We start from the raw sequence: 288,358 nt of genomic DNA on the forward strand, positions 1-288,358 counted from the left end.
AACAATTCTGATTGGTTCTTCTTTAAAGTTTCAATCTCTTTTGTGAAGAAGCTCCTGAATTTGTTAATTTGTCTTTCTATTTTCTTGTAACTCATTGAGTTTTTCCTGATAGCTATTTTGAATTCTACGTCATTTAGGTTATGGATTTCTGTGTCTTCAGGGTTGGTTTCTGGGTACTTGTCATTTTCCTTCTGGTCAGGTGATTTAATATACTTTCTCATCTGCTTGATGGTGTGGGTTTTTGCCTTCGCATGGTATTATTATCTGGTTGTTGCTGCTATGTGCCTCCACTGGGTGAGGATCAGGTGCTGTGTATTCTGGACCCAGCAAGATCCAGGGCTCCCTACCTCCGGCCACTGACTGCTTTTCTCACTGTGTGATGCTCTGGCCAATGGCAGATCTGGAGCAGGAAAAGGGTGCTCTCCTTCCCCCATGCCTCCCCCAGCCTCTGCTTCTCACTCTGTGTGGAGCTCTGGGAGATTGCAGGACTGGATTGCCAGGCAGGGGAAGGAGTACTTTCTAATACCTGCCTTCCCTCCGCAACCACTGTCTCTCTCTCTGTGTGGTGCTCTGAGCACTCATGGGGCTCCACCAGCTGCCACTTCTCTCTCTGTGCTCTGCTCCCAGCAATTGTGGGTCTGGAGCATGGGGTTGGAGCACCAGATGAGAATGGGGCTCCCCTCCCCAGTTGTGTACCTCCCCCAGTCAGCCCCTCTCTCACTGTGCCACTTTCCCAGTGATTGTGGGGCTGGAGCACCAAGCAGGAAAAGGGAGCCTCTCCCCAGCTGTGCACCCCACCCAGCCGGGCCCCCACCTCACTGTGTGACACTCCAAGCAATCATGGGGGCTGGAGTGCTGGGTGGAGACTGGGTGACTCTCCCCAGCCTGTGTACCTCCCCCAGACAGCCCCCTCTCTCACCTTACCACTCTCCCACTGAGCATGGGGCTGAAATGTGGGTCTGGAGCGCCAGGCAGGAAGGGGGTGCCTCTCCCTAGCTGTGCACCTCCCCTAGCCCACCCCCTCTTTCACTGTGCCATTCTCCTGGCAAACATGGGGCTGGAATGTGGGTTTGGAGTGCAAGGCTGGAGCACTGGGTGAGAAGAGGGTGCCTCTCCCCAGCTATGCACCTCCCCCAGCCAGCCCCCTCTTTCAGTGTGCCACTCTTATGGCAAATGTGGGGGTGCAGTGCAGGGCTGGAGCACGGGGCAGGAAGGGAGCACCTCCCCAAGTTGGTCCCCTCTCTCACTGTGCCACTGTTCTGGCAAACGTGGGGCTAGAGTGCAGGGCTGGAGTGCCAGGCAGGAACGGGGCACCTCTCCCCAGTTGTGCACCTCCCCCTGCTGGCCCTCTCTCACTGTGCCACCACTCTCCTGGCAAGTGTGGGGCTGGAGCACTGGATAGGAGCAAGGCACCTCTCCCCAGCTGTGCACCTCCCCCAGCTAGCCCCCTCTCTCACTGTGCTGCTTTCCTGGCGAACATGGGGCCGGAGCACCAGACCAGGATAAGGCGCCTCTCCTCAGCCATTCACCTACCCCAGCCATAGCCCCTCTCTCTCCATGGAGCTCCTGCTGATCAGCTTCACCTTCCTCTGGAGGATCCAGATCCACCATCACCTTCAGACACATGGCTGTTTGGGTCTCCCAGGTGTCTCCTGTGTTGTGTGTATGTCTCTTTTGGTGTTTTAATGTCCTTTTGGTTGTATTTTAGAAGGGAGAGTCTGGGGGAAGAGCTCACTCTAACATGATGTTGATGTCACCAAGGATCAATACATTCTCATACCACACCAAGGGACAAACTTGTTTTGCTAACACTTGTTTTATTTATTTTTTTACTTTCAGTGTTACTGAAGCTGTACAAGACCTAAAAAGAAGAGAAGAGAAGAAAAGAACGTAGGAGAAGAGGAGTTGATTTCAGGTCGGCAAAAGAAGTCTTTGGTCTACCAGATATGATAAAAACCAGAGTGGGGCCTGGGAACTGGCAATGCCAGAGAATGAGATGATGGAATGTTGCAAAATAATGGATATTTTACAAAATCACTACTAGTATTAGAGCACCCAACAATTTTTAAAAGTTCATTCATTTTCAAATGTTTCTAATTTATTCTATTGGGTGTTTCTTTCAAATAGGAAATAAACTTGGATTTTAAAATTAAAGTTGATGAAAAACTAGATCATTTCATGCAATTCCACTCTAGAGACAATTTTTCTAAATCACATTGACTTCATAAATATGTATTCTTAATACTCTATTCTTAATGCAACAGAACTCGTTATAGTAAAATTATTGAGGCTCAGATTTGCAAAACAGTTTCTATTATCTACCCAAAAACCTACAGCGTGAAAAAAACATCACTTTTCACTTATTTTACACTAAAATTGGAAAAGTATGTCATCTATCCAATTTTCAAGGGTCCCTGCTATAGGGATAATGCTTTTGTTTTCCAATCACTGCTTCTCCAACTGGTGGTAGTAGAAACAGAAGACATGCAAACTTGAAATTGACATGCTTTACAGAATCTGAGACAGAATGTCTCTCTGCCTATCAGTTCAGGCAGAACATATAATTATTTTCACATCTCACAGGAGTAGTCCTTTCAGTGTTAGATTTTCTTAATGCTCTGAGTTGGCAATGACAGGGAGAAAAAGAAGAAGGAGAAAACACATTTGGGGACTGTCATTTGCAGTCAGTTCTTTCAAAGTAATTTTGGAATGACTTCTAAGTTCTACAAAACATTTATCAGGCAATTCTCTTGATGGAGAAAACAGTTATTTCTCAGTTAAATTTGCCATAAAGTTTCCCCAACTCTTTGTCTTATTTTTGACAGGCTATTTTCAGGAACGTCATCAGGTAGAGATGGTAGTAGAAGTGTGTCTGCTGCCCAGGGAGACTCTCATTAATGCATTCTGCTTGTCCAACTCTACGACGGCATTAGGTATTTAGCTATTTACTATGGCATAGTTACTTGTATGGGTAAACTTCACAATAACATCATTATTGCAATCTTTGGGACTTAATTTGCAAAGTGGAAAATGACTGACATTTGGATCCCAAGAAAACTCTTCTCATAGTTCATGGCTACATCTGTAGGTAATTCAATATGAAATGTCTTATTAGAAGAGTGAAAACAGTTAATACCATGGTACGAAACTCTGCTAACGTGTCAGGATGTGCAGTGAAACACAGGTAAGTTAAATGGAGCTGCAGTGAAAGTATAGCCTGATCACACATTTGTCTCTAATCCATTCATCTAACACTTGCTGCAAATTAAAAGCTTACAAAAACTTTTACTGTAGGTCACACAGCAGGGAAATAGCAAGGTTATTTCTTTTATGTCCTGAAAGGATGTACATACTGAATGAGGACTTGAAATGTAAAAGAGAATCTTAATGATAATGATGTAAGCTCTTAATATTCTATATCCTTAGGACTTTCCATAGATTTACATAGATGTTAAACAAAGAATGAAGCCAACTGATACAACTCTTGGCATAACTCTCTGAAGATGAACCCCGAAGGCTTATTTTGAAACAAATTCTGTCAGTTGTGAGAACTGCTCAACAGTGATCTAAATAGCAATTATTGTTGAAACATTGCCAGGGGTTAAATTAGAAGCAATCACAGAGGATCTCCAATTTATCATTTGAAAAACTCTTTCTATGCTTGTTTTCACTGAAATTAGAAAGAACAAGCTTAACAATTGTTGAGTTCTTAACGCTGCGGCTAGAATCAAGTCCTAAAACTTTAGCGTCCTTCACAATCTGCAGCCAGTCTACTATTTGGCTTGATCTCTTACCCCCATTCTCTCTTCTCACACAGTCTTTCACAAAGTCATGTTCGGAAACAACCAACACTTTATCCACTTTCATAATTCCATGTATTTGTGCATATGTTGCTTCCACATTCATAAGTCTTTCCAGGCTTAAAAACGGTGAATTGCTATTTACTCTTTAAAACCCAGTTCTGAGAAATCTTCCCTGACAGCATAAGATAGCCATCCCCTCCTTCTTTGCACTATAGCATTTTGCAGTTTTCTATTAGGATGGGAGCCATTCTAAATGTCTTGTATATGAGAGCTGACATTTTCCTATCAGAGATACATCTAAGATGATGAATTCCTCTATTAAGGTAGTCATCCACTTCACCTGCACTTCTAAGTCACTGTCATGTCTCTGTCCCATTATCTTCTATATCCTCTTGATGACACAATACAGGAAAAGAGAAGTTAAGATAAATTCTATTATATATTTTTTGCCAATTTTTGTATAGACCTTCCTGCCCCATGCTACCACCAACCACCACTCTCAACCACTAGCAAGAAAGAAGTTCATGGGCAACGTACATCAAGTGATACAGTTGGAGACGAACTTGCCACATGTAGGCTACATTATAAAGCTTAAGTATTGGGAATGAGGCACCTAATTTGGCAGCTTTGGTACAGCTGCCAGACTTCTGGCAGGAAAAGGAAATATAATCGGATTGTCTTTAAGAAGCCATGCATAAAATTAAAACCCAGACTAAAAGATTACATGACCTATATCTATCATAGCTATTCAGAATTCAGTGACAGGAGTAAGCACCAAACAGCAGACCACTGAAAATAGTTGCAGCTCAGCAGCAGCATTTTGGAGAGAGAAAGCAAGCCGGAGATTCTGGAATTTCTCATAATCTCTGTTGTCACATATTGTGCTACAATGTAATTATTTCTCAACTAACCTTCCATAAACAATTCTGAATTTTGGAGATTATAAATATAATCTAATTACTTTTAATTTTGAATCACCAACACATTAAACAATAAATGATAAAAAGATTTTAACAAAACCTTAGAATAATTAAAACAGGAATACAGCTGGTTTTTAAAAATAGATATCCAGCAATTATTTAATGAGGAATCCACTATGATTCAGATTGCTCTTCATCATAAGATGAAGAGAAAAGTGAAATAAAAGCAAAAGTTCCTCACCTCCATTTTAGGTTAATTATTTTGGAGAGGTGTGAAAGAGGAAATGTTAAAGCATAATTTTTGCAGTAGCAGAGTTTACGAAATTGCTAGAGAAACCTAACCAAAGGCCCATCATGCAGGCATTTATTGATTTAACAAATATTTATTGAAAATCTACTTTTTCTTTAGAAATATTAGGCATATATAAAGTAAAGTATTTCATACTCTTCAATTGAGTACCACATGTTAGTAATTTCTATATTTCTTATAGAAAATGATAAAATATTGTTAAATTAAAAAGTTGAAATGCAAGTTATATATTATAGTCTATCTTTATAAATATATAACATAATATATTCTCATTTTATAAATCTGCTTTTAAAATATATAGCACATGATATATAATCTTATTTTACAAAAATATATATTCTAAATATGTATATAAAATTTCTGAAATATAAATTAGTATGTCCTACTTTAGCCATTTTCTCCTTTTTTTAATCTCCCCTCTTTTCATCACCTCAAAGGAGTGATATGACAGTGTGCAAAGAAACAAAGCAATTTTCCTGATTTCAGAGTCCAAAGTAAAACATCATAGGGCTCCGTTATTGAGTCAAAAAATCTCAGGTTTCAGGAGGCAAAGATTCAGTTTCCATTCTCATCTCTCAAAGCTAGTAAAAGTTTTCCTAGGTTTGGAGAAGAGAGGAGAACTAGCAGGGAATTGCTGAGAATGTAGATGTCAGGGAATGAATCCTAGAGTTCCCGTGCTTTGCATTCTTTGTTCTTTTCCTAGCTTCATGGAGAGTGTCCAGGCAGAGAGATTTCAATGACTCAGAGCAGTAGAGAAAGAAGCTGAATTACTTCATTTCCCTCAAACATCACACAGAAGTGTCTAGTGGAGACAGCAAACCCAGAGTGGTCTTGGTTGATCAATGCTTAAGGCCAGGACAGGTAATGGATGGCTCAACACATGCAGACATGGACATGAGACAATCAGAGACCGGTGCACCCTACACCCATGCCTTGGATCTAAAGTCCTCCAACACTTAGATTTGACTCCAAGGGAAAGGTGGTTGGACTAAATTAAGTCTCAGCTACTCTGGTAGAAAAGGATTTTAAGTTTCTAAGTCCTCTTCTACCTTCTCCAGCAGGTTCTAAGACAGTGCAAGATTGTCTCTTCTCTGTCTGACTTCTCTTCCTTATAGCTGGTGAGCAATCACTTTTCTTCCACTCCTTTTCTTCAATATTTTTTGGTAGCTGGAAAAAGGTAAGTTACTTTTGGTGGTTCGATGAATAACAATGAAATCTGTCCTGCCTACACAGAATCTAAATGGGCCTGACGTCTGCTCCTCAAGATTGTGCCGTCTTGTCTGAGGATCCATAATGATGTTGTTTAGATTCATCACTTTTGCCATCACCTTTTCTCCAACCTTCTGGAAGATGTTCAAAAACCTGACTTCTCTTTTGATTTCTTCTTTGATCCATGAGTTGTCTTTGCTAAGAGAGTAGAACTTACATGTCCTCACCAAAAAAGAAAAACAAGATAAATATATGAGGTGATGAATTCGTTAACTAACAAGAACCGAAAAAACAAAAAAACCCGGCTGATGAGCTCCCCCAATTTTTAACATTCTCAATAGTCTCTTCAAAACTACTTAATGGGGCCAGCTCCACGGCCAAGTGGTTAAGTTCGCGCACTCCGCTGCGCTGGCCCAGGGTTCGGATCCTGGGCGTGGACATGGCACCGCTAATCAGGCCACGTTGAGGCGGCGTCCCACATCCCACAACTACAAGGACCTGCAACTAAGATATACAACTATGTACGGGAGGGGGGTGGTTTGGGAAATAAAGCAGAAAAAAACATTGGCAACAGTTGTTAGCCCAGGTGCCAATCCTTAAAAAAAAAATAAAAAACTACTTAAGAGTCAATCATGGCCAATAGTTTGTTTTTATTTGAGAAAAATAAGAGCCCCAGTGACTGGGTCTCTAAGAAGTTTTCATCACTTTTCTTTCTCTGAAATTTCTTTCAAAAATTTTGTCTGTGACTTCCTCAATATAGTCAGTAGATACAAAAATAATAGTAAAAAATAATAATAAATAATGAAACAATGTCCATACTATGTGTAAAAATTTTAATAATGCATATTCTATTCTATTCTTTTTTCTATCTCATTTGAAAATATTGGTCATGACTACAGTGACCATAAATACCAGTTTTCCCAGGAAAATTCTGGTTTACATCTGTTGACAAAGTGTAATTATTAGTAGCAAATCATTTTTCTCTCAAAATTATCTCATGTTGTGTAATAAATTTGGTTATTCTAGTTAAGAGCCACTAAGTTGGTTTCATAACCCACTAATAGTTGTAACCCAAATATGTGAATGTCTATCTCCTGGATCTGAGCTCTGCTTCTCACAAAATAACTCCAACTTCTCATAATTTATCATCCTCCACCACAGGCTGAACAGTGCTTCATTATTTTCTGAAAAATTTAACCCATTTATTAGTGATGTGCACAGGACTGGGCTATAAGTATGTTCTTGATATCATATGATTCTTACAAACTCAGATAAAAGTGTCATTAAATTATCAGGATGTACAAAAATTCTGCTTCTTAATTTTTAAAGAAATTCAGTGCTTAAGGGACAGGGTATTAAAAATCACCCTGCATATCCTATAACTTATTTACATTATCATTGGAATTGCTTTGAAATTAATTTCTTTAATAAAATTTTCAATTTCATTCCTGAGAGAAACGCTCTAGGTTGGCTAAAAAAAACTTGTTCATAATACTCACAACTCCTTCTCGTCATTGTCTCTCACTATTGGGCCAGCCTTGGGTGACAGTTTTGGTCTATAATATATAACCAGAAGTCCTTACAAGGAAAAGGTATCCTTTTTTTTGACCATTCACTTTTTACCAATTTGCCCTCTGTATTTTACTCAATGTTCTTCTTTCTCTCAGGAATAAGAAAAAAGTGTCAAAGGCATGGTTTCTCCTATGTGATCATAATATGGCAAACATGAGAGGAAGGTCTCCATATGAAGAATCAGAGACAAGAAGATGGAAGGACCTTTGTTCCCTGGTAATATTGGATTGCTTACCCCTCTATAACTTACTGTGTGAAACAAATAGACTTCTATCTCTTTAAGCCACTACAGTAAGATTTTATGTTACCTGCAGAACATAAAATGCTAATAGATATTTTTATAGCAGAAGTGGATGTCACAAGTGACAGAAGCTAAAATGTGAATTATCTGACTGGGGAGGTAAGGAATTAGATAGTGTGTACCCCACAACCCCAGGCTGAGAAATAAGTAAACCTTGCTTAGAAGTGACAAAGTATTTGACAAAATGTTTGCTTGCTGTACCTTGTGAAACAGAACACTCGTCTTCTGTTTCCTGTCTCCTCTTCTGTCTCCTCGATGTCAGGGGAATTTGTGCTGTGACTTAAGAAAATACTTACAAGAGGGGGCTGGCCCCGTGGCCGAGTGGTTAAGTTCGCGCGCTCCGCTGCAGGCGGCCCAGTGTTTCGTTAGTTCGAATCCTGGGCGCGGACATGGCACTGCTCATCAGACCACGCTGAGGCAGCGTCCCACATGCCACAACTAGAAGAACCCACAACGAAGAATACACAACTATGTACCGGGGGGCTTTGGGGAGAAAAAGCAAAAAGTAAAATCTTTAAAAAAAAAAAAAAAAAGAAAATACTTACAAGAGAACAATGTATTCAAACTAGAGCTAGTCATATACTTTATATATACACATGTATCTTCCCTCATTAAAAAATAAAGTTTGTAAATATTTTAAGACAAGAATAATTGCAGTCCACTGATATTCTTCAAAGCAACAGACTCTGACACCAGAATCAACTGATGGCAATTATTGTGGTTCTTAATGAGGATATACAATGCTAATGATGAAAATCTTGAAGAATCATCCAAATGTGATTGCCAAATGTACATTTCTTTTTAGTTATATTCTCTGTGAGAAAATGGAGATTTCGCTCCAGAAAGTCACAGAACAAAAGTTTCCAAAGTGGTGGGGTGATGCTAATCAGGCTGTTTCATGACATATTTCATAGAGACACTCCTAATAAAGAATTTTGGTGAAGCATTCAACTTTAGGAAATAGCATAAATTTTCCCTGTATCTGTAAAGAAATTTTGGGAAGAGGAAACCCAGTTCCTAAAAGAGGGAAAAGAGTCTGATTTCAAAAAGACCACTGAGACTCAAGCTCTGGCCTTAGGACATAGCTTTGTCAGTTACCTTACCTCTTAACACAGAACACTGTGCTGAAAGGAGTGTCCACAGTTTCTAATATTAGATTGAGTAATTTCCATCCCAGAGGTAAAGTAATCTATACGTGTTTTTCATATACACCTATATATATTTTGTTGTTGTTTGTTTTTATAAACAGTACTCTGGCAATGAGAGAAGGACTTGAGAAAGGAGCTGCCCTGGCCACAGAGGTAGAGAGGTTCAGTTAACAGAGCAGATCCTTCCAATCCCCTGTAGCAAAAACCTAGAAAAACAGGGACAAAGCAGCAGAAGCAGGAGAGGCAGAATACATAGATTATAGAAGATGGCAAGAGGAACAAAGCAATTTTTGCTTTCACTTTTGGTCCTCTAAAAAGAGGCAATATATGGTCTTTTTTCACTTTTGATCTTCTAAAAATAAGCAACGTATGCCATTGCTTGTGCTTGGTATCCCAAAATAAAACATCAGAGGAGTTTAAACTGAAAAGCAACTCTTCCCGAGAGTTGGGAACCAGAGTCATGGGGGAAGGCATTCGAAGGATGCAGAAGGCATGACTGGAGACTGAGATGGGACAGCAAACTCTTGTTACTGCTGGAAAAAGATGATGACCTCATGAATAGGCAGAAACTACACTTGGAAATTTTCAATGATACAAAATTCAGTAACAGTCCTCACTGGTGCTTTTGAGCCCATGAGGCTGACCCACGTGGACAACTATAATGGCTTCCATAGATTTCCCACTTTAAGTTGGTTTAGCCAATGAAGTCATTGTCAGGAGAATGGAGAGCTGGAGGAGATAGTGGTTGGGGTGTTACTCTCTCTTGCTTCCTCCCTGTAAGGCTACTGTAGGTCTGCGATTTCCACTAGCAAAGGCAACAGTTATTATTAGGCAGCCCTCTCCAACAGCCTTTCTCTCTAATAATCAATCAAACCCTCTCTGCTCTTGTCCTTTCAGGCCTAGAGGTGGTACGAGCTTCCTACCACCTTGACTATTAGAGATGGTATCCACACAGAGTGATTTGTTAATTGTACATGAATAAATATGGTGGAAAGTCCAGCCCCTGGCAGATTTTGGTACCAGCAAAAAAAGATCACCATTGTCTAACTCTATGAATTTTTCTTTTCTTTTCTCTCTCTTTTGGGTAGGAAGGGGAGTGCTACCTGTAATAAAAGATGACTGTTGTCCAACTCTAGGAATTGTTTTTTCTTTTCTCTCTCTTTTGGGGAGGGAGGGAGTTTCTGTTTAGGGGTGGAAACCACAGGTCAAGTGTAATCAACATCTTATTAAGAATCAGTCCAGGGCCTCACTTGGTTATTCAAAGTTAGGGTCAATAGGTAGCCTGATCTTCAGAACTGAGCATGTGATCTGGTTTGCTATTTAATAAGCTAACTAAAGTAGTGATTAGGAGGAAATTGATTAAATCAAAAATAAACTATTGATCAATGCATTTGGGTGTGTGTACGTGTAAATCATCCTTAGAGGAAGTGTAATATGTAAAAATCTGGGACACATTTAGAATTTAATTCAATGATTAAACTTAGATTAACATGATTTAGTCCAAGAACACGACTGCATCAGCTGGTTCTTTTAATACACTGGAATGATAACAAGGGGGAAAGTGTCCAGTTTTGACAATCTGGCTGCATAAGAATGAAGGAAGCAGAGAGATGGCATTTAAGAGGTGCTTGTACAGAGCACAGTGAAAACGTGTTTGATTTGAGGATAAAATAAAATTCACTGTGTGTGAAATTTGAGATCAGAGGAAATAAACTTCTCACTCATTGCATTATATATTCTGGCAGCATCAAATGAAGCAAACTTTGGAATTAAGGGGCCATTCTACTGAAGTTTGTGAATTGACTTGGGTTACTAGTGATTTTTGAAGCAACTAATTTCTCTCTAAGTTCCTTGGCTTCATTAGACAGGTTAGAGCTTCCTCAAGGTGTAGGACTGCGAGATAATATCCAATCCTGTCACTGGGCAGGAAATATGGGCAATTGTGTAACAAGGCCAGAAAAGTTTTGGAAAAGAAAACCCAAACAAACAAATTAACTCTTGAAAGATTCCAACATACTGGAGATGGCAAAGGTCAAACGGTAACGAAATGTAATTAGGTCCCTAAATGATATTAACTCAGGAAAGAGGGAGTTTAATTACTGAACAATGGATCTATGACTAATAAATGTGGACTACAGCTGGTTCTGGCTTGGTTTGTCCTATGTCGATCTCAAAATCTATAGATACCTAGACACTCTGGCACAGTAAACTGCTTTGAGGAACAACAGTGAATCTGAGTGAGCATAAAAGTGATATATTCTTAGAACCTAAGCATGAGTTTCCCTTGAGCTTTGACACGGATTTGAGCCTGACATTATTCAGAGTGAAGAAGTGTCCACTGACTGCCTAGGGCTAAGCTTAAGTAATAAATCCATGTGGCTTCAAGAAACAGCCTTCCGTGACTATCTTCAGAAGTGAACTGAACTGGCAGTCCTTTGATTTAAGAGAGCTATGATTTCTTAGCCATTTTGTAGGGAGTTAACCATCTTAAGTAAGGGATATCAGACTTCATGCTAATATGGCAGATGAGAGATACAATGCATCACCAAACTTTTAATCTTATTTTGTGGAATAGTGGATCTCAATTTTCTGGAAAAAAAATCAAAAGCTGGAATTTGGGGGTTTGAATTAGGGGCAAGTATCTAGATAGCAAAAGAAAGAAAGTCAAAAAGGAAGGGCATGGCCCAAAAGTATATTAGGGGCCTGAAATTTGTATAGAAGAAGTGACCAATTTTAACTCCAGAGGCAGAAATGATTAAGAAACTTTCAAAACAGTATGTCTAATTTTCAGATTAAAGTTTTATGCAGCAACATCATATCGTTCTATTTTGAAATCTTCAAAGCTAGCCTCGATTTGAGTCATACTTTGAGGAGAGAAGGGATCAGAGTGATGTCCAACAGGCTGTCATAATACAGAAAAGAGACAGAATATATCTGAGGTAAAAAGGAAAGTAGACATTTAGAATCTTATCATAGACTTTGAGATAAAAATTCTTAAGAGAAACGCTGTTTTCTGTCCACTGTCCACAGTATCCCCTAGAGATATTGAAAGGACTGCTGTGTTTTCCACCATATGAAGAGTACAAGCCAAGCCAATTTTAACTAAATCTTAAATCACTGGATAGCCTTAAGTAGCTGGAGGGATTGTGGTTATTGAGTTGAAGGATGTATCAGTTACATTTGCATTACCCAGCTTAGAAGTATTTCTCTGTTAAGAATTTTTTAAATGGTGAGAGGAAAATCATATTTCACAAGTTGAGTAGGTGAAACTTGCAGAATATAAGTTTATTTGTTACTCTCTATGGACTCTCTGAGTAGACAGCCTATAAAGGGCTTACAGAGGTAAAGTTTAAAAATAAGCAGTTTCAGGTCAATTAAATTAAACATTCCCATTAAAGAGAATTTAAATGATTAATTTGTAGGTCATCCATTCTTTGAAATAGACACTGCTAATTTATCTTTTTAATATACATTGGATACAGAAATGAATATGGAATGGTTCCTATTCTTGAGCAATTCATTGTACAGAATAAAAAACAGATACATAAGCAAATGATTACAATAAAAAGTTCTAAGTGTCGCAGTAATGATGCACATGTAGGACTCGGAAGCACCTAGTAAAGAGCAACTAAAGCAGTACTGAAATATCAATGGACCACTCACATCAGAGGAGGGTCTTGAAGGAGAAGTGGGAATTTCCTAAGCAAGTAGAGAGGAAGATCTTTAATTCAGAGGGAACAATGTGTGCCAAGAACAAAGAAACTTGTAAGGCCTATGATACTTCCAGGGAGGAGAAAAGAATTTATTATCGGGAGGAAACAGTAGAGAAAGATGATGTTGCAAAGACAGGCTGAAACCAGTTTCTGCAGGCCTTTGGGGATCAGGCTAGGAAATTTGGGCTTTATTCTTGGACCACTGAAGTTTTAAGTGGCGAGATGGGAGTGAAGTGTTACAGAAGTATGCTACAGCCAAAAATGTGCTTAAATACTATATTGATCAGCTAAGCCAAAAGAGGCCTCAAAAATTCAGTGGATTAAAGCCCCCAGAATTTTATTTTTTGCTCACACAACATGCCCAGGTGGGAGTTTAGGTCAGCAGGGCAGTTCTCCTCCAAACCATCATGTAGAGTCTTAGGCTCTTTCCATCTTGGGGTTCTGCCATCTTCTGAGGCCCTGTTTTCTTCTGCATCCAGCTGGTATAAGCAGAAAGAGAAGATGAAAAAGACACACTTACTCTCCTAAAATGCCCAACCAGGAATTGGTACAGATGACTTCCATTGATTTGAATACAGTCATGACGTCACACCAACTACAAAGTAGACTAGAGAATGAATTCTTTATGCATGCTTAGAGTAAAAAGTTATGAGGTGCAGTTCAAATCTAAATGTCTCACAGACACTTACATAAAGATCTATAGCTACCTTCTAAAGATACTGCATGATTCATGTGCTAACCATTGAGAAAACTAAAACATGGAATATCAGAGATCAATATGTGAATTTGGTGGCAATACACTAGAAAAAGCTTGACATCTCTAACCTTGCTGTACTTAGAAAAAGGAGCATTTTCAACCAAGTATTTGCTTAAAATGCAGTATATAGATCCTTTAAAACATTTCTCCAAAGGTCCCTTTCATCTAGTGACCTCTGAAGAGGCTCTTGGGGCCCAGCATCAACTTAAAACAAGCAGGGCACACTTACAGACTTGGGATAACTCAAGACAGACAAAGATAAGGCAGCAAATGATTTCACAAGCAGGGAACAGAATGGGTATATCTTATATGTGAAAAGCAGTGTTTTATAGTTGAACTTGATCATTTTGGCTAAAAAAGGAACCATGTGACAGTCCAGAGAGAGTATATCAGATGATGAGAAGATTTAAAAAAGAGTAAGGAAGAGCAATCTTTTGAAAGAATTTCAAAATAATGTAGATCGCAGGGGATACAAAATTTGCCTGACCTGAATAGACACAGAGAAGAAAGGAGTTTCCCTATGGAGTCTTCTAGCCATGGGAAATATTTATGAAACAACTCAGAGACATTCGATAAGGGTGACAGTTTGACACTGGTGACCTAAATAAACCAGCTCCCTTCCCCTTCTCACCTTCATTCACCAGTCAGGACGTTACCAGCTTCTTGTAGCAATCTTCCCTGAGGCATTAGTAGTTTTGGGAATATGCATACATCCCACATTATATGCTATTTAATCTTAACATAACAGTTTTTAAATCTACTGGGTAGTAAAAGATGCCATCATTTTAAGTCTCCATTTTCTCTCACTAGCCTTACTAGAGTAACTTTTACTACAACTCATTCCAGGTATTGTTGCTAGAGCAAATATTCTAAAGTATATTTCTGATCATTTCATTCCCTAGAACAAAACTTTCCGGTGGCTCTGTATTGCCTACAGACTATATTCCCTTGCACGTCAGGCATGTTCCCTTATTATCCAAACCTCCCTACCTCTTCAGTTTTACCTCTGACCATTTTCCCATTGTCATATTATGCACCAACTACGCTGAAATATGTCCTCAAATAGATCAGATTCTTTTCCATAAGATTATGCATTCCGTTGAACGCTCTATCAAATTCTTACCTACTTTAATACCTACTTCAATGTTTATTTCAAATACTCTATTTTCAGGAAACGTTCACTGTTCTTCACATTCTAAGTGAGATGCCCATTCTTGATACTCCCAGAATACCAAAGCATATCTCTTTCACTGCTCTCTTTAGAAGCTGTTACAATGTTATAAGCACTGGTTTACTTATCAATCTCCCACAATAGATTTTAAGACCTTTATAACTGGGGCCTACATCTGTTTTCTTCATTTTTTGTTAACCCCTGTGTCTGGTACAGTTAATGATCCCCAGTACATAATTGATAACTATTTGCTGAATGATTTATGTGCAGTGTAGTAGACACAGATCTGTCTTCATGAAAGTAATTGCTGCCCAGCTATAAGCAGAAAGCCTCCAGCTAACACCTCCTTTAGAGTTCGTGTCACCACAGTGAGCTGCCCCACCCAAGGGCATACTCTTCAGAGCGTGGCCTTTACCAATGACTCAGGAAGCTGTTGGTATAAAGGCCTGGCCATCTGGCCTAATACAGGATACCTGATGGATCATGTGTGTTCCTCCTTGGTGATGGCTGAAGCTTGTGGAACCTACAGTGCTGTAAGAATTTTGAATATACTCAATACTTCTTCCCTCCTCTCCTTTACACAGATGTTGATCCCTAATTAATAGCCTGCATACCAAATTCCATCTTATCTTTTCCTTATGGAAAACACAACTGCAATAGTTGTTACCAGGAGTGGTCTGAGAAAGCAAGCCATAAGATGGGGTTTTGGAGCAGGTAGCACTTTTTACCTGGCAGGAAGTGAAGATCCTATCACTAGTAATCAGTGAACTTCTGAAAGCTCCTGGCATGAGTTCCAATTCTTAAAATCCTCACCAGTGGTAAATTGTGATAGCAGATCGGAGGGCCTGTACTAGTTGGTGCTTTATATCAGATGTTTGAGAATTACAGGGAAATAATAACTATAAGGCCATGGAATTGGATGGCTAAATGCCACTGATATCCAAGAAAAAGGTAACATAAAGCTGCTAGCCATTAACAGACAACTGAAAGTCAATTTTGAAAGCCAAAAGACCTCCCTGGCAGACTACAAAGAGGCTTTTATCTTCTGTAGCTGAAAGGCAAAGGAAGCTGAAAACTAGGACAAGGACTTAATAGTCAGAAAGGGTGAACTCCCAAGAAGAGTGGACACAACCAAGGCATTGTCTATTAAGTCCCAGTTAGGACAAACAGGGACCCTGGGACTTATTACGAAGACAACTGGGAGGATTCCTCACATTTCGAAATACTTTACTTCTCTGTTCACTTTGAGCCTCTTTATTAAGAGCTAGCACTCCAAAACGACTGAATACAATAGACAAGACTCTCTCCTACTAGACATGTGCCCCCTTAAGATCTTCCATCACCTCTCCTTCTGGCTATTGGACCTATAACTAAGGTTAAGTTGCAACATAACCCATTTGGGACATGCTGGGCCTGATAAGGGAGGAACAGCACTATACTCCAATGGAGCTGCAAGTCCTAACTCACATGCACCAACAGGAAGTGAAGGAGCATGATGTACAGACTGGATTCTGAGAATGCCTGATCAAGGCAGTTGGAACATAAAATTGGGATAAGGGAGAGATTATTGATTTGGGAGTACTATTCCAAATTACAGGATTTAACAGCCTGGCAAGGACCCCAAGAAAGCTCTGAGAAGCATGGAAAAAAAGGTGGTTCATTCTATGGGAGTTAAAATGCCAGAATTTCCATGGCTGATGGTTTAGAAGGATTAAAAGGCTCAGTGGAAGACACACCACAGAACTGTGTCCATGAGATGGCCTATGATGCACTATTTACTGAAACCTTAAGAATGTGCTGGTGAGCGGCACACTGGCATAATGCAAAAGTCAATGGTGGCGCTCCTCCCTCAGAGGGAAAGAAAGGTTATTACAGAATTAGACTAGCTGATAAGAATGGGCACAACAGGATCCCAAAAGAATAAAGGCAAAGTACAATGTTGAAGTGCCAGACGACAAGTAGACTAAGATTTCATAAGGAGAAACAGGTTTAAATTGCAGACAAGGAGGGCTGACTTACAGAGAATTACGGAGGTGGTTAATAGAACTTAGCGTCCCCAGGGAAAAACAGAAACCATTAGCCAACAAGGACTCTACTCAGCTTGTGCCGACAGAAAATAATCAAGGTTTGATGACAAGATAACTTCCTCTCAGAAAAAAAAAAAAGGTCACAAACTCTTGCCAGTTTTCAGACACAGAACTCACTGCCTGAAGATTCAGCTGGGACCCGTGGAGTAAGGACCCTGCAACACCACAGAAAGTACTTTGATAATAATTCTATAAGTGCTTCCCCAAAGGTTCCTACAGTCACCTACTTAGACAAATGTAAACTGGTGAATGGAGAATATCCAAACACATTAAGGAATATTAGATAAAAGGTTGACATTGAGGGGTCAGCTCCATGGCCTAGTGGTTAGGTTTGGTGCGCTCTGCTTCAGTAGCCCAGGTTCACAGATTCAGATCCCAGGCGTGAACCTACACCACAGCCATGTTGTGGCAGCGACCACATATAAAAAATAGAAGATTGGCACAGATGTTAGTTCCAGGCTAATCTTCCTCAAGCAAAATAAAGAGGAAGATTGGCAATAGTTGTTAGCTCAGGGGTAATCTTCCTCAACAACAACAACAAATGGTTGACATTGATACCCATTCATTTAATACAGCATCATGCCTCTCTCCTTACCCCTCCCTGCCCTGCCATGAAAGTGGGAGCATATGATGGGCCAGTAAAAAATGGAGTTCTGGTTCAGATCCAGATTATTTTGGTTCCAATGAGTCCACAGACCTATCTAATTTTAATTTTCCTGTTCCTCAAATGTATAATTGGATTTGGCATGCATGATAGTTTGTGCAAGCCACACACTGGGTCCTAGACCTGCAGGGTAACAGCTATTATGCAGAAGGCCAGATGGCAACCATTAAAACCACCCCTATCCCAGCCAAGATAATAATTCAAAAATTATATAATATCCCAAAGGGACGGGAAAAATTGACTCCATTCTTAAGGATCTAAAATATACAAGAGTAGCGATTTCTATTTAATTCAATAGCCAAATTGGGCCATCTGAGCCAAAAATGGCTGGTTCATTGGAAGTCTTGTTAAGACATGCACTTCAACAGATGGGGAGAGATCCTGCAAAGATTCAGGGGTCTTCCATGTCAGTAAAATGTTTAGGGATTTAGTGATCACTGGCATACCAGAACATACGTTCCAAAGTAAAAGACAAATAATTGTGGCTTGTACCTCCCAGCATGATGAAGGAACTACATCACCTAGTCAGCCTCTACAGGTTCTAGAGGAGGACACTCCACATCTGGGAATACTGAGCAGGCCCATATACTGCGTGATACAACATTCTACTAGCTTTGAGTGGGGCCCAGACTAGGAAAGGACTTTGCAGATCCAGGCTGGGATGTAAGGAGCTCTGTCATACACTCTGGAGACTTTATAGTATTGCAGGTGGTAGCGGGGATGGGATAAAATATCCCATGGAACTTATGGAAAGTGCTAGTGGGAGAATCACAACAAAGGCCTCTGGGGTTCTTAGGCAAGGCCATTCTATCTGCAACATGAATTATAGGCTTTTTGAGAAAAAATTTCTGGCATGCTTCCAGTGGAGAAGGAATGCCTGATGATGGGATAGCAAGGGACCGTAAGACTGAATGATCTCCATGAGCTGAGTCCTGTTCTATGGGCCAAGTCTTAAGATTTTAGGGTCCATCCATCAGCAATCCATCATATTAAACGTGCAAGGAAGTTGCATGAGCAGATAGCCCAGATCCACAAATCACCCACGGCTGTTTCACGAGTACTCCTCTCTCAGGTCATACCTCTGGTATATAAAGGATCCTGCTTGAAGAGTGATTGAGGAAGTAAAAACTGAAGCTTTCTTGATAGATGTGCCAAAGATGGGCAGCATCTTCACTACAGCCATCCTCAGAAATGAACTTGAAAATTAATGATGAAGGAAAATTCTCCCAGTGGACAGCTTCATGCTGTCCATCTGGCCATCCATTTTGTTGTAAATAAAGAAAAGTGGCCTAAGGCTAGAATATATATGGTCTAATGGGCAGTCACAAAAGGCCTGGCTGGCTGGTCAGGACCCTGGGAAAAGAAAGTTTGGAATGAGTCTACAGTCTGTACATATGGCAGACATAAGGAATGGGCACAAAGTGTGAAGATCTTTGTATCAATGCACACCATAAAGTATGCACCACAGAAGAGATACTAAGTAACAAGTAGTCAGAAAGACTCAGCTAGTTAATGTCAGGCAGCCTTAGTCATCAGCCACACTAGTGTTGGCATATTGGATACATAAACAGAGTGGTCACACTGGGAGAGATGCAGACTACTCAAGGGACCAACAACATGGGCTCCCACGTACTGAGGATCATTTTATATACTTCTGATACTAAATGTTAAATCTACCAGCAAAAGAGACTAAAGCTTAGTCCCCGATATGACACTATACCTCAAGGAGATCAACTGGCCACTTGGTGGAATATAATACATTGTAGTCCTTTGATCTTGGAAAGGCCAAACATTTGTTCTAACAGGAAGAGACAAATACTAAAGGTATGGGTTTTCCCAACTGCCTGGCCTTAGCCAGCATCATGGTCTGAGGGTTTATGGGTTGATTTATTTATTGGCATAAAACCCCATGCAATATTGTATCAGACCAGGGGAACCTATTTATAGAAAGGAGGTATGACAGTGAGCCAAGTTACATAGGATGTACTAGTTATACCAAATATCATACCACACATTTTTTGCCAGATTGATAGAGCATTGGTGTGGTCTCCTGAATATGCAGTTGAAGTATCAAGTTGACAATGGCATTATACAAGGATTAGTCACCATGCGCAACATATACACTGCATCAAAATCTTTATATGCTGCTGTATGCCCAACAGGAAGAATACCTGGGTCCTTACAATTCTGTCTCCATAGTGCTAGGGGCCCAGGTTTATACATGTGGCATACTTTCATCAGACAACTCAGCAAAAGTCATGTTGAATACTCTGATGAGCCATTATATACCAGAGCTCCCTGCAGGGTTATCCCACAACATAGTTGCAAGCTAGAGATGTTGATCTGTAATAAATATTTTTCATGCCAAACTCCATCTCAATCTCTGCTGTTGGAAAACTCAAATGGCAACAGGCACTTGCTATATCATGTATGAGAAGTATATCAATGCTTTCTTTAGAGACATTTTATGGACATATCATAATTGGTATCTCCATTAACTTTTACAATAACCCCCTATTTGGAGTTTTCCTGGCCTGATAAGCAGCAGGGCAAGTGGCAGTTTAGTGCATTTAAAAAGAACAGTGACACAAATAAGTCACATTTCTGAAGATGATACATAATTAGCTACTACTCAGTTGTCATTTGACTATCCCTGAAAAGTCGGAATCTTATTTATGCTATTCATGTATTATTTACTACTTAATACATTAACAGCATATGAGAAGGACGGAAAATGGTGGGACATAATTTCACCAAAATTGTTCTATGAGAGGATGAGGAAGCGGAGGAGGAAACCTAACATGGAAATCCAAATATACTTGGATGAAAAATCGAACGTCCATACTCTATGTGCATCATCTATTACTGATGTTCACTACCTTGGGCACTTCTATGGATGAAGACTCAGGCAGAACCTTTAAGTTTCTGGAGAAAAGTGACATTTCCTACATCCAAATTTAGCCTAACATTAATCATTCACTAACCTTAGCATTTGTCATCTACTCTTTATCAAAAATTCAAACAACGCAAACCTAGTACCTAAACATAAGGATGTTTCTTTTATAAAACTAGTATTTCAACAATAAACTCTATAATATACATGATAAAATCTAGTTTAGAAATAGGGGGTTATAACCACTAAATGTGGACTAAAGTTTAGCATTAGATTTTCACAAGGTGTCTTTCTGTGAAGATATAGACTCATCTGTAAAACGTGCACTAAGCAGTAAACAGCAAAATACCAATGAGGCAGCAGTCTCTTTAACCCCAGCTGTTGCATCGGAGGCATTACCTTAATAGCAGGAATATAACAAAAACAACAACTGCTAAAATTACCATGTGAAGGTGGTCCCTTGCGCCGTTTGAATATAATCTATTTTCAATTAATTATTTATAATTATGTTCTTAAAAGGTTGGAGAAATGAGGCTTAGGGACTTTAAGTAATTTACCCAGTTTCACAAAGCTACACAGAAGAAGAGCTGGAAGAAACTCCTGTGCCTGTGCCCCTGCTTGATCGGGTTAATATACAACACATCTATGCACGGATGAGCTCTCCCAAAGTGGCGGAGAACAAAGAAGAAGACAAAACTCATTGGAGGAACAATAACGGCGGAATGCCTAGATTTACGTCTACGTCACGTCACATCGCGTCTACGTCTACCTCATGTATACGTCACGTCACGTCTAAGTCTACGTATTGGTCTGCGTCACGTCCGCCGCTCCCTCCACGTCTGTGTCTACACCTAGGTAGGTTCACAGACGTGCACGTCATTTTATTGATTCTCAGGGAGTCATTTTATTTTATTCGAGGCAATCTGTAGAAAGTATTTTCAGAGAAAAGTTATTGTTAAAGAGAATAGTGCCTTCTGACTATATAGCATATACTTGGATTTCCTAATGTAACTAGAAAGAGAAAGAGCTAGGAAATATCATACCAAGTTTGAAATTCAGAATGCTGAAGGAGACTGAAGTTGGATCGACTGGCAAGTCAGAGAGTTGTCGGTAAGTGTAAGAGAATAACTGGCGCTGTGAGCAACAGAAACGCAGACGGCACCGCAGAGGTCAAACAGACCAGTTAACGAGAGGAGGGAATCTGGATGTCTGCTCTCTGGCACCTTACCAATGTACTCGTGTAGGAACGCTGCTTGTAAGCACCACAGCCACACATACCCATGTCCTGAAAACTTTCATAATCTGCTCTGTGTGTGAATTACCCTAGTAATCTGAGATTTATAAAGGATGATGTGGATTTCCCTTTTTCCTTTCTAGTCCTTGTGTTTATTTATGAAATCTTGGATTGTAAGAATCCATTTTGTATTGTGTTAAGTAACTGAAAAACCTAGAAGAAACCAAAATTTACGATGGCCAGCTCCTTAGGACTTATATTGAACATACAAGATAAACATAAATTAATCTTCCAACAAAATAGTGTCTAACTATGCTTTTGTTGTGGTTGGTTTGAAAGTGACTAAGCTAATGATAATAGATAATATTTCATTAGTTACAAAATACTTTTTATTTTTAAGATCTTAAAAATAATTTTATAGAGTTATTTGGTATTACCTTATATTTAAAGAGGAAGAAATATATTCAGAAGGGTTAAATGATTTTCTCAGAAGACACATAATTAATGGCAGGCTCTATGGCTCCAGTTCTCATGTAGTCTGTTGCAGCATACTGCGTTTGTCTCTTGAAGAAAAAATAGTTAGCAGAAAGTATACTCTTTTCATCGTGGCACAATAATCCAGAAAGAACAAATGCTTATCATAGTATAAGACTCCTTTTGGAGTGAAGGGGAGCTATTTTAAAGAACAAAAAATATCTTCACTTCAGAGTAGTGGAACTATGGAGACAGCTGGTGTAAGTGAGGAGCCACATGGTAAATGTATTCGGCCCTGAAATAGCCTCTGATACCGCTCAACCTACTTGTAATGTGTCTTGCGGCGCAGGCTGCTCTTCGGAAACCACTGAGGGTGCAGTCCTGCTGCCCTTGCATTTCTTTTATGCTCACATAACTCCCATTAACATTGCTCAAAGTTCAGGGTACCAGGAAGTAAGGGCAATTTTTCTCTGCTTCCTCAATTCTCAATAGCTTTGCAGTCATAGACATTTAGCGGCACTTTCTCCATAAGAAAGGGGTATTTTGCACAGAAATAAGAAAGCTGCAGGGAAGCCCTGCATACTGCAGGGAATCGCTGCGTGCCGAGCCACGTGACACATGGATCTGGTAGGGCACCAGCTGCTTGGAACCACCTCAGGGCTGGGGGCTGTGTGAGGAGAACTCCCATTGGCTGCGTGTGCACCTGATTGGCTGTATGACAGCAATGCCTTCCAGCCCAGCAGTTTCTGTTCCAGTATTCACCAGATGCAATTAGCAGAGTCAGAAGGAAGCAACTTAAAATCTGCCAAAATAGGTCAGCAACCTCATTGTTTGCCCATTAGTAATCACAGGATATATCTTCAGAGCAACAAAAGTCCTATGAAAATTATACAAAAGCATCCCTTCTCTCCCCAGTTTTGCCATAGTTCCTTGCTTTGTACATGTTATTATATAAAATGGGTCTCATAAAAAAGAGGAGTCGTTTCCAACTGAGGTCTCTTTCTACAGGCAACTCACAAAAGTCACAAGTTGCCTTGGCAAACTAGTAATTGGAGAAGCCCAGGATATTAGTAGAAACTACAGCGTGTAGGTTAAGATATGTGCGTGCTTTTCCTATTTCCTCAACTTGCACTTTACCCTAATATTTTTCCTGTGAATAATGATCTATAGGTTGATTTTATTAGATAAACTAAATCATATATTAAGTACACTGCGTCGATATTTAAAAGGATGCAAACAAAGCATCACCCCTTGAAGAATGTAAACAAAACTTCCCTAAAGCAAAATGTTGCCCCTTTATTTTTCTGATGAATGTGCTGCCTCTCAGATTTAAACCGATACCTGAATTCAACGTATTTCTTTTGTTCCTCAGTTGTCAAATGTCAAAGCTTACTGGCTAAAATGTAAGTTGTATTTTGAAGCAGAAGCCGTTGTAGCTCTTTTCAAACCTTTTTGACACACAAATTAAGAGATGAGCAAGAGGCTAGAGGAAAGGAGACAAATGGAGAGAGTACAGGTGTGCTTTTTATCATGTCTCCAGAAAAATTGCAATTTTTCTTCACTGATCCTTCTTTTTTTTTTTTTTTAAGCAGTGCAACATATGTTATGGCTAATCATATGTAAGCCACTGGGAGAATGAATGTTGTCACAATAATTAATGGTTTAACTCACTCTGAGTATTTTCAGTATTAATAACAAAAATGGGACTTTTGTGTTAGTGTGAACAGGAACATATGTTTATTGCCTTTTGTTTCTCAGAAGTGAAAACACCGTGAGCCTGCTCATTCCTCCTAGGTTTCGGTCAGTGTCTTGATTAGGAGCAGGCCAGATGAATACAGTCAACACCCTGTGTTCCGGTATGGATTGGTGCAACGTGCTGCTGTTCCATTAGCCTTCAAACCTTACCATTTTTGCCTCTGTTCTCAAGATGGTTCATGGTAGTCTGAGGGACTTCAGATATAATGAGTAGTGCTCTTGATCAAGCAGGCAAGCAAGCAGCCAAGCATACAAGCAAACAAAACTTGAATAACCTTCAAAGCAACCTTTGCCTATACTTCTAGGTTTGTATCAAGAGCCCTCTTCAAAAGAATTCAACCTCAAATCATAATATTCTTTCCTGCTAGTGAAGGGATTTCTTATTATTCAAATCTGCTCTCTGTTCACAAGCTTTATAAAATGGACATCTAACAGTATAATAAATGTTTTTCCTCTCCACATATATGTAGGCTATGGTTTACCCATTGTGGTCTTTTTCTGTCCATATTGATTATTTAGGATTTTTTTGGTTGCTATTCTTTATTAAAATAAGGCACTTATGTTTTAGGTTAGCCTCATGGATATATGTATATTTTTGTGACCACATTAATTGTCAGGATTGGAAAAAGCACAAGCAAAAACTACAGTCATGCGTTGCTTGATGACGGGGATACATTCTGAGAAGTGCTTTGTCAAGTGGTTTCATCGTGTGAACATCACAGAGTGTACTTACACAAACCTAGATGGTATAGCCTACTACACACCTAAGCTGTATGGTGTTAATCTTATGGGAATACTGTCGTATATGCGGTTCATAATTGACTAAAGTGTCATTATGTGGCGCTTGGCTGTACTCAATTCTAGCAGTCATTTTTAGTCCTTTGTAAAATACAAATAAGTTTACGAAAATAATAAGTGTTTTCAGTCAAGGATATCTGCCTATTTATTCTGGTTTCAAGGCAGACCATTATGGAGTTTTAATTGATAATATGATACTTTGAAATGTATACCAGCATCAAATTTTGACCTAAACACTTTCAATTAAAAGGATATATATTTTCATCATCTTTACCCCAACACTGGCATCATATTGACTCTAAGGCCACTTAGCCTATGAATAATATTGAAGAATTTGTTTCTCAAACTGAAATCTGCTTTAGATAGTTCTATATTTGTAAACAAAGCCAGCTTTATTTTTTCCAACCCCTTTTAGCAGACACTAAGACATTCTAAAGTCATATATGAGAAAAGTAATTTCCTATCTATTAACCTTTTACCTAAACACATAGTGAAAATATTTCTTCAAGTAAAATTACCATGTGGAAATTGATTTAGTTATAATACTATTATTATTAATCATTATTGTATCTATCACTAATCATCATCAACATCATCAGGAAACAAAAGGAACAGAGAGAACATGATGATAGGTAAATAGCCTTTTGCATGTGTCTGGACATCAATATTGATTTATGACAATATGTAGTTTAAGTACATAAACACTGTATGGCTCCTGTGCCCCAGGCTTTTGTTTTGTGTACATTTGTTACCTTACTCAAACCATCCCTTAGTTATTTATTATTATCCCTATTTAGAGATTGGGTAATAAGGACTCGCATGCAAAATGACTTGCTCAAGGCCACACATCTACCTGTATTGGCTGGAATTGTTATCCTTATCTGAGACCTTACTAACTTTGCAATCTTTTATACTCTTGTCATCATACTGTTTTTTGTTTGTTTGTTTTTTGATTTTTTTCTTTTCTGCTTTTTCTCCCCAAGTCCCCCCAGTGCATAGGTGTATATTTTAGTTGTGCGTCCTTCTAGTTGTGGCATGTGGGATGCTGCCTCAGCGTGGCCTCACGAGAGGTGCCGTGTCTGCACCCAGGATCCCAACTGGCAAAACCCCAGGCTGCCATAGCAGAGCGCGAACTTAACCACTCAACCACAGAGCCAGCCCCCAGCCTACTGTTTTTAAACTGCTTTTAAATTATATTTTAAAGAAAGAAGCAACATTTTAAAACACTCAGAACATTTCAACTGTAACTCAGGGTATAAGTCTGTCAGTTCTGTACATATGTATGATCAGCCGTAACACATGCTGCAGTGCATAAGCATTATATCACCATTTTTATATCATTTTGGCAGCAGTACGTGCACATTATCTACAGTCAATGAAATGGCAGAGGGTAAGAGAAAGATTTTGAGTGAGAGAAAACAACAGACAAAAGAGAGTTTGAGGGCAGGCCCGGTGTCGTGGTTAAGTTAGCACGTTCCGCTTTGGTGGCCCAGGATTTGCCAGTTTGGATCCCGGGTGTGGAACTACGTACCGCTTGTCAAGCCATGTTGTGGCAGGCATCCCATATATAAAGTAGAGGAAAGATGGGCATGTTAGCTCAGGGCCAGTCTTCCTCAGCAAAAAGAGGAGGATTGGTAGCAGATGTGAGCTCAGGGCTAATCTTCCTCCAAAGAAAAAAACAAAAACCAGAGTGTTTGAGCTACCAGACATCATTCAACTAACAAGATAAAGTCATTCTCACCTAAAAAGAAAAAGATACTTTCTAAAAAGGCCTCCAAATGTAGGAGTAGGCCCAGAACAAAGCAATGTGCAATAAATTTTACTGTTATTAATTAGGAAGGGAATATCAAAAGAAAAATGATGAAAGCAGCAAAAAAAACCCAAAAAAACCCAATACCCCAAGAAGAAAATATTGGTAAATTGAAGAGTGAGTGATCGGGCTATCACTGCAATTAGTTTAAAAACCTTAAAGAGTGAACTGATCTGTTTAGAATAATCACACATGAACTAGGACCTATGTTCGCTGCTGTTATACATTGAATGGATGGAATCTAATTGAATCCCAGGAAAAGAGCATTAAAACCAAAAATATCCACTTTACAGCAATATGAGTCAGTAGCATCCTACATGGGTGGATAGATTGTATTAAACACAGGCATAAGAATATAATTATGCTTATGTTAAATGTTACATGCAAGCTGTGTTCTCTTCAGTGAGTCTAGTTATTCCAAATTAGTACTTTATTATCTTTATAGGTTCGATTTGAAAGTTCTCTTTCAATCATCGTTGCCAGGCATGGGTACTAAAGCTATCACAAGTGTCTTAAGAGGGAGAATATTACTTGATGTCAGTCAATTAAGAATCTCTTACAAAATGGCACCCAAAGTTGAAATATTCCTACTTATTTAAAAGAAACCTTTAAACTCTTTTATGCTTGTATTTTAGGGAAAAAAACTAGATTATTAACCTCTGCATACTTTTTTACACTTATAAAGACATATTCACTTGCATGTTTGAATTATTGCTTATCCAGCAACATGATGCCTAAGAATTTTTGCTTATTTATATACCGTGTGCTACTGGATGAATACTTAAATTTTCTTGAGATTGACACTAAGAATTGAATGTATGCTCTAGAGCAATCTTCAGTTCTTTAAAGTTATGGAAGCCAGTGATACTTTTCCCATATACTATTCTGATATTCTTTATGCTCAACATGATTAATTTCTCAAATTCTAATTTAACTCTGAGGTCAGAAGCCTTCCTTCAATGTTTATTTGTAAGTCTAGAAGCACAGAAAGAAAGAAATGCTATCCCTGGCCCCGAAGTTATATACACCCATAATAAACTCAATTCTTTTCTTTTTTTCTTTTTTTTGGTGAGGAAGATTGGCCCTGAGCTAACATCTGTTGGCAATCTTCTTCTTTTTGCTTGAGGAAGATTGTCCCTGAGTTAACAAACATCTGCCAGTCTTCCTCTATTTTGTATGTGAGATGCCACTAGAGCGTGGCTTGATGAGCGGTGTGTATGTCTGTGCCCAGGACCCAGACCAGCAAACCCTGGGCCACCAAAGCAGAATGAGTGAACTTAACGACTATAGCACTGGGCTGGCCCCCATAATGAACTCAATTCTTACTTGAAAAATTGAGTCTGTAGGTTGCATTTGTTTAAGCATGGTATTCTCTATGTATGATTTCACTTCTGTTTAAATGTAATCCATGCCTTTGAAAATACGTCTCAATTTTATGTATGATTGCTGGAATCTTAGAGAAGGCGTTAGCTCAAGAAAATAGTAAGTGATATATTTACCCACAAATAACAGAACACTTGCTAATCAGTGTCTTACACCACAAGTAAAATGACCCTTTAGTTAGTGACAAATCTGGAGATAGGAGGTTCTAAGATTTCTTTAGCAGCTCATTGATATTATGAAGTTCATGTTCTCCTTCCTTTTGCTCAGCCATTATTGTATGTGGTGGCGTTGGTTCTTTGGGCTTATTGCCTATGGATACGATGTGACTTCAAAAGCTCTAAACATTATATCACCATTCAATGAAGAAAGAATAGTGAAAAAGAACTGCTAGTGAGATATTCCATTACATATTTTTAAATCAGAAATAAATTTCACATTAGTTCCCTGATAAATTTGCTGGTTTATCCTTATACTTCGTTGATGAAACCTGAGTCACACGGTCATCTCAATCTCAAAGGAGGTTGAAAAATTATTTATTTGTCTTTTCTCACCTCTAAAGTGTAGTGGGAAGGAAGAAAAAGGTTGGAGTATTCTTTGAGTACTTCAGTTTTGAGTACTTCAGCTTTTGTAACCTCAGACATGACTCAAACATTATAAAATGCAAAATCTACAACATATGAAATTCTTTAACATGAGTTATAATTACTAATTATAATTTGAGGATCACACAGTAGTTGCTTCATTTTGCTCTAATGATTCAACGAGAGTTTCAATGGTGTGCTTGTTTTTGCCCTACCAAAAATAACGGAGTGGACTTACTTTAGACTTAGTCATGTAATGACGTATTTATCCTTTGAGGTTTATTGATATAATTTTTGAGGGTTTAGCACAGATATTTTAAGTCAAAAATAGACTAGTCAATGGAATCATGTGCTTCAAACCTTTTTGGAAAGGTTGGGGGATTGGAAGTAAGTGGAGGTAAAACTGGACAATAGATTTCAAGAGTTAACACTGTAACCACCAATGAGAAATAAGAAAGTTACTATTGTTTCTCTCATAGCTAGTGTCCTCCCAGTTACCATTCACACCAACAGAACTGGTGACTACTAGAAATAAGGACAGCAAACACTATTTTTAACCACTGCTGCTCTGTCTCTTGAACACTAGACTGCAGAATCCAGCAACACGCCTACTTCTGTAAACTAGCTCCTCACCAACAGCAGCTAGAGGATGTCCTATGCTTCAGTATCTCAAGCCTGTGTATCTTGTTGTTGACTTGCTATGCTAGCTGTAAGGAAGTCTGGGAAATTCTTTTTTTTCCCCCATCCTTACTCCTAAAGGTACTTAGAAGTGGTTAGGGTGAGGATGATATCTCAGAATAAGTAGTCAGTTTCAGGATCAAGAAAAGCACAATTTGTTAAGGAAAATCAATGAAGAAATAAAACTGGGTTTTCACTCAATACATACAGGCATTCTTCAGAGATATTGGAGGTTTGGTTCTGACTACCACAATAGAGTGAATATGGCAGCAATAAAGCAAGTCACACAAATTATTTAGTTTCACGGTGCATATAAAAGTTATGTTTACACTATACTGTAGTCTGGTAAGTGTGCACCAGCATTATGTCTAAAAAAATGTGCATAATTAAAAAATACTTTATTGCTAAAAAATGCTAATCATCATCTGAGCCTTCAGTGAGTCCTAACGGTTGTACTGGTGGAGGGTCTTGTACAGAAATGCAGTATCTGTGCAGCACAGTAAAATGAAGCACAATAAAATGAGGTTTGCCTGATATCTCCCAAAGAACCTTATAATATATGACCTGGCCAAATCAAATTGGTAGTAAATATTATTTCTTGGTCTTCTCTGGTTTCATTGTAAGGATATTAAAAAAAAAAAATCAGTTTGCATGTTGACCATAATTTAAATGATTTAACAAATAGTGGTTAGGTATATTTTCTGTGGGACATGAAAGTATTATAAAGTTTTATTAAAATAACCAGAGTCATTTATCAAACTTACATTTTACATATAACAAAAAGCGTTTCTATTTCTAGAAAATAAATTCCATGTATTTTCAACTCAATTGTTACCTTGTACCTCTAATGGGTCCTATGAATGATGTTGAAAGATACTTCTGTTCATCTTTATGTAATTAGATGACAAATGTTTGTTGTTCTTCCTTGATGTTTCAGCATTGCTTTTGCATTATTAGAGAGACATTCAGAACTCCCTTGACAACTAATGCACAGCACCTCTTTAAAATCAGACAGCCATATAAAACTAAATATTCCCCAAGCTTTTATAAAATTTGATTAAAGGATTAGATCTGTCAGTGTGCATTGTTGTACATTTTTCCTTTGAATAAGTGAGCGTAGAGATATACAAAAGAAAACATAATTAAAATAGGAAGACAGAAATGCATTGATAGAAACGACTAATATCATTTCCCCTGAACTTAATGGTATATAATTATGAAGAATCCAGTTTTATTAGTTATGACTTTTTTCCCCATTTCTTAAGGATTTGTATGTCTTTTAAGTTCAAGAAAGTTTCTATTTATAGGAATAATAAGCATCTACCTATAATTTAAAACAGTATTTGTTCAGATTCATCTAAAATCAAGTTATATAAGTGCATTGTTAAATAATGTTTTAAAGCATTTCACGCTAGGGACAGCATGCCATTAAGAGAGAATTATTGAATGCCCTTACAAAAAACAAAATATATGGAATCTAAATTTCAGGTATTTTTATAATTTTCTTTTATATACTAAAGCTGCTTAAGTCCAGAATGCATAACCTGTATTACACAAGTCTTAGTGATTCTACTTAATTTTCTTAATATACATTTGAGAAATTTCACTCCAACTTATACAAGCAGGTTAACTGAATTTTGTAAATATCATTGAAAATCATAGTTCTGATGTAGCTTTTAAGAAAGTAACGTTTTTACTTAAAAATCAGAATGTGTAAGAAAGAAATACCAGGCAAAATTGCATGGAACAGTGTTTTTCTCTTAATATGAATATATCACCAAATTATCAATGTATTTGTTTACTTTGTTTATACGTACACACAGGGATGAAAATTCTAATTTTTTCTGTAATAACTGGAGGAAAATTTGGACAACTCCCAGACACAATGATTTTGAATATTTGTGATGACTTTAGAATATTATTAAATTCACATTTTAAAAATATATAAATACTCTAGTTCTTTAAAATGTGTACTTTACTTCTGAATAGAAAAATAAAAGTGTGAGTAAGGGAAGGGTCTTGAGTTTTCATTTTGATTCTGCTGCTATGAAAAGCTGGAGAGATCATTAATACTTTTTGAGCACTAATGTTCTAACCTATAAAATGAACTAATTTGTGGGGCTAATTGTGACAGCTTTTTCCCTGCAGATATGGGAAAAAAGATTTTGATTTTGAAAATCTAAGTCAAAAATTACTCTAATTATGCTGTTTCTGTGTGTCACATCGGAAATATCTTTGTGTAGTTAAAGAACTTATTTAAAGTCTGTGGCGGTAGTGCAGGTGATTCTTCAAATTCACAGTTGCATTTAGAATTTGTATTATGATATTATAGAAAACGCAAATAAAACACAAAACGTCGACACTACCCCCTTAGTTCCTAAATATAATGATGTTATTTGGAAAGTCTCCTAAATGTTCTTGTTTCCTGTATTAGTTTCTCACTGTACATAAGGGTTATTTAACATCACTCCTTGGAGAAAATTTAGAACATTTTTAAACAAATAATTGTTTTATTTTCAGTGTACATCAAACATCTATTCGTGTCACATAGAATTTGTAAGAACATTTTAACAATAAGCCCTCTTTTACTGACTTATGGACCCTTTAAACATTGCAGACTTTCGTAAACAACTTCATGAAGTTTGTATTATGTCCATAATCCAATGTAGACAATAGTGTTTTTAAGATTAGAGCCAAACATGCTTCTGTTACGTCTAATGTTTTATTATAGTCTCACAGAATGAAATATTTTTTATTTTATAAAAGTATGATACATATCATATGAAGTGCATGCTTCTTTTTCGTTGTTGGTATTTCCTTCAACCATCCATAAAAAGCCAACATTTATTTAATTCTCAGTTCAGAGAATTACCTTTTTTTAAAAAACTTTGAATTATTTTATTTTGTGTATTTTTCCTTCTTTTCTCCAAAGCCCCCCAGTTCATAGCTGTATATTTTTACTTGTGGGTCCTTCTAGTTGTGGCATGTGAGATGCCGCCTCAATTTGGCCTGACGAACAGTGCCATGTCGGCGCCCAGGATCCGAACCAGTGAAACCCTGGGCCGCAGAAGCTGAGTGCACAAACTTAGCCACTCAGCCACAGAGCTGGCCCGGAGTTAGTCATTATCTTAAATCTGTTTTTTAATGTGATTTTGAATGTTAGAATATAGTTTCCACAAAGCACAGGCAGGTATTTTTACTCCTCTTTTCAAGTGTGTTATTTTCACCTGTAATATTTGTTTGAAGAATTTATGCTTGGACAAATTCTGATTATTATATGAGAAGGCATTAATGATTGAACTTAGCTCCTTAATGCCAAGTGCTATATTCATGAATTAATTTTTAGACTACCTCATTTGCACAAAGGGTTCTCTGTCTCATTTAAAGCCACTTTACTACTTTTTTTTCTGATCTAGCAAATTGTTTAAAAGTTAGCCTTTAATAACTTTGCAATACAAAGCCACCAAATATTTTGTCTTCTCTCAAAACTCAAAACAATGTGAGAAACAAAATAAATCAAGTAGTACTGGATTATAACCCAGTGTATAAAATAAATGACTGTGAGTCCATCCTGATATAAATAAACTAGTGAATGAATTAAAAAACGGAGGAGGATAAACAAATCTCCCATGGAGAATTTTAAATAATTCATGTAGATGCTCTGTCCTCAAGGAAAGGGATCGTAACGCACTATTTCTTAAGTGTTGGCTGTGAATAGTGAAGGAAGAGGAGAAAGACGTGCAGATGGGAGGAGGAGAAGAAGGAGGGGAAGGAGGAGGAAGAGAAGGGAGAAGAAGGAGGAGAAGAAAAAGGGGGAGAGAGAGAGGGAGAAAGAGAGAAGGGTTAGCTGCTGCCCTTGGCTCGTATCTCGTGGCTTACACAAAAATCATTTTGAAATAGACCATAGACCTAAACTTAAAATAAAAAATCAGAATAGACAATAGAAGAAAACAGGAGTATATGTTCAAAATTTTGAGTTAGGTTAAATTTCTTAGAGAGGACACAGAATGCATGAACCATAAGATAAAACATTGATAAGTTGAAATTTATAAAAATCAAAAACCCGTGGTCCTCAAAAAACATAATCAATAAGGTATCTAGTAGAAAATATTTGTAAGTCATATATATGACTGAGAAAGAATTATATCCACAATATATTTTTAAAAATAAAAATCTAGACCTTAGTAACAAACAGGTGAATACACCAATAAAAATTGGCAAAATACTTGAACAGACACTTCCTAAAAGAAGATACAGAAAAATCCAATAAATATATTAAAAATTCTCAGCATCATTAGTCAGCAAGTAAATAAAAATAAATATAAAAAAAAATGATACTATTATGTAACCACTAAAATAGCTAAAATGAAAACAATTTAAACGCCAAATATTCTACATCACGTGGAGCAAATAGAACTTAAAACTTTGTTTCAGTGTAAAATCGTACACTCATTCAGGGCTGGCCCCGTGGCCGAGTGGTTAAGTTCGCGCGCTCCGCTGCAGGCGGCCCAGTGTTTCGTCGGTTCGAATCCTGGGCGCGGACACGAATCCTGGGCGCGGACATGGCACTGCTCGTCAGACAACGCTGAGGCAGCGTCCCACATGCCACGACTAGAGGAACCCACAACGAAAAATACACAACTATGTACCGGGGGGCTTTGGGGAGAAAAAGGAAAAAAAATAAAATCTTTAAAAAAAAAAAAAAATGTAACTTTAAAAAAAAAAAATCGTACACTCATTTTGAAATCTTTTTGCTCTCCATCTCAGTTTTCCATTTATGATCATTTTTCTTCTGGCTGGAAAATAGCTTATACTATCCTATAGTATTTATAATAGATAGAATTATTTTTTTATTTGTTTGAGAATGTCAGTATTTCATCGTCTTTTTTTAAGAGTATTTTTTGTCTTAAATTAGGATAAATTATCCAATCAAATTCTGGTTTGGATGTCATTTTGTATGAATACTTTGGAGATATAATTAGCTTCCATTACTGTTATTTATAAGTTAGCTGTCAGTTTAACTTTTGATCCTTTGAAGGTAATCTGCCTTATTTTTCTGGCTCCTTTTAAGATTCTTCTCTTTCTTTGCTTTTCTGTAAAAATCATTATGCGTGTCCAATTGTGAGTTTCTTTTTATTTATACTGTTTGTGGCTTTGAGAGTGTATTTAATCTATATTTTGATATCTTTTATCAGTTCAGAAAGTTCTCAGTTCATTCTTTTCAAAAAGTAACTTCTCTCTCTCTCTTTTTCTTTTGGGACTGCAATTAAAATATGTTAACTAATCTCTTTATTTACTTTATGCCTCTTCCCTCTCTTTGATATTGTTTTGTATTCTCTCCCTCCATGCTTCATTCTAGATACTTATTGCAATTTGTCTTCAAGTACACTAATTCTCTCTTCAGTTCTTTCTAATCTCCTGTTCAACTCACCTATTGATTTTTTAATTTCTACATTGTGTATTTTAGTTATATAATTCCTAGTTTTCTATTAAAGTTTTCAGTTTTGTTTATATCATTCAACATACATATATTAAAGTCTGTGTCTTTTAGCAAGAATAATTTTAACCTTTGTGGGTGTTTCTCTTGTCTGTCATCTGTGTTAATTTTTCTTTATTTTATCATCTCTCCTCACATTTATACTTATTTTATTTTGTCTAAGACTGTGTTTATAATATTAATTGTGGAAATATTTTGAGCCTAGGGGTAATGTTATTTTCTTCCAAAGAGGATTTACATATTTTTCTGCCTGGTAACTGCGATTGCTAGTAATTTGGGACCACCTTGTTCAAATTTCAACAAATGAGATGATTTGTGGCTAATCTATAATCCTTTAAAGGTGGTTTTCTCTGTAGTACCTCTTTATACTTATATATGTCTTGGAATAATAATATAATAATAAAAGGCTTTTGTGTAGTTCTTATATCTTATATCCTCGGCAGTATTCTCAGTGCTTTAGAAATATTAACTTTTTAAATCCTAACTGCAATCCTATGAGGTAGGTAATGTTTTTTTTTCCTTGAGGAAAATTAGCCCTGAGCTAACATCTGTGCCACTCTTCCTCCACTTTATATGTGGTTCATCACCACAGTGTGGCTGATGAGTGGTATAGGTCTGTGCCCAAGATCCAAACCTGAGAACCCAGGCTGCTGAAGTGGAGAGTGCCAAACTTAACCATTATGCCATCAGGCAGCCCCAAGGTAGGTAAAATTTTTGTCCACATTTTGCAAATAGGAAACTGAGACAAAGGAAAATCAAATAATTTTCCCAAGTTAGTCGTAATTATTAGAACCACTATTCAACTTCACGTCCTGTGTTCTTAAAACTGCTATGCAAATGTGCCTTCCCATGAAAGATAGTTTCTGTCCTCAGCAACTAATCACTTTGTGAGAATCAATTCAAGAAATTACTCTTCCCTGGAGTATTTACATTTTAGGATAAGCTCCCCATGGGAAGAATACAAAAGCATTTATTTCTAACCACAAGCTGTCTTGTGAGAGCTTTACAACATAAGTCAAACAGTGTCCTTCTGACCTCTCACGCCCCCTCCAACTCATAAACTTCTCTTATGATAATTGTGAACTTTAAGACACTGACAGAGAAATAATTATTTGGCAACAATTTTCCAGGTACATAGCAATCATACATTAAATATAGCTAATACTTATTAGGGAATTTACTATGTGACAGCAAATCTGACAAGTCATTTACACAGATTCTTGCATTTAACCATTAAAGCAACTCAATAGTAAATATTATTCCAATTTAAGCAGACGAGAAACCTAAGCATTAAACGTGTGATGTATCCAAGTCCCATAGTAAAGATATGCACCATTAAAATTCAGTCTTCAGGGGCCGGTGGTGCAGTGGTTAAGTGCATGCTTTCTGCTTCTCAGTGGCCCGGGGTTTACTGGTTCGGATCCCGGATGCAGACATGGCACTGCTTGGCATGCCATGGTGTAGTAGGCGTCCCACATATAAAGTGGAAGAAGATGGGCACGGATGTTAGCTCAGGGACAGTCTTCCTCAGCAAAAAGTAGAGGATTGGCAGCAGTTAGCTCAGGCTAATGTTCCTGAAAAAAAAAAAATTCAGTCTTCACCATTTTGATTCTAAAACTGCATTTTAACCATGAGACTGTACTGCCTACATGATATAGACACAGAAATCTCTACATATTCTAACTGCATGGCTGACAGTTGCTGGAAATAGCATTTTGCTGAGTAATTGATCTTAAATAATACAATCTTTCTATTTTGACAAGTTGTTTTTGCTTATAGTACTACTGACACAGAATAGAATAAATTAGGACTCTGTGTTGGCAATTAGGTATTATGATTAGAATATAGGTTATAATTGAGATATTTCACTCTAGCCTTGAAAGCAAGCAACTCAGCATCAAAATTCGATAAACAGCCATGTTTGTTTGAAATGAAGAACCAATTAAATTTCTTTTATAATCTGATACTATCTTGATTCCTGTGGACATCAGAAATTTTTTAAAAACAAATAGAGCTGTTTCCAATCAAGTCAGAAATGTACACATGTGTAAACTTAATATTTCAAATTTATGATGCAATAATTGAGAAAGAATGTCTATTAGCACATATACTCTTTTATTTTTCATGTACAGTTATTTGTCAATATGAATTCCTGATACAGACTTAAATATTCATAAACAAAATTAGTAATAGCCCCAAATTAGAATTTTGTATCTATTTTAATGGCTATACAAAATAATTGTTTTCCATTGAGTAGGTCCTATAAACCAAATTTTAATACTCCTATTCATGGTCTAATAAAGGTAGATTTATTTGGGTCTTTTCACTAAACCCTTTCCACTAAACCCTTAATTATAATGCATTGCATTATATTATATATGTGATATATATAATTATATAATGAATAGTCATTACATGAACAGTTGCAAATGTGATAAATATTAATCCAACTATCTCAATAATCACTCTAACTGTATGGATTATTTAAATACACCAGCGACTGTTGGAATGGATACAAAGGCAACTATATGTTGTCTGTAAGAAACTGACTTTATAATGACACAGGTTAAAAGTGAAGGTACAGGGATAGATACACCATAATAAGATTAATCAAAAGAAAGCTGAAAGAGCTATATTAATTTCCGAGAAAAGAGTCTAAACAAAGATTGTCAGGATTAAAGAGGGCCATTACATAATGATAAACGAGTTAAGTCTCCAAGAAGTATAATGATTCCAAATATGTGTGTAATTAAAACCACACAGAAATTCAGAATACATGAGGAAAACACTGATAGAACTGAAAATAGAGATAGATATGTACTCTTAAATCTATTCGTTTCATATATTTTATTTTTGCTAACAAAGCAAAAATAACGTTTCCAAATATATATAAAATGAGACTATATCTTTAAAAGCAACCAATAACTTCTGCTTATATATTACTTATATATTTTAATCATGGAACAACAAAGATTTACTTTTTTATCCTTAATATCTAACAATGGCATTAATAATAAACATGTTACTAAAATGAAATATTATCGATCAATTCTGTAGTTCTTAAAACATTTGATATCAAGATTATATTACCTTCACACATTTACATTAGTAAAATGTTTATAAAAAATAACTGTATTCCCCCCCAAAAATAATTAGTGACTACAGTGGCATTATTTTATGATTTTGTAAATCTTTTTAAACTATGGATTAATGAAATATGCTTTATATATTTACAATATGGATTTACAATATGCCTCTACATTTATTTTGTTGCTATATTGATTTAGTTGAAGTATATGAAGAAAATACAGCTTCACAAGGGTATATATTTAAAGGGAAAGTAATTTGATATTCTTTTCAGATAAGTGGTAGTTTCTAAAAGGTTAGTTGCAGTGTGGAATCTGAAATCGTCTCAATGAACATTAAAATCTGAAACTATATTAGTGAATACTAAAATCCATTGGTTTATCCTGCTCCTTGAGTGGATTTTTTTTTTTACCTATTCATGATTTTGTTACATCAAGCTTTGTAATTTGAAAAATACTGGTTCATTGAGTTATGCAGATATCCCAAGTGGTGCCACATTTATTGTAAAACGTGTTTAAAAGATAACATTTGTTATTATTACCACCAAAGTTAGTTACGTTGTCAACTTCAGTTTTCAAACCTATATCAGCCAGATACACAAGTCTAAACAAACGTAATTTGTCTTTTATTCATTCAAGCAAAAATGCAGTTTCATGACAAAAGTCTAAGTAGGTATATAATTCAAACAGTTGCACAGGTGTTTTTTCCTCAAGTTAACTATCATACGTCAGAATACAACAGAAATATTTACGAATAGTTCTCTTTTATGACATAGAATATTACCAAGAGGTGTAGTTAAGAATTATAATTATTAAAATTAATAATTTTAATGTTTCATCAAGGACATTCTGGATTTTCTTTATTTCTTATCTTACTACAATTACATGGAGGTGAAAAATACAGTAACTTTGGTGGCAGTGAATGGTTGTGCTAAACTACTAACAGTTTAGACACTATTGCTTTTGCACCCTCAGTGCGAATGTCAACAGAGTTATAAGGATAAAGTCTTAGAATTAGTGTAGGAGACAGAATAATGCCACCCAAAGACATCTATGTCCTAATCGCTAGAACCTGTGCATATGTGACCTTACATGACAACAGGGACTTTGTAAATGTGAATCAGTTTATGGACGTTGAGTTGGGAGATTATCCGAGGTTATTGGGTTGACCCAATATGATCACCGAAACTCTTAAAAGCAGAGAACCTTACCTAGCTGCAGTGAGAGAAAGAGAGAGAGCTCAATGACAGAAAAAGTCAGGAGCGATTTGCATTGTGAGAGAGACACTCACCTCAGTATTACTGACTTTCGGCACTGAGTGAGAAGGCCAAGAGCCAAGGAATGTGCATAGTCTCTGGAAACTGAAAATGGCCCTTGGCTGACAGCCAGTAAGAAAATGGAACTTCAGTCCTACAACTGCCAGGAATTAAATTCTACAAATAACCTCAATTAGTAAGGAAACAGTTTTCCCACAGAGCTCCAGAAAGGATCATAGACACGCCAACCATTTTGTTTTCTGTTTGGTGAGACCCCTGTCAGACTTCGATCTACAAAACCGTTAGTTAATTTATGTTGTTTTAGGCTGCAAAGTTGATGGTAATTTGTTATGGCAGCAATACAAAAACTGATAAAATTATTATGAAAATTCTTTGGCCCTCGCAGTCCCCTAGAAAGTGTCTTAAGAACCTTCAAGGATCCGGTAGTTGATACATTGGGGATTGCTGTTATAGACCTATGAATTTCACTCCATAGTAGAGTTAGTTGATGTATCTGAATTGTTTCTTTTGCCCCTGCTAAATTTTCTAATTTTTATCTTTTTGACAGTGACATCTTTCTGTGTAACAAGAGAGCTTTGTATTATTAAAACCAGATAATTTCTTTTCCATCTTTGTCACTTCAGACTAAAATAAATCAAAATAAAAAACAACAAAAGTGGTTTAAACTGAAAAATTTGCTCCCCATTAGACCCTGTACAAATTCAAGGAAACTTAAAGTAAACTCTCCTGCATTGTGTACCAAACATTCCGGCCTTTATTAATGAAGAGAAGCATAGGTCAAGAACATCCTTTCCAGTTCCAGGAAAGCATACTAGTTTTTAGATACCTAAGACTGGAGAGGAAAATCAATTCTACCAACAAATTTTAAACCACTTGACTTTAATTATACTTAATTTTTTTCCAGTACCATATTGCTGGATATACTGTGGCTTAAAAGATGAAATAATAATTTTGAGAAGAGATTCGATATATGACAACACAGAGTAAATGAACATGGAATGTATTTTTTCCTTGGGAAAATAATTTACTCCAACTGACGTAGATTTTATATTTGAATATATGGGGATATTAGAAAAGTGCAACAGAACCATAACAAATAAGTTATGATTCTACTAATTTTCTTAAAAATTATAATATTGAGAATATATAAAAATAAACATAAATGTAGATAAAATATTGAGTATTAAACCACACAAAATATATTCCTCCAAATTAAAACTAACAAAAATTAAAACCTTGCTCAAACGTTCTTTTATAAGGAAAGCATAAATAGCATAGAAAAAGCAAAATAGTAATTAACATTTTGATATAAAAATTCCTAAATTTTTAAAGGGTAGTAGGCCTGCCTGTCAAGTTAACGATATAGCTACAAACTGTTTTAGAACTTCTTACTGGTTCTATGCAATAGTCTTCATCTAGGTCTTTGCTGAGTCAGCTCTTTTTCAGTATCCAGCTTTCAGTTGAAGAATCAGATTCTCAGGAAGCCCTTTATCACCTCTGACACCTAAGCAGTGTTCATCCAAGAGCCCTAATTTATGTTATTTAATGGTTTGTTTATCCTCAGTACCCCTTCTTTGATAAGAGACCCCTACCCTACCATTTTCAGCACTGTATCCCAGGTGCTTAGAATTGTCCCTGGCACGTAGGAAATACTCCACACATACGTACTGGAAGAATGAATAAGTAGACAATGCTCAGCTCCCTTCAAAAACCCAAGGCCAACTTTCCTGTATGCCTGGGCTAGTAAAGAGATTGACAGTAGTGTTAGGGAAGCTTGGAATAGCAGGCTGAGAAGAAGTGTGCTACAGACAATTGGAAATAGTATTTATACCAGTAGGAGCAAGATGACTTTAGAAACTCCAAAATGTTTTCTGGGAATAGAATTAAATCTGTATATGAAAAGGTCATATGTTCACTTGAGAGATATTACAAGTCAGGCCTTAAGGAAAGTGTATCCAGGGTGCCACAGGGGGCTTTTTCTATGCCTACCACAGAAATTTGCATAAGGTCCCCTAGGGCCTGCAGGGCTCCACAATGACCAGAATGCACCTTGGCTAGACACACTGAAGGAAATTGGAAGCACATACATGGCCTCTAAAACTGAAAATTAATGTGTTGGCAGGGGAAGACATGGGGGGAATTTCAACTTGTTGATTCCTACCATGTTCCCAGCATCTCACTAATGAAGTAGTTATCACATCATCTTGTGAAACAAAATTAAATCACCATTTCACAGATGAGGACACTGTAAGTCATTCAGTAATTTCCCTAGGTTATAGTGAGAAAATTAAAAATTACCCTATGAACCCAGGACTTTTTAGCTACACAGCCCATTCTGTATCTACCACAGTGTGTTAATAAGAATTTTTCTTGAAATTTGAGAATTTTAAAGTTGCGCTCATTGACTCAGTACTGAAGAAAGAAAATTTCAGATGTTAGCCCATGTATGGGTGTTTGTGTTATCATCTTATCTAGCATCAAAGAATCTTGTGCCAAATTTAAAAAAATTAAAAAAAAAAGAATAACTAGAAAAATAGAGGCTTTAACAGTGCAAGTCTGCCTTAATTTAGGGCTTAAAATGTGTTTAACTTGGTGAGAAAATGTTCTTGAGCATCAAGACAAACTTTGGCTGACTTTTGACCATTGGCAACAGTGACATAAGGAGAGCCAATAGGTGTCAGAATCACACCTCAGAGTTAGCATCATAAGCCACAGTATAGGAGAAGAATTTAAAGACCATTTGAGGATGCATGTGTTGCCAACAGGTAGAGGCTTAAAACCAGGAGCTAAGAGTGAGGAAAAGAGGGCACGCGCGAGAGAGACGTGCTTTTCTTCCTTTCAAAGGTTTCAGCTAAATTATATACCTTTGTCTGGCACAGCTTCCTTATGGTCATGAAGGCTATTTGCTGACATGGGTGAGAATATGACTTGGGCTTTATTATTGGGAGTACAAACTATTAATGTGGATCTACAGTTAATTTCTTTCCAGTATTTTCTAGTGCTGTGAAGAATACAACCTTGCCATAATCAGTGAGTTTTTTTAACAACATTTCATAAAACATCATAGCTGGAAGGGATAAATGAAGCAAGTTGTTCTCAATCTTTTTTTTAAAATAACATTTTCAAACATAATTATATTTTGATCCTCAAACAGATGTCTATTTTGTTACAAATGACAGACGACAATAGGGCTTGTTTACAGGTGTTAGCGCGTCGCAGGTCTTGAACTACACTTGTGTCCTCTACCTGACACTCGGTCTGGATCCAAAGCCCTATAAATATAATGTGAACATGGCTGGTGTGAGTGAATCTTCCATTTTACTCATGGGAAAACTGAGACCTAGAGAGATGAAATTCCTTGTCCAGGGTCACCCAGATGGTTAGAATAGAGCCAGGGTCCTGGTCTTGTGCTGTCACTAGCAACAGTCTTCCTGTGCTCAACTCCAGATTTCCCCGTTGCTCCTTTTTCTTGTAGCTCTGGTTTCCATTCCCATTCCCACCAGTTATAACTGTAACTCTGAAGTCTTCGGTAAGCTCTGCGCTTTGAGGAGATGCAGAGGCCTGTATGTTAGTCCATAAATTTGCCATTCTTATCACCAACATACTAAATGCAACGGTGATTTTGTTCAAACCTTTCAGGTAGGCTCATCCATAAACTACTTTCTGTTGTTATTTAAATGTTTCAAGTGTGTATGTGTGGTGTTTCCACATCTAGTGAGAATGTTCCTGGAGAGCAGGGCCACATATTAAAATCATGTAAAGAAACACAAGGGAAACAATTATATATGGGTCATTGTTCACCTAATGGCTTTTGAGGGCAAGAGAAATTACAGAGTAAGGGGCTTTTAGTGGCTGTCAGTTAACCTGCAGTACTATGCCATAGAAAATATGGCTCTGTTATTTTGTTCCTTTGTTTTTATTCCAAAGGTGTTTCTTGGAGTATAGCTGCTTTCCATTATTTTTGTATGTTATCAGCATCTCTGTGATCTTTACCACTCGTCCATTGTTTGTTAGTGAAAGCTAGGATTTAGGTGAGTGTAATGTCTTGAATATATATTAAAATATATATTCTAATATTAATCTGGCTTGCTCTTTTAAATATATATTGCTGACTTCCCTGTGAATACAGGAATATATATCTGACTGACCTAGAAGGTCACTCCATATGAGAATCAACAAGTTTAAATCTTTTTGTTTTGAGGGAAAACAAGACTTCTGATGTTCACTTTTAAAGCAGTTTTGAGAATTTCTCATGTTTTTCATTCCTTAATATATGGCTTTAATGTTATTTATAGGACTGCATATAGATATATTTGCTATCAGTTCTTTGTAAATACATGCAAGTTTCAGCTATTACTAGTTAATATAAATGGTTTCTACTTTGTTCACCTGTGTACGTGATCTTGATCTAATATTACCAAAGAAATGAAAAACAGCTATTACCTGCTGGAAAAAGGGGCAGAGGTGTGACTTCTTTAACTTCAATGGCTATTGGGACAGAGTCAAAATCAGATGTGCAGCAGACGCAAAGCTATTGTTTATTTTCATACTTTGAAAGAGTGCAAGAGATCTTCTCGTTGGATTAACTTAACCCAGTATTTTTGACTACAGTTTTCCTTCTTCTTCCCTAACCTGCTTATTAAGAGAGGTGCTACAAATCACACAGAAATAGAGTCTAAGAAATTAAAGGGTTGGGGAAATTTCCTGAAACTTTTGCTTTGAGTATAAAATTTAAGTAGCTGTCATGGGTTGAGCCTTAAAGAAATATTGAAAAATCTGTGAGGAGAAAGCATACAGGAAAGAGAGAAATGTGGAGTGTAATATTAGAAGACTGATTTAAAATAAGCCTGAAGAAGCTCTAAACTGTAGTGAATTTCATTATGGCATTAAGGACTGGAATTGGATATGTCAGTGTTTCCCAACCCGCATACCTCTGATCAGGGAGGGACAAAAACTCAGAGAATACATTCATGCACCACAATTGAGATAGCTAAGGGAGACTATATGGGGGATGTGTGTGTGTGTGTGTGTGTATGTACACAATGTATACGTGTTTGTATGTGTGTGTACACATGTAAAATATGTAAACTAACAGCTGATACAGGTAAAAGTCAAATAAAAAAGACAATAAAATAATTTAAGTATAATAACTAGAATAATAATGTGAAACAAAAAACATTTTAAGCTACTTTGCAGGGAACAGCTATATTCCATTTTAAATTGAATCAAATGTCATTGACAGTAATGTAAGAAAGAAACCATCACTGGCAGATCTAAGTTATCTCTGAGGCCTTGGGTTTTTATGGTTCTAATTTATATGATTCTGCTGATCTACAGAAATTCTTTCTGTAACATATACATTCTCCATAGTTACAAATACTGAATTGGCAAATTTTATCATCTTTAAAATTTATTTAAAAACATTCTAATCTAAAGGGATGTCATCTTCCAATATAAAGGTAACAGTTGGAATTATGGAGTTGAAATATTGTTTATCTCAGAACTGACTGCATATGTACATGCTGAATTAGGAGCTAAGTGGATAATGTACTTAAAAAGCTAATATTTATTTCACAATTATAGTTTATTTCCTTCGTATTTTTCTGGTTTTGCACTTGTATATGAGAATTGACTCAAACATTCAAAAGTAGCTTGCTGTCTTTTAAATTCAAATGTTTTAAAAAGTGGTTTATAAATTACTATAAATATACAACATTAAAAATTAAGTCTAAGTTGGAAAATTGATGCTTTAAATATTGTTGTGGGCTGAATTGTATCTTCTCCCAGATTCATGTTGAAATCTTAACCTCCAGTATTCAAAATGTGACTGTATTTGGAGATAGGGCCTTTGAAGAAATAATTAAGATAAAATGAGGTCATATGGTAGGCCCTAATCCAGTACAACTCGTGTGTTTATAAGAGGAGATTAGGACAGACAGACCAATGGAAGGAAGACCTTATAAGAACACAGTGAGAAGGTGGCCATCTACAAGCAAGGAGAGAGGCCTCAGAATAAACCACACCTGTTGTACCTTGATTTTAGACTTCTAACCTCCAGAACTGTGACAAAATAAACCTCTATTGTTTATGCCCCCAGGTCTACAGTATTTTGTTATGGCAACCCTAGCAAAGCAATACAAATACTAAAGACAAAGTGGAGGCTTGTTAGGAAGTTTTATAATTGCTTTTCCTTTTTTTAAACTGCCATTTCTAACCTCCGTCCCTAAAAGAGAAGAGAAATGCTCAAAAGTTTAAGTATAAGCTTTCACATAAGATGGAGAGAACTGGAAGATAGCTACCTCGTTTACTACAGAAAAGAAAAATTGCAACTTTTCTTGAACCATCAGAGTTGAAGTTGCACAGCAGTCAACTAAGTTGAAATATAAGGGGAAAGAGGCACCTGCAAGAAGAAATATAATGCAAGTATAGCACAGGGAGAGAGAACTCAGGCAGAGCCCAGCCTACTATTTGATTTAAGAAGAGGGAGCTAAGAATCTTGGGAAGATAAAAGTGGCTAGAATTTGCAGGACAGAGTATATATAACAGAACTGCATACAGAAAGAACTACGGAGATCTGCAGAGACTCCCACTGGAGTAGTCAGCAGGATACACCTGAGTGCAGGCAAGAAGGAAATTACTTGAGAATGAAAAAGGAACCACTGAAGTGATAAAAGAGAATAATATCTTACACTTAGAGCCAGGAATAGAGCCTGTTCCCACCAGACAGATTGGAAAACTCACAATTTATGGACCATTGGATAGAGTAACCAGAAGGGTTTTGCCTCAGAAGTGGGGAATTTTTAGCCCTAGATGAAACAGTACTCTGGTACTGCCCAAAAAATTTTTAAAAATAAGACCTGAAAGATGAAACTGTTCCCATGTAACTTCACTCTGTCTCAGAACTAATCTCAAAAACGATCATAAGAATACAAAAATATCCATCACTCACCAAGGTAAAATTCACAATGTGTGGATCCGGTAAAAAATCAGATGTGCAGGGGAGCAGGGAAATATTACCTATAATGAGATGAAAAGTCAATCCATTAACATCAACCCAGACTGAAGCAGATGTTTGAATTACCCACAAAGAGGTTAAAACAGTTACAACAATTGTATTCAATATGTTAAAATTTTAAGTAGATAATATTACACAAAAATATTATCAATTCCAAAAATATTCAGGCTTTGTTTCTTCAAAGATTTATTCTCTAATTCCATCTCTCTCCTCATTTCTCAGGACTTCAATTATACTTATATTAGGCCTCCTGATGTTGTCATGCATGCTGCTGTTGCTCTATGCATTCTCTGATATTTTTTTCTTTTGTGTTTTGTTTTCGATATTTTGTATTACTATCTTCTCAAGTTTACTGACTTTTTTCCTGCAATATCTAGTGTGCCCTTAATCTCATTCAGTGTATATTTTTTAGTTTTTATTTTTAGAAATTAGATTTCATTCTTTTTTATACATTTTATTCATCTGCGCATATTTTTTTCACTTATTGGGTACATTTATTTTTTAACATATTTTTGAACATATTGAGTACAGTTATTAGAACTGTTTTAACGTTTTTGTTAAGTAAAAGACTTCAGAATATTTCCACATATTTGTAAATTAAACGTTTTTTCTAAATAACCCATGAGGTCAAAGAGGAAATGACAAAGGAAACTGGGAAATACAGTGAATTGAATGAAAATGAATACTACACATACCAAAATTAGAGGAATGCTGTTAAAGCATTGCTTTATGGAAATTTAAAGCATAAGTGATTTAAGCTTCCTTATAAAAAACTAGAAAAAATGACTAATTACTCTTCAAAAACACAGCAAGAAGGTAATAATAAACATAAGAGCAAAATCAATGAAATTGAGACTGGGAAAACAATGGAGAAAATGGTGAAAATGAATGAATATTTCCTTATTTGTAAACATCAATAAAATGGAAATCCTATAGTTAGACTGACCAGGGAGGAAAAAGATAGTGATAATGAATACACAAATCACAGATGTCAGAAATGAAAGAGGAAACATTGCTGCAGACTATAAAGATGGTTTAAAAATAATGAAAGATTACTGCAAAGAATTAAAACATAACCTGTGAATGTGTACTCAAAAGGAAACAGAGAATATGAGTAGTTCTGTATGGATTAAAGAAATTGAATTTGGGGCTGGCCCTGTGGCTGAGTGGTTAAGTTCGCACACTCCGCTTCGGTGGACCAGGGCTTTGCCAGTTTGGATCCTGGGCACGGACATGGCACTACTCATCAGGCCATGTTGAGGCACTGTCCCACATGCCACAACTAGAAGGAGTCACAACGAAAAATATACAACTATGTACTGGGGGGATTTGTGGAGAAAAAGCACTTAAAAAAAAAAGAAATTGAATTTATAATAAAAATATACAGGAAAAAAATATTCCTAGCCCAGAAAATTTCTCTAGCAAATTCTACCAAACTTTTAGGAAATAATGTAGAGGAAGATTTCTGCAGTAATGGAGTAAAAAACCTCAGAAAGCCTGCTGCTCTGTAAGAGCACAAGAATATTGGCAAAATTTGTCAGAATCAACTTTTTAGACTTCAGGAAATTAACCAAAGACTTGCAACAATGTGAGGAATATTTATTTAAGAAAAACAGCCGAATCTTGTTAAGGATGTTGAGATTTATGGCATTTTAGTTTTCCCTATTCCATCCCTGTACCCCAACTCCAACCTTGAAAGCCAAGAGTCATGCAATTATGGTAGTCATGAAACCTGCGAGACTAGTAGTCACTAGAGGAGAAGAATGTGTTTCAAGCTCCCCCAAAGTCCCAACACCGGATAATTTTTATTGTTTGACCTGCCTGACAGTTCCTTGTCTTGCCACTGGCATTGCTTGTCTTTATTTGACTTGACTCAGAGCTCACTCAGTGCAAACAACCTTTTCTCTGGAACCCTTATCAAAACAATCAGTGGCAATTATCATTGCAGCTGTTTGAGAAAGCAGTAATCATTGGGGCAAACTAGAAACCGACCAAAAAGCAAAATGAAAAGCTGAGAATGAGATGTCAATAGGGGTATTTGAAAAGCTTCAACGTGTTCCTGGGAATCTGAAAAGCCAGATTCACATGGAGGTCTATACACAAGCCCAGAAGAGACCTGATTAGGCCCCAACCAGTATATAATCTAAGACTAATCTTTTGTGTATATGTAAGCAGAAAGTAAAGTGAAGGTAGAATATTAAATTGCAAGAGCATTGAATGTGTTCTCCAAAGTACACACAAAATTTATTGGCAAATGGTCAGAGACTTATTAGTTCAAAGCATTTAAGAAAAACCTATGTTCAATCATTATCTCACTACTAATATAATCAAGCAGATACCTCACTGGTCATACACAACAAATAATACACATTACAGTATTAATTAAAGAAATTCATAATCAAGCAGTAGACGCAACAGCAACCACAGTAATCCTGGGGAATGTAAGAGTTCTGATTTCCTGAGTTGCTGCATTACATTATTTAAAATTTTCAGTTTTCAACAAAAAATTATAAGACATGTAAAGAAATCAGAAAAGGGGAAGAAAGATAGTAGAATCTCTTCCTGAAAATGCCCAGACATTGACTTACTAGACAGAGACTTTAAATCAGCTATTAAAAATATATTCAAAGAACTAAAGGAAATCATGTCTAGAAAATTAAAGTATGAGAAGAATGTCTCAACAAATAGAAAATATCAGCAAAGGGGCAGAAAAATATTTGAAGAAATAATTGCCAAATTTCTCAATTTTTATGAAAAACATTAATCTATGCATGCAGTAAGCTCAGCAAACTCCAGACAGCATAAACTTGAAGATATCCACTTCTAGCCACATCATAATCAAATTATCTAAAACCAAGGAAAACAGAGAATTTTGAAAAGGATGACATTCAAAGCACTGAAAGGAAAAGAAAGAATGTTAACTTAGACTTTTTATCGAGAAAAACTGTCTTTCGACGATGAAGAGCTTCTTCCACTTCTGCGAAGATGAACAGCTGTACTTTCCCCTGTCCTCTCACTAAGTGTAACTAAAAACCAAGAGTGTTATATATAAAAAACAAACACAAGAAGACTCTGAGAGGTAGAAAGAAGAAGGTAGACAAGATAGGAACGTAGGAGCAAGGAATAAAGTGAATTCCTGGGTTTTATTTTTGCCCCACGTATGTCACATTTGGATCTGAGAAAGCTGGCAAAATGGAAGTGCCTATGGCTGCAGACAAAAATAAATCTCCAGGGGCTGGCCCCGTGGCCAGGTGGTTAAGTTCACGTGCTCCGCTGCAGGAGGCCCAGTGTTTCGTTGGTTTGAATCCTGGGCGCAGACATGGCACTGCTCATCAAACCATGCTGAGGCAGCGTCCCACATGCCACACCTATGAAGGACCCACAGTGAAGAATATACAACTATGTACCAGGGGGCTTTAGGGAGAAAAAGGAAAAAAGTGAAATCTTTAAAAAAAAATAAATCTCCAACCAAAGCCTTCTCTTTCTAGCCAGATGACCAAGAAAAGTGGGAATCTAGCAAGACAGAAATATTTTAGACAATAACCATTCTTCTCTAACCAAACACCACAGGAAATATTATAGCCACACCTTCATCGACATGAGAAAAACCTTATTGAGGAGGATGGACTTAGACACTCATGAGGCTATAGTGAGTCTCTCCACAACCCTCCAGGATGCTGTCAGAGAAGGCCAAGTAAGGAGGCTAAATGTTCAACCTTGCCAGTGGTAACAAAGACTCCACCCAGCATAGTTTCACTGGAGACTACAAGGGAAGCCTGAAATTCCACTGGCACCGAGCATAAGGAGGCACTCCTAGCCCTCTCCGCTGTGGTGCTCTCAGAGGAGACCTAATGAAGTCAGCACTTTCATCATTGCCCAGAAGTCACCACCCACACCACTGTGTCAAGGGACACCATGTGTTGGTCTGGAACTTCCACCTCTACCCAGATGCCCCACTCACTCAGCTGTTACTGGAGGCTGAATCAGGAACCTGTACTTCTATCTTTAATTAGAAGTTATAAGACAGGGCCCTCCCTTTCCCTTCTGGGGCAATGTAAGAGACAGCTGCTGAAACATCACCCTGATACAAAAGCCAGACATGGACAACACAAGGAAAATTACAGGCCAATATCACTGATGTACATAGAGGCAAAAATCCTGAACAAAATATTGGCAAACAATACAGAAATACTTTAAAAAGATCATACACCATGATCCAGTGGGATTTATACCTGGGACACAGGGATGGTTTAATATCCGCAAATCAATCAATGTGATACACCACATTAACAAAATGAGGAAGAAAAACCATGTAATCATCTCAATAGATGCAGAGAAAGCATTTGACAAGATCCGACATCCATTTATGATAAAAACTGTCAATAAAGTAGGCATAGAAGGAAAGTACCTCGACATAACAAAGGCCCTATATGACAAACCCACAGCCAACATCATACTCAATGGGGAAAGACTGAAAGCCATCCCTCTGAGAACTGGAACAAGACAAGGGTGCCAACTCTCACCACTCTTATTCAACATAGTACTGAATGTTTTGGCCAGACCAATTAGGTAAGAAAAAGAAATAAAAGGAATCCAAATAGGCAATGAAGAAGTGAAACTCTCACTGTTTGCAGATGACATGATTTTATATATAGAAACCATAAAAAAATCCATCAGAAAGCTACTAGAAATAATCAACAGTTACAGCAAAGTCTCAGGGTACAAAATCTACTTACAAAAGTCAGTTGCATTTTTATACTCGAATAATGAACTAGCTAAAGAGAACTCAAGAACAAAATCCCATTCACAACTGAAACAAAAAGAATAAAATATCTTGGAATAATTTTAACCAAGGAAGTGAAAGATCTATACAATGAAAACTGTAAGAATTTACTGAAAGAAATTGATGACAACACAAAGAAATGTAAAGACATTCCATGCACCTGGATTTAAGGAATAAACATAGTTAAAATGTCCGTACTACCTAAAGCAATCTACAGATTCAATGCAATCCTGATCAGAATCCCAAAGACACTTTTCACAGAAATAGAACAAGGAATCTTAAAATTCATGTGGGGCAAAAAAAGACCCTGAATTGCTAAAGCAATCCTGAGAAAAAAGAACAAAGCTGGAAGCATCACAATGCCTGACTTCAAAATATACTACAAAGCTATATTAATCAAAACAGCATAGAACTGGTACAAAAATAGGCATACAGATCAATGGAACAGAATTGAAAGCCCAGAAATAAAACTGCACACCTACGGACAGCAAGTCTTCGACAAAAGAGGTAAGAACATACAATGGAGAAGAGGAAGCCTCTTCAATAAATGGTGTTGGGAAAACTGGACAGCCACATGCAAAAGAATGAAAGAAGACCATTCTCTTACACCATACACAAAAATAAACTCAAAATGGATCAAAGACTTGAAGCTAAGACCTGAAGCCATAAAACTTCTAGAAGAAAATATAGGCAGTACACTCTTTGACATCAGTCTTAAAAGGATCTTTTCAAACACCATGTCTTCTTGGACAAGGGAAACAAAAGAAAAAATAAACTTGTGAGACTTCATCAGACTAAAGAGCTCCTGGAAGGCAAAGGAACCAGGATAGAAATGAAAAGTCAACCCACCAACTGGGAAAAAGTATTTGCAAATCATATATCTGAGAAGAGGTTAATTTTCATAAAGATCTCACACAACTCAACAACAAAAAATCAAACAATCCAATCAAAAAATGGGTGGAGGATACGAACAGACATTTCTCCAAAGAAGATATACAGATGACCAATAGGCACATGAAAAGGTGCTCAACATCACTGATCATAAGGGAAATGCAAATCAAAACTATACTAAGATGTCCTCTTACCCATTAGAATGGCTGTAATAACCAAGACAAAAAATAACAAGTGTTGGAGAGGTTGAGGAGAAAAGGGAGCTCTCATACACTGCTGGTGAGAATGCAAACTGTTGCAGCCACTATGGAAAACAGTACAGAGATTTTTCAAAAAACAAAATAAAAAAAAACTATATCACCGAGCTATCCCACTACTGGGTGTCTATCCAAAGTTCTTGAAATCAACAATTCAAGGAGACTTATGCACCCCTATGCTCATTGCAGCATTATTCACAATAGCCAGTACATGGAAGCAACCCAAGTGCCCATCAACGGATGATTAGATAAAGCAGATATGGTATATATATATATATATATATATATATATATATATATATACAATGGAATACTACTCAACAAATTAAAAAAGACAAAATTGTTCCATTTGCAGCAACATGGATGGACCTTCAGAGTTGTGTTAAGTGAAATAAGCCAGAGAAAGAAAGACAAACACTGTATGATTTCACTCATATGTGGAAGATAAACACATGGACAAAGAGAACTATTTAGCAGTTACCAGGGGGAAAGGAGGTGGAGGATGGGCACAAATAGCGAATGGGCGAACCTTTAGGGTGACTGACAAATAATAATGTACAACTGAATTTGGACAATGTTGTAAACTATCATAACCTCAGTAAAAAAAAAGACACTGGCTCAAATTTAAAAAGTTCAAATACTGTCTACAGTATCACAACATAATAGGAAAGTGTTCTGGTTTCAATTCAAAGCCAATAGAAATTCTAAGCAAAGAAATAGAGAATGTAAAAGAGAAGCAAGTGAAATTTTATAACTGAAAATTGAAATAACTAAAATTTTTAAAAAGCTGAGTCTTTGGGTTCAGCAGTAGATTGGAAGGCATAGAGGAAATCAGTGAACTTGAAAGATAAAGCAACAGAAGTGAACAACTCTGAACAATGGAAAGAAAAATACGCTGAAAGAAAACCCTCTGAGAAAACTGGGAATAGAGAATTCTTGTATTTGATAAGCAGAATCCACAAAAAAATCAACAATTAACATTATGCTTAATAGCGAAAGACTGCTCTCCCCAGGAGACCAGACAAAAAAAGCATGTCCATTTTCAACATTCTTATTTAATACTGTGCTGGAGGTGCAACCCATTGCAATAAGGAAAAAAAAAGATAAAAAGTCATCCACATTTGAAAGGAATAGGTAAACATATCCCTATTTGAAGATAGCATGATTTTGTACATAGTGATCTCAAGATCTCAAGGAATCTGCCCTCCAAAATTTCCTAGAACTAACAAGAGAGGCAAGCACATATGTAATGGTTATAAAACTGTTTTGATGAGTTTATAATATATAAAGATGTAATTTATAATACATAAAGATGTAATTTATCTGACAATAATGACGTAAAAGAGAGAGTGAAAATAGAACTACTTTCGAGCAAAGTTGTTGTGTACTATTCAGATTAAATTGGTAATAATCTGAATTAGACTGTTGATAATTTTAACTCCTTGGGAAAACACTAGGAACATAACCAAAAAATATGTTGCAAAAGAAAAAACTAAAATGATACACTTGAAAATATCTTTTTAATATGAAAGAAGGCTATAATGGAGGAATAGAGAAAGACGTAAGATATATAGAAAACAAATAGCAAAATGCAGACGTAAATCCTACCTTAGTAATCATATTAAATGATTACTAATCATTACTAATTACCAATCATATTAAATGTAAATTGAATAACACTCCAATAAAATAGCAGAGATTGGCAGAAGGTGTAAAAACAGAAGCATGATCCAACTCTGTACTATCTTTAAGAGTCATAACTTAGATTCAAAGGCACAAGTAGTTGAAAGTAAAATGATAAAAATGGATATACTTTCAGAGAGTAACCATGAGAGCAGCAGTGGCTGTATTAATATCAGAAAAATAGACTCCAAGATATCAATTATTAGAGACAGAAGGATATACTTTAGTTTAAAAGGTCAATCCATCAGGAAGATTAAGCAGTTATAAATAATATATACCTAACGAGAGCCACAAAATTTATGAAACAGTAATGGACAGAATTGAAGGGAGAGAGGGACAATTCCGTAACAATTGGAGGCTTCATTGTTCCACTTTCATTAATGGATATAAGAACGAGGCATAAATCAACAAGGAAACAGAAGGCTTGAGTAACACTCTAAACCAACAAGACTTAACAGACACCTATACAGCACTCCATAGAACAACAAAAGAATATACATTCGTTTAAAGTGCACGTTGAAAATTCTCCGGGATAAACCACATGTTAGGCCATAAAACAAGTCTGAATAAATGTCAAATAATTGAAATAATACAAAATATATTCATCAGTATTGGAATGAAATTAGAAAACAATAACAGAAGGCAATTTGAGAAATTCAAAAATTTGTAGGAATTAAATCACATTTTCCTAAATAACCAATAGACCATCAGATAAAGTAGAAGGGGAATTTGGAAAACTTTCTCAGATGGTTGAAACACACACCATGCCAAAAATTATAAGATACAATTAAAGCAGTATATAGAGGGAAATTTAGAGCTGTAAATATCAGTACTAAAGAGGAAGAAAGATTTCAAATCAATAGCCTAAACTTTACCCTTAAGAAAGTAGATAAAGAAGAGCAAACTAAACCCTAAACAAGTAGAAGTAAGGAAATATTAAAGAGTTGAGGAAAAATAAATGGAATAGAAACAATAAAGAAAGCTAATACAATCACAATTTAGTTCTATGAAAAGATAAACAATTAGACCTCAAAAAGCAAAAAGAGAACACTCAAATTTATAGTATCATGCATAGAGAAAACATTGCTGATGACTAAAAGGTAGTAAAGGATTAAAAGGTGTATAAGGAAATACTGATAAAATAGACAAAATACTGTAGATCTATAATGAGTAAAGAGATTGAATTAGTAAAGAAACTTCCCACAGCAAAAGCCCTGGCCCAGATGGCTTCCCTGTTGAATTCTGCCAAATAGTTAAATAAAATGTTAACACAAAATTTTTTCAAACTCTTCCAAAAAAGGAAAAATGGAGGCAACATTTACCAACTCATTCTCTGAGGCCATATTACCCTAAATTGAAAACTAAACATCACAAGAAAAGTAAACTACAGACAAATATCTCTTATAGGTGAATGCAAAAGTCATAAGAATACCAAACTAGCAAATAGAAACCAACAATATATGAAGCTCCTTGTATCCATGAACAAGTTAGATTTATCTTATGTATGCAGGGTTAGTACGGATTTGCTGGTAGTGGTGATGAAAATGTTCTGTAAATAGATAAAGAAGATGACTGCACACTTCTGTAAATATACTGAAAAACTCCCAATTTGTATACTTTAAAAGAGTGAGTTTTATGGTATGTGAATTATATCTCAGTAAACTATTTAAAAAACTAATACTAATTCTACACAATTTTCTTCAAAAAATTGGAGAGGCAGTAACACATCCCAACTCATAAGGCATGGATTACCTAGACCCCAAGTCAGAAAAGTCAATATAAGAAAAACAAATTTACAACACAATATTCCTCCTGAATATAGATGCAAACATTCTCACACAATAATCATTTGAATTATGCAATACATATAAAAGATAGTACAGAATGACAAAGTGAAATTTTTCCTCTGAATGCAGGACTGGATCATTGTTTGAAAAGTGATCTATTTAATTCAACATTTCATTAAAGAAAAAACAAAATGATAAGCTTAATAGATGCAGAAAAACATTTGACAAAATTCAGTATCCATTCAACATCCATGGTTAACACACACTCTCACATACAAACTCATGATTTAAGGAAATCTCTGCAAACAGCTATTGAAGTTGAACTTCCTCAACCAGATAAAGAGCTTTTACAAAATAAAACAAAAAAGGTACTTGTAACATTATCCTTAATGATAAATGACGGAATATTTCATTCTTATTTCGGGAGGCAAGTATTTCTTCTCTTAACATTCCTCTTCCTACTAGAGGTACTAAGCAGTACAATAAGGTATAAAAAATACAATAAAAAATAAGAATAAAGGACTCTGTATGCAGATGACGTTATTTTCTCTTTAGAAATCAAAATAGTCTACCAAGAAGCTGCCAGACATAATTAGTGACTTTAGTAGTGTTGTAGGATACATATTAATTATACAAAAATTCATCAAATTTCTAAAGAATTGCAATGGACAGTTAGAAATTCAAATAAAAATCATTTTACAGTAGTTCTCAATCAATGAGCTACTTGGTCATAGGTTTAGCAAAACATTTGGAATGTCTGGTTGCTGAAAACTGCAAAACATCTTAATGAAAGATATCAAAAAGTACCTAAATAAATGGAGAAATATATCATAGAATAATGAATATTGTTAAGATGTCAGTTCTTCTCTAAAAACTCCCAAATTTCAGTCAGCATAGCAGTAGGATGTCTGTAGAAAGTGACAAGCTAATTCTAAATTTTTTATGGAAAAGCAAAAAAAAAAAAAACAAAAGAAAGCCAAAATGATTATGAGAAAGAACAAAGTTGGAGGACTCACACTATTTGATTTCAGTACTTAAAACAGAACTTCACACTCTGCTTTGGAATAAAAGCCTTATGCTATTGACTAAAAGCTAGATACATATATCAATGCAACAGAATAAAGAGTCCAAAAACTACAGGTCCACAAAAATAGCTAAGCAATTTTCAGAAGTAATGCCGAGACATTTCAGTCAAAGAAAGATAGATAGACTTTTCAACAAACGCTGGAATAATTGGACATAGATACTTTTAAAAAGTAACCTTGATCCATACATTGCAACATATACAAAAAGTTTCTCGAAATGGATCACTCAAATATAAAACAAGAAAACTATAAAATAGCTAAAAAGAAACACGGGAGAAAATCTTTGAGAACTTAGGTTAGGTAAAACTTCTGTGGATATGATGCCAAAAGCACAATGAATAAAATAAAAATTTGATAAATTGGATTTAACGAAAATTAAGAATTTCTGCTTTTCAAAAGTTGTTAAGGGAATAAAAAGTCACAGCTTGGGAGAAAATATCACATCTGATAAAATATTTGTAACTAGAATATGTAACTTACTCGAAACTGTTATTGGAAAGCAGACATCCAGATTTTAAAAATGAGTGAATAATTGACATAGACACTACAGAGAGATGCAAATTAAAAGTACGTTGAAGTACCATTACACAACTACCAGAATGAATAGATCTTTCTGAAAAAAACTAACAATTACTGGTGAGGATGCTGAGCAACTGGAACTCTCACATTTTCTGGTAGGAATACAAACTGGTAAAGCAACTTTGAAAAACAGTTGCCAGTTTCTTAGCAAGTTAAACTTATCAGATCACTCTGCAATCTCTCACCTAGGTATTTGCCATGTAAAATAAAAACTTCTGCTTATTCTTGTATGCAAATGCGATTACAGCTTTGCTTGTAAAAGCTAGAAGCAACTCAAACAGCCCTCAAATGGAAAAAGGAAAACAAACTATTGAGCATATAAATAAAGAAATGCTACTTAATAATACAAAGGAACAAACTAGTGATTCACATAACCTCGATGAATTACGAATGCATTATTCTAAGTGAAAGAAGTCAGGCTCAAAATGATTTCAAGTGCATGAAACGTTTATATGGCCTTCTGGAAAGGGTAAAACTAGAGGGGCAGAACACAGATCAGTGGTTGGCATGGGCTGGGGTGGGAAAAGGGTTTGTCTACAAAAGGGAAATCTGCTTTTATTACTGTTATGATATTTTATATTATACATGTTAGAATTTAACACATATGGCCCTATGTATATTACAGGAGAATAAAATTACTATTTATAACATACACAAGTTAAATTATATTTAATAAATATGTAATTTAGATGAATGTAATACGACACCTATGCATATATATATGTCTCTCAGAAATTTATAAAAATTAGACAATCACCTAAAATCAGAGCACCTAGAATTATTCTAATTTTGATGAATTTTCTTCCATTTTAAATATGCATACATATGTATTTGTGTATATGTACTTACATGTATATGATTTTAATAGTCTTGTATAATTTATTATTGGTTAAAATGTAATAAAATGCCTGTCTAGTGTTTGCCTATTATTCATCAAATATTAATGCTACTAATTAGTAACAACACTACCATCAAAAATAACCGATAACTATATTTAGTTTTCACAATGACTCCAGAAGTGTAATGTTACTGTTTTAAGTTTTATTATTGTGAGGTTCAAAGTCATTAAGTATTGTCTCAGAAATTAGGGAGGGGAAAGAGTTAGAGATGGAATAAAAGCTATTTATTTGAAAAAAATATTGGACCATTATATAGTTAACTATCCCTCCAAATTTATTTTATAATAATGCTTTAATTTTCTCAGATTCTAAACATTACACTTGAAGCCTATGACTTTGCTTTTTATGTAACAGAATTTCATTTATTTTACATTTCATGTATGGGTTGGTATCTCTTTATAGTTAAATTTCATGCATTTAACCTAAAAACAGATGAAACATACTATCATAGAAACCAAGCTTTTACTCTTAATGTTTCTCAAATATTCAGTTATACTATTTCAATTCTAAGAACCAATTTTCCTATTCATGTTTTATTATATTTGGAATTATTTTATACACACTAAATCTCTCGTTTTAGTTATTTTGTGTTACATGTGTGTTTCAATTATTACAACTTAAAAACATATAGTTTTTGTGCACTTAAACATTTATTGAGGGTAGATCTCATGTTGTGTTTTTAATACAATACAATAAAACGACAAAACAAAACAAAAACCTGTTTTCTTATATTCATAGCATTAGACTTCATCTGTTCTCCTTCTTTTTGAAACCTATTTTCAACTATTTCACCTAAATTTTAAAATTGTTTTCTAAAATTATTTTGAATAAAGGAAGGTATGTTAAAAAATCAGGCTTTTCAACAAATATGCTTTAGGCCAGTAAACAATAATTAACATATATGATACTTACTTAAAGAAAAAAATGTCAATCTAGAATTTCATATAAAACCAAACTGACATTCAAAGAAAGAGCACAAACTATAATGAACATAAAATAACGTAGGTAATATTTTTCCTTTGAACATTTTCTGATTAAACTATTAGACAAACTATTCTCTATTAATGACTGCAGAAACATTTACTTAAGTACAGATTGTCAGCGTTAAGCATATACACGTGTTCGTACAGATGTACACCTGCAACCACGGGAGTGAGCTTTGAAACACATCCTCCACCGGTTGATCCTACCCCTGAGAGAACTACAGTGCCAGCTGACACCTTGATCTCAGCATATGAGAAACCCTGGGCTAGAAGACCCAGCTAATCATGCCGGGATTCTTGACCCAAAGAAACTGAGCTAATAATTGTTGTTGCCATAGCCACTAAATTTTGAGTAATTTTTTGTTTATGCAGCAATAGATAATGAGTTCTAGGAAATATAATTTTATAATAATCCAGTCCAGCTTCATTTTTTCCAATTGTATGGAGGTATAACTGGCAAATAAATTGTAAGATATTTAAAGTGTACAATGTGATGATTTGATGTACATAGACATTATGAAAGGATTCCCCCATGTTGAGTTAATTACACATCCATCACCTTACATATTTACCTTTTGGTTTTAATTTGTTTTCAGGTATTTTTTTTCTTCTTTTTGGTAAGAACATTTATGTCCTACACTCTTAGCAATCTCACTTATGCAATACAATGTTATCAACTGTAGTACCCTTCTTATACATTAACTCCTCAGACCTTCTTCATCTTGTAACTGAAAGTTTATACCCTTTTACAAACCTCTCCCTGTTTCCCCCACCCGCAACCCTAGGCAACCACTTTTATACTCTCTGTATCTATGAGTTTGACTTTTTTTTTAGATTCCATGTATAACTGATACCCTGTGGTATTTGTGTTTCTCTGTCTGGCTTATTTCACTTAGTATAGCTTCATTTTTGATGAACAGTCTTTTGCCACTAGGTTCAAAGTCTTAGTTTATTGCATGACTTAGTATGTTCTTCCTTGGATAGAACTTATGATTTCTAGGAGTCTCCTCTGGAACTAGAAAGCTTTTGGATGGTGCTTTGCTACCTACTGCAAGACTTCCCGAATATTTACAGTTTGAGTATTCCCTGAATTCCTTCTTGCCCTTCCTTGATAGAGATTCCTCACTACCTTGTACTGCATTTATTTAACGTCAACTTTTTGCTTAATTGCCATACTCTAGTTCAAACTAGAGTTCTTAGCACATGCACTATCAAGATCATATGCATATATATATGTGTAAATACATACACACAATTACACTTTGAACTACTAGACAAAACAGAGTTCTGAGCATATGCTCTCAGGAATATCCTGCACCACTTTTCATCCCCTAAGAGCAGAATTTTCCCACCCTGCCAGGAAAGTCTTGCTATGGGTCCCTGGCTCTCCCCACACTGACCTTTCCAAGGATACAATTAGAATATGGTTTTGAAGAGCTTCAGTTTTGTAGCTAAACTTACAAACCATGGCAGGAATTCCTATCTCCTTTCTTAAAAAATGTGAATTTGATAGCATTTAGTCTTCCTTTTAGAATATATGGAAACTTAGCACAATTTTTGCTTTAGTTTAAATGGTAACTATTCTTATTATCACTAATTTTTTAATACTACATTTACCAATTTAAAAACCTCCTTGTATAAAGTGTTCTCCAAAAGAAGCCCTAAATAAGCATTGCAGGTTAATTTAATATAGCTATCCATGAAATCTATCCTGCCATTTCTGTATGTATGTATTGTGTGAATAAATATAAATATATGTATTAATAATATCATCCAATAAATTATAAATCACACCAAGAGTATGTGCATTGCACATGAAGTTTCTCAAAAGGGCTCCATTATAAAGTGCATCAATTTTCATAATATAACAGTAATACGGGTAATTCATAAAGATTATAATTGAAACCTTGGGAGTATCACCTTAGGAGAGTAAGAGAAAAAGAAAACTGATGCTATGGCCTTGAGGAACATCGGCCATTAAAGGAATTTTTTTTAAATAAACGTTTCTCAACCTTTTAATAAAAACTATTCTTGTATATATTCCTTATGTAATTAATTTTCTTATCGTATAACAAATATGCACAAACGTAGAGTTACATATGCTTTATTTGAGCTTATAGTTCACGTTGCAGCTTATAGTTCATTAGTTTTAATTTTTTGAATAACAAAAAAATTTACAAAGAAAACACAAATCAAAAACCATGATTTTCTTAATAACATCCTCAGCTGAACATAAAAGATAATATTGTGCTAAAACCAAATTATAAACGTTTATTTAAATGTATAAATGTGTCTTGTACTTATTGTCTTTCACTTAGCTGATTTTTCTTATTTTGAGCATGTCGAGGCGTTATTGATGTTGTTGCCTTTGTGATTGTTTTGTTTGGTTATCCTGATAACAATGATATTAAGAGGCAATCTTCCATTATTTTTAGCAGGACAATAAAACATGTACCCAAGACACAACAGCGGGAAGAATCAAAGCCCCTGCCATCTGGCTGTCAGCAGTGTGGGTTTCCTGTGTGGTCAGCTGTGAGGTGAAAACAGAGGTAAAGTCATTCAGTTCATACAGTGCTTACACAAGACGAGGAAATAGTGATCCTAGCTGCATGTTTGGGAATGACTTTTTCAAAAATTATTTTATTGAGGTCATGTTGGTTTATAACATCGTGTAAACTTCAGGTGTACATTGTTGTATTTCAGCTTCTGTATAGACTGCATCATGTTCACCGCCAATAGTCTAGTTTTTATCCATCACCGTACATACCCATACATGCCCCTTCACCCTTTTGCCCTCCTCCCACCTCCTTCCCTTCTCGCAACTACCAATCTGCTCTCCTTATCCACGTTTGTTTGTTTATCTCCCACATGTGATTGAAATCATGCGGTATTTGTCTTTTTCTGTCTCGTATATTTCGCTTAACATACTACCCTCAAGCTCCATTCATGTTGTCACAAATGGCACAATTTTGTCTTTTTATGGCTGAGTAGTATTCCATTGTATATATATGTGTGTGTGTGCTATACTTGTATAGCACACCTTCTTTATCTGTTCATCTGTTTATGGGCACTTGGGTTGCTTACAAGTCTTGACTGTTGTGAATAATGCTGCAATGAGCATAGGGGTGCATATATCTTTTTGAATTAGTGTTTTCGTGTTCTTTGGATAGATATCCAGAAGTGGAATAGCTTGATCATATAGTAGTATTATTTTTAATTTTTTGAGAAATCTCCATACTGTTTTCCACAATGTCTGCACCAATTTACATTCTCACCAAGAGTGCACAAGTGTTCCCTTTCTCCACATCCTTGACAACTCTTGTTATTTCTTGTCTTTTTAATAATAGCCATTCTGATGGGTGTGAGATGATATCTCATTATAGTTTTTATGTGCTTTTACTTAATATAATTTGCAAATATTTTCTCCCAGTTGGTGGGTTGTCTTTTCATTTTGTTGATGGTTTCTTTGCTGTGCTGTGAAAAAAATTTCCAAATTTTTTTAGTTTAATGTAGTCCCATTTGTTTATTTTTGCTTTTGTTTCCCTGCCTGAGAAGATATAGTTAAAAAAGTACTGCTAAGACCGATGTCAAAGAGCATACTGCGTACATTTTATTCTAGAATTTTTATGGTTTCAGGTCTTACATTCAAGTCTTTAAACCACTTTGAGTTAATTTTTGTGTATTGTGTAAGAGAATGGTCTACTTTCATTCTTTTGCAGATGGGTGTCCAGTTTTCCCAACACCAGTTGTTGAAAAGACTTTCCTTTCTCCATTGTGTGTTCTTCACTTCTTTGTTGAAGATTAGCTGTCCATAGATATGTGGCTTTAATTCCGGGCTCTCTATTCTCTTTTCTTGATCTGTGTGTCTGTTTTTGTACAGGTACCATGATGTTTTGATTACTATAGCTTTGTACTATATTTTGAATTCAGGGATTGTGATACCTCCAGCTTTGTTCTTTTTTCCTCAGGATTGCTTTGGCTATTTGGGGTCCTCTGTGTTCCATATAAATTTTAGGATTCTTTGTTCTCTTTCTGTCACTAGGATTCTGATTGGGATTGCATTGAATCTGTAGATTGCTTTAGGTAGTATGGACATTTTAACTACGTTAATTCTTCCAATCCATGAACACAGAATATCTTTCCATTTCTTTATGTCTTTCAATTTCTTCCAATAATGTCTTATGGTTTTCAGTGTTTAAGTGTTTCACCTCCTTGGTGTAATTTATTTTTAGGGATTTTATTCTTTTTGTTGCAGTTGTATATGGGACTGTGTTCTTGACTTCTCTTTCTGCTAGTTTGTTATTAGTGTATAGAAATGCTGATGCTGATGCAACAGCACTGCTGCTATGGCACTAATTAGTTTTGATTTTAAAATCTATTTGGGTAGAAGGCCAGCCCTGGTGGCCTAATCGTTAAGTGTGGTGGACTTTGAGTGCTCCGCTTCAGCAGCCTGGGTTCAGTTCCTGGGCATGGACCCACACCACTCATCTGTCAGTGACCATGCTGTAGTGGCAGTTCATGTACAAAAAAAAGAGGGGGAGGTTTGGCAGCGGATGTTAGCTCAGGGTGAATCTTCCTAGGCAAAAACAAGAAAAAAGAAAAAAATCTTTTTGGGTAGGAATTGTGCCTAAGGGATGTGAATATGATAAAAAAGAATTTTTTTAATTAAAATATACTGTAAACAAAGCTCAAGCATTGATGTCTGTTGTAAACTTCTGGAACCATATGAAATCAATATTATTCACAACACTTCATATTTCTACATTTAAATTTTACAGAAGGTCTATATGAGCCAAAACTTTTTTACACTGGCTTTAAAAATTATCTTCTTTTGTAATAAGCTTTCTGCCTCTTAGGAATGAAAAACACAAGAAACAATAGATATTTCTTTATTAATAATCAGTGTGGAGTTTATAAAAGCCACAATATTTTTTCAAATATTACATTTAGAATGGGAAAATGTAGCATTTTCTCTCCCCTCCACCATTCTTTCTCTCTTTCAAACAAAAGTTCAATTGAACGTAGAAGAGAAGTTAGTTTAGTCAAAATTCAGTGAATTTATTTCCTCCCTTTTGGATCTCTTTTTTATAATGGTAGATGCCAGATTTACCTTCATATGTAATAATAGTTTAGGTGATGGCCAATAATTACAATGAATAAGACCAAATTAATATCATTGCACAATTAGCATTAGGCTAGCAGGGTTATCTTTGGATATTAGGGATGATGTAAGCAGAGAAAGAGAGAGAGATGCCATATTTATATGTTATAAGTGAAATATTGAAAGAATCCAACCCAGAACAAAGGCAATGCAAGTTCTTAACACTTAGGGTCTAAGTTTCAATATAAAGAAATTGTGAAGACTGTAATTACTAACTTTGGCACAGCTAGGTAGAGATGTTATTCTTTCACATGTTCCAGAAAAATTTTAATTGATTCTGTCAAGACTGAAAGATTCACCTTTAAATTATTACTTCAAATCAGAGGTGCCATTCCCTACTGAGTAGTGTGTTGACTGAGGGTTGTAGGGGAAAGCCACTTAAGATGATAAAAAGTTTTAAGTGTTTTCTCTCTGACAAACAGAAAATATATATTGAAGGAAGGAAATTTAAAATACCTACTATCTTAAAGTTCACATATTTCAAGATGTGGTATGTTTAAGAATGCATAGCTCTCTAATAGTTTTACATGCTGAATTATGTGCATCATATTTTTTATGAAATTTAGTTTACTCATACTAAAGAACAAAGTCCTAACTCTGTATCGTTATAAGACAAATGTTATAAGCAAAAATAGAAAATGCCATTTTTGTTGTAGTAAGAACATTTAACATGAGATTAACCCTTTTAATACATTTTTAAGTGTATAGGACAATATTGTTAACTGTTGTACTGTAGTACAATAATGTTGTACAGCAGGTCTCTAGAACTTAATCATCTTGCATAACTGAAATTTTATACCCATTAATTAGCAACACCCCCTGCCCTCAGCCCCTGGCACTGCCATTCTACTCTATGCTTCTACGAATTTGGCTATTTTTGATATCTTATATGGGTGGAATCGAACAGTATTTGTACTCCTCTGCTTGGCTTATTTCACTTAATATAATGTCCTACCAGTTCATTCACATTGTTGCATATTGTAGGATTTCCTTCTTTTTTAAGGCTCAATAGTATGCCATTGTATGTATATGTCACATTTTCTTTATCCATTCATCCATCGATGAACATGTAGGTTGTTTCTACATCTTGGCTATCATAAGCAATGCTGCAATGAACATGGGAATGCTGATATCTCTTTGAGATCCTAATTTCTGTTGTTTTAGGTGAATATCCAGAAGTGGGATTGCTGAATAATATGGTAGTTCTACTTTTAATTTTTTAAGGAACCTCTATACTGTTTTCCATAATGGCTATACCAATTTACATTTCCATCAGTGGTATGCAAGGGTTCCACTTTCTCCATATTCTTATCAACGCTTTTTTTATCATTTTGGTTTTTTTTTGTTTGTTTATTTTGTTTTTGATAATTGCCATCCTAACAGGAGTGAGGTGATATCTCATTGTGGTTTTGATTTGTACTTCCCCATGGTTAGTGATGTTAATCTTTTCATATACCTATTGGCCATTTGTATGTCTTCTTTGGAGAAGTGTTCATTGAAGTCCTTTGTCTATGTTTTAACCCATTTTTTCTTATTATTTGTTATTGAGCTGTAGAAGTTCCTTATATATTTTGCAAATTAACTTCTGATCAGATATATGATAGAACCTAAGGTACTAAAAGGCTAGTTATCTGACAGTGACAACAAAATAAGTTTTATGGAAAATAAGAGTTTAATTTACCATTATTTTAAACAGAATAATGTAAGAGAAAAATATTTTATGTTATCCAGTTCAGTAAAAAGAAAAGTCAAGGAGGTCCCCAGTGTAAATTCCATCACTAATCACTCCCAACCTGGATGACGTAGATGCTTGCTTTTTCTCTTTCCACATGCAACAAGCACCACGTAGTCTGTCTTTTACCAAAGGTGAGGAGGGGAGCTCTTAAATATTTCTCTTCATCTTTATTTTTAATTTTGCATCATTTCTCTACTTCACTAACATTTTCTGTTATACCAATATCTTACTTTGTCCTGCTAAGTGTCCCTTCTGTCTTCTTTTCCTCTTCCACAGAACTACCAAAGTTTTCTTGTTAAAAATGGAGTTCATCATGCTATGTTCCTGTTTCATAACCTCACTCATTTACTGTTTTTAAAGATAAAACATAAACCCTCCACTATAAGATAAAAGATCTTTCACAAATGTCCCAATCTTCCCCTTTTTTGTGTTGTTAAATTAACACGTGTGAGGTAGAGCTGGAGTGTGGGATGGTGAGACAAGGTTCGACAAAAGACCACAAGGGAATTGAAATAGAGAGGTTGATTATTCTCAGGCCCTGGAGGAAATACAAGACATGCTTCAAGAGGCCACAAGGGGAGGTCCAGGCAGGCTGCAGGCAGAGAGAGAACCGCAGGAGCTGGGGCACATTCCTTTATTAGGGTCTGTAGGTGAAGTTCTTCAGGATTCCCAGGCTAAGGCCAGATGGGTCAATTCAAACAAGGAAAAGTCAGGTTTTGGTGAGCTCTGCAGGGGTCTTATCTAAGAGGTGCACGAGGAGAATGCCCTGGCATGTGAGGGAGACTGTTGATAACAAGAGCCACTGGTGAGGTCACGTAAGGAACTTATATTTACATGTGACTCTGAGGGCTGTTATCTAGGACATGCACTTTGTTGAGGGGCTAATGTCAGTTTAAGGCCCCCAGCAGGCCACTTGGCCAAACAAAATGGATGCCAAGGTAGCAATACCATGAAGTTCCTTGGCTAAACTCTTGGCACTATGATACTTACCAACATTAGATTTCTACTACACTTTGGCTAACCTATGAGCCAGATGTTATCATCTGTTCATATTTCTTTGTACCTTTTCTTCCCCATTTAATGTTCTTGGCAGTTAGGACATTTGGATTCAATGAAAACTAGCTCTTATCTTCCCTCTTGTCAGGCCTTCCCTCACTCTCTTAAACAGAAATAAAAGCTATTTATTATAGCACCCAGTATATTAGATTGTATTGCCATTACTCATTTATCCATCTATGTTCTCCATTAGACTGTGAAGTTCTTAAAGATGAAATTTTTTTTGTCATTATGGTATTTCCAGATCTAGCACAATTCTTTGAACATATTAGGTGTTTAATCAATATCTATTAAATTTTCAAAGTTTGTTAACAGTTTAGGAATTTAACCTCAGATAAATATTTACCTTTTTATTAGTAATTTATTAAAGATAGTGATCGTTAAGTTCATCAAAATATGAATGAAAATAGAACATGCTTCATTTTATCTGAGAATTTCATCCTGCAATTACTTTTCCAATATTATAATGTTTCACAAACAAGTCAGTGTTTACCATGGGCTTTATCAAGTATTATTTTGTATATTTTTATTAAAGATTTTAGATACTTAACTTTAATGTGAAGCTCTATAGTTTTAGTTTGTGATTATGAACATTCCTTCCTAAAAAGGAAAAAACAACTCCTTGATATTATAATAACTTCTAATATGATAATTTCAAAAATATTAATATATTACTTCAGATAGAACAAAAAATGTATGCATCTTTCAGTTCACTTAATAATCACATTTCTCAATTTATCTATAGCCGCATACCAGTTGTTGCTAAAAAGAAGGCAGATCAACTATTTTCAGTTAGTTGACTTTGAATAATTTGGTGTTAAATCTGAAGTGAATTTGGGAAGGTGCGAGATGAAATGGGATGGCCATCTGCACCATATGGTCTTGGAAGGCTTGCTAATGCTCAAGTACTAAGGAAGAAGTCCAGAAAGTTTTGTCTCTTACTCGAAGAATTCTATCAGCCACTACTGCAAAAGATTCAACTGTGAAAAGTGTGAGTATGTTAAGTAATAGGACAAACCAGTCCCAAGACATCTTAGAAAAACTTAACACCTAAGGCTAGAGGAATGATTATCTGTTTATGGCAAGTAAGAGAAAAGAAAAGGACAAGATGCCATAATAATAAGAAGGTGTCAAGCTAAGATAAGCAAAGTAAGCCACACATATCATATCGTAGACAGGGACCATAGAAATGAATTAATATCAAAATCGCTGGGACAGTTGCTATTTAAACAAAGGAAGAAAAAAAGTAAAAACATTTGATTCAAAGCTTGTCCCAAGTGTAATTTTGTGAAGACTAGCAATCTGTTTTAGTCAAAGGTAGCATAAATAGCAAAAATTTTCATTCCGCTGAGAACAAAGAGCATTGTTGCTTCTGTCCAAGAGAATCTTTCTTTATCCAGCTATTGTGTTGGCAATTAGGATGTAAAAATTCTAATAGATTATTGTTTTGGGTTTTTTTTTTTTTTGCCTTTCGTGATTTTAGATTTGTTTCTTTGTTCCTTTTATGGAGTTTGGGTCACTGCATGAAGAGATATCATACTTAATGATTCCTTAATTCTTTTGGCAGGGATTTATTTACAGAATAGAGCTTATTGCTGTTAACTTCCTCTCTACTGGGGAGCGAAATATATAAATGGCTTAGATATAATACAGAGAAAAGAAAATACGCATTTGTTGACTGTAGCCCAATAATTTAAGAGGCACTGTGTCAGAAACTACTCTAGCACAAGCAAATCCCACCAGTGTATGGCCTAAAAATCAAATATCATTATATAATGAACAATGTGAACTGATTCACACAGGTTTCTCTTACTCATATCTGCCCCCCACACACACACATCTACCTAAATATCTATGGCTTTTTATTGATAAAGGTCATTTTCCATCATCAGAATTAAAAGACATATCAGACCTAAAAACAAAATAAATAATCTGAAATTGGTGTAATTGACAGTTGAACCTTAAGCCCAGTCTTCAAAATTTGACTTTCTCTGTGGGGAAGTAAGATGTAGCTAGGTGTTCCGATGGGGGGAAATTTAAAATTTTATTTCATTTATTAATTTTAAAATGCTCTGCTTCTGGATTGTCACCAGCTTTTAACTACAACTTGCGTGTAGAGTTCTAGACATTCAGTTAGCTTTTTTGGAGTAGAACCCATTACGGGCCCCTGTAAGTCATGTAAATATAAGACAAGTAATGCTCATTGTTTTATAAGAGGAGAAAGGTGTCGCAGATTGTTTTATACACCCTTTCAAAAACAATCTCTCCCAAAACTCTTTTCCATGCAAAGTTACTTGTGGGTTCATCAGTAGAGGAGTAAAGAGCTTCCTAGAAGAAAAAGAGATTGACCAGTTCTCTTTTGGGATTCAGTATTATTAGAACATTTCAAATGGATGGAGGTCATGCTGACTGAGGAATTTAGGCAATAAGAGACAAGTTGTAAAATTTACAGAACAATTATTTAAGTACCCAAACATATTTGAACCTTATATGGGTGGGTTAGTTTACATGAGGAAATGAATTTAAGTGAATTACTGGAGCTGTGCTCTTTTACTTTGTTTTTACGTTTTGGGGTCAAAACTATAGGAACTGACTTTTATTACAATAAACATTAAAGGCATATGTCATTCAAACTAGGCTTATGGTATTAATGAAATTAGCTGACATTACTATGCATAAAAAATGGTGTTAAACACACCCACACACACACAGACACTCACTCACACAGTAATACGATCTCCACTTCGCTAAATTTGGTATAAGTCCATATAATCTACCTTAATATGTAAGATTATATGAAAGTCAGAAATAAAACACTCTATATAAACAATGAACCCAAATAGTTGTATGATAATTCAAACTATGATTCTGTTGCTACCATTTTCATCATATCTACTTTTTTTCATGAAGATCCTCTTTATATCTCAAAGTATCTGTGTCTTCCAGCAATGAAATCATCTGTAATAGTCTTCTCTGAAAATACCTGAAATCACTACAACATATTTCTATTTATCCTAATCAAGTTCCACTAATTTATGAAGACTAGCAATCTGTTTTATTCAAATGTAGCATCTATAAAAGGATGTAGAAAGAAACAATGCAGTTGATTCTGACTTTCAGTGTATCCATTGAAGAATTTTACTTACGTGACCATTAGCTCATAAACTTGTAGATAATTTCAAATAAATAGATTCACAAATACTATTTATGAGAATTATCATCTCATATCCTCTTACTGTATTGGAATAATTGCATTAATTTAGATTTTGAGATATTTGTTCTGAACTTAATTATCTTTGGAATTTATCTGTGCTAAACACGTGCTAACAGATTGCGGGAAAGACAATCATTATTGGTAAATGATTTCATTGGGTTTATTTAAAAAATCAGCTAGGTTAGATATATAAAAATATGATCCTAAAATATTTCATAGCTTTTGTAATTACTGGTAGATTGTTATCAACAGAAGAAAATAAAGACTAAAATTGACATTTCTGTACAACTACCCTTCATCAATTTTTTTCCCTCAGACATAAAACAAAACTTTTTTCCTCTGTTACTATTCCTTCTCTAAAAATGATGTGCAAAGTAGAAATGTCTCGTAAAATATGTACTCAAATTTTTTTCCTGAGAAAACTTATAAGAAGAGCGAAGTTATACATTTTGGGTTTTTAAATTATTATACTATTGAGATTATGGGTCTTTAAACATACACACGTAGAGTTTATTCATTTTATTTCACTGAAGACTTGACTACAAAACAGTTATAAAGTTTGTTTTATTCTACAGGAAACTGATTTGTATTGTTTGATTTATTTAATAGTATGACGATGCACCTTAAGAAAAATGGGTCCAGGCCTATGTGTTTTTTTTTTTGAGGAAGATTAGCCCTGAGCTAACATCTACCACCAATCCTCTTTTTGCTGAGGAAGATTGGCCCTGAGCTAACATCCCTGCCCATCTTCCACTGCTTTATATGAGGGATGCCTGTCACAGCATGACTTGATATGCAATGCGTAGGTCCACACTCTGGATCTGAACTGGCGAGCCCTGGGCTGCTGAAGCAGAATGTGCGAACTTAACTGCTGCACCACCAGGCCGGCCCTGACATTTTTTTATTAATAAGATCTCTCAAGTCTTATTTCCACTTTTTCTACTGCACTATCATTTTGTACCAGGCTCTCATCTCCCACGTCACACACTAGTCTTTGCAGTGGGTTTTCTTGTCTTCAGGCAGCGTTCACTTTGACAGTACAATGATCCTCTTAAATTCTGCTGTCTCAAATCCTTCCTATACTGAAGTTCTTTGGTTATTCTCCAGCAGGTGCAGGCACGCTTCTCTCGATATGCTTCTACTTCAGCCATGTCCTCAGTTGCTAAGGCAGTGCTAAAGACATTTGTCTTTGGTTAAAGACAATGCTAATTTTTTAAAAATTTCCAATCTATGGCAGACAAATAACTTCATAAAACATAATAAAAAGGAATTACTAGAAAATAAATGAGAGAAACTCATATACTGTCACTTTTTATTATCTTCACATTCTACAGATAAGAATGGCTCCAACAAATTTCTATAAAAATGTGTTGAAAAGCTCTCAATGTCTGTACTTACTTTGTGACAGAGCAGCAGCTAACAGTTCTCAGACTGGCTCTGACCAGTGGACAACATTTCGAGTAGCAATGCACTGGAAGACGTGAAAGCCCTAGGCACATCTCCTTGAATAATGAATGTTAACGAAAAATTTTTTGGAAAACTGTTACTAATTTTTGTACTTGAAAAGAACAAAATGTTTATAGTTTTAGAAGAATTTGGAAGTTTTTAAGTAAATGTTTATCGTTTTTCTCTGTATGTGTATAATAGACCAGAAAGGTAGATCCTTTTGTATTTAGTGAGCAGATAGAAATGTTTTACTCTTATTTATCAAGAAACTTAATGTCAGATACAGTGGAGTGAGTTATAGTGTGCTAGGACCAAGGTCAGGGTACAGCTTGATAGATGTAAGTAAAAACTGGTCAACTACAGAAGCAGAACAGTTAGCCATGGTGTGCCAGAAAAATGCAAACAATTAGAATCATGCAACCATGGAAACCTACTGATCAAATTTTGTATGTAGTCTCAGCGTAGGGAATATAGGCAAAATCTGTGGGTTCTAAAATTATGCTGATCTGAATACGGTTGAATTTTCACCATGCTCATCTTCAAGTTATTTGCCTATCCAAAGTCAAAAGATTTCTAGGATCTGCACAGCAGCGTTTTATAATGAAGTGAAGCACTCTTATGATCCTGGCAGATAAAACTGGCAGAGAAGACAGAGCTTTCTCCCTCATTACCTGTTAAAATATCAGGAGAAGTGCATTAGAGTTTAGGTGTAAGGAAATTAGCAGAGTTCCGCTTTCAGAGATCTCTGACTACTGGGATCGTTGTGGGAATCAGTCCCTTTTTGTTCATTCACGGTGAATTGAGGTATACTCTGATTTCCAAAAACAAAAGAAATTTTTTATGGAGGCTGATTCTTACCTACATCTGAAAGTGTAAGGAGTGCAGAAAGGAGCCCTTCTCTATGTGTGCTAACAGAAAAACCATCAGCAGAGGTTCCATAGTAAGCTTGCCTCTGCATGCCAGGTCCACAGAAGTAGAGACTTTCTAGCTTCTTCCCACTTGTGGGTTCCTACCTTTGAACATAATTCCAACAACCAGATCTGAATCCAAGTTAGCTAACTGCAGTTTGAATGCAACAAAATTAATTTTTTATTATAACAACAACATCAATGACAACAACTCCACACTCTTCTGAGGCATATAACAGAGTACAGAGTCTCTACGATATAACACTCGCAATGGCCAGGATTCAATCCAAAATAAGTCTCCATATGGAAAATGTGTTTAATTCTCCAAAGCAAAGATGACACAGATGTTGGAGTTATCAGACAATAATTTAAAGCAACAATTATAAACACTGTAAAAGATGTATAATAAAACATGAGCACAGTGGAAAAAAGCTAGAACATTTTTGTAGGATATTTAAAATATGAACAAGAAAACTAAGTGGAAAACTCTTAAATTGAATGATATAATATCTGAAATTAAAAACTGGTTAGATGTGCTAAAGAGTAGAATGGAGAAGACAGAAGAAAGTGTAAATTAACGTGGAGATAGATCAACTGAAATTGTCCTTATTTGAAAAACAGAGGGAAAAAAATTGTGAAAACACATGAACAACTTCAGGGGACTGTGGAACAATATAAAAAATCCTAACATGCTTGTAATAAGAGTCTCAGGAGAGGAGTGAGAGAATGGAGCAGGAAAGGAATTTTAAGAAATAATGACAGAATTTTCTTGAGTTTGTTGAAAGAAATAAACTTAGATTTTCAATAAGCTCAGTGAGGTCAAAGCAGGATATACATGAAACCACACCTAGGCTTATCATAGTACAATTAATGAAATCCAAAGATAAAGAGAAAATCCTGAAAACAGTGAAAGAATGAAGACACATTAGATAGAGGGGACAGCGACTTGGTTGACCACTGGCTCCTCATCAGAGACTATGGAGGCTATAAAATTGTGCAGCAGCTGTAGCATGCTGAAAGGAAACAAAACAAACAAAAACTGTCCACCAAGAATTCTGCATCCAACTGAAATATACTTCAAGAATGAAAAAGAAAAAAATCACTTCTCGTGGAAGGAATACAAGAAATGTTTCACCAGCAAACTGGCGCTAGAAGAAATATTAAGGGATGTTCTTGAGGCTACACAGCAATGACAGCATATGGAAATGTGGTTCTTCAACAAGAGATGAAAAACAAAGAAAATGGTAGTGGTATTACTTTACAGAAATAATCTTTGTGGTTGACATGGTGACATGCCACCCTGCAGAAGCACTGTAGCCTTCAGCTTTCAGTTGACAGCATCTTCTGGGGCACCTCAGACACATTATTTACATGTAATGATTGCTGGAGGTGGAGGTATAAAGGCCTAGCCATTTGTTAATGTGAAAGAAAGCTGATGGGTCATTTCAGCTTCAGAGCTCCTGATAGGGAGAGCTGGTGCTGTGGGGCCTGTCCTGTGGGTAGATGTCTCTTTCTATACCATACTGTCTTCTCACCTTTCTACAGGTGTTGTCCAAAGAACAGTACCTAACAAATGTCAAGCCTACTAAAATAATAGCAAAAATAACAGAAAAGATGACCTTTAAAGTACAAATCACTGAGAAGCATCAAAGGACACTGGGTCTCAATAAAGTACATAATTTATGAAGAAAACACAATAATTATAAAATTGTAGGTATCAAATAACAAAGCAATTAAAGACTAAAGTAAAGGTTTAGAATTAAAGTAAAGGTTAGAATTGCAAGGAAATCTTGATAAAAATTTCAATTTTATTAGTAGATTTCTGCAAGCCTCATTTATAGTTAGGCAGATATATCAGAAAAGATATGTCTAGAGAAATTAAAAATTGAGTTATATATATGAGAATTATACACACATATACAAATATATATGCACTCTGTTTATTATACATGCTTATGTATGCTCAACTGGGAACATGAATTAATGAAAAAAATAGAAGGTTTCATACTTAAGCTTACAATCAAGGAAGATTCAAAATAATCTAAACTAATGGTGAGCTGTTACTGAATGACATTTCCCCTGAAGCTCTTCACATTGAATTTGACTTTCAAAAAATGCTAGAAACTAAAATTAAGAGCAATCGATCCAACACAAAATGAAGCTTGTATTTAATTTATTTAAATATGTCTTTGTTATCAATTGAATGCAAATGAGCCTAAACTGACAGTCTGCCAGAGCTAGGCCCTTGTGCCTTCAACATCATCCAGTCCTGGTATCACATTTCCTTTAGTAATAACAGATTAAATGTGTTGCTTCCTCCCACACTGCAAGAAGTCTCTTGCCTGGTGTGAGCATCATTTGGCATTAATTAAGCCTACCCACCTCACCAGAGATCTAGTGGTTCTGAAAAACCTTAGTTCACAGCTGTCGTGTGGAATAAGCTAAAAGTCAAAACTGCTGCCTCCATTTAAAAATATCGCTCACTTTAAACTTGTTCAGTTATAATCAGCAAATAATTGTCTGATTTTTATATAATGAAGATAAACTGGTGCATTGTAAAAAACTAACAATGGCTAACAGTTTCAAATGATTGATAAAATAAGGCGATCGAAAACTATGATGGACATGAGTCTCTTCTGAAAAAGTAAATAAAACCATTGAAATAACCTAAAAATAAAACTATTTCAAGAAGTGAACAGATGTTGTTGTTTACTTCTGTTTTTAATTTTTAACTTCTCTGAAGTTGAAGGACTGTGTCAACATGCTGGATTTTGGTACTCTGTAAGCTCTGAATATCATTATGATATGTGGCTATTCACTTATTTATCCAACCTGTAGCCACTATATTTGATGTACTGTGTAAAGTACTAGGAATACAAAGAATAGCAAGCTATTGTTCAGATTTAAAAGAGCCCACAATTCAGCTTGACCTGTTATTTTAAACCTGGCTGCTTTGTAGTCACCTGAGGGGGAGATTGTCTTTAAAATACGGATGCTCAGGTTTCAATTAGACCAATTAAATAACATTATCTGAAGATGGAGACTGAGAATGTTATGATCTAAAATACTCCTAGATGATTCTACTGGGAAACAAGATATGAGAAACATATGCATGGCAGCTCATAAAAAGGTACATAATTCAGAATAAAATTATGTTTCTCAAATATAAAATAAATTTTAACTTAGGCTATTTTCTAATAAAATCTTAGCCTAAATTTCATAAATTTCTAAAAATATCTAACTTTTGTCTAAAAATATTGATGCAAAACAATCAATAAACTCTAAGGCTACAGAACACATCACTTACGCATTTGACAGTAAAAAGACAAAACAGAACTAAAATTATGTAACTTTGGAGACAAGAGGTGTTAAATCTTTTAAGACCTGGTATTATTTGAGAAGATTAAAATATTGATGTATTCTAGAATTGTTAAAAATAAATATGCAAGGTAAAAATATTAAGGTAAACACTAAAAGAGGTTTTTAAAAATTCAAAGCATCCTAATTGATATCAAGAAATAAAATGGTATGCGTGAGGCAACCTTAATCAGTTTGTAATATGGTAATTGAAGGGAAGAAAAGAAGGATAAAAAAGAGGTAATTTAGATGGACGCAATATATAGCAATAAGTGCAAAATGTCAGTAACAATGCCATATGCAAACAAATTAAACAGACTAGACTAAAACAACAACAATAATGGTCAGTCTGGATGAAAATGCAAAAATAGACTACAGGCTTTGTGCAAGATAGGAGCCAAAAAGCTTAAATGCTAAATGCTTGAAAGTCAATTAGTGGGGGAAAAAACCCATAAAGTGTTAAGCAAAATAAAACTATGTTAATTTGATACAAAATAGATTTTAATACAAAAGCATCATGTGCAATTCACTATACAATGATGAAGAGTTCAAGTGCTCAGAAAGCAATAACAATTTTATACTCATCTGTGTGTAATAAGAGAGTCTCAATATATATAAAATGAAAATTGATGGAAGTTCAAAGGGAAACTGACAAATTTTTATCTTATGAGAGCTGTCAAGACAAATATCCCAATTTTGGATAATTAAGCTATAATATATTCAAATGCACAATTAACAACCACACATATAGGATACTGCACCAAACAATTACAGAATACACATTCTTCTCAAGAACACTGAAACATTTGCAAAAAATCACAATAAATAAAATCCTGAAACAAGTACTAACAAATTTCAAATAATTGCAACACAGAGGCAGCCTCCACTACACGCAATGTAATTATGCTAAAAAGTAAGCAAAAGCCAACTTAAAAAACTGTACATTTATAAATATAAAATCCAAAAATGAAATTTTAAAACCGATTGAGAAGGCAATGAAATTAAAAATGCTACATACGGAAACGAGTAATACTCCTAATGTGGTATTTTAAAGAATGGTTCTTTGAAGACAAGAAAAGCTGAAAATTAATGCTTTACACACACAGGTAAGAAGTTAGAAAAGGAATCACAGAATAAAAGCTAGAATGGGAAAATAATATTACAAGACATAAAGGATTAGCAAAGTTTCATTTTAAAAGAATAATATTAATAAACAACTTTGATAGTGATAAAGAGAAAAAGGTAGAATGCACATATAATATATTTACAATGTAATATGAGATTAAATATTAAAAAACTAAAATACAGTACTTTATATGAATAAATCAAAACAAGAATTTAAAAATTTCAGTAAAATTACTTATCAACTGAATTATGAAAAAGTGATGTCTGAGTAATCTTATTAACATTCAATTGATATTTTGTATTTGATAGTCTTCCTTCAACTTAAATCTCAAACCCTGATGAACAAATTGTGTTTAATCCGAGAAGGGAAGATTTATGTAACATTACAAGTTCTATAGATGTAATTCATTGAAATGACAAATTAAAGGAGAAAAACATCATACACATACCTCAATAGCACCAGAAAAAGACTGGAAAAAATTCACAACAAGTATATGAAACCATCACATACAAATTTGAATGAAGAGAGAACTTGGTTAACCCAAAGATTCACCAGGTTTTCCCAGATTTGCTTTTGTTTTGACAATTTTTAGATCTGTTAAGCAATTAATTGATATTGTTTACATCTTTACAGAATAATTCTAAAATTCACATTGATATTTTTCAATGGTTTTTATTGTGAAATATAACATATACACAGGATAGTGTATAAAACAGAAATATACAGCATAGTGAGTAATCACAAATAAGCGTGAAACCATCACCCATATCAATAAAGTTTAAATCACAACAGAAGCTCCCTCCTCCCAACATTCCCCTTCTGGATCCTCCTGTCCTTTGTGGAGTACAAAAATTGTTCTCACATTTATAGTAACCACTCTCTTACTTTTCTTTTCAGTTTTAGGGCTTGTGTATGCGTTTCATGAGCTCTCACTGGTGCTTTAGACAAAATCCAGATAGCCCAAGAACTCAAAGGAAGGTACTAATAGGTCTGGGACTCAGACCACCAAGGTGTCAATACTGGAGCCCTGAGAAGGCACAAGAAGGCAGGTTCTTGGAGCTTCGAAGAAACTACAAACTGGAATCAATTAGCACTACTAAACTAACTGTTACTGAACTGCTGGGGTCTGGTTGAGGGGGCTAGAAGCAAAGGGGAAGAAAAGTGTCATTCGTTTCTTCCTTGGCTTCCAGAGGACCTGTAACACCACTATTGGCACAACTAATTGGAAGCCAGCAAGTTTAGAGAGCCCTAGGCCCAAACCATGCTGCATAAAGGGAAGAATGGATTTATACTGGGAATAGCCTAAGAACCATCATTGCTCTATAGTTTCCCTGCTTTCACTTGTGCGCCTACAAACGATTCTGAACACAGTTGCCAGAAAGAGATTATCAAAATGGAAGTCAGGTTGTGTCACTATCCTTTGATGTCTCCCAAGGCCTTTCAGAATAAAAGACAATGTCTCTAAAATAAGAACAAAACTGCTTCCACAGACCTTATGATCTGACCTCCCATTAACTCTTCCTTGATTTCTCTCTCCAACAGCCATATTGGTCTCAGCACTATTTCTGGAATGAGTCAGGAATGCCCTCTCTTGGGACCTTTCTATTTGCTGTCCAACTGTGCTGTAATTCCCTTCACTCAGATATCCCCATGGCTTACCCCTTCGACTCATCCCTCTCTTTGCACAAACGTCTCCTGTCAATAGGCCTTCTCTGACCATCTTATTGAACTTGCCTACTCTCCCCTTCCTACTCTATCCTCTTTGCTTCTTTATTTTTCACCATTGTGACTATCACCTTCTCTTTCCCTTCTTATTTTTAAGTTTTCTTTCTCTATTCAGTAGAATATAAGCTCTACAGAGAAAGTATTTTCGTCTTTCTGTTAGCTGATGAATCCCTGGTGCTTGGAGCAGTGCTCGCTACCTAACAGGTATTTGATCTGACTCCGACCTTCGTTCTAACATTTATAGCAATTTGATCTCTGTATCTGAATTTTCTTCTCTGTACTATATCTTACATCATGGGGTTTTATGAGAAATAAAAGAAAAACAAATATGCAAAACATTTTACATATCGCCCAGCACATATTAGGTGCTCAGTTAATATCAGCTCTAATGCTGTTATGTTATTTATTTTACATGATTTATTATTTTTATATATTGTGTTAGAAATAATTAATAAAAGTAATGGTGAAGGGGCAATGAAAAAACACATTTTTAAAGGAGTATCAATTTTCAGATATTAGGGAAAATAATCTTGACACACTACAAGACTCATGGTAGTGTTTTTGCTTGTTGAGGTAAACTTAATAGCCTTAATTTTACTAAAAGAGCCATTTTTCTGGTTGTGTTTGTGGGAGTTTTGACAATCCTTGAGTCTCATGAAGTGCCAGTCAAGACTACCTCATTTCCATATGTCACGACCCTCGATGCCAGAAGGGCATACTCCCTTGAGGTCCCAGGAGCCTCCTTCTCAGGACTCTGTGTTCATGACAGTGAGGTAGGTCCTAGGCTGCATCCAAGTTGTGTTTCATTTCCATTGGCTTCCCAAATGCTGAGTTTGTTCTGCCTCCTATAAAGGAAGACCAGTCTATAAGGGATGCTTTCAAATGACTGTGCATATGTAAAAATCTCTTTTTCTTGGTAAAAATCTTCCTGGTTGTTAACTATTTGCCTCTCTGTCTGTTCTTGTCTTGAAATGATAAATCCCTCATTTCTGGAATACTACAAGCCATTCAAATACTTTCCAGGCAGGCTGCTGTCAACTAAGATTCCTGTGACTTTCTTAGTATTGCAGATTGTGAATTTCCAACTTCCCTGAAATTGCCATGCCATATGATGTGACCAACTCTTCAGTATCCAGTACTCTTCCTTTGCAACCTAAAGACGAACAGGCAATTTTTAAAAAAATGAACACTTTGACCACTTGCTATCCTAGGCCTTAACTATCATAAACCTTTCTTCCTATTTTACATGAATGATGCGGACAGTCTTTGGTGTTCTGATTCAACTTCATGGAAATGATTAGAAATAGGTAGACTGTCATGACATTTCTCTTAATTAGGAGCAAGAGCCTGTACATCTTGTCTCAGGGAAATAGAAGCTGTAGTTAAATTAATGAATGTCTCTACTGACATGATTTTAGGGTCTCCCTCAAATTTGATGCTCCTTCAAGTTGTATACTAATTATTGCTCAACAAAAAGTACAATTTCTCAGCAATTAGGATGACCGTTTGTTAAATTATATTGCTTCCTGTTTCACATTTCCATCCATCTTTGTAAAAATCTAAACCATGCTCCATTCCCTCCACTGTTGGAGGAACAACAGCCTTATTCTTGACTAGATTCTGTCTGGGAATTACCCAAATTCCTGAGATCATTACACAACCTCTACAAAATCCAAATATATTCTGTTTGTTTATGACTGAAATAGTAAACTCTCAGGCTATATACATTACAAAAGGCCTCAACTTACCCATCAAAAATATTGCCTTTCCAGAGGCAGTTGCCTTACCCATCAAAAAAAAATGCCTTTCTAGAGGCAATACCAGGTAAGAAACACTTACTAGAGATTTTCAACTCCAAATAAGCAGGTTCAGTGAGAACAAGTGTGCCTTTAATAATACATCATTTTGAAAAGACTGTGTGTTCTTGACCTCAGTAGATACCCCAATTTGGAAACATCATCAGATTAAAGAATTTCTAAGTGCTCTATTTCTCTGTAAGAAAGTACCATCATAAAGTAGTAACATGGAGGCTAAAGCACATACTCTAGTTTATCAACTAGGTTTATAACTAAGACTCAGTCCTACCCCCACATTACCCCAAGAACAAAATCTGTGAAGAAGTTCACAGAGGCTGTGATGGAATGCCAATCATTCTGACTCCATAATTAGAAACGATTACTTTTGTATATTACTTGATAATCATCTCTGGTGCTTTCAGGATGGTGCTTTCAGGCACCTTATATGGTGCCAATGGTCTCACAAGAAACCTTGCAAAAATTGTGCATAAAATCACTCACCACAGAAAAGGCAACCAATGCAGCTCACCAACATTATTGGTTTAACTTTACTCAAAGAGCTGATACTCTCTTTAATTCATATCCTGTGCGTTACCCATATAATCATTGTAAAACTGTAAAGGCTGGACTTAGAAAACCCACCTCAGCTCAGGGTTCGTTTGAATATTTCCAAGCAGATTTTATAGAACTATACCCATGCATTGGATTTTAATATATTTTGTTCATTGCATCCTTGTTCCCAAAATGGATTGGAGCTCTTCCTTGCTGGAAACTCGTGACTCTGATAGTAACAACCAAAACCAAATTGCTTGATTTGTGTTCTTGTCCTGGAGAATTCCAACCTTTTTCTCCAGGAACTGTGTTCCCATTTTACTGGGAGTTTCACTTAAAATCTTTAAAAAGCCTTGACATTTACTAAGAAACGTTGCTGTTCCTATTACAGCAACCTTCTGAAAAAATAGAACAAATGGAATTCTGAATTAAAAATAGAAAACATTCAAAAACTCTCAAACTTCCATGTGCAAAAAGCCGTGCCAAAGGCTTTCTGTGAAATGAAATCGACTACCACTGTCTGATTTTTTCCTGTCTTTATGAATTTGTAACAAGTTGCTCATGCATGTAGTAATACCAGCTTTGACACTAGACTCTGCTCTGCTGCAAGCGGACTTGGCAAAATACTGCAAGTGGCTTATGAAATTCACACTCTGTTATCATCAATTGATAAAGGTAGATTTTCCTCAAAATCCCCCTAAAGAACCTCTGTGTTACCTAAAATCCAGATACTGTTTTCCGGAAGAGACATCAAAGAAAGATAGCCCTTGAACCCCCATACAGGATATTATCGGGTACTATCAAAGCAAACACAGCTATAAAATTACAAGGCCATGAATCTCAGATGCGTATTTTTCAAGAATTCGTGGAATACTGGAAAACTATTCTAGCCAGAGACTTCAAGCTTAAAGTATCAGATGATTTTCAGGAAGAGAAATTTTCCACCAATGATGTTTCAGATCCAGTCATTCCAGATCTAATAGATTCCGGAGTGAAGTTAGCTTCTTCCTAAATCCAATGGAACAAAATCTACCAACACAAATCATCAGTTTTAATCTTCATTCTCTTATTCTTTATTTTCTTGGCCATCTAATACCCATATCTAGTTCTGAGGGTTTTAGTTTGGAAATAAGATCTAGATTCTAGCTTTTATTTGGGTGCACTGTGATCTGGCTTAAAGGTGAGCTACCAACTATACTCAGAATCCTTCTCTTAATATTTGTCTCTATTGCAGTGCTTATATATGTGATTTGCAGAGTATCAAATGTTGCTGCACGGTTGCAGTCACATCACATCATTTGATGAGTGACCACCAAATCATAAGTTCAAGAAAATCTGACACGTATGGAAATTAAACCTCATCAGAAACTCAGTACCCTACCACATGTCAGAGGTACATATCTGGATTGAGCGTGTTCCCAGATTATGTTCTTAGATTAGGCTGAGAAATGACTTAAAGAGAAGACTTGAGAACAGAAACAAAGATTTTACATATTACTGATGGATGTGTAAATTGTTACAAACATTTAGTTAAACAATTTAGCATCATTTAAAGGCAGAACTTCCCCCTACCATATGACTCAACAATTCTGCTCCTAGAATCAGAAAAGTTTACTCTGACCCATGTGGATCTGAAGATATAAAAAGGATTATATGTAGCATCTCTCTTCATAATAGCACAAATCTGGAAACGGTGCAAAGGCCCATTGAAAGGAAAACAAAAAAATTAATTGTGTATATTTATCAAATGGAAAATCATATTTAGCAGTGAAAATGAATGAACAATAGCTTCATGTAATAGACTGTATGAAAATTAGTGATATTGGGGCCGGCTCCGTGGCCGAGTAGTTAAGTTCACGCGCTCCGCTGCGGCGGCCCAGGGTTCGGATCCTGGGAGCGGACATGGCACCGCTTGTCAGGCCACGTTGAGGCGGCGTCCCACATCCCACAACTAGAAGGACCTGCAGCTAAGATATACAGCTGTGTACGGGGGGTTTGGGGAGGTAAAGCAGAAAAAAAAAAAAAGAAAATTAGTGACATAATAACAAATGAATAAAAGCAAGTCATAGATATGTAACTTCCTCAAAAAATTTATAAATGAATAGAATTTTAAAAATATGTTAATACCAGAGCAGGGCAAGGGACATTGAGACATCTGCAAAACTGCAATTTTAAATAGATTGGCCAAAGAAGACTTATTGAAGTAAAATTTGCATTAAAAAACTTCAAGAAGTTAACCATTTGTCCATCTACTAGAGTAGTGTTTCTGATAGAGAAAACAACGAAGGTTAAAGGCCCAAGGGCATGCTCAGCTACTGCCTAATTCAAATCCTCTATCTGAAATATTTTAACCATCCCATCACTTTCTGTGTCCCCTGGAATCTTTCTCAAATTGGCTAATTTCTATTTAAAATTTAATATATGACCTCCTGTGAAAAGTACTAACTTGAATTATATTACCTGATGTAAGTTCTCCTTCTTTTTGCTTACCTCTAACATAACAATTAGTGTACTATCGATATGTTGTGTTTTCTATTTTATCTCCTCACACCTGAATCTGGTAGCTTTCAAGTGCTGAGTTAATCTCACACACTAAGTTTCTATTACTCAGCACCATATCTAGCACATAGTAGGCACTCAATATAAGTTACCAAGAGAGTGAATAAAAGACTAAGTGAATGATGAAAGATAAATTAAACATATTCAGGAGATAAATACTTGATTAGGCTAGGACATACTAAATTACAAAGTATTCAAATTTAATATCAGAAACAAGATAACACAGAGACATGCACACACACTCACGGGTATCACTGTGTAGTCCGCCTTTATGCGGTCTACGTAAGAGTACTAGAGGCAAATGTTAAGAAGTAATCACACGAGGAGAGTGAATGTGTGAGCTATGTATGAAAGCATAACAGGGGCCCTAATGTAGATTAGGTTCAAGGAGAGGCTTTTAGTTAAAAAAGAAAAAATGAGAATTGAGGCGTGAATAGGACTTAAGTGATGAATAGGAGAAAATGTGTTCCAAGGAATGGAAATAGCTTGTACAAAAGCCCTAAGATCAACTTTTACAAACATAATCGGTGGAAAAAATTTTTAAAAGTTCAAACCTGCTAAATAATTTAAGAGGTAAATATTCATTTTTACATAAGAAATATAAAGTTTTGCTTAAAGTTGCATTTTGATTCTTCATATATTTTTAATATTTTGTATTTTATGGTTAAATGAATGTCGTCTGTAAGGTTAACTGGAGCAAATGAAACATCTCAGCTCTGGCTCTATATTTTTAATTTTTGCCTTAAAAAACATTAAAATTGTAATTGGGACAAATAAACTGTATTTCAATAAGAACATGTGCTAAAATGGAAAATTATTATTCAGAATAGAAATCCTTTGAGGATGGCAACTATTAAGAATTTATTAATAAAACAAGCTGTTTCTGCTTGTTCGTTTTAGAAATGTGTAAATTTTCCAAATAAAAATGGTCTCAAGCCATTGACAAAAGGTGATAAGATGAAACAGGAGCTCCACAGCACTAACGCTTCTCAGCTGAGAAGCATAAATAGCTCCTATTCAACATTCCGAATGGAAATTGTCAGTGATGCCCATTACCTTTGTGGAAATGAAATGAAAGAAAAAAGCTGACAGCTGGGTTGAAGGAAAAGAAGGCGTTGTATCTTCAAATGATAACTGGCATAATAGAAATTCACCATAATGTTTTGGAGAAGTACCTTCTCATTGATGTAATGTCTGTCAGATATGTCAGTCATGCGAAATGTTTAACTTGCCCAGGCAAGTAAAGATGCGAAAAAAGAAAACAATCTACCTTGAATCCCCTCACAGAGAGGATTAAAGATTACCTAGAAAAGCTATAAAAGTTTCCGCCTTCTCATGCAATTTGGTAAAATATTCTGAAGGAAAGGAGCAAATCATTATACATTCTCAGCCACAGTTTCTTTGCTGGGTCTATGTCAAATTAGATGATGTTAATGAAGAGGACTCATTTGTTCTAATATTTAGCTGGATGTCGTTAGGACATTTGTCAGAACCCCCTTAGCTTTCTGCTTCTGAACTCCTCTTGAGAATATAAGTAGTTTTCTACAGCAAGTTTATTATCACAAGTTCTGTCTCTGCATGGAAAGCTACAAAGGTCCTCTTCTGAGAAGAGGTTGGCTCACGTTCAAGGTGATTGTTGCCACCACTCCTACTTGTAGCTGTTACTTTTCTTCTGGGTGGTGGGTTTTGATGTTTACTATCAATTTGGCTAAATTCTGTGTTCTACTTTATCCCCTAGACACTGGCTTTTGCTGCCTGTTAGACTTAGCATTTTCTTAGGTACCTATTCCTTGTTTCATTCTTCTAATTGGAACCTGTTTTTATATTTAAGTCAAACTTCTGGATTTACATGCCAGCAGTGTATACAGTGATAATATACACTGTATACATCATGCATATGATATAATAGATACTTAGTGGACAATATAGACTTCAAACCAAGCCTGTTGTATGCCGAAGTCCATGAACTTCTAGCTATCCTTCCTCTTGTGTTAGTCATAAAATTACAGGCATTGCCTTCTGGTATTTATGCAAGGATACAATGCTTTTTGGCATTACATAGTCAGCTGTCAGCCTTTCACCACAGGCCACTAAGAAAAATACGAGTCAAGGATATCTAAGTTCATTACAACAGCTGAAGTGAACATAATCTTGAAAAAATTTTAGTAGTGTCTGTAAAGGCAGGGTCAAGGAAGTGTATTTATACATAGGCTTTGGGGTCCGGATTCAAGCAGCTTAAGTTGCATCTTTTATGAAGGGGGCCAATTTAGTGTGTTATTGGGTATTAACTGGGAAAATTTAATAATGTAATTATTTAGAATTCATGGACCCAGTAAGGAGAGATTGTTGAAGTTAACCTTGATAAGTAAAGCGTTATTTGGTCAGCAAGCTATTTGCTCATGTGAGCAAATTATGTCTGGGTAAATTGATTTGCAAGATTTTCCAAAACCAAGAAATGAAATTATTTGCTCATTTATAGCTTCATCTTCCTGAGAAATACTTTTGGAGTAAATCATCAACTTGTGTTGAAAGAGGTAGTTTTAATTCTTAGTCCCAATAATTAAGCTACGTAGATATAAATAGTCTCAATCTTCAACATACATCATGGCAAATGCCCTATGCTTGCTGAACATAGCTAAATTGTGCATTTTGAATGTATGTTTGAATAAATGAGTGCACGTATGAAGTGTGCATTGAGTTTCCTTATTTGTGAAAGTGCAGTAATCAGACAGAGAGTAAAATCCACTTAAATTCTGGAATTATCTCTTCATGAAATTACAGTTAATTATATAACCTTGGGACTATGGTTAAGGGAAACAAACGCAGAAAGAACTGTTATCAGTTTCAGGGTGGTTTACTTTAGGCTTAGGTTCAGGAAGAGGGTTTTAACTTATAATATGTCCTTCAAAAACTCACCTAGGAAAGAAACTTCAACTTATGAAAGGTTTTCCTTCCTCTTGCCTTGAGTTCCATCAACAATCCTCTCAGCACTGTCTGCCCCATCTAAATGTCTCAAACTGTCCCTTCTCGAGGACCCTCACCTTAGATAGCATTGATTTAAATAGCTGCATTCCAGGGCCTGGCCTGGTGGTGCCGCAGTTAAGTTCACACACTCTGCTTTGGCGGCCTGGGGTTCACCAGTTTGGATCCTGGGTGCAGACATGGCACAGCTTGGCAAGCCATGCTGTGGTAGGCATCCCACATATAAAGTAGAGGAAGATGGGCATGGATGTTAGCTCAGGGCCAGTCTTCCTCAGCAAAAAGAGGATTGGCGGCAGATGTTAGCTCAGGGTTAGTCTTCCTCAAATAAATAAATAAATAAAAATAAATAAATAGCTGCACTCCATTTTCCTGAAAAATAGAATGTTCCCTAAATCCTGATGAGTCCCTATATCATGAACCTGATTTCTGAAGATTCAATCACTTTTCCTTAGTGCTTGGGTCTGTTTTGATAATCTTTCTGTTATGTCTGATGCCATATAAAGTTTCCTTTGAGACCTATAATCAATGTGCCAGACATTGTTGCTGTTGTTTTTAAATTGATTAACTGATTGCTATTCTGCCTCAGTTCAAGGAAGACATAAGTCAAGTTACAGAAAAAAAAAGCCATACTACTGTAAAATAAAGCAAACAGATGAACTGACTAGAGCATAAGAAAAATAATGCTGTAAAGTAAGAAGAAACTGGAACAAAGGCTCCATGTAATAAAATATAATAGTAGAGGTACATTCCAAATGGGCTTTGAACTTGTTAGCAAAACAAAGAGAGAATTATAAACATTAATAAAGTTATTCTGTTCATAATGAAAAGCAGAGCAGTTGTTTTGGAAAGTATGGCCTTAAAGGAGGTCTATATGATATTGTAAATATTTTAGTCTGTATCTTATCAATTAATATGATATTTAGTGACCTATTACTTTTTCTAATGATGCCCTTGAATGCTAGCTGATAATACAGTATCTAAGAGAAATCATTTAAATCATTTAGACCATTTTTAAAAAGGTATCAGAAAACAAGAAACCTAGTTCAAATCTACAACTTTTGTGTAGTCATTTTACCAGAACATTTATTTTGAATTTACTAAAATGAAGACAAAGAATTTTAGAAGACTGACTGTGCTGCAGAAGCCACATTATCCAAAAAATAGTGATGAGTTACCTGAGGAGAGAGAAAGAATTGTCTGTCTAGAAACCATAGTGAGGACAATGATACTTAGTTTACGTCTGAAACCTTGGTATAAGGACCGTTGGAGAGAAAAATCATCACCAGTGAAGTATGCCAGGGAAGCTGTGTCCTTGAGCAGATCCAGATTAATATTTAGATAAGGACATTTAGAGAATGCAGAATAAGGAGTATAATGGTTAATTTTTTATGTCAGTTTGACTAGGCTAAGGGCTACCTGGATAGCTTGTAGAACATTATTTCTGGGTGTGTCTGTGAGGGTGTCTCCAGAAGAGATTAGCATTTGAATCAGTAGATTGAGTAAAGGTCACCCTCACCAGTGTGGCTGGGCATCATCTAATCCACTGAGGGCCTGAATAGAACAAAAAGGCTGAGAAAGGCCAAATTCACTCTGTGCTTAAGCTGAGACATCCAGCTTTTCCTGCCTTTGGACACCAGTGCTCCTGGCTCTCAAGCCTCTGATTCGGATCAAGACTTTCACTATTGCCACCCACTCTACCCCCCATTCCCAGGCCTCTGGACTCTGCCTCAGTTACACCACGGGTTTTCCTGGGTCTCCAGCTTGCAGATAGCAGATCATGGGACTTCTAGGCCTCGATAATAGAGTGAGACAATTCCTATAATAAATCTGCTCTCCTGTTGGTTTTGTTTCTCTGGAGAACTCTGACTAATACAAGAAGTTCAAGATATAAAAGACTTTGTTGATGGTGAGCCATGATGTTGAAAGTGATAGGCTGAGGAGTTTCAGGATTTGGGGAGAGAGAGTAATACTGGAATAAAGTAAGACCATCTAGAGCTGTATGGGAAATTTAATGTAGAAGATGAGAGGTGACCTGGGAGTCTGGGGTTTATTTTGCTGACTGGCATAAAGATCTTGGTGATCTCAAGACAGATGATATTGGTGAGCCTCTGAGTTTTGGAAAGTGAAAATGGGTATCAAACAAAATGTTAAAATTCATTAAAGTTTTTCTACTTCATTTTACATTTAAGATTCATGGGATCTTGGAATTACACTTAGTAAACACCCCTTATTTTCTAACAAAGGGATAGAGTTAAATAATTTGTTCAATTTATCTATAATTATGGACTAGAAGACTCAGGATTAAAGCAAACATATATTCAAACCTAGCCCAATTTCTCTTCTGACTTCCAAGATTTTCATATAGTGAATACAGGGCTGTATCTAGCTTTTTAGCACATCATACATACAGTGCAGTGATTTAAATTTGAAGAGATTTAAAGGAAATAGACTTTTTTTTTTTAAACTTTCAAACTTTAAGTTAGAATAGGTTAGGATATATTGCAGTAATAAATAACTCCAGGTTCACTTAATGTTCGTGTGACATGTGGATATTACCATTTAGTTGCGGCTCTGCTCCATATTTTCCTCTTTCAGATACACAGCCTAACGTAGCCTTCACCATCTGGAACATGACTAGTTGCTGTATCATAGAAAAGCAAGTATGGTAAATTATCCACCTGCTCTTAAAGTCTTCAGTCTGAAAGTGACACATATAGTTTCTATCCACTTTTTTTTTTTTTGAGACAGGTGTCATGGCCTCACCTGATTATAACTGTGTGCAAACCAACTACATTCTCAGAGAACTGGATGTAATGGTAAACACGTGAGTGACTACCATAATCTCCTTCTAGTCACCAAGTATTCAGTTCTTTCTTACCAGAACAAAACATTCCCCCTTCTCAAGAGGGAAATTCAAAGTCCTATGTGGGTCACTATATTCATACCCAAGAACAGAATCTCTGAGAGCTCGTGGCACTCTCTGAATTGGCATGCTGTAAAGTAGTCCTAAACTGGTTCTAGAGTTCTAGATGTGATTTTACATGGTCTGGAGACATATACATCTATTTTTTTTTTAAAAAAAGAGGAGATATATACTCCCACCCTTCAATATTCAATGGCAGAGGAGAAGGAATAACTGCAATAAATACCCCCTCTTGGAAAGGAAAAAAAAGGGAGAGACAAATATTTGTCCTTGGTTCTTGGTCTGTAGGAATTCTGCTATCTCTGTGAACAGATATTCTGAGAAATTCCCTTCCTATCCTGGGAGAGGTGATGTTTAATTATGCTGCTTCTCTCATTAATTGCATCCCTGTCCATTACTTCTCATAACTCTGGCACTGACTCTTGAGAGACTTTCCCTTTTATGTTATCCTCAAGTAGGTGGTGATAAATTTGTCCTTACTAAAAGCTCAGCTGATTTCTCAGCCAAACTACTATCCAAATAGTTGGCAACTGAATGGTCATTTTTAGCCTTAAAATAATTTTAGGTTCAGACTGATGCTTCTATTAGACTTATATCTCTTTCAAAAATTGAGTGAACTTCTTATCTGATTCCAAACAACTCCACGTGCCAATATCCACAATCGAAGTATCCTTTGAGTTATAATTCTCGTATTTACTGTATTTGTTTTTTCTTTCTTATCCCCATATCTGTTTCTCTTTTAAGGTAACTATGTCTTGAGCCCAATATGTGATGGTAGAAAACACAGCTTCTTAGTTAATTTTCTGCACCATGTTTACCATTTGCAATGGTAATGTTCCACTTGCAAGACACTCTTGGTTGGATGTTTACTCTCACATACTTTAGTTTATTCAGAGGTTTTCACAATGGACTAGTGGCTTTTGCTGACAGCCTTAATAAGTCTTTATTGTTTTAAGCCATTTTTGTTTATAATTTCATTATGCCAAATTGAGAATAAGTTGTCTCTTACAAGCCAAAAAGATTCCAATGTTAGATATTCTCTAATCCTTTTCATTCCTGCTTTCAAATTGCCCACTTATTCCTGAGGTCATCTCTTTCCTGAGATACCTTACCAGTGACAGTCTTCAACAAACAATATACACAGCTAATATTCTGTTTTCTGGCTTCTTCCCCCAGACTGCATGTTTAATAAACAAAGGCAACAGTATTACCAAAAAATTTGCTGCTGTCTGACATGGATGGTTATCTCTCAGACTCTGGATCACAGGTCCCTTGCTGTCAGCCACCTAACCATTAAGCCCATGCAACATATCTTATTTTTGTTATAAAGACACTCAACTTCTGGTTTCAGTTTCTTGATCACTGAGGATGGTCTAATGCTGCCATTGAAAATAAACTTACTGTTTGAGTGGCTTAAAAAGAAGCTTTACTTTTTACTCATAGAGCAAGTCCATCCTGTGTAAACTGAACGCTATATTTTGTATTCTCCTCACTCATACATGCTTACTGCTTATAGTAGCAGGAAGAGGGAATCCCAACAGTTACTTATCTACTTTAAAGGACTTCTGCCTAGAAGCAATGTATGTCATTTCCACTCATTTAATTATCCAAATAAGTTACATGATTACACTTAACTTCAAGGTTCCAGGCAGTGCAATCCTATCTTGTGTCAAGATAGCGGAGAATTGTAACTATCAGTAGAAAGCATTAGGACTACCACATAGGTCAAGGTGAGCTGTTGTTAGAATTCTGCGTATTCAGATTAGAGAGAATGATGATGCCATATTTTGATTATCCATCAAAATTAAACATGAAGATTGTTTGATGAACTTTGATTCACCTCAGATAAAATAATTTAATTAGTGTTTCAAATAATCAGGCAAAATTAATCTCTGTTAAAATCAATGAGGACCTAAGTAGCAAAATGCAGTGCTGCTCCCTTTCCTACTTTGTATCTGCTTCTGAGCTCTAAACTGGTTCATTCTCAGTTATAATCATATGAAATACCCTTAAAGATATACCTGCGTTAAAAGTAGCCGTCCTTTAAGTAATAACATTTGAAGATACTAAGAAATGTCATCACTACATCTGCTTCTACAACTCCATAACTGATTCTATAAGCTGCCTCAATAGTCTTTGCTCACTGACCCTGACTCACAGTCATGAGACAGGTTGTGGTTGTAAAGAAAAGTATTCTGCGTCCTTTAAGGGACTATAGGACATATCATTACATTCCTCATTCAAAGTTAAAAAAAACTGAGGCCTAGGTGGTGGCATGCCAAGTCTTTGTCCCAAGTTGAATGCATAATGTAGGCCTTGGGCACAACATACAAAATATTAATGGGAAATACTCTATTCAGCTTTTCTTTTTCCTATTGCAATGCTAGGGAAAAAAAGTTGTGGAAGAATAAAAAATTCCCTTCTTCTCAGAGGTCTGCTATCTCTACAACTTTGTCTCAAAGCTTAGCTGAATTTGGTGTCTATTTTCAAAGACCTGAATTCCTCTCTTTTACTTTATTTGAGGTATGATTTTAGCCTGAAAAATAAAAGGGTTAACATTAGTTGATCATTTAGTGTTAGATTGTCGTACAGCCTTATATATGCTATATTTCATTTGACCTGCTATCGTTGTCAACACAGAGAATCTAGACTTTTCTAAGGTGTCAGAGTTTGTTTATAGTTGAGGCAGAATTAAATATCAGATCTGTGTCCCCAAGTGCACAATTTAAGATTTTTTTTCACCATGTTACATGTCATCTCAGAGTACACAGAAGGTGCTCAATATATGTTAATTCCAAACACCGTGCTAGACCCAATGTGGAGGCAAACAAATAGAAGAGAAAGGTTCAGCTTTTTCCCCCAAGTGATTTACGATCTTTGAAGGACCGAAGAACAGAGAGGTAATATTTGAGGCGAGCTTTGGAGACTAAGGTTTTCATATCCTGAGCATTGAAATTTTGCATTCCATGCTGAGAACAGCATGAGAAAAGTTGCAAAAGGGAGTGTACTCTATCTCTATATGGCTTGTCCTGTCATGTGAAATATGTGGTGAGGAAGTAGGCAGTGGATCATAGAAAGCCTCAAAAACCAGGATAGAGAATTTGAACTTTTGCCCTGAACCTTAGGAGGAATTTTCTTGCCTCCTTCCAAATTCCATACTTTGTTTTTAAAGACACTAACTCCTTCTCCACACCTCCTTGCTTGAATATTTGCTACAAAACAGTGAATTCATCCTGGGTTTTTCAAATATTTTTGGGGATAGCTCCTTAACACTGAACCAAACTACAAATATCGTTCTCAGCAGCCTTATGAAATTGCAAAAGTGTTCCTGGGAACACAACATCACTTTTGGTCTGAAGATTTCCTTTGGATTCTGATATTTTTGCGTGAATTCTACTGCTATCCATTAGCACAATGTCCTCTCTAATGTCCTTGTTTACGCCAAACCCAATATTCTGAAAAGAGAAATGGGGTGATGTATTTGGTTTAAGCTGGACACTGACTGAGTGATGACATTTAAGCACAATGTGAGTTAGAACCAGTGCAGCATCCACAGCAATTCTGGCGAGGAGTAAGGAGGATGGGCAATTATGCTTCTAGTGGGCTATTTTTCATGTCTATAACTGGACATAAATATAGGCAATTCAGAGCAGGAAGAAATATGACTAGAACTCAGCTTGGCTGACTTAGTTGCAAACAAAAAAAAGGATCCTGAAAAGGGCTGGGAGTTGGTCCATCTTTGCCTCATTTGTTTTCAAGAGGAGCCTGTTTCTGCCTCATTGATTTCTACTCCTCATTGAGTCATGCTCCCATGCTTGTTAAATATCACTTCATTGCTTTCAACTTCATCCTTCTTAGTCAGCATCTCTCAAGTAAGCTACCACAGAGTAACACCAAGTTTCAGGCCCCAATCAAGCACATCTTGGCCCTGTTTTTCCAACTGTGTTCATTTACCACATTGATCTGAGCCATAAAGACTTCTCTCCTTGTCAACCACTCTTATAACACATCAAGGGCCTTGTCACCACCGGGAGCAGCAAAATATTTGAAACCAAGAGAACACTTGTCACGTTGTGGTATTTCACTAGTACATGATGGTGAGACACAAGATACAGGAAAGAAAATTGTCATCCCTGGGGCCTCAACAAAAGAGCTATTTCACTGTTGCACCCTCACAGACATATCTTCAGTAGCTTCAAGAGGGAGAAATTACAATGAGCTCCCATGCTAAGTGTTCAGGACCACGTTTCGAATTGACTGAGCTGCTTACTTTAAAGCAAGAAATTGATCAGGACATACGTCATCACTCCTTTTATCCCTGTTCATCTCAGTCCATCAGTTATCCAGGGGGCACTCATCACCGTACTGCTGCACTCATCTTCCCATAAACCTAATGTGCTACTCCTCTCATCCTCCCAAACTCTTTAGACATGTGATTTTAGAAAGTTCTTTCTAGGGGCCAGAACCATGGTGTGGTGTTTAAGTTTGCACACTCTACTTCAGTAGCCAGGGGTTCACGGGTTGGGATCCTGGGTGCAAACCTACACGCCACTCATCAAGCCATGCTGTAGTGACATCCCACATACAAAATGGAAGAAGACTGGCACAAATGTTAGCTTAGCAACAATCTTCTTCAAGCAAAAAGAGGAAAATTGGCAGTAGGTATTAGCTCAGGGGCCAATCTTCCTCATCAAAAAAAAAAAAAGTCCTCACTAACCTCAAGAATTTTTCTTGATGTTTCCTCAATTTTCTCACTCTTAGTGAGAACTGGAATTCTCTTGTTTCTTGATGAAGCAATTTCCTTTGTGGGCTTCTCTGGTGGAAGACATTTCATCCCTTTTATTCCTTCTAACTAGCCTCTAGTTATAAGTAGTGTAGGTGTTTTCCTGCATTTCACTCTAAAATACAAACCATTTATCTTAGGTATGCCTTCAAAATGTCAACTTCTTTGAACCTCATGGCACCCAGATACTAAAACAAAAGCATTAGCCCTCCTTCTAATTTGTCATTTACCAACCCCATAGGTATCTATATAACCCTTCTCAATCGCTGAAGGATATTTTGTATTCTACCTCATTTTTTTCTTCTCTATCTCTACTTCCGTCATCACCTCAATGACTTCAGCATCCATATCAGAATCCACAAACATTTCGCATCCTCAGCTTCTTGAGCTACTGACTTCAGTTATATTTTTCTCCACCTCATCTCTCTCATGGTCACATCTTGGAATTGATTATGTCTATTATGTTTTTATCATTTCATGGTTATATATAATTTCCTTTTATCACATACAACAATAAAGATTGAGATTTAATAAAATAATTTTTACTGCTTCATAAGGATACTCTTTAAGCATCCCTTGTTTAATTTTGGGAATATGGTGGTGAAAAATAAAATGACTATATAGTTTGATGCCACTACTATGATTCATGGAAAGGTGCCAGCATATTTATATACCCATATTTTTTTTTTTTTTACTAGAAATGCAAATGCCAATACAGTGAAAGGCAAATAAGATCTTAGTATTATTTTCAAAATAATTTTGACATTGCAAATCCCCTGAAAGTGTCTCAGGGATACTCATAGATCTGTGAACTAAACTGAGAACAACTGTTGTTGAATATTTGTGCAACAGTGAAGAAAACTTCATGTGAAGCATGAATTTTAAATTGGATACAGAATTCTTGATGTTCTGAAATTTGTATGGTGCTAGAGTGGACAAAAATTGGTATTTTAAAGTGATTATTATAACAGAGCAAGTAACATATGTTATCTCTTGATTCTTAAGATTGGCCAGGAGTTTGAAAAACAAAAGAAAGGAGGTTTAAAAGAAAGTTCTACACAAGCATTGAAGTGTTTGGATATCATGTTTAAGGGAGAGTGATTTAAGAGACAGAGGACGATTTACTTGTAGCAGAGAAGTGGAGATAGGGTAGAAATATTCAGCTATTTAATGAGTTGTATTATGAAATTGAGAGACTTGGTTCTGTGTCCTTTAGAGGGCAAACCAAAGACTATTGGGTAAAGATAAATGAAGATGTAATTTAGCTTAAAGAAGATGTTTCTATTCATAAAGCCAATCTTGTAAATGGTAAAGTTCTCACTGAAAATATTCATGTCCAAAATAAATTCTCGTTTTTTCCAGCATACTCCAGGAATAAGTGGTACTTAGAAGGAAAGTTGGACTAGTACTCTGTCACCTCTAAAGCCCGTTTCCAAACGAAGAGTTTACATTTTTAAGATGCCGGAATATACCATCTAAGGGCAAAAATACATTACAGCCTAGATATTCAGCCAAATTAGTGTTCCTCTAATACTGCCCATCTAAGCAAACTTGCCTTTCTTTAGATTGAGGGTATTCTTACATCACACAAAAACTATCTGTTTCCACAAGGTCTCATCTCAGTCTAACCTTGATAACATGCTCTTGTTTCACCTACCTTGGACCTGCAAATATAAAAGTTATTTAAAAGCGATTCCGACTGTGCGTGTCCAATAATTAGATACTAAAGGGCGTTTATGAGATCAACTTACTTTTTCAGGTAAAAAAAGATACTACTTGGTTAGAGACTTCTGTACTGGGAGGAAAGGAAAGAACAAGAGACTGGCATTTTTCAAAAGTCTGAGAGCCAGAGTAGCTAATGAAAGTTTACTGCCAGAGGACATTTTTTATTAACTTCATTTTACTTTTGGGATCTGTAATGCAGTTATTTTGGGATTCAGCGTTTTCTAGATGTGTATATGCTGCCTCTGAATTTTGAATTGGCTTCTCATGGCCTAATTTGGCTCTTTGGTAAGTCATCATTCTGAAATGTGCTGGAAAAGTCTGGATGTTCAGATATAGAATCTAACATTTTTTGGCCAATAGGATTTCAATGACACCTCTGATTACTATGTACCCATAACGTACAGAGGAAACATAACTAGGGCCTCTTAGTTCCTCTGCTTGGCTGCCTGGAACAATAAATTTCATACGGAAACAAGAATGATGGAGAGACAAACGAAGTTCCCCTCTGTGTGGTGCATTCCAAAACTGCCCAATATATTTAACTTTGAATTGTCTGATTCTGAGAAATAACATGCAAAAGACAAAAAAAAATGAAGTGGCTGTTTGATATCAAAAATTTCTAAAGCTTATCTAAGTTGGAAATTTGTGCTTGAATCTAGTTGTTAGGACAAAAATCAATAAAACTTTGAGTATAAAAACTGAATCATGGATTTTCTTTACATGATTTGTTTCTTTTTTTGTTTAGATACATTTAACAATGTACTTTTGCACATTTTTTTTTACTTAAACTGCTTATTATGAAAGCTATGTGGATATGCTGAAAATATTCCAAAAATTTAAAAAAGACCTCCTTCTCGTTGACTTAAGTTCTTCCTGAGGTAAAATGTTTTGCATGTTTTCTCAGAAATTCCCTGGACACATGTGAATTTTCATAAGGGATCATATATACATATTTTTAAATTCCTTCCATTTTTACCATATTTTTAAAATCCTTCCACGTCAACACATACTAATTTTCCCTCTCTTTTTTAACAATTTAATGGTATTTCATTGTATAGATACTATAAATTACATAAGCAGTCCTGGATGAATGTATTGATTCTCATCATATTTCCATGATCATATTCATTTGTTTTACTTGAAAACAAGTTATAATGATATAACGGCCCATATATTTTTGGACACTTGTAAGATTATATTTAATAGCTTTTTTAAGTGGACTTGCTAAGAGATAGATACATGTAACATTTTTGTAGATATAGTCAGATTCTTATATTTAGTCTCAGTTTGTTTTTCTATAACTTTAGACAGTCTTAAATTTTTAAGAGTCTAGTAAATATAAATTTGTGAACTGAGAATCAGAAGCCCAAAGTACAGAACAATAGTCAAATGAAAGGGAATGGCTTCTTAGTAATATAAAATGATGCTTTCGCATCCATGTCTGCTAAATACAAATGAAACTAGATCTATTTTATTCAGAAAATTGGTTCAATATGACTTATAAATGAGGTCCAACTTGATAGATTTTATTTGTTAAACACAAAATGTCATAATATATTTATTCTATCAGATTCATTTTTTATATTTATAAGAGTGATACAGGTATTTACTTGTCTTTTGTTCCAAAAGCTATTGTTTAAAAATAACCTAATTACACAATAATGGTGTTTTACAACTGAGGAAACAGAGGAATAAACTATTAATGTTTTCATGTTAGTGGCCCAAGGAAAGTATTATGATTATCTTCATAGATGCTGCAAAGACTTTCATCAAATTTCAGTATCCATTTCTAGTTAAAACACACTCACACACACACACAGAGGGTAATATAGTAAATGATGACATCTTTCTCACCATGACAAAGCATATGTGCTTTATTCTGGACTATCATTTTTCTTACTGGGGAAAACTGAAGTATTTCCACCATGAAAAAGAAAAGGGCAGAGTTGATGACCACTGCCTTCTGTGCTATTTAACATTTTATTGAAAATATCAGACAATATAATTAGACAGGAAAGAAAAAACTGAAATAATGCAAATTGAAAAAGAAGTAATAAAACTTTTTCTCTTTGTGAATCATATGATTGGATAACTGGAAAATCCAAGAATGATTGATAAAATCAATAAAAAATTAATTTAAAAAGATGGGATATAAATTTAATATACAATAAATAGCTCATTTCTCAAAAAAAACAATTAGAAAATATAATGAAACAAATTATATTTATAATAGCAAGAAAAATGATAAAATAGTGATAAATTTTAAAAGTTATACAAATAAATTGAAGAAAAGTTTAAAACACAGATGAAAGACACAAAAGTAGACAAATGAAGGGGAAACTCTCATTTGTTTTTGGATAAGAGGACTGGACATTTTACAGATGACAATTTTATCTAAATTAGCTGATATATTTAATGAAATCCTAGTAAAAATACTAAGGCCTGTCCCTCACTGAGCTAGTATTATCTATCATGCATATGAGAAATGAATATGAAGGATTTCCATTATTATCTATGAAAAAATGTCTCATATTGGACTCACATTCCAAAGTAAATAATCAAAAAGCTGAACGAAAGATGAAAATAACAGTTATAGATACGGGACAACAGGCAAAATGGGACTTTTTTCCCTTAGAGAAAACAAATGAATGAGACGGAGCCTATGATTGGCCTGACTTTATGCCCACATGCACTATCTGTATCATGGCATGGGAAGGGCGTCCAAAAATACAAGTTGTTCTTTTGTCTCCCTGAGTTGATGAGAGAGAGATTGAAATTTGAAAGGACCAGGACAGTGAAAACTTACAGCTGAGTACCAGAGAGAAGGAAGATACCCAGAGAAGGCGCTCCAGGTGTATGCATTAGAGGCTTCTTGGAATTTCAGGCTCAATGTTAGGCTGTGTATGTGGGTGAAGATTTATGAGTCTAGGCACTAAAAAAAACTGTAACAAACAATGTCAAGAGCATGAACATACACATATGCACACACAACAAGAGCAACAAAAAACAAAGATGTAAGCTAAAGAATTCCAAGAGCTGCAATCATGCTGAGTGACATTTGAGTTTATTCAGCCCCAGTAGGGAAAACATGGGAAAGTTAGTCATGCTTTATCAGTAGGGCTCAATTAGCTATAGTAAAGACAACTTTAGATCCACCCTTACAAAACTTTCAAACAAACCTTCAAAGCACCAAGATGAAATGTAAGGAGTTTATTCATTTGCCAAAACAAATGCAAACACTTATTAAGGAAGACAAAAAAATCCTGACACCCTGTACATGGTTTTTTAACACAGAATTCTGTAAATTATTACTGGTATATAACCCAGGGGAAAAAAAAGGAACCACAAAGAAATCATAATCTTCCCTCACAAATATAACACAAGTATAATATTATTATATTAATATATTATAGTAATATTACTAATAATATTGAAAGTATTTAATTTTTATTACAGTATAAACAAAGACATAAAAGTGAAAAATTTTAGAACCAAGGTTTTAAATTGATAAACAGATAAATAGAAATATAGTATCAAACAAATTAAGAAAAAATCTAACATTAAATTTAAATTGGGTATGTCTATGCAAACTAATTTTGAAAATTCATTTCTGAGCTCTATATACTGAAAGACCATTAGCAATGAGTACTCCTAAACAGCAAATCTTAGATTCTAAGCGTCATTCCTCACTAATAAGGTATAGGGTCCCTTGGAGAAATGGATATTTCTACATGTAAGGCAGGGAAACTACCAGAAAAATATGGTGTATCTTCTCTCATCAAAAAGCAAAGAAGCTTTTAAAGACTAATTTGGGGCATGTCAAAAGACACAGATGCCAAATCAAAGGAGCTCCCTGGCCAAATTTGGAGCAATTTAAGCACTAAAAAGAATATTACTGTGATTGATTATAATACACTAAATATATAAATACATGTAAGTACATATTGGTGCTTATAAAGAAATAAAATGAAAATAAATAACTCATACAAATCCTTACCAAAGAAAAGGTAAAGAAAAAGAATCAAGCTTTTATCTTACTTTAAAAGGAAACATTGTAGTTTATCATAATTGATGAGATAGGCTCTACTCCTTTGTAAAGATCACCCATTAATAGAGAGGAAAAACAAGATAAAATAAGAAAATTTGTATGATTTAATCCTCAAGGCAATAATTATTCAGGCACCTATCATTAATAGGTTAGGCATCATCCTAAATGTTACTTATTAATATCGGAGGGGACAATAAACTGTAGGGGAGAAAGACATTTCCTCTTCCCAAATGTGGGGTCGTCTGGCCGGAGAACAAATTAAATTCACATGAGACAGAATAGCAGGAGAAAATTAAACAAAGCTTTATGAGGAACCATGGCCCGGGGCCTTTCTTCCTGAAGGAAGAAAGGGCACCGAAGAAGTGGGGTGCACATAGTGGTTATATACCCCCAAACAGGGTGTTTCACATGTGATTGAAATATCCCTCCCACAGTAGTCGCAAGATTGCCCTGTCGGGCACAGTGCTTGATGGACACAGCAGGTAGTGGTCTGCTATCTCGGTGGGCGTAGCAGGAGGCAAATCGATTGTCTGGAGCTGGGGGGTCACAGGTGAGCTCAGCAATCAGTTCCTAGCCTAAGGAAAGATCCTTAATCCTTAAAGAAATGCCAAAGTTGGGAGGGGGAGGGAAGTCACCCACAGGTTACCAGAAACAGGCACAATAAAATGCAGACTTAAGTCCTTGCCTTTGGTATTGATTAAGAGTTTCTAGAGAGAAGGTCATCGCCTTTCTTCTTCTTAGTACAAAGAGAGGGGCACCTTTTACAGATAGAGATTTACCTTACAAATGTAAGTGTCTTAACAAAGGGCGAGTTCCATTCCTCAGAGCCTCCTTCCCTGTCCCAGTTTATCAAAAGCAATCAGCCTCAAATAATCCTGATGCCAAAGAGACATATCTTGGGGTGGCTAATTTCAGGTCCCTACCGTACCTTCACAATGAAAAGGTTTCACAGTCTCCAACAAAATCGAGTGATCCAACTGAGCGTGATTAGCAGTAGGACAACTTGACAGTAAATGGTTCCTCATGAGGTTCAATGAACTAGCCAATCAACTAGGATGTATTTTTTGCCCAAAGATGTGTAACCTGAACGTGATTCTGTCTTTAGACCAACATTCCAGTTCATAAAGAATACAGTGTATGAAGGAAGAAATGGAACAACATTACAAAGATAAAAAGAGACAACTCCAGACTTCAGAATAGTCTATAAAACAACTATCTTGATATTTTCAAAAAATCAATAGTGTGGAACTGTTTATATTACATTTAAAGAATCTAAATACATTTAACAGCCAAACATAATATGTGATGTTTGAGTGAAGAATGGTTCAAAAATTTGAATATGGACTACTTACTTGCAAATGATTCAATAAAACAAAAACGATGAAGACGGAAGGATGAAAAAGAAGATATAGAGAAATTAGATAGATGGTGATGGATGTTAAAATGAATGTGAAAAATATTAATTACTGAATCTGCATGATAATTTTGTAATTTTAACCTGTTATGTATTTTTGGAAACTTTCATAATAAAAAGATGCAAAATTTCAAAAAGGAGTTAATTCCTCAGATTTAATAAAATAAGAGAAAAAGGTGGAAGTTATGTAAACTTTGCTTCCAGTTACCAAAAAATTACTAATCCAAAAACAGATGTTTGGAACAAAAATTCAATTAGAAACAATAAATATGGTCTTATTCCTCATTGTAATTCTGTTTGTTCCTAACACATAGAAGGTCCTCAATAACTAACTGAATTGAATGGGAATAACAAACACTTTCCTGACTGGCCTTTGGCTTCAATTTGGTAATATTTAATGTTTGTGGGGGTTTTTTAGCATGTTATATTTTTCTCAAAGCTATTAATTAGAGATTTTAGGTCAAATTTTAATATTTAAGAAAACGTTACTTTCCAAATCATTGATGTGAAAACGTATTGAATAAGAGTTAACTTTGTTAAATGCATTGATATTTGTAGAATAGGGGACGGGAAATGACCCAATGTAATTCCTATAAATCCCAGTATCTTATAGGTTAGAAAACTTCAAAATGTTCTTTTAGTAGCTGTTAATCAGATTTTCAAGAAAAATTTCTCAACTAGCTTGATAAAATAAATGCTTCACATTTTAACTTTACATCTGTAATGTATATTCAAGAAAATGTTAGGTCTAATTGGCTGGCGTTCTAGCAGAGTAGATGCAGTTTATAAATTGATCTGCTTTGTCCTGCCAAGGTTTCTTGGAGAAGATCCAGCTTTTGTGCTGATGTTTGTGGGTTTTAGTAATTTTATTTTATTCTACCAAGAGTCCTTGGCCTCTCTTAAAACACATTTTAATACTCCTTAATAGAGACTTTGACCCATAATTCAAAAAGGGCTTTTATGATTTTTTTAAATTAAACACATTTATAAGTTTCTGAAGTCTTATGGACTACATTCAGAATTTCATTTATTCTTAAACGTTTTTATGACCTCAGTTTCTAATTACATATAAAAATTAAAGAGCTTGTTTTTTTCCTTAATTCTTAGGAACTTTTAAGTTTTTAATTTCAAAATCTGCTGGTTTTCTTGTTCCTGTTGTTTTCTTTGCTGTATTGTTTTTATTAGACTGTGACTGTACAGTAAAAATATCTGCTTTGTATTGGCTAAACTTACACTAAGTATGTATCCTAATGATGAAATTCATCGCCTGCCTTCATTACTCCTTCAAAGCAACTGCTCTCCCTCTCACTCTTCCACAAACATGCACAATATATTTAAGTATGTGGAGCTTATTTTCCTTTTTCTAATTTAGCTCTAGTTACTGTACTTCTGTTGTCTAATAACACATTGCCATCAGGTTTTTATTACCCATTGTCAGGCTAGTGAATCATGTAGGAAGAACATTTCCGTGCGTCCAAATGCAGGTCTAGATTTCCAAAGCCGGGGAGAGAGGGCGTGGAGGAGGGGGCTGAACCGCTTCAGATGCAGCACGCATCAAAGCAAATACGTTTTCCACACTCTGCAGACAAGCAGACCAGTTGTCAACGTCAAACTGTGATCTTACATACAGTTCCTGACATCACCAGCTCACTATGAAATAATAACATCCTGTTAAAAAGCTGGTAACTAAAAGCAAAAAAGTATCCTTTCTTGTTATAAATTCATCTTTCTAAGGGCATAAGCAAATTAAACTCCTTTGCGCCAGGACCCTCCCACATAACTGAGGTATGGACAAGCCTTGACTCTTGTCAAGAGGGTTTTACGTGCAAACTTGGAGACAGGCTTCTTGTCTGCTCACAGCAGTTTGGTGACCTTGTATTCAATAACAACCTTCTTGGAAATTTCCATCAAGATCCAACTGTACAAATAAGCCATCATCTGTAGCTGTGTTAAATGGCCATATATCAACTTTTAATTCACTCTTTCCAAAATATAAATCAGATTTTCATTAATTTTTGAATCTCTATCTATATGTTTTCGTTTCTAAACACTTGTGTAGATATATATTGATGACCTTCTTGTCTCCCTGCAAATCATATTATTTATAAGATCTGGATATTTTTGTCTAGTCTTTAAGGTAGTAACTCATTAAACTATATCACTTCTTTGCTCTTTCAAATTATTTGAGTAACATTTATTGAACCTTTTGTTTTTTTGTTGTTGAGGTAACACTGGTTTATAACAGTACATAAACTTCAGGTTCACCTCATTGTATTTCGACTTCTCTGTTGACTACATCTTGTTCACCTCCCAAAGACTAATTACCATCCCTTTCAATAACAATATTTTCCCTCGTTCCTTTCCTCCCTTTTAAACAAGTCATAGGGTAACAATGTGTTTAAACGACTGAAGCCTTACAGTCTTAAATGTTGATTTGTTCTTACTATCTGCATGAACTTGAGACATTGAATTCACTGTTCTGATCCTTAGTTTTCTATAAAATGTGGCAGAAGGGTTGCTGCCACTTCATAAGGCAAATTTGGAAGAAAGAAATATAAGAAAAGGCAATAACTAAAAACTCATCCTTTTGAAACTTTTTCTTTAATTCTTTCCACATCACTACATTGCCTTCAGACACTCTGATTTCTCTTAAATCTGTATCTCTTATCCAAATGCCACTTCCACATTTTGCATCTAAATTTTCATTTCCTCGTATTAATCATACTAATGTTCTTTCAGGAAAAACTGCTTTTATCCAGTTTTACCTAACTCAGGTAATGTTCACATTTTCCTTCTAACTATGCTGAAGAGAGACCTGTGAGTCACATTTTATTCTTCATCTTTCTTTCCAATACTCCACTTGGTACAATATAAGTTTACATTATGCATCCTAAAATATTCTTCCTCTCTTTTTATTAGGTGTTCATTTACCTTATTTGCAAGGACATATTATGCGTCTTTAGAAAAATTTAAAAAGCATTTTAGAGGACGGCCTGGTGGCATGGTGTTTAAGTTGATGAGCTCTGCTTTGGTGGCCCAGGGTTTGCCAGTTCAGATCCTGGGCATGGACCTCCACACCACTCCAGGGCGTGTTGTGGTGACATCCCACAAAGAAGAACTAGAAGGACTTACAACCAGGATGAATAACTGTGTACTGGGGCATTTGGGAGGAAAAAAAAAAAGAAAGAGGAAGATTGGCAACAAATGTTAGCTCAGGGCCAATCTTGCTTACCAAAAAGCATACCTTAAAAAAAAAGCATTTTCAAGGCTCATGTGGGTTTATATTTAGGAAAAGTGTACTTTGTTTGCTTGTTTGTTTGAGTAACACTCTTTAGATGTCTGAACTTCTTCAGTAGTTGAGTCATGAAACTTTCATTTTAATTTTAATCTTGGTGATGTTTAGAAGTATGAATGTGATTGGAAATATTTTATGTGTTGGTTTTGCTAAATGCAAAACATGACAGTATTTTTGAATACCCTGGAAATAATGAACTTGCCTTTATTTCTTCAAAATACTTCTTTGCTCTGAAATTGTTTTAACAAAACAGAAAGTTTTATTATTAAAAAATGGTAAGCTTGCTCCGATTTAAATTGCATAGAAGTTAATTTACTTAAAATTTGCACCATGTTTTAGCAGAAAGGCTAGCCATTACTTCAGACCAAGAGATCTTTAATAATTTATCTTTTGAAACAAACTCTTATCATTATCAGCTTTGCTGTGTTTCAGATATTAGTGAGAATATTAACCACTATGGAAAAGTAAACATCAATCTATATTCCTAAACACTTATGTTCATTTATTTAAATCAAGGTGAAGATTACTTACTTCAAAGTAATGTAGAATGGAGAACATCAATTTATTGTTCTTCTCTAAGTTGGTTATTTTAGGAAAGGCATTGGTTTTGAAGTGGCCTAAAGTTTTATTTTGAGCTATTAGCTTCTTTTTCTTGTGAATCTAAAAAGTCAATATTAAACAAATCTATTACACCTTACCACCTTTGTCAGTATCTATAACCGATGTGGAAATTACTATGTAGATGTGCCAATTTTCTCCTACTGTTAGATCTTGTGATTCCAAAGAATTATTTTTATCTCTTTAAGAAATGATGATTCATAATACCCAGATATTAGTATTAAATTATGGCACTGATCAATTCACTTCTCTGTATCACAATGTCCTTTTGGGACAATGTGACCATTATTTTTGGGAATTTTACATCCACAATAGTTGTGACATGTTTTCCTTTTTCTAAAAGTTAATTCTACACAAAAACAGCAAAGAAAGCAATGCCTTAAATATTGTAATATTGATCAAAATTATTTTCCTTGATAAATACTCCAAATTTCATGTAATACAGAAAAAATCATAATCCTAGACTTAGTCAAATTTTCTCAAATTCTACATTTTTAAGTTATGCAAAAGATTATCAACCATTCTGTCAATGTTTCATTTTACTTAAATCTCAATATTTATTCCTATTTTTAGAGAACATTTTAAATATTAGCAATCATTTTTTTTCAAAATCGTTGAAGACTTATTCTGTAATTTTAAGACAACAATGAGAGTCTTAAAACATCAAAATGATATTCTAAAGTTATGTTCAAAATGACATGAGATAGATAAATCCAAAAAGATTGTGATGAATATTGATATACTGACATATAAATAAAAAGCTCTATGGAAATCTCATTAAATTTGTTATCTTAATGATCAGAATATAGGCCATTTTGAGCCCTTTTTTAGATATAGACTATTTGGAGAGTTATTCCAAGTTTTATATTTTAAGTAATGTAACTTAGCCTTTGGAGATAGAATATAGGAAGTGAGAGGGAAGAAATAAGCAGAGAGAATTTTTTTTTTTAAAAAAAGCCAGCTAGGAGAATAGAGAAAAAGAAAGGAATAGTTAGAAGGTGAAGAGGGAAAAGGAAGTTTGACTTTTTATACGTAACCTTTTTTTTCAGTTCAAATATTCAAACGTGTTTTAATTTTGGATCAGTTATATAATATATATGTGTACGTGAACAAAGCTTACCTAACACGTTTCCGTTATTGGCCTGGATTTCAATGTCTAGATTTTGAAAACCATAGCTGGATAAAATGGAATAAATTTTGTGTTACTTATCTAAATTTTTATAACTAATATATAGAAACATAGGTTCATAAACATAGGTTGTAAAGTATTAATGGCATTGATTATCTTTTCATATTGTCTAGTGGCTGCCTATATAATGACATAGAGCCAAACTGAAAGTCCCTTTGTATTCATCTAACATCAGTGAATATTATAGACATTGTCCATTAATTATCCTTCAATAGTATAATATCAAACTGTAAATTTCTAGTGTTTGAAATTTTGATATGATTTTCATAGAGAGTACTTCATGAATCCTTATTAAAGTGTGAAATGATACTAGGATATATTATGGAAAATAATCATCACACCATACTATAAGCTTTGATACACCCACCTTGGTTCAGAGGGGTGACTTTTACTGATGAATTATTGTCATCCATTTAGATCTTGCCTTCCTGCTTGAAGGGCATACTGACTACTGACTGTGATTGCCTTATAGAAAACTATTTGGGTAATTCTATACTTGAGGCTTTAGTGAAAAATATTCATTACTCTCCACCTTCGCTATCCTTCTTATCAGTCAAAGAAATTGGGAAAATTCTACTTTTAAATAAAAATCACATGTGGAATACTTCATGTTTTTTAAAATTTTACATTATAGTTTAGTATTCTAGCCTGGAGGAATTATAAAAACTTGGTAAAATTTACAAATTTTAACATTATTTACAGTGTTCCTAGGAACTTTTAGACCATATTGATTTTTTGAAGTTACAATAACTTCCTGTAATAAATATGTATGTTTCTCTTTCTGGAATTAAAAAAAAATGTAAAAACCCAATCTTTTTGGCTTATTTGGGTTTGGCTTAACACAATCTCCCTGTTTCCCAGAATTCCTAGTACTTGGTAGTACTATGTGAATCTTGGCAATCATGACACTTATGCCTGAACATCCCAATAGAACTAAGTGATTCCTAGCTTTACTTGTGGCAAACAAAAGTAAACGTTTAATCTTGGAGAATATTGTTGTTTTAGCTGTAAGCAGTGAAAACTTGGCAGATCTTCAAATAATTCTAAAGATATGCTTTGCCAATTTGCTTTGATATTTTGGCAGTAGGCCATCGTTTTTATCTTTGTTTTCATGTGGGCAATGTACTGGATACTATCTCTTCGCAGAATATGTTATTATTCATTTCAAGGCAACACAAAGAAAAAATAAGATGTAGTCTTGGTCCTTTATAATATGGGGTGTCAGAGGTTGTAGTCTTAATTAGAAAATGTGAGGCAATTGTTGAACCCATGATTAAGACATTTGTATATGATTTAACAGACATTTTTGGCATTCAGTGAACTGAAAGTGGCTTTGATGTCAATAAATATTTCTGGGACTGGCCCAGTGGTGTACTGGTAAAGTTTGCATGCTCTGCTTTGGTGGCCCAAGGTTTGCAGGTTCAGATCCTGGGCATGGACCTACACACCGCTCATCAAGCCATGCTGTGGCAGCATCCCACATACAAAATAGAGGAAGGCTGGCACAGATGTCAGCTCAGCAGCAATCTTCCTCAAGCAAAAAGAGGGAGATTGATGACAGATGTTAGCTCAGGGCCAATCTTCCTCACCAAAAAATAAATAAATAATATAAATATTTCCTTGCTACCTCCTGTGTATAAGACATTGAAATGACTTATATGGTTTTAAATGTATACTTACAATATATATACTTGTATGATTTGCATGGACTGGATAAGATAATGAATCAATATGTTTGGCAGAGCATGGACACCTAGAAGATAATCGGCAAGTATTAGTTGTTATCAGTCTTGTTAGTCATATTAGAATATGTTGATCTTCCATTAAACAAATTTCATTTAGCAAATTAGATTAAGTATTGTTTCAATGTTATATAGATTTGCTAAATATTTGGGAGAAATGTGTTTACATGCTTTTTTTCTCCTGTTATTTCTTAACCATCCATTGGTCTTTCTTCTTTCTTTTATTAACTCTCTAAAATTTCCAGACTCAAATCTTCATGTTTTCCATTCTTAGCTATTGGTCTCAGTGAAACTTTAGATATAGTTTAATCAAAGGCATCTAAAAATGTAATGTAATTTGACTTTTATATCCTAAGACTTCCTTTTAATTTTGAAATAACAAGGCAGTCTTGTTCACTGTTGAAAATCAATATCTCAAAGGCAGGCCAGTAACCTTCCTAATTTGAGCTCTTGATCCATGTGACAATTTAGAATGTTATACTTCTTAAAGTGAGAAGTTACATACTGGCTAATCTATGTCACTCGAAGCTGTTGTCAGGTACAAGACAGTAAAATTGTTAGGCTACCAAAGTAATTAGCCACTGTGTTAAGTCGTACTAGGCTATGGTGCCTAGAAGATTAAAAAGCATTTGTGAACAGAATTGAGTCTGCAGCTGCTCTGTAGCATCCCATGCAAAATTCAGTCACTATCTTAAAAGATTAGGATGGGGTACCTACCTCTGGGGTGAATGCTTCTGAAAAAACGTTCACATTCTCAATCCTCCGAAATTCAGGGAGCCTGATTTATCACGAGCTCTTTTGAGTGGCGGTACTTGAACTTTCCATTCCAATACTAATGATTAATGTATAAGAGTTGTGCAGTTTAATATCATTTTTTTGTCCCTGAAGCTTCTTGGATCCTGATTTCAGTAACTGATTTAACATATAAATTGGCCCAAACTTGGCAAAAATCAGGAATATTTAACGGGACACAGATGGTGCAGCAGAAAGCAATATCCAGAGATTTGGTGACTCGAGTGCTCTCTAACCCTCCACCAGCTGCTTTAGCTCAAGTGTGAATAAAGACCTTTTAAGAATCAATGAAAATGTCTTATGTTGTGCCTAAGTATTGGCCACCCAACCGAAATGACACCGAAAACAGAAACAACCATATGGTTTTAAGGGTATTAGAGAAAAAAGTAGGCTGCAGCTTGATACTTAAGATTAAGTAAAGTGTTACAGATGATTCCTTGCACATTGCATACTTCTAAGAAACATCTGATATGAAAAAATATACTCTGCCTCACTTGGCTGTCTCTTAGTTTTCTGTTTTAAATATATAAGAAAGTAAAACAGACAACAGTTGCCTAAGGCCAGAGGATAATGCAGAAGACATCCCACAGGTTCTTTTAAGAACTGAAATAAAATCACAATCAGTATATTTTTGATATACTGATACAGTGTGAACAATGAATTTTTTTCAATGGCTGGAGGGGCTCTGTATGGCTTCCTCAGCTTGCAGGAAGTGATGACTGATTACACTAAACGTGGGAACTTTGATACCTTTCATGTAGCTGAAGACCTCCAGCAGAAGTTTTCATTCTCAGTAGATAATATTAAATAAGTGGACCATATTTCTCTAAGTATACATTAAAACTCAAGCAGTTGTGCTTAATCTAGAATGTGTTTCTAGCCTAGAATGTAAAAGATATTCAACTTAAGCCAGAGTTTTATATTTTTCTATGACTTTTTATTAATCATAGGGAGTGAACATATGGAAGGAACTTGCTAAAGAAGTGGGAAATAAAAGAAGCATTATTAAAATAAGGCAAAAAAAAAGAATGGATATGAACCTAATATGTAAAGAGAATTACTTAAATATCTATGCCACACACTAATATATTCTACTAAAGGGATAATTTACTTTAAAAACTAAGTGTTTTAAATTAACTACTTGCCATCATAATTGTATATATGGTGATTTATCATAATTGTGTATTTAAAATGATTTGTCACTTGGATATTTAAGAAACAAACAATTTCATCTAAATTCTCTCAGTTCTGAATTGGATTACTCTACATATTATCTACAAGAGTAAAATATGAATATACTTTAAATGACTATTTGCTGTTCCAAATGAAATTTTATACTTTTTTAGTCGAATGCTTTATCTGAATATCATTGTGAAGCAGTAGTATGAGCCTTATCTTCAAGCAGAATAGTGTAAACTTTAGGTTAGAATAAAACTGCAGAAAATTGGAAGCAGGTAAGATGTGCTGACAAATTTGTTGTGTGTTTATTTGAGGCCTTCAAGTGAATCCTTTCCTAAGTACCTAAAAGGATTACATGATGAAATATTTTGTGCTAGAGTGGGTGAGAAAATAGAAGAGGCAAAATTGGGGAGTTCAATTTTAAATTTTTATTGGAAATTAGCCAAGTAAATCAAGGGTTATTTAGGAGCACAAAGAGCAGGGTTAATAGACTCAAGAGCCACAGGCAAGATAGGCTGTCATCTAGGATGTTGCTTCATTTGTTTGATTAAAAAATTAAAAGAATAGAGGTGGTGAAAAGAAGGCTGAGCCAGCTGCAACAGGGGAACAATTGCAATCTTTCATTCACTTTTTAAATCCAACTCTGTTATCAGATCCAAAGCACACTGGTTCAGTGGGGGCTGAGTTCCGTGAGGAAGAACATTGCAATGCCCTTGGGTCCTTTCTCAAAGGAGACCCTTGGGAAAAGAGGAATACCAGATATTTTAAGTCTGTTATATGCAGTCTCACTAGCACTGATACGGGATGTCCTGAATTGCTATCATGGCCTCCTTGTTAGAGGGAGTCTATGGGATGAGATAATACAGGGAGTTCCGGCACAAACATCTCACATTGGATACAATAGGTACACAGGCCCAGTTTTTGCTTATTTACTTTGCCTTTAGTGCATAATTAGAAGGACATATTGAGCTGGTGGAAGAGTCCTCACAGTGGTTTCCTGACCTGAGATGTACAAAGATGATGTCAGAAAAGGCCAAGTTCAAGCTCCCAGAACTGTTCCCCATCTCTCCCTGCCAAGTTAGTAAATCATAAATAATGTTTCATCGTGAGGGAAACTGTTGAAATTTTAAATGCAATCCATGACTTTAAAGGATGCAGAGGCTTGTGGTCTCCATTATAATCCTTTTATTTCACCTGTTTGTCATCCCTCCCTGAAAAAAATAAAAAGATCAAAGATGGAGCATGGCTAACTTAGTCAAGTGGTATTTCCAGCTGCTTTGCCATATATGGTATCTGCACTGGAAGAGATTTATACAAATTCTCCATTTGTACCCTCCTTCCAGATGATCAGAGTTACTTGGTTTCAATTTAATTCAATTATATCCCTTCCACCTTGGCAAAGGCAGTGATTTGTACTCACCAGCGCTGACAACTAATCCAAGTCTGGGTTTGCCTTTCTTGTCTGCAGTGTCCTTGCCAACAACCATGTCTAAAGAGCTGATAGAAAATTACATTTATTGACATAGAAGGTCACATAATATTGTCTCAGATCAAGGTGCTTATTTAATGGCAAAGGTAGTGCCATAATTGGCACATGGCTATGGATGACTATTCCTACCATATAACATCACTAGAAGCAACCAGACTAAGAGAGTGATGGAGTGGCCAATTGAAGGCTCAGCTAAATTGTCACCTCAGGGAAAAAACCTTGAGAGATTGGGACTGTGTCTCAGAATTGTAGTAAATATACTTAGTCAAGTGTAGATGTATAATGTTTTAACTTCAATAGGTATGTTTGTCGGGGGGAGGGTGGAATGAAAGTAGAATTGGCCTCCCTGTCACTCACACTGACTGTCCTCTTAAATATGTGCTTTCCATCCTTGGTACTCTAAGTTCTGATGGATTAAATGTCCTGCTTTCTAGGCAGAACCCTTCCTCCAAGGAATATGATAACGATTACACTGAACTTAAAGTAATGACTTTTTGCTGGTCACTTTGAGTATTGTAAGCTGGTATGTTAGAAAGTAGAGAAATGAGTTATAATACTGGCATGGGTAATAAATTCATATTGTTATGAGGAGCTTGGTATGGTGTTGCATAAAAGGACCTATAAGTATGCCTAGAACTCAGGTTTCACTAGGAAATCTTTTGGTGTTTTCATGCTCTGTGACACTCTTGAATGTACTTGATGGAACCACTACCTGTCAAAGATCAAGAAAAACAAAGTCTCAGACCCTTTTGGGATGAAAGTCTGGATCACTGTATCAGGTCAGCACCCTAGACTAGCTGAAGAATTGACTAGAAATGAGGGGGAACCTAGAAAGGGTTGTGGGGTAGGGAGATAACGAAGATCAGTCAACCAATGAAATCAGTTACAGACACAGGACCAGTTGTAGTAGCACACTGAAAATTCAGTCACAGAGTAGACATAATGGGGCACAAATGATCTCAACGGTAAGGGTTTTGCTGTTTCAGATGTTTATTGTGTTCTGAATCACATCTTCTCTGCTTTAGCTTTGATTTTTACTGCATCCGTGTGGAGAGTTCCATCTAGCACAACAAAAAAATAAAAATAAACAAGATAAAAGTCAATTTTACTATGAATTGTGATGCAGATATCATAAAGTATTTGAAAACTATTATAAAAATCATTCTACATTATCAGATGGAATTAATTCAAGAAATATAAGGTTAGATTAATAATAGATAATACCAAGTAAAAATATTGGGTTGTAAAATTCATAGAAAACAAATAAATACCTTCTTTAATATCTCTAAAATAATTAAGGGAAAAGATAAGAAGAAAAAGAGGGTAAAGAGAAATGAACTGAGAATTCACAGAGAAAGAAATAAAAATAGATGTTATACATATGAAAATATTTTGGGCTTCACATATATTTATATATATATAATATATATATTATTTATTACTATATTAATTACCAATTAAATTGTCAAATATTAAAATGATTAATAATAAGCTTGTCAAGATTCTGGGAAAACAGTTGTCACATACTATTGATATTTTTGTAAATTGTTGCCTCTTTTTTTTTTTTGGTGAGGAAGATTGTCCCTGAGCTACCATCTGTTGTCAATCCTCTTTTTGCTTGAGGAAGATTGTCCCTGAGCTAACATCTGTGCCAATATTCCCCCATTCTGTATGTGGGATACCACCCAGGTACACAATCAGCATGGCTTGATGAGCAGTGTGTAGGTCCATGCCTGGGATTCAAACCTATGAACTTCAGGCCACCAAAGCAGAGCACGCAAACTTAACCACTACACCACCATGCTGGCCCCAAATTGTTGCAGTTTTTGAAGGCTATTTGCAAATATGTTATAAAACAAATTCACATTACTTCTGATTAAACAGTTCCATTTGTAGGAAGATATCTTGTATAATCACAAGGTTGTAGAAGGCAGAATCAGTATGAAGGAGTGCTATGCAGAATTGCTTGCCATTGTATACAAACTAAAACATCAATGTCTACCAGTAGGATACAGCTTCAAATGAAATCTCACATCTATATGATAGAATTATTTTTAACTATTCAAATATGAGATCAAGTAATATGTCCTAACAGAGGAAAAGCTTTCCAATATATATTGTTAAGTGAAAAAGAAAGTTTCATGATAGTACAACCACACTTACACCTATGTATATGTAGACCATTTTTAGTAAAACATATTAGATACGGTTAATAGTGATTATTTCTGGAGACTGAGGAAGAAGCTTGGATGCTGGGAGGGGTCTATTTTCACTCTATAGCCTTCTGATCCATTTGAATGTTATAATTTAACCCATATTACTTTTATTATAAAATTTATTTTAATATGTATACATGTCCCAAAAAATCATACAAAAATATCATTAGAAAGGATCTCAAATAATAATTAGACTCTGTTATGCCCAGGGCAACATACGACTATGTAGAAACACCTAGAGTTCTCAGAGTGCAATTAATAGATGTGTAATAATCTGATATGAGATACAGGTTGGTGGGCCTACAAATAGGATAAAGTAATGAGGAAATGCTGACCTTGAGCAAGTCTAGCACAGAAATCACATGTCAGGGAAGGAGATTTTTATATAATCCTGGAAGTTGAGTTGGAGTTAATAGGAAACAGAAAGAGTTGTGAGAATGATTTGGCTAATACTGCTGAGTCACAGCTTTCTCATTTGGGAAGATGATTGGGTGCAATTACCTATTTATAATTTAGTTGCTAACGTTGACCGAGATGTTAAGTTCAAATATTAACCCTGTAGCTTACAAATTTTGGCTTTACCTTAAAAGACAAGTTAAGCCCTTTACAATATATGTTTACAGGCTAAAATGACCCATAAAATTAAGAAATGTATTTAAAAGTAATTAAACTATTAGGTGTGGAAGAGCATACGTTCCAGATAAATGGTTGCACGTTTGTCATTGACTTTTGCGCAGACATTTGTCCACATGAGCAGTAACAGTTTAATAAGGCAAAGCCAGGTTTCTTCACTCGGAATACTTCCTTTCTGCTTGACATAAGGCTCGGCTTCTAGGGAGTTCAGGTAGACAAGACAACCTCCAGGTTTCCTTTCTGCCCTCTGTTTCTAAAATTGTCTTGTTTCCAAGAAATATTTCATTGATCAGTAAGTCACATATAAAATAGCCTCAGGAACAGTCAATATATTTGTTTCTGTTCATATATTTCTGTTCATATATTTCATATATTTCTGTTAAGAGAGGCTAATTTTGTTAGTACATTTTCCAGTTACATTTCCATTTTTTAATTGGATTAGAAAATCACCCCACAGGCTGTTCTAAAGGGGATACTTTCAAAATCAATAATCATGTATATTGTATATGTTCCATTCTATTATTACGATTTCCTCACAATAAAGTTGAGGCACCCGTAGCTAGGGGTTTTTTTTTTTTTTCCATTTTACTATCTGAAGAATCTTTTCTGTTCACACCTTGAAGGTCAACAGTGCCAATTTATTCGCCCTGACATCAGAAATGTGAATGTAATGATTATTCACTTTTCAATTGAAAATGCATAACCGTCTACTCAAATCTACATTATTGGGTAAATCTTTTCCCCAAGATGGAAACTTCAAAGTTACATTCTACTTAGATTAACGGACAGCAGCTCACTTATTATTTAACCAGGGAGAGAGATCTCAAAGATAACAGTGCTATTTGGGATTAACAGCAAATTCAGCACAAATCGGAACACAGTCTGAAAAATATCTTTGTAAGCATTTTCTGGAAAAAAATGAAATAGAGCCAATCAGCTCTAATTAAAGGATATTAAATTAAATATTAGTTAAATTATTCTTTACTCAGAAATTTCTGATTTAGCTTGCTTTCATTCTTTTTCGGTTTTCTGAATATTGGGCCAGAACAAACTTTGGGTCAATTTATAGAGCTCTATAGTGCCTATATTTATGGATATCAAACATGAATTATCAGAAGAATTGTGTTTAATAAACAAGTAGCTGTTTTGTAATTCATATATACAGATAATCTCTGATGATTCTTCCATGATAGTTATTACATATAATCACAACATGTTCTTAAAACGTTACAGTGAGGTAGCTTTGGGTAAGACACACATTTTGATTACAAATTATATATAATTTAGTTTACAGAAAATTGTAATATTATCTTCTGAGTTTTAGAAATAGGCTCCCATTCCCAATGATTTGAAAACTAACTCTAGAGTAATATTTTGATATTTTTTGGTATTTTGATTCACTTTAGAACATGTAAAATATCCTCTATTAGGAGAGAACAATAAATTTCCGTGGTCCATCTAACATACTCTTCAACAATATTTTATGGGTCACTTGTTTCTGCTGTCATTTTGTGTGTGGCACACTTACGAATAACTTTGGGTTTAAATTAACATATGGAACCTGATAACACTGTAATGAAGTATAACTGAGGTGCTGTGATGTGTGGATAGATTTCCACATGATTATTCTTAGCTCCAAGGCTGGTATTTTCACTCTAAGGCACTTTGTCAATCCTAAGAGTATTTTTTGTAGTGTCTTTAGGGTTTTCTATACCATGTCATTGGCAAAGAGAGGTAACTTTACTTTTTCCTTTCGAAGTTGGACGCTTTTTATTGCCAAATCTCTTTGACTAAGAATTCTAGTACTGTGTCAAATGAAATTGCTGAGAGTGGGCATTCTTGCCTTGTTCCTGATTTTGGAGGGAAAGACTTTCAGTTTTTCACCATTGAGTATGATGTTAGCTCTGGGCTTTTATCATGTTGAAGTAAACTCCTTCTATAACAAGTTTCTTGAGAGTATTTATTATGAAAAGATGTTGAATTTTGTAAAATACTTTTTATGCATCTATTGAGATGATCTTATGCTATTTATCCTTCTTCCTGTTAATGTGGTGTACCACTTTAATTGATTTCTGAACCATCTTTACCTCTCAGGTATAAATCCCATTAGATCATGCTATATGATCTTCTTAAAATTCTGCTGAATTCAGTTTGCTAGTTATTTTCTTGTGTATTTTTGCATCTTTATCTGTCAGGGACTTACATTGATCTGTCAGGTTCATTACATTGAACCATCTTTACCTCTCAGGAATAAATCCCATTAGATCATGCTATATGATCTTTTTAAAATTCTGCTGAATTCAGTTTGCTAGTTATTTTCTTGTGTATTTTTGCATCTTTATCTGTCAGGGACTTGGCATCTAGTTCTCTTTTCTAGTAGTCTCTTTTGTGGCTTTGGTAGTGGGTAATGCTGGCCTCATAGAATGAGTTTGAAAGTGTTCCTTCTTCTTCAATTTGTTTGGAAGAGTTTAATAAGGATTGGTCTTAATTCTTTTTAAAATAATTACTGGAAGTCACAAATGAAACCTTCCAGTCCTGAGCTTTTCATTGTTGGGAGGTCATGATTACTGATTCAGTCTCCTTATTTCTTATTGATCTGTTAAGATTTTCTATTCATGATTCAGACTATCCATTTCTTCTAACTTATATAGTTTGTTGGTGTAAATTTTCATAGTTGCCTCATGATTTTTTAATGTCTGTGGCGGCAATTGTAAAATCTTTCATTCCTGATTTTGTTTATTGGCGTCTTCTTTCTTTTTTCTTCTTCTCTTTAATATGTAATACATCATGAATTTGTGTGTCATCCTTGTGCAGCGGCTATACTAAACTTTTCTTTATCATTCCAGTTTTAGTCTATGTGCTGATCAAGTGAGGACTCTGACGTTTTTTCTTGGTTGATCTAGCTAAAGTTTTGTCAATTTTATCTTCTCAAAAAACTCTTACTTTCATTGATCTTTTCTATTGTCATTCTAGTTCTATTTGATTTATTTCAGATCTAATCTTTATTATTTCCTTCATTTTTGTAACTTTGGACTTAATTTGTTCTTTTTGTTCTAGTTTGTTGTTTTTCCTGGAGGTGTAAAATTAGGTTATTTATGTGAGATCTTTTTTTTTAATGTAGGCATTTGTCACTATGCAATTCCTCCTTAGAATTACATATGTTACATATTCTAAGTTTTAGTATGTTGTGTTTTCTTTTTAGTTTGTCTCAAGATATTTTCTAATTTCTCTTTTGATTTTTTTCTTCCACCCATTGGTTGCTCAAGAGTGAGTTATTTAATATCCATATATTTGTGAGTTTACCAGTTTTCCTCTTGCAGTTTACTTCTAGTTTCATACCCTTGTGGTCAGAAAAGATACTTGTGATGATTTCAATCTTCTTAAATTTTTAAAGGTTTATTTTGTGAACTAGCATGTGATCTACCCTGGAGAAAGTTTGATGTGTGCATGTGAAGAATGCATATTCTACTGCTGTTGGGCAGATGTTCTGTATATGCTGGTTAGGTCCATTTGTCTATTGTGCTGTTGAGGCCTGCTATTGCCTTAATGACCTTTTTGTCTAGATGTTATATCCATTACTGAAAGATATTGAAGTCTCTTATTATTATTGTATTGTCTCTTTCTCCCTTCAGTTCTGTCAAAATGTTTTGAATATTTAGATGTTCTGATGTTGGGTGCAAATATATTTTTAATTGTTATATCTTCATGGTGAATTGACCCTTTATCATTATATAATGTCCTTCTTTGTCTCTTGTGACAGTGTTGGACTCAAAGTCTATTTTGTCTGATATAAGTAATACCAGCCCTGTTTTCTTTCGATTCCCATTTGCATGGATATCTTTTTCCATCCCTTCAATTTCAGTCCATATGTATTTTCATATCTAAAGTGAGTCTCCTTAAACTGCATATAGTTGGATCTTGGGGTTTTTTTGTTCTTTTTTTAAGCCTTTCAGGTATTCTATGTCTTTGGTTTGGGGTGTTTAATCCATTTACATTTAAAGTAATTACTGACAGGGAATTCCTTGCTATTGCCGTTTTGTTAATCATTTTCTCTTTGCCTTATCATTTTTGTTTTGTTTTGTTTTTGGTGAGGAAGATTGGCCCGAGCTAACATCTGTTGCCAATCTTCTTTTTGCTTGAAGAAAATTGTTGCTGAGCTAACATCTGTAACAATCTTCATCTATTTTGTATGTGGGACGCTGCCACAGTATGGCTTGATGAGCAGTGTGTAGGTGTGCGCTGGGCATCCAAACCCAGGAACACTGGCTCGCCAAAGCGGAGTGCACAAACTTAACCACTACACCACTGGACTGGCCCACCTTATGGTTTTTTGTCCCTCTTTTTCTCTCCTGCTATTTTCCTTGTGTTCACTGATTTTTTTCTTTGTATTGATATGCTTTGATTTCTTTCTCTTTTTCTTTTGTGTAACTTCTATAGGTATTCTCTTTGTGGTTATAATGGGGTTTACATAAATCAGCTTATAGTTATAACAGTGTTTTAAGCTGATAACTGCTTAACTTCAATAACATAGAAAAACTCTATACTTTTCCTTCTTTCTTCCAATTTATGTTGTTGATGACACAATTCACATTGATTTATATCATATATCCATTAACATATTTTTATAGTTATAGTTATTTTTATAATATATTATAGTACTTATAGTATTTTAATTTTTATACTAAAATTAAAAGTGATTTATCTACCACCAATAAAGTATTACAGTATTCTGTATTTGATATATATTTACTTTTACTAGACAATTTTATACTTTTATATGCTTTTGTATGCTGTTTTTCAGGGTTTTTTTTTTCAATTTAGAATTCCCTTTAGCATTTCTTATAAGTCAAGTGTAATAGTGATGAACTCTCTCAGCTTTTGCTTGTCTGGGAAAGTCTTTGTATCTTCATTTTAGAAGACCAGTTTTCCTGGGTATCGTGTTCTTCACTGGCAGTATTTTTCTTTCAGCCCTTTGAATACATTAGCCTTTCCATCCCTCCCCAGACTACAGTGTTTCTGGTGAGAATCCCTCCGATAGTCTTGAGGAGGTTCCCTGGTATGTGACATTTCACTTTTCTTCTTGCTTTCATAATTCTTCTTTGTCTTTGATGGTCATTTTATTATAATGTGTCTTGGTGTGGCCCTCTTTGAGTTCCACTTATTGGTAGCCATTGGTCTTCCCAAACCTAGATGTCTATTTCCTTACCCAGATTTGGGAAATTTGGGGCCATTATCTCTTTGAATAGCCTGCTACATCTTTCTCTATTGGTCCTTTTATGGTGTCCCATAAGTTGCTTTAGCTTTCTTCATTCTTTTTTATTCTTTTTCATTTTGCTCCTCTTACTAATTTCTAATAATTTGTCTTTGAGTTCACTGATCCTTTTTTGTACTTGATCTAGTCTTCTGTTCAACTCCTTTAGTGATTTTTCATTTCACTTATTATATTCTTCAACTTTATGATATCTGTTTGATACTATTTATTATTTTCTATCTCTGTTAAAATTCTCAGTTTGTTCATACATTGTTCTCTTGACCTTTTTGGGTACCATTATGATGGCTATTTTGAATTTTCTTTCAGGTAAATCTTATATCTCCATTTCATTACAGTCAATTTCTAGAGATTTATTGTGTTTTTTCGTTTAGAACATACTTCCTTTTTAAAAAAATTTCCTTGATTTTTTGTGTTTGTGTCTGCGCATTAGACAATACAGCCCCCTTTCTCAGTCTTCATGCACTAGTCTTGTGTAAGTTAATACCCACACACATCAGCCCAGTCAGAGATTCTAGGCAGCCTTTCAAACGTTCAAGTGAGTGGAAACTGCCATCATGTTCTCAGTGGCCCCTAAGCATCTAGAGTATGCTGGATTCCCATCAGTGCTGAGACTGTTGAAACAAAATCCAGTGCTTTATAAAATTGCCAGAAAAATAAGAGCATTGCATGTGTTGGTCCAATTTTTTTCCCTCCCTGGGAGAAGCTGGGACCTGTGGGGTTTTTTGCCTGCTTGCTTTGTGCTGAGCTGGGTGATGGGGTTGTGTCTTGTATTAGTTTGCTAGTTCAAACAGTAGTCTTTGTTCTCAGTGGCCCCCAAGGAATCAGAATACTCTTGTCTCAGATTTCTGAGACAAGTGAGACTAAAGTCAGTGCTTCAGGAAGCCCCCAACAAAATCAAAACTTTGGACCTATGGTTTTGTCTTTTCCTTTGTTCCCCAAGAAGAATCTGGGAGCTAAGAATTTCCTTCCAATAGTATGGTGCTACGCCAGGGGTAGGGCTTATGGAGAAAGATTGTCTCAAATATTCCTACCAGCTTTGATGTGTCTGGTTATGTGCTCACTCAGCATGCAGGAGCCTCCCAATTAGTTTCTAGATGTCTCACAAAGGAAACTATTTTATGTGTTATCACTAAATCAGCGTGTCCATCGGGGGAAGGAGATTTCAGGACTTCCTACTCCCTATCTTGCTGATGTCCCAAATTATATTTTATGCCTTAGATATTTTAAAGATCCATACAGGACATAGATGACAGACACAAATTAGGATAATTCAAGAATTCAATAAAGGGGCTATTTACAAAGCTATAGGTGAGTGAAAGTGCCGGGAATAGTGCTAAACCACAAGCATAATAAGAAGGAGCTGTAGTTCCCTGCAGAGCAGAAGGAATGAGGAGAAGGCACGGTCACCAGAACCTGGGAAATGAGCAGAGTGGAGAAGGATAGAGGGTGTGGTAGGCTAAATAATGCTTTCCCCCCAAAAGATACCCACGACCTAAATCCTGGAATCTGCAGATGTTACCGTATCGGACAAAGGACTTTACAGATGAGATTAAGTTAAAAATCTTGAAATGGAGAAATTATCCTGCATGACAAGGTGAGAACTAAATGTTTTTAGATGCATTATTATAAAAGGGAGGCAAAGGGAGATTTGACACAAGCAGAAGAGAATACAGCCACGTGATCACAGAAGCAGAGATTGGAGTTGCGTAATGACAAACCAAAGAATGTTGGCAGCCACCAACATCTGAAAGAGGCAAAGAATGGATTCTCCTGTAGGGCTTCTGGAGGGCGTGTGGCCCTGTCAACCCTTTGTTTTGGCCCAGTGATACTGATTTCAGACTTCTGGCTTCCCAAATTGTGAGAGAATAAATTTCTGTTATTTTAAGTTCCCAAGTTTATGATAAATTTGTTATGTCACCTTCAGGAAACTAGTTGAGTAAAGGGAAGTGAAAATAGAGGATAAAAAGCACAAGGTCAGAGATATTGTGGAAACGTAATTGACTTTGGAACGAGAAAGATCTAATTTGAATTTCAGATTCCAAACCCATTATTTTTGCAACTTAGTTGTTAGCCAAATAGTGGTAATTTTCAAAAAACCAGTATTTCTTACAGTCTACAATGTGTCATGTTTCTTGTTTCAAGATATTTCTAGCATTTTGGTAGTTACTAAATAGTAGCATCTATCATGCAGGATAATTAATAGAAGAAGGCAAAGTAGAAGAGATTGGCATGAGAATTATGGAAAGGGGAATTAAAACTATGTCATATGGAGAAGAATTGAGAGAAGTGGGACCATGTGTTACTAGGATCAGTGAGTACAAGCAACAAAACCCTTGTAAAAAACAATATATCCAAGTCTCTTATGGCACATAAGAGGGAATATTCTAGGAAAGTGAGCATGGCATTCAGGAAGATGTACCAGAAGGTCAGAACTAACAGAAATAGAAATAACTTCACCTGAGTGTTGAAACATAAGAGTTTAAAAGCATTTTAAAATCCTTTAATGGGGGCAAGAATTATTTCCTGATCCCAATGTAAGGCTGTGGTTAAAAAAAACGTGAATGCGCAGGGCAGGAGACGAGATGAACTACGGTACAGATCTGGTGGCCTTCTCAGCCTGGAAAGTAACTGTGAGGGGGCAGCATTCCTACATACCTTTCTCAGTATTCTTTTTGACACCTGTAAGTGGTCTTTATTTAGTGTATAAATAAATACATTTATAACTCCCGTAAGTCCTATCAAGCTTCTATGGTTTTATATATTTAATCCATTACCACCATCTCTTCTGTTTTTCCTGAAAACTATAGGCAAAATCACCAAAACCTTACATTTAAAAAAGTGGATATATTTTACTTTAAGCTGAAAAAACAAAATTACATGTCAGATGAGGATCTCAGCCTTGGTCTCAGTGGATCTTCAGTCTCTGGTAAATCTGTTCTCTTACCACTATCCTGTCATTTGGAGCAATGATCAGACGTGGAGGATGTGCCAATAGAAGGGCAAGGCCAGACTGATTTCCAGCTGGTGGGTCTCATTGCTTTGTTCAGTTTTACAGCCTTTATAGAAGCAGACACTTCCCACAAAAATAACCCAGGCCATTGACTGACTAACCAGGTCACAACTGATCCTCTGGAATTTAGCAAGTTGGGAGGAGTGAGAAACTAAGCTATTGCTTGAACTTCAGGGAGCAAGATATGTCTGGTTCATCATGCTGCAGCCTCAGCATTGGCTGAAATCATCAACAGCATAGAAAGTTGAGATTAAAATTACTTAAGAGCAGAGCATCTGAGAAACCAACAACCTCATTCTTACAGAAATATCTTCTGAAGTGTTTTGGTTTAAAAGCTAGGGTTATTTTCATGGTCACCAAAACATACTTACAAGAGAGTAAAGAGAGAGAGCAGAGAGAACAGAGTGGGTAGACCACAATAAGAATTCAAAGTGACATTTCTAATTTTTTAGAGCATATTTGCATGACTTGATGTATTATGTAAAACCCACCCTAGGGGCCAGCCTGGTGGCACAGTGGTTGAATGTGCATGTTCCACATTGGGGGCCTGGGGTTTGCCGGTTCGGACCCTGGGTGCGGACACATGCACCACTTGTCAAGCCATGCTGTGGCAGGTGTCCCACATAAAATAGAGGAAGATGGGCACAGATGTTAGCTCAGGGCCAGTCTTCCTCAGCAAAAGGAGGAGGATTGGTGGCAGATGTTAGCTCAGAGCTAATCTTCCTAAAAAAAAAACCGCCTTATAAGCAGCTATGATCTTCCTAGATAGTTTTGTCCTTTTAATCTCAGGATCTAGAAGAGTGCTAATAAACTGAACCATTAATTATGTGTTAATATATTTTATATTTATTCCATATTTATATTTATACTTTAATATATATTTATATTTTATATTAATACATTTATTCATTATATCTTAGATTTAACTTATAGTATGAAAGGAGAAAAATTGTTAGAAATGAAGGAATGTAAATAATCTAAATAAAATATATTTCACCAATTATGTAATATTTGATATATGTCTCTTCTAATGAAGAATAGTAATCATGGAGATTTATTCATTCAAGAAATTAATACCTCTCTGTGGAACATAATTGAAGCTCTATATATTGTTCCTTTAATATGTCCTCGTGGTTTCTCTCTTCAGAATGATCTCCTCCTAGATATTCACATAACTTAATTCTTTTATCTCCTTCAAATTTCTCAAATATCACCTTTTCTGTGAGGCGTTTTCTTTACTCTATCTAAAAATTTTGTCCTTCCGTTCTGACAGTGAGCCTATTCCACATCCCTGCTTTCTATGTGTTCCTTGGTCCTTGTTACTTTGTAATATAATATATATTTCATTTAATTTTTGTGTGTATTAGCCTTTTCTCGCACTACAATGTAACTTCATGAGGTCATAGAATTTGCAGGCTTTGTTTAATCTTTGGCACCTGAAAGAGCGTTTGGCATAGAATAGGTAGTAAAATACATATTTGTGGAATGAAAAGTGAATGTACTAATTGGCCAAGGAAGATAATATAACTGGAAATATAATAAAGTGTGATCTTGAAGAAAAACAAAATGTAAGGGTTGTGTAGAAGAGTAACAGCTTCTAAAAAAGAGAAACAGAAGCCAGAGAGGTGGGTTGAAAACTCGGAGAATTGTTTTGTTAAGGAAGCTGAGGGAAGAGGTTATTTCAAGCACATAGTGGTCACTTGTGTCAAGAGGTAAAAGTGGTTCAAGAAAGAGGATTAATGAAATGTCATGTGTAACTTTGTGACATAGATATCACTAATAAATTCAGTGAGAGCTGCTGCATTACTGTGGGTGTAAAACCTAATTGAATTAGGCTTGTGAATAAATGAGAGCCAAAGAAACAGAGACACAGAGTCAGGAATGTTTGAAAGCAAATGGAGGCAAGAAATGTAGCTTCAGAAGCATAAGTGCTTGAGTGTGGGATTTATCTTATACAAATGGGACAAATGTGAGAATATTTAAAAGACAAAGAGAAGACTCAGTTGGATAGCTGAGGTATATCTAAGAGAGAAAGAATGTCAGTAACCTACACTCTTTGAGATGTGAAAGTAGATGATGGTGCAAACTCTGCTGGTTACTTACTTATTCAGTATCTGTTCTCTTCTTCTACACAACAAGATTCTCAGTTTTTTCAGCATGATGATGTTCCCAATTAAAATTACTCCTTTCTTATGGTTTCATTGCTGTTAGGTATGATCTTGTGATCCATTTAACTGAAGACATCAAAGGGAAGTCATTGTTTAGGATTCCAGCAATGTCTATTAAAAGATCAAAGCATATCTTCTACCTGGAAAAGATCCTTCAGACTAAGGAGATAAATAATCCAATAAGCAGAATATTGGATAGTCATCCACAAGGCCATTGAATGCATCCAGGATAAAAACATAGCTTGAATTGAGAAGTGAAAAGTTGAATTGAAAAGTAAAAGTCAGATGTGAAGGTTTTGATAAATGAGAGTAATGAAGATATTGACAAATAATTGTTAGGAGAGGGAAGTTTGGTATAGCCAAATGAGCATCAAAGGGATGGGCATGGACATCAAAGAAACCAAAATTATTTTCAACAAAAGGGTGGAAAATAAATTATAAAAGCAATGGGGTGCAAGGGCACCTCTGTTTAACTCTGAAATATATAAAGTATTGGATAATAAATGTTGCCATTTAACAGGAAAACATGGAGATGGTGGGTTCAGAGAACACCTTGTTTCCTCTGTCGACGAAAATAATCCATAACCAATCTATAAATGAAAATTTGGGAGAGTTTATTCTGAGCTAAAATCTGAGGACGATGGCCCAGGGCCTTTCTTCCCGAAGGAAGAAAGGGCACCGGAGAAGTGAGGTATACAGAGTGGTTATATACCTGCAAAGAGGATGCTTTACTATGATTGAAATGTCCCTCTTTCAGTAGTCACAAGATCGCCCTGTCGGCACAGCGTTTGATGGACACAGCAGGTAGTGGGTCGGCTATGTTGGAGTGCGCAGCAGGAAGCAAGTCTGTTGTCTCAAGCTGGGTGGTCACAGGTGAGCGCAGCAATAAATTCCTAGCCTAAGGAAAGATGCTTAATTCTTAAGGAAATGCCAACGTTGGGAGCGGGAGGGAAGTTGCACCTTTATCTCCAGGGCCTTTGTTCTTGCCATAAGGAATGTCTAAAGCAGATATACAATGCATGCTCAATGGCCTCAGTCAGGCACTTTTGGATAAACAAGGTCAGGCCGAATTAGGTTTACACCAAATGGCTTCCTCATATGCTCCAATATATCCTATTGCTTGCCATTTCTATTTGTCACCTCTTATGACGTTGAAGTGGTCATATTGTTTCAAAAAAGTTTTAGGATAAAATAGAGTTTGCTGCTTATGGGGTAACACTTCCAAGATGTACAGCAGAAGAGTATTTTGGGTGGAGTGAGTTGGAAATCAGAGTCAGGGCAAGGAAATACAATACATTAAGTGAATGGTGATGTGTCAAATGATAATAGGAGGCTGGTAATCTTCTATTCACACAATTTCTAATGTTTCAACCAAGATTAAAAATTTAAAACGTCGTATAATTGTGAATGTTATTTCTTCCCATTTATGCTCTTATTGCTCTTATATTAGGCAGTCTTTATTATAGAATAAAAGAACAAAAATAAATTATTGGACATTTGTAATTTTGCCTCATTTCAGTTTCTATTAATTTATATTGCACTAAAAACAATGTATCATTCGTTTTGTGCTTTTTAATTTGCTTTCTGTTGCTTGTGCTGTCATTTCATGTTACCCTTTTACCTGTAGCCATTATGATTTCCTTTATCAACACAATCATTCTGCCTCTCACTTGTAATCTTCTACTGTGATCTTCCCCTCCACTGTTCTTTTTTTTGGTCCTCCCATCTCCACCAATAATTGCACTGTTTCTTTTTGATCCAAATAGTAACATTTTTTTTTCTCCCCTTGGGGTTCTTCTGAACTCACTTTGTCAGAGCAAAGAATTTGATTCACCTCAATCCCCCTAGCTATTAGTGTTAACTAGAGTCCATTGCAGAAACGTAAGTTTAGCTAGATTACCATTTTCCTGTTTAGTCCCTTTTCTTTATAAATTGAAAGGTTCAACTTTATTTATTTTATTAAAAGAGTACTAATTTTTAATTCACCCTACCAGTAACTACCATGCATATTCAATGTATTTGAGCAGGTATTTATTAAAGACTAAATGTGGGAAAGTTTCAGAGGTATTTACTAAGGAAGAAAAATGTGAAAGAAACACATCCAATCTCTTTCAAATCTTCATTTCTTGGGCAAGAAGCACACGTCTATACAAGAAATCATGGCCCAAGGGAGACAGTGATTGATAGCTTAAGAAAAATAAAAATATCAGATTTGCACAGAGAGGTGTAGAATTATTTATAATGAGGTGGTCTGTTAGGAAATGAATTGGGTATCCAAAGAGATAATAACTCTGGTAAGATAAGGAGGAGGAGAAGGATGAAAGGGAAAAGAAAAAAAATGAAGAAGAGTTAGTAGAAAGATGGCATGGAAAAGGAGGAGGAGATAAGAACTCAAAATAGAGAAAGGAGAGATATGGCAATGCAGGATGGGGTGAGAAAATCAGCAAATTCATAGTCATGAGAGAATGTGGCATTTTCAAGCAATGAGAAGTACCTGTGGCTGGACCACAAAGGATATAGAATGGAGACGATTTTGGAGACCAACTGGGAAATATCTTGAATGTCCTCTTACAGTGTTTGACAGATTACAATACGGTTGTTTTGGGTTTGCAAAACTCGAGCAAGCCTTTGTTAAGAACAGAATATATAAACAGAATTCTAAATATTGTTTGCTATCCTTTAGACCTACATTCTGCATCTCTGTTTAATCACTGCATAGTGATTTTATTTTTGAGATATATTCAAGTATTGTGATCTATGAGAACATCATTAAAGCAGGCAAAATTGGAAACAAAAAGCAAATAGTATGATTCATCTATATTTCTCTCATTCTCTAAAAAACTAAATACTTGTAAATAATGGTTATTTCATTTAATGTTTAAAAGGTTATTGCTTTTATTAGTAGATGAACAGAGACGAATTAAATGCATTCAGTTAGATAATATTCATTATTCACCTGCTTAGTGCTGTTGCTATCGTATTAGTATGCTAATTTATACAATTAACCTTAGATAATTGGTTTAAAGACCTTGTCTAACAGGGCAGTATATTAGTTCATTGATAGAATAAATGAAGAAGTCGTGAATTTGAAGTAATTTCTTAGAAAACTCATTATTATTGCAATATACTCTTTTCTTTTGGTTTTCTTTTTTTCTCTTTACCAGCATTTAAAGTTATTATTTAAAAGAAATAAATCCTAACAATATTGTTCAGAATCTCCCAAAGAAATTTGATTTCTGTCTGGTTAGGTATATAGTTCATATTCTTTAAGAAGAGCAAGTAATGGAAAATCATTATTCGTGGTGAAAACTGTTTTACTTCAGTCTTCTCAATTAGAGCCAAAAAATTCAATCAAATAAGCTTTCAGGAAAAGAAAGACAATGAATCCAACAGTAAAGCAGTATATATTTGTGTATTAAAATTAAGGCACCATATGCAATTTTTGTGCTTCATTGCCCAACACATGCTGATGGAGAGAAAAAGAGCGAGTAAAAGGCATTAACTGGGTAATAGGTTCTGGAAATACTGGCCTGGTGACAGACTACCAGATCAATCAACTCAGTACAATACAGGCATTGTGTTCTAAAATAAAGCCAAGGGAATAAACCTGGGCAAACTAAAACAGAATTTATGATTTTAGTCTCAAATTTCTATCAGATCGACCCATAGGTACTTGAGACTCTACATATGCAGGGCAAAACTCATTATCTCTTTTAAAAAAGAAAACCCAATCTTTTATATTGTACTACTTCTTCCCAGAAGAGCTGCTGTGCAGAGAGAATTTTAACCTGGGAACTTTGGAATCATAGTCAAATTTTCCCTCTGGTTCATTCCCTACATTCAACTTGTAATCAATTTGTATGTGAATTGATGTGACGTAATATGATGCGATGTGTTGTGTGTGTTCTAGTCTACTCTGTTTTGTTCTATTGTTCTTTTCTACCCTATCTTAGTCTATTCTATTTCAAGTGTATGCTTTAAAATCTCATCTCTTCTTTCTCACTTCCATGCCTCTATTTCTAACGTGCCTTAAAATTGAACTACAAATCATTACATGGCTTAAAACTACCTTCACGTCAAGCCTACCCTAATCTCTGCTTCCTGAGATACTTCTTAACTTCATTCCTTTACTCTCTTGCTCAAAATGAGTAAATGTTTCCACTCTGTTTTGGAAAAGAAAATTCCCTTGTAGGACTTTCAAACCCTCTGCCAAGGCGCCAGGCCATCTTTCTGGATTCATGTTTTTCGATCAGCTCATTCAGATCCCTCCAGAACCCTGCATAGAAGCCACAATGTATCATTGTCTACCTTTTGAAAATGCCAACTTCTATCATACCTTGTTTTTTGCCTGTATTTTTCATTTGCCTAATTTGCTATGTTATTATTTCTTTAAGAATATCCATTTTTAAAATGCCAAATTGATTTCTATAGCAGATATTGCTCATGCCCTCTAAAATCCATGTTTGTTGGGGCTGGCCCCGTTCCTGAGCGATTAAGTTCGGATGCTCCGCTGCTGGCGGCCCGGTGTTTCATTGGTTCGAATCCTGGGCGCGGACATGGCACTGCTTGTCAAACCACACTGAGGCAGCGTCCCACATGCCACAACTAGAAGGACCCACAAGGAAGAATATACAACTATGTACTGGGGGGCTTTGGGGAGAAAAAGGAAAAAAGTAAAATCTTTTAAAAAATAAAAATAAAAATAAAATAAAATAAAATGCATGTTTGCTTTCAGAGTTTTATTGGACAGATGGCTTTCCTGCTAAAAACTAGTTTTCCCAGCTTCCTTTGAAGTATAGTGTGCTACGTAACTTAGTTCTTGCTAGGAGGATGTGAACAGAAAAAATGTATACAATTTCAGTGCTGTGACTTTAAAAAAAAAAAACACTCCTTACTTTCTATATCCTCTCCCCGCTTCCAACAGTGAAAACTGTGGATGTAATGGTGGTAATCCAGTTTTAACCATGTGGATTAAGTCAGCACCCCAGGTGATAGCAGAAGAACAAGATAGGTGTAGCTGGGGCCTGTTGTTACCACTTATACTGACCTGAGTTTCAGCTCTGGATAATTTGGTTATTTTAAGAAGTTACGTTAAAGTAAAAAAAAATCTGTCTTATTTAGGATATTATATTTTGAAATCTCTTTGTTGTATCAGGTAAGTGATTCCCAGAGTATGTTTCTCCTGAATATTTTTTGGTGTATATATAATATTCGAACATTCAAGACGTAAGAGTTAATTTTAAGGGCTTCAAGCAGAAAATCTTTGCCTTCTTTCTCATTGATTTTATCACATTTTTTTTTCTAATGATGGTTCTAGGTCTTAGTGTGCAGTATTATCCTAGCAGTTATCTATTGCTGCAAAATGTCCAAAAATTAGAATTTTATAACAGCACATATTTATTATTTTATAATATTTGTGGGGCAGAAATCTACATGTGGCTTAGCTGCGTTGGCAGACTCAGGTTCTCTCACAAGCCTGCAAGCAAAAAGTGTTATCCAGGATGCAGTCATATCAATATTTGGTATTGATGTGATCCAGGATTCTCTCAATATTTGATATCAATGGGATCCAGGATCCACTCAAGCTCAATTGGTGGTTGTTGGCAGCATTCAGTTCCTTCTAGGCTGTTGGACTGGGGGCTTCAGTTCCTTGCTGGTTATTTGCCAGAGGCTGTCCTCAATTCCCTGTAATTTGGGGCTCTCCATAAGACAGCTTACAACATGGCAACTGGCTTCATCAATTTGAGCAAGTGGGAGTGAACAATTGAGAGAAAGTGAATGTGGACAAGAAAGAAGTCACAGTGATTTATAACCTAATCTTGAAGGATATTCCATTGCATGGGAGTATTCTGTTTATTAGAAGGAAATCGTTAGATCTAGTCTACATTCAAAGGAAAATGATTGGACAAAGGTTGAACTACAAGGAGGTGGGGATCATTTGAGAAGCTGCCTAAAACAGTGATTTTCTGAAGTGCTTGTTAAATATGAGGATTCCTTTGCCTCATTCCCATGGATTTTGTTTTGTTATATCATGGGGTAGGGATAACAGCCACTCCAAGTAATTTTGATGGAAAAAAACTGATTATACAGGGGCTGGCCCCGTGGCCCAGTGGTTAAGTTCACACGCTCCGCTTTGGCGGCCCAGGGTTTGGATTCTGAGCACGGACATGGCACCACTCATCAGGCCATGCTGAGGTGGTGTACCACATGCCACAACTAGAAGGACCCACAACTAAAATATACAACTATGTACTGGGGGGATTTAGGGAGAAAAAAAAAGAAGGGAAAAAAAAAAAAGAAGATTGGCAACAGCTGTTAGCTCAGGTGCCAATCTTAAAAAAAAAAAAAAACCTGATTATCCAAAGCTCTAATTTTAAAATGCTCAAAATTATTAATAAAATTAGTAAAAAATACAACTAACACACATAAATTTATTTTGATTCTCATAATGTATCACAATTAAGCAACAATTTTATACCTAACAAAAATCAAGAGCTATATTTCTCTAGCCTACTTTGGCAGAATAAATATCTCAATATCATATTATTATTGGCTAAATTTAGTTTTCTGCTCCCCATAAAAGTTAAAGGCATAGGGGCTGGCCCGGTGGCGCAGTGGTTAAGTTCGAATGTTCTGTTTCTTGGCGGCCCAGGGTTTGCCAGTTTGGATCCCGGGTGTGGACGTGGCACTGCTTGGCAAAAGCCATGCTGTGATAGGTGTCCCACGTATAAAGCAGAGAAGATGGGCGTGGATGTTAGCTCAGGGACAGTCTTCCTCAGCAAAAAGAGGAGGATTGGCAATAGTTAGCTCAGGGCTAATCTTCCTCAAAAAAAAACAGTTAAAGATATAATTTTCAAATATTGTTCTGTTTATTAATCTTAGTGAACATACATTTTGAATACTGAAAAGTCTATATTTAAGAAAAGTACTGAAATAAATTTGAAAAATAGCACACAATGAGAAATATATTTCCAAAATTGTATAAATGTATTTTGCATCTTATTTGTCAAAAAGTGGGTGTGTAAAGAGAAAGAAGCTTTCCTATTTTCCTATATTTATAGGTTCCAGAGTATAGATATTTAGATACATAAAAAGACATATATTGATATAGATATAGGTATAGGTAAAGATATATAGACTGTCGATAATGACAACTGAAAAGTTACATGAAAAATATATCCATTCACAAACAAAAGCATTCTGTTCCTTAACCATCTCTAGGGTATTTCTGAAGGCTCCCTGATTTCTCCTTCTCTTTCTTTCTCTTCCTTTCCCTTCCCTTCTCTTGTTACTTTGTACACTAATTTGGGAGTATTATCTGCCTCCATTATTGCTACTACTATCTACATATTCATGACCTAAAACTCTATAGCTTCAGCCCAAAATTTACTCATACAACAAAACCATTTATTCAGCTCCCTGCATCTGTATCTGTGTTTGACTTCCGTTTTCCCTACCAATTTTACCAGTTGTTTGTATGAATGTCTGATGTATGATGTTCTGAAAAACTTTGCAAATATGAAAATTATCACCTACATACTGTTGTCCCATCAACATTTATACAGAAGTCATTTTATTTTGAATACAAAAAATAAAAAATCTAAATCCCCTATTGATTTTGCTAGTCCTTCCAATTATCACTTTTTTTATTAATTTTTCTTTATGGACAAACTTCTGGAAGAAGCAGCCCCATCGTCTATGGCTGTGTTCGCAACTTCTATTCACTCTTTAATCCACTCCAAACTAGTTCTCATTCACATCACACCACTGAAAATTCTCTTCCATAGATTACCAATGGTCTCTTTTCTATTAATTTTCTAAGAGTGTAGCTTTTGGTTCTGATCTTTCCTTGCTCCTTCGTCAGGACTTAATTCTGTTAACTACTGCTTTCTTCTGAATTACTCTTCCTTAAACCTTCATGTTTTTACTCCTAATTTCTCTTCATGTGCCGGGCACATCCTTATCCTCTTCTGTTCTGACCTAAGTTATCGAACTTATCGTTTCTGCTTATATTTCATGGGTGAAAAGCAAGATGGAGAGCCACACTTAACTTCAAAGGGAGTGAGAAGAGCAAACCACTAATGTATTCAGAAGATGAGTGTCGGCGACACCACTCTTAATAATGCACCCTGTCTTAATGAACTATAAAGTCTAAGTCTGAATTGTAATCTTAAAGTATTTTTAAGAATCTTCAACTTTCTCTCATCTTATCAACCTCATTTCACTTGCAGATTGAGAGTCAAAAAGAGAGCTTATTAGATTATTGAAAGCCAATATGACTGGTCCCTTTCTTTCCCACTTAACAAATACCCAAAAAACCCAGTGCAAGCAAATAAGCTTTCCATGAAAAATATAGTCCCCAATTTCTTAGTACCAATTTTGATTCAGTATCTTTTGGCTACATTGGAAAAGACTGCTGTGATTTCCTCTGTCGTGGATGAGCCTGGAGATGAACCATCAGGGTAGCAGTTTCTGTCTTGCTTTATAACAGACACATGATTTCATTATCTCAGAATTAGTGTTTCCAAAAATAGATATTTTTACTAGGGACATATTCCAAAGGGAAAATAGTTATAAATATGTATGCAAGCATATTCATTGTGGCATGGTGTGGTGTTGGCAAAAATCTGAAACCAAACTAACTGTCCAGAAGCTGAAGTATGGCTTCATAAATATTTACATGCCAAATTAGTGGAATATATTTTAGCCATATAAATGGTCATTGTGAAGAGTCATATGAACATGGATAGTTCTTTTTGATAAGCAAAAGAGCTGAATGAAATAATGCACTACACCAATTAAAATAAGAAGGTCTCTTGGAATTAACCATAAGATGAGTGCACTTAATACCTTACAGTTCTGTATATTTTTTATATTAAATTACCATTGCAATTGTTATATTGTGCATGATGAGCAAAAATAGAAAGAAAATAAATATTGAATATTAGGAAGATGGATATTGAAGATAAAGCTAAGCTTCTGCCAATGGGAGCTCCTTTTCTGGGATTATGTGTTTGTTTATGATTAAGACTTCAAAGAGGGTATAAATGATCAGGGAGTGGTTTGTAAAGAGGCTACCAAAACAACGAAGGTGAAAAAAACGAGATTTTGCAGTCAGGAAAAATGAGAAGTGATGATATTAATATTTTCCATTGAAGTTTTCAGATATGGAGCTACAAGAAGGCACAATGTGGTCATAAGCAATGCCAATATCACATTTTCCACTTAAGCCTGATTATTGATTTTATGCTTTTGGTGGCTGGTAGCTAATTAGTAATGTATGGTGCAAGAACATGAACCCATAGGGAGAAAAATTCATATTCTGTGGAGTACGTAGCCATATTATTCCTGTAGAAAGTGCTTGCACAGTTCAGTTTCTTAACAAGATAACCTAATGCAAATAATTCTTAATTAGGCTCGACAGTGTCAAATACATAATTGGAAAGGCACAGAGAGAATACTAAAGTATCTTGGAGGTAACAATCTCATGAAATACCTGCCACCCTTAGGGTTGATGGGAGAAAGGAAGTGGTTTGGATCATTAAAATTTTGGAGAAAGGGTCCAGCACAACTAAACCTCTGACCTCCGAGGAGGTAGGTTCAGTCCAGCAGCTACGTGATCTCTGAACTCAAAGAGAACCAGACTTCTAAAGATGAGGTGCCAGATCAAGGTGTTGGTATTTCTGAAGAGGAACATTGATGCTGTTTTTGTAACTTTTGTATAAAGCTGCAAATTAGAATCAACTGCTGCTATTGGAAGCAACTGCTGCTGCTAGGGTGAAGAAGCAAGGTTGCTAAAGGGACAGGAGGCAGAAAGGAAACAATGCCTGCCTTCCACCTCCAGCCTCTCAGTCTCTCTCAAGTCCATCATCGGCAGAGCCTGAAAGGGAGCAAGTTTTGCAGAACAAAAATGTGGTGTGTAGAGTCCCCATTCCCAGCGTCATAAAACAGATTATTGAGAGATATAACTGGTACCAAAGGAGTCAGCAGAGATCATTGGCCAGAGTACATATGCACAGAGTCATTTATGGATTCATTTGTGTATTCAGGTGCCATGAATATTAATATACATTGATTACATGAAAAGGAAATTGCTAATCTCCTCATATATAAGTAAGTATAATATATGGTCCTCAGGCTCCACAGGATTATTATTTAGTAGTGAGTTTCATCCTAGGTCCTAAGTTATTGTCTGGATTTATATTAGTTAGCTTGTCATTATTACTAATAGCATCACATTTTACTTTGAAAAGTGTTCCAATTTGGGTGATAAATTATATAGTTACTGAACGCATAACTTACACATAAATAGACATGTTCAATCGACGTTAATTTGCATTTTACTAGCAACATATTTAAGAAGTATTAGTGATAAAATGAAGGGAACACATAACTATATTGGTATAGATAGCGTAAATGATGTGAAAGAAAACATTCTTGAAGGAGGAAATGTTTGAGTTGGGTGTTAGAAGATGAGTGGAAGTTTACCGTTGTCTTGAGGCAAATAAGGACACTTCAGATGGCAGAGACAACATGGAAAATGCATGAAGTTCTAATCAAGATGTAGAATGAATTTTCAAGTTCATATGTAGACATAAGCAACTAACCAAAAGGATCCACTGATGACTCTGAATCTACCCAAATACTTCAATTAAGACTACGGTGTGGATGCTGCTAGGGGCATTGCAGATATCTCATTTACAATTGAGAGAAATAAAATCAGGGATGTTTCCAGTTTTTTCCTGTTGTGAATAAAGCTTTTGTAAACATTTGTGTATAGGTTTTGCTTGAACATAGATCTTCATTTCTCTGGGAAAAATGCTCACGAGTGTAATTAATTGTTGAGTTGAAGATATATCATTTTCAGTGGAGTATTTTAGCTGTTCTGCTTGTATATCTTTATCTCACTTCTCTTTTCAACACTTGAATAACTGCCATAAGCTGGTATTTGCACTTGGCAGGGTTTGTAATTGACGAGTGAGCATGTATGCATGCATGAGTGCTTGTGTGTGTGCATGTGTGGTGTGCTTGTGTCTGTGTAGGACTGTCCCTCATGGAGGAAGCACTGGGCCAAAAAGATTACAGTTACAAAAGGAAAGAAAGAGATAAAACTTCCAAAATATTCTTTGGCAATCTTTCCAGGTCTAAATATTTGGTGAATAGATAATAATAAGAAACTTGTTATTGAATAAAACATGTGCAGGAAAAGCACTAGACTTTTCTTCCATGGATTTGAGATACCATCTATCCTCCCTTGTTTTGGGATGTGTTTACTTCTTTTACACCAAGATAAATAAGTACAATGATTTTTAGATACATTGGAGATACCCATCTGGTATGTTTTCAGGGAGAAACACACCTGGGAACTGAACAATGCTGCACAGCCCTGAACTGTAACATCTAATTATTACTGGCTGGGAAAGCCATACTGAATGGGTCAGCTTTTAGATAATGCTGCTTTATGTGTTTCTCTTGTCAAGCTATCTACTTGTCATTTATGTAGCTACCGATGGATGCCTCCATTCATCAGGTGTTTGAAAGCAGTATTCCTTTGGAGGACAGGGATTAGTATAGAGGTTTGAAAATATAATACCTGAAGAAATGGCCTAGACTATCTCATGAACCAATAAAAGAAGACACACATAATTACTGATGTTGCCTTCAATCTCCTCAATGATACTCAAAAAAAATTAAAACCTCCCATCTGATGTCTGAGCACTTCTGTCTGTCTGATATTTTCTTCCAGTTTTACTCCTTTTAAAGTCTTCTTTCATAAAATCTTTCATTTGAAAGTTGTATTTTGAGCTTCCTAGATAAAAGATGGGCATGATATTATTAATTAAATATCTGTCAGTCACTCAGGGTAGCAAAAATAACCATTTTTCAGAAGGATGAAGCAGTCATTTTCTAAAATTTCTGCTAAAGTTTAATGCAAGCAAATATAATCCCTTGCTGGATAAATTAAACAAATACAATGATGAAACATTATTGTGGGGGAATTTATCAGATTATTCAGTTAATAGAAATAATTTTTCTTTACCCTACAAACTCTTGGTATAAGCAAAACTCATATATTCATATACTCTTAAGTATATTCTTAAGTATAAGAATACTGTTTGAGAGCTATACCTTGGACATGGTATCATTGGCATATTTAGATATTTTAAAAACTATTTTAGGGGCCAGCCCAGAAGCCCAGTGGTTAAATGTGCACAGTCTGATTTGGTGGCCTGAGGTTCGCCAGTTCGGATCCTGGGTGCAGACATGGCACTGCTTGACGCGCCATGCTGTGGTAGGCATCTCAAGTATAAAGTAGAGGAAGATGGGCATGAGTGTTAGCTTAGGGCAAGTCTTCCTCAGCAAAAAGAGGAGGATTGGCAGCAGTTAGCTCTGGGCTAATCTTCCTCAAAAAGAAAAAACTATTTTACATAAGCAATTGATGCTTCAACATAAAATTTTTCTAAAAAATTGATATTTTAAAAATCTACATTTTCAAGAAATGGTTCAATACAACAATTTTAAAACACATTTTAGAAAGATTATACTGAAGCTCCACATTTATTTTTGCTTCCATGTTAAATTTAGTCTTAACAGTTTTTGTTCACCTCTCCTTTGCTAACAATTCTTTAAAGGAGTCAGTTATGTATATTTCCCAACATAATGTGTATTACTGATAGCAGTCTCATGACCACATACTCACAATACATACTCACACCACCTCTCATGATAGACTCTAATGACCACATGCTGTGTTGTGCATGATTCTCTCCATGACAGTTATGGTTTTATTCTATTATTTTCCATTCAAGAGACTATGTAGTGATTCAAACTAGGGATAATGAGGCAATTATTAGCAAAGCACAATACTGGATTTTAGTGATCAATTATTACTAATAAATAATTTGTAACACATCTCAAAGCTGATTATGACATGCCTGCATCATAATACAGCAGCTGAAAAAAACAGTATTGACACATATCCAAATTGATAATTGTGGTGAATATGAAAGAGCTTGCTTTAGATATAAACATGCATTGGGCAACGTTTGTTAAAAGCTCCTTGTCAACTCCTAAGTTGGGAATTCCTGTTCCCTCACTTGCAGTGTTTAATTATCACTTACTAGGGAATTCACATAAAAAGGGTGAAATTTTCCACTGTCAACGTTATGATTAGAGAGACAAGTGAGGAAGAAAAGATTAATTGGATTGAGAAGTTCACTATAAAGTAAAATCAGATACAGAATACAAAAATAAAAAAGAACATGCATTTATAGACAGAAATATTGAAAACTGGTTACAAGGTCCATAACTGTACTTTACAGTACATGCCCTGATAGTCAACCTAATAAAAATTCTCCCTCCTCTGTGAAGCTTTTCTCTTCCTATTTTCTATCATCATTTCCTCCCGAGTGCCTAAAAATCCTAATATTTGTGTCATCTATTAGGTAATTAATCTCGTGCTGCTTTACAACATCTCTTATCTTGTTAACATCAACTATTATATATTCGTTTTTTGTTTGTTTGTTTACTAAAGCTCATTTCCCTTAGGTAGTCCATAAATTGCTTTAAATCAGAGGCCATTTTCTATACTTCTTTGCCCATGAGTATATAGTGGGCTGAGTTAAACAATTCTAATGTTAATGGTGTTAAGTTAGAGACAGGTGTGGCCTCATGACCATGCCAGCATGTTGTTTTTGTTTTTGTTTTTAGGATTTCAATCTGTTGATAGCTGGACATGAGGTATCAGTAAAAGGAATTGCTGGAAATGGGTCTTCAGTAATGTGGTGGTGAGGTGTTGGGGAAGGAGAAGTCTCTAGTTCTATGATTGGATCTCAGTCTTTTTGTGAGCCTATGCCTCTGTCTTTGAATTTTGAAAGTGTTTCTCAGTTTTTTTCTCTTGCATTATGTGAGACAGGATGGTTACACTGGGCTGTATTTGGGTATTTCCCTTCTACATGGAAGACTGGAGCCAGCTGGATTGGGTATTTCCTTTCCCCAGTTCAGATAGGCTCTGATAATACCCCAGGTGATTAGGCTTTAGTTAACGACTTTCTCCTGTGGGCAGGCTTGTTAAGAAGAATAGATAGCTTTGGGATATTTCAAAATGGTTCCCATTCTCTTCCTTCTGCCGGAAGCAGGAGGGGATTTTTCTGAGATATTTACTGTGGGAACCTGGTGGAGCTCTTGGGGGTAAATCTCATAATATTGTGAGGTCCTCCCTATGACTGGGTCCCCTGGAGTTTTTAACTCTCAGAGTTGTCCACACTGAGCCTTCAGCAATTTGAAAAACCCTGAAACAGTTCAGGTTTTCCTTCCCCAGCACTGGTTTCAGGGTTAGTTTCTACTCATAAATCTGTGCCCAGACAAGTCCTGGTTCTTTGTTATTAGCATGCCTGTCTCTCCAATCTTGGGATTAGTAGTTTGCCCTGTGTCCTCCTCTCTCCAGTGGATCCAAGAAGAGTTGTTGTTTTTTCAATCTGCTTAGCTTTTTACTTCTTGCTAGAATGGAATGGTGACTTCCAAACTCCTTACAAGCAGAAATGGAAACTAGAAGTCTATGGTTTCTTTTTGAGGTGATGAAAATGTTACTGGACACAAACACAGGTTCTTTTACCCACCACACAAGAGGGGCCAAAATGAAAACTAGACTTTCAGGCTTATGGCAAAGAAAGGGGTTTATTTTGGGTGACGTCAGCTGGGAGACAAGAGTAAGCCCTCAAATTCATCTTCTCTAAAGATGGGAGGCAAGGGTTTTTAAAGATTGGGGGGAATGTGGCTGCTTGTAGGGAAGAGGAGCATGTGGCCTTGATGGTTGGCACCTTCCCGTCAGTTTCCATTTGGCCTTGTGAGGCTGCTTTCAGAGAAGGGGATGGCAAGATAAGGCAATCTGCAGGTAGATGTTCTTGGTTGTCTGCCTCTGTGATGGATGGTGTAGTCTGGTGCCAGGACACAGAGGAGTTGGGGTCTGGGAAACTTCAGCTTCTTGATATTTTCTAGATATCAGTTTCCCTATAATAAACTTCAAAGATCTATAATTAGCCAAAACTTTAGTGTGAGCCCAGCATCAGGCCACCTGTGCTTTTAACAATTTGTAATTTCTATTTGACTTGTGAAGCTCAGGAAAAGGAAGCTTAAAGAAACTGATATTTACATATGAATGTAACTAAAGAAGCAAGGAAAGGGGATGGGTGCTTTTGCTTTTAATCCCATATATGCTGGGTTAAATGTTAGTGAACTGATATCAGGGTTGGCATCAAAAATGGTCTAACCAGATGGCTTCCCTTGTGAATTCTACCAAACATTCAAAGAATTAATACTTGTCCTTCTCAAACTCTTCCAAAAAACTGAAGAGGAAGGGAAGCTTCCTAACTCATTCTACAAAGTCAACAATACCCTGATAACAAAACCAGATGGGGACAGCACAAAAAAAGGAAATTACAGGCCAATAGCACTAATGAACATCAATGCAAAAATCCTCAACAAAAAACTAGCAAATTGAATAAAATAATACATGAAAAAGATTATACAGCATGATCAAGTGGGATTTATCCCAGGGATGCAGGGATGGTTCAACATCTGCAAATCAATCAACATCATATACCACATTAACAAAATCAAGAATAAAAATCACATGATCATCTCAATAGATGCAGAGAAAACATTTGACAAGATACAGCATCTGTTTATGATAAAAACTCTAAATAAAATGGGTATAGAAGGAAAGTACCTCAACATAATAAAGGCCATATATGACCATTCCACAGCTAACATCATTGTCAGTGGACGAAAACTGAAATCCATCCCTCTAAGAACAGGAACCAGACAAGGATGCCCACTTTCACCACTCTTATTTAACATAGAATTGGAAGTCCTAGCTGGAGCAATCAGGCAAGAAAAATAAATAAAAGGGATCTAAATTGGAAAGGAAGAAGTGAAACTGTCACTACTTGCAGATGACATGATTTTATATATAGAAAACCCTAAAGAATCCACTAAAAACTTTTAGAAATAATAAATGAATACAGTTAAGTTGCAGGATACAAAATCAACATACAAAAATCAGTTGCATTTCTATACACCAACAACGAAGTAGCAGAAAGAGAAATTAAGAATATAATCCCACTTACAACTGTGACCAAAAGAATAAAATACCTAGGAATAAACTTAACCAAAGAGCTAAAAGACCTGTACACTGAAATCTATAAAATATCGTTGAAAGAAATTGAAGAAGACACAAAGAAATGGAGAGATATTCCATGCTACTGGATTGGAAGAATTAGCATAGTTAAAATGTCCATACTTCCTAAAGCAATCTATAGATTCAACACAATCCCAATCAAAGTTCCAACAACGTTTTTCACAGAAACAGAACAAAGAATTCTAAAATTTATATGGAAGAACAAAAGACCCCAAATAGCCAAAGGAATCCTGAGAAAAAAGAACAAAGCTGGAGATATCACACTCTTTTGTTTCAAAATATACAACAAAGCCATAGTAACCAAAACAGCATGGTACTGGCACAAAAACAGACACATAAATCAACGGAACAGAATTGAGAGCCCAGAAATAAGTCCACACATATATGGACAACTAAGTTTTGATGAGGGAGACAAGAACACGCAATGGAGAAAAGAATGAAAGTAGACCATATGTTCCACAATGCCCCCAAATCAACTCAAAATGGATTAAAGACTTGAATGTAAGATCTGAAACCCTTAAGCTCCCAGAAGAAAACTAGGCAGTACGCTCTTTGACATTTCTCTTAGTAGCATTATTTCCAGTACCATGTCTGACTGTGCAAGGAAAACAATAGAAAAAATAAACAAATGGGACAAAATCAAACAAAAAACTTCTGCACAGCAAAGGAAACCATCAACAAAACAAAAAGACCATCTAAAAATTGGGAGAAATATTTGCAAACCACATATCAGATAAGGGGTTAATATCCAAAATATACAAAGAACTCACACATCTCAACAACAAAAAAACTAACAACCCAATTAAAAGATGGGCAAAAGATCTGAACAGAGATTTCTCCAAAGAAGATATACAGAATGCCAAAGGCAGATGAAACAATGTTCAACATCATTAATTATCAGGGAAATGCAAAGCAAAACTACAATGAGATATCACCTCACTCACATCAGAATGGCAATAATTAACAAGACAGGAAACAATAAGTGTTGGAGAGGATGTGGAGAGAAGGGAACCCTCATACACTGCTGGTGGGAGGGCAAACTGGTGCAGCCTCTATAGAAAATAGTATGCAGTTTCCACAGAAAGTTAAGTGTAGATTTACCATAAGATCCAGCTATTCCACTGCTGGGTAATTAGCCAAAGAACTTGAAAATACAAATGCATAAAGATATATGCACCCCTATGTTCATCACAAGCATTATTCACAACAGCCAAGACTTGGAAGCAGCCTGAGTCAAGGGACAAATGGATAAACAAGATGTGGTATATATACACAATGGAATACTACTCAGCCATAAGAAATGATGAAATCCAGCCATTTGTGACAGCATGGGTGGAACTTGAGGGTATTTTGCTAAGTGAAATAAGCCAGAGGAAGAAAGTCAAATACTATATGATCTCACTCCTAAGTAGAATATAAAAACAATGACAAACACATACACAGCAATAGAGATTGGATTGGTGGTTACCAGAAGGGAAGAAGAGACAGAGGAGGGCAAAAGGTGTGATTAGGCACATATGTGTGGTGATGAATTTTAATTAGTCTTTGAATGGTGAACATGGTGTAGTCTATACAGAATTTGAAATATATTACGATGTACACCTGAAATTTGTATAATGCTATAAACAAATGTTACTGCAATAAAAAAATAATAAATTAACAAAAAAGGTCTAAAATTGACTGTAATAATGGTGCACATATCTGTGACTATAGTAAAAACTTTTGAATTAATCACTTTATATGGGTGAATTGAACAGTATATTAACTGTATGTTGATAATAGTATCTTAAAAAGGACAGTATAAATGTATTTTTCTTTGAACTCCCTTTTTTATCCTATGAGACTCAAAAGGCAACCACAAAAGGTAGTAATAATAAGTCTTTCTGATGGAAATACAATGTATAAAGATATAATTTGTGACATGAAGGGTGAAACAGAGTATGTAAAATGAAAGTTTTTATATACTATGGAAATTAAATTATTATTAACATGAACTAGAATCTTGTAAATTAAGATATTAATGGTAACTTTCAGTCCAGCCATTTAGGAAATAACTCTAAATATATAACAAAACAAATAAAAAATTTAAGTGGCACGTTATAAGATACCTATTTAACACAAAAGAAGCCGATAATGGAGGAACTGTGGAACAAAAAAGACATAAGCTATATGGAAAAGACGAAATAAAGTAATGAGGAAAACAATTTATTGTTGCATTTGTAGCATATATAAATATGTTATATATAACAATAGCACAGAAAAGGGAGGCAAGAGGGAATAAAGTTAAAAATTGACAATTACACATTTTACTGTAATTAAATCAGCATAAATCAGAAGTAGATTTTGGTAAAATGGGTTGTATATTGTGAGCACTACAGCAAACACTAAGATATTAAGTAAAAAATATATAGTGAAAAAATCCTTAAAGGAATGACATCGTTACTTTAGATATACTCACTTAAGGCAAAATAATGTATTGCAAGAGGAAAAGAAGAAAAAATGAGATATGTAACAAAACAAAATGTAACATGGAAGATGTGTATAGCTGTGTCGTAATTGTTAGCGCTGTTGGAAAACAACTTTATCAGCTAGTGCATAGTGTTCATGCACAGTTTCTTTTGCCTGCATCTTATACACTTCACACATTACCAAAGGTACTTATGTCTGCATTTTCCCCCAATTCTCTATAAAGAGATTGATTTAGACATCTCAAAAGCAGATAGTTTTTTCCTACATTCCTTCTTTGGATCCTCTGCTCTCCTAAATAATTATTGTTTTTTAATTTGCACCCATTAAGGTCCATTCTTTGTATTTTCATTTTCCATAAATTTTGATAAATTCAAAATGTCATGTATCCACCAGTACAACGTTATACAAAATAACTTCATAGCCCTAAAAATCCCATCCTTTATCTATTCAGTCCTCTCCCTGGCACCCTCTGCTACTTCTGGCAACCACTATCCTTTTACAGTCTATAATCTTGCCTTTTCTAGAATTCATAAATTAGAATAATACAACATGCAGGATTTTCTGACTGCCTTATTTCACTTAGCAATATGCATTTAAGCTTCCTTTATATAATTTTTGTAAATTTATAGCTCATATTTTTCTTTTTATCACAGAATAATTTTCAGTTGTATAGATTAATGCAACTTGTTTCTCCATTCACCTATTGAAGATCACTTTGATTGCCTCCAGTTCTTGGTGATTATGAAAAAAGTTACTATAAGCTTTTGCAAGCAGGTCTTTCTTTGAACATAGGTTTCAAATCAGTTGGATAAGTACCTAGGAATATAATTAGTAGATTCTATGCCAAGAATCTGCTTCATTTTGTAAGAAACTGCCATTCTTCCAAAATCACTGTCCCATTTTTGATTCCCGCCAGCAACTGCATGAGAGTTCTTTCTGCTTTACATCTTTCCCAGCAGTTATTGTCAGTATTGGGAGTTTAGCAATTCTAATAGACGTGCAGTGGTATCATATTTAATATTGCATTTTCCTAATGAAAAATACTGGTGAGCATATCTTCATATACTCCCTTTTCATCTATGTATCTTTGATGGTGTGACTTTTCAGATCTTTTTCTCATTCTTAAGTTGGATTTTTTGTTTTTCTCTTGTTTAATTTTAAGGGTTCTTTGCATATTTTGGCTGTAAGTCCTTCATCAAGTATGCTTCTTTTTTTTGCAAAATTTTCCCTTCAGTCTGTTGCTTGTCTTTTTATTATCTTAACATTGTATTTTGTGGGGGAGACGTGTTTCATTTCATAAAGTATAACTTTTTTTTTCATGGATCGTGATTTTGGTTTTGTATCTAAAAAGTCACTACCAAAACCACGGTCATGAAGATATCCTCCTGTGTTTTCTTCTGGAAGGTTCTGTGTTGTTTTGCATTTAGGTCAATGGTCAATAGTTTTGAGTTAATATTATGAAAGGTGTAGACCTATATCTACATTCTTTTTTTGCATATAACAGTTCAATACTTCCAGCATCATTTGTCGAAAAGAGTATCCTGTCTCTATTAAATTGCCTTTGCTTCTTTGTAAAACGTTGGTTGACTATATTTGCCTTGGTGTGTCTCCAGGATGTTTTTCTGTTCCATTTAACTATGTGTCCATTCTCTTAGCAATACTATTCTGTCTTGATTATTGTAGCTTTATAGTAAACCTTGAAGTTGAGTTGTGTGAGTCCGTTGACTTTCCTTGTCTACTTTGGTTTTGTATTGGCTAATCTGGTCTTTTGCTTTTCCATATAAACTTGAGAATCAGTTTATAGAAATCTACAAAGTACCATGCTGGGATTTTGACTGAGATAGCATTGAATCTATACATCAAAATTGGAAGATTTGACTTCTTACAGATACTGTTTTCCAATACATGAGTACAGAATATCCATCCATTTATTTAGATCTTATTTTGTTTCTTTCATCAGAATTTTGTATTTTTCTAAAAATAGATCTAAAGAGAGATGCATATAGTTTTTTGTATTCATACTTATTTCATTTTATGTGTAACCTTAAATGATATTGTCTCTTATTTTCAAATTCCAATTGTTAATTACCGATACATAGGAAAGCAATTGAATTTTGTCCAATAATTTTGTAGATTGCAAATTTGCTATAATCACTTGTTAGCTTTAGGAGATTTTTTGTTGATACTTTAGGATTTCTTTATGGACATTCATGTCATCTGTGAACAAAGAAAGTTTTATTTTTACTTTTCAGTCTGTGTATTTTCTATTTGCTTTTCTTGTCTAACTGCTTTAGCTAACAATTACAGTATGACATTTAAAAAAAAAGGGTGGTGAGAGGGGACCTCCTTGCCTGCTCCCAATCTTAATGAAAAAGCATCTAGTTTCTCACCATTAAGTAAAATGTTAGCTATGGGTTTGTTTTTTTTTTTTTTTTAAAGATTTTATTTTTTCCTTTTTCTCCCCAAAGCCCCCCGTACATAGTTGTATATTCTTCGTTGTGGGTCCTTCTAGTTGTGGCATGTGGGACGCTGCCTCAGCGTGGTCTGATGAGCAGTGCCATGTCCGCACCCAGGATTCAAACCAACGAAACACTGGGCCGCCTGCAGCGGAGCGCGAGAACTTAACCACTCAGCCACGGGGCCAGCCCCTTAGCTGTGGGTTTTTTGTAGGTGTTCCCTATCAATTTGAGGAAGTCCCCTTCTCTTTCTTGTTTGTTGAATGTTTTTATCATGAATAGATATTGGAATTTGTTAAAAACTTTTTTAAAAAGAAAATCTGTTGATATGATCTGTGATTTTTCTTAAACCTAATGATGTGAAAGATTATATTAGTTGATTTTTTTTTTTTTTTTTGAGGAAGAATTAGCCATGAGCTGACATCTGCTGCCAGTCCTCTTCTTTTTGCTGAGGAAGACTGGCCCTGAGCTGACATCCGTGCCCATCCTCCTCCACTTTATAGGTGGGATGCCTACCACAGCATGGCGTGCCAAGCAGTGCCATGTCCACACCTGGGATCCAAAGCAGCGAACACCGGGCTGCCGAATTGGAAGTGCCAACCCAGCCACTGAGCCACAAAGCCGTCCCCTATATTAATTGATTTTTGAATGTTGAACGAGCCTTATATATATGAAATAAATCCCACTTGATCATGGCGTATGATTCTTTTGATATATTTTTGGATTTGATTTGCTAAGATTTTCTTGAGGATTTTTGCATCTATTCATAAGAGATATAGGTAAGTAGTTTTCCATTCTTGTAATATTTTTATTTGGTATTGATATTAGGATAATGCTAACATCGTAGAATGAGTTAGGAAGTATTTCCTCTGCTTCTACTTTTTTGAAAGAGATTTTAAACAATTGGTTACCTATCCTTAACATTTGTAAGAATACACCAGTGAAACCATCTGGGCCTGATGGTTTCTTTTTGGCAGGTCATTCATTATTTTTGTTTTTTTATTGTGGTAAGAAAACTTGACATGAGATCTACCCTCTTAACAAATTTATATTTCTACAATATAGTATCATTAACTACAGGCATGAGGATGTACAGCAAATCTCTAGAACTTAATCATCTTTCCAACAGAAACTTTTACCCATTTAATAACAACTCCTATTTCTTCCTGCTCCTGAAATCTGGTAACCACCATTCTACTCTCTGCTCCAATGTGTTTGACTATTTTATATACTTCATAAAAGTGAAATCATGGAGCATTTGTCCTTTTGTGACTGACATTTCACTTACTATAAGGTCCTCAATGTTCATCTTTGTTGTCACACATGGTAGGATTTCCTTCTTTTTTAGAGCTGAATAACATTCCATTGTATGTATATAGCACATATTCTCTATCTATTCATCTGTTGATGGACATTTAGATCATTTCCACATTTTGGCTATTATGAGCAATGATACAATGAACATGGTAAGGAAGTTATCTCTTTAAGATTCTGATTTCAATTCTTTTGGCTAATTACCTAGAAGTAGGATTGCTGAATCATATGCTAGTTCTACTTTTAATTTTTGAGGGGTATCTTTATAGTGTTTTCCATAATGGCTGCATAATTTTATATTTCTACCAGTAGTGTACTGCCACCAGTTGGTCGCCAAGGCTGTGTTCATTTTATTTTTCAGTTCATTTTCTCCCTAATCATATTGGATAATTTCCTTTGTTCTATTTTCAAGTTCAATGATTCTTTCCTCTATCTCCTCCGTTCTGCTGTGAGGTCATTCCTTGTTTTTTTAATTGAGCTATTCTTTGTTTTTCTGTGGGGAAAGCATATTTTACTTTTTCAGTTTTAAAATTTACATTTGATTCTGCTGTATATCTTCTATTTCTTTGCTGAGACTTTTTCTGTCTTTTTTGAGATTATTTTTTTTTTTTGAAGTCTGTTCACAATTTTTTGTTGCAGCAATTTAATGATGACTGCTTTAAAATATTTGTCAGATAATTCTAACATCCCTGACATCTCTCTGTTGGCATCTATTCATTATCTTTTCCCTTCAATTTGAGATTATTTTAGTTCTTGATACTTTAAGTGATTTTTAATTAAATTCTCGACATTTTGGACCTTATATTATGAGACTCTCAATCTTATTTAAACCTTCTGTTTTGGCTGGCTTCTTCTGACATTGATTTGGTGTGGAGGTGGTTATTGCCTCATGACTGCTGGGTTGAAGTAGAAGTCCAAGTTCCCCCTTGGCTTAAGCTGACGCCCTAGAGTGTCTCTTATTACTGGTGTGTGAAGATTGCAGTTCCAGCTTCCCACTAGACCTGCACTGCTAACTCTCTGACTTGGAAAAGTAGCAGAGGCTCATTACCTCTCTCCACATGTTCTCCACTCACTCACTCCTCATGGAGGGGGAGAGGAAGTTTGGCCTCATTACTTCTGTGCAAAAGTGAAAGTTCTCACTCTTCACTAGGCCTTCTCTGATACTACCCCAATGGAGAGAAGTAAAATACACTCATTACTGCCTGGCAAAGGTGGAAGCCTCAGATCTCCAAGCAAACTTGGTAATTTGGAGTTGGGGTTAAGTCCCCAGATTGGGTGTGTGTGGGTGTGGGTGTGTGTGTGGTTGGAGTAGACCAGTTATTCTTTAAAGCTTTTACTTCTAGTCTCCTGCTTTCCTGGTTCTTTTGCTAGAGAGGGGAGGCTTTGTGGGGCTTTTTTTCTCCTGTGCTTGTTGGCATACCCAGTTTTCAGCTTCTTTAGATCCAAGTCTAGGCTATAAGAGGCAGAAAGAAAATCCGGGGAATCCACAAACGTCTTTCTCTGGATCCTCAGGTTCCTAACTAGTCTTTCTTCTTTGTCTTTTCACAAGTTTCTGCCCTTCTTTGCCTTTCAGAAGTTTTCTTATGTGTGTTTCATAAATAATGCCTACAGTTTATAAAGTCATTTAATGGGACGAATACAGGAAAATACAGCTACTCCATCTTCCCTGAAGTGGAGGACTGAAAATTTATTTTTTAAAGTAGAGTTTCATATTAGTAACAAATGCTTGAGGCACTATGGAATTAGACTTATTATAGACAATGAAAAGTGTAATAAAAGCAGAAAATTATCATTTAATAACTGGAAGAGACCACAGGACAAAATACTAGACTAAATTCACCATAAAGTGGTTTTGAACTCTTAAACTTCTGCAAGGACCATACAGTGGGCACCATTATATTTGTATGTGTGTGTTTGTATACAGACTGGAATTATTAAAATTGAACCATGGGTGCTTATATGCTTGACAAAAGAAAAACTATAAAGAAAGAAGAAATTTTAATAAACTATATTTAAAATTGTTCGAGTGGTTATATCCAAATTGCTTTTTTCTGCTTTTTAATATTGTAAGAAGTTTTTCACAGAATACTAGTCTACCACAAAGGTTGCCATTTTTTTATTGCCCCAAGTTGCATACAAATCACTTTATTTTGTCCTTAACTAAATAAACAACAACAATTAATTGTAGCACTCACAGAAGAAATGGTTTTAGTTAAACTTGTTAAGAGCAAGAATGCCAGTCTCCATTGTGATGCATTAAGCAAATGTCAGGGTTAATTTTGATTATAAATTATTTTTATTTGGCTTTCTGATTTCGAAGCCTAACCAGTGCTTCTCTGACTCATGATTTTAATAGTGCTGTAATCGTTTCATTGCTTGTCTTACATTAATATACTCCATATTCATGAAGAATGAATTATCTGCTATACATTCATCTAAGAACTGGAAAGTACTAGGTTTATTTTAAGAGTCCCCAAGCTGTAATAAATTTTCCAAAGGCATTTTCATGTTTGTAAACAAACTTCTTCCTTAGAGGGCCACTCGGTAATTGTATTATACATACATAGATGTATATGGATATTTGTACATACGTACATACACACACACACACACACACACAAGCACAAACTCACACACCAAGAAATAGCATAGCTGATAACGAAGGAAAAAACAGAATAGCAGGAATTAGATTGGTATAATATCTTTTATCCTAGAGTCAAATAATTTTAAAGCTCTCAGAGCTCCTTGAGGGTGTCACTACACAGAAGCATAATAATATTATTAATGGTAATGTTATAACGCTCAGTCACACAGAAATATTTAGACAAGTTCAGCATATTTTTTAAGAAATAAAAGTAATGTTTTTCTATGTCACATAATTGTTTTGTGTGTTTATTCTATGTCAAACAATTGTTTTGTGTGTGTGTGTTTTAGACAGTCTTATTCAAGAAAAGATTCTAAGTAACTAATAATAGCACATAAAAATTCAAGACACTAACTTAAAGTAAGGAAAAATTACTTCTGAAAAACATAGCTGGCAATAAACAGAATATAGGAATTAACTTTAAGTGCCAGGTATAATGATCTCTACTATATATACATATATTTTTTTTCACTTTTATTTATTTTCATTTACTTATATTCTTATTTTTTATTATTTTTGTTTTGCATATTTGTTTTTAAGTTCTGTACTTTAACAGGGTAAATTTTAAGGTAAGTTGAAGTTATTTGGTAAATTCTTTAAACAGGAAATTATTACTTCCTTGGTTATACTAAATGAAATATTTATTACTACACTTAGATAGGAAGCTTTGGTAGAGCATGGAAAATGATTAAACATATATTACCGTATTGCTCAAAAATGTGTGTATATGTGTATATTATTGCTGGAATTTCATTTATATTTACTAAAGCAGAAATATTATTTTCAAAGAAAAAGTCATTTTAATATATTTTAATTATGAAATAAAGTAGAATTTTCTCTCTGTCCTACAAATATACCCCAATTACTGTTATGCAAGAAAGCTTATAAGTGATCATATATTACAACTTAAAACTGAATCTAAATTTTCCCCATTATACAATGATACTTAATTTCTCTTAACTACTTTCAAAGGATTTTATTTCTTTTTAAATTATAAGTGAATCTTTATTCTTCCAAATTCCTTGTTAAATTACAGCATATTTATATGTAAAATAAAGACACTACCCACTCTTCTTAGTCTGTAATATATGCTGACCTTTGAAAAATGGATTTAGTACTTTAAGCTTGACTGAATCGAGAGGAGTAGTTGTTGAGGAGAAGGCTAGTCAATGGCATTTCTTATTTGTTTCTAAAAGGTGAGCTAAGTAACTAGAAAATATAGAATGCTCCCAAGAGTTTAGAGAACCCTTAGTTCATCTCTCTAGTGTACAATAAATCTCTTCTTTGAGCAGGTTTATTTCTTTGATCAAACATATGGATAGCACTGGTGTGAAACAGTGACCATGTTGTGACAGATGTTGCTGAGTGCAGAAGTCATCTCAGTGATGAAGAGCGGAGAGACCCAGGGTAACGCAAATGCAGAGGCAGCAGGCTTTAAAGAGATGATTTCCATTCAGCTGTGAGAATGATTTGGGTCTTTATAAAAGCACAATATCCCCCAGTGATGTAAGCTTGAGGAAGGGTGAATAGGTGTTAAGAAATCTTTCTTCAGCACATCAGTATGAGCCCTGCATCAAGACCTACAATCTTTCTTTTCCAGGTCCCTGTAAAAGGCTGCTTTTCTTAGCATGTGGGTGCTATGATATGAAGAAGAAAAAAATAAAAACATGGATAAGGACAAATTTAGCCTAATTTAGTGACATGATGTCACTTTGTCTTTGATTTCTGTCCTGCTTTGGCCTTAAGATTCATTTACAGTAGCTATAGTTAAGCCTGTAAACTTTTAAAAGTTCAATTCTTAAAAAAAGAAAGTGACCTTCAGTGATTTGGGTAATGAATTCTCAGGCTTAAAATCTTATACGTTCTCTCACAGTTCCTGGTGCTTTGGTCAGGTCAGTATGACCAGAAAAAAATGATCTTTCTCATGATAACTTTAATTCAGGATATTTGCTCCCGCTGCAAGCTCAAATGTGAGAAAAAGGGGCACTGTGCCTCTTACTGTTGACTCATTCGCTTCTCCGGACTCATGCGCTTTCTAAAGCAGGAGAAACTTGTCAAGATAATCCATAGTCCATATTTGGCTTACGTCCAAGTTACTATTAGAAGCAAGAAAATTACTCTCAATGCAGAGACACACAAGAACCAACTCACAAGAATGTGAATCGAGCCCACAAAGTATTGAAAGACAACTAAGGTTTTGGGTCAGTGGTTTTAGAGAATAACGGTCATTTCTGTGCCTGCCAACTTGGACAAATTATGGCCATTTTTAGCAGGCATGCAAAATAATATGTGGAATATATATACCATAGATCAGTCTTTACATCAAAACAAAAGAAAAGAAAAAAGAAAAACTGAGACCATGTCTACAAACATTTTCCTGTTAGAGATGCTGTTCAGCTATATTGACTGGGTAGAACAGGAAAATCCCCTTCAAATAATGTTTGCTCCAGGGATGAAAAGGGAGAAAATATTTTCACAGTTGCTTGATTTCTGATTATTTCAATTGACCAGACTTTAGTAAATAATTTTGAAGACATCATTTAAGTTACACGTGGACACAAGTTATATATTTGAGTGAAATGCTTTTTAATATGATGCAATCATTGCAGGTGTATAATTTGTTGCTTAAAGCATTTTCCTGAAAGATTTAAAACCTATAATAATTGAATGGTGTGGATGTGCTTAAAATATGAAAAAAGAATTTACTCTCAGTAAATCAAGGTGAAGAAATGGTCTTTAAATAATACAACATCTGAGAATGCCCCAAAGTCCCCAGAAAAGGAGCTCCCTGCTTCAGGATTAGAGAGGTGAGTCAAATCTGCAGAAACTTGCCTTCTGAACGCAAGATCTATTTTGATCAATACCATCAGTGAGTCCCAAACTCCCAGATGAGAATTCCCCAAAATCAGAACCAAATTGCTACCTGTACTTGCAAAGGGTAAAATTGTGATTTATCATGTATTGTGCTAAAACCTTTTATATCTGCCAGAGAGTCTGGGAGTCAGGGGTGGAGGGAGCCCTTGAGTATATATGCTTTAGAATGTAATTTTTGCTTCCATGATGCTTTACTTTTCTGGATTTTGGCAAGAGAAGTATGACCTTCGAGGTTAATGTAGAGAAGAGCAGGATCTCAACCATTCTCTTTGGAATAAACCATAACAATCGGTGTTTACATAGCACTGAAATGTCATTCAGGAATAGTGGTTCTCTTTGCTTTCTCTCAATACTGTTATCAAATCCCTATACTCTAAAAGGACGAGAAAGAGGGAATAGCATATGTAAGCCATCAAAATTTTCTTGAGATGCCCGAAAAATAAATTTACTTGCAAATGCTGGTTTGTAAGTGAAATGCAATAAAATATATTAAATCAAAAAGTTTTTTAAATAGAATGAATTAAAAATATTTCTCATGTTGATGCAATGGAAAAAAAAATGATGAAATACGTGCATATATTATCCTTTTTATAGGAATAGGCCCATCCAGTTTGAGTGTATTTATCAAAGAGAAAGTAAGAAGAGTGCTGTTGGCATCATGGCAGCAAAAGACCTCTCTCGTTTTTGTCCCCTTCCCGACAACAATAATTCAGCATCATCCACAGGCTGAAGTGCCTCTGAGGAATCTGTGGGATCCAGCATCATATACCAAGGGACTTAGGGGAAGTCTCACCCACCCATGCATCAGATAATAGGTAGAGACACACCTCAGTCTGGGCTGTGGTCCCTTCAGTGGCCCATGAACCAGCTCCAATCTCTCTGCCACAGTATGAGAGACCCTGGAGAACACTGGCTTACACAATCACTCAGAGACAAGAGAGGTTTTGTGGAAGGCTAGGTTTCTAAAGAAGTTTCAACATTCTGTTAAACAAAATATATATATATGAATTTGGATGCACTGAAGTGGGTAAATGTAACAATTTGACTTCATGAATGTCAACTATCCTCCAAGGAGACACAGCTTAGAGTGAAGAAAAGATTTCCCTGGCCTGTGATTTGTCCCACAAGGGGAAAGAGAGAGCGTGTAAGTGAGTATCTGCTTTCCCCAGCTGTATGGGACACTGCCAAAGGGGCTCATTTTGCTCTCACCACATCCAGAATACAAAATTGGAATCTCCATTACTGGGGGTCAGAAAGAGTCCGGGAGAGTAGCAGCTAGGAATCTCAGAGGACATTAAAGAGACGTGGATTCTAACTGTATTGCAGATTTCATCAAGAAGCCCACCCATGAGCTGCTGAAAATGTCTCACTGGTGGATCCCTCAACTGGTCCCAGGAACTCTCAGTGCTCCATGTCCCTCACCCACACACCCCATCCCCCACTACCCTGTGGTCAGCTCCCTGTGCATGTCCTTGATGATGGTACAAGTGAGCTTTGGCAGACAGCTAGTGAGCCTGGACAGGAAGTTGGAAGAATCTGGTGTGTTGCAGGATCCAGAGAAGGCTCACAAGCTTAAAAATTCTGCCATGAGAGGAAGCAAGAAGTGTGGAGCAGTTGCTTGTGTAAAAGGTCTGAGAAAGCCTCAGAATCTCTAGAAATGCTGACAGAAAGTATTTCTCCCCCAGAGGCAGTTAGTAAAGATTGGAGGAGGTGACTGCTACTTCAAATGTGAAGACAGCAACACAAAACTACAAGCAATGGGAAAAAAGGAAATATGATGCCACCAAAGTATCACAATAATCACCTGGTAACTGAACCCAAAGGTATAGAGATCTCTAAGAAATCAAAATAGCTGTTTTGAGGAAACTCGAGCTACAAAAAACAAACAAAAAACCCACAAAAAAGACAATTCAATGAAATCAGGAAAAAAATAAAATAACAAGTTTAACAAAGAGATAGAAATCATAAAAAAGAACCAAACAGAAATTTTCGAGCCGAATCATATAATGAATGAAATAATAAATGCAATAGAGGTATTAACAGCAGACTTGATCCGGCAGAAAAAGAATCAGAGAGAATGAAGAACTTTGAAATTACCCAGTCAGAGGAGAAAAAAGAAAAAGGATGAAAAATAATGAAGAAAGCCTACATGAGCTATGGTATATCATCAAAAGGACCAATTTATGCATCACTGGTGATACACAAGAAGAAGAGAATGAGAAAGGGGGCAGAAAGCTTATTTAAAGAAATAATGACCAAGAACTTCCCAAATCTGGGAAGACATTTGGGGAGTTCATGAAGCTCATAGGTCACCAAACAAAATCAAATTAAGGAGATCTTATTGAAAGGCACATTATAAAAAAAACTGTCAAAAAACAAAGAGAAAGTCAGAATCTTAAATATAGAAAGAGTATAAAAGCTTATAACTTACAAGAGAATCCATATAAGGCTATCAGAAGATTTTTCAGCAGAAACCCTGCAAGTCAGGAGAAAGTTGATGATATATTCAAAGTGCTGATAGAGAAAAACTGCCAACAAATAATGCTATATCCAGAAAAGTTATCCTTTAGAAATTAAGGGGAGATAAGGACTTTCCCAGACAAACAAAAGCTTGAGGGAATTCATCACCACTAGATCTACCTTACAAGAAATCCTAAAAGGAGTTCTTCAAGCTGAAATAAAAGAATATTAATTAGTAACATGAATATATACTACCCACTGGTAACAATAAGTATATACTCAGATTCAGAATACTCTAATATTGTAATAGAGTGGAGTGCCATCCACTTAACCCTAGTATAAAGGTTAAAGGACAAGAGTATTAAAAATATGGCAACAATAATTTGTTAATGAATATACAATAAAAAAGAGGTAAATTGTGATGCTAAAAACATAAAAGGAGAATAAAAGTGTAAAGTTTTTGTATGTGATTGAAGTTAAGTTGTTATCAGCCAGAAATAAACTTGTATATCTGTAAGATATAATTATGTAATCTTCTTGGTAACCACAAAGCAAAAACCTACAGTAGATTCACAAACAATAAAGAAAAGGGAACCAAAGTATGTCTCTAGGGAAAATCATCAATTCACAAAAGAAGGCAGTAAGATAGGACAAAAAATGAACAAGGGAAGTACAAAACAGCCAGAAAACAGATAATAAGGTGGCATTAGTAAGCCCCTACCTATCAATAATTACTCTAATTGTAAATGGCTTAAATTCTCCAAACAGAAGACATCCCGTCACTGGATGAATAACGAGACCCAACTATATGCTGCCTACAAGACACTCACTCCAGCTTTAAAGGCACACTTAGGCTCAAAGCAAAGGGATAGAAAAAGATAACCCTTGCAGATAGAAAACAAAAGGGACTGGAAGTAGCTATACTTACATCAGACACAAAAAACTTTCAGCAAAACACAATAACAAGAGACAAAGAAAGGTTGTCATATAATGATAAATGGATCAATCCATCAAGAAGGTATGTGTAAAAATCATAAATATATGTGCACACAACATCAGAGCACATAAATATATTAAACAAATTCTAACAGATATGAAGGGAGAAATAGACAACAATACAAAATTGTAGGAGACTTCAATACCCCATTTTCAACAATGGCTATATCAGCTAGACAGAAAATCAAAAAGGAAACATTGGACTTGAACCAAACTTTTAGACCAAATGAGTCTAAAAGACATACACAGAGCATTCCACCCAACAACAACAGAGTACAAATTCCTCTCAAGAGCACATGGGACATTCTCTAGCATAGATCATATGTTGGATCATAAAATAAGTCTTAGCTGATATAAGAAGATTGAAATCATAGCAAGTATCTTTTCCAATCAAAGTGGTATGAAAATAGGAATCAATAAAAGGAGGAAAGCTTGAAAATTCACAAATATGCGGAAATTAAACAATACACTCCTGACCATCCAATGAGTCAAAGAAGAAATCTGAAAAGAAATAAAAAGAGAGTCTTGAAACAAATGAAAATGAAAACAACATAACAAAACCTATAGGATGCTGCAAAGACAGTCTAAGCAGGAAGTTTTTAGGAATAAATGCATACATTAAAAAAAAAGAATGATCTCAAATAAAGTAACTTTACACTATAAGGAACTCAGAAAAAAAGAGCAAAATAAGCCCAAAGTCAACAGAAGAAAGGAAATAACAAAGATCAGAGAAGAAATAAATGAAATAGAGACTCAAAAAACAATAAAAAGATCAGTGAAACTAAGAGCTGGTTTTTAAAAAGGTAAACGAAATTGACAGGCCTTTAAATAGACTACCCCCCAAAAAGAGAGAGAGGATTCAAATAAATAAAATCAGAAATGAAAGAGGAGACATTAGAACAGATATGACTGAAATACAAAAATTCCTCAAAAAATTAAAAATAGAACTACTATATGATCTAGTAATCCCACTTCTGCGTATGTATCCAAAGAAAATGAAAACAGGATCTTGATGTGATATCTTCCCTCCCATGTTCATTACAGCATTATTCACAATAGCCAAGATATGGAAACTACCTAAATATCTGTCAACAGATGAATATATCTTTGATCCACATCTTCCAAGAGAAAATATGGGATGCCTGTCTGTCTCTGTGTGTATAATGGAATATTATTCATCTCTAAGAAAAAAGGAATTCCTGCCATTTGCAATAACAATATGAGTGGACCTTGAGAGCGTTATGCTAGGCAAAATAAATCAGACAGAGAAAGACACTATGATCTCATTTATACGTGAATCTAAAAAAGCCAAACTTGTAGAGACGGAGAATAGAATGGTGGTTGCCAGGGGGTGGGGGAAATCAGGAGATGTTGGTCAAAGCAAAAAAACATCCAGTTATAAGACAAATAAGATCTGGGGATGTGATGTACAACATGGTGATTATAGTTAATAATACTGTCTTATATACTTGAACTTACTAAGAGAATAGATTTTGAATGTTCTCACCACAAAAAGGAAGTGGTAGATATGTGATGTGATGAAGGTGTTAGCTGACGCTCTGGTGGTAATCATTTTGCAATATATAAGTGTGCCAAATCAACATATTGTACACTTTAAAGTTACACAATGTTATATGTCAATTATATCTCAATAAAGGTGGAAAAAAGTTTTAAAAATAGAAAGAAAAATGAATAAATTTCAAAAGTAAAACGTAGCAGATCTCCCTTTCTTTTCTGTTGATCTGTTACATCTGTGCCAGTAGCAAAGATAAGTACATATACACATACATGTACTTGCGTATGTATATGTGTACACACATGTCTGCATGTGTGTATATATAATTTCTACATTTAAATAAAGGCATAAAATATCTTTTATGTAGCCCCTAAATAATCAAATGCACAATCTACTTCCCATTCTCCCCTTGCATACACACTGATCTGCAAGGGATCATTTTATAAGCAACCCTGAGAAAGGGTTAACATTTTTAAACTCCAAGTCAAAATTTAAAGTTAATGGGAAAAGTACATCTTCAAAGTCAATGAAAAATAACATATTGATACCCATTTTAGATATTGAGGTTAATATAAATTTATAATTTCTCTTTTTCACTTGATATTTAAAAAAGATTGTAGAATTTCTGGCTGAAAATTTGTCAAGTAAACTGGTCTTTTTTTTCTCATCATGCCAGGTTCATGAGAAAGTGAAAAGGAATACTTTCATACGTTGTCCTTGGGCATTTAGGACTACATATTCAGGATAAACAATGCAAATAGACTTCAACCAATGATTAATAATATTTCTTATTATTTTTCTCAGCTATACCTGGTTCATATGTTATGCTTGGTTGCTTTGAAAGCAATAAAAATAGTTTCTAAGATTTCTTCAGAAGTACCCAGAAATTAAGAAATTCATCACATGTACTTTTGAACCTATCATGGACTTTTTTAAAGTATGCTGAAAATTCTACTTAACTTTTTTGTATGTTAATTTATAGTGACTGGAATAAATATAATTGTGAAAAGAAGTTAAAGAATGTTTTGCTATCATATCAACACAAACCTGAAATGTAATCTTATTCAATTGGATGAAATATGGTTAGCTAATAGTAAATAACAGAAACCAAATTAAATTGCATTTAATTGGATAAATATAAAATGCTCTTTTATTTATGAGAATAAATATGTTATCTACCATGTTCTTGGGACTATGCTAACCATTCAGCATATAGTCAGGGGAAAGAAATTACTGTCTCTGGCCTCACAGAATATACATTTTAATAGAGAATATGGATATTACACAAATAAATATATAGCGCAAAATGTGTCCATTTGGCAAAGGAACAGAGCAGGGTGCTTTGAGAATGTATAATGAATTGTTGAATAGGCAAGTCAGGAGAGGTTCTCAGAGGAGTGGCCCTGAAATAAGATTTGAAAGATGAAAAGGAGGAAACCAAGCTATCAGTGAGTACAGAGGCAGAGAGGATCGCATGAGAGAAGCTCAGATCATTAGAATATTTTCTTGAGTTCCTATAGTGTTGAAAGACAGAAATGGGAAAGAAGAATGAAAAGAAATAAGATTGTAGATTTAAGAAAGAGATATTTATAAAGACTTTATTCCACAGGAAGGAGTTTAGACTAGAAAATCAGAGGAATACATGATAAAATATAACATATTTTTCAAAGTGCATGACTGTTTAGAAAAGCAAATGAAGAATAGAAAGAAAGAAGATAAAAAGGGAATAAATGAAGGAAAGAAGGAAGGAAACAAAGTGAGGAAGAAAGAAAAAAAGGATATAGTTTACATTTTGAAGTTTACACACACGTTTCCACTCTTATTTGCTGAAATGCCATCATGTGACCCTATCTAAACTGCAAGGAAGGCCAAGAAGAACTGGAAGAGGAGGAAATGAGCTTGTTTATCAGCTGGTAGAGTTTGACACAATTACGTGTTGCATTCAAGTTTGAAGCATTCGTATATTATCAGAGAACGGCTTCTCTACAGCCCTTTCTCTCTAAGTTTTCTCCATCAATCCAATCCTATTTCTCCATATTTGGTCGACTAAGGCCTTTTTGTCTGTGTTTCATATATACAGACATACAGACATATGCATATTAATATAGTGCCTATTATTTCTGTTATATATCTTATATATAATATATATATGTAAATATAAACACATCATTTCTATTTATGTATTTTTTACATAACAAACCATCCCAAAACTTAGTGATTGAAAATAAATATTATTATGGTTCATGGCTCTGTATGTTAACAGGGCTCAGACCCATGATCTTCATTGGTGTTCCCCATGCCTACTACAGTCAATAGTTGCTGGACTTGGAATCATCTGAAGGTTCAGTTGTGCTGGGGGTCTTCACTCACATATCAAGTTCTTCAGCTGAGATGACTGGAAAGCTGTGGGCTGGCTGGTTAGCATTGTCTCTTTTCATAAGACCTCTCCACAGGGATATTTTGGACTTAGGCAAAACGTTGCCGTCAAAAGTTGGCTTCTTACCTAGTAGCTGCCTTCTCTCAGATACCCAGGTAGAAGGTGGAATGTATCTTATACTTCGACTCAGAAGTCTCAGAATGTGAACTCTCCCATGTTCTTTTGGTCTAGAAAGTCACCAAATCCAGACTAGATTCAAACTGTGAGGAAACACAGTTCACCTCTGTTTGTAGGAAGCAGCATTTAGATACAAGAAAGGAAGAACTTGACAGTGGTCCTCTTTAAAGACAGTTTTTGCAGCATCTGTAACTATAAATATGCATGTATATTATGTTTATTTATATCCTTCCACCAAATTCCAAGCTTTTGAGAGAAGGGGCATGTTTTATTCATTATTCTTTTCCTTGTTCAGTGCTTTGTGTTGAATGATTTCTTAAAAATACCTATTTAATGAGTGCACATTAATACACCAATGAAACATTAGTGAATATCAATGAACAGTTTTCACAAAAATATCAAGAGAATGACAAAGAAATAGTGGTGAAAGAGATAAGAGACGAGGAGAAAATTGTTTCCAAGGTGTTAAATGTCCTTCTCCACTAAGTGAACAATTCAGAGAAATTTTTGGACTTATTTTTGCAGTATGAATGCTTATTTCAAAATCTTTGTATTAAGTAACAACAATAATCCATTCAACTACACACAACAACCTGACTACCACCTGATATCTTTTCTCAAGGTCACGAAAGAGAAAATTGAAGTCATCACAACAAACCAAAACAATCATAGTAACCAATTAGAAATGTGAAAATTCTGAACACTAACTACACCAAATGCTGTCGAGGATGTGGAATGACAGGAACTCTCATTCATTGCTAGTGGGAATGCAAAAAGCTACAGCCACTTTAGAGGACAATTTGGCATTTTCTTGTAAAACTAAATATACTTTTATCATACAATCTAGAAATTGCACTCCTTGATATTTACCCATATGAACTGAAAACCCATGTCCATGCAAAAGTCTCACATGGATGTTTATAGCTACTTTCTTCAAGATTACCAAGACTTAGAAGTAACCAAGATGTCCTTCAGTAGGTGAATAGATAAATAAACTGGTACATCCAGACGATGGAATATTATTCAGTGCTAAAAAGAAATGAGCTATCAAGCCATGAAAAGACATAGAGAAAATTTAAATGCATATTACAAACTGATATAAGCCAATCTAAAAGGCTATTTACTGTATGATTCCTACTATGTTACATTTTTGAAAAGGCATAACTATGATTTAGTAAACAGATTAGTGGTTGTTAGGGGATGGAGGGAGGGAAAGATGAATAGGCAGACCCTGGAGGATTTTTAGGGCAATGAAACCATACTATAATGGTGGATACATGTCTTTATACATTTGTCAAATCCATAGAATATAACGTAAATAACCCAAGACAGAACTCTAATGTGAACTATGGACTTTGGGTAATGATGTGTCAATGTAGGTTCATCAGCTGTAACAAATGTACCTCTGCGGTATGAAAAAAAACAACAGCAGCAACAACAGGCTAAGAAAATACTGTGAGAGAAGAGAGAAAAGAGGAATAACACAACAATAGCAACCAAATAAGTTGCAAAGGCAAAAGCACCAGACTTTTTTCAAAACAACACACAATGGAAGGCAACAATGAAGAAGTATTTTTGAAAAAACTTAAGCATCTAGCTAAGTTCTCCTTCAAATGTCAAGGCCATCTGAAATAATTTCCAATATATGAGAACTTAGGAAATTCAGCATCTCTGAGCTCTTTTGAAGAATTTTGTAGAGGATAGGAAAAACACACGCAAAAAGTGATGGTGAACATTTTAGTATATAAAAAATGGAGTTCTAGGACATTAACAAGAGATAGGAGTAAAGGCAAAAGACTAATATGTAACATATATTTTGTCAAGGTAGAGCTAATGCAACCAAAAGAGGAGAGGATAATACAATATTTTCGTTGATGGTTGACAAGGAAATAGCTAGGAGTTAAAGGAAATCATTGAAAACTGACAATGCAGATAGCGAAAGGATAAATACAGAAATGGGGTACTACAGGAATTAAGAAAGGTGTATGTAGAATAGTATACAAACATTCTTGAATATCATTTTTAAAAAACCCCATTGGGGCCAGCCCCGTGACTGAGTAGTTAAGTTCGCATGCTCTGCTGCAGGCGGCCCAGTGTCTCAACAGTTCAAAACCTGGGCACGGACATGGTACCACTCATCAAGCCACGCTGAGATGGTGTCCCACATGCCACAACTAGAAGGACCCACAACGAAGAATATACAGCTATGTACCGGGAGGATTTGGGGAGAATAAGGAAAAAAAATCTTTAAAATAATAATAATAATAAAAACCCCATTAAATAACAAGTACTCGCCTCTCACAGAGAGGTAATGAATGGACGAATAAGAATGGGATGCAATAGTTAAGGAGAGGAAGGATATTTCTCTGATCATACTTTTTTGTATAGTTTGACTTTCATAATTGTGGCATTGTTTTACATCCCTCAATAATAAAATGTTAAAATAATCCTAGCTATGTGGGGAACCCACAGTCCAAATAGTAATAAATGTACATACGTGCACCACGAATAAATAACATAACCACATTGACGGGTGGGAAGAAGAAAAAAACTAATATTAGTAACTTAAGCGAGCATTATATTTTGATATCCTATAAGGCTATAGAAAAAACATTGTGTGTGGATACTGTAGTTAGCAAATTTGTTTTTCACAAGGGTGTGGATTGATAATTCTGAAACTAGTTTATGTGTGGTCTTGGATTGAGTAGATAGGTAAATTTATTGTGGATAATAGGAACCAGGTTAATCACTATCTGAGACAGGAGTTGCAAATAGACTAGCGGAAGGATAGAATGAACCCTTCAGTGTTGGGTTCGAATCTGAGATATCTGCATGAACTAATAGTTTTTAAAATTCACACCAATGGAGACATACAGAAATAGACATAGATGTGTCATATGTATATACACATACACACATATGTATATCCACACATGTTTATACATACATAACTTTGTTTACTGAGACATCCTAGAACAGTGGCAACCTAGTAAGCAACGAACGTGCCTAGAACCTACATGGTGCTCTAAATACCATTCTTCCAATGAAATAAACTGGAGCTCTTTGAAAAAATGTTGATGCCAGAGCAAGATGTACCTGGAATGTTTAGTAGTGCCAAAAGTAAGGCCCTTCATCTTCAAAATATGATCCTGAAATGTCTAAAGACAGAAGCTAACTTGAAAAATCTGCCACAGGCCAAATATATGACAATTTTAGCAATTAAAAAAAATATTGACCACAGAATAAAATAAATACAAGGTTTCATAACAAACAATTGAATGAATGAATATATTGGGTAGAAGAGATTGCTTTTTCTTACAGTAGAATTCCAATAAAAAGTGGAGCAATTAGAGAAAATAGAAAATCATTTTTGGCAATCACTAGTAATAACTTCCATGGGCAAGAATCATGGTGCATGCTAATATTAATGGGGCAAAGTAAAATAAGATACAAGATAATTGCAGAATCTTTAAATATCTTCCCCCAAAATATTTACCAAATATTTAGTAATTTTTATTACTAAATAAAAGATTACTACAGATTACTAAATCTTTAGTAACATTGAAGAAACCTAACAATTAAAATGTGATGAGGGATCCTGGATTAGATCTTAGACCAGAGAAATGACCTTAGCAGGACAACTGGTGAATTTAGATAAGGTCTATAAATTAGTTAATAACATTGTAGCAAAATTAATTTCATGTTTTTTCTAATTGTAGTATGATTATGTAAGATGTTAATGTTTGAAGAATTTGCTTGAAGGCACACAGGAAGTCTTCATACTATTTTTGTAATTTTTTTTCACTTACTTTTTTTATTCAACTACATTCAAATTTTTGAAATTGTGAAATTCTTTCAATTTATAAAGTTAAGAAAGAAAAAAATATTTAAAAAATTATTGTATAAACCATAAGTGGTAAGAATTCAGACTAACAAATAAAATTGGGAAGGAAAGAAATAGGGTAAAAGAGTCAAATATGGGGCAAGAGATATATTATAAATCCTTACTTTTGCTAAGCATTTTATTCCTTTATCTCATTTATCATATTCCCACAAAATCCTTTGAGAAAGCTAATATTATTCTTATCTTGCAGATGAGAATACATTAATTTAGGGATCTTGTCAAGATCGTGGTGTAGGTGGACTCTGAATTCACCTCCTCCCATGAATGCAAGTAGGTTACAACCATTCTTGGAAAAATTACCCTGGAGAGAGAACTGAAAACTGTATAAAAAGAACCCCCACAAGGGACAATCCTGACTGAGGCGGAAGAAGCAGACATTCCTTCTGGAGAGAAGAAAGCCACCTCCACAAGTGGTGGAACTTCGCAACCTGCTGAACAGGAGCCACCCTAAGGTAGTCATCCCTCCCTGGAGAAGTGGGGACCTAAGTGGGGGCATGTTACCACTATAAGCATCCTTCAGACTCAGCACAACTGAGACAAGTGTCCTACTGATGCAGGGTCAGTGAGCCGAGGAGTCGAAAGAAAGATTTCTTGGACTCTCAAGGTCTGGCAATGGTGCTCTTTTATTTAGAGAATAGTACAGAATAGCATGGGGACAGGACCCATGGGCAGTCAGAGCTCCTGCTGCTGCTCCGAGTTGAGGGTTAGGGCTAAATTTATAAGGCACAGGTATGTGACTTATTTTTACTGGAAAAAGAAAAGATGATGTAAAAAGTCATTAAATGATTTCAGTGCAGATGGGGTCTGGTTATTGTGCGGTCATATAACTTTAGACATGAATCTGGTCATATAGATCGGCATGTAGGTGAGGATGCCCTGGGCTTCTCTCCCTGGGGCAGCCCTAATTCATACCATAAAAATCCACTGGGTCATATAGTTTGGCATGTAGGCCAGGTCACCTTGGGCTTCTCTACCTGGGGCAGCCTTAATCCACATCACTACTATCTGAGTTTTCTGGTTAACTGCAATGGGGAATACTCCTAGAAAAGCTATTGACATAAGAAGAATAAAGCCAGCTGTTAAAGGGCCCACACACAAATTCACCTGTCTCAGAGAGCAACCTAAAATCACCAGAAAGAAAGACGCACAGTCCTTTGGTGAAAAGAGACTCCCTTGGTATGCTCTGGGTGCATCTTGGTGAGAGGTGAGACCTCTCTGGAGACTGAGACATTGCTAGTAGCCATTGTTGTGACTTAGTACAGGATGCTGACACAGACACTAGCAGATTCCATTGGAGTTCTTCCCTTGGCCTTTTAGCCCAGGGTTCTGCCACACCCACTAGAGGACAGATTTAAGCCAGTTCAGCCAGGGAAGGCAGCCTGCACTAGGGACTAACCCCACCCAACAGCAAGCCCTTGGTTAACTTTTCAGCCTTCATAGACTGGGTGCCTAGATCTTGTACAGGCAGGCAAGTATGTCTGCCTCTGTGGGGCAGGGCCTGTGTGAGCACCAGGTGAACTGTGGGGAGCACTGTTGGAGATGTGGGGTCCTCTGCTGTGGGGTGACTGGGTACACTCCAGGGGGTTAGGAAGTGTGCAGGCCCAGGACTGTGTTGATGGTATCTGTGGATCTGTGGGGGATGGAGCTTATCAGTGGCAGAAGATCTGTGCTTCACAAAAGCCACAAAGGGGATTGGCCTCACCTATCAAAGCCTAAAACAATTGGGTACTTTCTTGCCTGGGGCCAGCCCCACTCTGCTGCAATACTAAAAGAGGTGACAACAGCCTTGCAACTGTAAGCCCTGAGCCTAGCAACCAGGTACACTGGATGTCTACTCTTTAACAGGAAAACTGCAACAGGATTGTGCTATTAAACCTTGTAGCCAATGGTGCTGGGGCTCCCCAAACCTAATTTACAAACAGCCAGCCATAGCAGGGCACAAGTAGCCCACACAGGAGTCACCCCTGGAACATTTGGACTCATGATGAGAGGGAAGCACACTGCTGAGCCTCAAAAGGCATCTCTTACATAAGGCCACTTCTCCAAGAAGAGGAGATATAGCTGACTCACCTAATACATAGATATAAGCACAGAGAAAGACGCATAATGAGGAGGCAAAGGAATATATTCCAAGCAAAGGAACAGGACAAAACCCCAGAAAAAGAACTAAATAAAACAGAAATAAGCAATCTACCTGACAAAGAGTTCAAAGAAAATCTCATAAGGATGTTCACTTATATTGGGAGAGGACTGGATGAACACAGTGAGAATGTCAACAAATAATTGGAAAATATAAAAAAGAACCAATCATAAATGAGGAATACAACACTGCAAATGAAAAATTCACTAGAGGGACTCAATAACAGAGTAGGTGATACAGAAGAACAGATCAGCGAGCTGGACAAAAGACTAGAGGAAATCACCCAAGCTGAACAGACAAAAGAAAAAAGAATGGAAAAGAATGGGAACAGTCTAAGGCAACTCTGGGACAATATCAAGCACACTAACATTATAGATGTCCCAGGAAGAGAAGAGAGAGATAAAGGGGCAGAGAATCTATTTGAAGAAATTATAGCTGAAAACTTTCCTAACCTAACGAAGGAAACAGACATCCAAATACAGGAAACACAAAGAACACCAAACAAGATAAACCCAAAGAGGCCCACATCAAGACACATTATAATTGAAATGTCCAAAATTAAAGATAGAGAATCCTAAAAGCTGCAAGAAGAAGGCAACGAGTGACATACAAAGGAAAGCCCATAAGGCTATCACTGGACTTCTCAGCTGAAACCCTACAGGCTAGTAGAGAGTGGCTTGATTTATTTAATATGCTGAATGGAAAAAATCTACAGCCAAGGATGCTCTACCCAGCAAGGTTATCATTCAGAATGGAAGGAGAGATAAAGAGTTTCCCAGACAAGCATAAATTAAAGGAGTTTGTCACCAAGAAACCATTTCTACAAGAAATGCTGAAGGACTTATTTAAGTGGGAAAGAGAAGTCCACAAATAGGGATAAGAATATTATCCAAAGAAAAAAACAAGCAATAAAACCACTGGTAAAGGCAAAAATACAGGAAAGGTAGCAGAACAAACATTTATGAAGATGATATTAAGGTTAAAAGACAAAAGTACTAAAATTACCTATTTCAGTGACAAGAGGGTAATGGATACACACACACAAAATATGAGATTCTATATGGTTTCAAAAACATAAAATGTAGGAGGAAGGGAGTAAAAGAGTAGAGCTTTTAGAAAGAAGTCTAACTAAAGAGACTATCAACTCTATAAATTGTTATATACGTAGAACATTATATATGAACCTCAATGTAATCGCAAACCAGACACCTATAATAAATAAACAAATAAGAGGAAAGAAATCAAACATATTACTAAAGAGAATATATTAGTTATATGTTTCTTGGATATAATCAGATTAATCTATATTAAGCAAAACAAATAAGGATTATCAAAATTTTCATACTATTATTTGTCAACAGAACCCAAATGTAGTAAAGTAGTTGTGACCCATGAAGAAGCTTAAGACGAAAACATGAAGGAAGATGAAAAAAGAATTGAAGAGCCATCAGTGTTCTCTGGATCTCATCTGCTTGATCCTATTTGCGTGCTTTTTAATCTTTGTTTCTCCATCTTTTTAAACTTACTTTCTCTACTTAGTCCATATCATAGAGTACGTAAGTCCCAACCCCTACAATTATGTTTTATAGACATTTATAGAATATAAATAACTGGGCAAGCCCAAATTGCAGTCTGAAGCTTCACAATAGTACAGATATACTTGCTTCAGGTTAAATTGCGTATGTGTGTGTGTGTGTGTGTGTGAGTGGAGAGAGAGGGAGGGAGGGAGGCAAGTCTGTTGCAGGTAGGGGAGGTTAGAAGGGGACAGTGATGCTTCTAGAACTGACAAAACATGGGTAATACAGCTGGCTTTTCTTACCTTCTTATCTCTAGTTCTGTTTGTGTATCAGTTTTACTGTCTCTGTTTAGATTTACTCTCTGCAATTTTGCAAGTACATTGTGAATGTCTTTCTCCACCTCACACACATCACCCAACCCACACGCATATATGCACCCTTGTACATACACATACACGCAAGCCTCCTTTACACAATAGAGAAAATCAGCTTGTGGCAGACATCCACACAGGTTTAATCAAGTGTGACTTGGGAGACTGAGCTTATCGTGTTCTATCATAGCTACTGGAGGCCACATAGATGGTTAAGCCTGAACCATTATGGACAAAAAGGGGGAGGAGGGAACTTGTAAGGAGGGCAGACATGCAAGACCAGCCAGACGGGATAGTTTTAATTCCACCGCTGTTAATTACAAGCAAATGACCTTGAGAGGGTTGTTGAACCCCTCAGTAACTGTTTTCTCATTTGTAAATATATATATATATTTATTCATATTATAAATCACATATTTATGTATATTTTTTCTAGATTTATTTTTGGGACCAATGAGTGATACATCTAAAATCACTCAGAAAAGTTTTTGGCTTCTATAAAGCACTGGGTAGATATTAATTACCTATTTTTATCAGGCGAAAGTAGGCATGCTGGGTAAAAGTACAAGAGATAATAAGGAAAGTAATGGAAGTAACACCAGTGAGAATATAGTCTGAAAACAAAGAAAATAAAATTCTATTTGATTAAGAGAGCAAAGGAAAATAGAGTGTGGCCAAAAATACGGGAATGGAAGATTATAAAGATTCTGGAAAATGTCACAGATAAAGAAGCCTTCTTATCCCACCTTTAGCCTCAAATATCACTTTGGATATAAAATTCATGGACAAGCCTCAGTAAAAATGCTGTTCCAATGTAATCTATATAAAGAGTCTATATATTTGCAGAGAATTATTGGTTGCAAGAGGAAAGTGAGTGTCTGCTTCAGCCTTTTGGAGGAAGAGACCTATTTGTTTATTTTTTATTGGTATTGTAGCTACTAGATCATCATGTTGTTTGTCTTATCTGCAATGTCCTTTCTGGCCTTGCATTTCAGGCAAATGTAAATCAAAAGCCTTTAGAGTTATGGATCCTGATGATTCACAAGGTAATCTTGGCAAACACAGCAGGGAAATATATGATTTGCAAATTGCTTAACTGACATCTCTGCTATTATCCTAAAATATTGTTGCAGTAGAACTCATTTTATAATATTTCAGCTTGATTATATTTTAAAACTTTACCTTTCTCAAGATAAATATATTGCCTCCGATTTGCATACTTTTATTTTGTTAAATTGTGTGTGTATTGAAGGGCAGGATGCTTTATTTCAGGATAAGCAAAAGTTCTCCTGTTCATGTGAGTTATTGTTAAGTTTGTTAAACTTCTCCTATTGAATTCTTTTTCAATTTCTTTGCAGTAGACTTTCTCAGAATTACAAATTATGATTGAATTTCCCTATAAATTAACATTACATAATTGCTAAAGATTTTCAATTTTCTGTTATGCTTATTTCATGAAAAAATGCCTATTGAATGTAGAATTCATCTTTGGCACTTTCAAATGATGATAATATCTTTAACTAGTGCATTTTTCATCAATCTAATATACTTTTCCTACAATAGGCATTAAAATGTACTTACATCATGATATTACACAAGTCTCTTTCACTTAGTCACTTCATGCTGCAAAAATGTAAGTATATGGCTATATTCTCACAGACTTTTATTAATTAAATCTAGAATTCATAGCGACTTTGTCATTGTGGTTTCAATGCAGACATATACCTGCTTTAATACACATTTAAAGAGTAAAATTGAAATTATCTTCATATATTAGAAAATATTCCGGCTATCCATATCTTGTCAAGTAGATATTAAAAGGTGTAATTGGATAAATGCTGTTCAGAGCAAAGTACTAGACTAGGAGATGGTTCAATGGCAAATCATGTAATCTCTTTTGGATAAGAAAAAGGGGGATTGATGCAAATCGTGTCTAAGAGCCCTGCTAGGTTTAACCATTAATGACGATATTTTAAACTTCAATGAAGTTGATAAGCACATTATATATGTATTTAAATTTAAGTAATTTGAACCTTTAGTTAGGCATATATTTTAAGTTCTATAGAATCAAAATTAAATCAGAGAAAATAAAAATGTAAATGGTAAGAAGAGAAATCTTCCCTGATGTAGAAAAATATTTTTCATTTAGGAAAAAGATTGATTTAAAATACTAAATTCTCCTTCTCTGCAGACATTCTACCCAATTTAATTCAGATTATGTCAGTGTAACTTAAGAAACCCACCTTGATCCACTCATCATTTAGGATTGACATCAATATGAAAAAGTATTGGAAACAGAGAGGGACACAGCACTCAAAGCACCTCTTCAGAATAAACCCGGGTTCTATGTCATAGGTCTTAGCATCAATCTAGGACTTTTACAGGGAAACACATAGGAAGGAAATCCTGTCAGAAAACATCTAGCAGTGGTGGCAGAGGGTTTTCATGATTATCTGTCCTATGGAAAGTCATTTATCAACATGAAGCACACCAGAGATATTTTCCTGAAAGAGAGAAACAGAGAGAGAGAGAGAAATTGAGAATGCTGTATGTGGGATGGGTGTTCAGTTTCTGCTAGTCTTTTAGCAATAACATGTCATATTGATCACATATTGGAAGATAAATACTAGCATACTTTTACCAGTCCTTTGAAAGGATATCCTCAGGAAAGGATTCAATCAAAGCTTTATATGTTTGACAATATTTCATATATTTATTGTTTTAAATTCTAAGATGCATCCCTCTCTCCACTTGGGTTTATGTTATTCATTAATACTTAACTTTTATCTAATATAAAAACAAATTTCTCTGTTCTTTCTTTCAAATTTTCTAATACTTGTCAATACAGCACGTGAAAATGGAAATTGTTTCTGAAGAAGCTGAAACAAACGTAATTTATATTTTTACCTCAGGGGAGAGTTTCTGCACATAGAAAATATGAAGACATTCCTTTTATTTTTCAAATATTATATATTTTGTGTAATGTTTATATATCTGCTCTCCTGTATGCATAAATTACTAGTGTAGTTTGCACAAATGACATATTTGAACATATTCCTTCCTCTATGTAAAAACAAGGAAATAAACGGCCATTTATGGTGCTAAATAAATGTAAGACTTTTAGCTACAAAGGTATATATAATGAAGTTGATGTCAATATGCAAAATTTAGATGGATATTGACAATATCCAATTAAGGTCTGAGATCAGGGAACCTAAGTGCTTTGGCTAAAGTGTGGAGTCATAACCGCGATGTGGCTTAAAGTTCTTCAAAATATATAACATGGTCAGAATTAAGTGGACTCTATGTTGGTCATAAAGTACATACAAGTATGAGAAGTGGGCTGTAAGAGATGGGCTTTTGGTAGTGTCATAATTCTTTCTGAAGCTTACCGAAGACAATGAATTAAAAATGGGTAGAAATCAAGCTTTATTTCTACATGGAAGAAGTCCAAAAAGAGGGCACATTGTTAAAATGCTATTTCATAACAGAAAAATTATATGTTGTGCACTCTTTTAATCCAGAAGTAGAGTAAAAAGGACTTTGAAGGAAGGAGAAGAGGGGAGAGGAGAGAAGATGAGGGAGAGCTTGGAAGTTCTCTCCGGAAAAGAAAATTCTTTGCAGTTTTTAGGTGATTCTTGCTCTCTAAATGTTGTCTTTTGCTACTTGTTTGTAGCAATTGCAAAACTTGCTTAGTGAAATATCTTGAAGTATTAATATCTCAATGGCACCATTCATCAATGCCCTTAGTTGGGGCCTTATGGAAGGCCTAAATAGGAATATATTGAGGAAGCCAAATATGAAAACTATGGAAGAGAAAAACTGAAAGAGGAAAACATCATGTTTATGAAGATAGGCAGCACATAGTGAATAGAAGCTTAAACAATGAGATATGTGGACAAGAATTCAAATTTATGTCCACATAGAATATTGGATTGCAGCATTGTATATTAGTAACTGTGAGCCCAATTGCGGACAGCAGTTGATTTCTCTATGCATGCTCAATGGGAAAAACAAAGTCTCAGTAGACAGGAGAGAATAGATATTTTAAATATATTTGTGGGTTATTGAAATGCCTGCCTGGTGTTTTTGTTAATAATTTTCTTAATTAGGACTAATTCATCTCTGAAGTAATTGAATTTTATCCAAATAATAGTTGATTAAAGTAATTTATAAAGACTTTTTTGAATGAATTTTCTATTTATGAGACTACTGTGAGTGACGTTTCTTGTTCTCAGCTCCACTAGCCAATTATGGAAGAGATAACAGCCAAAATTATACCATGATTATAAAAGCATCATTTACACCTACTTTGTTTTTTCTGAGTGAAGGCTGATAAACCAGATTTAGTAATGGTATAAATATTGATAAAGATATATACATATATTAAACAGGGGGGATAGATAGACACACACACACACACACTCATGCAGGCAGGCAGGGAGTCAGACAGATTAACAGACAGACAGCTAGCTAGCTAGATGATAAATAGGTATATTCGCAAATAATGTGAGTAGTCCTTTTGATAAGTTTTGGATGCATATCTGCATGGTCTGGAAATGAAGTATGAGCTAAACAAAGAAAATTCCCTCTCCCCTCTCTCTCCATGTTGGATGTTAGAGTAGAGCTTTGGCAGATACTCTGCTCCCTGAGAAGTTCTACTTGACTGCTATCCTCCCTCCTCGTCTTTGATAGGGTGTTCAGGTCTGCTCTCCTTAGAGGATGCATAGTTTTCAAAGCCTTCTCTTTGCCTGAAGGGTGTTTTAAGTCTTGCCAAATAACCACACGTTGTTTAATCTGGGCTTGTGCTTTCTCAGCAATCAAGTTTTTCAAAATGTTCTATTTTCATCTATTTGTTTCACTTCCCTCTGACATCAACTCCAGCTAAAGTTCTTTACTAGATGTTTTTCAAAATTACACTATTCTTTTGGCTTCTGCCTCCCTTGCCTCTCTCTCCATTTAATGGCTATATGAAAGAATATTTAATGGCTGAGGCCCGATGGAACAATAGGTGAGAAGGCCATGTCTTTGATCTGTTCTTTGCCAGAAAGCTGAATCACTTTAATCAGCTGAAAAATTTCACCAGGCTTATAACGCAGAAAGCGTTTTTCTGTCTTATCTCTCCCAGGGATCTAGAAACATTTGGTTCATCCAATATTTGGATCTTGCAAAATTCTAGACCTTCTTTTTTCGTAATTTCTTCTTGCAGAACTGGCTAATACATTCTGGAGCTTGTATCTTTCTGGTTTTACCTTGTCAAATGAAATCAATAAAAGCCAGCACACATTACTAAAATTCTGTTTTCCAAATTATTCCCTTAGAAATACGAGCTCAGTAGTCTTGTAGTCTAACATCCAAGTTACCACAGGTGATTTTCTCCAAATTCTTTGGCAATGTCTGGGTGGGCTTCTTGTATTGTTTCCTGTTTTATCTTTTTTATGCACTGCCTTCTGCAAGAACCTATACCAATATTATATATTTTGAACTTAAGCTTTGTCACTGTAAGCTAACTGCTCTAATGAACAATTTCAAAATCTCACTGGATTTCTTGCTCATGTCATAGGCCAAAGCAGTTCAGTTTCTCCTTTCTAAGGGAGTGACGAAAGGACCAAGGCTCCTTCCATGGCATGGCTCCATTGTATCAAACATTTGGAGCAAAGCAAGCACAAATCTTTTTCAGTCAACTGAAAGGGAAAATGAGACAGAAAGAGAGAGAGAGTGAGACCTGGAGGGGAGACGTCACTGTATCACTTCAGCTCATGTTTAAGATTAAAAATTAATTTTATGACCCCATCAAGAACCAAGAAGGAAAGATAACTTAAAAATATAGTTTATTTGCCTAGGAATAGAAAAATGGTTTGATGGGCACATACCATGTCTGCATATTTCTGTTCTAGTCACCAAATATCTATTTCTTACATCATCCCGCATATAGAATACACTTACTTTCCCAAGCCAGACTAAAATAAAATTTTATTGAGTCACTCTGTCCAACCTAAATATGGAATCTCCAAGTGTTCTGGAATCCTTGCCATGTGGTATCTGGTTCAGATGAGATTCTTCTGGGTCTTATAACCTGTAAATGATAAAGTTATCTCTCCATCCATCCTTACACACACATTATATATAATTTAATTTTTGAAAAACTCATTCATAAAAGAAAAGAATGTCAGTCACAGAACAAAATGGTTCATGGCAATGTAAAATTCTCTGCATCAGGCAATTGAAGTTTCCCTATACTTGTATAGGAAAAAAAAGTGCAGTAATTCATATTTGTAGAAGTCTGAGACCTCCAACTCTTTAGGCTGGGTTTATAGTTTTCTTTGGCAACATAAATTCTCTCAAAAACAACTTACTAGGCTTCTGAACTATTAGCTACCAGTTAGTCCCACGTGGTAGTTACCAGCATGGTAGTTCAATCTATCAATCATAGTCCTCAAATTTCTTTTATTCTTTTTTATTTTCCCCACGGGAAGATTTACCCTAAGTTAACATTTCTTGCCAATCTTCCTACTTTTTTCCCCTCCAAAGCCCCAGTACATAGTGGTGTACATTTGTAAATTCTTCTGGTTCTATGTGGGCCACTGCCACAGCATGGTTACTGACAGACGAGTGGTGTGGTTCCATGTCCAGGAACTGAACCTGGGCGCTGAAGTACAGTGCACCAAACTTTCACTGCTAGGCCATCAGGGCTGGCTTTTTATTCTTTTGATTTCTCCTCCCTCTTTCTCTCACTCTCTGTCTCCTCACATTCTTCAAGTTAACGGTGGCTATTTTGAAGATATAAGGTTTAAAAATGAAGGTTTATTATTACCTTTCCCTCAAAGTTGGTTCTTAATGCAGTCTTTTGAGCTAAAGTATTTCTCAATCCCCTACCTTCCACCTGCTAATTGAGATCTAAAAGAGGTTGATTTCTCTATCCTTTCAAGGTTGAAATTTCTGTACGTTATCTGTTCCCTTGCATCTGGCTACTTCTTCTCTGAACACATCTTTTTCTTAATTACTTTGCAAAATCCAGTTGATAGTAACTAGTAGCTAACATCGTGGTTCTTTCCTACCACTTCCTCTAGCTAGAGTTGCTAATTGTTTAGTAGGTTTATGGTTTCCCTTCAATATTTCACAAGAGGCAGTATTAACAAATGTGTTTCCACAGCATGACGTTCCTGCCTGCAGTGCAAATTGCCTTGCCATCCAACTGCTAGGTCAATGATATTTGTAGTCTTTCCTTATTTTTGGTACTACTGCTTACATTGATCAGGGCAATAAATTCTACCTGTTGTATCAGATAGGACAAAAATTTCACTAGTTTAACAAAATAAATACTGCTCTCCTACACATCAGGTAATTGCAGGTAATTAGCGTTGTGATAGCAGGTGTCCTCTGTTCCATGCAGTCATTGAAAGACCTAGAATCATTAAAAGTGACTCTGCCACCTCTTAAAATTATCTACTGGATCTTCTCCATGTATCCAGCTAACAAGGGCAAAGACAGATTGTGAAAATCATGGGAGAGATTTTGGGGACCAGGCCTTGAAACAGAAAACATTGCTTTCAGCCCCATTTCATTGGGCAGCCTTGGTCATGTGACTCTTCCTTGGCTAAAAAATGAAAGCTTTCTGTATGCTGGGGAGGAAATTGAAATATTTAGATGAACTCATGGTATTGGTTCTATCCTGTGATGGGATCTGGAATAAGATATTTAGAGTGTCTTTAAAATGTAAGACAATATAACTTAGGATATGAGATTAATCTAAACTTTAAGTCAGTCACTGACAGTCACTGAACTATAGGATGCCAGATATTTTTTCTTAATTGTCTCTGTATTTCAGCAACTAGGAAAATGCCTGATGAATATATAATTCCACACCAAATACAAGTACACATGCTAGTAATAAAAAGCTACAATAGATAATCAAATATTTCAATTAAAATACATAAAATACAAATAAATTCAAGAATAAGATTCACAATTGTCAGAAGAAAAAACAAACCAGAAATAATATACTTGGAAGATACTAACTATATGAATAATGATGGAAATAACTAAAGGTTTCCTTTAATTTTCATAATACTATAAATGAATAAAAATAGTAAATTAAAAATCAATGGATTTATTAATAAACTGTTAATGACATAAATTACTAGACATTTTTAATTTGATGGCAAAATTTGCCACAAAAAATTTAGAATCTTTCTCTTCCCTTATTTTTTTCAAATCTTCCTGTCAACTTCTACCATTGTTTCTGTTAACAGGATAAAGAAGGCAATATTGATGAGTAGACGAGGGAAAGAAGTGTCACAACCAAACTATAAAGTATGTATACCTGAGTGGGTTCTCAGTAAATGTTGAATATATAAATTTGGAGATTCAAATTCCTTGAAATGCTTCATTTTTAAATTAATCTAGGACCAGTCTATACATCAACCCCCTGAAGATGATTATTGTGAGGGACAGAAAAATAGTAAGAATGTTAAATGAATGATAGCAAGAGGGTTCAAATTTAGAAGAATACTATAAAACATGGAAAGAATATATATACATGTATACATATATATAAAGTAGGAAAAACTTTAGGAAAGAAGGAATGGCAAAGAACGCTAAAATGAAAGAGGCAAAAGAAAAAAAAGAAAAGTCAGAGGACAAGGAAATTAGGGAGCAAAAGTAAGTCTCAAAAAAATCTGAAGTTGCACAAATGTAGGAAAACTGTTTATTGATAAAAAGTCTTAAGGCTTTTTTTAAAATAGAATGTTTAAGAAAAGGAAGAAAACATGAAATTTGATGAAAGAAATAAGGAATGATTGGATCAAGAAGATAGGATGAACATACTAATTTACCTTCCCCCTACTCTAAATCATGATATTAAAAATAAATAATGAAATGTTTTTAAAAAGAAAGGAAAAGAGAAAGAGAATCAGGCACGTAGGAGGAAAGTGAATAAGGAGACGATTTGTAGTCATATTAGACAAAAGGATATGAGCTCTCCCTAACAAAGAAATTTTGAAGAGTTCTTATTAGATAGTATAGTCAGTCAGAGTTCTCCAAAGAAACAGAACCAATAGGAAAAATTATGTATATGTACATGTTTGTATATATGAATGAATTGAAATTGGCTTATAAGACTATGGAGGCTGACAAGTCCCATGATATGCAGTTGGCAAGTTGGAGGCCCAGGAGAGCCAATGGCGTGGTTCCAGTCTGAAAGCTAGAGGGTTTGAGACCCAAGGAGAGTCGATGCTTCAGTTCAATCCAAAGGCTGGAAAAAAGGAATGTCCCAACTGGAAGGCAGCCAGACAGGAAAAGTTCCCTTTTATTTGGGGAAATGTCAGCCTTTTGTTCTATTCTGGTCTTCAACTGATGAGATGGGGCTGATCCACATTCGGGAAGGAAATCTACTTTACTCAGTCAATCAGTTTCAGTATTATACTTGTCCAAAAGCACCCTCAGAGAAACACCCAGAGTAATGTTTCACCAAATGCCTGGGAACTTCATAGTCTATTCAAGTTAACACATAAAATTAACCACCACAGATAGAAAGTAGGCAAACTCAGGTGCCTGATGAAACACAACTGGAGGAAATCACAACCCAAAACACATTCAAGAGAAGACCACTAAGAAGGTGGAAGCAGTCAGGACCCAGGGTCACGTGCAGAGGAATAATAGAGGAGCTGCAGGTAGTGGTTTTCTGTGGGCAGTAGAAAGTTTTTCTGTGGTTTTCTGTCGCTTTTGCTGGAGGCTACAGCAGGAAATGTTAATGCCTGAACAAGACATCAGAGTAGTACCAGACCTGCTGTTACTGATTCTCAGGAGCCATGCTGGATGGCATATCTTTACCTCCTTGAGGACCATGGGAGTCAGACAACTCAACTAAAAACTCACAAAATTTGTGAGGGAGAAACTCACAGTGAGAAATATGCTCTAAATTTAAAAGAAAAAATACATGTAAAATTAATCATGAAATAAATAATGCAATATTTAGAATAATATAATTAATACATTTATAAGGTATGAGAAAAAACCAAAGAGACATGGAAAATATATCAGAAAGATGCAACATATATCTAAAATGAATTCTAGAGTGAGCGGCAGACATAACGGAGAAGGTGAAAACATTAAATGTAGGAGAAAATTTTATAGAGCTGGAAAAAAACGTTCATCTTGAAAAGAATTTCAGAGCCAGAAGCAAGATGAATAATGAGAAATTCAACCCTAGAAATTTTATAGTAACATTTCTGGACATCAACAATGAAGAATTCATTTAAACTTTCCTCATGTTTCCAGAGCATTCTCTCTCTGTCTGTCTTTCTTTGACTTTGTCTGTCTGTGGCAAACAAGGAGAGTCCACAGGTTTCTCCAAATGTACCAGTAACTTGGTAGCTGAGGATGTTTATTTCAAGAGTGAGGTCTTAGAGGTTTCACTCGAAACCTAAAACACACGCTCTAAATAGCTTTCTCAGTAAGATATGGGCTATTTTTATCTCTTTGCCTGATTACTTTGTCTAACAAATTGTCAAAAGGTTGAGAAGAGAGGATATTAATTAGATGATATTCAAAAACTCCAATATGGTGCATTGTTGAGGAATCTTGAAAGATATATAAGAATTCGAAAGTGAAAAATGAGACCTCTGGTGTACACTTGATCTGAAGTTCCTTTGAGTTTTGATCTTGGTCGTTACACGTTATGGTGTCTTCATCTGCATGCAGGTACCACTATTTATAGCTCACTTTAGCAAATGAGCCATTTGAACCTTAAATGCTGTAGGTTGGCCAAGTACTGCAGGGGAGGCTGAAGCAGGCATTCTATTGTTTTAGATATTAGGGGAAAGATTGTTTATTTTTTTCTGTTTTGTTGTGTTCTTCAGCCAGACTTGCAGTTGAGAACATTGAATGTGTGTTCCATCTGTTCTGTAAACACTAGTGAAGCTGTAGCTTTAAATTATGTTCAGACCTACAGAGACCATACTAAATTAGCTGTGAATGTTTTATTCTGCTTTATGATGTTTTGAACCATATTCAGGGCAAAACGAGGGAACTACAGAGTAGCTAACCTCCTGAACTTATGAGATTTATTAAATACGTTACAAAACAAAATGCATACAAGCTGACTAATTATAGAAACTCTGAAAATAACTTTATATTTCAGAGGTTCCATCACTCAGAGCATTAGCAATTGATTGTATAAATAAACAAATCAAAATCAAAGTCAGTATAATCCATATATTTAGATAAATATAGTGAATTGTCTAAGTAGACAATTTCAAAACTCTCTGCTTGGAACACCCTATCTCTAGTAATGGTGTCTTCAGAATATCAAGTATACACTGGAATGGTTGGAATATGTGCTTCAAAAATTATCATCAAAGAGAGAGTACTGGGAGAACAAAGACAAAAATCATAAAATTTGATTGCTTAAACTGAAGAAAGAGAAGGATTATTTTAAGCAAATTGTGGCCATCACCACAACATACTGGAAAGATATGAAAGGATCACTTTACATTTTAAACCCCAGGAAAAATATAAGGGTTCCCTCACAGACCTGACTGCTCTTAAAAAGGTAATAGAAAGGGAAGCAATATTTCTATTGTTAGCATATGAGCAAGAGTGTGAGACCCATAAAATGCAACAGAGAAATAAAGGTAAAAAGTAAGAATGCACACTGGAATTACTTCTGCATAAGGAACTAGACCCAAGGAAAATATTAAAAGTCTCTCTTGTAGAGCTTCAAATAGAGTTAATTATAAGAGCAATCAGAAAAATAGCCCTTGAAGGTTTGGAAGTGCTACCAATCTGTTAATGAAAGTCTGTACAGCCTTGAAAAATGAAAACAAGATGATAAATCTAAATATATATATATACACACATTAAATTATTAAATACATAAAATATATTTAAATATTAAAATTAAATCTATCTATACATATCCATAGATTGAGGGGTGGGTGGGTGGATGGATGGACAGATAGATAGATGGATAGATTGATCAAGATAAAAGAAGAATTTCTGTGGACTAAGGATTATGTTTGAAAAATTTATGGAATGTGGACTCCATAGGAAGGCACAGAAATGATGAGCCTTTTAATGAGAAGCCAGGTAGGGCAATGATAGAGTTCAGACCAAAAGAATTTGTAGGTCTTATTGGAGAATGCTTACTGGTCAGGATCATCATACTCAGGAAAAAGAAGATAAAAAAAAGATTTGTGTGAACATGGAATGCTTTTAACACACCTGTAATTGCATTACAATTATAGAGACCCAAACTGAACCCAGCAACATATAAAATATAATGTACACTATGATTTAGTGCTATTTATCCCAGGAATGCAAGAGTGCTTTAATTTGTGAAAATAAGGCTCTGAAATGCATTATATTAATAGAATAAAGATAAAAAATATGACAATCTTAATATATAAATAAAGGGTGTTTGATCTAACATTCTTCATGATAAAAATACATCAACAATTAAGATTAGCACAGAATTTCCTCAAGTTAATGAGGAAAGTCTGTGTAAATCCCATAGCTAACAACCTACATTATGGTGGAAAACTGCAAGCTTTCTTCCTGATATCAGGAACAACACAAGCAAGCCAGGCTCACAACTTCCATTCAACATTGTACAACATACGCTAGCTAGTACAATGTCAAGAAAAAAAATGGCCGAGATTGCAAATGAAGAAGTAAAATTACCTATATTCACAGATGACTTGATCCTGTAAGAAAAAAAAATCCTCAAGGATCCACAAAACCACTTAATTACTGTGCTATTATAGTAACTTTTGAAACAGAATCTCAATAATAAATGATTTCAGCAAGATTGTAGAATGCAAGACAAATGTACAAAGATCAGTTGCATTTCTGTACATTAACAATGAGCAATCCAAAATGAAATCAAGAAAACAAATCCATTTACAATAACATTGAAATGAATAAAATACTTATGAATAAATTTAACAGAAGAAGTGCAGGGCCTGTGCAGTGAAAATTGCACATTTGCTGGTAGAGAGAGCGCGCGTCCTCTGCACCACCCCATGGCAAGGACTCAATAGAGTGCACCTAAACGCTGTGAACTTTGCTCAGTGCGTGTATTTTTTCTTTTGCTTTTGCTCGGCAGCCTTTGCTATAATGAAACTTAGCTATGAGCTTTTCCTGCCGCTGTGTCCTGTGGGCGGTTCTTGTGAGTCACTGAAGCTGAGGGTGGTCAGGGAATCCCAAATCACTGGTAATTGCAGACAAATTGATTCCTAACAAATAAAGTTTTCTCTTTAGAAAATTCCAACCAATAAACTGAAAATTCAACACTTAATTATACAATTCAGTAAGAGGGATAAATACAGGATAAATCGAAATATCATAGTATTATTCTTAAAACAACACGATTTGCCTGGAAATAAACACATTTTCATAGAGTTCACCTGGAAAACAAAAGACTCTGTAATAGTTAACAAATACCAGAAATAAACACTTGTGGTTTGCTTAAATATTTTTCATTTTAATTGATTACATACTAGTTGTTAAAATATTTATTATTTGATGACTGCAACTAATATCGCTATTTCTTGAGAACATTCATTCTTAAAGTTTTTATAACATTATTTTAAGAATCAGAATGTTGTACAGAGAATACGTAAAATATGATCTAATGCTGTGACATCAAAAGATGAAGAAATGAGTGATTTAACATTAGACATTGACCATCAAAGACAAAGCTGCACGATCAAGCCGTGAAAGGTGGGTCAGAGGGATGATCCTAAGTCCGACAGAGGACAAACGCTGAGCTTTTCAAAAGAATTTACAACTGTCTGAACAAATTTGTAGTCATATTTTGTATAAAAGAAAAATGAAATTACCAACTTATAAGACAGAACAAAGATACTTTTAAAGAACAGAGAAGAAATATTAGAGATCAAAAAATTTACCTTTATTAAATGCATATTAAAGGAGTAATAGAATAATTCCTCCCACAAACTGAAACAATAGCAAAGGACATGATGCAGCACTTTAAAACAAATAGGAACATCTCCAAGGCAAGTATTCATAAAAAAAAGAACACATCATATAGCACTTCCCTTGGTTATTTACAATGGCACATAGTTTACTGCTTAGCTTGCATGGCACATTAGTGCTTCAGCATTGTTTGGACTTGGATAGGTTAATTCAACCTGCTTGTATTCGCAAAATTCAAAAGATCATGGTTCACATCGTTAATGTAAAAGTTTGCAAATGGAGATATATGTTCACATTGGTTTTATGTTATTCTAGGATATCTACAGAAAACCCAAAGGGATGCAAATTACGTATTAGTAGTGTACATGGTGAACTAGCATTTGCAATGGCAGAAATTAGTGTTATCAAGCTCTGAATGCCTAGTGCTTCTATTTCGACAACTGGCATATGTTTATCACCTGAGAGTCTCCTCTTTGGATTAAAGCATCCTCTGCCTTGATAGAGTTTGTATGGACAATATCATGGTTTGTGCCACTAATTCTCTTTATTTTGCTTCTCCAAACAGCATCTCTTGCAAAAAAATTCCTTTTTCACACATGCTAATAATTTCAATCTAGACTTGTGCTGTCCAATCTTGTACCCATTAGACACATGTGTAAAGTGAACACTTGTGATGCAGCTAATGCATCTTAGAAACTGAGTTTTTAATGTTAATTTTAATCAATTTATACTTTAAAAAGAAACATAAAATATTTATTATTGACATAAACTTAATTGTTTTGTGAGATTACCCTTCACTTTGTTGTGTCATGTAAGACACTGTTTTATTGTAGTTTGCTATTGGGTGAATATATCATTTCAAGGACTCCATACAAACACACCTTTCATCTAGTCTATGTCATTGGATTCATTTGGTTTGAATGATTTTTCTAGACATGTATGTAACATTATAATGTATTATTTGAATATGCTATCAGATAAAACATGATACAGCGATACCTATTTAAATGTTAATTGGTAATTAACTTGAAATACAATTTTAACATAAATTATTTTACATTAAAATTCAGTATGGGCAATTTTTAAAATTTAAAATTAAGGCATATTTCTGATGCAGTGTCTAGTGTAGATGCAGAAAACAGAGTTATGATTGGAACAGTAAAGATAAAAGTTTATTGAAACAAGTTATGTGCCAAATGATAGAAGGAATGGCAATCGCATACTCTGCAACAGAGCAAAACAGAAGCTGTTTGTTACTTGTGTGAATAAAAAGCTTTAAAGATGGTAAAATGGACAATATAAAGAGGCCTTTTCCACAAATACATAGTAAATTTGATAAGACATTTCCTCTAAACAGTCAAAAGATAATATTTGAAATTAATCACTTAATCTCAGAATTAAAAATCCACCAAATGTTTCAAACAATTTTTGATAGAATTTGAGCTTGTAAGTTTAGCAAGCTATAAAACAACATGAATTCTTGAAGAAATAATGGACAGAGAAAGTACAAGTTATGTTATTTCTGTTTCGGAAATTTTCTTAAAAACTCATGAAATGAAAAACTAAAAAAGATATTTTATAATAAATTAAAGTTCTTCACTTAAGCCACCAAACAATTAGTTATAAAATATAAGACATTTAAAAAAAATCCAAATTCATAGAAGAACTTTCTAACCACATAAAAGATCAATTTATTTATTTCTTTTTCCTTTTTTTCTCTTGTATTGCAGTAACAGTGATTTATAACATTATGTAAATTTCAGGTGTACATTGCTATATATTTTTATTTCTATGTAGATTACAATATGTCTACCACCCAAAGACTAAATATAATCCATCACCACACACATATGCCTAGCCGCGCCTTCCACCTTCCTCCCTCCCCTCTTCCCTTCTGGTAGCCACCAATCCAATTTCTGTTTCTATATGTTTGTTTGTCATTGTTTTTATCTTCTACTTATAAGTGACATCGTACAGTATTTGACTTTCTCCCTCTGACTTATTTCACTTAGCATAATGCCCTCAAGGTCCATCAATGTTGTCACAAATGGCTGAATTTCATCATTTCTTATGACTGAGCAGTAGTAGTTAAATTTTGAAAACGTTAAGTACTTTTCTTTAGCTTTACCACGACATTCTGCATGTTTTATCTCAAAGGACTTTCAAATTTACTAGTAAACATTTTATTGAATTCATTAACAACAGTATTGAACTCTCGTGCATTTTTTGTTTATTTACATTTATCATAGACAAATATGAGCTAGATGTGAAAAGATTTAATTACTATCTCAATAGACTGTACTCTGGCTTTGTTAGTTAATAATCTGCATTGACTGGAATTTTAAAACAAAAGACTGATTTTTCCCTTATTGATTTGCTCCACTCTGCTAAATCTTGAAAATATTTGTGCTCAGTTTTCTGAAGCAGACTCTGTGGAAAATGTCATGGATGCAGTTGTTAAAATCGTGCAGTACTGAAGAATTCATGTAATTGATGAAAGAATTAGAAGACGATGAATCTAATGACAGTTTTTGCCACTGCTTATTTGTTGTTTAGTGGAAGTTTTACACAGATTTACTCTGTTATTAACTGAAATTCAAGATTATCTTGAAAGGAATGCTTGATAAAAAAACTATTTAATTAAAGACAAAAAACTGCCCGTGGTTTATATTCTCTTACAGATATTGCACTGCAAATGAAGGAGTTCGATTTAGAGTTACAGGAATAGAAAAACTTATTTGTGACCTAGTTAGACAGGTACAAGGATTTGTGTTGAAAATGCATTTTAACACAATACAAACCAACAATGATGATTTTCGACATTTCTTACATTAATCAATATAGAGATTTTTATTCTTATTGACAGCATTGTCTGCAAAAACTAAAAGAATTAAGAAAACATTTTTGATATTGATAAATTTAAAGTTGCATTTTCATTTACCCATCACACTTTTGAATTTGGCACTAACAGTACTGAATTTACCCCAGAGTTAGGTAATTTACTTAACTTGGACAGATATAATTTTGAAGTTGATATGTTTTTGTTTGAAGATGAAATAAGTTATTCTCAAGTAGATGAACTATTTGTGTCCATGTTGAATCAAATATTAAGTGAAAATGATCTTTTGGTCCTCAATGTATTTATTGGGAATTTTAGTTTTGTTTGGAAAAACTCTGATTGTGTCTCTTTTTTTCTACTGTAACTTTTATTAGAGTTCAAGATAGATAATTTATTTTAGAATAAAATGTAGCATCTGAATGAGATGAACTGTAAGTGTAAAATCTCCACTTATTTAGAAGATTTAGTATGAAAAAAAGTACGTGAAATATCTCATTAATCCTTTCTATTGGTTACATATTAAAATATTTTGATATATTGTGTTAAATATATTATTAAAATTAATTCTACTTATTTTTAAATTTTTAATGTGACTACTATAAATTTTAAATTGCATATTATCTCACATTACATTTCTATTAGAAAACACAGATCTAGAGAATCTAATACTCCTTGTATCAAATGTACTGTCTCAAAAGATAACTTACGTCTTTTAAATTTTTTCACTTGTGCCTTGCATAGTCTAAAGTGTCTAAAGATGTACTGTCCAAATATTCTCAATTCACACAGGAACTCAGTAAGTATATTTACCCAATATTTTATCTAAACGTTTGCATAAAAATGTACTGATTTTGATTACAGCTTTGTGTGCAGTTTCTCTCCGTATACTCCCTATCCACTCCGTAAAATATTTCATACATATAAATATATCACTTTCAAACTTTGAAAAAAAACTTTAAAAAGAGAAAAGTGTTGTTCTAATTAAATATGCCATTTATGATTTTATAGTCCTTGTTCATAGCCCTTATTCTTCATATTTGGACTAATAGTCAGCAAATAATCCAAGTATTTAATGTATTGAAAATGCTGTGTTATCCTTTTGCTGAATCTCAAAATACCTCCAAGTAAACACCCAATTCCTAAGCTGAAAATAGAAGTAAGTTATAAAACAGAAAGTAGCGACAATTAAAATGCCCTACATAAGGTTCCAGGGCATCAGTGTCTAATACTGTATGCGTCCTGCTATTGGCCTTAGTTTTCCTAGGAAAGCAGATCTCAAAAAAGAAGGCATGGTCAGTTCCATAATTGCTACTCCCCTGAGGAGGAGACACCTGCAGTGGGAAGGAGCATTCAGGTAAACAAAGTGTGGACTGCACAAATGACTTAATGTGTCTTCCTTTTGTTGTCTTGAGTTCAGCCACATTGGACTCAATTTTGCATTTCACTAAAACTGCTGTCAAGGACTTAAGGATCGATTGCGATAAGTGGTTCCAATGGCATAAGGAGAAAGGAAATACATATCCCAAGTGCAAAATTAATACTTTAAGTTATTATGGCTAACATCTAAAAGTCACACGCCAAGCAGATAATTATAGCACGATCATTGTGTGTGACAGGAACCTCGGTCATCAGCTACAGTTTGAGAGTCAGAATGATGATAGAATACCGCAGGCTCTTCATCAAGGCATTTGAAGGCTAAAAGCTTATGAGACGCAGATGATTGGTTTCAGTTTCCGACAGGGACATCTTTATCTCCTAACTGAATTCAAATTCATTTTTTAGCAAATGATATTTCTGAGTTGATGATTAAGATTCTGGAAGGCTCCCCCAAAGTAAAAAGCAAACATAATAAACAACTTATTGTTGTATTTTAATACAATAGTTTTCTCCTGATTGCCTTCTCACTGAGAATTGCCTGATCATTCGGATCAATTTAATAGCTAGTGGTTATTACTAGCCTATCTGTATCCTACAAGGTAAAAGTTATTTTCCCTTGTCACTTCTGTACTCCAACTGTTTTACCCCAAGACTCACTTTCAAACAAGTACTGTACACATAACTGACAGAGCACAAAGAGAATTTATTTTGTAGCTTTCTTAGAGCTTAGGAATTTTCTAAAGAGCTGGGTTAAGATTCACAAGGGCGGGTTATAGTTTCATCTGTAAGTTACAAAATGAAGGTTTAGGATATCCATCAATTAATCATTCAATACTCTAGGCACTGTCAAATTTTACTAACAGACATTTTGGTATATCAATAACACAAAACCAAATAAAATCAAATTGGATCTACTTAAGATAGCTACAATAAAATGACGAAGCCCCTGGTTTTGTTTAAATCAAGCCTCCTGAGTATAGAGAACAGAATTTAATCTCTATGGTAAGAACGAATAAAGCTAAATCCAAAATAGGTATGGTGAGTTTAGAATTTTAATGGGAATCTGGAGGCAGACTTGGTGGGGTGGAGGAAACCAGCTTCTAGTGCTGTTAGGATTGGGGGTTTTGTGAGATTTTCCTGACCAATTTAAACTTGGCCTAAGAAATACCAGTAATATGCAAAGCGTGATGGATGCAAGATACTAAAAATAAAATGACATTAAAATATCAGCTGATCTTTTAGATAAAAATAAATGTATCCATATGTTGCTTCTGTGGATTCTGTTAGCATAGTAATGTCTTGATCAATGATGCAAATATAGTGAACACATGGAGTTCCCAATTCATATAAGGAATGAGAGATTCAATTTTTTTGCCATGGGCTTGCTGTACAAATTTGGACTAGGCGTTTTCCTCCTTAGTTTCTTCTATCAAAATCTTGAAGTAGTTTTGCATAAAATAGCAAGTTCCTGATGTAAACACATTTCAAGGCAGTGTTTACTATGATAATCAATAGAAAAGATAAAGAGAAGGGGGCTTTGTAAGACTAACAATAAATCACCAGGACATCTATACGTAAGGGACAGCGGAATTGGTGCTGTCTTATTGTAATTGGTTGTAATTTCCGATACATTCCGGAAAGCAACTGTTCTCTTCTCACACCTGCTTACATCAAAAAATAACTGCCGGGCTGGCCCAGTGGTGCAGCAGTTAAGTTCGCACGTTCTGCTTCGGTGGCAGGACTCGCCAGTTCGAATCCTGGATGCAGACTTACGCACCACTTGCCAAGCCATACTGTGGCAGGTGTCCCATATCTAAAGTGGAGGAAGATGAGTACGAATGTTAGCTCAGGGCCAGTCTTCCTCAGCAAAAAGAGGAGGATTGGCAGCAGATGTTAGCTCAGGGTTAATCTTCCTCAAAAAATAAATAAATAAATAAAAATTTTAAAAAATGACTGTCAAACACCTTACCCTAACTAACAACTCTTGGAAAAAGCAACGACAGAGGAGGACAGGGGCAAACATACCTAGAATTTCATCTCTTCTCTGTCAGATCTTCTATTCTTTTCCTATTGTAATACAGTACAAAGAGGGGAAACAATGTCCCACTTCACTTTATTGTAAAGTTCAAATCAGGATACATTCAAAACCAGTATGTTTGTCTACAGATGTGAAAAAGAGACAAGCTAATTTAACAGACTGCTTTGCAATATATTTTTGGGAAAATCCTTTCATTCAATAATATTTAATTGAGCACGTACTGTCTGTTGGGCACTCTTTTCGCTGTTTGTGATATATCAATGAATAAAATAAAGACTGTTGTCCTTGTAAAGCCTACATATTAGTAGAGGTGGGATGACTATAAAATATAATTAATAAATTAATTAACAATATAGATTATTTGGAGGTGAAACTGATGAGGAATAAAAGAAAATGTACAGCAGGATAAGAAAGCTGAGGAATGTCAGTACAGGCAGGCATTCATGGAGCTGCATTAGACATTGTAGAGAAGTGAGACTCATTTAAACAGCAAAGTTTGGGTAAACTTTTCAAGAAGGCAAGAGTCTTAGGAAAGTGAGTTTGGAGAGAAGGAAATTCAAGACAAAGGGAACCACTGGAGTTGTGCTCACCAATATGGCAGCCTTTAACCACATGTGGCAATTGATCATATGAAATGTGGCTAGTGGAGCTGAAGATCTAAATTTTTAATTTATTTATAATTAATTATAAAAACATATTTGCTTCAGTTATTCAAGAAGCTTTCATTATATTTGGAACAATTTAGTTATGTAAAGCTACTTTTTCAACTATAAATTTTATGAAATACATATAGATCAAAAGTTACCAATGAAAATTTAGCATGTAAGTTGAGATGTACTATAAGAGAAAAGTACATACTAGATTTAAAGATTTAGTATAAAAATAATGTAAAATATCTAATAATTTTTATGTTGAGTATAGGTTGAAATGATAATATTTTGGATATATGTGATTTGCTAAATATATTATTAAAATTAATTTCACATATTTGTATAGGGATCTTGTGGAGAGAGTTGGATGCAAGGAAGACTTGATAAAATTATACTCTAGAATAAAGTGAGATGTTCATATGTGAGCAGAGAGCATTGGCAGCTTTTGTCTATAGAGATGGGCTTACAGTATAGGTATGGATAGATGGAGAAATTAGCAGAAATAAGAAGAAAACAGCCAGCCTTGGACAACACTAAAGATTAGTGGGATTAATCAGAATCTACAAGAGCACCAATGCAAACACAGATGGCTCACTCAAGCAATTTCTCACCCTAATCTTCTCCCCTCCGAGTTTTGCAAGAATGCAACAGGGAATTAGTGGTTGGTAACATATAAATCATATATTTCTGTACATTCTCATGGTAGTTGGATTCTGGAACTCTACTGGAGTAGGATCCAAAAGCGAAGCAAAACTACCTGAGATAGCTGCCAATTTTTACCACTCTGAATAATGAGGAAAAAGGTGTGGTTTGGGATGCCGGGCATTGGAATAATCAAAGATAAATTCAATATGCTTAAAATGATGACCTCTCTCTAGCTCAGCTTGGCTCTAATTTGAAACTCCGATAACCTCCTCACCCTAACCAACCACAATGAAAAAGCTTTGGCATTTCTAGAAATAATTATTTACAGTGAAACAAAATATTATGCTTCAGGCTTCACAGTTCACTTTTACTTAATGTCTGGAATGCATTTTAAAAATAAAAAACACATGAAGAATCAGGAGAATGTGGCCAAAAATCAAGGGAAAACACATTCAGTAGAAGCAAATGACTCAGGTATTTTAATTAGCAGACAAGTTTTACAGAGTTTAAATAATTTTTAGAATATTTTCCTCCCGTCTCATACTGACATGATGACGAAAACTACTTCTGAGTTGATGTGCATATTAACCATTTGGATTCATACCTGATTGGCTAGCTCAGTCTCACAATTGCACATGTCCTCTTCATAACTCACAGCTCTTAGGTATCCCAACTCTGCAACTGCCAGGTCTGCATTCTTGCTCTGGAGGCAATTGTCCCAGTGTCTACACTTCCTTATTATCCTAGTATCAGTGAGGCCTTTTGTTAACCACTCATGTTGGACATCAAATATCTGTCCTCACAATGCCCATCCCATGAATTCACGCACTTGTCATATTTGACTATTGAAATCTCACCCAATTAATATTGAACAACCTCGTATACAGTATGTCACATGGTACATTGTTATATATAAAGAGGTTGGTTGAACAATAGAATATAGTATTTATCAAGACTTTTATGTGTGCCATGCACTGTTCTAAGATTTTTATATGCATAAACTCATTTAATCTTTACAATAATCCTATGAAATGCAATTTATTGTTGTCATTTTACATTCAAGGAAACTGAGACATAGAGAGACCAAAGTTCATATAATACTTATGAGGCAGAGCCAGGAAAGAAATGGGGAAGTCTATTGCCTGCTTTGTCTAGTCTGTAAGACACTCAGTTCTAGGTATGAGTCTTGGATTTCAATTTTTTTCATGTATGATAATGTTTACTTTAATATGAGAAACAAATATTAGTGAGTGCTTCATATAAGGAATGAGAAGCTAAGATGCCATAGAAAAGATTAATTGAGAATGATAAAAATAAGTTAAGGGGTGTAGATAGTATTTTTTAAAAAGAAATACAAAATAAATTGGTAGGGAGAAATAATAATTTACCTTAACCATTTTAATCTAAATTAGAATATTTTTTATTTGCATCCCTCATGTTCAATTATTTTCTGTATTTGCTTGTAAAAAAATTTGCTTGCTGTATTCAGGTATTAAATTGAAGCATTAACGTTTACATTCTCCAAACAAATTTCAGGGAAATTTCGCGTAACCTTCTTGGCCTTCCCCTCTCTGACTGTAATCACTTCCTAGTTCTCCCACCTACTTCCCTTAGGCAGAACTGCAAATGTGTAAATTGCCTTCCTAACTAATGAAAATTAGGCTGGAGCTCTGTTTCTAGGGAGGACTTCAACAAACAGTGACTCCCTTTCCTTTATCATGCACAGTTGCTCTGAAATGACGGTAGTTCTGAGATTACTTTTCAAGGCTATATATCATGGTGATTTAAAACATGCACTTTGGGATTAGAGAAATCCGTTGTAAAACACATCTTGGCCACTTTCTAGCCAAGTAAGAACCTCATTTCCACTTTTAACCTTTAAAAAAATTTGAAATACATGAAACACTAACTATATATATATTAAAAGTAAATCAACATACATCAATATTGTATACATATGAAGTATGCATTCAGTGTAAATGAAGAGGATAAAAGTGAATACCCAGACATCTGTGTTTCTTAAGAAATAGAAGTCTACCAAATATTTGAAGAACACTGTGTGCCTCTTTTCTATAGCTTCCCCCTCCCTTTCTTTCTTTCTCCTACAGGATAAATACGGAATTTTATATCGACTATTTTATTGCTTTATTTAAAAAAATAAAATTTACCAGTTAGTCTTATGAATACTTAAGATATTGGGGTTTTTTTTGTCATTCTTTTATGTAACATTACTTGTTATAATATTCAACATGCCTCACAAAATATTCAACATGCCTAATTTTAAAATTCTTTAAGTTTTTTTCCCTTGTACAAAATGTGTTCAGGTCATGGCTGGTATTGTTTACTAAGTAGCATTTTCTTGGACACAGTTTTATACACTGCTTTCTCATATATTTCCCTGCGTATCATCTGAAATGATTTTAACACAAATAAATGGCTTTATTGTTTTGCTAAGTTACATCTATAGGAAATATAGCTTAGTTGGGTTCCTGCTATAATTTTATTAGATGTGTACAGCTAGAGCTACCGGTTGAATGGTAACCAAGAGATTGTTTTTAAATCTTGGGTATTCTATTTTATTATTTATATTAATATATTCCTTTTTAAAGTAGATACTTCTATTAAACACTCTACATTGATTGAAGATTGTCCTTTTCAATCGACTACACTGAAACAAAGCCTCTAGGTATATTTACACAATTGAGAACAAAACCATGAATTCCCTATTTGAAAAATCATCAGAGAAAACATACAAGTCATTAAGAAGCTCAGATTCAAAGTCGAGTATACTTATGTTTAATAACCATTGAACGTTGTTTTCCATTTTAAATACATTTTATCTGTCTTTGAAGGAAGAAAGGGAGAGAAATATTAATCCTGTAAATTAAATAAATAGGAATTGAGGTATTTTTATTGAGAGAGAAAACAGAGACTTTAAGTTTTTATGCAGACACAGGGTCAATTAGTAGAGGAAGATAAGTTAGATAATTAAAAAATATTACTATAGGAAAATATCAGAGCTTAGTGCTTTCATTAATATGAAACCATATATTAAATCTTTTGATTTGTATTTAATCAGCTTAACAAATATATTCAAGTTTGGTTATGAAATCTTAATGTACGATTTCTAATTTCACCCCACCTATCTTGTCCCAATTTATCCAGTGTTCAGTAGTATCTGCATGTTGAATTTTCCACATCTAATTTCATATCCTAAGAAAAAGATTTGCCCATTTTACAGCGGTAAAGAACATTATAAAGAACACTGCCAGAAAGCAGACAGCTACTATTTACTGGGTTATTTTCACATTCAGAATTATCTAAGATCAAGGTGCATTATTTTATAGTGTGTTTGATGAGATAAGAATTTAGTGGGCAGCCCATATGAGACATAGAGGACAGAAAAAAGACATAAGACTCTTTTACTCAGTAAATCCTGTAGCAAAATAACATGGAGTGAAAACTCAGGTATGATATGAAGGTTAAAACAGACAGACATTATCACTAATGTGGGTAGACAGCTTTCTCTCTCTTATCTTGAGTTTCCTCATCTTTAAAATGGAGGGGGTAGAGATAGTAACTAAGTTTTATCAACAAAAGATAAATGCTAAAAGAATTGGTGAGATAAACAGATACAATATGACCAAAGAATGTCAGCTAGGGAACAGCAATTTAGTGAGAAGTAATCAGCAATGACTGAAAGAGGCATTGGATCAAAATAAAGCTCGTGCGATTGTACATAATTGTACAATCAGAAGAGTTCTTGAAGGTTTATTGGTTAAGCAGCCTTCTGACACTTGGTTCTCTTTAGAAATTCTAATATGCTGTGATAGAACAAACAAGAAAACAAGGCACAAAGAACGAGACAACAAAAATTGACTGGTTAATAACAGATCCTAAGATTGGTCAGGATTTACTAGCACAACTAAAGGTTTCTAGTTAAAAATGCTGCCATAGAGTAGGGGCCCTAGAATGAGGCTTAAAATTAAGAGACTTAGAATGAGTCTCTGAGATGGAGTTTGGTTGCAGTCAGTTGATTAAGAAGTGCTGTTGGGACCAATACCTGTATAAGGAAGGGGAAGGCAGCAGGATTGAGCAGGAAGAAGTCAAGCCATTTGTGTTGCAGACCTACAACAGCCTCGGCTAACTCCATGGGAAGTTCTGGAGGTTAAACAGCTCTTCAAAATTGTCCCAAAATTGGGCTCAATGGCCCAAATTTTATATCACTACATCAATCGATATTAAATATGGGCTGCAGAAAGGGGCACAACCGTGGCTAGGCAGCTCTGTCATGCTGAGCCAACCCCTGAAGAGGATGCAGTTGAAGTTTGTCGTCTGATAGCGCTCCCAGCAGTGGGGCAGGAAGCTTTTTCATTGAAGGGAGATCCGGGAAACCCATTACAGTGTCCACCGTGGCTCATCGTCTGCAGCACTGTCATTCACTTCTTCCCATACACTTTGGGAGCAGCTTCTCCAGGCTCGCCCCAATCACATAGGTGAGACTTAACAGGTACTGTCTTCCTACTGTAAGTTTGAATATTAGTAGATTAATGAGATAATTAACTAGTTAGTTAATACAGCTAATAGATTTTGATTGCCTATACTATGAGTCAAACACTATCTTAGACAAAATCCGTGAATGAAAAAGTAGTATCTGTCTTCATGGGCCTTGCTTAGGGAGGAGGCAGTTTTAAATGGTCAAGTAAATGCATGGGATGTGATTGTAATTTTTACAGAGAAAAGGAAAAAGGAGAATACAAAAGAAGAATAGAAGGAATGCATATTTGATGAACATCTAATACATATGTTTTAAGTTTATATAAAAGTGCAGCAGTTATACTAATTTTCATTTTATTGGTGAGAAAAATGAAACAAAAGAGTGAATGAAATAAATTGCTTCAGTTCACACGGAAAAGTGGTGAAGCCAGCATTCAAATACACATGTTTATGTGTAGCATGTATGTGTGTGTATGTGTTGTCTGCTTCTGTATGGTTTGTACGTATGTAACAGAGATGGGGGGAGAGAGAAATGTGAAATTCTGGAATGTATAGTATAAGAAAATGTCACCATCGTTATATTGGCACAAAAGAGATCATATTGTTACATATTAAAAAAATAAAGTAGGAGCTGGCCCAGTGGCACAGTGGTTAAGGTCACGTGCTCCACTTTGGCAGCCTGGGGGTTGCTGCTTGGGATCCCAGGCACGGACCTAGCACCACTCGTCAAGCCATGCTGTGGCAGTATCCCAAATAAAATAGAGGAAGATTGGCACAGATGTTAGCTCAGGGCCAATCTTCCTCACAAAAGAATAGATAAATAATGTATTAGAGATAAAGAGAAGAACTATTTATAACTACTGATAAATCTTCATATTGTAGTAAGTATTTCAAATAATCTAATGAAACTAGTTTCTTAACTGTTAGTTCTATTTGTAAGAAATCACAGTTTGTCCCTGTGTTAGGTTGTTCTTTTGTGTGGGAGAAAAACAAAAGCCAAATTATTCACAAAAGAAAGTATCAGAAGGATTTAAAAAAAATGATAAATGTTACAAAATTTTTTCTTATAACCATAAAGTATCAATGAAGGAGAAAACTTGTTACTAAGCAACACCTCCACCCTCGCCACACACACATATACACCTTATAGGGTTTCATGTACAAGTTCGCTGAATAAGTGAATTGCCAAATGTGTTTAACCAAAATGTGCCCAAATATCAATGAAGACTATCATTTAGCCAAACAGGTACCTCAGGAAAAGATATTACTATTTTCTACCTTATTACATAAAAGTCAATTTGCATATGTGCTGTTCTGAGCATATACTAGTCGGCTAATTTTCTCTTTCTGGCAGTTTTCCAGTTAATGGATTTCAATCAGTACATTAAGCTTTTACAGTTCTATCATTCTACTCTTTTGTTACTGCACAATATATGAGAAAAACATTTTTTTCAATGCTCTTTCTTTAAATGAAGCATTGTTTTGATTTGAAATAAAATGAGTATAACCTTATAGCCTGTGCCAAATGCTTAATTGCATACTATACAATTGGTCAACACATTTGATATAATACATCTAGTGTTTTTCCTCCAGCTTTGTTGACATATAATTCACATATAACATTGTGTAAGTTTAAGGTGTTTAATGTTGATTTGTTACACATATATTGCAAAATGATTGCCAATTACATTAGCTAACACCTCCATCATGTCACATACTAATCACTTCTTTTTTGTGATGAGAACATTTAAAATCTACTCTCTTAGCAACTTTCAGGAATATAATACAGTATCGTTATCTATAATCACAATGCTATGCAATAGATCCCCAGAACTTGTTCATCTTCTAACTGGAAGTTTGTACCCTTTGCCTAACATTACCGCATTTCTCCCAATCCCTAGCCCACAGTTTCTACTATTCTATTCTCTGTTTCTCTGAGTTCAGCTTTTTTAGATCCCACACATAAGTATTCACATGCAGTATTTGTTTTTCTCTATCTTACTTATTTCACTCAGCATTATGCCCTCCGTGGTGTCCATTCATGTTGTCACAAATGGCAGGATTTCCTTCTGTCTTATGGCTGATATATAATATATACATCACATCTTTACCCATTTTATTCATAGACGGACACTGAGGTTGTTTGCATATCTTGGCTATTTTGACTAATGCTGCAATAAACATGAGAGTGCAGGTATCTCTTTGACGTCCTGTTTTCATTTCTTTTGGATAAATACCCAGAAGTGGGATTGCTGGATCACACAGTAGTTCTAGCTTCAATTTTTTTGAGGAACCTCCATATTATTTTCTACAGTGGCTGTAACAATTTACATTCCTATCAACAGTGCACAGGGTTCTCTTTTCTGCACGTTCTCACCAACATTTATCTCTTGGTTTTTTGGTGATAGCCATCCTAACAGGTGTGTGGTGATATCTCATTGTGGTTTTGATTTGCATTTCCTGATGATTAGTGATGTTTAGCATCTTCTCATGTACCTGTTGCCCATTCATATGTCTTCTTCGGAAAATGTCTATTTAGTCCCTCCTCCCATTTTTTATTGTATTTTTTTCTTTTTGGTGTTGAGTTATATAGGTTCTTTAAATATTTTGAATATTAACTTTGTATCAGATAAGTTGCCTTTTCATTTTGTTGATATTTTTTCATTTTTTCATATTTTTATTTTCTGCCGTGCCATGTTTCTTTTATACCATGCTTTCTAGTTTAATCTAGTCCCACCTATTGACTTTTGCTTTTGTTGCTGTGGTTTTGGCGTTATATCTAAAAAATTGATGCCCAGAAAAATGTGAAGTAGCTCTTTCCCTATGTTTTCTTCTAGAAGTTTTATGGTTTAAGGTCTTATGTTTAAGTCTTTATTCTATTTCGAGTTACTTTTTGTTAATTTTATCAACACCACTTATGGAAGAGACTATACTTTCCCCATTGAGAATTCTGGGCTCCCTTTTCAAATATTAGTTGACAGTATAGGTCAGGACCTATTTCTTGCTTCTCTATTCTCTTCCATTGGTCTATGTGTCTATTTTCACACGGGTACCATACTGTTTTGATTACTATAGCTTTGTAATTAGTTTATAGGAAGTGTGATGCCTCCGGCTTTAAACTTCTTTCTCAGGATTTCTATGTCTACTTGGAATCTTTTGTGGATCCATACAAATTTTAGGATTGATTTTTCTATTCTATTTCTATTGCATTGACTCTAATGGTTTTGGGTATTATGAACATTTTAACAATATTAATTCTTCCAATCCATGAACACATCTTTCTATTTGTTTGTATCACCTTCAATTTCTTTCACCAAAATCTTCTAGTTTTCATTGTACAGATCTTTAACTTCCTTGGTTAAATTTATTCCTAAATATCTTATTGTTTTTAATGCTATTGTGACTGGAATTGTTGCTTTATTTCTTTTTCTGATATTTCGTTGTTAGAGTATAATAACACAACCAATTTCTGTATGTTGATTTTATATCCTGCAACCTTACTGAATTCATTGATTAGTTCCAACAGTTTTTTGGTTGAATCTTTAGGATTTTCTATATATAAGATCATATAATCTGAAAACAAAGACAATTTTACTTCTTTCTTTTTTATTTGGATGCCTTTTATTTCTTTATCTTGCCTTATTGCTCTAACTCAGACTTCCAGTATCATGTTGAATAAGAGTGGTGATAGTGGGTACACTTATCTTGTTCCTGATCTTAGAGGAAAGGCTTTTAATCTTTTATTGTTGAGTAGTATGTTAGCTGTGTGTTTTTTATAAATGACGCTTATTATGTTGAGGTATGTTCCTGATATTCATAAGTTGTTGAGGATTTTTATCATGAAAGGATGTTGTATTTTGTCAAATGCTTTCTCTGCATGTATTGAGATGAGTATATGATTTTTACCTTTCATTCTGCTAATGAGCTGTATGACATTTATGGGTTTGCATATGTTTAACCATCCTTGAACTCAAGGGATAAATCTCAGTTGATAGTGGTATGTGTTCCTTTTAATGTGTTGTTGATTCTGGTTAGCTTCTTTTAAGATTTTCCCACTGGCTTGTAATCTAATCAGTTTTACTGTTACTCTGCAGCTTGATTTTATTTTGTAAAGTTTAAAAGTTTAGCCACTCTGTCTTTGAACATTGCTTTTTCCCTCACTTCCTCTTCCTTTCTCTTTCTAGAGACATTAGGCATATTAGAATTTGTTCCATGTTCTATGTGGCTTTCATGGCTTTACTGTATTTACCATTTTAAAGCTATCTGTCGCTACATCTAATATATTATGCAGCCAGAAAAAATTGGACATTTAAAAAATTGTACAGTCATGCCTCCCAAAATGATACTAAATGTTTTCTACTTTATCTGCTTGCTTAGTGATGGGTGACTTTATTTCTGAAATTAAAACCCACAGGAAATTATGAAAATTTGTCACCTTTTCGGGAAATGTCACATTATCAATGAAAAGATTTGAAGATTTTATTGTAGAAATGAAATCTAACTCAGACTTCAAATGATGGATATATTTTTGCAAAAAGGATTAATAGTGAGTAAACAATATATATAGACAATCTCTGAGATATGAGGCTACATTAATATTTTTAAAGTAGCAACTAGTGAGAGAATGGGGAATGTTACTGAAAATTTCATATATGGATGAAATGCTAGTGGCTTTATGTAATATATGAAGAAATTTGTAATTGTCTGTGTATTTACTAGAGAATCATCAAAGAATTTTGAAAGAAAAAATGGCACATTCCTTTATTTTTCTTTACACAATTGTTTAGAAATTTATTATTGTAGTTTGTAAGTTAAGTAGTGAAGAATTCAGCTAGAGAAATAAAATGAAAAGCAAGGCCTTGTAGCCTAAGAGGCTGATGACTAGTTAGTTATTGGCAGAAGAAGAGGCAGCCCCATGGAGTAGTCTATTGTGATTCCGAGTGTTTTTGTCCAAGTTATTGGTAAGATAGTGATGCCATTATTTAAATAAGAAGTAAAGAAGGAAAAGTTAACTTGAGAGGAGAATAAATTAAATTTTAATTTGGACATAGAGAATTTTGTGTCAATCATTTGTATAAGTGGTGCTTTTGAGAAAATAGACAGAAAAGCAGGTATGAAGAGGTTAGAAAAGGAAGCATGGAAACATGGATGGTGATCCACTCACCGCTGAAGCCGTCAATGGCTGTGTGCAGGTCCTATGGATAGAAAAACCAGGCTGACATCATGTAGAACATTGGAAGAAGCTCTGGAAAAGGTGAATTAAAATTCTCAGAGAAAAAAGGCTGCAGAGAGGATAGCTTCAAGAATGTCTTCTTGTTAACTTCATTAACACTGTAAACCCTTATGATGGATAATGTCTTATCAATTGTTTTGGTACATGTAGTTAGTAATAATTTGAAAAAATTTGTGAAGCTACTGATCATAAAAACAGTTAATAAATACATCATTCTAACAAAAAAGTTTTAAAAACCCATTTTAAAAAATAAAACCAGTAATTTGATAAAATGAAAATAAGTTTCACAGCATAATAATTTCATTCTTCTGATCATAACATTATTGAGTATTAAGAGAAACCATTATAAAAAACCATACCAAGGGATGACTTTGCTGCTGCAAAAATAAAAATAATTTTATTTTTACTTGTCTATTTTATCCTTTCCATATGAAGATATATCTGCTTTATGAAGGGCAATTCTGATGTCATATGATATATAATTTTTCTAACAAATCATCATAATTTAATGTTGTCTTCCTTATATTGTCAAATTTCCAGTTAGTTTTATATCACAAAACATTTTCTTCATAGTTTTCTTTTAGTGCAGGAATTTTGGGTGGTGGTGTCAAAAATTCAAGCCATTATTTCTTCAAGATTTAGTGATTACTGAACTTGGAATTCTGTTATTTGTGAATACTATTTTGTAAACTGTATGTTTGATATTGCTAATTTTTAACAATTCCATAAGACATATATTATTGTCTGCCATTTTTTCCAAAATGGAATTCAAAGAATTTTGCACTTATCATGCAAATCCACTTGTTTCATAGACTCGATTAAAGATGACATTTCACTGGCCAAAACATCACATTCTTTAATTTCCAGTAATTTGTATTTGAAAATATGATTCTATTTCCTTCAAATATATAGAAAGGAGAAATTCCTGTTTAAAAAATATCTCTGGAATATTTATTTCAAAGTCTGTCCATGCTGATTTTTATGTCATGTTAAGCATGTAGAAAATTATTTGTAATTTTTACAGTTTTAAAATATCCAATTTTCCTGTAACAAAAACCTGGAAATGAAAATTCCACTAGTCTTGTTGCAAGCCGTTACTATTACTCCTCCTTTGGCTTTTTTATATATTTTGTAATGCACATAATGCTTTCTGAGTTATTTTTTGGTAGATAACATGGAAGCTAACTCTGTACTGTACCATTATTTCTCAAGCTAATTTTGTCAATAAACGACTTTAGCTCTTTTTAAAAAAACACTGGGCAATATTGCTGAAGAAAAATTTATTTTCACATGTGTTCATTAAGTTGGTGGTTTTCTTTGCAATATCTAAGCCATTCAATAATTGCTCTAAAATAGTCACCTTTTAATATGTGTATTTTACTGGTATACATAATGTTTAAGTAAATTATGTAATTAAGTAAAATATTACATCTAAATTAAACTAGTTTGAGTGCGAATCTAATAAACCCTTGGTGAGTCAACAATCAGTGCAGATGTAATAAAGACTAGCCTACTGGTATATGCCTTAGTCAATATGTTTTACAAATTGAATTGAGGCCATTAATTAATCTGTAAAATCAGTTTGGTGGAAGTCACTGAAGAGAGCTTGTACCTCATTTCTGCTTTTATCAATGATTCATTTAAATTGGTAGCTTCAAGCTCCTTCAGAGAAACAATAAGAGAAAACCATGCAGGTAACATATGATGTAGGAATAGAATGGAGTGAAGAAATGAATTAGTGGTAACATAGGTATCCCTACTGGAAACACCCAAATTAATGGCCCTTAGCATCCCAAGGTTGAGGATAACAGTTTCCTGTGGAGTAATAAGTATGGGCTCCTGTGAACAGAGAAAAGGAAAAGGAAAAGGAGATAGTAATGATGGCGTATCTGCTTCCTTAACAATTTGGCTCAGATAGCACTTAGTATATCCACACTAGGGAGATAAATCACCGCTTGAATGATAAACATCTGCATGTTGATTTGGAGGTGGCAGGTGTGTCATTGTTCAGTATTTCTATTTGCCACACTGATGAATATGGGAGGAGTGTATTAGTAAAAGCATTTAATTTTTGCATTGTTAAGGATACCCTCCCGATCATCTTCTGGGCACAATAGAGAACCAAGCTCATATTTCTTGCATGCCAAATGTAAAAAAAAAGAGAATTTTCCTGAATCTTTCTAATCCTTTTTGTTTGTTTGTTTGTTTGGACATGCCAATGACATTGGATAATATGCACTCTTACAACAGAACCATATACTGCACCTTGAGATAAATGCTCTCTATAAATTTTCTGGATTTAAATGAATGCAGCTGCCTTCCTGTCGCTCTCATTCTCAGCGAATTGACTGTTTGTTTATTTCACTCTCTCAGCAGAGGTATAATGTAACCTTTGGAATAACGGAACCTCCCGTACTGTCAGAGAATAGAAATAGTCACCCAATCTTTCTAGGAAAACAACTACCTTTCTTTTAAAAATGTATTTTAAACTCTTTTCAAGGCAATTTTATTAATATAACTGTGTGATATGCTTGAATAAAAATACTTTATTCTTTGTTTCAGAAGAGAAGTTAGTTTTGTAGCACTGAAGATGTTGAAATTGAAATTGTCTCCCTTCTTTGCACTTTACCATCTTTTAAAATACGCATAGGTACAAACTATGATATAAAGAGGAAGATTCAAATTCTAAAGCATATTTGTCCATGTGTACCTAATGAGTAAATCATCGCTCTAATTCATGGCATGAATATATATTTGAAAACAAATATGAATAAATCTTTAAAATTCATATTTCATGCAGATTATTATTTATCAGAAAAAGATCTTAAGTAGATATTTAATTCTGAACAATGATATTCTTAGATAAGAGGCAGACAAATGCAAGAAAGCAGTTGACTTTATCTGAACTATGTCTCAACTGCAGTCAATTGGATAGTAAACAGCATTAATTTAGCTACTTATACTAAGCTTATATTTGCACATTGACCATAGGTAAGGCCTCCTTTGAGTGAAACAAAACCAAGACATTGTTGAGGATTCTAGAGTTTACAGAGATTAATACACTACAGTTAAGGTCCTTCCAAAACTTTTAAGAATCCTCATTTGGTACTTATTGGTATGGGAAACTGATTACAAATCCTAAACTGGGATCCTAGATATTTTGTTGTAATGGCTATGACCTGATAGTAGGGGTCAGCATACTTTTTCTCTAAAGTGCTTAATTGTTAACAGCAATGTGTAAAATAACTATATTGGGTTTTGCAAGCCCTACACAGTCTCTATTGCATTGTCTTCTTTTTTATACAACCCATGAAAATATAAAATCCATAACTGTTACCTTTGCATGTAAAAACAGGCCAATGGGCCAGATCAGATCCACTGCACAGTAGTTTGCCCATCCCTGCCCTGTAGGAACACTGATGAGAAAACTACAGGTGGAATCTAAGACAGCAAAGATGATTTCAGCAATATCATGATGCTAGGTTCAAAAAGAATATTGTAAAATAATTCAAATCCTAAGGCTGATAATTACCAGAAGGAAGAGAGAAGAATGAATGCATCTTTGTTGGAGAATGTTGACAAGATTAAGAGTTCCAGAAGAACACCTAGAAAACTGTGTGATGGGAAATGGGAAGGAGCTGAAAGAAAATTTTAAGGCCTTTATCTTTCACTTGGTGTTATAAAGACAATTGAATCTCTTCTGCGAAAAGAAATTATATTGGAACCATCAGTTCAGGTACTAGCAGCTGGGCCAGAGGGAGGTTTACCATGTCCAAAATTTCTGACTTATGCTTTGCAGGATTATTATAAACAAGAGGTGGGGTGCAATTTTAATGGAAGAAATAATTAGATATGGTGGGCTTTATTAAGGAATTCTTCACCAAAAAGAAATCGAAATGGACATTGAAAGATAATAGTGCTTCAAACTGCAACTTCTAGAATGAAGCCTGTTAACAATTAGGTTTTCAAATGTCCTGTATCTGAATTCCATCTTTGCTGATGAATAGGATATGGTGGCAAGAAAGAGGTCCAGGGATAATAATTCAAGCAAAGAAGTAGTATGAGTAGAAGTAGAAGATGGAATTCACAAAAAGTGGTGGCCAGGGGTGGCTTTCGCTTCTCGGAGGGGACTTGAGAGGTGCTGGGGTGACTATGAGTCCAACCTATCCAGGTTCACAAGCAGATGGGAGATTATAGGAAAGGAGTGGGAACAGCTCCCCTTTCCTTTCATGTTTACCCCTCCTGCATTCAAGGTCTTCAAGACCTCACCGTGTTGTTTAAAGGGAGATGTCCAGACAAGTTAGGTCACATAAGACAAATTTCTTTGTTGTGCTTCGTGGGTTATTGATCAACAACATTTGGGCTACTGCAGCAGAGAGATCATCACTACTTGACCATAATAAGCACAGATAACATTGCAGTCAACATAGGCAAGATACCTCCCTGTTTCTAATAACAAATAGTGTGAACTTGGCTCCCACCTCAGCTGCTTGGAGCCAAGAAAAGACAGTGCTCATTCTTCTTGGAACCATATTGTCGACTCTGTTCTTGCTCATTAGTCCCTCTAGACCAATTCTCTTATCTTAGTTAACCTCTCCCTTTATACCCTGGGTCCCTCCCCACAACAGCCCCAGGATTTCTTGTATTTCCTTCTAAGGGGACAGCAATCTGTATCTTCCTCTATTCTACTGGAAGTGTATTGTTCCTAGTATAAATCTTGGAGTTCTCATGCCTTTCTGACCCCAAAACCCTTTTCTTTCAAACGTATGGTCTTTACCCTAGGTCCTCAAAACTGAGAATTCAACCAAAATTCAAAACAGAGCTATCCATTTTTCCTCTCCCCTATCTTTCTGTAATAACAAACTCACACTGAAGGCAATGCATATAGAAAGCCCTCATGGCTCCTTAAATCAAAGTAGTGGGGCAGAAGAAAAGAAGAACAAAGAATAAAGACAGGAAGAATTGTGTTGTAAAACAACACAGATGATTTAATGTGAAAATATTTTCCTGACACATGCATTAAGTCATAATGAGTCACATAGCTTGACTCTTGTTAAGTAGACACAGAGAGCTAGTAACAACTGAACCTGGAATGGTTAATTGAGGCTATGAAGGAAAAATCCTCAGTAAAAGCTCATCTCCCCTTGTGGAACAGATACTGGAGAATTGTTAAAAGTTTCCCGAAGTGATAAAGATCCAATTAGTTTCTACTAAACGCTGGTCAGTTTAGAAGAGAAAGTAAGCAGGATTGACAGACGAAGGAGGGTAGAAGTGGTGTTGCTACTTACACTCACTGACCTGTGACAGTCTCATTTGGTGCCTGTTGTCCCAATATGACTATTTACTTTCACTTAAAAAAGTGAAGCACTGTGAATGATATTTTTTTGGCCATCCTAATTAAAGCACTATTAAAATGGTTGCCATCATATTATAGAGAGCTAGAAGTGGAAATTCAATGTTAAGAACAGATTCAAAGAAAGCTATGGAGCCATTAAATTATCACAGCAGAACTGTGAGACCGTTCTTAGGGACACGGATGCTGCTCTTCCAGTTTATATGATACACAGCATCTAGATGCAGTCCAGGTGTGTGTGTGTATGTGTGTGTGTGTGTCTGTGTGTGTGTTTTCAAATAACTCACACTACGCTTACTGATATCGCCCTCACTGTTGTTCCTTTTAGTTGTAATAACTATTCCTTCCATGTCCACAAAGTGAAGCAATTATTTCTCAAAAACAAATTAGAAAGAATTTCTCCTGGGAAGACATCCCTGACCTCTCTCCAAATAGAATTGATAGCTCCTTCATCTTGTGATCTCTGTACCTAATACATTCTTTGATCATTAAGCTTCTGACATTGTTCTGTAATTTACTTCTTTCTATATCTCTGCACTCTAATACATATTAGGTTTCTTGACAGAATGGATTACTTTTCTATTCATCCCAGTATTCCAAGTATCCAGCGATGTGTCTGACTCACACATTTATTGAAATGAATTCAATCTAATTGAAATGAATTCAATTTATTGAAATGAACAGATTTGTGAATTTTCATAATGAGTAGTCAACTGATTGGAAAATAAAATAAAACCTAATTTGAAGTGCAAGAAGTTAGAATTCTCTATTGTTTCCAATAGGGAGCTCTTCTAAAGTTATACATTAAATTATCCATCGGAATATGTAGACTATTATAGTATTAGCCCCAGATAGTTTTAACTAATAAGAAAAGCATTCTTTTATGATTGATTTTAAGCATTCTTAAATAATTCAGTTATTTTATAATCAATTTACTTGCAAATATTGCCACATCTAGGTCATTTTGTTTGTTCAACCCAACAAGAAACCAAGGCATTTATTTTCATTGCAGTTTGCCTAATTCTAGTACCCCATGTACTTGCGAGGATTGAAACTAAGCAAGTTTTAAAACACAGATCTTTAAAAGGCAATTTCTAAAAAGAAAATTCTTTTCTCAATCTGATTTTTAGGAGGCTGTGTCATGCTTGAATCTGGTCAAAGCTAAAATTAAAAGGAAAGACTTTCTTTAGATTTGTTAAATCCATAACCTATTGCATAGCACTGTTACAGAAATATACAAATTATGAAAATGGATCTCTTCATTTTCAGTTATCTCAGTACACTTTGTTTCAAAAATTTCCCAAAGTTATCCTCATATTTCCTTGACTCTTGTAATCCTGCTTTCCCCCCAAAATTAATTTTCTACTTTACCTTTACAATTTCCTATAATTTTAGAGACATATAATTTGACCAATCTATTTCATAAGATTTTTAGTGAAATTCCTAGGAAAAAAATGTATGTAAGAACCATATACATCATCCTTATCTTGAAAATATCAATTAATATCTCCTTCTCTCTACATTTGTAATATTTTATTTATTGTCTTATTTGCTAATTGTGACCTTTAATTTACTTTTTAATTTTCTCTTTCCATCCATACATCTCTTAATATGCCTTACACAGAATAGATGCTTAATATATCTTATTTTTGTAAAAAAAATGTTAAATTAATGTGCAGTCTGGTTGATTTATTTCTTCAACTACAAATAACCTCAGGAAACAGAAAATGCCTCAATTATAAACTATATCTTTAGAAATTAACGCTCAGAAATATTGATTCATTATTTTGGAGAAACGTTTATAATAGTTTTCCAAAGAGAAAAAAATTAATAAAATTTATAATTTTTTCTTAAGTTAAACCAAAGAAATAAAAATTTTCAATTAATTTTTGCTAAGCTTACTAAGATGCTACTTAGTTTCTATTATGTACCCTAGATGCATAATTCATCAATGTACAGAAATGGTTACTGTTATTTTGCAGGCCGCCTCTCTCAATTAGCATAGTAGGAAGCCTTTCTTTGTGTTCAGTTTATATACTGTTGCTCTTATTCTTCTTGCTTATTTCCACCATTGTGTTCCATGGCCAAATAGGTTCCATTTTCATTCGTATAGCACAGGATTATATAATACCTTGTGCTGATGGCTCAGAACCAGAGTCTACAGATTTGGATTGGATTTTTCATCACTTATTGTAGCAGATTTCCATTAGTGGAGTGGATCAAACTGCAGTTAAACTAATATAGTGACATAAAGCATATGTATAACAACATTAAATGGCAGGCACAGAAATGATTGTGGGGAGGCAGTCTCTTTTATACACATTTTACTGCTACAAATAGATCTAGGTGACAGATTCAATTTAAAACCAATGTTCTTTCTGAACATTTATTACCAGTTCATGGGCCAGCCATTCAATAAGTTTTCAAAATGGTTAGTGCCCCAGTTTTGGTGAAAACTGTGATGTAATGAGATGGTGAGGATGGCTCAAGTTTCAGTCTTTCTTTAGACACTTTCTGCATTTCCCAAGACATATAGGGTATACAATGTCACGATGAGAAAGCCAAGGGTCTAGAGATGTGTTTTGATTTATGTCCTTGAACCATGATACCATCTCCAAAAGAAAGGGACATTAGAGAGAGAGAAAGAAAATATATGTCACCAGCGAATTTCTAAGAAACAGCGGTCTCAAATCTCCTTGGAAGGTTGATATGATAATTTTCAGACTCCGCTTGCCAGGACCTCACTGAGCAGCATGTGTGTAGTAGAGAGGGCTTGGGATTAAAGCAGATCTGTTAGTCCTATTGATCTAAAACAAAAAAACCCAACTTAGTGGCATAAAACAACAATCAGTTTATTATGCTTACAGATTCTGAGGCTCAGGAATTCAGGCATGGCCAAACGGGATGCCCTGTCTCTGCTGCACTTATTTGGGGCCTCAGCTGAGAGGATTCAATTAACTGGGGATGATGTGAACTTTTGGGAGTGAAAGTATCTGAATAATATTTCACTCATATGCCTGGTAAATGGGTTGTGATGACATTAAGTCTGGTTTCAACTGGATCTGTCAACTGGCATGCCTACACATGGCCTCTCCTTGTGACTTGAGTGACTCACATTGTGGCAGCTGGGTTCTGAAAGGGAGCATCCTAAAAGCAAATGTTCCAAGAGAACCAGGGAGTCACATAGCATTTTATGGCCTGTTCTTGGAAGTCACATAGTGTCAGGTATGCTATACTAAACTGGCCAAAGTAGGCACCAGACTTCCCAGATTCAAGGGAGAAGATATATATTACACCTCTCATTAGGAGGAGTATCAGAGGTAAGACTTTTTTTTTTAGGAAGATTAGCCCTGAGCTAAATCTGCTGCCAATCCTCCTGTTTTTGCTGAGGAAGACTGGTCCTGAGGTAACATCCGTGCCCAACTTCCTCTACTTTATATGTGGGACGCCTACTATAGCCATGACTTGCCAAGCCGTGCCATGTCCGCACCTGGGATCCGAACCGGCGGACCCCGGGCCGCCAAAGCGGAACATGCAGGCTTAACTGCTGCGCCACCAGGCTGGCCACAGAGGTATGACTTTTTCCCCTTAACTGACACAGAGGAATGAGAGTCAATTGAGAAAGAAAAGATTAGATAGTGTTTACACCAGAAACCTGAATAAACCTAGTGTCCAAGTTAGGAATCTCATGGAAAATCACAATGCTAAACACATAAAAGGTTATTATCAGTGTATAGGAAGAACCTTGGCATGGTTGAATAGATTCATTAAAAAATTGTTATTATAGAGCAACATAAAAATCAGAAAGTAGTTTGGGTTAAAAGCAAGATGCATAAATTCAAACTTACAGCTAAAACATGAATGAGGAATGAATAAACAAAACAGGGAGAGAGATATATACAGATGGTCAGTACAAGAGTACATAGGAACCAAGATCCAGATTAATTTTTCCAGAAATGACTATGTGCCTCTCATATATATGAACTTTGTATTCTCATCCTTATACTTAAAGACAATTGTGCGGGCTGGCCCAGTGGTGCAGTGGTTAAGTGCGCATGTTCTGCTTCAGCGGCCCAGGGTTAACCAGTTCAAATCCTGGGTGCGGACATGGTACCGCTTGACAAGCCATCCTGTGCTAGATGTCCCACATATAAAATTGAGGAGGAGGGCATGGATGTTAGCTCAGGGCCAGTCTTCCTCAGCAAAAAAGAGGAGGATTGGCAGCAGATGTTGGCTCAGGGCTAATCTTCCTTAAAATTAAAAAAAAAAGACAATTGTGCAAATGATGACATTCATAACACATCTACTGAGACATATATGGCATATATATTCATAAAACTTTTGGTGCAGAATCAGAGATACAATTGCTATATTCATAGAAGGGGGTGTGTTGAACATGTGGGTGTATACTACTCTAATATTAAATAGTAAAGGTAAACACATAGGTGAACATTAATTATTTATTCACTTGTGAGAAATTATTATTTATGTAGCAGATCCCTTAGATATTGGATAATGACTAGCAATTCTATTTTATTCATAAATAATATTGAGCACCTGCTAATTATGAGGTACTATGGAAAAACCTGGCAAGGATACCAAGAGAGTTAAATATGGCCACATCCAATCATGCACATTCAGCGTATAAGCAGGCAGCTTCCAATTTGGTAGACTTAACAAAAAGAACAAAGCATAGACACACATTTAAAATCTTTGATAGATACCTAAGACATCGTTATTATTAGGCTATATGCTATTTTTAAACATACGTATATAGATAAATAAGTAAATTTAATTAGCATATAGCTTAATCATGATGGAGCATTAGATATTGATAGGAGAGTCATAAGATATAGAGATAGAAATGAGACCAAAGTATTAAGTGTCTTTAAAAAATGAAGTTTTTAGGGCCAGCCCCTAGTGGTTAAGTTCAGCATGCTCCGCTCCAGTGATGCAGGTTCAGTTCCCAGGCAAACCTATACCACTCTATTAGCAGTCATACTGTGCCGGCAGCACACATACCAAAAAAACAGAGTAAGCTTGGCATAAATGTTAGCTCAGGGTAGATCTTTCTCAGCAAAAAACAAAAAAAAGGAAGGTTTTACACAAAGTTCAGTATTATTTGGGATTCAGCAGGTCTACTTTTGAGTGGCAACTTGTCATTCGGAAATAGCAATATAGTTTCACACAAAAATATGATAACAATTAAATGCCTTTCTTTGCTTTACACATTCATTTGGCTAACAAAGAACTGGGTAGCTATAAAAATATTTAAGGTTTTCATTTATTCTGTTTATAAAAATCATAGTGAAGGAGGAAAGCACTTCCTAAATGGTGGAGAGGAGAAAACCTTTAAAAGTCTCTTCCTCAGTAAAAGCAAGAAGAACACTGAAAAGATTGTCAAAAACAACCTTTTCGAACTCTCAAAATTAACCAATGATCACAGCAATCAAGGAGTATTTTTTCAATGAAACTGCTGAATTTCAGTAAGAATAGTAAGCTTTGTGACATTTTATCTTGTCTTGTCCCCATAACTCTCTTTCCTGTCCTGCAGTAGATTTAAAAATCGGCAACCTCATAGCCCTAGTAGCTATGAAAATCAGAAGTCTAGCAGACACTAGGGGAGGACAGAATTAATTCATAGCTCTTCAAAAAGTCCCATTCTCAAAAAGTGTCACTATTTCACATCAGCTGATTCTGTGGATGAGCCTGATTCACAGGGCTTTGTCTGTATTTTACCTGAATTCCTTCAGTAGGGGAAGGCTTATTTTCAGAGTGTTTGTCAAAAGCTCAGTGGCAACAATTTAACATCACAGCTGCCTGAAGCAGCAATAACCGGCAGGAGCAAACAAGAAGCTGGCTGAAAAGCATGAAAGGAAAATATGAAGAAAAAGTTGTCAGTAAGGGTCTTTGAGGATCCCTGATATTCGAAGGAGTATTTCTGGGAATCTAAAAGCACATGTGCATATGTAGAGCTTTGTGAATGCCCAGGAAAAATGTGAAAAACTTTAATCTCTCAACTCTGACCTTGAGACTGTGTAACCAGGAAGTGAAGGCTAAGGCAGAGTTGTAAATTGGAGGAACATTAAAGGTGTTCCCCAACACACATACACAGTCCTTCAGCAAAGTGTGGAAGGTTTACTGGTTCAAGGAATTTAGGAAAACCCCTGTCCAAACATTATCTGACCACTCAGTTAACCAATCAGAGGCTTTATACTAGCTGTTCACAGCAAAGAAAACATATTTTAGGAAATTAATTCAGGAAAGTCACTAAACAAACGGAGAAAAAAGAACCACAACAAACTGCAACAACAAAAGCAACAAGAGACCCTAGAGAGAAGGGAGAGCTGATTTCTAGATTTGCCACATTTTAATATTTAAAATGTCCCATATAAATAAAAAATATGAGACATGCAAAGAAAAAAGAAATTAATGCCCTGTATGTATGGAGGAAACAAACAAATAATAGAAATTGTCCCTTAGGGAGCCTAGATATTAGAAGACAAAGGTTTGAAATCAGTTGTTATAAATGAGTTCAACAGCTAAAGGAAAACATTTCTAAATCTAAAGGAAAGTCTCACAAAATAAAGAGTATCAATAAAGATAAAGAAATTATTTTAAAAAAAGAACCAAATGAAAATTCTAGTATTGAAAACTACAATAACTGAAATGAAAAACTCACTGGAGGTATTCAAAAGCACATTTGAACTGGTAAAAGAAAAAATCAGCTAACTTGAAGATAGATCAGTTGAGATAATCCTGTCTGAAGAAGAGAAAGGAGAATTAAGAAAAATTAACAGAACCTCAGAGACATGTGAGGTGCTATCAAATATATGTATCAGAAATCGGAGTGAAAAAACACACAAAGGAATATTTGAAGAAATAATGGCCAAATCAAATTTGAAGAAAAACATTAATTTACACATATAAAAACCTTAATGAACTCCAGTACAATAAACTCAGAGATCCAATCATAACTATATCATCATAGACAAACTGTCAAAAATCAAAGAGAAAGAAAGAATCTTGAAAGCAGCAAGAACATCATAAACAAGCAAATCCCAACACAATTGACAGCTGACTCCTCATCAGAGACCACGGAGGCCAAAAGGCATTAGCATAACGTATTAAAAGTGCTGAAAATAAGACAATCAACCAAGAATTCTCTGTCCAGCAGACTTCTCTTAAATATAAAAGAGGTTTGCAGGATACAGATCAATATACAAAATAGCAGTTGTATTTCTGTACAATCTGAACAATCTGAAAATAACTCCATTTACAATATAATTTTAAAAACTACTTAGAAATACATTTACCAAAAGAAGTATAAGACTTGTACACTGGAAACTACTGGATGTGATTAAGGAATTGAAGATCTAAATAAAGAGAATGATATCCCAGGTTCATGAATTGGAAGACTCAATCTTGTTAAGATGAGAACATTTCCTGAGTTGATATACAGATCTGATGCAATCCCTTTCAAAATGCTGGCTAACATTTGCAGAAATTGATAAGTTGATTACAAAAGAGATGCTGGAAAGGGGAACAAGAAACAAACTAATAGTAAATGAAACACATAGGATACTCTGTCTAAATATGATATCTCAGTTAAGCTTCACGTCTTAGTCAAAAATTCTACAGACTTTCACTCTAAGACTGATAATAATGTAAATTTAAGCAAAGAGCATATAATATATCTAGGATGAGAATAAACATATGTTTACATAGGGTTTTCCATTATATGTAATTTTAAGGATAGTATGTCTTCTAAAAAAGTATCTCTATGCAAGTATATCATGTCTATATTACTGTGGATTTCGACAATTTGAAATATTGACATTTTTATACAGAAATCTTCATGTCATGAAAATTTTACTGTTCTCACCTTAGTCTTTTAGTGCTGGAACACATATACAGAGAAAAGAGAAAATACAGTGCAGGAGGTGTCCTAGAGTAAAAGGCATTTGAGAAAGAGCAATACCAATGATAATTACTATATTTTTCAAATAACTTCATGCTATTTAAAATGCTATAATATAATATTAAGTAGGTTTATTCTAATGCATAGGTAATTGATGAATTATTCACATATTTTAAATATTATATTTACATTACTAGTAGTTACTATACCTATTTTTTTAATCATAACCCTGTATCAGCCCCCCAAAACAACCAACGTTGAAAAAAATTCATGGAGTCCATTTAGAACTGAGTCATTCCACATCTTTACTTAAAGTACTATCTGAAAAAAAAAACTTCAATATAATTTGAAAAGAAAATATTCCTCAAAATATTTTTCTCTCAAATATATTTTACACCTTTAGAAGTTACCAAATTACTAACGGGAAATCTGTGATCTAGACTTTTGAAGCATGTCCTCATGACCTACTTTAAAGGGATTGAATTTCCCGATTCATTATGAAACAATTCCACATCAGGAGGTGCAGATGCGCTGTACTCTCCCTTTCTAGATTGAAGATTTCTTTTATGGTTAATGTTTTCAGGCTATGCCTGCTCACTTAAAGGTCCTAAAGGAGTGCAATTTTTCAATAATAGGGATCTGACTCTAGTATTGAATAAAAGAAAGCTGTAACTCAAGTGAGGAAAAGAAATTTGCACACAAAACCAACTTGGCTTGGAAAGAAACTTTGAAAGTTTGTGAAAGTTGTTTTACTGATGAAAAATAAATTTGCATGACTAACTAAATCTGTGCCCTAACTGTTAATATGATATCAAGATTTCAAATTTTCCAAGTACAATTGACCTTAACTTTGCAATTATCGTTGACCCAAAAGTAATAGTTAGAGAAGTATTGCAATAAAATTATGGCAATAAGAATGCAGAATTTCTGTCTCTCTCTTTCTTTTTCCTATATAGACTGGAGCTAGAATGTTCTCTCTATAGTTACCAGATGGACAGAATATAGAAGCAAAGATTAAGTACTGTTCTGTTCCCTGCAGGCATCAGCATCAATTTAGATGGTTCTGCCAAGGAATACTCTGATAATATTGCACTGTAACAAAAGAGTAGTTCACTTTGTGAATATTTTTTCTTTACATGTAGACCAATGAGAAAAACTACATTTTCTTAGAATTACTTTTATTCATAGATTTCAAATCCCTTAGGTAAAACATTTAACTGAACATGGGCATATCTTTGTTCTTTTCAAGGAATAATTTTCAGCAATAGTTGGAATGAAGGAAAAGCATACTATAAAAACCAAATTAGTTGCAGAATGCTGACCTGCAGGACAAGTGAGAGACTAAACGGGTTTTAATATTTTTGTCTTACTGAATTACATATCTAAAATCACTTCCTACATATTCCAAAATGGTGCTAAGAAAACAATTTTGCTCTGGGAAACAATTGGGAAATAAGAATGAGGGATGAAGTTTTAAATAAACAAAGAGGCATCCACAAGTCTCCTTAATAGTTTGATATTAACAGTCTTTTCCCCGTCATAAAAGCATGGCACACTGGTGCTCTCGTAATCTGACCTCTTCCAACCAGTCCAGCTTCATCTCTTGTCATGCTGTCTCCCAGCTATGTCAACGTAGCTCCAATCACAAGGAGTCTTCTGGCAGTCTTACAGTATTCCATGAATTTATTGATGCTATTATTCGCTCTGCCTCAAAGATGTTTCTTGACCCCATCTCACTGGAGATGGTCTATTCTTCAAGATTCTGCAATTTCACCATTTTATGGAGTATTTCCACTCCTAAAGGCAGAGCAAAGCACTCCCTTGGATCATTCCAGGGCACCTGGTGCAGACCTCTAATAAAGCAATTTGCACAGTGCATTAGACTTTCTTTAATGCTTTCGCTTCCATTCAGAGTCCTTGGAAAGCAGCGAACATAATGTATTTATTTTTGAATCCTCTGAACAGTTTTTAGCACATAAGTTCACAATAAAGTGTGTAAAATTAAAATATTACATAAGCATGCAATTTTTTTTTTGATAGCACCTGTAACTCCAGAATCAAAGGTGGGTATCCAGGAGTTACGGGGCAACAATGGTGAAACTTCTGTTTTCCAGTGTGCAGGTGTAGGGAAGAGAGGAGAAATGATGCAAAACAAGAAAGAGCTGCTTCATCTCTTGAAGAAATTAAATCTTCTCCGTTTCTTGTGAGTTCTTATGCTCTTGTTTTTCTTTCTTATTCTTTTCTACTTTTTTCCACTCTTCTTCCATAGCACACTCTGACACCACCCCCGCCCACATACACACACACATTGCTCCATGGGAAATGTTGCCTGTGAGAAAGAAAAGTGTAATCAATTCAGGTTTTCCTCTGTCATTTAACTCAAACTCCTTTAGATATTTCCTTTCCTTCTTGCTCAGAAGTCCCTTTCATGTGATCTCCATACCTTTAAAGTAATCTAGACAGAATAAGGTTAAGTTCTGAATTTTTTAACTCTCTATTTTACATAAAAAAATACAGTCAGAATTATTGAAATATGCTGCTAAAGAAGGTGTTAGGGAAAATCTGTATAGAAATAAAGTACAATGTGCTGATTATTTTGCTACAAAGTCAAATAAAGTAAGTCTATTTTTAGATTTTATTTAGAAGCATATAAAAATTTTGTATAGTAGAAAAAACTCCTGTCTATTCACTTCATACAGTGTCTGTAGAATTTTTTCTTTCATGAGGTGTCTATTCCTATAATGTTATTAAATACGTTTTATAAAATGCTTACTGTGTGCCATGTACTATGTTTTATGATTTGTTGGTTTGGATTTTCAGAAAAGCAGATGCCAAGACATGATTAAGGGGAACAGATTTATTGTGGGGAATGTATAAGAAGGGTAAGGGGTTAGAGTGAGGAGCAGATGATAAAGGTTTTTGTTTGTTTTCTCAGATTAGACACTATGGAGGAGAGAGGAAAGGAGGAAGCCTGGGTATGAAGAATCTTCCACTGCAGCACAGTGCTAAGAAGATTTGGTCATGCCCATGAGAGTCTCCTGGCCAGTGTCTCCACTGAAGGAGTCTTGTTTTTCTTGGGACTGAGATCACCTTGGTGTGAACACACACTGTTCTTAGAATTGTCTGGGGCAGCTCTCAGGAATCATGACCTCACACAAACACCATGTGCATTCGGAGGGGCAGCCACTGGGGGCATTGGTCAGTTACTCTCCTTGGACAGCAGAGCTGAACGGTGCATCTTGTCTTTTATTTCCTCTAAGAACAACTTTCTGAGGTAGAAGGCATTATAATCCTCATTTTACAGAAAAAGAAAGGGAGGCTCAGAAAGGCTAATAATTTTCCTCCAGTCTCACAGATAAGTAGGTGGTGTTGAGAGAAGTCAAACACAGATTTCTCTGACCTTTGTGTTGGAACTCTATAATTCTTTCCAAACTGTTAGGAGAGCAGTCGCAGAAATGACATCAGTGTCATCATACTTAACCCTAGATTGTGGTACTAAATTATACTAATAAAATTATATTTAGTTAAATAGTTTACATAGTTTTAGCTGCATTTTTTGCAGTGTATCTCAGGATATCAAAATAATGGAAATCTCAAAAGGAAGTTGTGATGGTTACTGGTCAAGAATAGAGTTTTATTATTTTACAGACAAACATATTCAAGTATAGAGTTTTATATATAAGTTTTATAATTGAGTAATTTTAAAAATTAGACTTCTTGCTGTATTCTCTATCCGCCACCCTCGTTTCTAACATTTACAAGGATGTGGTGCAGCCCATGAGCAGGAAGTCTTCAGTTGCAGGAGGTGACTAAGAAGATAGTAGGAAAAAAACATTGTTCCTATAGTTATTGAAAAAGAAAGATCGTAGCAGCATTAAGAGTGCCTGTTGACCTGGTATGTTGTCCGAGTTTCCTTGACTTGTTTCCTTCTCTTTAGTCCAGCCAATTACCAATTAAATTGAAAAAACTGAGACAGCTGACCAAAATATTTAGAAGAATATTAATGATTATTTGTGTGTGATTTTGGTTGTATATGTGTATAGAGAGGGTATTATTTATATTTAATATTTAATTTAATTTAAGGTATTTAATATTATATATTAAAACAGAGTATGTTTAGTGGATATGAAGGAGTTAAATAGTAAGTATACCCCCTAAAGAATGGTATAATTCCTTTTAAGTGGCATGATATGTTGTAGAAGCTAGAGTAACAATAATAATGGCTATTGTGTAATAGTTTTACCATGTTGAACACTGTTCTGAAGCATTGCAACCATAACTCATTTAATCCTAACTAATATCTTATGATGCATATGATATTTGTATTCCCATTTTACAGAAGGAAAAACTGAGAGGCTCAAAATTCATGTAATATGTCCAAGATCATAATTTGTGTTAGCGTCAGGATTTAAACCCAGGCAGACAACCATAGAAGAAAGGACTTTTTGAATAAGGGGAAAACACTCTCAGATATTCATCTCAACATATTAATTCCCGCTCTTTTAACTAATTCCTTAATTCTATCTCACACAGGTAACACAGAACAAAGGAAATTCAATTTTTCTGGAAAGACTATAGGAAGCCTTTTTAGTGAAGTAGCACCTTCTGCAGTTTCTACTGCCTAGATGTTTTTTTTTTTTTCCGCTATCAGCAATTAGGAGCAGAAATAACAAGGGCAGTAGAAACATATTTGCTGAACTCAGGGAAGTTGAGCCAGGAAGCATTTGCTTAAATCTCTAAAGTTTAACAAGTGTAGACAAAGAAAATGACAGCTCCCTCAGTTAGAACACTGGTGCTGATCCAGGAAGAGGCCTGTCCAGCATGTTTTATTGTGGAAGGCAGCAATGAGAGATGAAAGACTGACAGGAGAAATGCAAGGGCAAAAGAAGAAAACGGGGTCCAGGAAATTGCCGCAGAGGATACTTCCATGTTCTTTTTGGGATGGGCCATTAAAACAATGTGAAACACAGTCATCATAAAAGCACAGTAACTGTGAAAAATTAAATAGAAGAAAATCTCACCTATAAAAATAATACAATGCAATTTTTAGAATTCCTGTTTAATGAACATTGTTTAGTCTTGAGTAGCTTCTGACTATTTGGGATATACGGCTTCATGTGATTATCTTATCAAAGCCATTTGATAAATAATACTTTTCCCTTTATCTGCTCTCTTATTCATAGATAAGGAAAATAAAGCTTAGAGAATTTGTTGTATTTGCTCCAGATTAAATATCTACTTACTAATGGAACTGGAATTAGAATATTTATCCTCCAACTCGAGTCTAATGGAAACTCAAGTTTCCACTGGGCTAAATTTTCTCAGAAACCTAAATCCCATGAAGTTTCCAAAAGATAAGCACGAGTTCACTATTCTCTATATTATTAGATAGATGCTGATTCCGTGGAAACTTATCTAATTTACACCTTGAGTTTGTGTGGCCAGCTGCAGTTCTCAGATGAACAATTTTCATGACCTAAGCCCACTTAAATGAGTAACATTCCCTGGAAACTTCAGCTCTGAGTTTGGAGAGTGATGCCTTCCTGAAATATTCCTGTACAAATTGTGTGCTGCTTGTTGCCTTGGGCTGTCAGAAAAACTTACAACCATGTGACACCGGTACTTTTTATTGGTAATTTTTTATAATTTATCTTAGTGTCATTCCTGGAACTTGTCTAGCTTCTATTGAAAAAGCATAAAAGGAACAAACCGATGTTACTTCTACTTGGGGCTTAGACACTCAGCTTGGTCTAGAACAAAAGGGATTGAATAAATGTACTTTAAACCATAGAGAATACAAGCTCAATGATAAAATCAAAATTAATTTTGAGATGACATCGTGTATAAACTCTTATATCATGATGATGGGAGTCTTATGTATTAACAATTGTCTCTTCGGCGCTGCAATACATTTTTAGGGTCCTGCAGGCTGACAATTAATACAATCGTGTTGTTGCCTCTGGCTCTGCTATTTTCAGTGTCACTTCATCATGCATTTTTCCAGCACTCTTGGTCAGAGTCTCACATCTGACAGATTTTCAGTTGGTGCAGGACAATGAGCTCTCAACTAGTGTGGGAGAAATGAAGTGATCTTTTTTAACTTGCTTAAAGCCACCAAACCCAGAATTTTTCTAGGTCAAATTAGTCATGTAGTAGGCTATTCCTAAAACTAATTTATACCTTATATTTATAGAGAGTGACTTTTTTAAAGACACTGATATTTTTCGTCCTCACAGCAACTTTATAAGATTGGGAAATGCACGCATTTTTCTCAATATTTTTACTGAGAAAGAAATGGAAGTGCCACAAAGTAAATTTGCAGAAAACCATACAGTTTTTAAGTGGCAGTGTTAGAACTTGAGCCAGATGTTTTTCTTGCCTCTATCCCATAATTTTTCATAACAATTTTTGTGTGATTCATATACTTTCTACCTACCTCAAGCGGGCTTCAATGAACTAGTAAATACTTTGTGTGTTGATTCATTGTCTTTTTCTGTGGTAATAACTCCTGACACATTTGCTACATCAGTGGTCTTCCAGACATAGTTTCAATCCCACGATTTTACTTGTACTACTATTCGCTCATTTTTCCTTAGATTATTTGAAATGCTTAACCAAACATCCTGGCTTGGTTGGTACTTTATATATTCTTTGACTCACTCTCAAGTTTTAAAATAAAAATTTTATTTTTTATTAAATTCCTATATACTTCTGGAAATGCAAATATATATTCATTGGATAATTAAAGTTATAACCAACGCAAAAATTTTTAATTAAAAAAGCAATTAATCCGGAGAATAGAAACTATAACCTAGATCCTGGTTTCTCCTTTGTATAATATATCAGAGAGAATAAAGTTTTTAGTCATAAATAAAGAAAACTCATTAATCTGGTTTCCCATCTGGATTAGTTTCCCTTAGTAAAAGGTCTAAATTGTAGGGGTTTTTTTTTAATGCATTTTCTTTTTTTCCAAAATGCATTTTCAATATTCTGTTATGTACTATAATTGGAATTAGACTAACAAAGCACTAGAGTTCTGAAGCTGACTAGCTTCAATAAATAGATAAGAATGAGTTGAAATTGGCTCATCAATTGCCTGTATGTAAATGATTTCTAGAGTGCTTGGACACCTGAAAATGGTCCTTACATTCTTTTCAGTCATTTCAATATTCTTTGGGCAAGTATTAATTTTCCTATTAAGCCTTTCATTATAGATAAGTCAAAGCTCAGGCCATTTTATTACAGTTTAGTAACTGCCCTAAATGAATTATTGTGAAGTGTAAATTAGTGAAATTCAAATTAACAAAAGTGCACTATTATAACTAAAGATAAACATCAACCTAACTTTACCTCCCCCATCCAAATTTATAGCATTAGTTTTCAGGACTTTACGCTTAGTTACAATACATGTGCATCCACTGTGCAAACTTGTTAAAAAATCATACTGCTTCTACAATTGATACTCTTGTAACTATGCAAGCATAATAATGTGATTTTCAGAGGTGCATACAAAGTTCAGAAAGATATTTCTAACAACATGATTGGATAGGGATAATGTGATATAGTGGGCTGAGCACAGGCTTAGAATTCAAGTGATGTCAATTTAAGCCCCAAGTTATCCTTTGGACAATTCACTGAATCTTTTTGAACCTCAGTGCTTTCATCTGGAAAACGTTAGTATTAATATATGTAAAAGTAAGGCAATGTTAATACCAATATTTAGACTTTGAAGCCTGGCTAAAAATACAAATGTAAAACACTTTGGAAGTGTAAATGGCCATACAAGCATGCTTCTAATGGGGGATTTTCACTTGCTTATGCACCTTAGGAGTCGTGAAAGTCGTTTAAGTAGGCTCCCTCCATTTGAAGCCTACACCACTGACATAGTGCAATCAGCTGGATCTGAAAGACCAAAGCCTAGGATTCCTAGTCTGTCTCTCTCATGTTGGTAGCTGAGTGACATGGAAACATCAAATACACTCTATGAATTTCAGTTTCCTCAACTATAAAATGAAGACAATCATACTGAGCTCTTATGGTTCATTTTGGATTTTAAATGAAATGAGTTTGTTAAACTGTTGATAACCTCTAAATTTCTATATAGCTCAAAGCTATTTTAATGATTGGTTTCCATTTTGTTTTGGTTAAATCATATTCTTCAGTTTGGCTGACTGACTTGAAGAGCTCTGTCTGTGGAAACCATGGGACCACTCACTGTTGTAACCTGGTCTGTGCTCCTAGGGAAAAGGAAGTGAAAGAAAATACCTCAGGTTCAAGGAAACATAAACTCAGTCCAGGTCAAGGCTGGGGAGGTAAGGGTATAGAGTAACAGCTGCAGTGAGAAACATGATTAGAAAGTCTTTACGTTTACTGATGAAGAGAAGAGGAGTTCAGTGTACTAGGACTTGTGTATTTTACTGCATTACTGCCATTTCTCCTCACAAGCCTCTTATGCTGTTTAAAGTCTGAATGTGGGCAAACAATGAAGTCTAGTATATAAATTGGCAATTCTCTCATAGAAGATCAAATCTAACTCTCTCTAGGGAGGGTTCCCTCACCCTTTTGTTCCTTCTTATTTTTGCTTCATTTTCTATTGTGAAATATAAAAACATATGGAAAAGGGCATAAACATAAATATAACACTTGATGAATTATTAAAAAATAAATACCCATGTAACCATCACACAGATGACAAAGTAAACTGTAGCCTGTAACCCAGAAGCCCTCTATTAGTCAGCATTCTCCAGAGAAACCAAACCAATAGGATACATACATTGAGATAGGATATACCATATAAATGTGTGTGTGTATACACACACACACACGCACACAGAAAAGTTGAAATTGAGATTTATTTGAAGGAATTGGCTCACACAATTGGGGGAGCTGTCAAGTTTGAATATGGTAGGGCCAATCAATAGGTTGAAAATTCTGGTAAGAGTTGATAGTGCTGTCTTCAGTCCAGAATCTACAGGGCAGGCCGGAAGTCTGGAAACTCAGTCAAGATTTCCATATTACAATCTTCAGGCAGAAATCTTTCTTCTCCAAGAAATCTATTTTTGTTCTTAAGGCCTTCAGCTAATTGAATAAGATCCACCAGTGTTATGGGAGATAATCTACTTTACTTAAGTTGACTAATTGTAAATGTTAATTACATCTACAAAATACCATCACAGCAACATTTAGAGTAGTGTGACCAAACAACTGGGCACCATAGCCTAGCCAAGTTGACACATAAAATTAACCATCACACACCATGCTCCTTAAGAATCACAAGTTCTCCCCTCCACACTCAAGGCAATCACTGTGCTGACATTTCTTCCTCGTTTCTCCAGGAAGTGATTGCTTGCTTTCCTTTGCTATAATTTTACTACCTAAGTATAAATCCCTAAACACTATGATTTAGGTGTGACTGTTTCTGAGTTGAATATTAATGGAATAGTGCAGCATGTGTCTTGTTCCTCTTGTTAAACACTATGTTTGAGGGATTAGTAATGTAAACAGTGTTGTATTTTATTTTAAATTTGCCATCTTACAATAAGCTTTTCATTTGTCCTGCCTGTTTTATGATTCTTTTCTCCTCCTCTCTTGCTTTTTTTTATTTGATTATTTTTATTATTCATTTTTTCCCATTAGTTTAGAAGTTATACACTTTTTTGTATTATTTGGTCCTCAGGCTAAGGACTATGCCATGCAAGCTTGACTTATCAGAGTCAGTGTCATTCGGCTCTTTTACCTCCTCCCATGCATTTTTAAACACTTCAGAAGAGTTCAACTGTTTATCTAAACTGGAAACTGGAAACTACCTTAGGTAGTTTCTACAGAAGCAGATTCTAAGATTAGGTATCATCTGTTGGTGATGTATTAAAATGCTACCAGGAGAAGCAGCAAAGAAGAGTAGGAAACAGAAAGGAAGAGGAAGGGAAAAGTCTCTCCTGGTAACTCTGGAGTTTAAGCAATGCCTCAATGTCACCCTGACCTATGGAAAGGAAACAGGATCTTATGCTCCAGTGACCAAGAGATTTGGCTAAGGCTTTCAGGGAGTTGAGAAGGGCGGCTACAAGAAATGGGGGAAAAAGGATCCAGGGAGATTGAATGGAAGACAAGCATTACTGGCTTTGTGCCTCCCCTCAATTTAAATGCTGTTGTCCTATTTTTTATTCTAATCCTTTTTAAATCCTATAATGCGCTGCTGTTATAGTTGTGTAGCTAATGTTCATTTAGATTTTCCCATATGCCTTTTTTTTCTAATTGAGACTCTTTTTTTTAGAGTAGTTTAAGGTTCACAGCAAAATTAAGGGGACGGTATAGAGATTTCCCATATACCCCCCGCCCTGATGCATGCATAGCTTTCCCCATTATCAACATCCTCCACCAGAATGGTACATTATCTAAGACTGAAGAACCTACGTTGACACAACATAATCATTCAAAGTCTGGACAGATGCATAATGACATGTGTCTTCCATTGTGGTATCATACAGACTATTTTCACTGACCTAAAAAACCTTTATGCTACGTATGTTGATCTCTTATGGAAGTCTATTTTTGGGCTCTCTAATCTATTCCATTGATCAATTTGTGTATTCTTTTGCCAATACCACACTGTCTTGATTACTGTAGCTTTAGGGGCAAGTCTTAAAGTCAGGCAGTGTCTATCCTCCAACTTTATTCTTCTCCTTCAATATTGTGCTGTATGTTTTGGGTCTTTTGCCTGTCCATATAAACTTTAGAATGAGTTGGTCAATATCCACAAGATAACTTGCTGGCATTTTGACTGGGACTGCTTTGAATCTATAGATCAAGTTGGACAAAATCGATTTCGTGGCAATATTGAGTCTTCATATCCATTAACATGGAATCTCTTGCTGTTTATTTAGTTCTTCTTTGATTGCATTCATCAGAGTTTTGTAGTTTTCCTCATATACATCTGGTATGTATTTTGTTAGATTTGTACCTAAGTATTTAATTTGGGGGAGGTGCTAATGTAAACAATATTTCATTTTTAATACAAATTCCATTTGTTCATTACTGATACAGAGGAAGTGACAGACATTTGTATATTAAATCTGTATCCTGCAACCTTGCTACAATCACTTTTTAGTACCAGGAGTCTTTCTGTGGATTCTTTTGGATTTTCTATAGATAATTGTGTCATCTGTGAACAGAGACAGTGTTGGGTCTTCTTTCCTAATCTGTATACTTTTTATTTCATCTTTTTGCCTTACTTCATTAGCAAGGACATCTAGTATGATGTTGAAAAACAGTGGTTATCGGAGACATCTTTGCTTTGCTCCTGATCTTAGTGGGAACGCTTTAAGTTTCACCATTAAGTATAAAGTTTGCTGTACACTTTTTAGATATTCTTTATCAATTTGAGGGAGTTCCCCTCTATTCCTAGTTTACTGAGAGTTTTTATAAAGAACGGATGTTGGATTTTGTCAAATGTCTTTTCTATATCTATTGATAAGATCACATGAGCTTTCTTTTTTAGCCTTTTGATGTGATGGGTTACGTTAATTGATTTTCAAATATGGACAAGACTTGCGTGCCTGGGATAAATCCTACTTGGACCTGGTTTATAATTCTTTATATACATTGATAGATTCAACTTAATAATATTTTCTTGAGAATTTTTGCATCTATATTCATGAAAAATATTGGTCTGTAGTTTTCTTTTCTTGTAATGCTTTTGTCTGGTTTCTATTAGAGTAATGCTGGCCTCATGGGATGAGTTAGGAAGAATGCCCTCCACTTCTATCCTCTGAAAGTAATTGTAGAAAATTAGCATATTTTTTCCTTAAATCATTGATAAAATTCAGCAATGAACCTATCTGGGCCTGGTGCTTTCTGCTTGGGAAGGTTATTAATTAGTAATTTGACATTTTTAAGATATAGGCCTATTCTAATTGTCTATTTCTTTTTGGATGAATTTTAGCAGATTGTATCTTTCAAGGAATTGGTCCATTTCTTCTAGGTTAAAAATTTCTGGGTGTGCAGTTGTTCATAGTATTCCTTTATTATTCTTTTAATATCCATAGAATCTGTAGTAATGTCCCCTCTTTCATTGCTGATCTTAGTAATTTGTGTTGTCTCTCTTTTTTTCTTAGTTAGAGCATATTAATTTCATTGATCTTTTCAAAGGACCATGTTTTAGTTTTGTTGATCTTCTCTATTGATTTCCTGTTTACAATTTCATTGATTTCTGCTCTCCTTATGTATTTTCTTCTGCTTATCTTGAAGTTACTTTGCTTTTCTTTTTCTAGTTTCCTAAAGTGGGAACTTATTTTTGATTTCAGGTCTTTCTTTTTTTCTAATATATGCTTTCATTGCTATAAATTTCCTTCTAGCACTGCTTTCACTGCATCTCACAAATATTGATAAGTTGTGTTTTCATTTTTATTTCGTTCAAAATATTTCGAAATTTCTTTCATGATTGCTTCTTTGACTCATGTTTTATTTAGTAGCATGTTGTTTAATCTCCATGTATTTTGGGAATTTCCAGTTTTTTTTCCTGTTATTGATTTTTAGTTAAAATTTCATTGTAGTCCGAGAGCAGACATTGTATGATTTCATTATTTTAAATTTGTTGAGATGTGTTTTATGCCCCAGAATTTGGTCTGCTTGGTGAATGTACATTTTCATTCCTATTGCTCTCCCTTCCTTTCTGCACCTCCAAACTGACAATTGAGATAGTTTTTCTTCTTCCTGAAGAAAGCTCTAAGTATTCACTTTATGCCCTGTTTGCTGATGATGGATCTTATCAGGAATTGTCTAGAAAGGCCTTTTCTTCCATATTCATTCTTGAATAATATTTTTTGCAGTATTTAGGATTTATGGTTGGAAATTACTTTGAATCTACATATTAAGATATCATTCTCCTGCTATCTTGCTTCCATTTTGCTGTTAAAAGTCATCTATAAGCCTAATAGTTGCTAGCTATTGCTAACTTAAATGTAATGTTTTAAGATGTCTTTTTATGTTTTATTTTCTTTAGGTTCAAATGATGTGGATATGGATTTTTTTATTTACCTCTTTGGGATTTATTTGGCTTCTTGAGTCTGCAGATGGTCTCTTTTATTAATTAGAGGAAATTCTCATGATTAAAAAAATATATTGTTTCTACCATATTTTTTCTCATCTCCACTGACTCCAATTAAATATATTTTTTTCACTACATTTCCCATGACTCGTCCCTCTTCCCTCACAAAAAAAGCTTTTTTTAAATTCTATTACTGCTGTTAATCCTACCTATTAAATTCTTAATCTTTGTTATTGTGTATTCCAATTCTAGAATATCTAGTTGGTCCTTTTGTAAATCCACAATGTCCTGTTTATACTTTTCAGTTCCTTTGTGACATTTTTAAGATTAGCTTTCCTCCCTAAAGAAAGAATGTCCTTCTAATCATGGAATTTCAGTGGCTTGTATCTGTTGTCAGTAATTTCTGTGGGTTCTCAGTCACACTGATTTGCCTTATTCTATGCCTAGAATAGCTTAGATGTGTACTAGGCAATTTATTTTAGAAATTTTTGTGACATAATATGAGAACTAAAGAATATTACATTCTCTCAGAGAGAATCTTCTTTTGCTACTACAGCCATGTGAGGGAACCAGCAATCTAAAATCACTCTAAACTAATTTCACAAGCTGAAATTTTCTGGACCATCAAAATGACATGAAGCCAGAATTTTCTGTCTGCAAGACCTAGCTTAATTTTGATTCAAGTTTACTCCTAAGGAGCAGCTGTGCCATGTAGGGAACACATATAATTAAGTCTAAGCAGAGGACTGTTTACCAGATTCTCAACCTTTCAATGATCCCAGATTTCAACTTTTGCTTTTCATCTCAAGGCTCTCAAAATTGCTTCTCAGTCTCTTAGCCCAGAGCAAAAGCAACTTTAAACACTAGCCTCACCTCTTGATTTTTGTCTTCTCTTGGATTTTGATACATGCATGTAAAATTTATGTATGTATATGTTTAAATTTTCATATGCATATAATATATGTGCATAATTTTATATATTTAAATATGTATCTAAATGTATATATTTAAATATATTTATATTCACACACATTTTAATAACATTTCTCATTTTTCCAGGAAGAAGATTGATCTGAATTACTTTAACATCTATTACTGACTGGCTTAAATTTTATTCTTAAGGACACTTTATAATAAACTCAGAAGGTTTGGCAAATACTTTTGAAAGTGGCACCATAGATAGTGTTTTAGAACATTTTTTTCCCACTAAAACAACTCAATAATTTTATTGTAACTAATTTGCCTATGCTTTATGGTTATAATCACTGTCATCATTAATGGAACTTACATTTTTTGTAGTAACTGCTACATAGACCTAAGAGTGCCACCTTAACAGTTTTTAGGGCGTTGAAATAGTGCATAAATTATTCAATGCATAAGTGAGTAACAACGTTACCTCTGGCATGAGGATATGACTTCATTTACTGAAGGGACCTGGAGCCTTTGACTCTGACTTTTGACAATGGAAAAAAATTAAAAGATGGAAATAAAATATTTTGAAAATAGAACAAAGTTTTAAACAAACAGAATGTAAATTGAAGAGTTTCTGAAAGCTCTTCTTTATACTTTGCGCTTCTGGCAGGCATCTGGTATATGAAGAAAGTTTGGGATAAACAAATTGCAAGTTTAAAGAATATAAGATTTTAAAATGTTCTTAAAATTATGAGGTCAAGTCTGAACTGATGATCAGAGAAATGAAAGAGAAAAATAGGACATGTCTATAAAATTAAAATGCTTGTTGCTAATTTACCAAGAAATTTGAATTATATGCCTTTTAATATGTAATAAGTTTATTATTCCTTGTGATAAGCAAAGAAAAATAAACAGTATTAGGATCCATAACACTAAGCATGCACTGAAGTCACCTTGTCCAAAACTTATTTTAAGGTAGTCCATGATCTGTTAATGCAAAGTGATACATTTTAGTTTATCAGTTAACACTTCTATAATTATGTAATTCAATGCTCTGGTCCTGTTTTTCACCATACTGTGGACACTATATAAATCTACTTTCTATTTTCCCTTGAGGCTTGAGGTATTTTTGTGAGGAAATGATGATATAAAAAGTGCAAGTCATTTTATAATTAACAATCTAAAATAACTCTTTATGTTTTAAAATCGATGAATATATACGTTCATTTTCCCCACCAGTGCCCTATCTCATTTCCAAACATTTCCTCTGAAGCAGCTTGAGCTTCCTATGTACTGCATCATTTCACCAATTGTGATTTTTAATTACATTTTCGTATATATACATGTTTCTACAAACAATATATATTATGGGTTTCTATATTTTTGGCTTTTGGTTTTGGTTTTTTGGTGAGGAAGTTTGGCCCTGAGCTAATATCTGTTGCCAATCTTCCTCTTTTAGCTTGAGGAAGATTGTTGTTGAGTTAGCATCTGTGCCAATCTTCCTCTATTTTGTATTTGGGATACCACCACAGCACGGCTTCATAAGCAGTGTGTAGGTCCACACCTGTGATCTGAACCCATGAACCCTGGGCTGCTGAAATGGAGTGTGTGAACTTAATCAATATGCCACTGGCCCACCCCTGCGTTCTATGTTTTTAAAATTATATAAATGGTAAACTTAGCACAAGTTATTTTCCAACTTAATTTCTTCACCTGTATCAGTTGCTTTTAAGATCTAATTATGTTAAGGTATATTCCTATTTTTTATTTTTTCCAGAATGAATACTTATTTAGGTTTTCTAGTGATTAATAGTTCAGATAACCTGGCAATAAATAATTTCAACTAAATCTTCTTATGTACATTTTTAAAAGAGTATATAGTTAGAAGTAGACTTGCTGATGTATGATATGCAACTTTCAATTTTACTAGAAACTGCCAAATGGTACTTCAAATTGTTATACAAATTTATTTGATGGCTCTTTAAGTGAGCATACACAAGGGATTGACTTTCCTGAAGTTTCTAGTTTCCTCATAGGAGGACATGTTATGCCTTTGAATAGTCTGTTTCCAGTGACTAGATAGCCTTACCAACACTGTCATTGAAAATAACTAAGAATGATGGATAAAACAAACAAAACACAACAGTGACATTTTAAATGTGTATATTCTGGCAAGGTAGTCAGAAATCTTGACTCCAAAAAATAAAATAAAGCAGGAATCCAGACATTTAATCAGAGCACTGAAACCATTTTTCACCTTTAACATATTTACCTGACCCTAGTGAACATGACTAAATTTTCACACACTAAGGACCAAAGAAGATAGGAGGATTAAGCTGTGATCCCACTTAAGGTCCAGTCAGGGAAACGTCTGTATAAAATGGAGTCCCCAAAGGACTATGCATTCAGTTGAGACTAATTTTAAAGTAAGTTAAATTACCACTCACTCTTCACCATGAAGAAAGAACAACGATAGTTTCACATCTATCTAGTGCCATATTTAAGAGGGCATATATATATATATATATATATATATATATATATATATATTTTTTTTTTTTTTTTCCTTCTAAAAATGTATTGTGGAGGAGTGGAATTGGCCACCCCAAGATATGTCTCTTTGGCATGAGAATTATTTTTGGCTGGTTACTTTTAAAAAACTACAGACAGGAAAGAAACTCTGAAAAGTAGAATTTACTTATCTTTTGTTAAGAGACATTTACATTGTAAAGGAAATCTCCATGTGCAAAGGTGTGTCCCTCTCTGTACAGGAAGAAGGGGGATGACCTTATCTCTAGAAACTCTTATCAATGCAGAAGGCAAGGACTTAAATCTGCATATAACCTGCCCTTGTTTACTGCACTTGTCTGGTAATCTCCCAGAACTGACTCCCCCCACCCCCAACATCCTCCTTTTTCTTTAGCTGAAGACGATATTTAAGATGGTGGCTTTGGCCATTTTGGCGAGTTGCTCAGGTTGTCTGAGCCTCTCCCATGTATACATGTTATAAAGCTTTGTTTAATTTTCTCCTGTTATTCTGTCTCATGTGAATTGAATTTGTTCTCCAGCCAGAAAAACCCAGAGCGGGTAGAGGAAATGTCTTCCTCCCCTACAGTTTACTCATCATTTGAACACACAAATTAGTAATGTTAATTCATAGTACCTTGGTATTACAAGCACCTCAAAAATATTTGAAGCCAAAAGCCTATTTTAAATTAGAATCAAGATTAGTAATGCTTGCACATAGCAAGCACAAGCTAATTTTAACATCTTCAGGAAATATCATCTTTGCCAAAGATTAATAAATCTCACCAACCCACCCCTCAATGAATATGAAATCACTTTCAAAAACATCACAACACAAAAAATAAAAAATACTCTAAATTAAAATACGAAAACTAACAGAAAGCAGTATCAGATCAACAAGATCTCAGATATTTTAATTATAAGACATAGAATGTAAAGTGTGAGTCAAATATTTAAAGAAATAAAAATCAGGATTAAAATGTAAGTGAGGAGAAAGGAATTGCAGCCATTAATAAAGAAGTTTAGAAAATAATAAAATAGAACCAGAAATCTCTTAATTAAAAGTTAACAGACCAAATGAGAGTTTTACACAGCTGAATGAACTGCAAGACAAAAAGATGGAAAAAGAAAACAAAGACTTAAAATTTCTAAAATACATGTAATCAGAGTTATGGAGTGAGAGAAGAGTGACAATGAGAGAGGAGAAATAGTTAATGAGATAACGACCGAGAAGCTTCCAAACCTAGGGAAAGCCAAAAGTTCTCAAATAGCAGAAGCCCGATGAATTAATTTAAGTAGAAGACATTAGCAAACTACAGTCATGCAGCCCCTAATGATGTTTCAGTCAAGGACAGACGGCATCTATAATGGTGGTCCAATAAGATCAGTACCATATAGCCTAGGTGTGTGGCAGGCTCTTCCATCTAGGTTTGTGTAAGTACCTTCTATGATGTTTGGACAGTGATGAAATCACCTCATGATGCATTTCTCAGAACATATCCCTATCATGTTAAGCAAGGCATGATAGTGATTCTACTTCACTCATAACAGTGAAACTCAAAACAGCAAAGAATACGCAAGATAAGATGTTCATAACAGCTTAAAAGAAAAAAGATTAATTTTAAAAAATTACTTTTAGCCTGATAGCTAATGTCAAAACAAAAATTGCTCAGGACAAAATGGAACAGGTAAGGAAGACTTTGTTCAAGGCTATTTCAATAGGAGAGAGAGATCAGAATGCAGTCTGAACTTGACTCCAATGAAACAAAAGGCACTATACATTTTTAAGATCTGGGGTGAGGGGTCCCCTCTGGACTGTCTGTGTTTGATAGGAGGTAGTATTATAATGGAACAATGTCCCAGCTGAAGTTAGGTTGCTCCCCTCTCACAGAAACCTGGAGGTTATCCTTGACGATTATATTTCAAAGAGATAGTTCCCAGGTCCTTGAAAAAAGACAGTCCTGGGTGGTAAAACTGGCAGATAGCCTTTAAACAGTTTTCCATCTCAAAGGGGACAGAGGACGAATTTACAATGACAAGTTTTCTAAAGTAAAAACTCTAAGAAAAGGCAGTCAGGGACCTAGAGTCAGGAAGAAGTTCATCTAAAGTTTGGTTTTGTTCAGATGAGAGGAATGTTAAAGCAATCTTTATTTCACTAATTTTTATTCTGGATTAACGTGAAAACAAAGTCATAAATTTTTAAAAAGTTAAAAAGAAGAATCTTTATGAACTTGCACCATGGATGGGATTTTTAAGAAGATACAAGGACACTATCCATTGTTATAACCAAAATTATAAAGAAATTGATAAACCAAAATACATTAAGAAATTCTGTCCATCAGCAGTCACCTTGAAGAAAGTCGAAATACAAGTTAAGAAAAGAATTCCACCATATATAAAAGACAAAGGATTTCCATCTGGCAATAAAGGATTTCAAAATATCTATGGAATGAACTCAAATAGATCAAAGTAAAATGGCCAAAAAACACGGACCAACTTTCCTAGAAGAAATAGGAATGACCAATAACAAAAAGAAAAGATGCTCAATCTTAATAGATATCTTAGAAATGTAATTAAAACTAAAATGAGATACTGCGAACCTAAGGAGAGAATAGAAAAAAGTAAAAACTTTGACAATATACATGTTAGCATGAATGTATACTCCACTGCTGCTGGGTGCAATCCCTTTAGGAAACAGTTTAGCGTTAGCTTCTAAAGGCAAAGTCGCATATGCTCTAAGACCCAGAAGTTCTACTCTGCATATGTACCTTGGGGCACCTTTGTATACATGCACCAGCATATTTTTACATGAATGTACTGGTAGAGCCATTTATGGACACAGTATTTTTTTCTGATACAGCCGTGGAGACTAGGGGGGAAATTCCCTAGAGAAAATAGGTGTGTTGGATTAAAAAAAAATATGTCTATTGGTAACCTCTACAATGTTTCAGAAATTTAAAATTTTTTTATCAAAGATCATGAGTCAAATGTGTCAACTCATAGTTCATATTGACAATAGAAAGTCATATGTGTTCGAAAAAAGGTGTCACGTTGACTCATATCTTTGGATCTGCAACATATCTTTTCTATTTTAAAGTGATGTTGAGAGAAGACTTGAATGAGGAATAAAAAACAAAATACCATTAATTGTTCACAGAAGAATTTTTTACATATATTTCCTTAACCATAATCCTTTGAAATTCAGTGAAAGAATAAAAATAACTGATTTTTGAAGATAGTAAAGTAATAGTTAAATTATCATTGAAGTCTAAATTGGACAAGAAAGTGGTTGTCAATATAAGAGACATTGGTTGTCGAAAATAAGAGAAAATATATAGGTAGTAGTTCTAAAACTTATCAGGATGACTGCTAAAATAAATCTAAGCTCAAGGTTTTAAATGGTGTTATGTATTATTTATATGGGTATTGGAAATAGGGAGAATTGCAGATAGTACATGTAAATCCACTTCAGGAAATGTATCTGAATCTGAATTACAAGCAGCCTGTGGAGTAGGAGGGGCTCCAGGTTGGAAGAGCTAGTGGCAGAGTGGAAACCAGGTCATTTCTTTCCCTAGGGGAAGAGGAAGTGCTTTCCATTTCCTGGGGTAAGATAGAGGGAATATAACAGGACCTCAGAACAAGACTGAACGTGGATGACCCCACTACTTTAGAATGAGACATCCACACATTGGAGCAGCCACGGTAGCACTGAAACTGCTAAGAAATAACTCTGTTCTCTAAGTCTTTCAGTGACCACAGCCTCCCAAAATAAAACAAAACAGAAAATCCCAAACCAACCAACAAATCAAAAGAAAAAAATAGCAGTGATAATTAGGAAAGAAGGGACTTGTACCGTTGGCTTGCAGGTCATTTCCTGAGGTAGCAAAAGAAAGAAAAGAAAAACATTCACAATATCAGAAATCTCCATAGCGGCAGTTTAAGGGCTGGGGGAGGCATCACGTGATTTGACTAATACATTGCCAGATCAGAGGAAGTTGATGCTAATGACAATAACATTTAATGAGTGATTCTGATGTGCCAGTTGATAACGCTTTACATGATTTTTCTCACTTAATCCTTGAAACTACTCTAAGATAGATATAAATATTATTCCCATTTTAAAGATAAGAAAATTGAGGTAAAAGTTAAATTGTTTATCCAAGATCACACAGTCATACCAGCTGGAGATGGAATTTGAAACTACATTGCATGACTATAGAGGTTGAACTTTTAAACATAACACAATAAAAGCTATTATTAAACAATTATCTGTTCTCACTTTTTTTTAAGAAGTTGGGGCCAGGGAAAAGGGATATAATGTATCCAATGGGTATGGACTGTAGGACAACTAAAACATTATTTATTTTATTAGTTTAACAAGAATCTATTTCTAAATACATGCTCCTAGTTTCTTCAGTACATGTTGAACAAATTTTATCAAAGTATAGGGTTGCCCTCCTAATTATTAAACAGAGATTTTTGACATTTTAATTAAGTTTTCCATTTGATAAATGCGTAAAACCCTGTGTCCTTTCTGGATGTTGCACTCTGAATCCCAACAATTTCCTTATGTCCATAGGACAGTTCTCTGGCCTGCTAATGTAAGGAAGTTTGTGTGTTGGAAGGGAGGCAGGCGTTTTTCTGACTCTTAAATTTCTCTGACCTTTTGAATGAATCTCTATTGTTTTTAGAAGAACCAGGGAAATCTGATCAGAAGGATTCAGAAAGGCTGTTAGGTGAAGCAATTAATTTTGCATCATCGCGCTCCACAATATATTCTTAGCAGTCATTTCCCACAAACACCCTGTCAGGGTGAATGAAAGAGTTTTGCTATAAACCTCCATTCTCTCTATCCAATCGCATTTCTGCCTCACTCAGCAGAATAGAGATGAATTTAATCGTAAATGTTCTTGAATGGGGAGTAGTCTCTCCATAAAAATGTCAAGGTATTGAGTTTCTGTGACATGGCTGATCATTATTTTTCAACAGTAGAATGTTCATTTCAATCTTGTTTATCTTTAAGAAAAACCGATGATGTAGACAATAATCATACAGTTTATTTCACTAGAGAAACCTTTAAAAGGTAATCTCTCTGTAGAAGATCAATTATAAGTTGTTACATAAGCTTTAAAAGTTCTAACATGGAAACATAAAGAAAACATTTAACTTTATTTTTACTTCCTTACCTCCAAGAGACTCTTGATTTATCTTTGCCAGAAGACTGACGTCTTGTTCAAAACACTTTAAGTCTGAGAAGTGATGCTAATCAATTTTCAATACTTTCCTGAGAAGAGAAGGGTCAAAAAAAATCCATAAACAAATGATTCTCACTTTAAGAGCGGTTCCTCCTATTGCTAGCCTGTCCCGCAGTAGTTGATACTACTTAGGCAAAATAAAGTGACCTTAGAAAGTTTTAAAAGAATGTACAAAATGTCAGATGTTTCCCCAAAGGACCTGAGATTTCTCGTATGAGATTCTTCCAGTTCTCCATGTGAGAACAAGTAGAGAAGGGAGGGGTGGGAGAAGAACGATTAGAGAGAGAAGAAACTCAGACAGGAGATAACAATATAGCTTGACATTCCCTAGAAGGTCTAGGGGGTAAAAAAAATCTTGATAAATACATTGTGTCCTTAGGGATTTTTTCATTCTCCCTTTTTAGATGTGAATCTAGTGAAGACATTTTGAAAACTTCAGTTACAATTTTGTATGATCTTTTCTTTTGAGGGGAGGATTAGATCAATTATTTATTCATGATGACCTGCTTTTCACCTTCTATAATCTGAAGGGCATGCTCATCAGTGGTGGAGAAAAGAAATTTCTAGAATCTTGGGAGAAGAGCTTATTCTTACATGTAGTATACACTTGAGCATCTATCTGTAATCTTGAAACAAAATGGAAATTTCTTGCAAGAGGCAAATCTTACATCTAACAGAAAGATGTGAGCAGGTAAAGAGCTTCAATTATTGGAGTTTTGAGATGAATGAGAGCTGTGACTGCTCTGGAGTGGCCTGGAGGTGGATGATAATATTTCAATCACAAGGATATCAATGAAAAAGAGAAGGAAAGATGGAAGCCATTAAAAGACTGCTCGAGGTAGCATATATTGCTTACCATGGAAATGAAAGATGAAAAAATATAACAGAGAACTCTAGGCTAGTGAACTTGTCACAAAAAAACAAGTAGAGAAGACGTACTTTCTAACAGTTATAGTAGAAAAAAGGAGTGGGGAGAACAGACATTTTGCAAAAGGGAATAAGAGTGGTTATATATTTGCTAGATCTTACAGGAAAAAGAGATCAGGGAAATAGTGTTAAAACTTTGAGGCTGGATTAATAATATTCATGAATCAAACATTTCCTGTAACTGGAAGCCATCGAGTTTTACAACTTTCAAATAAATTTAAAAATACAGCTTTTATAACAAAAAAAAGTTCTCAGGCATCAAATTTATGGCTTAAAATGTGGACTGTATGCATTTGCATTTCCTCTCTTCCAAAATATCTCACTGAAATAATGTTAATTATCTACAAAGGGGAATAAATATATAACAGAACTGATAACTGAAGGGAAGTTGGGTTATTAGGGAGCAGCAGCAGATATATTTCTTAAGAAGAGAGTAGGAGAGAGAGAAAAGGAAAGAGGATAAGCCAAAATAGAGGAACGTTGCAGCTAAAATTTACACTGAATAAGGGAAACTCAAAAGTAGGCCTTTTCTTATTGGCAGGTCCCTGAGAATGATTAGGGCCTAAATCAGACAATGTAAACAGCAGGAGTTGACTGTGGTTTAATAACGAGGTTAAATAATTTGTGAATTATATATGGAAGGGAGGTGCAGATTACTTAGTCTTCCATTCCGGTGCACATAGAGAAATTGTTAGTAGTATTACCTGGGAAATCAAGCTCAAAAATGAAATCTGCTCTTTAAGAAATTGAATCATCTTTCAAGGGAATGCAGAAGATATCTTAGAATTTATTAAAAATACATATTTTTCAGGAATAGAATCAAAGTAATGCCTGTTTCATAAATTTAAAATGTATTTCAAGAGTGTAGAGAAAAGAAAGAAACTGAAGAGATCAGAATAACCAGAAAAGTTAGCAGACATAGGGAATCAGTCCAGGATACCCTATATCCAAACAACAGACCTTCTAGAAGAGAAGAATAGAGAAAATGGTGGTGAGACAGAGGCAGGGGGAGCTAAACACAAAAATAATAGTAAAAACTTTTGAAAATTGAATAGATTATAGAGGTGTGTGCCTACTGAATGTGAAGCAGAATGGAAGAATTGCACACCTGGAAATATTCTTGTGGAATTTCCTTACATCAAAAGCATAGATATAATTCTTAAAATTTTCAGGAAGAAAGATTCATTTATCTTAAAAGAAATATAAATTCTACTGACATCAGATATCATCAGTAGCGCTGGATGCTAGAGAATATGTGGAACAGCCAGACTCTGGCACCAACCTGTTGGATTGTGTGTCCTTCAACAAGTTCTTGAACCCCTCTGTGCCATAAGAGAGTAGAATCCATTTGACTGACTTGGGAATGATAAAGCTTGCCCTTTGAACGGCAAAGTTTTAGTGACAATGATTATATTTACCTCCCTCAATCCAATTATACTATTTTATACTGAAATTGATAACTGATGAGGATTATTTTAAAATTAGATCTCACAGGGTTTTAAAAACATTTGAACAAAAATTAAATGTAATTTAAGAGAAAAGGACTTCTAAAAAGAAGAAAAACCAATCGTATGGGAATAATTAAAAAAATTTAAAATAATTATGCTATCTACCAGCAAAATATAATGGAAAAGAAGCAGAATGTGCCCCTTATTAAAATGAGATAATTTTTAAAAAGCAGAAGTAAATGCCAATTATGGTTCTGTACTGTATTGCAGGTATAGTAAGAACTCCTTGGAAAGTTGTGAACAGGAGACAATATAGGTAAGAGAGGGAACTGAGAAGAAATTTTGGTTTTATGTAAATCTATAGACTTAAGCCAGTATATTTGAAAATTTCCTGGATGCCCCAAATCCACTTCACAACTGTGAACAGGCTCATAGAATGAATAAATTACCTATGTGCCTAATTTGCTTTATTTTGTTTCAATTCCTTCCTTGAAGAAATCACTGTCTGATAAAAAGTGAAATGAAAAGCCACTCTCCTGGTACCCTGGGTAAGTTGGTCACCACTGGAAGTAATCTAGGCTGTTAAAATGATTTTCCTCCTTCCATAACATCCCAGGGAGATTACGCATCACCCAAAGTAGGAATTGAACAAGGAGTCACAATTACATTAACGTAACAACCATCTTACAAGCAAATTTTTTTTTATATTTTCAGTCATTTTAAGTACCAATAACAGATGGCTCAACTGCATTTATAAAACCTAATGTATATATTCCACACATTGACATTATGATTGTGACAATATAACAAGTATAGGTTAAACAGTGGGAGAGGTAAGGTAGGGTCTGGTAAAGGACATAAATGTCCTAGTCTTACATAAAGAAAAAGGTATGCCCTAGACCTTATACCTAAAGAAATAGAAATTTAAGTAATTCATAGAAATGAAAATAGCAAATAGAATAACTAAAAATAAACTTCTAATTAAGAAAACTTGGAAGAGTAATAAATACAGGAGGAAAATTTTGGATGCCATATGAAAGTTAAGCATCATATCTTTAAATGTGGTGCTAGAATACATTCTGCCTAAAACTGATAAATTAAGAAACAGAAAATAACTTTTTTTTTTTTTTTTTTTACTGATACAAAGTTGCCTTCCAGATAATGCAGAACTAGAAAGCTTTATAAGTGGTATTTTTGGGTAGGCCCAGAACTAAACTTTGAGAAGCCCAGGGCAAGAGGACCTATAACATGTATTTAAATATTTTAAATTTATTAAATTAAGATAAACTGTTAAATAAAATATGATCTGTAGCCACCCCTAATGCAGGAAGGGTTAATAATCACTGGAAAAGGCTTGCCAACAAACTGTGACCCAGAGGTGAGAAGGCCGGTCAGCCAATGACGGGTAAGACCTCCAGGGCGGGGCAACCTAAGACAGGCGCGGTCACCTGGGGGGCACAGATGGAGACACCATATCGATATCGGGAGCAGGAGGGGTGGTTGCCTAGGAGAACTTGCCTGCTCCGAGATAAAAATATACCAGCACAGCAATAACGTTATAATATCAAAACTGAGGCCGAGGGAGGGCTCCTTGAGAAATCACTAAGAATTCTTGGCATTCGCTAATTACTTCACCCAGAATACCTGTGTATGTTTAACAGATGTAAGCTATGTATGTATTGAAACGCTGGTTATAATAAACTCAGAGTGGCCATCAGCCCTCTCTGCCTCTATCCTGATGTGTACATTGGATTGCGACACCGACATGATCTTTTCTTCAACACTAACTAATACACCTTCATAAGAAAAAAAAGAAAAAGCATGTGTAAAAGTCTTATTTTTATATGGCTGAAATTCAGCAATTAACCGAGCAATAAACTTACCTGTTATTGTGTGTGTCTCGTTGTTCTGTAGATGGGTCAGCGATATTGGATGAGCAATAAAATAGAGACAAACATAACTCACAAATTGTTATATGTTTACTTCCTAAAATTTCATCCAATTATTTGAGCAAAATCACTAATGATGTAACTTTAATTGAGGTTTTAATATAACTAATGTTCTGCTGTGAGTAATGCTGAATTAAACCACATGTTTTTGATTCTTTCTAGTTTTCACCTAGTACTTTTTAAATAATTATTTCAATTTGGAGAAATTTCATTCTACTTAGGTGGGAACAACTGATATTAATTACATTTTAAAGCAATACTGAGAAGCCGAAATGAAATTTAGAATCATGTTAGCACATTGTAGCAGAATCTGTCTGAGATGCTGTTGACGCCAGCTAGATCCCCTTTTCTGCTTTTTGTACCTATCTGGTAACAACTCAGGCGCTCCCTTCTCTGGTGAATTGCCCTTGACAGAATGATAGCTACCTTGCCTGGGTGGACACACTCACTCCCCCACCATCACCCCACCAGCCAACGGACTAGGGGTTGTACAAACGACCAGTGCCTTGTCACAAGGTGGGGCTAAATCTGTGGTGCTGTCTGAGCTATGAGACCATGTTCTTACTAACTTTTTACCTCCTGCCTCATCATGTTTCCCTCCTCTGGAAAATAACCCTCAATGTATCACTTGAACAAGAATCGCCATCTGAGGTACAACTTAATACGGGGTCCAATGCAATAAATTATTATCACAAATTTAAATATTTTAATTTTATGTTTAACTCACCATTTTCATATCATATATCACAATTTTCACTTTCTTAAAGCAATATCTAGATCCACGAAGGAAAGTAAAAATAACCGTTATTACACATCACACTGGTCATATCTGGACCTAAGGAATGCAAGAGCCCTATGAATTGTTTAAGATTGCATTTGCTTGTTATCAGCAATAATTGATAATTGTGTCCTTAATGGTGAGTATCTCTGAAAAACCTAAGTGAGATATGAAAAACATAAGAAAAAGATGCCCAGTGTAAGCCATGAAATGATGCTTAACAGTTGTGGTTGTTAAACACAGTGCCACTTGAAAAGATATTTTTTTCAATGAATATGTGATAATTTTAGAATTCTGAGATGATAACTGAGATTATGAGGGATATGTGAAAAAGAGAAATTTGCCATGGAATCTCAGAATGCACATAGAACACTGTGATGCTTTACTACAATAATTTTGGATAAAAAATGACTAGATTCAATGGATATTCTGAATTTTAGAAAAATAAATTAGGCGGCTTTCCACAAGCTTTTGAGTTAGACTGTATTTTCAGAAGACCACGGTCAAAGGAAAGAGTAGTAGGTTGGGACTTTGGCGACCTAGTGTCCTGTCCTAATTTTCTATCTATTTCTATGATCTTAGGCAAATCAATTCAATGTGTCAAAGACTACCAGGAAGCCCTCTGTCACCTCCAGCCCCAACCTGCTGCTTCCTTGTGTGTAAATGAGTGTGATTGCATTCATCGAAAATGTATCAGAGTTGGCAAAAGTGCTAAAAATCAAATCAGATAATAATTTTCACTACAAAAAGTCATGAATTGTGAATCTATTTGTTCTGCATCAGGAAGAATAGCGTATTTGTCGTTAAGAAAAATAAACAAAAATGCCAGCAATCTTTTAAAATTAGTGATCTACCTCACTGGTCCACACAGTTTTCCTTGCCGTTATGACCTCAATCACGTGAAGGTCTTAGACCTTAAGGCTCTTGTCGACTTAGTACTTCCACAGAACTAGAGCACAGTCATGCACGGCTTACTGATGGGGCTGTGGTACCAATCGTATGGGACCACTGTTGTACATGTGGTCTGTCGTTGACCGAAACATACTTACGTGGCATACGACTGTATACTCAAAGACTTGCCAGCTGTCAAGAGATATGCCATTGTAAATTATCCTACCAAATCAAACTACTTTTTAGTTATTTTCAGTTCTTTCTAAAATAGGTTAGAAGTATCTTGTTCTTCCATGTAGTTTCTTGAATCTATTTCTGCTATACTGTCATTGGTTATGGATTTCTTCAAAATCCTTAAGAAAAGCATGGAAAATGTCTTTAACAAAGAAGTTTGAGTATGACTATCGTTAACGAAATATTGAAATATTTCAACCCTTAGAGGATATTTAAAATAATCAGGTATGCTCCACAGGTGAGAATTGAATGAACGAAACTTAGAATAGGTTTGATTCAATAAAGAGCAGTCATAGAAGTTTGCAGGTCTTTCATTAAGCCTGGAATTCAGAACATTTCCCACAAGAGATTCCCTGCCGTAAGTGTGTTTCAATGAGATTAGTTCACGAGTGGAAAAAAATTGGCTTGAATCACAAATGTTCCCAAAAAAGAGAGAATTTTTGCCCACTGAAACCATTCAAATTGATAGGGAGTTAGTCACATTTTTGTTGGTTTGACAATAGAACAGTGATATTTATTACTGTTTAAGCCCAATATGCCCATTGTTATTTTCAATTGTTCTCTTAACACTAAGATTATTGCCTTAAGAGGTGAGTTATTTCCAGCAAGCTACTTTCACATAAATCAGTACCATATGTGATTGTCTGCAAAAAGAAGAAAGCTTTCTATGGCCCTTAACTTCTATGAAATAGTAGCATAAATACTAAGAGAATACTTTCATTATTGCATCTAAAAGAATATTGCTTAACATAAATTTAAATATCCTGGGATATATGAGGAGTAAGTCATTCTTGACTATATTTTTAAAGTCTAGAATTTAGTGCATGTGCCCTTGTGACTTTTGTATTGGTGATTTTGAAACAACTGTTGATTAGTGGGTCCACATTGTTTTAGGATTTATTTTGTGTTTTTCCAGTTGATAGTCATGCCAACTGTATAGACCATCTTGATTTCAGCCATTCAGGTAGAAAAGTGCCTTTTGAGATGTACTCCTCACTCCAAAGGCCACCAAAATTGGTATTGATCATGTGTTATAAAATATACTTTAAATCAGATTATCCTCAAGCATATACTATACCATGATGGAAATCTATCCAGTTGCTTTTGCATGACCCAGTAAACATCGGATTTTGTGAGGAAACTACTCTGGCACTTTCTATTGATTAAGTACCTCACATTTATTATCCGTTTAAACCTTAACCACAAACCCTAAGATATTCCTCTCCATATCTTGTATGGGAGGAAAGAGTGTCTTAGAAAAGTTAAACATTAATTATCTCACCTCAGTTTATGCATCTAAAAATTTGTACAAAAAATGCATATAAATTAAAATTTTGTGCTTCTCCCATTGTACAGCACTGCATTACATTCCTTGTCTTAATGAAAGGGTGTATTCAGAAACACTTCACCTAAGATACCATGAATTCTTTAGTGGAGCAAGGACACGGTATATTTTATTCATCCACCAAAAATTACCAGTTGCTATCTTCCTTAGTGTATACAAGCAGAGAAAACTTCTGGAATGTTTACTGGCAATGATTATTGCTTGAGGGTATTTTGTAACTTAGAGTTCAAATTGTCCCTTTCTGTCACTGAATGGAATTTTCCCACATAAGATCTAAATGAAATATATCATAGTAGAGTACTATCCTCCATTTGTGTGTGACTTCAGGACATCTCCAAATAGATACCCTATGAGCAACTCAAGCCTAGATAGTCTTGAACACTTAGCACATTTTCTTCCTTTTCAATCATTCTCCTCTCTGTGTTAAATTCAGAGCTGGCACTCAACGGTATAACCCACAAACCAGTGACCATTCCACATGATCAGTATTCACGTCACAGCAGTTATCGTGTATTTTGAATATCACTTTAAGAATTTGTTCTATTGGGGCAGGCCCTGTGCCTGAGTGGTTAAGTTCCTGTGCTCCACTTCTGCGACCTAGAGTTCTGCAATTTGGATCCTGGGCGCAGACCTACACACTACTCATCAAGCCATGCTGTGGCGGCATCTCACATAGAAGAGATAGAATGATCTACAATTAGAAGATACAACTATGTACTTGGGCTATGGGGAGAAAAAATAAAAAGAATTTGTTGTATTAATCAAAGCACTACAAAATTCAAGGCACATGTTTCAAAATGTTTGTTTTCTTTTATTTATCCACTTCAGTTGAGTTTCCAATTCTTCTAATACTCTATGTAAGTAAACCAGGATTCTGACCTTGTCTCTTCACTTTCATTGTTTTTTCCAAGATTCACTATTTAATAGTGGGATGACAATAGACTCCTAATTAGTGTTCTCATCTTTCTTTTTTTCTTCCTTGGTCTGTCTTAAAAACTTCTTAAAAGTTAATTTTGTGAATCATAGTACTTTCCTGAGAAATCTTTCATGATTGTTCATGATTATTCAAAACATATCACCTAATATTTTTATCTTAGCCTTCCTTGTTTTCTGTAACCTAGCCCCTAAAAGTATTTTTCCATTCTTCTTCATTATCACCCTTCCATCTCCCTACACTGATAAAGTTAACCATCCTCTTTGCTGTCAGCATCTCTTACTGTGTCTTTGTTCATGATGTTTCTCCCACATGTTATGTTTTTATCCCAAATATCCATGTATTCAAATTCTATCTAACCTTTAACAAACAGCTCAGTACATTAGTGACATCCTTCTTTTATCCCTCTGCTCTTAGTAGTCTCATTCTCATCTGAATTTCTATAGTCCCTGTCTGTATAGACATCCTTTGTGGCACATATCATGTTTGCAATTATAGTGCTATCTTGGTTATCCACATTATGGCATAGATCTTTCATTTAACGAAGGAGATCCTCCATTAGACTTATTAAGCACAAGGGTCCTAATCCAGGTCATTTGTATCATTCCCAATGCCTAACACAGTGCTTGTCAAAGAGTAAGCAATCAAATAATATTTGCTAAATTAATAAATATCAACGCTGTATATGTATCATTAATAAGTAGTTTTAAAATAAATGATGTGAATAGTGTAGTTTTATTAATTTCTTTCAACTAAAAATACCTATTCATATTAAAACTCTATTATAAAGAAATAACACAAAAAGTAACATGATATCCTATAGGTTCTCTTCATATCTTCTCTCTCTTTTAGATGTTTTTATGTTTTCAACTTGCTTTCCTTATGTCATATATCAACTCTAACCATGACATATATGGCAATAATTTCTTTTTAAAAGACAACTTTATTAAAATATAATTGATATACAAAAACTGCACGTTTAATGTATACAATTTGAGGAGTTTGGACATACACATACACCCATGAAACCATCACCATAGTCAAGATAATAGACGTCTGATCACCTCCAAAAGTTTCCTTCTGCCCCTTTTTTTCTTTTTTTTTGGTGGTGAGAACACAACATGAGATTCACTGTCTTAAATTTTTAAGTGCACATTACGGTGTTGTTGACTACGGGAGCTATGCTGTACCGAAGATATCTAGATCTAATTCTTCTTGCATAACTGAAACTTTATACCAACTGAATAACAACTCCCATTTCCCTCTCCCCTCTGGCACTGGCAACCACCATTCTACTCTCTGTTTCTATGAGACTGACTCTTAGATTCCTCATATAAGTGGAATCATGCAATGTTTGTGTTTCTGTGACTCGCTTATTTCACTTAGCATAATGTCCTCCAAGTTCAACCATGTTGTCACAAAGGGCTGAATTTTCTTCTTTTTAAAGGTTGACTAATATTCCATAGTATATATATATACACCACATTTTCTTTATCCATTCATCCATCAATGGACATTTAAGTTGTTTTCATAACTTGGCTGTTGTGACTAGTGTTGCAATTAATACAAGAGTGCAGATATCTCTTTGAGCTCCTGATTTCAATTCTTTTTTTTTTTTTTAAAGATTTGCACCTGGGCTAACAACTGTTGCCAATCTTTTTCCTTTTCTTTTTTTTTTTCTGCTTTATCTCCCCAAACTCCTCCTGTACACAGTTGTATATCTTAGTTGCAGGTCCTTCTAGTTGTGGGATGTGGGACGCCACCTCAGCGTGGCCTGACGAGCAGTGCCATGTCCGCACCCAGGATCCGAACCCTGGGCCACTGCAGCAGAGTGTGTGAACTTAACCACTCGGCCATGGAGCCAGCCCCCTGATTTCAGTTCTTTTGGATGAATATCCAGAGGTGGGATTGCTGGATCATATCATAGTCCTATGTTTATTTTTTTGAGAAACATCCATATTGTTTTCCATAGAAGCCATGTCACTTTACATTCCCACCAATATTAAAAAGGGTTACAGTTTTTCTACATCCTCACCAATACTTATCTTTTCTTTTTAGCAACAATCATTCTAACAGGTGTGAGGTGATATCTCATTGTGGTTTTGATTTGCATTTCCCTAATGATTAGTGATGTTAAGTATTTTTTCATGTACCTGTTAGCCATTTGTATGTCTTCTTTGGAGAAATGTCTATTCAAGTCCTTTGCCCACTTTTTAATTGGGTTATTTGTTTTGTTTTGTTTGCTTTTGGAAGTGCCTTTTATGAGTTCCTTACCTTATATATTTTGGAAATTAATACCTTATCAGATATATGACTTCCAAATATTTTCTCCAATTCCATAAGTTGTCTTTCTCTTTTGTTGATTGTCTCCTTTGTTGTGCAGAAGCTTTTTAGTTTGATGTAGTCCCACTTGTCTATTTTTCTTTTGTTCCTTGTGCTTTTGGTGTCATATCCAATAAATTATTGCTAAGGTCAATGTCAACAAGCTTTTCTCCTATGTTTTAGTCTATGAGTTTTATGGTTTCAGGTCTTACGTTCAAGTCCAGATGTTAATCCATTTTGAGTTTATTTTTGTATATGGGTTAAGATAAGATACATGTTCATTCTTTCCCATATGGATATCCACTTTTTCCCCCAACACCATTCATTGAAGAGACTATCTTTTCTCCATTGTGTGTCCTTTGTTCCGTTGCAGAAGATTAGCTGAACATTTATGTGTGGGTTTAATTCTGGGTTAAAAATACATGATTTTAAACTATTCAGCAGATGAGTGCTGCTCTTAAACTTACGTATATAAATGCATTTTTATGCAGCAAAATTTCACAACTCATGGGTCTGGCCCCGTGGCCGAGTGGTTAAGTTCCCGCACTCTGCTGCAGGCGGCCCAGTGTTTCATTGGTTCGAGTTCTGGGCGCAGACATGGCACTGCTTGTCAAACCACACTGAGGCAGCGTCGCACATGCCACAACTAGAAGGACCCACAATGAAGAATATACAACTATGTACCAGGGGGCTTTGGGGAGAAAAAGGAAAAAATAAAATCTTTAAAAAATTTATAATTTCACAACTCAGTTATTGAGGAAGTCAACAAGTGGCTATGAGTACAATATTTAATGTGAGGAATTTTAAAATAAAATGTAGTTTTTCACATTCGACTATATGCAGTAAGTTGGACTAAGACAGGCAAAGTATTGCCTAGTAATGATCTGGCCTAATGCATAGAAAATTATGATTTATTATGGATAAATTAAAATACCAGCCTCTTTCTCTAGAGCCTTGTAATTCTGCAAGAAGTATGAACCCTTTATTTGTGAATTGTTATTCTGAGGTGTCTGAAAAGAGTTCAATGTCTTACAATTTCCTCATTACCTCATTCTAGTGGACATTACCAAATTCTTTCAGCAGATAGTAGCCCTGACCGATAACTAGAATTTCTAAATTAAAGACATTTTGTCTGTTTTTAAAAACCATTTGATATTTTCAGCTATATTAGTAAGAAGTTTTACTTATCCTCTTTACTATGAATAATAAAAAAGAACAGCTGTTTAATTTTTTTGGAAATACATAATCACTGTGAGCCCTTTCCAGAGAAATGGATTTTAAATGTTTTAACCTCATAACCTACATTAGCCCAATATTTAATAAGACCTACATTGTGAAGCATCTTATAGATCTGACCACTAGGCCGTCAACTTGTTTTTCTTGAAAAGTAGCCAAATCTAGTTATTGGTGTTGTCTTTTTTTTTCCTTTTTTTGACAGGAGGTGTGTGTGCCTATGTGTATGTATGTGTGTAGAGGTATTTCCCCCATAATCCGTAGTTTTGTCTTCATTTCTCCATTGAGGAAATTTGACATCCATTACCTCAGTTCTTTCGTTTCTTTTTCCATTACCACACATAGAAAACAAACAAGCAAACAAAAACATGTCTTTCTTTTGTCATTATCATTCTCTTAATATTTGGTGGAGGTGGGGAATGAGGTCAGAAAGGAAACATTTTAAGTTTGACTTAAACAAAATTGAGTTACCTTTATAAAGGGATAAGTATATAGACATATTTAGAATTTTCAGTGAAATGTACATTTCAGAGCCAACCAGTCAAAAATTTTATAATAAGATTTATTTTTTTCCAGACTATATCTGCCCATTGCTCTTCTATGCACCTCCCCCATACTGGCCCCAGTGGGGCTCCCAAAATACAGAATTAATGAACAAACAAAAATGGATTATGAAAGAAATAATGATGTTTGTAATGTTCATTGCAATTCTTTTTTTGTTTATTGCAATTTAGGAACACTAAAAAATGTTACTACACCCCTGTGCCCATCTTAGGCACTCACATATGCAGATTGCACACATATCTGCAATATGAACCCAAAATAATGCTGAGGAATTTATCACATGAAATTTACTAAAAAGCCGATATTCAGATAGTTCTCCATTGCATAGTCATGCTTTTTATTAATAAAGAAGAATGTGCAACTCTCATCATTGCTCGATGTGACCAAAGTTATAGTTGTAACCCTATAATGAAAAGGCCTAACTCTGTCATGCTATATATGTATACTAAAATGTAAAATTACACTTCAAAGGGTGTACCTTATTCCAACTCTATGAGGATAGACATAAAATCAACTTGGCCACAATCAGTTTTATGAAGTCTACTCTTTTTACAGTCTGCTATGAAAGCAAACAAAAAAGTCATATTTTGGGGTATTGCAATAGTCCTGACATAATATGATAAGAGCATGAGAAGTGATGCCTTTTAGAAAGGAGAAAATAGAAAATATATGGAAGAAATAAATTAAATGATCAAGAAATCCATAATTTTTAAAATCCAAAACCAAGTATTACCAAAGGTAGAATTCAAAAGAAAATAATTACACCACATACAAGGAAGGGCTTGACATGTTACTCATAAACACAGGTATTCTGAACATGCATTCAGTTAGATTTTTTGCAACTGTCTTTATTCAAACAATAACCTAGTCCTGATTTTTTTTTATAGAGCCTAGTCTTTTTACACATATTACTTTGACTCCTCATATAAACTATACATGACACGTTCGGTTATTAATGTATCGGCTGAACAATGATGACATTAATGTAGCCATGCTTCTAGGGGAAAGCGTCAACTCTCTCCTAAGTTGCTTCCGGCTCTTGAGGAAGGCTCTTGCCGGGCCTGTGACTCATAAGAGTTTTTGGAAAGGTCTCAATCTGAAGCCATTTCAATCACATAGAATTCCTCTTAATTAGTCAGTCTTTTCCTCACTGGAAGTTGAGAGTGATTGTATGATTGTGAAATGTTCTAATACATTGCTTGTAACAGAGACTCTATAATCCTTCTGATTTTCCTACAAATGCACTCTATTTAAAAAGAAAAGGCAGTATGGTGGCCCTTTGTTATCTGTCTAGATTCCTACAGAAGGGTAAGGAAGAGATGCCAGTCACCAGGGTGACAGGAGTGACTGGCAGACCTTGTCTTGGAAGGAAAGTGGTTGGCTAGGAGACCTATGAATGCTCTCACACTCATACCAGGTTGTCTTGGACGTAGCCCTAGGAACGAAGCACACCTACAGCAAGGATAATTAAATATTTTATAATTCATTTTTTGGCTTAGTAGGAAGAGAAGCATCCTTATAAATAAAAATCGGTTATTAAATTTCAGACAAAATTTTTCAAGATATTCTCAGGAATGTACGTTTAAGTTTGATCAATCTAAGTGTATGACAAAATCTATTTTTCTTTCTACCTATTTTTATGCGTTAAGAAATTAAACAACTCTTGGATTCTTAAATATAACCTTACCATTGATAAATTCTTTTTGGTTGCCTCACGCAGCTCCAGCAGCAAAGACCAATTCAACTTATTCCTTATTATACTCCCTTGATATTGATCAGAGACAATCATACGATAATTCAGGAAAATCATCACACGCTAGCATCTGCTGTTTTAACGTCAGGAAATTTATAAGTTTTCTTTCATTTTACATTCTCATTAGTTTATTGATTTTACTTACAAATTCTGACAATTATCAAGTATTCTTAATGCTTAATGTATTTTATAATTGCTTCTTAGAATCACTCCAATTATGTCTCTCTTCCTTCGTTTGGATTATTCTGTTTAAATTTGGAGCAAACCGCTCTACCTTTTACTCTGCCAAGGAACCTAAAAATCTCAGACTCAGATGAAATTGTAGAGCTGAACCATCTGCTGGAATTTCAGTCCTGCTAGTTCTCTGAATTGATAATTTAAGAACTGTAAGTAGAATAAAAGTGGTTGATTAGAGACGCCAAAATAATACTACATAGAGGAAACATCTTTTAGGTATGAAAAGTTAAATCACAGCTTTGTGTAGTAGATTTTAAAAAGTCGTGTGGCATTTTTATGGAGTAAGTTGTTACAATTTGGGGGATGCTTAAAGGCAATGAATGCCTATGATAGCATTCAATAGCGAGGAACAGGCTTTTCCATAGTAAACAACTCAACACGCATTTACTGAGAACTCACATAGCCTATTGTGCTCAGTTCTCCATGAAATGATGAATTATTATCTTATAGATGAAGGAACTGTAGCTCCAAGAGAGAAAAGGATGTGCTCATGGTCTCACAAGCAGTATTTCCAAGAAGGGGAAATAAAATCTTGATTTTTTAAAAAACAAAATCCATAACCTTTGTGTTTTTTCGAAGTCTTGAAAAAGATTTCCCTTTTACGTGGGCAAAAGTGAGAAGACCAGATATCATGAGAGCTTTGAAATTTTCATATAAATGAGTTGGTTGATTATAACATGTCCTCAGCTAGCATTTGAATTGTGCTGCAAAATTATATCTACAGTGAAATGTCATTAATGTGAAAATATCAGCAATTAAGTTATACAGAGAGAACATAAACCAAAAATGGGATCCCTATTAATGCTATAATATGTGTGTAATTGTCCCCACATATTATAGTCTACTTTTTAAATGACTGTATCTATATACATCATAATCTTAGAATGCATGTATTCTCTTATTTCACGCATTAGTGAACTACCTAGAAATCCTGCCTGTGTATGTGTAGATGTGTGTGTATGTATCTATTTCATTTGGAAGTGTTTTTCCTTTTCTCTACTTGATTCTTCTCTTTTGCCTCAAGCTATATGTATCTGAATGGCAGATCAAAAGCTTGGAAGTTATTGTTTTCCCTTGATACTATTCAGATTTCACTTTAAATGTTTTCATGTTGATAACGCTGCCAAAGGTAGGTAACTCACAGAATCAGACAACAAAGAGCTAATTTAAACTTGACATTTCATTAGCTATTTGGATATAGACACACATATTTGTTCACAAGTACCCAAAAATAAATTGAAAAATGAGACAGTATTTCAAAAGTAAGATAGAGAATTCACCCTTCATAATTATACACAAAACATAGGCCCATGTAAGCAAAACAGAAGCAATATAGTCAAATTATAATTTATAAGGATGTGACACAGTAGAAGGGGTAAATTTCAACAATGTGTACTTTCATGCAATTTCCCCCAGACACTTGGTTAATTACAAAGTAACTGACAGGTAGTAAAGAATTGGACCTTCCTACAGTCAGCTCTCAGAGGTCACGTGTTATTCACACACGTTACAAAGTAATATTAGAAAAAAATATTTCTAATATCTGGGATTTTATCCTGTTTTATTTGTACATAAGCATTACAATAGAAACTACAAAAATTTGGTTTCCAGATAAGAGATTTATCCCTTGAAATGCTGTCTATCTGTAGACTCACTGCTCTTGGGACACTCCTTTGTCCTCAACTTCGTGAAGGAGTACAGCAACTGCGAAATGAATGATTGGCCAGCACCAATTTGCAAAACACATCCTTCACAAATTACTGTATTTTGTTGGAAAGCTGAGACCACCGAAATATCCCATTTTGATCTTTGAAAAACAGTAAAGATAAATGGGAAATAGAGAAGTAAAATCAGGCAAGAATATGGAAGATTTTCACTAAAAAGAAAAAAAAAAGGAAGGAAAGAAAATCCAGTGCATTGAAATAGTAGTTTTCTTCATTATTTCATGCTACTGGAGTGCCCTCTGTCTTTTAATGTTATTATGTGTGTCTAATTGGACCCCAGGGATTTATCACTTTTGTTCTTCAATAGCGGGCATAACCTTATTTTTATCTTGAAACCGAGTTTTTAAATTTAGTTTTGCCTTCTGCATTATTTCAAATAATAAATTGTTCTAAAACTAATTGAAAAGAACAGTAACCATTAGTGCAGTGCTATATGTTTTCCTCAGTAAGGATAAGATGGCTGATACCTTCACGTGTCCCAAGAATGTAAATCAAGGCTTAGTAACATATTCAACAATCAATCTGAAGGTAATCCACTACAGTATTCAATGTGTGATGCTACTAATTAGCACTTAATAATTAATACCAGGGGATCAAAATGTCCAGAGGGCTCTCCTTTGTTTCATACACCCCAAGAAAATGCCTGTCATATAGGCTTACTTTTATGTTTCCATTCGAAAATGATGCTGTTATGATTTCTTTTACATTGCAGAGACAGTATTGTATAATGGGACACACACTGGTTTGGGTATCAAAGCATCATAGTCCAAGCCTGGCTTACCAATTAGCTGCATGTTCTTTGGTTAAGTCATGTAATCTCCATTTTTTTCATTTGCAAAAGGAAGGCATTTGAGAATCAGTGTCTCCCAATCTGTGCTCAATGAACAACGGATCTGAAACTTTGGTATTATCTAACATATGTACTAGTTCTGTTGCATCAGGATCTGGAATCTGATCCTAACATGCCCCTAAATGATTCTTATGCATATTAAAATATGAAAAACCTAGACTACAGTGGCTCTGAGGCTCCTTCATGCTCTGACCTTCTACGATTCTAAATTTCAATGAAATAATTACATATGTGAAGTGTCAAATGATAACAAATCTGGTCTTAGGTAAGGAGAGACTTCATTGGAAAGAATTACTGCAATAAGGAGCTGGGGACAATGGTAATGTGGGGAGGGAGACTATTATAACAGAGAGATTTGCAAACATCCCAGAGGTTAAGTAGACAGGCACTTTTCTTTTATGAAGAGGAATAAACTGGGACAGACAGTGGGGTGTGAGGGGGCGGGATGAGATGGCAGTGTGATCCAACAGTTGATCAGCAAATGTCTTTCTTTGAGGTCAACTGATTCTCAGGAGGGACACTTAAGGAAGGATTGTATGCTGGTTTAGGCTGAGATGAGGTCAAAGTCCCAGAGTCCAGGGAGGAGAGAAGCCTGACTTGGTCAATCACTTAACAAGCGTTTGTTCAGCTTGATCAGCTGTGACAGAGTTTAGCTGATTTTTACGAAGCAGAGAATGGGAATTTGAATGGTTTATGTCTGGCCTTGTCACAGTTAAACAAGAGGGACATCATGAATCTTATCTTAGTCATCTAGCGAAGGGGGTTCCTTGCATTAAGTCGTTTCCTGAACACAAAATTTTTGAGGGGGGATTTCTTAATATTGCTGCTTTCCAGGGCTCAGGTACAATTCAACCTTGTCAAAAGCAACTTCTGAATTAGCTAGAAAAATAAACCCTCTGAGACTATTGTAGAAAAGAAACGCTCACTTTCAAAACTGCACAGGAGAAGGCATTGTTCTATTGAGGTTGCACTTCTCCAGCAAAAACATTAATAATTTGAGTTCTCACAAAAGCAGAATACAAGCCTCAGTTTAGCCGGCACTTCATGCTCTCACAGTGCTATTTCGTGAAAGCATCCTGCTGCACCTTTATTTCACAAAGGTGAACCACTCCCTCATGACCACGGATAATACACTTGGCCTTTTGGCATAAGAATTATATATATATATATATATAAAGCTTCTTGTCAGCTTAGTGTCTCCAGCACGGGAAGGCTCAGCGAGCTGCAGATTGAGAACAAAGGCAGTGAATCTGGGCCATCAGTCTGGGAGCAGACTGCTCCAAGCAGTCTGAACTACCTTGCATAGCGATGAAAAGCATTAAACATTTACACAGCTGCTTGTTATCAAAATTGCTTATCTTGTAGTTTTTAATAATAACTCCTTTTATTTCCTGGAGTGCATCATCACTACTTATAGAAGAGAAAAAATATTTTCCTTAGCTTTTCTTTCCCTTCATTCCAGCCTGCCTTCCCTGTCCCTCAATACACGCGCTCTCTCTCTCACACACACACACACACACACACACATATACACCACACACACACGCTTTGATGAAATTCAAAGACAAAGGTGTGGAGCAGTTTGAAGGGAGAGTCTGTGTGCCACTCTCTCATAGAACTGAGTGATTTTTATGCACATGGCTTGACAATTCATCTAGTACATGTTTTGTTTCTGGGAAGGGTTTGATTGCTGTAGTGGTAAATGATGTCTTCACAGATGCATCTGTGTTGTTGCTTGCAGAGTGTGTCTATATTTAGACTCTCTAAAAGAATTTTCTTTTTCAAGGAGCTCATGAGACAATAGAAAATCATTCTCAGCCTTGAAGCTCATTAACTGCTTATATAATGCTCATTTTTATAAAAAGGGTGGAGTGGAGGTGTAGAATCTGCCCATGCTGAGGATCAAGCTCCATTCTTTACATATATATATATATATATATATATATATATATATAAAATATATATGTTTTATTTTTGGTGAGGAAGATTGGCCCTGAGCTAACATCTGTTGCTAATCTTCCTCGTTTTGCTTGAGGAAGATTGTTACTGAGCTCACATCTGTGCCAGTCTTCCTCTATTTTGTGCAGGATGCTGCCACAGCATGGCTCAATGAGTGGTGCTAGGTCCACACCTGGGATCTGAACCTGCAAACCCCGGGATGCAGAAGTAGAGCACGTGAACCTAACCACTATGCCACCAGGCGGCCCCTATAATTTCTTTTTAATACTGTTTAAAATATGCTGACATATCAAATCACCTAACTCCTGTCCATGACTCAGTTCAGGAATGATTATCTTAGAGTAATTCCTTGGCATTTCTAGGAAAGGCAGATCTTGGAAACATTGTGTATAAACAAGTTGCAATCTACAATTATTAAATGGTATTAATGATATTAATTAATATAACTAAAATGTATTAATAACAATGACACCTACAGAGTTCCATATTCTTGATCAGCACTTTACAGTGTTTAATTCTTAAAAAACATGGTCAAGTACATTATATCCATACTTCAGATGAAGAAATGAAGGCAGAAAGACAGTATAATGAATTGTTAAAGAGTTATACTTCTTGGATTAGTATCTGAGATCCTCTAATAAATTTTACATGATAACTTTTTAACTAAAAAAAATATTAACCATGATAATTATACGTAACATCTATATGATTGGATTATTGTGAGCATTAAATGATATTTTATACCTATTTTAAAACATTTTCAAAGCAAAAATCACACCTGACAAAGTTAAACAGGCAGGGAAGACTTTATTCGAGGTGACTGCAGTAGGGGAGAGACACTAGAATGCAGTCTGAACTCATTCTTTGCTGAAACAATGGGTGGGAGGGTTTTTAAGTACTGAGGTAAGAGGAAATCTTAGGCCACCTGTGTTTTCTAATTGGCTTACTCAAAAGTAAACTTTCTTGTATTTGCATGACAGGAGGTAGCTTTACAATTTGCAGCACTGCACCTACCTAAGTTAGGTCCTATCCTCCCACAGAACCTAGGAGATGGGTGTGTTATCTTCCTTGATGATTACATTTCAAAGAAATGGCTCCTAATTCCTTGAGAAAGACAGTCTCGGGTTGTAAAACTGACAAGAGGCTTTTACCAAGCAAAAACTATTGGAACTGATCAACAAATTTAGTAAAGTTGCAAGATATAAAATCAGCAGTCAGAAATAAGTTGCATTCCTACACACTAACCATAAAATATCTGGAAAAGAAATAAAAAAAATTATCCCACTCACAATATCATTGAAAACAATAAAATATTTAGGAATAAACAGAACCAAAGAAGTGAAAGATCTGTACAATGAAAACTACAAGACCTTGTTAAAAGAAATCAAAGAAGACACAAACAAATGGAAAGATAGCCCATGTTCATGGATCATAAGAGTGAATGTTATTAAAATGTTCATACTACCCCAAGCCATCTGTAGATTCAACATAATCCTTATCAAAATTGCAATGTCATTTTTCATAGAAGTAGAAGTTTTTTAAAAATCTTAAAATTTTTGTGGAACCATAAAAGACCCCAAATAGTGAAAGCCATTCTGAGAAAGAAGAACAAAGCTGGAGGCACCAGAGTGGAGTTTTGAGTTTGATCAAAAATCAACAAGGGAGACTACATCAAACCCCAATGAAATATCACCTCCCACCTGTTAGGGATGGCTATCATCAAGAAGACAAGAGATAACAAATATTGGTAAGAATGTGGAGAAAAGGAAACCCATAGTGTAAACTGGTACACCTACTATGGAAAATGGTGAAGGTTCTTCAAAAAATTAAAAATAGAACTACCATATGATCCAGCAATCTCACTTTTGGGTATAGATCCAAAGAAAAATGAAAACAGAATCTTGAAGAGATTTCTGCACTCCCACATTTATTGCAGCATTATTCACAATAGCCAGGGTAGGGAAACAACCTAAATGCCTGCTAACAGATGAATGGATAAAGAAAAGATTTACATCTCAAAGGGGCAGAGAAAAAATTTGTTATAAGTTTTCTGAAGTAAATACTCTAAGAAAAGGAAGGTCAGGGGCCTAGAATTAGGAAAAAAAGTCTAAGTTTAGTCAAGCTAAGGGGAACATTAAGATCCTCTTGATTAGCACTCAGAAGACGATTGGCCATTGTTATTAGGATCCTATTAGGGAAGGCAAATAATTTGACTATGGTCACAAAAATTTAATTCTCAAGTCAGGGTTGTTAACCAATTGATGCTTGTTTTAACATCCAAGATCTTAACTCTTGTGCTAACCTGAATTGCTAACTTGAAGGACCCTCTTCATGTGTCTCCTGTAGGGCAGCTGGCCTGGTGACTTACCCTGGTAGATATTTTTTTTTTAATGACTTTTTATGCTATAAGATGAGCTGCCTTTGGAAAACAGATGTCGGTTGATATTTGTTGAGACATTTCCAGAAAAGAATTCTATAATCAGAATCTGTTTTGAGCAGGGCATCCCAAAAAGCTTTTCTCAGTACTCCCTAGCTCTCCAATGAAATAATCTCAAGGCATTAAATATATTCCACACTTCGTCCCACCTCTAAAAACCAAGGAAATCCTAGTCAGTAACACTCAGGCCCTCAAGAGGATGTTAAAATGGGTTGTACATGGAAGGCACTCTATTGATATTCCCCTCATTTATTTTCTACTTCTTTTGCACAGGTAAACAAAACCAGTAAAGAAATGAAATTATTCAATGTCTTAGGTTTCGAGATTCTGGAGTTAGGTAAGAAGCAGAAAAACTTGAAGGAAGTTTTATTGCTGGATCGGCATTAGAGAGCAAGCTAGAAATAAATGGATTAAAAATTGTGAATTATAGCATATGTACAAAAAAGCACACACTTCATACGTGTACAGCCTAATGAATAGTTACAAAGTCGAGCACTCCCGTACCACATCTGAAGGAGGCTATGCTGACAGTCTCAAGGAGCTCCAACTTGTTTTTCACCTCTCAGGAGATTGCGAGGTTCATAAGAGAATTCAAACTCTCTGGTCTTAATCTGAAAGAACATTTCTGCCTGCACTTTTCTGAAGCTTGCCTCCTCATTACTTCACCTATTCTGTTTATGAAAACTGAAGTCTAAAATTCTCCTCTACTGGTTATTTCTGTATTTGTAAAGCCTCAGGACTATCCTTGACGGTCCTGTTACAATCAATGTTCTTTTCCCTCTATCAGCAGAATCAAGTTGTTATTTTGAAATTAATTTACATCATCTTTCTTTGCATTCTTCACTGAGATCCATCTTGTCACTCACATTTCACAGTGTGACATCTTGTCAAAGCGATTTTGCTGCAAGCCTTTTGAAACCAATTTCGCAAGTCAAATGACTGGCCTCCATACTAAGAATAAAAATCTCTCCAGTCAGCTAAAATGCTGCTGTTGTCATTTTTAATGAAGTTGTCCTATAAGAGCAAAACACCCAGCACTGACAGACACATATACAGGGAGAGGTATAAGACAGGTTTAAATGAATGCAGCTTTAAATAAAAATTGGAACTGATTGCACATTTAGACGAAGCTAATGTAAGAAACTAATAAGAATAAGTCCATATGAAGGAATTATTTCCCTGTAATTGTTTGCTATTGTCATGTCTGCCACTTCAGAGAATTAGGAGGAACACCGTCAGGGGAATGATGTTGAAGCTCAGCGAGTTGTCATCCTAGACAAGAATGCAGAGGCAGCATTCTCTCCGTTCCCATCAATCAGAGGGAGATTCAATTCCTTTGCATCAGAGTCTTTCTTCTAATAGATTATATGGGTATTATTTTTTTAATTGTCAAATTTCTCATATTAAAGGACAGATGTTTACTCTCTAAAGAGACTTTAAATAAATATTCTGATATTCTAATCTGTTCTTGAAGATGTAAACCACAGACACACAAATGAAAAAATCACTGGGTGGTTAGCCTGAGTGGAGTAAACATGTAAATGAAATGTCTGGAGGACTCTTTCAGCAAATGGGCTCAACTTAGGCTATCTGCTTCGCTCAGTGCAAAGGAAAAGGACGCACTTTATTTTAAGAGGTTCATTTGAGGCTTTATTCTTGGACAGAAACACAAATGTATTACATATTTGTACAGAGATTTAAAAATTTTCTATATATTAGATAGTGCTTTACTATTTCCAAAGCCCCCTAAGATTATAATCACTGCATAAAAAAATGAGAAGCACTAAATATTATGTGTGACAAAATCAGAAGATTCTCTTTCTGGAATTGTGGCAGGTAAAAATCAGCATAATATGCTGAAGTTGGCCTTCTACAGAACTAATTCTCAATTACAGATGGCTTATTATGGAGTTGTCTGGGAATATATTATATTTTTCTAATCTTATTTAATGAGGTAAGGTAGTCTAAAATACTCATTAAGGAATTAGAATGAAACATCATTGTTACCAGTTAAGCTATGATATAATTATTTAAAACAAGTACTGTCAAATCAACAAGTCTGTAAGGGATCAAGAAAAAAAAGGAGGAGCTGGCCTGGTGGCACAGCAGTTAAGTGCACATGTTCCGCTTCCACGGCCTGGGGTTCTCTGGTTTGGATCCCGGGTGCGGACACGGCACCGCTTGGCAAGCCATGCTGTGGTAGGCGTCCCACATATAATGTAGAGGAAGATGGGCATGGATGTTAGCTCAGGGCCAGTCTTCCTCAGCAAAAGGAGGAGGATTGGCGGCAGTTAGTTCAGGACTAATCTTACTCAAAAAAAAAAAAAAGAAAAGAAAAAGAGGAAAGATGGAAAATAAGGTTTTATGTATAATATCTATCAGAGTAGCAAATTATTGAGTCATATGCCACTTGTTTCCATGGCATGTACATGGACAGTTGCTTTTATTTACTTTTTTTCTTCCAGTCCCTGAAGCTAAGATAGTTTTTGCATTTTTAATAGTCACATATGAAATGGTTACATACATTCTTGTACAATATTCTCAGTTTTGTCTCTTGACCTGCAAAGAGTAAAATATCTACTACCCGGTTCTTTAAGAAAATTTCTTTCCCTTTATTTTAGAGCACTGCCAGCACCTCCAGTATGTGATCTTCTTGATAAGCATCCTTCTTGTTGTGCTGATCGTAGGAAAATTACATCTAAGCTTTCTTATATAAATGCTTTTTCAACAACTTAAGTTCCCTCTACCTTTTCTTTCCTAAGAGATTTTTAAGTGATTAATAGCAATTGAAAGGTATGAAATAATCTCTGCGTTCATTGAGATGTTCATAGGATGTTGCTCCTTTAATCTGCAAATGTGGTGAATTACATTGACTTATTACTGTTGAACCCCTTGTAAATTTGTGTGTAAATACTACCCTACAATGATAGATTGTTATTTTAAAATATTCTTAAATTAGGTAGCTAATATTTTATTCAGAAGTTTTTGTAACAAAGTTGATAATCAAAGTGGATCTTTAATTTTCTCTCTTAATTTTGCTCTCCCTCGTTCTGTATTGTACTAATCCATTATTTTCGATAGTCACATGAACATCATAAGACAAGTTGGAGTTTTTAACATTTTTCTTCCATTTTTTACATTAAACTTGTGTGTCATATGAATTAATCATTCCTTGAATATTTGTAAGAAGTCAACTATAAACCGTCTGGGCCTGGGTCTTTGGGGGGAAGCACATTTGTTATCTATTGCTATGAAACACTGTGGACTGTAGAAAAAAGATTTGTACATTTCTGCATAGTTAGAGTTTCTAAAGAAATTCTACTGACACTTGGAACCTGTGTTAAAAGAGCAAGCCATAGTAGTTAAGTTACAACTGTATAGATATTGAAAACTCCACAGAGGTTTACCCAACTACAGAGGGATGTTTTACACTTGAAGGGAAAACACGTCATCTTTGGATTATATTTCTCCCTGGAGAGGATTCCAGTAGTCTCCCTTTATCTGTAGTTTCACTTTGTTCAACTGTGATCAACCACAGTCTGAAAATAGTAAATGCAAAATTCCAGAAATAAATAATTTGTAAATTTTAAACTATGTGCCTCTTCTGAATAGCATGATGGAATCTCTCACTGTCCCATCCAGGATGTGAATCTTTCCTTTGCCCAGCGTATACACACTGAATACATTACCTGCTTGTTAGTCACTTTGTAGCTGTCCTGGTTATCAGATCAAGTGTTGCAGTGTTTGTGTTCAAGTAACTCTTATTTTACTGGCCCCAAAGTCAACTTTGTTATTAGTTATTGTTATTAATCTGTTACTGTGCCTAATTTATAAATTAATATCATTGATGTGTATGTATAGGAAAAAAACATAGTCTATATAGGCTTTGGCGCTAACCATGGTTTTAGGCATCCTCTGGGGGTTTGGGAACATATTCCCCCATGGATAAGGGGGAGCTACTGTAATTATATTCCAAAGTATCAGAGTAGAAATTTCCAGGAAGACTCTCTACAATGGGTAGAGGGAGTCACCTGCCTACTTTTTCTGTACGTAAGTACAGAAAATTCATCTTCTCTATTCTTTGTCTACAAGAAAGACTTTGTATATGTGGGATATTTCACCTGGCACTCACCAAGTGTAAGAACTGAGACATAAAGGCACAGCATTCTTATTTGCTATTAGGTAAATAATAAGAAATCTGCTCTGATTCAGAAATCTCGTGTTTATTGAGGATGAAATAATAAAGATGAATATTAAAAATGACATTCTGTAAAAAAATTGTGAGGATTTCCATTAAAATTTTGTTAAACCTATAAATAATAAGGGGAGTATTGATAATTTGCTATGTTGAGTCTTCCAATCAACAAACATGATATGTCTCTCCATTTATTTAGGTTTGCTTAGATTTCTCTTAATTTTTGTTGAAGTGATTGTAAATAGTATTGTGTCTTAATTTTGATTTCTACATGTTCTGCATGTTCATTGTTCATATATAGAAATGCAACTGATCCACGTGTGTTAATTATGTATCCTGCAAAATTCAGAACTTTTTATTTCTAAAGACTTATCTTGCAGATTTCTTGTATTTTCTACATAGCCAATCATGTCAGCTGCAAATAAAGACAGTTATATTTCACTGCCAATTTATATACTTTTCAGCATATTTATGTCATTACATTTGAAGTGTTTCTTCTAGACAACAAATATTTGAGTGGTTTTTTCCCACTGTAAATCTCTTTTTTAGATCATTTATATTTAAGGTGTTTTTTTTTTAATGTTAAGGCATAAGTTTGCCATCGTGTTATTTATTTTGTTTTTCTGATTCTCATTCTTCTATTTCCTCTTTCTCAACTTTCGCTAGAATGATATTTGAAGATTTATTTTGGAACCTATCTTGATTTATTTACATTGTTTATGAGTGTATCATTTTGTTTCGATTTCACGATGGTTGCTATAGGTATTACAACACATTTATGTCCACATGTTATGACAGTTTGTTAGTTTTCTCCCTACTTTACCGCTTCAGGTGAAGTGTAGAAATCTTACTTCCATTTAGGTCCCTTTTACCCTCTCCACATTTTAAGTGCAATTGAGTACCACATCAGATAGTGTTATAATTTTTGTTCCAAACATCAAATATGATTTTAAAATCTCATGGCTGGAGATAGTCTATTTTCCTTAATTTTTACCTATTCATTGTTCTGCCTTTCTTTTGTAGTCTCAAGCCTCCTCTGCTACTTTCTCTCTTCTTCCTTTAGCCCTTCTTTAAGGAATGCTCTCCTCCTGACACATTTTCTTCTTTTCCATTTGCATGAGAAAGTCTCTGTTTCTCCTTTATTCTTGAAGGATATTTTCACAGGATAGAAAATGCAGGATTGACATTTATTATCTTTTAGAACTTTTAAACAGTATGCCACTTATTTCTGGAATCCATGGTTTTAGATGAAAAATCTGCTAACATTCAATTGGTTTTCCCCTGCAAATAACCAGCAATCTCTTTGATATGTTATCAATTTCATTGGGTCTCAGAAAGCTTTAGCTCAGGTTAACATCTTTCACTAAATCCATGACGCAATTTAAAAAAAAGTAGTTTGTACTGTTCTTCCAAATAGTTCTATTTGAAGGGGGATAAAGAGGTAGAATTTTAACCGGTGTACTTTAGCACTTTTCTTTAACATGGCTCTCAGGGACACTGGCAACCACTTGCTAAGAGTGCTGATCTGTATTTATGATGCCTAACCACCATCAGCAACACACATTAGACTTGAAGCGCTCTGTGTTTCTTGTCCTCCTCTCTAAAGAGCTGATCTATAATCCTTACTTGCTTTATCCATGCACTGGTTCAATTAGGTTAGTTAAACCATTTCTCCTAGTGGCTTTTTTTCAGTTTTGAGAAAGTCCCTTTCTAGTACAAAGAAGATGGATGATTGTTTTAAAACAAAGTATCAGTTTATGGGTTAAAATTTATTCATGGGATAGTCCGGTCCTTGTCCTCTAAAGCCAAAAACATCTTCTTTGTCCTCTGATCCACAATGAACGTCTGGTGCCCTAGTTTAGATTTTTAATCTTTGAAAAAAAAAAAACAACATAATTGCTACCTTTTGCATTTCAACTTTGCTTATATGTCAGTTAGTTTTGTGGTAAAACAAACTGTCCCCAAATTAGTGGCTTAAAATAATAACTATGTATGTATCTTACAATTGTGTGAGCTGGAAATTCAGGCTGAGCTCAGATAGGTATTTTTTATGCTCTCTGCTGGGCACATAAAATCAGATGATGGTTTAGCTATTTGACGAGTCCAGGAGGCCTCAGCTTGAATGGTTTATCTCTACTGCACATGGTTTCTCCTTATCCACCAAGCTAGTCCAGGCCTTTTCATGTGTCAGCGTTAGTCTCAAGATGGAGAGGAGAAACACACAAAACCTCTCGAGGTCCTGGCTCAGAACTGGCATTTCAGTTCCGCCACATTCCATAGGTCAAATCAAGCCAGTAGTCTAATTCAAACCAAAGAAGTAGGGAGATAGGCTACAACTCCTTCTTTTTGTTTTTTTGAGGAAGATTAGCCCTGAGCTAACTACTGCCAGTCCTCCTCTTTTTGCTGAGGAAGACTGGCCCTGAGCTAACATCCTGCCCATCTTCCTCTACTTTATCTGTGGGACACCTACCACAGCATGGCGTGCCAAGCAGTGCCATGTCCACACCTGGTATCCGAATCGGTGAACCCCAGGCTGCCGAGAAGCGGAACGTGAGACCTTAACCACTGTGCCACTGGACCGGCCCCCTACAACTCTTGATGAGTGGAGATTCTCAGTCATATTATAAAGGCACTGATACTGGGAGGGAATAAATTATGGCCAATTTTGCAATCCAGTCCATTATTTAGTCTGCATATTTCTGTTCATTTTTATTTCTGCTTCTTTTATTTAATTATTTTAAACTTTATTTTATAATCTTTTTTTCAAATTGTTCTGTTAAGTCAACATTTTGGAGTGCTAATCTTCCTGTTTATTGCATTTTATGGTTACTTCTTCAAGTAGTTGGGAATTTTTACTGTGAGACCAGTAGGGATAGTGTGTATGGGTGTATGCACGTGTTTGTGTGTGTGGGGGGGGGGGGGGGGTGTAGTGGTGGTGAAAGCAGAGGCTGTGTCCCTTTTCTCCTGGGTTATGGAAGTTCTGCTAAAGATTGTTTGTTCTTTTTCTTTTTTTGCTTTGTTTTTGTATTTTTTTCTATGTGTTCCTGAAGTTCTATGTGTCCAAGACGGTTGTTGGAAGATTCCCACATAATACAAGTCAGATGAACTTTAACTCTAATCTATACCCACAAAATAAGGCTTCTTTTTTTCTTTCTCAAAGGATCAGGCAGAGATAACCACACATGTGCCTTCTCAGTGCAAATAGCAGACGTTTCTAGTCTGCATTTGCTAGTGTGGAAACTCTTTTAGGGCCTCAGCTGGTCAGGTCTTTGGGTTTCAGCTCCTCTGTTCGGGTGAATGATGGTGGAGTACTGGCCTCAAGCTGCTTCCCAGGGCTCAGATTCTCAGTGTTTCCCAGACTTTCATGGTATCAGCTTGTGGATTTCTGTTTCTTGCCTGAAACTCACACTTTTATTTTCTGGCACAAAGGGATTTTTCTTTCTTTTATATTTGATTTAACTTTTTCATTGTTGCTCTTGGATTTTACTTTAAAATTTCTATATGTTTGAAGGAGGATGGATATTCTGGAGTAGTTCTCTTTAAAACTATCCCCAAAATAGTTATGAAAGCTACTTTTCATTTGTTTGTTTTTAATTGTAACTCATCAGGACATATTTCCATCAGTAATGGTGGCCAGTTACGAAAGTTCACCTCAGTGTTATAGTAAACCAGCCATGCCTGTCTCAAACATGAGATAGTACATCCATTTTAATTGAATCCTGACATTTTTATCAATAAATGTGTCTCATTAGGAAAAATATTTTCTTCTATTATCTACTGTGGGGTTTGAAGTCACCTGCAACACTAAAACTGAGGGGTGCTATACCTGGTTAAACTTACTTCCAAAATCCTGACTTTCTATCAACATGCTCTTTATAGATGGTTGTCTCAACATCAAAAGTGGTTTTGCTACCACTGGAGCTGTCTCTGGATGTGCAGAGATTCCATAGGCTCGTAGTTTTGAGCGATAGTCTTTGAGCCTGTACCCAGCACACTGTAATGGTAGGGCAGGAATGTCTCTTCCAGATTATATGTTATAAATACTTTTTAGGGTGGAGTAGTACTCAAACTGAGATTCCACAAACACTAGTCCCAGGAGTAATAGTAAAAAAATGAGGTAGGTGGTCAGATAGTTTTGAAAAATACTACATAGTATCCCATTTTGGAGTATTTATAATGCATAGTCATATTATAAAAGCTTCTGAAAATCCTGTCATAAAGAATTAGTTTTTATTTTTTAACTCTATGTATTTTTTCAGACTTTATTTTTTTTAGAGCTATTTAGGTTTACAACAAAACTGAGAGGGAGGTGCATAAATTTCCCATATGTTCTCTGCCCCTTCGAAAGCATAGCCTGTTCTTAACACCACTCACCAGAATGGTTCATTTTTTACAAAGGACGAACCTTCATTGATGTATCAAAATCATCTGAAGTCTATGGTTTACATTAGGGTTCACTTTTGGTGTTTTATATTCTATGAGTTTGAACAGATGTATAGTGGCATATATCCATCCTTATAAGATCATACAGAGTATTTTCACTGTCTTAACAAGCCTTGTGCTCTGCCTGTTCATCTCTTCCCCTCATCCCACAGCAACGGCTGATCTTAATCATTTTATTGTCTTAATAGTTTTGCCTTTTTCAGAATGTATTATACTTAAAATCATACAGTATGTAGCCTTTTCCAATTAGCTTCGTTCACTTAGCAATATGCATTTAAGATTCCTCCATATCTTTTCATTACTTGATAGCTCATCTCTTTTTAGCACTGAATAACATTCTATTTTCTGGATGTACCACAGTTTATTCATCCTTATACCTACTAACAATGTCTTAGTTGCTTCCAAGTCTTGGTAATTATGAATAAAGTTGCCATAAACATAAAGTTATGAATAAAGTTGTGCAGGTTTCTGTGTGAACGTAAGTTTTCAACTCTGTTGGGTAAATAACAAGGGGAATGATTGCTGGATCTTATGGTAAGTGTATATGAAGTTTTCTAAGAAACTGCCAAAATGTCTTCCAAATGGACAGTACCATTTTGCATTCCCCCCAGCAATGAATGAGAATTCCTGTTGCTCCATGTAATCACCAGTGTTGAGTGTTGTCAGTGTTCTGGATTTTGGCCATCCTAACAGGTGTGTAGTAGTGTTTCATTGTTGTTTTTATTTGCATTTCCCTGATGACATATGTGAAGCATCTTTTCATATGCTTATTTATCATCTATATATCTTCGTTGGTGAGGTGTCTATTCAAGTCTTTGGCCCATTTTTTAATTGAATTGTTTGTTTTCCTATTGTTGAATTTTAAGTGTTCTCTGCACATTTTGGATAACAATCTTTTATCAGATGTGTCTTTTGCAAATATTTTCTCCAAGTCCGAGGTTTGTCTTCTCATTCTCTTGATGATGTCTTTCACAGAGCAGAAGTTTTGTGGGGGTTTTTTTGTCATTTTAATGAAGTCCAACTTACAAACTTATTTTTTCCATGTATTGTGGCTTTGGTGTTGTATCTAAAAAGGCAACACTATACCCAAGGTCATCCAGGTTTTCTCCCAGGAGGTATCTTCTATTTTATCACCTAGGAGTTTTAGAGTTTTGTATTTGACATTTAGGTTTGTGATCCATTTAGAGTTAACTTTTTCGAAGTCTAAGGTCTGTATCTAAATTCATATTTTTGCATGAAGATATTCACTTGTTCCACCACTATTTGTTCAAGAGACTATCTTTGTTCCTTATTGCCTTGCCCCTTTTCAAAATCAATTGACTAGATTTATGTAGGTCTGTTTCTGGGCTCTATATTCTGTTCCATTGATCTATTCATCTATTCCTTTGCAAATGCCACCCTGTCTTGATTACCTTCACTTTATAGTAAATCTTGAATTCAAGTAGTGTCAGTTGTCCAAATTTCTTATTCTTCTCCAAAACTGTTTTGGCTAATCTGTGTCTTTTGCCTCTCTCTATAAACTTTAGAATCAATTTATCATATCCATAAAATAATTTGATTTTAGATTTCTCTTCTTATCTAATGTGTGCAATCCGTGCTATAAATTTCCCTTTAAGCACTATTTTCACTGCATCCCACAAATTTTGGTTTCCTGTTTTCAATTTCATTGATTTCCACTCTAATTTTTGTTATTTCTTTTTTCTGCTTCCTTTGCATTTAATTTGATTTTCCTTTTGTAGTTTCCTAAAGTGGAAACCTAGATTATTGGTTTTAGATTTCTATTCTTATCTAATATGTGCAATCAGTGTTATAAATTTCCCTTTAAGCACTATTTTCACTGCATCCCACAAATTTTGATAAGCTATATTTTCATTCCCATTTAGTAAGTAAATTTTAAACTTTCTCTTCAGATTACATTTTTGGTTCATGCTATTTAGAAGTGCGTTGCTTAATCTCCATGTATTTTGGGGATATTCCAGTTATCTTTCTGTTATTGATTTCTACTTTAATTCCATTGTGTTCTAAGAGGAGGCATTGTATGCTTTCTATTTTTTAACTTTGTAAAATGTATTTTATGGCCAAGACGTGGTCTATCTTGGTGACTGCTTCATGTGAGCTTGAGAAGAATGTGTGTTCTGCTGTTATTGGATGAAGTAGTCTATAGAAGTCAATTGCATCCAGTTAATTGACAGTGTTGTTGAGTTCAGCTATGTCCTTACTGATTTTCTGCCTGCTAGATCTGTCCTTTCTTAGGAGAGTGGTGTTGAAGTCTCTAACTATGATAGTTGGGTTAACCTATTTCTACTTGCATTTCTGTCAGTTTTTGCCTCACATAGTTATGACACTTGTTAGGCGCATAAACGTTAAGACTTGTTATGTTTTCTTGGACATTTGACCCCTTTATCATTATATAATGCCCTTCTTTATCCCTGATAACATTCCTTACTTTGAAATCTACTCTGTCTGAAATTATATAGCAAATTCTTCTTTCTTTTGATTAGTTCTAGCATGATACATTTTGCCCCATCCATTTACTTTTAATCTATATGCATCTTTGTATTTAAAGGATTTCCTGTACATAATATGTAGTTTGGTTGTTTGTTAATCCACTCTGACAATTTGTGTCTTTTAATTGTGGTATTGAGACTATTAAAATTCAAGGTAATTATTGATATAATTGGATTATATCTACCATATTTGTTACTGTTTTCTATTTGTTGCGTTTGTTCTTTGTTCTTATTTTTTTTTTTTAAGATTTTCTGTTTTTTCCTTTTTCTCCCCAAAGCCCTCAGGTACATAGTTGTCTATTCTTCATTGTGGGTCCTTCTAGTTGTGTCATGTGGGACGCTGCCTCAGTGTGGTTTGATGAGCAGTGCCATGTCTGCGCCCAGGATTCAAAGCAACGAACCACTGGGCCGCCTGCAGCGGAGTGCACGAACTTAACCACTCGGCCATGGGGCCAGCCCCCTTTGTTCTTATTTGTGTCTTTGACAATTTTTCTTCTTTTTGTGGTTTTAATGTGTGTTTTACAATTCCATTTTCTCTCCTTCCTTAGCTATCCTTTCTACATCTTTTTTTTTATGTTTTTTAGTGGTCACCCTGGAGTTTGCAATAGACATTTACAGGTAATCCAAGTTCACTTTTAAATAACAGTATACCACTTCAAGGGGAGTGTGAGTACCTTATAAAAACAAGATAATTCCAATTTCTCCCTCCCATCACTTGTATGTACCATTGTTGATGCAATTATATATTACTGTTTATGTATAAACAAATGTAATCGAATACATATTGCCAATATTATTTTGAACAAACTCTCATCTGTTAGATCAATTAAGAATAAGAGAAATAAAGGTTTAGTTTTACTTTCACTTGTTTCTTTTTTGATGCTTTTCTTTTTTTATGTAGATCTGATTCTCTGACGTATATTATTTACCTTCTCTCTACAGAACTTCTTTTAACAGTTCTTGCAAGGCAGGTCTACTGGAAACAGATTCCCTCAATTTTTGTCTGAGAAAGTATTTTTTCCTTCACTTTTGAAGAATAATTTTACAGGGCACAGAATTCTAGGTTGGTGGGGTTTTTTCTATCACCTTTTCAAATACCTCACTCCACTCTCTTCTTGCTTGCATGGTTTCTGAGGGTAAGTCAGATGTGATTTTTATCTTTGCTTCTCTATAGATAAGATCTTTCTTTTCCTCTGGCTTTTTTCATGGTTGTGTACCTTTGATTTCCTGTAGTTTGAAGATGATATGCCTAGGTATAGTTTTTGAGTCTTTTCCTACTTCGTGTGCTCTGAACTTCCTGGATCTGTGGCTTGGTTTGTGACATTAATCTGGGGGAAGTTCTCAGTCATTATTGCTCAAATATTAATTTTGTTCCTTTCTATCTTTCTTCTCCCTCTGACATTCCCATTACACATATGGTGCACATTTTGTAGTTGTCCCATGATCTTTGGATAGTCTGCTCATTTTTTTTCAATTTCTGTTCTTTTCACTCTTTGGTTTATGAGATTCTATTGACGTGCTCTAGCACAGAGATTTTTATCTCAGCTGTTTTCAGTCTACTGATAAAATCATCAAAGGCATTCTTTATTTCTGTTAGAGTGTTTTTTATATCTAGCATTTCCTTTTTTTCTTTCTAAGGATTTCCATCTCTCTGCCTACATTGTCCATCTGTTCTTACATGTGGTCTACTTTATCCGTTAGAGCCCTTAGCATATTAATCATAGTTGTTTTAAATTCCTGGTTTAATAATTCCAACATTACTGATATGTCTGGTTCTCATGCATTCTCTATCTCTTCAAATTGTGTTTTTTACCTTTTGGTTTGCCTTGTAATTTTTTCTTGGTAGCTGGAAAAAATGTACCAGGTAAAAGAAATTGCTGTAAATTGGCCCTTAGTAATGTGGTGGTGAGGTGTGGGGGGAGGGGAAGCTTTCTATAGTTAGTCCCATGCTTAAATCTCAGTCTTTTAGTGAGCCTATGCCTCTGGAGTGTGAACTTTACAAGTGTTTCTCATTTTCTCATTTTTCTTTACTCCCTTAGGTTGAACAGGATGGCTAGTGTGGGCTGGGGATGAGTATTTCCTTTCTGCACAGGGAAGGCTAGAGCCAGCTGGAGGAATTTCCCTTCCCCAAGTCACTTAGGCTCTGGCAGTTCAGGCTCTCCTTAATTAGTCTGCCCTGAAGGCAAGTCTTGTTAAGAGCAGAAAGCTATGGCTTATTTCAAAATGATTTTATCCTCTGCTTCTGCTGGAAGCCTAAGGGGATTTTTCCTGAGATTTACTGTGGAACCCTGGTCCAGCTCCTGGAGGTCCCTCTATGACTGGATCCCCCTAGAGTTTTTATTTTCAGGCTTATCTGCACTGAGCTTCCAGCAATTCATCAATTACAGTTTAGGTTTTCCTACCAGGCACTGGTTCCTGTGGGGAGGTGGGGACAGAGGGGGAGGGGTCGGTCTGTTTGTGAGTCTCTACTTTGGTAAGACTTGATCCCCTGTATTCGCTTTTCTCTCCATGCTTAGGGGCAAGGCTTTGCTCTGTGTTCATGCCTCTCTTATGGGTCCAAAAAGACTGATTTTTCAGTCTGTTCAGCTTTTATTTGTTACAATGCAGCAGTAAACAAAAACCCCACAATACAATACAGTTGGATACAAAGATGAAAGTATCTGATCAAAAATACCTGTAGGGGCTGTACTGGTGGTGCAGCAGTTAAGTGCACACATTCCACTTGGGCAGCCCGCAGTTCGCCGGTTTGGATCCCAGGTGCGGACATGGCACCGCTTGTCAAGCCATGCTGTGGTAGGCGTCCCACATATAAAGTACAGGATGATGGGCATGGATGTTAGCTCAGGGCCAGTCTTCCTCGGCAAAGTGAGGAGGATTGGCAGCAGATGTTAGCTCAGGGCTAATCTTCCTCAAAAAAAACAAAAAAACAAACCTGTATCCCTTTGCCAAGAACAACTATCTTCTAAACTTTACTAGAATGCTAGATATTTTGTTTTATAAAATGCCTAAGTAAATTACCAGTTTTTAAGTTCTTTCCACTATAATTTGGAACCTGACACAACATAATGATTATAGAAAAGGCAAAAGAGGAGCACATCGTAAGACTGGATTAAGTTAGGTTGGGCCTGTCCTCATTCACGACATTGAAAAAGAGAAAGCCACTTATCAATGATTACATCGTCAGATGTTTTGCATTACTATCTCATTCATTTTTCAAAATTAAAAAAAATTCTATATTCCCAAACAATGTGCTCAATCTGTGCCAAGGAATTGACTACTCATTTAAAACTAAACAGAAAAATGATTTAAGGAGAAAATGTAAGATAATAGAAAAGGTTAATCCGTGACATATTCCTGAACTTTGACTAAATCCACCCAGGTTTTAATCTCGAAGCTAGATATTACAGATAAAAATGAAAGAATTGTACTTTGTGATTCTCTCTTGTCTTCTAGATATTATCTGAAACTATACTCCCATGCTGAATTATTTTCTATTTGTCCAACTAACATGATGTATGATACATCTCTCCTGCATTCCAAAGCTCTTCGGCATTCTAAGATTAACTCCTTACACCATCCTGGAAGTAAATGTTTTATCATTCTTATACATTAGCCCTGGCAGAGTCTCTTTATCTGTTTCAGAAGAGCCCCATTATGCTGCCAGCTGGAAATCTTCATGTTTGCCTATTTTTCAACCACTCGTGCAGAATTCTAATCTCCCAGTGTCTACCCCATAACCTTGAAGCTGAATTGGCAATATTTCTTAAGGTACCATGTAGAGAGATTTAATCCTAAAGCGACCATGAAAAATGATGCATGTACTACCAATTTAAATGCTGAACTTCGTGAGTGCCGTTGAAGGGAAGAATTATACATGGTTACAGTGAACTCTGAAACTTCTTGGAAGAAGCAATGATATCATAAGAAAACCAGTAAGTTATTTAAAAGATCATAAAAGGCAGTACATCTATCTGCATTCGTGATTGACTAAATGCTATGTAAAAATTGACTATGTTATAGAATTGCATTCTAATGTTATTCCATGTGAATTTGGGTACTGCATTTTATGATACTCACTTTCACATAACTCATAATAAAGACACAAGCATTTGGTTTTTTTATATAAGATTCTCAATGAAAAAGTGCAACTGTATACACTGATCCAAAAAAAGCAATATACTCATTTATTCACTTATGAATTTCTCTACTACTTGTTAAACAAACACCTCTTTCTAAGGAGCTTGCAAATTTATGTGATTCAAAGATGGTTAAGACAGGCTTAGTTGCTTAATAGCAGCTTTCAAAGGGGCTTTCATAGAATTGTTGTTTGAAAATAAACAATAATTCCCATTTTTATTAGAGTTAAGAAAGAGCTAAAGGAAGCTATGGTGACTTTATGTTCGTACTAGTTACGCCATTTTCTATTCTGATGATTGAGCAAATCAGGTAACATATCTGAGACCAGGTCTCCTCATTTGTTCATTCTTTATTAGTCTATGTAGACATCTAAAATATGTCAGGCACTGTGTTCAGTACAAATTTATGTGAAGTATCTCACATAATATTCTCATCAACAAAGAGAATAAATATTTCTTTCTTGTTTACAAGTAAGGAAATTATGAAACAGAAGTTAAATTCATTGTAAGAAATTATTCAGGCCAATAAGCATTAGACCTAAGATTTAGGCCAGGCTACAATAAGTCTCAAATTCTTACCATTAGACCATCCTGCTGCTTCTGGTGACATTGGGACTTCTACTTCAGAGTGTTGTGAGGATTCTTCAGTGACTGAGAAAATGTCTGTAAATTCTAGTGAATATTACAAGTGTAAGGCATATATTTATAATTTACTTGTTTATTGTTTCTCCCCAAACCACTGTAAACTTGAATGTAAGTATATATTTATTATAAGAAAATTTGTCTTTGATTTGCTTTGAGATAATTTCATGTACGTGTCTCTCTGTATTTAACAGTTGCAGAAAATATTGAAAAGTATAAAGATACACAAAGGCAAATTGGGCAAGTGAAATCACATGATGATCAAAGAAAAATGTTTTAACTTCCCCCTCTTATTTAAGATGATAAAGAAAGAGAGAGAGGAAGTTACATACATTTTAAAACATTAAGAGCTACAGTATTTATTTTATTTCAGTTCCAAATAATTGATTACAAACAGTGTCAAAATAAACGTGACAGGAATCCGTATTAATTTTCCTTTTTCTGAGACTGTGCTTATTTCCCCTTCAGTTTTGAAGGGCAGTTTTGCAAACCATAGAAGTCACTATTGAGTGTCCTTTTCTTTCAGCACATCTTCTGGCCTCCACAGTTTCAGATGGGAAATCTATGGTTATTTAAATTGGTATTCCTTTTAAAGGTAATGTGTAACTTCTCTCTGGCTGCTTTGAAGTTTATTTGTTTTTTTATCTTTACTTTCACAAGTTTACTTTTGATTTGTCCCGAAGTGGATTTCTTTGGGATTATCCTGTTTGAATTCACTCAGCTTCTTGGATCTGTAGATTTATGTCTTTTGCCAAATTTGGGAAGTTTCAGCTATTATTCCTTCAAATATTCTTTCAGTTCCACTCTCTTTTTCCTCTCCTTCTGGGACTCCAATAATACAAATATTGGCAATTCTGTATCATCCCATGTTATCTGAGGCTTTTGTCATTTTATCTTTTAGTCTATTTTCCCTCTGTTGTTCAGATTGGTTGAACTTTGTTCTTCTTTCCTCAGTTCACTGATTCTATCTTCTGTTATCTGCACTCTAGCCCAACCAATGAGTATTGTTTATTTTGTCACTCTATTTTGCAGTTCTGTAATTACCATTTGTTTCTTTTGTGTACTACTTTGCTAACATTTTCTATTTTTTTCAAGAAAATGGGTATTTTATTATTGAAGTATTTTTACAATAGGTGCTTTAAATTCCTTGTCAGATAATTCTACCATCAGATTCATCTCAATATTGGCATCAATTGAATGTCTTTTTCCATTTAAGTTCTGATTTTCTTGGTTCTTGATATGATAGGTGACTGTACGCTGGGCGTTTTGTCTGTTGTATTAGGAGATTTGGGGTTCTATTTAAATATTTTATTGTAGGAGCCAGTCACCATGATTAGGTTTAGCACCTGGGCCTTACCTTACTTTTGCAGGCTGTGGTTCCAATGGCAGTTTAATTTTTGGAGACTTTTTGGCGTTATTTTGGTCTGATTGGTATGTCTTGTACCTCTGGGGCTCCCTCTGTTCCCTGATGGTGCTGCCTGAGGGGACAGAAAAGGTTTCTCCAGGCCGGGGGCTGTCTGATGTTCCTCAGTGTGTACAACGTGGTAAGACTCTTACTAACACTGACCGCCCCCCCACCCCAATCCTTCCAGGCATCTCTGAGAAAGCAGGAGAGTCTTGTCCTGCAGGAATAAAAAGACTTCCCACACAAGGACACTAACTGTGACTGGATTCTGCCTGCCTGCTCCCTGTGGGAGGAATGACATTGAGGTGATATCAAGCAAGCTTCCTGGACCAGTTTGCTTGGTGTAGTTTGGTCTCTTCTGCCAACTCTACCTGCTAGCTTCCATATCTCGCAGTGTCATTGTCTCTTGCATTATTGCCTGGTTTATAGTATTGCTTAGTGAGGAGGAGCAAGGAAATACAAGTCTATACTATCTTGTTTGGAGAGGAAGTCCAGTATTAACTTTCTTAATTGTCAGAGATAAAATCCAGGAAGACATACAGTATAACAATTACTGATCATCTTTCCATGTATTTTCAGGGTGCTTGTTGTAATTATTGTCATTTTACTGAGAATAAATATTCATATAAAATAAATACAATGTCTACAGACTTCTTTTTTTGTTTTTCATTTTTTTGATGAAGATTGGCCCTGCTGCCAATCCTCCCCTTTTAGCTTCAGGAAAATTGTTCCTGAGCTAACATCTATGCAAATCATCCTCTATTTTGTATGTGGGAAGCCTCCACAGGATGGTTTGATGAGTGATGTGTCAGTCTGTGCTCTAGATCTTAACTGACTAACCCCAGGCTGCTGAAGCAGAGCATGTGAACTTAACCACTACACCACTGGGCTGGTCCCTCTACAAATTTCTTGATGTATTGTGTTAGCCTGGCCCTATCAGGAAACTCTAGTCCCAATTTTGAATAAATTACATACTAAACAGGATTCTTGTGAGGATTAAATGAGATAATTTACATAGAAACCTGGAACCTTACCTAATAGAGATCCTATCTGTCTATCTATCTATTTATTAAAAAACATTTTATTGAGAAATGATTGACAACAAAATGTTGTATATATTGAATATATACAATTTGATGAGTTTGAAGAGATATATATATCCATAAAACCACTACCGCAATCAATGCCGTAATCATATGTATCATTTCCGAGGTTTTCTGGTATTTGCTTGATAAGATGTACATTCTTAGCAAATTTTTAAGTATTCAATACAATATTATTAACTATAGATACTATGCTGTACAATATATCTCTAGGACATTTTCATCTTGCGTAAAAGATATTTTATGCCCTTTGACCAACACTTCCCCATTTTCCCCTCTTCCTAGCCTCTAGTAAACTCCATTATACTCTGCTTCTGTGAGTTTGACTATCTTATTTTATTTTATTCTATTTATTTTTTTTTGAGGAAGATTAACCCTGAGCTAACTGCTGCCAATCCTCTTTTTGAGGAGGACTGGCCCTGAGCTAACATCTGTGCCCAGCTTCCTCTATTTTGTATGTGGGATGTCTACCACAGCATGGCTTGCCAAGTGGTGCCATGACTGCACCCAGGATCCGAACTGACCAATACCGGGCCGCCAAAGCAGAGCATGTGCACTTAACTGCTGAACCACCTGGCCGGCCCTGGACTATTTTAGATTCTTCATATAAATGGGGTCCCGTAGTATTTGTCCTCCTGTGTCTGGCTCATTTTAGTTAGCGTAATGCCCTCCAAATTCATCTATGTTGTTGTAAATGATTGGATTTACTTCATTTTTAAGGCTGAATTACATTCACTGCACATAAGTACAATATTTTCTTTATCCACTTATCTGTTGTTGGTCATTTAGGTTGCTTGCATGTCTTGGCTATTGTGAATAATGCTAAAATGAACATGGGAATGCACATATCTCTTCAAGATGCTGACTTCGTTTCCTTTGGATAGATACCCAGAAGGGAGATTACTAGATCATAGTTCTGTGTTTAATTTTATATTCCTCGAAATAAAAAGGGCTTAGAATGGACAGTGGGCAAATATCTATTGCCTGTGAGAAAATTCACCTGGAAAAAAAGAAGACCTCAGTCCTGATCTTTCTTAATCTATCAGCAACATTTGGCAGTTCTGAGCATTCTTTCTTCCTTGAACTGCTTTCTGTACTTGGCTTCCAGGATACCACACTTCCCTTCTTCTAGTTTCCTCTATCATTGGCCACTCTTCAGGCTCCTTTGCTGGTTCCTTCTAATTTTCCTCATTTGGAAATTCCTATGACTTCTTCTTCTTGCCCTCCTTTTAAAATTTATTTCACTTTATTGGTACTTTCCTTCAAAACCCAGGCTTTAAGTAGTATGCATGTCTATGTGTCTCAAAATTCTACCTTTATTCCAGAGCTCTTCTTTGTACTCCTGACTCATATTTCTTATTGAATAATGAATATCTCCTTTGAGTGTCATATGTCATATGTATAACACACAAAAGATTGTTTATGAGGGACTGGCCCCACGGCCGAGTGGTTAAGTTCACACACCCTGCTTTGGTGGCCCAGAGTTTCTCTGGTTTGGATCCTGGACATGGACACAGCACCACTTATGGGATCATGCTTAGGTGGCATTCCACATAGCACAACTAGAAGGACCTACAACTAGAGTGTACAACTATGTACTGGGGGGCTTTGGAGAGAAGAAGGGGGAACAAAAAAGATTGGCAACAGATGTTAGCTCAAGTGCCAATCTTAAAAAAAAAAAATTGTCTATGAATTTTTCCCCAAATTTGTTCTTTCCAAAATCATTTCCATCTAATTTAATGGGAACTCAAATATTCTTATTACTCAAGAGAACAAACAAACAAAAGGAGGCTTAAATCAGCTTCAGCTATTTTCTCTTACTCTCCTCACTTACCAGTCAGCAACTTCTATGAGATTTAAAATATATCTAGAACTCTTTTCACTTCCCCTACAGCTGTCATGATTCAAGCCAATGGTATCTTTCTGGTGGAGTATTACAATAGACTCACCTCCAGATGTTTCTATAACACAACAATTTTCAGCATAAGTTAGAACAAGTCACTCCTCTGCTCAAAATTATCACCTTTCATCACACTGAGTGTAAGCCCAAGTCATTACAATGTCCACAAGCCTTTTTATGGTCTTTATGACCCTTCCACTTCACCTCTTCCCACTCTCCCTGTCAGTGGCTCTGATCCTTCCAAATCTCTCTCTGTTCTCCTTCAAGCCCAGCAGGCAGACTCCATCCTGATGGAACTGGCACATGCTGTTCCCTTCACTGGATGCTTCCTGTTCTGACATTTCACAGCTCCCTCCTTCACCTCCTCGTTGCTCTGTTGTCTTGTGAGACCTTTGCTAAGTGTCTTCATTAATTTTTTAATCTCCTGGTTGCTCTATATGCATGTTCTCTACTTTATGATTCTCTGCACCACTTTTTACCAAGAGCATATATTTAATTTGTTTATGGGTTTATTAACTATCTCCTGACATGAAAATCCAAGTTCCATAAAGGCAATAATTTTTCTTTTTTCTTTTTCTTTATTCCCTAGTACTTTGAACTATGTGTAGCAAATTCTCAATGAATATCTATTGAATGTATGAAATATTTAGTGCATTCCCAGATATAGACAATATTATATGTTGTCATACACTGATAAAATGTCTGGTGGCCATGTTACTAATTTTTTTCCTTAAAATTTTTCCATGGATACCTATAGTTTTGGGGGTCAAATGCAAATTCCTGAACTCTCAATAACATTCACTTTCTTATTCTTACCTGGTCACTTGGCTCCTCTTACTATTTCCTCCAAACATACAGAGAATTACTTGCAATTTTCCCCAGCTTGATCCTGTTATTTCACGCTTTCTTGTCATACACACACACACACACATATATATGTATTCCTCTGGGGAAGGCTACCTAATCTCTTATGTTTTTAATAATAATTATTATAAAATATATAATATATAAAAATAATAATTAGGTTATATGCAAAATTTAAAGGAGATTAATAAAATGAATTTCCTAGTATACAGCACTTAGGTTAAGAAATAGAATATTTCCATTAATTGAAAGCCCCTCTCTGTCCTTCTCAGATCATATTCCTTCTACTCCCTGCCCCACCCCTCCTCAGTGGTAAAACAATCCTTAATTCTTTGTTAAGCATTTTCTTGCTTTATTTTTAGATAGGAGTTTAGGCTCAAATAATGTATTGTTTAGATTTTCCTGTTTTAAAATTTTAAAATATGGAATTGCATGATCCACCAGAGAGCTCTTTGAATGTGAAGGAGAAATGGAGATAGATCAAGAGAAAAAAAACAGGGAGGGTGCTGAAGGTGGCGTAACCAGATAAGTTGAGCCTAAGGGAACGTGGGCATTTACAAAGGAAAGGAAACAAAGTAATTTGAAAATGTTAATGGAGAGTGGGTGTGGTGACTCAGAGCCCTTAACCATCACCTTCATACAACAGGTTTTGCAGCGGGCTCCCATTTTCCTCCTAGTGTATATGCTTGGTGGAGAGAAGCTTTCTGAGCTTGGCCTTAGCCTTGTTCTGTCTTCCCTGTTTCCTGTTTCTGGCCATGGAGTGTGAATTCCATTCTCACTCTCTGCATCTTTCTCACAATGATTTGGATGTTATTTTGCTCCTCATGCTTACCCTGGAGTACGGACAGCAGTCACAGTCTCTCCATGGCTGCCCAAATGATGTGTGTTAACCTTACCCACTTCCAACCAAACTATCCTAAACCTTCAGCCTGTACCAGAATCACAAACATTTCCATTACCCTGTAAAAGAAGGTTACCTACACTATGCAAACATGCATCCTCAACCTTCTCAAACTGAACTCCAATTAGAAATGGATTGCAATTTTTGACTAACATATGTATCTCCCTTACAAGATTGCAAACTACGCCCCCACCAAACCCAGTTCATTCCTTGGAACATAGTTCTTGCTCAATAAATGCTTACTACATGAATAAAGGAATGAATGAATAAATGCCACTGGCAAAGTGTCATATCCCAAACAGATTTTCCCCAATGACTGGCGATATACGACAACTGTTCAAAAATTTAAAGTTGCGTCCCTGAATTCACATCACACATCCTCTGCTTTCTGGCTCTGTGACCTTGGACAAGTTGCTTATTGTCCCTGACTTTCAACCTACTCATCTGTAAAATGAGAGATAATAACAGGACCTACCTCATTGAATTGTTATGAAAATTAAATGAGTCCAGTGCTTGGTGCAAAGTTAGTAAAAAAAAAATATCAGAAGCTATTACATGGAATGGTATACAAGTAAATTTGCTCGGTGCTTCTATTTTTAAATGTCACCTTTTTAAAACTAATTTGCTTGTACTCATTTGTTTTCCCTGAGTGCAAAGAAATGTTTCATCTATCTGGATTCTTAACACATCTCTGCCAAATTAATTAGACGAGATGTACCCTTCACTACATTAATAAAAGCAAGTCACACTATCGAAATTTGAACAACCTTATTATTGCCTTACCCATTTTTCTTGAAATAGGCAGCAGAGTGTCTGTGATACATAGGGAGAGTTTCCTTTGAAACATAACTGTGGAAGCAGTTTTCCTACTTTGTATTGCAAAAGATGTTTATTCCTTCTTGAACACCACTTTTCATTTGGCAGCCAGAAAAAAGCTTACTGCAGTAATATATTTAAGCTTTTGGTCTGGTTCTGCATAATCTAATTTTTATATACTCTGTGCAAATTGTACCCACTTCATCAATGTCTTATTATTTTTTCTCTTAACAATACAATGGCAGTGATTAATTTCTAAAGACTGGTAAACAAAAACCTTACCTTGGAAATCATTAACACTGAGCCGCATACTGTGTAAGGGCTGACAAATTTATACACACACTAATGCACCACACATACTCTATGAATGGAGTGATCTGTATTCCTAAATATTCTTATAGAAAGAATAGAAAACAAGATAATATGATCCACTACATTTTGATAAATATATTCCCTATACCTGGTTACATTTTAATTACTAAGACAGTAGATGTTAGTGGCCACATATGAGAAACTTAATAAATTTTAACGTAAGGATTTCAATATAAAATGAAGAACAAATAATTTAATCTTTAAAGAATTTTCTTATAAAATGCTATTTTTCATTTGATGATTGCATTAAATCTATCTCTGTAATAAAATCAGGGTTGGACTATTTTATCACAGGCAAATCAAGTCATGAACAAAATTGGCAATTTATTTACCTTGCCTGAGGATATTTTTCATGGTTATTTTTAGTGTGATGAAATTATCATGTTTTGTAAAAAGCTCTTGATTAGACTTTTGAAATAAGCAATGAAAACCAAACAGCAATTTTTTTCCCCTATCTGATGTGTTTTTTGGAGATAGAGTTAATTCATCATATATTAAATAGCCAAACAAGAGCATTCTGAGATGCCTTTGTTGCTAGGGAAAGTGTACTGGTATAACAAAGAGAACAGTGGTACTGCACAAAGGGGATTTATTTTTATTTTAAACTCTATACAATAAAAAATAAAGAGAGGAGGGAAAGAGAGAGAGATCAAAGCTATCACTAAAAGACCATGAACTCTATAAAAGACAGGTTATAGCCAAAATGAATTTTATTTACAGAGACTGAACAATGATCACTAACCTTCTCCAGGATGTCAAACTAAAACTAGGTATGAAATCTAAATTTTGAAGAAAATATTGCAGAACACTTAAGCAAGAAGCTGAAAGATGGAATTTTAGGTCCAACCAAATCATGTGCCAGAAATACCACCTGAAATATGCAGAAGAGGTTTCAGGAAACTCAGCCAAGAGCCTCATATTCCTAAGACATTGACTGAGGGTTGTTCTTGATTCTTCACCAAGGAAGACCTATACATAGTTTGTAAAAGAAGAATAAACGTGAAAAACTGAAATGCTTAAGTCCAGCCTTGATGGCTTAGTCATTAAAGTTCAGCATGCTCTGCTTTAGCAGCTCAGGTTCAGTTCCTGGGCTCAGAACCACTCCACTCATCTGTCAGTAGCCATGCTGTTGCTGCGGCTCACATAGAAAAACTAGAAGAACTTGCAACTATACACAGCTATGTACTTGGGCTTTGAGCCAAGGGAAGGAAGAAAAAAGGAGGAAGATTGGAAACATATGTTAGCTTAGGGCAAATCTTCCCCTGAAAAAAAAAAAAAAAACAAGGGCCAGCCTGGTGGCATAGTGGCTAAGTTTGTGTGCTCTTCTTCCATGGCCCGAGGTTCACAGCTTCGGATCCCAGGTGCAGACCTACACACTGTTCATCAAGCCATGCTGTGGCAGTGTCCCACATACAAAATAGAGGAAGATTGGCACAGATGTTAGCTCAGGGTTAATCTTCCTCACACACACAGAAAAACAAACAAAAACAAAAACAAAACTGAAATTCTTAATATCCAAAGATTAACTTTTATTGTTTGGAAGTTAATGAGCAAATTGTCAAAATAACCTGTATGCTACCACAGTTAAGCTTACTTTACTAAAGGCTTTGATACGTGGCGACTCATTGTCTGAATGTGTAAGTGAATAGAACACAAGTTATAGACTCATAGATATTTTGAAGAAGCAGATATTTGGATCATAATGCTCTTGCATGTTTTATATTGCCAATTCAACAATTTTGAAACCTGAGTTGAAGAATAGAGAATGCAGTGAGCTGTGATTCATTTTTTTTTCTTCTATACTCAGTTGTATGACATTCCTGTGTACACCCTGATTTAAACGGCTGATGAACCTTATAGATCTGCTTTATGTAATATAGGAGCCATTATCCACACGTGGCAGTTGAGCACTTGAGGAACTGATTTTTAATTTTATTTAACTTTAATTTGTTTACAAATTAGTATAAAATATATTTTCCTTTACACACAACGTTATTGTTATGGTAAAAATATATTCATCTTTAGCCATTGCAATAGTTAAGATGCTATTTTTGTATTTGTTGCATCTTTGGTCCCAGCCTATTGATTGTGAGAGATTTGATTGTGAGAGATATTGATTATTGGCTAAGAATGCCTGAGGCACCTGCCTGGGCCCATCTTACACAGAGCAAGCCCCCAAAGACATTTCTCCCTCCTAGGCCGATGTTGTGGCTGGACTGACCCTTGTGGTTCCTGCTACGATTGTGGGATGCACTTCTGCAAAAACCGTCAGGGAAATTTGAGGAAGATTTGTTACTCACAGGTCCTGGAGGGTACACAGCATGCCCAAGGGCTACACAGTGAGGTTGTGGGAGAGAGAGAAAGAGAGAAAGGACCTGGAGCTCTGCCATTATTAGGGTCCAATGGTGGGGCATCTAGGATTTCATGGGTTCACTCTTTAATGACTAATTTAAAGCATAAGAGTGGAAATCAGGGCATGGCAAGGGAGAAGCAAGGTCACTGAAGCAGTCACTTATCCAGGTTGCCCAGGGCTTTCTGAAAGAAGGAACTTCATGGGACGAGACAGCCCAATTCTTTATCCAGTTGTTTCACCAGTACCTGTGTCATACAGTTGACAATACATTTATTCAAGATGGATGCCTTCAAAATGGATGCTTGCATGATCAAAAGCTTAATGTCAAGTACTTACAGTATAATCAAAAAGTTTAATGTCAAGCACTTACACCACAGTATTGTAATGTACTTGTTGGCCACATGTATCATTTCTTGTATAACCAATCTAATTTGTGTTATTGGGTTGATTCTGTTCAATTGATTTTTTCCTATGCATTTATGTTAACTTCCAATGTGTTTATTCAATTATTTTATGTGGGCAGCCTAAATTACAGTGATACTAGTATAAATTACACTTGGAATTGGAATTAATACAATTATTTTCCCAGTTTAAAACGTTTCCTTATTGATTTTTGATCTGGGTGATCTCCTATTATTCAAAGTGATTGTTTGATATTTCCTATTATTATTGTATTATTGTCTATTTTTCCCTTCATATCTGTTAGTATTGCTTAATATATTTAGATGCTCCAATATTGGTGCATATATATTTAAAATTGATATATCTTCTTGATGAATTGCCCCATCATTATACAATGACCTTCATTGTCTCTTGCTAGGGTTTTTGACTTAAAGTCTATTTTGTCTGATATAAGTATAGCTACTTCTGTGTTCTTTTGGTGTTTATGTTCATGGCATATGTTTCCATCCCTTCATTTTGAATCTATGTGTTTGCTAAAGCTGAAATGAGTTTCTTGCAGGCAGCATACAGTTGGATCCTGTTTTTTAATCCCTTCAGTCACTTTAAGCTTTGGTCGGATAATTTAATCCATTTACATTTAAAGTAATTATTTATTGGTAAGGACTTACTAACGCCATCTTATTGTATTCTGGCTGTTTTGTCCCTTTCTTTTTCTTTTGCTGTCTCTCTTTGTGAATTGATGATTTTCCAGAGTGGCATGCTTTGATTTCCTTCTCTTTATCTTTTGTGTATCTACTGTAGGTTTTTGCTTTGTGGGCACCATGAAGCTTACATGAAATATGTTATAGATATAAAAGTCTATTTTAAGCTGGTAACACCTTAACTTCAATCACATACAAAAACCCTTCCTTTTTATCTCCCCTGACAATTTTATCTTTTGCTGTTACAATTTACCTCTTTTTATATTGTGTATCCATTAACAAATTATTGTAGCTATAATTAATTTCAATTATTTTGTCTGTTAAATTGTATATTAAAACTTGTGAGATGTAGCCAAAGAAGTGCTTAGAGGGAAATTTATAGCTGTAAATGACAATATTTAAAAAGGATCTACAATAAATTAGTAACCTAAGATTTCACCTTAAGAAACTGAAAGAAAAATTAATAAAGTAAGCCATATTGAAACATTTCTAGAAAATTCATAATGAATTTGAAAAGAAATTCCTTTACAACAATAAAGAAAAAGCCCAATAAATTTAGTCACATGAAATCAGAATTTCATATCTAGCTACAATTAAAATTTTTTTGACAGGATCTAGCTTATAAACTTGGATAGGTATAAAATGATTCAGATTCTTACACAAAAAGGCAATTAGTTTAGATACAGAAATGATAAAATAAATTATTGTTTCAATTACGGAAATTTGTTAGAAATTAGGAGGAAAAAACTAAAAAAGAAATTTTGCACAAAGTTAACGATCTTCAGCTAAGCCCTCAAACAACTGATAATAAAATATTTTATAACAATATTAAAGATTAAATATGTGAGGGGAGACGTTGCTCAATGAATACTTCTCATAAATTTTGTCTCCAAAGATTTCCAAATTTACAAAATGTTGTCACTCTATAGTCTAAAAAGGTCAGACTTGTAGGGTTTTAAAGATTTGTCAAAGAATCTTATTAAAATATATAAATTTTGTTTCTATCACAATGCACATTTCTCCAAAGATTTCAGGTCAAAAGTCTGAATTTAGGAGTAATTTAAGAGAAGAAATTAATGTTTCCTTTAATGAACCACATAACTTTAAACATATTGAAAATACTTGTGTTCTGTGTTCTGTAGCCAATGCTACAGAAAATATAATGGATATTGTCATTGCTATCATTCAATATATATGTACAAATACTATAGATCATTGCACACTTATGGAACTATTTAAAGAAATAGAAGAAAATGAATTTAACAGTTTAGTGTTCTTTGCCATACTCATTGGTTATGTTCTGGAAAAGTATTAGAAAGATTTACTATACTGTTAACACCTATTCAAGTTTATCCCGAAAGTAAAGGAATGCATACAGGGAAATATTTAATAACCAAAGGGTTATTAAAGGGGAAAAAAAGGTGATGTGATTCACTTTTGCTCCAAGATTTCATCCTGCTTATGAATAAGCTAAATATAAACTGAAGAAAAAGAAAATCTTGTGTGACTTAACTAGACATGTAGGAAAATTTAAGCTGAAATTAAAAGATTATGTAATATAAAAATATAAAAACTATAGATTCTTCTAATAATGAATATTGAGAAGATTTTAATTGTAATCAACAGTGTTATGTCAATCAACTGCAAAAACTAAAAGAAAATTTTGGACAACGTATTGATATTCAAAATTTAAAGTTGCTTTTCAATTTATTGAACTCTCCTTTGAATTTGATGTTAATAATAATGAGTTGACTAGGGGATAGTACATTTTATTATCTTGGACAAAGACAACACAGAAATTTTGAAATTTAAAAGTAGATGTAATGAGTAAAGGAAATTCATCTTTCGTATTCAATTCTGTTATTGAATAGCCATGAAAATTTAGTGTAGAAATTTAGATGTGCTGTAAGTGTAAAATGCATGCCAGATTTCAAAAATTTAGTACTATAAAAATGTAAAATATCTCATTATTAATTTTATATTGACTAATGTAGAAATGATATTATTTTGGATGTATTCTATTAAATAAAAGATATTGTTCATTTCAATTTCCCCTGTTTCTCTATTTTTTTTTTATTATGGCAACTAGAGAGTTTAACATTATAAATGTCCCTGCAGTATATTCCTATTGGACAGCACTCGTATATAAAATGCATTTTCTTTTTGTTCTAAAAATTACTACTGTGCTATCGATTTATATCTTACTCAAGTATCACTCATGGTCTCAATTATTCCTTAAAGATTGCCAGTGACTTTGGTAAACTCCTCTGTACAGTGACAACCACCTGGATACAGAGGACAGAAACTATTTAGAACAGTTGAATTATTTCATAGGATCTTTTCAAGAATTCTCAACTTTTATTACCTAAAAAAGATGTTAATTCCATTACTTTAAATATCTCTGGTATTCTCCTTGACAAATAATAAATCGTCAAAATGGGAGTTGGCAATTTACAGTCATTTATCTGTTTTAAAACTCCATAAACTGGGATTAGCTTCTCTATTTTTCTTCTTGCTCTGAACAGAACATTAAAAACCATTTATTGATAATGTTGTTGTTAAGATTCTCCACAAGCCTCTCCCTTTAGGCTCTTTGATGCAATTTTGATAAGCCTGTGACATTCATATTGGTCCTTAGTCAATGATATCGCTTCCATTTTGAGATACGTAATAGTTTTATTTACTTCTGTGGGTTTTTAATGTCAGGCTTATAAAACACTGCGTGCAGTTTTAGGGTACTCATATAGTACTCAAAAGTGTACATGAGCTTAAAGGAAAGCTCCTGGGTCAGTGATGGACAGACTTCCCATTAAGCAGCAAGGAGTACCGTTAGCTGATAGCCTCTAGCTGTGAGTGTCTTCAGATCTAATACACATTTTTATACTTTTTACACTACATTCTTGAAATCTCTTATCTACTCTGTGATGGGTAGTTTTTGCGTCAACTTGTCTGGGCTTTAGTATTAAACACTAATCTAGGTGTTGCTGTGGAAGTATTTTGTACATCTACAATCAGGTGACCTTAAGGAAAGGAAGTTAATATCTACAATCAGATGACTTTAAGGAGATGACCCCCCCATAATAAACTTAGTCCTCATTCAATCGATGGAAATCCTTAAAGGCAAAATCCTAAGGTTTCGCAGAGAAGTTCTTCCTTAAGATTTCAGCATCGGAGGCCAGCCCCGTGGCACAGTGGTTAAGTTAGCACGTTCCGCTTCTCGTTGGCCCGGGGTTTGCCAGTTCGGATCCCGGGTGCGGACATGGCATCGATTGGCAAAAGCCATGCTGTGGTAGGCATCCCACATATAAAGTAGAGGAAGATGGGCATGGATGTTAGCTCAGGGCCAGTCTTCCTCAGCAAAAGGAGGAGGATTGGCGGCAGTTAGTTCAGGGCTAATCTTCCTCAAAAAAAAAAAAGATTTCAGCATCAGTTCCTGGGTTTCCAGGCTGATGGTCTTCCCCGCAGATTTTGGACATGCCAGACCCCACAACCATATAAGCTGATTTCTTAAAATAAATAAATAAATATATATTGACATAATTCATATACATATATAGAATATATATTATATTTAATGTATTATTTATTATGAAATATATTCTATTGGAGATTATATTTATATATATGTATGTATGCGTGTGTACATCTCTCTCTCTCTCTCTCTCTCTCTCTCTGTCTGTCTATCTATCTATATATCTTCTGTTGGTTCTATTTCTCTAGAGAGCCCCCTCAGAAATAAAGGTGTTTAATTTGTTTTCCTTTTGGTAAGGGAAGATGAGAACAGATATATTGATCATCACATATTCCATTTCTTCGTGGTTTGAGAAGAGTTTTGGTTTTCAAAATGAGTTTGTTACATTGAAGTTATGAAATTCTATTTCTACGAAAGATTTCTTAAGAATGTAGTCCTTGGAAAATATGATTTTATGGACCAAAAATATTTGCTTTGCAAAAACTACTTTAAAAACCCTTCCGTATAACAGTATGTATTTGTAATGAGGTAAACCCAGTGCCATAACTTGGTATTCTTTCTTTTACCATCGAATCCACTCTTTAATTTTTAGCATTGGTTATATAACATTACACTACATTGTCTTGAGTTTTCCAACTGAAAATTACTATCATCTCAGTCAAGAATCTGGAGAAGCACACTCATCCTCTCAAGCATTTTGTCCCACTAAAATTTCTAAATGCGGTGGAAACTCTCCATTCAACCGTAGCTTTCTCTCTAGATGTTTAACATGGTGCATGGAGCTCAGAGTAAAGGGATATTTGCATCTGTGTATTGGTTTGCATTCTGAAGGAGGCTGGCAACAATGTTGTTATACTAGCAGAAAATGACAACTAAATTGATTTTCAAAGAGTAAACGAAGGATAAGTACCAAAGTCAACATAACACATGTTAAAGAAAACATGAGACGGGTTTATCTCAGTGTAGAAAATCTTTGAAGCGAAACATAAAACTGTAAGTGAAATCTTCCGACTGAACACTGGGAGTGGGGCTCAAAACGTGAGAACACTCTGAGGCAAAGGGACTCTGGAAGATTGCCATGAACAGGCTGACATGGAGTGGGATCCAGGCTGGAGTTGATCCTGATCAATTCAACTTCACAGGGATAAGGTGCTGCTCCTGCTATAGGGTGGGGGAAAAAAGAAAACCCAGAAGCAAGGTTTGAGTTTAAGTGGAAGGAAGATGAGTCATCTCAAGGTTCATTTTCTGGGTAAGACACTGAGGTGCCTGTGTAGCAAAAGTTAACTCATCAGTCTGGGGGTGCTCAAATCCTGCATATTTCAAAGAAATGCCTAGCCTTTGACCAGTTTCTATGAGATTAACTCTGAAAACTTGGAAAAGGGCCTGGTCAGATAAGAGTGTCTTTGCATACCTGAGACCTGGGGCCACATCAGTTGGTTTGTGCTAAACAGTGTTACTTAGAATTAACCCCTGTTTTTGTTCACCTAGGGCCCTAGTACCTAGTTTGACCTCTGCAGGGTAGAGGGCTGGAGCCTAAGTAGCTAAAGTCAGTCACGTGAACCCTCCATGACTACATGATTGACCTTCAACAGAAATCCTGGACACAAAGGCTTGAGTGAACTTCCCTGGTTGAAAGCACTTTCTAAATGTTAACTCCATCCTTGCTGAGAAAAGGAAGCATTGTCAGCTGGGAGAAGACAACTAGAAACATATGCCTGAGCTCCAC

At 35.2% G+C, this 288,358-nt stretch overlaps 1 long non-coding RNA gene and 1 other non-coding gene across 2 annotated transcripts; one reads left to right on the plus strand and one right to left on the minus strand.

The window, feature by feature from the left end:
• Positions 1-21,228: 21,228 nt before the first annotated feature.
• LOC138920371 (uncharacterized) lies at positions 21,229-147,011 on the plus strand. The gene is made up of 3 exons (XR_011431447.1): positions 21,229-21,658; positions 61,519-61,632; positions 146,823-147,011. It is a non-coding gene; the product is annotated as an uncharacterized lncRNA (long non-coding RNA).
• LOC111770250 (U6 spliceosomal RNA) lies at positions 117,516-117,622 on the minus strand. Its single transcript, XR_002803411.2, has one exon. It is a non-coding gene; the product is annotated as a U6 spliceosomal RNA (small nuclear RNA).
• Positions 147,012-288,358: the final 141,347 nt, after the last annotated feature.

The sequence above is a fragment of the Equus caballus genome, chromosome 23 (genome assembly GCF_041296265.1).
Source record: "Equus caballus isolate H_3958 breed thoroughbred chromosome 23, TB-T2T, whole genome shotgun sequence".
Classification (NCBI taxonomy): Eukaryota; Metazoa; Chordata; class Mammalia; order Perissodactyla; family Equidae; genus Equus; species Equus caballus.